The sequence below is a fragment of the Panthera pardus genome, unplaced genomic scaffold (genome assembly GCF_024362965.1).
Source record: "Panthera pardus isolate Hobbes unplaced genomic scaffold, ASM2436296v1 HiC_scaffold_294, whole genome shotgun sequence".
NCBI classification, from domain to species: Eukaryota; Metazoa; Chordata; class Mammalia; order Carnivora; family Felidae; genus Panthera; species Panthera pardus.
The window spans coordinates 1,077-287,058 of record NW_026526870.1 but is presented as its reverse complement, the minus strand read 5'-3'; the positions used below and the strand labels follow the sequence as shown (position 1 = coordinate 287,058).

At 48.6% G+C, this 285,982-nt stretch overlaps 1 protein-coding gene, 12 long non-coding RNA genes, 6 other non-coding genes and 4 pseudogenes across 19 annotated transcripts in view; 10 read left to right on the top strand and 13 right to left on the bottom strand.

Annotated features, from left to right (window-relative positions):
• LOC109259167 (neuroblastoma breakpoint family member 6-like) overlaps positions 1-19,816 on the bottom strand; it is a 31,522-nt gene extending 11,706 nt beyond the window's left edge. Inside the window, exons 1-9 of the mRNA XM_053892154.1 lie at positions 19,640-19,816; positions 12,494-12,541; positions 12,183-12,393; positions 9,825-9,921; positions 5,163-5,377; positions 4,068-4,137; positions 3,018-3,232; positions 1,981-2,032; positions 1,018-1,193 (exon numbers count right to left, since the gene is read on the bottom strand). Of these exons, the coding sequence (XP_053748129.1) occupies positions 1,018-1,193; positions 1,981-2,032; positions 3,018-3,232; positions 4,068-4,137; positions 5,163-5,377; positions 9,825-9,921; positions 12,183-12,393; positions 12,494-12,541; positions 19,640-19,816 (1,261 nt within the window). The remainder of the gene's footprint in view (positions 1-1,017; positions 1,194-1,980; positions 2,033-3,017; positions 3,233-4,067; positions 4,138-5,162; positions 5,378-9,824; positions 9,922-12,182; positions 12,394-12,493; positions 12,542-19,639) is intronic.
• A 17,866-nt stretch (positions 19,817-37,682) lies between these two features.
• LOC128774124 (U1 spliceosomal RNA) lies at positions 37,683-37,846 on the top strand. The gene has a single exon (XR_008418541.1). It is a non-coding gene; the product is annotated as a U1 spliceosomal RNA (small nuclear RNA).
• Positions 37,847-42,517: 4,671 nt separating this feature from the next.
• LOC128774113 (uncharacterized) lies at positions 42,518-45,283 on the top strand. Its single transcript, XR_008418530.1, has 3 exons — positions 42,518-43,040; positions 43,451-43,507; positions 45,061-45,283. It is a non-coding gene; the product is annotated as an uncharacterized LOC128774113 (long non-coding RNA).
• Positions 45,284-46,270: 987 nt separating this feature from the next.
• On the top strand, positions 46,271-76,624 carry LOC128774110 (neuroblastoma breakpoint family member 6-like; annotated as a pseudogene).
• LOC128774111 (uncharacterized) lies at positions 74,053-83,664 on the bottom strand. The gene is made up of 2 exons (XR_008418528.1): positions 83,426-83,664; positions 74,053-74,268 (listed from the first exon to the last, which is right to left on the bottom strand). It is a non-coding gene; the product is annotated as an uncharacterized LOC128774111 (long non-coding RNA).
• LOC128774129 (U1 spliceosomal RNA) lies at positions 83,144-83,307 on the bottom strand. The gene has a single exon (XR_008418546.1). It is a non-coding gene; the product is annotated as a U1 spliceosomal RNA (small nuclear RNA).
• Positions 83,665-90,936: 7,272 nt separating the features above from the next.
• Positions 90,937-93,705, bottom strand: LOC128774114 (uncharacterized). The gene is made up of 3 exons (XR_008418531.1): positions 93,183-93,705; positions 92,716-92,772; positions 90,937-91,162 (listed from the first exon to the last, which is right to left on the bottom strand). It is a non-coding gene; the product is annotated as an uncharacterized LOC128774114 (long non-coding RNA).
• Positions 93,706-98,376: 4,671 nt separating this feature from the next.
• On the bottom strand, positions 98,377-98,540 carry LOC128774128 (U1 spliceosomal RNA). The gene has a single exon (XR_008418545.1). It is a non-coding gene; the product is annotated as a U1 spliceosomal RNA (small nuclear RNA).
• A 3,008-nt stretch (positions 98,541-101,548) lies between these two features.
• Positions 101,549-104,331, top strand: LOC128774122 (uncharacterized). The gene is made up of 2 exons (XR_008418539.1): positions 101,549-101,806; positions 103,569-104,331. It is a non-coding gene; the product is annotated as an uncharacterized LOC128774122 (long non-coding RNA).
• A 12,571-nt stretch (positions 104,332-116,902) lies between these two features.
• LOC128774115 (neuroblastoma breakpoint family member 6-like) lies at positions 116,903-147,949 on the top strand (annotated as a pseudogene).
• On the bottom strand, positions 145,377-154,896 carry LOC128774119 (uncharacterized). The gene is made up of 2 exons (XR_008418535.1): positions 154,740-154,896; positions 145,377-145,592 (listed from the first exon to the last, which is right to left on the bottom strand). It is a non-coding gene; the product is annotated as an uncharacterized LOC128774119 (long non-coding RNA).
• On the bottom strand, positions 154,458-154,621 carry LOC128774127 (U1 spliceosomal RNA). Its single transcript, XR_008418544.1, has one exon. It is a non-coding gene; the product is annotated as a U1 spliceosomal RNA (small nuclear RNA).
• A 27-nt stretch (positions 154,897-154,923) lies between the features above and the next one.
• On the top strand, positions 154,924-158,867 carry LOC128774117 (uncharacterized). Its single transcript, XR_008418533.1, has 2 exons — positions 154,924-155,423; positions 157,250-158,867. It is a non-coding gene; the product is annotated as an uncharacterized LOC128774117 (long non-coding RNA).
• Positions 158,868-173,003: 14,136 nt separating this feature from the next.
• LOC128774116 (neuroblastoma breakpoint family member 6-like) lies at positions 173,004-203,662 on the top strand (annotated as a pseudogene).
• LOC128774120 (uncharacterized) lies at positions 201,467-211,070 on the bottom strand. The gene is made up of 2 exons (XR_008418536.1): positions 210,832-211,070; positions 201,467-201,682 (listed from the first exon to the last, which is right to left on the bottom strand). It is a non-coding gene; the product is annotated as an uncharacterized LOC128774120 (long non-coding RNA).
• Positions 203,855-207,184, bottom strand: LOC128774121 (uncharacterized). The gene is made up of 2 exons (XR_008418538.1): positions 206,839-207,184; positions 203,855-205,912 (listed from the first exon to the last, which is right to left on the bottom strand). It is a non-coding gene; the product is annotated as an uncharacterized LOC128774121 (long non-coding RNA).
• LOC128774126 (U1 spliceosomal RNA) lies at positions 210,550-210,713 on the bottom strand. The gene has a single exon (XR_008418543.1). It is a non-coding gene; the product is annotated as a U1 spliceosomal RNA (small nuclear RNA).
• A 292-nt stretch (positions 211,071-211,362) lies between the features above and the next one.
• LOC128774118 (uncharacterized) lies at positions 211,363-214,956 on the top strand. Its single transcript, XR_008418534.1, has 2 exons — positions 211,363-211,517; positions 213,339-214,956. It is a non-coding gene; the product is annotated as an uncharacterized LOC128774118 (long non-coding RNA).
• A 14,121-nt stretch (positions 214,957-229,077) lies between these two features.
• LOC128774106 (neuroblastoma breakpoint family member 6-like) lies at positions 229,078-259,739 on the top strand (annotated as a pseudogene).
• LOC128774108 (uncharacterized) lies at positions 257,544-267,152 on the bottom strand. Its single transcript, XR_008418526.1, has 2 exons — positions 266,914-267,152; positions 257,544-257,759 (listed from the first exon to the last, which is right to left on the bottom strand). It is a non-coding gene; the product is annotated as an uncharacterized LOC128774108 (long non-coding RNA).
• LOC128774109 (uncharacterized) lies at positions 259,932-263,264 on the bottom strand. The gene is made up of 2 exons (XR_008418527.1): positions 262,919-263,264; positions 259,932-261,989 (listed from the first exon to the last, which is right to left on the bottom strand). It is a non-coding gene; the product is annotated as an uncharacterized LOC128774109 (long non-coding RNA).
• LOC128774123 (U1 spliceosomal RNA) lies at positions 266,632-266,795 on the bottom strand. Its single transcript, XR_008418540.1, has one exon. It is a non-coding gene; the product is annotated as a U1 spliceosomal RNA (small nuclear RNA).
• Positions 267,153-267,505: 353 nt separating the features above from the next.
• Positions 267,506-271,041, top strand: LOC128774107 (uncharacterized). The gene is made up of 2 exons (XR_008418525.1): positions 267,506-267,597; positions 269,424-271,041. It is a non-coding gene; the product is annotated as an uncharacterized LOC128774107 (long non-coding RNA).
• Positions 271,042-285,982: the final 14,941 nt, after the last annotated feature.

The window sequence follows — 285,982 nt, the reverse complement described above, 5'->3', positions numbered from 1 at the left end:
ATCCCTGCTTGCACATTAGTAACCCAGTGTTCGGTGCCACCCGGGGACTCAGCTATGCTCAATGAGAGCACAGGTTGAGTGAGAAGGATATTTCAGGGTGCCTCGGATAGTGTGACGACTGGCTTGATTTCCTGGCCTGAGCCATTGGGAGAAATTTGCTTTCTCCAAGAGATCATCATCACAATTTCCTCTGTTTTGAGTCTGTGCAAACACTTTCAGTTCTCTTTTTCACACAGATTCTGGGGACCTGGCCTCTCTACTTTCTAAAAGGATTACTGCAGTTTTCAGCCTTTCTTGTGAGATACCTGGTTGGTGACGGCTTAGTGGAATTTATACACTGAGATGGAACAGACAGCATGCAAGTACAAACCCTGAAATTAAAATGAGTCTTTGGAGCTACACAGAAACCTTGGCGCAATTCCTGTTGATGAGGGAATGCCAACGCACAGCTCTACTCCTGGAAACACGCAAACGAGCTAACAGTAGAGGCACGTAGGGTGGGTTTTCAGACGAGGCTTAGGAAGACAAGCCAAAGCAAAGAGATAGAGAATGAGGCTAAGAACAGGAAAGCCAAGGTTACATCTTTAACCCTGGACAAGGATTCTGACTGACTGTGGCAGGCATGGATTCTTAAAGGACCTGGCTCAGAGATGAAATGGGGAGCATGAAAAGTGAGAAGAGGCATTGCATCCAAGGTCTGACAGACACCTTCTATGGTCATGTTGCTGAGGCGAGTTGTATTTGTCATGCCGCCCTTGGGTCCAATGACCTGACAGTGAAGCCCAGGGGACATGGGCATGTCCTGGGAGTAGGAAGGGAGAAGAGTTCCCTGACCCACATGATGTCTGTGCTTGAAACTCCATCCATCCTGGAGCCTGGCTCAGATCCAGATGTGTGTACAGAGCCTGCACACAGGGAGGAGCTCTCTCAGCACAGCACAGGTGTGGGGCACAAAGACCAGGAGATGTACGGGGCAGTCCAGCTGGAGCTTGATCACCCTGACAGCGGAGTACTCACTGGCCATTTCCAGAGCAGAAGAGACTTCCAGTTCCTCAGGGAAGAAGATGGCGGTGCTCCTGTAAGGCCAGTAGGAGTCAGACAGGTCAGGAAGAACCGAATATGTCCAGTAGCGTTCATCCAGAGAGTCCCACGTGATTTCCTCCTCCACCACCTCTAGCAGCTGTCTACGGAGCCTGAGGCGGGAGGAAAACTGAAGATTAACCGAAGAGGGATCTGAAACCGTATGTCCTGTCTGGCTTTGATGGAAGGCAAGAGGCATTTTCACAAAAGCAAAGAGAGTGCCTCATTAATGAGAGAAACAACTCTTCTTTTTGTGCGGGACAAAGTGTGTCTGTCACAGGGGCGGCAGACAGAAAGGACAGTAAGTGCTCTGTACACTGGCCACCTAGCAAGCTGATGAGGAAAGAGCCTGAATTAGCACCGTGCCATCCAGTCCTGACTCAAAACACACAGAGTCACAGGACAGCAGCGGCTCCCTTCCTTCCGTTCAAATGCCCTTGAGTCCTGCATGGAGTGGCCCAGTGCGTGCAGCTTCTGGGGCGGGCTACTGTCTCAGAATTCTCATGCCATGAAGGCCTGTCTCTCTCAATATCACGGCATGATGGCACATTTTCGTCTACGTACATTCTTGCTCTGAAATACGTGCCCACAGGCTAAATCGAACGGGGCAGAAAGTACATTGCCTCTCTCTCTAAAGCTGGGGAGAATGAGTGAGTGCAGGACTCCCTGTGCCTTTAGCTCACCTGGGCCAGCTGACTGTGTGTTACTCAACTTGAGTCGTAATTAAGAAATGGGAGCAATACAAGTACCACAATGAAAACAGAAACCATTGTGAAAGCGGATAATTGGCCATTGACCGAATGGATAACATGGTTCTATCCAGCACTTTCTGCCTTTCCTTGGATCTGAGGTCTGCAGACGCCACCACTGATTTCCCAGCCCCCAAGTATTCAGAATTACCTGGGGGCATCTGACTCTCGCCCTTTCAGCCCCTGGTGACCAATTTGGTTGTCTGCAAATAAATGAAGAGAAAGAGTTCCATTAGGCAGATTCCCCTCCACAAATGCTCACTCCCGTGTGCTGTGTAGCAGAGGACAGAAATAGAAGCACAGTCATAACAGGCAATTGTGAGAGAAATCATTCAGGAGGGATTCAGTAGGGCCCTGGAAAAAATCACCGGGATTGCCTTCTTGAGCCAGCAAATGTCCCTGATAAGACAGGTCATGATCACAGTATCCTAAGACACGTCGACACAACAGAAAACTTATCCCTTTTCCCAGAGATCTTGGGGAAGGACCTGGCTGCTTCCTAGAGCATTGCTGCCACATTCAGGCTTTTTCCATTTGAAACACTGCAGGCCAATGGTTTTCAGGAATCAGCCGTTGAGATTAAACTGACGACTGGAATCTACACCATCAAAGCAGAATAATCTTCAAAGCTGCAAAGCACCAGGGGCCGTTCATGGGGTCGGGAAGTTCCAGGGCCCTGCCTTGCTGCAGAGAAACATACAACGTATGATAGACTTAGTCCTGTCCTGGTTCTCAGCTGACTTGAGACAAGAAGAAAAGGAAGAGACAGACCAGGTAGAGACAGTGAACCTGGATCGTGACATTTCCTATGATATAGAAAAGGCTTCCAACAGCCTTGGGTGGCCATATATCCAGAAACATGGTTCAAGGATGGAAATCAGAGCCTGGCAAGAGAGATAAGAGATTAATCCAAAATTTGGAGGTCTGATAGCCACCTCCTGTGCCAGGGGTAGAGAGGTATAGGAGTCTGGCAGGACCAGCTTGAGAGCAGCGATGGGCGGTGGCTCAGACCTAAAAGTGCCATGGCTTAGACATGAATCGAACAAAGCTCACTGACTCATGGAATGTCTTATTTCAAACTCAATCCTAGAGCCTGGGTGGAAACTGTCTGTGAGTACATGGTCCACTTCTGCGGATTAAATCTCTTGGTCTACACAGGGTGTGTGCAACAAAGATTGTGGACACTACCTGGGGAACCGGGTGGAGTTTCATCCCCTTTGGAATGGGAGCATTCACAGGCTACATCCAGAGCAGAGCCGAATTTCTGTTCATCCGATGGGAACGTGCCATCCTTGCAAGGCTGGTAGCAGTCACGCCCTTCTCGGCCAATGGAAGGAGTCAAAACACATTCATTCAGCATGTCCTGGAGGACTTCCTTCTTTTCAGCTTCCGGAAGCTTCATGCTGTGCCAGGTGGGGCAAGAACGACACAAGAGGAAACCAGGAGGATCAGACACCATGGCTTGCTACCTAGCTGGTGTTGATGGGAGGCAAGGGAGTGGTCGCAGAAAGGAAAGGGACCATAGCCTTGAGAGAGAAAAGGTTATCCTACAAGAGGCAGAGTGTGGCCAGGAAGGGGTGGGAGAGAAGCAACAACAGATAGATCCTCAGTCCACTGGCCACATAACGAGCAATGAGGAATGAGACTCGACCATCCCAGTATGGTACAGTCACGAGACGAAGGACAAATGGGAGTCCATGCCAGGGGCAACCGCCACGTGCCTGAGTCATGTTGAATTTAACATAGACTGATCAAGCGGTTACAGTCTTGAGTCACTGTGCACTGCAGAAAATTGTGCCCTCCAGGCACTTTTCTATTAATAGTGTCACATGACACCCCAACCTTTTGGTTTTGGTTAGGTAATTCCGTGTTAATTTTGCCAGCTGTCTGTCTCTCAGTTCCTTTGCTGGTTACCTTCCTACCAGGGACCTTTGAGAACTGTGTAGAGATGCGTCTCCTCCTGGTGTTCATTTACAGGACAGAACGGGTATTTTGTGCGTACGGGGAATCCTAAGGCTGCTGAGTTCATCTGGGGCTCCCCCAGACAAGCAGCCCCGTGACAGCAGACAACCGAGGGAACAGGGCCATTTGCCGCTGAGGGAATTCAGTCACTACCATCTGCAGCTCTGCTGATCCCTGCATCTGCCACCTGGACTCTTGTGACCTCACCTACTGTTCTTTCTGAGTCCCTATCCTTTTTCACCCACACATTACCGGGTCCCCAGTATTCATTGTTACCTGGTGGTGAGGGATTCTTCTGCTTGTTCATCCTCCTCCTCCTCCTCCTCCTCCTCATCATCATCATCTTCTGCAAAGAAATTCAGAAATCTCCCATGATGTGGAGCTCCCACATCACCACTATAAACACAGGGGCTTATATGCCTTAGCAACGTAATTATCTACGCATGACTAACTCTTGTTCTGAAGCTCCAGGGCACTGCCCTGGAGAACTGTTGCGGTATGGATTTCAGATCCAGCAGGGAGTGTCTCTGATTCGGGGGCTCACCATGACTGAGACTGGGCAAAAGTTTAAACTGTCTCTTGTCCAGATCCGTGGATGCCCGTCCAGTTTCAATCTGATTTCAGCGAACAGTGTCTTGCAGGTACCACAGTCATGCAACAGGCGCAGGCCCTGTGTGCTCCCAGTGCTCACGGAGAGTCTCCTCCTTGCCCCGAGGACAGCACAATCACCCGGTCCCAAGTCCCTCCACATGTGGACTCATGGGTCCCCAAGTGGACGTCGGTGTTATGGACGGGCCGTCTGTATGAAGAGCGTTTCAGTCTAAACGACGTTCCATCTCCAAGGCCTACTACATCCAATACCTCATTCCCCTCCACAAAGTCAGGGGCTTTATTTTTCCTGAAGTGCATTCGTGAACTTTCGCATGTGATCACCACAGCTATGACAGGTTACTTGATAGACAGTTGAGGAGACAGTTATGGAGAAAGCGAAGATCACTCTCTCGCCCACAGTCAATAAAGACAGCTCCTGGGCGGGAGCCTGGAACTTCCCGCTTAGCTCAGGACTCCCTGCACTCGAACAAGCTGCCTCCTTCCTCGTCCTCCCTTCTGGGCTCTGACACTGGTGGAGGCTGCCTCCTGCCCTAAAGGCAGTTCCCTCGGGGAGGACACAGATGGGTGGAGCACCGTGACCTCCACCCTGTGCACTTCTCCTCTCCTTTCCCACCTGCTAGTCCGGGTCCTCTGGTGGCCCCATGTGTCACATGGAAACCAAGACAGCGGCTGCCAACAATGTGAGGGGAGGCGGGAGATGTCTGGGGAGCCCAGGACCTCGGAGCAGCTCAGTGCACACAGGGCCTGTGGCCGCCTTACCGGGGCTGAGCTGGCGGGCAAGGCACTCTGCCAGCCTGTGTCCCTCGGCCACTTGCTCCTGGATGCCCTGGCCTTGGGAACGCTCGGGGTCATCGTGGGTGAGGAGGTCCTTGAGGTGCTGATCGACTGGCTCAGAAACTTCTCTCCCTTCCCGTAACTTCTGCCACAACTGGGTCAGCTCTTCAGCCTGAGCTTTAATCAGGATATGATATTGCCTAAGGTGGGACATAGAGAAAATTTTAAAACACAGAGTTGAATAGATTCTCTGAGAGCTTTCACGGACGTTTCTGTGATTTTCCGCAAGGAGCCCTCAAGGCCACGTTCTGGCACGTGTGTGGGGCCCTGCCTGTGACACAGAAAGAAGAAGGTAAAACAAGGCTCCTCTGTGTCGGGGAGTCTCCTTGACCTCCTCTGCAGCTCCTTCTTCTGTAAACAAAGCCAGGTGTCTTCCTCAACACCCGTCAGAGAGATGTCCCTTCAGGCCCTCCCTGCGGCACAGCCATTTCCTGTGAACCTACACGGTGTGCATCGTGCTGTGCATGGACCCAGCGCCAGCCACAGAAATGTGGACAGGACAGCTGGTGTGGACTACACAGGTCAGGAGAGCGGCAGGGTCAAGAGGACAGCATTGTCTGAAGGAAAACATGACCGACAAGCTGTCATCCCTCAGGAGGTGACTGTGTTACAGGCAAATGAGGTGGTGATCTCACAACAGTGTGAATGTGGCCAATGCCACAAATTGTTCACTTGAATTTGGTGACTTTCAGCTCAATAAATGATATTTATTTGACACAGAGTGAATGATACATGGAAGCCAATGAAAATGAAACACGACAGGCCAAAACCTCTGGGATGCAGCAAAGGCGATCATAAGAGGGAAGCATATAGCAATCCAGGCCTTCGTAAAAGAGGAAGAAAAGTCTCAAATACACAACCTAACTTTACACCTAGAGGAGCTGGAAAAAGAACAGCAAATGAAGCCCAAAACCAGCAGAAGAAGGGAAATGATAAAGATGAGATCAGAAGTCAATGATATGGAAATAAAATAAAACGGAACACATCAATGAAACCAAGAGCTGGTTCTTTGAATGAATTAACATTATCGGTAAGTCCCTAGCCAGCTTTATCAAAAGAAAAAGGAAAGGGCCCAAATAAATAAACTCAGGAGTGAAAGTGAAGCGACCACAACCAACACTGCAGAAATACACACAAAAAAGAAGACATTATTATGAGCAATTATATGCCAACAAATGGCCCAAATCTGGAAGAAAAGGACAAATCCCTAGAAACATATAAACTCCCCAAACTGCAATAGGAAGAAATAGAAAATTTGAACAGATACATAACAAGTTGAGAAATTGAATCAGCAATAAAAAAACACCCAACAAACAAGAGTCCGGGGCCAGCTGGTTCCCCAGGGGAATTGCACCTGACATTAAAGAAGGGTCCGTACCTATTCTCCTGAAGCTGTTTGAAATAGAAATGGGGGGAAAACTTCCAAACTCATCCTACAAGGCCAGCATTAACTTGACCCCAAAACCATCCAAATCCCCACTAAAAAGGAGACTTGCAGACCAATCTCCCTGATGAACACGGATGCGAAAATTCTCCACAAGATACTAGCCACCCATACCCAACAATACATTAAAAGAATTATTCACGGGGTGCCTGGGTGGCTCAGTCGGTTGAGCGTCCAACTTCAGCTCAGGTCATGATCTCAAGGTTCGTGAGTTTGGGCCCCCATCGGGCTCTGTGCAGACAGTCCAGAGCCTGGAGCCTGCTTCGGATTCTGGGTCTCCCTCTCTCTCTGCCCCTCCCCCACCTGCGCTCTGTCTCCCTCTGCCTCTCAAACATAAAGAGAAAATTAAAACAAAAAAAAAAACAACAAAGAATTATTCACCACAATCAGGGGGGGATTTATTCCTGGGCCGCAAGGTTTGTGTTAATATCTGCGCATCAACCAACCTGATACAGCACATGAATAAAAGAATGGATAAGAACCACATGATCCTCTCAATAGATGCAGGAAAAGTTTTTGACAAAATCCAGCATCCTTTCTTGAGAAAACCCTCAAGAAAGTAGGGATAGAAGGAACATACCTCAAGATCATATATACCGATTACAAAAGACCCACAGCTAATATCACCTCAGTGGGGAAAAACTGAGGTCCCTAAGGTCAGGAACACGACAGAAGGTCCACTCTCACCGCTCTTGTTGAACATAGCGTTGGAAGTCCTAGCCTCAGCAACCAGACAGCAAAAGAAATAAAAGGCATCCAAATCAGCAAGGAACAAGTCAAACTTTCACTCTTTGTAGACAACATGATACTCCACATGGAAAACCGGAAAGACTCCCCAAAACACTGCTAGAACTGATGCATGGATTCAGCAAATTCACTGGAATATGGTCAACGTACAGAAATTGCTTGCATTTCTGTATACCGATAATGAAGCAGCAGAAAGAGAAATCAAGGAACTGATCCCATTGACTAGGGTACTGAAAACCACAAAATACATGGGAATGAACCTACCAAAGAGGTAAAAGATTTGCTGTAACTATAAAAAGCTGTAAACTGTAGAAAACTTATGAAAGAAATTGAAGACACACACACAAAAATGGAAAAACAATCCATGCTCCTGGATCTGAGGAACAAATATTGTTAAAATGTCATCACTGGGGCGCCTGGGAGGCTCAGTCGGTTAAGCATATGACTTCAGCCCAGGTCATGGTCCCGCGCGTCGTGGGTTCGAGCCCCACGTCGGGCTCTGTGCTGACCGCTCAGAGCCTGGAGCCTGCTTCAAATTCTGGATCTCTCTCTCTCTCTCTCTGTCCCTCCCCTGTTTGCACTCTGTCTCTCTGTCTCCCAAGATAAAAGAAATACTAAAAAAAAAAAAAAAAATGTTTTTAATCTGAATACTACCCAAAGCAATCTACAGAGTCAATGCAATTCCTATCAAAAGAACACCAGCATTCTTCACAGAGCTAGAACAAGTAATCCTTACATTTCTGGACTTCAAGTCATATTATAAAGCTGTAATCATCAAGACAGTATGGTATCAGCACAAATACAGACACACAGAACCAGGGGACAGAAGAGAGAACTCAGAAATGGACCTACAAATCTATGGCCAAATAAGCTTCGACAACACATGAAAGATTATTCAATGGAAAAAAGACGGTCTCTTCGGCAAATGGGGTTGGAAAAACTGGACAGAGACGTGTGGAAGAATGAACCTGGAGAACGTTCTTACACCGTACACAAAAATAAACTCAAAATGGATGAAAGACTTAAATGTAGGACAGGAAACCATCAAAATCCTGCAGGAGAAGACAGGTGGCAACCTCTTTGACCTTGGCCGCAGCAACTTCTTACTACACATGTCTCCTGAGGCAAACATGAACCACTGGGATCTCATCAAGATGAAAAGCTTCAACAAACAACAAACTCAAAGGCAATCGAAGCGATGGGAGAAAATATTTACAAACAACATATCGGATAAAGAGTCAGTATTCAATATGTATAAAACAACCTTGATCAAACTCAAAACTCAACACCCAAGAAGCAAATGATCCCGTAAAGAATTGGGCAAAAGACAGAAACAGACACTTCTCCAAAGAAGACATCCAGATGGTAACAGACACACGAAAACTTGCTCAACATCATTCATCATCAGGGAAAAGGAAAGTAAAACCACAATGAGATACCACTCCTATCTGTCAGAATGGCTAAAATGAATAACAGATGGTGAGGATGTGGAGAAAGGGGACCACTTTGGCACTTTTGCTGGTAGAAATGCAAACTGGTGCAGCCACTCTGGAAAACAGTGCGGAAGTTCCTCAAGAAATTTAGAGAAGAGCTACCCTACAATCCGGCAATGGCACTACTAGGTAGTTATCCAAAGGACTCAAAAATGCTGATTCGAAGGGGCACCTGCACCCCAATGTTATAGTACTGTTATCAACAATAGCCAAAGGATGGAAAGAGCCCAGATGTCCATCGACGGATGAATGGATTGAGAAGACATGGTACATAAATTGATACAACGGAACATTACTTGGTGATGAAAAAGAATGGATCTGCCCTTTGCAACACTGTGGATGGAACTAGAGTGTATTATGCTAAGCCGAATAAGTCAATCAGAGAAAGATAAAGATCACATGATTTCACTCATATGTGGAATTTAAGACACAAACCAGATGCACCAGGGGAAAGGAAGGAAAATTAAGATAAAAACAGAGACAGAAGCAAACCATTAGAGAGAGACATTTAAATGCAAAGAATAACCTGAGACTTGCTGGAGGGGTTTTGGGTGGGAGATGGGCTAAATGGGTGATGGGCATTAGGGGGGCAGTTTTCGGGATGAGCACCGGGTGTCATTTGTAAGAGATGATACCCTAAAATCTCCTGCGGAAACCATTTATACACTATATGCGAACTCATTTGGATTTAAATAAATTAAAAAAAAAAAAATACAAACATTGAGCGAGGCCCCGAATAATTGGAGTCCGCAATACACCAGATACTGCTGTCTTCACTGTTTGACAGATGTGTGTGTGCACCTGTGTGCCAGGCAAGTTTCTGCCCTTCTCCTGGCCCAGACCTGTCGCTGACAAGAGTCAGAGATGCCTACGGCCTCCCACCAGCCACGGAGCCCTCCTTACCTGAGCTTCTCGGTCAAGGTCTCTGCCAACTTCCCCTGCTTACGCTGCAGCGTCTCCCCCAGCACGGATTCGATGATGTCTTTCAACTCTTCACACTCTGAGAACACAGACACCGGCCTCAGTGGACAAGCTACACGTGCCGCTGTGCTCGCTGCCTCCAGGGAGGGGGGCGGGGTGTACCCCAGGACAATGTAACCCCAGCATCGGGCTCTGCGCATCTCATTCCTCAGCCCCCCAGCTACACGGTATTTGATACCTCCCTGTTTTAGAGCTGAGGGAAGAGCAGCTCCAAGGCGTGGACAGGAACTAGACAAGGTGAATGACTGGGATTTGGCAGAATCAGAATCCACATCCCCTGACACTCACCCTGATCATGGCCACTCACCTGAGCTGGCAGCCTCTTAGGTAGGACACTAAGCAGGGACATGAAGTGAGGCCCTTAGGACCACAGGACTGACTCATGGTTCCCTTGAGTTGGATAATGAGCACATGTCTCAAAGGCAAAAAGTTCACCCGTATACTCTTGTGTGCACTATAATGCGTAAAACCAGAAGGACCTGAAAGCGATACGGCCAAACACTAACAAAGCTTGTGGTATCAGAAGCAGCAGACGGGGGGGGGGGGCGCCTGAGTGGCTCAGTCTGGCGAGCTTCGCCTTGGGCTCGGGTCATGACCTCGTGGTTCGTGAGTGCAAGCCCCCGCAGCAGGCTCACTGCTCTCAGCGCAGAGCCCACTTCTCGGATCCCGTGTCCCTCTCTCACTGCCCGTCCCCTCCACTCAAAGCAGCAGGTACTATGACAGCAGCAGGATCACAGAGGAGGAATGTGAGGCACAGAAATCGGGGCAGGGCAGCATGGCGGGGAGCACAGGAAGACTGGCCCAGAGCCAGACTGTGTTCCCTCCACCCCAAGCTCCTGGGTGATGCCTTCCTTCGTCGTCTTCACAAGTGGTTTCCCGCACTTGTGTCACGGTTATCAGGAAAGATGCAAAGAAAACTTTGCTTGTCCTTACCCCAAAGCTCATCATCTCTTCACCTTGCTAAAGAGCCGCTTCCAACATTACTTTTCTCCCCATCAGTCATTTGTAATCCCACCTCTCCTTGTTTTATGGAAAACTCTTGGTAAGGAAACGGCAACAGTTCGGGCTCAGAGTCGTCAGGATTCCTTCCCATCGCCCCGCTGCACACATGCCCCTAACTCAGGATTCCTCCCGCCATGGCAGCCCCCTCTGAATGAACAGGCAGCTGGCCTCCCCATTCCAGGCTGACCGTGGGGGAGGGCCAGCTCCACACACTGGCTTGGGCGGTCACCGGGGCTGTGGTCTCCCCCGCTCACCCTCATTCTCACCGGGCCACTTGACTCCTGGCCAGGCCTGGCCCTGCTGGCCATCCTGCATCCTTGAAGGTTCCCCAGCTCAGGGAGAGACACAGGAGGGAGCACAGATTGTCTGATGGGCCTTGAAATGCCCTCTACCTCGCCACAGGGTGTCAATGGCTACCGAGGACTCAGGAAGCAGAGCCTGTGCCGACGAAGCACAGCTTCCCTCTCATCAGGGGAGTCACTGTCTGGACGGCATTCCTCATGGATACCGCAGTTTCAGGGAAAGCAGACCCATCTTCCAGCTCCTTGCAAGCTGGCCGTGTCTCCTTGTCCCCGCCCGCGCCCCGTGTGCACCATCAGCAAGTTTCCCCAGTGAAACAGCTCGCTGCTTTGCCATTGGAACCTCAGAGAAGTGGGACGTGATGGAGTTCATTAGTCCGAGACACGAAGGCCAACAGTGATGCAGGATGTGACACACACACACACACACAGGACCCTGAGAGGACCAGGCATTTCTGGGTCTGCGTCAGGAATCAATCACTAGAAAGTTAACTGTAACCCCACCCTGTACAGCACTGCAAACCAACCTGGAGAAACTGCTAGTCTCGTTTTCCCCATTCTTCCCATCCTCGGCAAAATGAGGGTAAGACACCCACTTCCACTGGGTCCTCCGGGAGCTTTAGTCTGTTAAGCTTCCAACTCTTGATTTCGGCTCAGATCATGATCTCACATTCCTGAGATCGAGCCCCACGTCAGCCTCTGTGCTGACAGCACCGAGCCTGCTTGGCATCCTCTATCTCCCTCTCTCTCTGCTCCACCCCGACTAACACTGTCTCTCTCAAAACCAACAAACATACATTAAGAAATACCCACTGCTACTTTTCCTGGATTGTGGTCACAATGGAATTGATCGTGACGATGGAAATAGAGAAGACAAAGTCCGGAGAGGGCTTTCGTTTTCTCTCCACACAAAGCCAATTCCTGTCTCCAGGAATACAGACAGTCATCACTTTGGTGACCCTGACCTTGTAGGACTTACTATATTTCTGCAGCTGGTTGGCCAGGGAGTAGGCAGTAGCTTCGGATACAAGGAATTTCTCTCTGAGGTCTCGGAAGTCCTGCTGGCTTGCTTCCAGCTTGGATTGAAGCTCCTGGTTGAGTTCCAGGAGGCTCATTTCTGTCCCTGGATCAGACACCGGGTCAAGAGGTGCTGCCATGGTGACATGTGGCAGAAGAGGTAGAGCTGGGGACTGGGGAGAAGAAACCAAACACATGACGGGTTAAAAACAAGTGAAATCAAGTAGGTTCAATCAGGACTGAGGGGCGAGGATACAGCAATTCTTTACTTACTACTGGGAACAACTTGAACAACACCCCACAGCACTGGAGAGTCAGCAGCTACAAAAAGAAGGTTCGAGATGCCAGAGTCGAGAGCCCGAGGCACTGCCTGTAGCTCAGACTCCAACCGGAATGACAGACCGAGCACCTGGCACGCCAGGTGACGGTCTGCAGTTGCAATAACAGAATTGGAACGCGGGGATGTCATGGAACCTTGGGAGCCATTGCCTTCCAGGTGCCAAGGCTACGCAGATACCCAAGGCTGCCTAGTCTCCCCTGAAGGTCACCACTGATGGGGACCACCCCTCAGCGGCCACTCTCAGTAGTTGTCTACCCTTGTGCTAATACCACAGATCCCATATCTCTCTCTGTCTGTCTCTGTTTTAAGTTTATTTATTTATTTTGAGAGAAAGCACGAGCACGTGAGCGGGATGGGGTGGAGGGAGTGGGAGAGAGAGAGAATCCCAAGCAGACTCTGTGCTATCTGCACAGTACCGTACGGGAGCCTTGATCTCATGAACCGTGAGATCATGACCTGAGCCAAAATCAAGAATCAGACACTCAACCCAATGAGCCATCCAGGTGCCACAGACCCCATCTCTTTCCAAACACATCTCAGCATCGTTCTCACTGTTCATTCTTGTGTGTGCATAAAAACATCAAGGCAGAAATAGTTTCCCAAGTTTTACTAAAGGGCTGTCATCAAGCCACCCCACTTCTCTTTAAGGTCAAACAGACCTTCAGGCTTTTCCAGTGAGTGAAACATTCCAAAGTCTTAGACTGTCATGATGTTCTTCTCTGGATCTCTCTAGTTTGTCCTCTATCCATTAAAAAGTGTAAGACAGGAGGCAGAGTATAATACTAAGTGAATAAATATTTACTTGAGAAAAATGTTTTGTCCCAACTCTCACTGTTCTTCTGGCTGTTTTCCTGTGTTATGAGGCTTTCTTATCCCCTCTTGGGGCACCATTTTGGCTTCCCATTAAACTGATGTTGGATATCCCTATATCCTCGACTCCTTCTCTACGTGTGAGTTGTTTTTTTGTTGTTTTTATAATGTCACTAAACAACCATATTTCATGCTTGTCACTTACGGATTTCATGTGTCTCTCACAAGATCTCTTTCGAACTGTCAAAATGTTAATTTATACGTATGTCCTTGAATACATGTAGTGACCACCTACTTTGGAAACATCTATAAACTTGATGCTATTTGATTACGTTCATTTGGCCTACCTTCATATTTAATAGAACGGAGGTTAACAAACCCTCTGTTTGCTCTCTATTACTTAAGAGTCTGTTTCATGGTTTGCCTCTCTCTTTACCAACCGCCCATCGTTCATCTATTGGGTTTCTTAAATTCCACAGATGAGTGAAATCATATGATACGTGTCCTTCTCTGGCTGACTGACTTCACTTAGCATAATACACTCTCGCTCCATCCACGTCATTGCTAGAACTGATACACAAATTCAGTAAAGTCCCAGGACACAAAATCAACATACAGAAATCTCTTGCGTTCCCACACATCAATAATGAAGCACCACAAAGAAAAATCGAGGAGTTGAAACCATGTACAATTGCACCTAAAACCGTAAGATACTTAGGAATGAACCCAACCAAAGACGTAAAAGATCTGCACTCTGAAAACTAGAGAACCCTTACGAAAGGCACTGAAGAGGGCAGAAAGAAATGGAAAAACTTCCCGTGCTCATGGATTAGAAGAACAGATATCGTTAAAATGTTGATACTAACAAAAGCAATCCACACACTGACTGCAATCCCTATCAAAATACCACCAACCTTTTCCACAGAGCTACAACAAGCAATCCTCAACTTTGTATGCAACCAGAAAAGACCCCAAAGAGCCAAAGGAATCTTGGATGGCCTCGAAAGCCAACCTTGTACCCCACATCAAAGCGACTGACAGTACTTTTGCTGGAATACGTCTCAGTGTTTATTGCTCTAGAGTGACTTTCCTAAGGCAGCAACATGCCATTCTAATCTTATTTGAACTTGTCATTCTCACTCTCCTGTTTTTCATGAAATTATACTTTTTAGTGTTTGTTCTGTTGAATCGCTTTGGGTTTCTCCTCAAGACATTCTTATTGTGATGTTCACGTTCAATATTTGTTACCGATTTCCTGTCATTTGTTATTCTCTTTTCGGCTCGGTCATCTCTCTCTTTTTCAATTCTAACAGTTCTTTATTGGGGTCGAATTGACCTAGAGCAAAACGCACAAACCGCAAGCACACAGCTCAATGAATTTAACGTACGTATGCATCCTGTCACCACCCAGATCGAGATATAGAACACTTTCGTCCGTGGCGCAAAGTTCTCTTCTGCTCCTTGCCGGTCAATACCCATTTCCAAACACAAACACACTCTGAATTCTCACCCTAGACGACTTTTGCTTGTTCTTACACTTCATATAACTGCAATGATGTCGTATGTTCTCCTATGTTCTGTGTTCTCTCACTCGGTGTCTGGTTTTGAGATCTCGTCCTGATTAGCTGTGTGTCAGCCATTGGTGCTGATGCTGCCGAGAAATACTCTGCTTGGGGATTATAGCACAATTTGACTATCCGTGTTCCTGCTGGACAGATCTAGTTTTGGTTATCACACACAGAGTAAGGACAAATAATCATGTCCAAACTGTGTTTGTGCAGACACCCACTGGTTCCTCCCAGGTACACATCCTAGGAATAAAATGCTTGGGGAAAGCAGAGAAACTGACACAGACTTTTGCAAAGGCTTTGTCTCCTAGATTTCCGCCCAAAGATAGGCAGTCCCAGTTTCTCTACATTCCCACATACCTGGTATTCTTGGTCCTTTTGATTTTAGCCATTCTGCTAGCTGTTAGTGCTCGGTTTAGTTTTCGAATGCTCTTGGTCATTTGGGTATCTTCTTTTATGAAGCTCCTTTTGAGATCTTTTCCTCATCAATAAGCTCGGTTCTCTGTAATTTTCTTTGTGATGTGTGTAAGTTCCTTCTGTATTTTGGATAAGGTCGTTGCCATATATGAGGTATTGCAAGGAATTATTCCTGGACTGTGGATTGTGTTTTCACTGTGTATTTTATGATGACTTTTTAAATTTTACATATTTTGAGAGGGGGAGGGGCAGACAGAGAGGGAGAGGGTGTGTCTTTTCACTTTTTAAATAGTGATTTATGATCAACGAAGGATTTAATACTTTATGAAATCCAGGTTTTTATACTTTTTTTCTAAGTTCTTTATGTTGATAGAGAAAGTGAGTAGGGGAGGGGGAGGGAGAGAGATTCCCAGGCAGGCTCCACACTGTCAGTATGGAGCCCAATGCCCCCGGGGCTCAAACCCGTGAAGTGTGAGATCATGACCTGAGCCAGAATCCAGTGCCGGACGCGGACCTGACCAAGCCATCCAGGCACCCTTCCACATACATTTTAGAATTAGTTGGTAACTTCCCCCCAAAATGCCTACTCCAATAGGAATCAGGGTAATATTGATTTGGTATTCCAACAAGATTGGATCTTCTCATCTATGAAGGTGCTGTATACACTTTTATATGTATCTAGATCTCCTTTAATTTCTGTCAGCAATAGTTGTCTGGAGTCTTCCTTATATGTGTTCTTATGCATTTAATGATTGTGTGGATGTGAATCTCTATTGTGTTTATTGAGTTTAATTTTATTTTGTTTTTAAATTTCATTTTCTAAATGCTCACGGTTGGTATGGAGAAATACACTAGATTATCACACGAATGCTACCGGGGGATACTTTGGGTACGTTAGACGGCATTTTTAAAGTGTACCATGCGGGGTATGGGTGGCCCAGTTAGTTAAGCATCTGACTCTCTGGACTTTGTCTCAGGCCATGATCTCACGGCTAGTGATTCAAGCCCACACATCGGGTGCTGTGCTGACAGTGTGGAACCTGCTTGGGATTGTCTTGCTCTCCCTCTCTCTCTCCCCCTTCCCTGCTCAATCTCAGAATAAATAAATAAACATTAAAAAAGTAAATAAGGCGTACAATTAAATGCACAGCAAAATCAAACTCCAGCTACCATCAAGACACGGCATTTCTTCCAGCTCACAACTTCCCTTGTGGCCCTTTGCAGTCCATCACTGTCTCCGCCTCAGCCCCAGGCACCCACTGACCCTACAGGTGGGTTTGCCTTTTTTAACAACTCTAGGTAGGTGGAACGCTTTGGTGCCTACATTCCTTGGTGCAGCATAAGGATTCTGAAATCCATCCATATTACTGCACGTATCGCCAGTTCGTGCTTTTTTATCGCTAAGTAGTATTCCTCCGAACGGCTACATCCTGTCGATTTATACAGTCACCTACTAGTGGCCTCTGTGTGGTCTCCAGGGTTTAGCCACTGTGAAGAAAGCGATGGGGAGTATTCATGTACAGATCGGTGTGTAAATACTTAGAAGTGAAATGGCTGTTCATGTGAGTGGTCAATGTTTAACTATGGTTCAGCCTCTCTACATGACTGGACCAGTTTTCATTCCCACAAGTGTTGGAAACTTCTAGTGACTTCACATCCTCACCACATATATTTCCGGTCTTCTTCATTTTAGCCCATGGCAATGGACGTGTAACGCTAACTCACGGTAGCATTAACTTGTGTTCCTCCTGATGACTGAGTGTGTTCTGGAAAACTGACCTCCGTGCTTTGGAGCCAAAATATACCACAAAGACAGAGTCTGAGATAAGGAGGAACACTAACAGCTTTCTTGCTTTCCCAGGCAAAAAGGACGACAGCAGGCTAAGGCCTTCAAAAACTGCCAGCTCCTGCCCCTGGAGGAAGGGGTCGGGGGTCTTATCGGGAAAATCAAGGTGTGGCCAGTAGCGACAGCAACTGTGTACATGCCGCTACCCTCCTTCCTCATGTCCTGGGGTGTACCTGCTTCCTGATACAGAAGGCTAAGAAGGGAGGAGGGGAGCTTTGCAGAAGACAAGAAAAAGGTTACTTAGTTTAAAATCGAACCTGGGGAAACATCACTGAAGCCATTTTCATTTTTCTTCAACTTTATGCCTTTAAGTGGTTTCCAGCGGAGCATCTTTTCAAGTGCTTTTTGGCCATGTGTATATCTTGTTTTGTGAGGTATTTCTTCTTCGAGACTTTTGACCAGGAGCGCCTGGGTGGCTCAGCTGGTTAAGTGTCCGACTGGTGATTTTGGTTCTGGTCATGCTCCCACAGTTCCTGAGATCGAGCCCCACTTCAGGGTTTGTGCTCACTGTGTGGAGCCTGCTTGGGATTCTGTCTCCCTCTCTCTCTGACCCTTGCCTGCTTGCTCTCTATAGCCCTCTCAGAATAGATAAAAATAAACTTAAAAGACTCTTGACCAATTCTCTTCTTGCACTGTCTTATCACACAAAATACGTGTCAGAACAGTACACTGAACACTACACAGCATTACCTTGAGAAATTAATGAACTAAACACATGGAGAGGTAAAATTTGCTGTGGATTGGAAGACCTCAATATGGTTTACATGTCAGTTCTTCCCAAATTGATCTACAGATCTGATACAAGGCCAATCAAAATTCCAGCAGACATGCTAGTAAACATTTCTAAGCTGATCCAACACTTCATATGGAAATGGAAAGGATCTTGAATTATCAAAGTGATTTTAAAAAGAAGAATGGTGGATGACTCAAGTGCCTATTCCAGAATGGCCATACGCATCTTTTACGCAATTTTGGAGTGATGTATCCTATTATTATTCAGTTGTAAGAGTTTCTGTACGTTCTCACTGAAGCTTGGAAGTTGCTCTACTCCCTTTGTACGTGAAGTACATGTCCTTGTTCTAAAATTGGGCCAATATTTATATTAGTTTTTATGTGGCGAGAGAATATGGAAGACCAGAAAGCATTTAACTTACCAGAGCGGAAGACAGATCATCACTGGTCATTATGGAGAGGATGACCCTATGAGATTTAGTGAGGTTGCCTCCGTTTCCCCAGCTGGCCAAGGCATAGTGGGTAGTAGCCGCAGATGCCAGCCGTTTCCTCTGAAGACCTTGGCAGTATTGACTGGTTGAAGCCACCATGGACCCCGCGTGTCAGTCGTGTCCTAAAAGGCTGAAATGTGGCTGAGGCTCCAGGGCTGTTGGGCCAAGGCAGGTCACCCAGCTGTTGGAAAACACACAGGCAGACCAGGACAATCACCGAGGTCATCGCCAAGTAGCTTTGGCCATTTCTTCCAAGGAACACACCAGCACTACACTTCTCATGACGTCCTGTTTCCAGACTGAGATCCCCAGGACAGTTGGGAGAATGTGTTATTCACCACTGTATTCGGGGTTCCTAGCACTGAGCCAAGCACTGAGGAGGCCCTCAGGGACTTCCTTTCACTGATCAAATACAAGTTGCTGCCAATCTCTGACCATCTCATCTCCATTCCACTCACAAATGTCTAGTCAGGGGTCCCCTGCTTTCTCCCAAGAGGTAGCAAATCCCCTCCTTCATAGAGGAACCTGCCCTACCCTCTCCATGTCCCAGGACACTGCCCTGTGGTGAGCTCTGATGAAGACGGGGATTCTCCTCGGGGATTCCTCTCAATGGCTCACTCTGTCATGGGGAAGAGATGTCCTGGGCCTGGCCCCCACACCAATCCTCTGCTCTGCCACAACACCCCAGGTTAGGAGAGCTACCACATTGTGTTTGCATCGTTCTCCCACTGCTTTGTCTTCCTCGGGAAATTGTATTGATTTCCAAGTTCTGAACACAGCCTCAGAAAATGAAGCAGTCAACCAATAGTCAAGAAAATCACTGGTCAACAGATATTATGTGTAAAGCCTTCCACATTCCTGACCAGAAATTCAGAAGAATATTATTAGTATTATGACTTCAAATGCAAGGGTCCCCTGCCCTGACCCCTCTTGGCCTTAGGGCAAAACGATTTGAGGTAAGAATGGACATCTCCAAATCTGATCCAAACACCATTGATCCCTCCAAACCCACACTTCCTTGGAGGCCATCCACTGTCAGGGCAGCTCCAATGTCGAAGCTCAGGGACTGGGGCAGAGCCTCATGGTCACACCATCCTACCCTTAGAAACGGTGCTTCCCGGCAGTGCAAACCAACCCCCGTCCGTCCTGTGGGGCTCCCTGGCCGGTGCACCGTTCACTGTGGAGTGCGTTACACCCCCAGTCCTCACTGCTCGCCTCAGGCTGCTCCTTGCAGGGTTGGATGCTACTGTACGCGTTCCTCAGTTTCTCCAGATTGTTCTGAGCTCCACTTGCCCGTATTCTCAGGTCCTTGGGCAGCCACCGTTCCACCATTACCTTGTCCTTCTCTGGGTCATTCTCATGCTCCACACCTGCTGATTTTCTGTCTTCCATCGGCTCCCTCGGTCCTCTGTTTCCAGTGTGGGCTCAGCCGGGCTCCTGCAGGAGACACACAGACAAGGGACCAAGTCAGGTCTCAGCCACAGTCCTCAGGACACGTTTAACAGGCACCTCAGTCCCTCGTGCTCTCAGAGAGACTGAGCGGCAAGGGACTTTGGAGAAGTTGAATGACAACCTTATCTTACAGACAAGGAAACTGAGGCCCAGAGAGATGAGGAGATTTTCCCAAACTCCCTCATCGCTTGATGGCAGCACACACACCAACAGGTGCCTTGGCCGCAAGCTTCCCTTGGACTCTCCTATCACACCCTCCAGGAACCCACATCTGAATTTCAGAGGACACTGATCAAACATCTGTACCCCACCCCCGCCCCCGTTAAAACAAAAATGTCACAAGGACCTTTCTTGGGACACTTCCTTGTCACACTTCTACAGCCCTGTAGTTTATACTCAGTTGATTTTCAAGCCTGGCTGGCACAATGGGCCCAAGGAACTCAACAATTAAGTAAAATTCATCACAGCAGAAATTAAAATGTATTGATGTGGTTATCTATAAGACACCGATCTCCTGGGCTGGAAAATCATCTTCCTGACAGCGGGCGCTCTGCCTGCCCTGTTCATCCCGTCTCTGCAGCGCCTCCATTAAGAGCCTGCCAGGGAAAACGTTCAGTAAATACTTGTCAAGCAGATAAATAACAGTTCTCAGGAACAACTGCCTTTACCTATCTCTAGTCCCAACCACAGTTCCAAACAAACCGTATCCAGGGTCTGTGCTGAAGCGATAAAAGCACAGCCTTAAGAAAAGCAGGCCCAGATTCCAAAACCAGCTTTACCACATGCCACATGTGCTTCAGTGGATGATTTCAGTATCTCTTGGAGCATGTTTATCGCATGTATAATAAGAGAAGAATGTATACTGTAAGGTAGAGAAATCAGCATGAACCACGAGAGTATTGGATCAGAAAATGTGAGATCATGCAGCACACAGGGGTAGCCAACCTGCAAGGAGAATGAGAGAGCAGGCATCTGAGAAATTCATCTGACAGAAGTCCTCTAGCAGCAGGAAGGCGAGGACTATCTTACCTTAAGCAATCTGAATCACGGCACCAGAAGATGTTACCAGTGGGAGATTCTGCATTGTGTGAATGGAGAGCTCAGTGCTTAGATTCCCCGTGAACGACTGACGTGAGGATCCATGCCCGAATGAACACAGTGACGGGGTACCCGGCTGGCTCAGTCGGTAAACCATGCGACTCTTGATCTCGGGGCTGGAAGCTCAAGCCCCACGTTGGCGGTGCGCCTACTTAAAATATAAAATGAAAATAAAAGCAAAAGTATGCTACCAGCCCGTGGAAGGACAGTAGGGCAGTAGATGAAGGACAGCACATTCTCAAGATGGGAATGCAGGCAGGCCCGGAGGGGCAACAGCACCAGGGTTAGGGGTGTCTTTTCTTCTTCTGTTTGCACAGGTTATGGGTCATAGCTGGTGTGGTCTCCAACTGAAGTTGTTTCCAATCATCTAAGGAGCTTGTCCTATCGGTCAGGAGGGGCAGTTTTTGGCTCTACAAGGTTGTTGCTGGAACTGTCATGGTCATCTTCCCCTCCCAGGGGATCAAAACCACAGGGTCAATATTTTATGATGAAGCCATCGGGCATTGTAGGACACAAGCTAGAAAGGAGAGCACGTGCCGTGTCCCTGCTCTTCTAGTCCCAGGAGGCGGGAAACCACAAAACCACTCTCTTACCACCACCCTTGCCTCCAGCTCCTGTCCAGCTGCCTACTCTATCAAGTTAACACTAGGAACAATTCCTTTTGACCCATTTGGAAAGGAGAAATGGAGCCACAGAACGATTCAAGAGACTTCGTCAATGTCACACTTTTGTCACCAGGGTTGCACCTACAGCTTCTGAGGCCAGAGTGCTCTCTTTTCTTGTTCTCTATGTTAGGGATTTCCAGGGAGAAAGAACAAGGCCAGCCCCCAATGCCCTGAACTCTGCACTCCCGGCTTGACTGTGTTGTTCTCATGCTGGAAAGAGAGGATCTGAGATACAGAATACCAACCTGAGATAAGACTGCTTTGAAACCTTGATAAATGAGACAAAACAAGGCTACCTCACAATATTGTTCAGGCCAGACAACAGCAAGGTCACAGTGAAATTTACAACGTCCCAAACATCTTCTTTTCATAAGGAAATGCTATCGCTTCTTTACCACAAGCATAGAATGTCCAGTGCTAATAGGCTTCAATATAGAACAAACCCTGCTTACTTCCATCAGCCCCCACCCACATCAACCAACCAAAGCCCAAATCCTATCATAGATCCTCTTAGTGAGACCTTGGGGTGTGTTCTTTCTGGCTGCAAGCAATAAAAATCCCAACCTCTTTAGTGAGAGGTGTCTTCCTGGCAATTTGGCTTAAAGGAATTAACACCGACCTTCCAGGAATGAGCAGCTGTAAACACCCAGCCTCAGGAAGAAAGGTTACATTGTCTGGGACATGCCCAGGCTCTGGGGCTCCAGACCTGATTTTTATCTTGAAAACTAAAAGAAAATAAAAGACTCTCTCTACCAAACCCCCTTGGTAACTAACATGAAACTTAGGCGCTCAGGCAGGATGTTTTTCTCCACATCTGATTTAAAATAGAGATTAAGGATAAGGTTAAGAAAGAAGCTAGTTAAGAGAGAATGTGTAGCACATGTGTAGCTTCCCAGGGCCTGGGATCACTTAAAACCCAGTATTCCTAGCTGGGCTTGAAGCTCCAAGCCTTCAGTTGCAGATGAATGAGCTCTCTCTTGACCCAACCAAAGGCAGGCGCTGATCCTCTCCCTGGCCTCTCTAGCCCCCAGTTGCCACTCTGGGCTCTTCTGCCTTGTGTAACTCCATCAGCTCAGAAGATATTGAGCCCATGAGGCTCCTGGCTGGCTCCGTTGGTAAAGCCCGTGACTCTTGATCTCAGGGTTGTAAGCTCGAGCCTGGATTGGGTGTAGAGATTACTAAAAATGAAATTCAAAACAAACAAACAAAAAGAAGACATCGGGCCCAAAAACCATGTTGCCGTATCTACAGCTATGTGACATCAGAGCATCACAAAATCTTCTGTTGGCTACAACGTTGCAGGACTCTCCCATGCCACGTTCAGGAGATGCTACATTTCTTTCAGTAATTAGTCAATATCAAGACGTCCTCACCCCATCCAACTGAAACGTATGCTGTTCGGAATGCATTTGTCCCTGTTGTGTAGCAAAAGCCGAACTCGGTTTGGCGCCTGGCGGTCTCGGTAAAGCACATGGAGGACTTGGCCGGTTCCTTCCATCTGGTCTCCTTCACATGGGTGCCTGGCCCTTCCCTTCCTTTCTCCTCCCACGACACTGTGGGGTACTGGTCTCCACTCCTTCCCCCCACCCCCGCCCCCGGCGAGTGAGAGACTCACATGACATCTCTTTTTCCCCCAGACATCCCACTCCTTGTATCTGTGCTTACCAGACACACCTTCTGGGTCTTTCTTCATTTTGTTTCCTTAAAGTTTTTGCTGACTTCTAGAATATATCCGTGGCATATATTTGGCGAATCTTTTTGTTGTTGTTCTTATTCCTTCTATTGACGTTTTCATTTTCAAGAGCTATTTTTCTACACCGGTCTCATAACCAGGGAGCATCCAAGGCCTGAGGCCTTAGAATCCACACTGGGCCTGAACCTAGAGGGTAATGACATCACTTCCTGCCTGGTAGGCCAGCAGGCCATTGGCCAGGAGGGTGGGATGGGCGGGGAGAGGTGTGGGGGAGCATCATGGGAGTGGCAGCCAAGGAACCCATGTAAAGGGGCCTGTCTCCTGTGGATGAGGCTTGACAGTGGCTGCTGTTTAGGCTTCTGTTGCTCACAGACTCTAGGACCTGATACTCTAGGACTGCTACCTGATTTGCTTGCAAGTGTGGGCAGACGGACGCGTGTGTGTGTATGTGTGCACGCGTGCACGTGTGTGTGTGTGTGTGTGTGTGCACGCGTGCGTGTGTGTGTGTGCGCACAGGGGCAGGCCTGCATCCTAGAGACCGTGAATGTACATTGTGAAGAATACAAGGTTGTGCCCAGGCGACACAGGCTGGGTTTCTATGTATGGTCCTGTAGGTATTCAAAAGTGGCCGTATGTTTTCAAGATACAATTGCTTTGTTGGACTTCTTGTCTGCTTGGTTAGTTCTACCCACGTGTCATGAAAGCCATGTTACCAACATGTTTGGCCATAAAGGCCACTGCATCGTCAGCTCACCAAGATGGTACGCTTTACGTCCTATGAAGTTTTACTCACAGTTTTGAGGATAAACTTGGGAGGCACAAGCAATGCCACAGCAAGGGTGAGGCCAGTAACACTATCTGCGAGAACCTTTTTCCCACATTAGAACGTGTTCTGGCCTGAGTCGACCACGTGTGGTGTCTGGTGTACGAGGTCGTCACTTATATAGCATGAAGCTGTTTAGGGCCATCTCCTGTGCTGATACGTACATAACTGATGTGACAGGTTGCAAGGAACGAGGCCTCACAAATCCAGAGTCTCAGTTTGATTCCCTGAAGAGTTCTCCACACACCCCATACATCCTGCTCTCAGCATGCCATAGGGAAGAACTCTCCCAATAGGAACCACCATTAGTATCTTTGTCAACAGGTTTCTCACCAGATGTTTACAAGGAAACTTGACTGGGGCATGTTTCTTTTTCCAGGCCTGCCTCACCAAAGGAGATAATAACAAGTGAAAGGAACACAGTTTCTCTTCTAGTCCCCGATTGTCTAGGTGGAGGGGCTCCTGGGTGGCTCAGCTGGTTAGGCCTCTTGCTCTTGATTTTGGCTCAGGTCATCTCATGGATCATGGGATCCAGCCCTGTGTTGGGTCCCGCCCTGACAGTGCAGAGCCTTTTTGGGATTCTCTCTCCTTCTCTCTCTGCCCCCCTCTCTCTATACCAAAATAAATAAACATTTTGTATGCCAACTGTAAATATTTATGCCTCCAATATCTAAGTGCCTAAATATACAAAGCAAAAACTAACAGAGCTAAAAGGAGTAATAAACAGTAATACGATACTAGTGGGGGATTTGAACACCCCACTCAATAAATAAACATTTTTAAGGAAGTGTCTAGGTGGGGTTTTTAGGCACAGCTTATACATCAGCAGGAATTCAAGTTTCTTTCTCTGAGCAAAGGTACAGTGATATCTCCTAGCATTGCTCATTAGTCAGTGCCAGATTTCATAGTTCAATAATATGTATATTATCCTGAGAAAGCACATGGTCCTCTGTGGAATCAACCCACTTAGGAGCATGTTTTCTTTTTACTACCCTGTCCCATTTCCTTTTATTACCTGTTGGACAAACATCCTTCCCCCAGGGACAGTGCCAGTTCAGAGGTACTGCTTAACCTAGAGGTGAGGCCAAGGAGTAGTGTGCACCCGGCTAGAATGGGGCTGCCTTCAGAGTCAGCCATAATTTAGCTACGTGTAGTAATAAACCAGCCTAAAGTACCATTATGAATAAGTACTGCCAAATTTAGTCATACGGGTTTCATATTTGTGTGCATTTGTTTTTTTCTTTTGAGAGAGAGAGAGAGAGAGAGAGAGAGAGAGAGAGAGAGCGCCTGCAGGTAGGGGAGAGGGGCAGAGGGAGAGAGAGAATCTTAAGCAGACTCCACACTCAATGTGGAGCCTGACATGGGGCTCAATCCATGACCATGGGATCATGACCTGAGCCCAAATGAAGTGTGGGACACTGAATCTACTAAGCCACCCAGGTGCCCCTGTATTTTATTTTGATATCAACCTCTTGGTGAAAATATGTTTAGACGTCGGCAAGGGACCATGGCATCACAGAAAATGACAGAAAACCTATGTGAAGTGTGAAAGATATTTATCAAAGTTAGATTGGGAGCGCCTGGGTGGCTCAGTCGGTTGAGTGGATTGGACTCTTGGTCTTGGCTCAGGTCATCATCTCATGGTTCGTGAGATCAAGCACTACATTAGGCTCTGTGCTGACAGCTCAGAGACTGCTTAGGATTCTCTCTCCCTGTCTCTCTCTCTCTCTCTCTCTCTCTCTCTGCCCTTCCCCCACTTGCTTGCTCTCATGCTCTGTCTAAATAAAGCAATAAACATTAAACAAATTATAATGAGTTGCATAATTTCATTCTCCCTTAGTGTCTCCTTTCCACCTGCAGAGCCAAGAAAACTTTTCAGCAGAGTCCTCACTTTCCAATGAATATAATCCAAGGACATAATAATTTGAACTGTTAGCCCATACCTTCAGTGTTTTCCCATAACCTGCCTTAAATACCAGGTATTTCCAATGCCCACTCCCATGTTCAGTGAGACTAGTGAGGGTGGTAAGTAATGTGGTATATCCAGGTCACATTCTGTTTCTTGGTCTACTTCTGTACTCTGCGTGTCAACTTTTGTCTGCTACTGTACCTCAGACCGCACATACAAAACACAACAAATCTTTCTGTTTTTTTAATTCTTTGGAGACAGCACAAGCAGGGGAGGGGCAAAGAGAAGGGGACAGAGGATCTGACAGGCTGACAGCAGCGAGCCTGATGTGGGGCTCCAACTCATGAACTGTGAGATCATGACCTGAGTCGAAGTCAGATGCTCAACCAACTGAGCCACCCATGTGCCCCCTCAACAAATCTTAAATGTATAGGGACTCTGCACTGATCTTGGAGAATGTCAGGCAACATTTAGGATTCTCTCAGGGTTCAGAATGGGTCTTGATCTGCAAGGCCCAAGATAATTTCCCTATCCTTTCCTTAGGGGGAGTAACAACACGTTCCTGATCTAAACACCTTATGATTTCCAAGACAACACCCACGCGCGCGCACACACACACACACACACACACACCACTATTTTCTTTTTGGCAAAAATGTTTACAAGTCTGTGAAATGCCTTTCATCTGCTCTGATCCCTCAGGCATATGTTTCCTGAGTCCCTGCTGGTCCCCCTTTATCCTTTGTGTGGAATCCTCTCCTGCTTTTGGTGTGTTTTCGTTTCTAGGGACATCTTGGAGGAGGACCGCTTGCTACCCAGTGTTGCAAGATTGAAAGTACATGGGGTGTACGGCCACCAAACCTCACTCATCTCCCCCACCCCAGGGCATTTAGCCCATCACTGACAGGTGCAGAGGTATGAAGTCTCCGTTTCCTGGCCTGGAGATGAACTCTTAAACATAACTTACCGCTAAATTCTCTTACAGCTATCAGGACAAAGCCTCCCCGTGGCACTTTACTTGAAATCACACTATCGATGCCAAATGACCAGAAAGAACTCTAATATAAGAAGAAGACAGAGTTTGACTCAAACCCGGATTAGGATAGCTGCCCGGGGAACCCCATCCTCAGGGGGAAGAAAGTGCTCCGGAGAATGAACACTTTTTACAGGGTTACCTATGCTTTACATAGAGAGCCACAAATCAAGGTCACAAGTCCATTCCTGAAAAATGCTGAGGCCACTTTCAGGCAACAGGCTTGAGCAGTGGAAACTTCATCAAGGCAGAAGGGCCCACAGTGACCACCTGGCTGAATGCAGGGACCCGCCTCAAAATATCCACAGGCCTTCACTAACCAACGGGCCACTTACAGGCAAGGTTACCAAAAGAGGGAAAATCCCACATGGGGCTGTGCCTCTTGCCCTACCCCTTCCCCCCACTGCCTCCTTGCAGACAGTCTCTGCTGTGCTGACCTGCCCTCTGTCCCCTGCAGTGTATTCAGTCAACTTCCATCCGCTTTGTCCTGCTCAGGTGAACCTTCTCACACCCGCTCTGCCCCTTCCACACAATCCTCGCCCCATTTTGGGGGCCCCCATACGATCGGGAGAGACAACACAAAAAGTTCAAAAAGATTATAGATCAACATAGACACACAGGAATCGCGAGTTTTAACATCACAGATGCAGGGAGTAAGAGCATTGATTGAAATACTAATGACAAATGCTTCTCCTCACTGTGTGCCTGGCGGGCCAAAAATCACCCTTCAGGTTGGAACAAAGTTTATCCACCATTATGCTGACTTAGAAAGAAGTCGACCATGATTTCCCTTAAATATTAGGCCTTTAGACAGATTTTCTCTCAGCAACACCGTATACAGCAGTTAATGCAAAATGGATCACAACCCTAAATAAAAGAGATAAAATAAAATTTCAAGAGGAATTTTGGAGAAAATTGTCATAAATTTGCATTAAGCAAAAAGTTCTAAGACACCACAGCAAAAGGACAGTACATAAAGGACAAAAATTAAGAAACTGAAGTTGCTTAAAATTAAGAACCCTTTTGTGGGGAGCCTGGGTGGCTCAGTCAGTTAAGTGTCTGACTGTGGCTCAGGTCATGATCTCCCAGCTGGTGGGATCGAGCCCCTCGTCCGGCTCTCCCCTCTCAGGGCACAGCCTGCTTTGGATCTTCCGTCTCCCTCTCTTTCTGCTATTCCCCCACTCTTGTGGGTGTGCTTTCTCTCCCTGTCCCAAAAGTAAATAAACATTTATTAAAAAGCAGTGTAAGGAAAAAAAAAAAAAACGCTTTTGCATCAAAAGACAACAATAAGGAAATGAAAAGACAAGCCACAGACAGGAGAAAACAGCCTCAGATTGAACTGTAGGAATGAAGGAATAGTATTCACAAGAGCCAAAGAACTCTTCCAACTCCAAAAAAAGAAACAGCAGGGTTTTTAAAGTCAGTAAAAGACATGAGAAGACATTTTGTCAAAGAAGACAAGTAAATGACTCATAAGTATATGAAAAAGTGTTCCATATCACTGAAAGAGGACCCAGTTGTAGCCTTAAATATCTCCATTTTGACTTTTATCACTTTCTGGTTAAGTTCTCCTTTCCAGCTTATCTTTTTTTTTTTTTTTTCTTTTTAAGTTTGAGTTGCTTATTTTGACAGAGAGACAGAGAGACAGAGAGCGCAAGCTGGGGAAGGGCAGGGAGAGGAAGAGAGAGAATCCCAAGCAGGCTCAGCGGCCCTTGTCAGCGTGGAGCCCGACACGGGGCTCAAACTCATGAACCATGACCTGAGCCGAAATCAAGAGTCTGACACTTAACTGACTGAGCCACCCAGGCACCCCGTCTTCTTTAGAATTTGCTTAGTAACATTTTCTTTTCTCTAGCTTGCTTCACTGGAAGTATCCAGTGTATGATACGTATAACTTGCAAAATATAGGTGGGTCGACTACGTTATCGCTAAGGCTTCCAGTAAACAGTTGGCTGTTAGTAGTTAAGTTTGGGAGGAGTCAGGAGGTATACACAGAGTTCTGACCTTGGGAGTCAGCACCCTTAACCCCGCCGGGTTCAAGGGTCGTCTTGTGTCTCTATGTGCTGATGACATGGTCCTATGTGTTGAAAACTCTCAAATAATCCACACACACAAATACCAGAGTCAATGAACTAATTCTGGAAAGCTGCAGGGTACAACATATACAAAGATCGGGTGTGCTTCTATGCACTGGCAATGAACAATCTGAAAACAAAATGGAGAAAACAATTCCAGTTACAATTGCACCCAAAACAAGAAACTATTTAGGAATACATTTATTCCAGGAGAAGCAAGACTTGTGCACTGAAAGGTATAAACCACTGTTGTAAGAAATTAAAGAAGACCTAAGGGGAAAACCCCTCCAGTATTCACGTATCATAAGACTGAATGTAGTTAATATGGCCACACTCCTCAAAGGGATCTAGAGATTCAGTTCTATCAAAATCTTTCCCTCTGCTTTTAGTTTTGTTTTTTCCTTTTCCAATTTTTATCTAAATTCTTGTAGTTAACATACAGTGCAATCTGGGTCTCAGGAGTAGAATTCAGTGATTCATCACTTACATACAACACCCAGTGCTCATGATAACAAGTGCCCTCCTTAGTACCCATCACCTGTCTAGCCCATCCCCTCCCTCCATCAAGCCTCAGTTTGTTCTCTAGCTCTAAGGGTCTCTTATGATTTGTTTCCCTCTCTCCCCCGCCCCCCAAAAAAGTTCATCTGTTTTGTTTCTTCAAGTCCACATACCGGTGAAATCCTAGGGTGTTTGTTTTGCTTTGACTGACCTCCTTCACTTAGCATAATAATACACTCTTGTTCCATCCCCAGTGTTGCAAATGACAAGAGTTCATTCTTTCTGAGGGCTGAGTAATACTTGATTGTATATATGTACCACATCTTCCTTATCCATTCATCAATCCATGGACATTTGGGCTCTCTCCATAGTTTGGCTATTGTTGATAACGCGGCTATATATAAACATCGGGGTGCATGTGCTCCTTCAAATCAGTACTTTTGTATCCTTTGGGTAAATATCCAGTAGTGCCATTGCTGGATCATCGGGTACCTCCACTGTCAACTTTCTGAGCAACTTCCATACTGTTCTCCAGACTGGCTGCACCAGTTTGCATTCCCACCAGCAGTGCCAGAGGGTTCCCCTTTCTCTGCATCCTCACCAACACCTGTTGCTTCTTGTGTTGTTAATGTTACCCATTCTGACAGATGTGTGGTGGTATCTCAGCATGGTTTTGATTTGTACTTCCCTGATGATGAGTGATGTTAAACATCTTTTCACGTGTCTGTTAGCCAGCTGGATGTCTGCTTTGGAATACTTTCTGTTCATGTCTTCTGTCCATACTTCACTGGATTTTCTGGCTTTTGGGTGTTGAGTTTGGTAAGTTCTTTACGGATTTTGGATACTAACCCTTTATCGGATTCGCCATTTTCAAACCTCTTCTTCCGTTCCGTAGGCTGCCTGTTAGTTTCATCGATCGTGTCCTTCACTGTGCAGAGGCTTTTTATCTTGACGAAGTGCCAGGAGTTCATCTTTGCTTTTGTTTGCCTTGCCTCTGGCGACGTGTCCAGGAAGAAGTTGTTCTGGCCAATGTCAAACAGGTTGTTACCTGTGTCCTCCTCTAGGGTTCTGATGGTTTCCTGTCTTACATTGAGGTCTTTCTTCCATTTGGAATTTATCTTTCTGTGTCAAGCAAGAGATTGGTCCAGCTTCGCTCTTCTGCATGTTGCTGTCCGGTTTTCCCAACACCGTTGGTTGAAGAGACTGTCTTTTTTCCATTGGATATTCATCCTGCTTTGTCGAAGAGGAGTTGACCATATCATTGTGGGTCCATTTCTGGGCTTTCTATTCTGTGCCATTGGTCTATGTGTGTGTGTTTGTGCCGCTACCACCTTGACTTGATGACCACAGCTTTGTAATAGAGCTCAGAATCTGGAATCGTGATGCCCCCAGTTTTGCTTTTCTTTTCCTGGATGGAGTTAGCTCTTCAAGCGCTTTGGCGGTTACATACACATTTTAGCATTGTTGGTTGTAGCTCTGTGACAAAGGCTGGTGGTATTTTTTTTTAAATTTATTTTCTTTAACATTTACTCATTTTGAGAGTGAGAGAGACAGAGCATGAGCGGGGGAGGGGCAGAGAGACAGGGAGACACAGAATCCGAAGCAGGCTCCAGGCTCCGAGCTGTCAGCACAGGGCCCGACGCGGGGCTCGAACTCACGGACTGCGAGATCACAACCTGAGTCGAAGTCGGATGCTCAACCGACCGAGCCACCCAGGTGCCCCATGGCTGGTGGTATTTTGATGGGGATTGCATTGAATGTGTAGATTGCTTTAGGTAGTATAGACATTCCTCTGAATTTTCTAATTGTTCCAATCCCTTACACTACATTTCCTTTCCGACATCGTAGTTTTCATGTCTCTCTCTCTGTTTTTTTAAGAGTTCCTTTTAAAAAAAATTATTTATTTTGAGAGAGAGAGAGAGAACCTGCAAGTGGGGGGGGGGGGTTGGGGAAAAATAAAGAGGGAGAGAGGGAAGTCAAAGCAGACTCAAGTTGTCAGCGCAGAGCCTGTTGTGGGGCTCAATGAAGAAACCATGAGATCATGACCTGAGCCAAATCAAGACTTGGACACTTAACCTACTGAGTCACCCAGATACCCCCATGATTTTCATCTCTTAAAGATACAGAGGGTCTTTTCTATGTTTTCCATTATCTATTTAACATTTTCAACTGATGGAATATGATCACTTAAAACACATTTTTAATGATTATTTTTGAGAGAGAGAGAGAGAGTGAGAGAGAGCGCATATGCACGCACAGGAGGGGGGCAGATAGAGAGGGAGACACAGGATCCGAAGCAGGCTCCCAGCTCTGAGCTGTCAACACAGAGCCTGTCGTCAGGCTTGAACTCACAGACCTCCAGATCATGACCTGAGTAGAAGTCAGAAGCCCAAGTGAGTGAGCTTCCCAGGCACACCTATGATTAGAATACATGTGTTCATGTCCTTCTCTGGTGGTTCTCACATCTGGGTCAGCTCTGGGCTCTGTTCAAAGGATTGATCTCTCTCCTCATGAGCAATTCTTTCCCCTTTGTGAGAACCGGGCCCTATTGCCTCTAATCTTCTCACAGGATTGCCCCCGACTTGCTGGAGTTGGCTCCCAGGGAGGCACAGAGCAGGACTGTGCTGCACCCTTTGGGCGCCCCAGCAGTTCTCCTTAGTTGGCTTTCCGCAGCTCTGTCCTCCCTTCTACACTGTCCTGTGGACTCTCAGCTCCGTGTCCTCGACCCCACGAGGTCCACTGGGCTCCTCTTCAGTCTCCTCTCCCGGTTCCTTGCTTGGAAAGTCTCTCGGGGCAGCACACTGGAGCCATGGTAGGGCTCGGCTCGCCTGTGTGTTTCCAAGTGTCCGGGATTGCAGTCCTCGAACCCTGATGCCCAGGGTCTCGGAAATCTGCATTCCCTCTCCTTGTGAGGTTTGTAGTTGCTTTCTGGTTTCGGGCAGGAGAAGAAATCCAGTTCCTGTGGGTCTGTCTTGGTGTGGCTCCTAGAGTTTAGAATCAATGTAGGAAAATGATTCTGAATACAGACTTTTACGGAATACAGAAAATAGCCACAGTCAGGGTGAAACACTGGGAGAAGGAAACCCTCAACGTTTGTACTTAAAAAGCACTGCACCAGTGCTAAGGGCATTGTTTTTTAAAGAGGAGCCTGTGGCCTTATTGGCCGATGAGGCCACTTGAGGAGGACAAAGTGGGAGGAGCAGGTGGCCTCGAGGACGCCCACACCAGGCCCACAGCGCTTCGGTGCAGGAGGGCAGAAGGCAGAGGGCCTGTCCCGTGGTTAAAGAGCACCATCAAGAGCATCATCAGAGCACCATCAGCCAGGGTGCCCTCGGCCCGGCCCTGCAGCCCAGAATAGGCACGGTTTGTACAGGGCCTTGTGACCCTGCTTCTAAACGCCACACTGGCCTGGGAACTCGCAACGGCCACTTCTCGCTTCAGTGCCCGTCCTCACGTGGTCACCCAGGGGAAACAGGACCCAGCTCCCTACGGATGGGACGCGTGGTCCCCACACGGGAGCTCCTCAGCAGTTCTAAAGCACACGAGTGACAGCGGTGCCCTGAGGGACAGTGGGGCTCAGCCGGCACTACTCCCAGATGTACGCTTGCTCGGGGCCAGCTCAGCCCGGCCAGCGTGGGCTGGGCGTCTGTCTACACTGCAGCACCCGAGTGCTTTGAATCCACGTGGCGAAAGTGGTGGCTTCCCACGTGCAATGTCCCGCTTAGCCTGGCGCCTCCTATTTCCGTTTATGGCCTCCAAAGTGTGGCGATGACCGCGGCCTAGTTACGCTTGCCCCTTTTAACTAAGTCCTGTCTGGGGACCTGGGACTCGTGGCCAGACCAAGCCCATGGAGAGTCCTCTGTAAGATAACCCAGTGATCATACTTAAGTGGCACCTGAGAGGCCCCCAGTTGTGTGAAAGCCTCGTCTGGGTCTTCGCAGTGCTTTAGAATGCGTGTCCTTCTGTATAAATGTACCATAGGTACTTCTCTATGTTGCTATATAGCGATATGTTTTGGGCAACATAACTGGTGGACAGAGTCTGTTAGAGGAAATGAAACACAGTCTTTTCGGTGGCTATGAAAGTAAAACGTGTATAAAGAAATCAAACATTTTTCTTCACCTGCTTTATTTCTGATCTGGGCACCGTCTCTAGGCTGAGTGTGTGAGAGGAGCAAAGTCACAGTCTCCACAAGAAGGTCACGGTCCAGTGTTTAAAGTCTTTGGAGTAAAGGAAAAAGTTTGGGCTTCTTTGATCATTGTGTAAGAATCCCCAATCTAAAACTAAAAGAGAGTGGTTCTTAGGTTGGGAAAGCCTTAGAGTCAGCAATGGAGGTCACAGAAGCTACCACCTGGGCTCTAACCCCAAGAGATGTAGTTGGTGTGAGGCCCCAGAATCTGCATTTCTTACATCAAACCCAGGTGATTCTGATGCAAGTGGGCTGCAGACCAATTTCAACATATTGCTCTCTAACATTGACCCAAAGGTAAGAATAAAGTTGGTTTCCTTTAAGAGAGCATCTTTAACTGCAAAGCGTAGAAGTCCTTCCACAAATGTGGCACCCAGATCCGCAACTATTCCTCGGCAAGTGTCCTTAGTCATGTCCTTCCAGGAACTAACACAAAGCTATCGCTCCACAATGATTTCCTAGAAAGAGTTCAACAACACAGCAGCAACCACAAAACCCTCAAACACCATCCTCCCCACCACCTCCAGTAACAAATAGATCCATCCAAAGACTCACACCTGAGGCAGACACGGGTCCTACTTTCATGGTAGACGGAGTGACCCCACGTGTGCTGTCACACTTGGTTGTTTGAGTCTTTCCATGAGTGCCTTTGGCTGTCAACAGAGCAACTCGCTGGCCCAATCTGCAGAACGGATGACAAGTCTGTAAACAAGTAGGACACAGAAGCCCAGAGCGAGGCTGTGCTGCCCCGTGATTATTCCAGGATCCGGACAATTCCTCCCCCATCCCTGTGCTGCCAGGCCTGATCGCAGAATCAGTACTTCATGAGAACTTGGTGCTTCCACAAAGTTCGTTTTATGTCCGTGACATTTAGGAAAGCAACAGCCTATGACACCCTATAAAGCTCAGGTCTGCTCGGGATCCAGTCACAGATCACTTTTGGGGGAGAGCCGTAAACGCCACGCTTGCATGTTCGCTCTCTGTGACATGCTGAAAAGTAGCTCTGTGCCTTAAGAGAACTCGCGCAACAGAAACGCAGCTGTGAGAGGAGGGGCTTCTCCCGTATTTTTCCTTTTGTAAGTTATGTCCTTGCCCTCCTTGGAAAGGAGCACAGCCCAGTCTTGAAAAGTGAACAACCAATCTGTGTGACCACCAGTGGCTTCCACTTTGCATAAGAACGTGCTGAGCCTGTGTGCAGGGAACAGACTTTGAATGTTACAGAAAAGAAGGGAAAGAAAAAGGATGGCGGGTGATGAGGTGAAGAAAGGCAAAAGAAATGTAGATGCAATTCAATTTCCTTACACCTTGCAGCCCACTGGTCAATAGCTGACACAGGACCGCCTCAAGGAACTCACAACTGCCTTAATGTTAACGCTCTGCTGGACGCAAAAACCAACCTCAGCTTGAGGCTAACCAGACCTCCAGGGTCCTGTAAGCCTTCAGGAACATATGGAACTCCTGACGGAAACTTCATTTGGCTCTATGCCCCCATCCTCCCCCACCCCCAAATTAAAACTTTATAACCAGTCACACCTCACAATCCCAGTGCAGCTCTTCCTGTCCCCCTGTCCTGTCCTCATGCTTTTTATAAACACCTTTTTGCACCGAGAACGTCTCACGAAGTCTTTGTTTTTTGGTTTTTTGTTTTTTTTTTTTTTTAGTTTATTTATTTTGAGAGAAATACAGGGAGAGAGAGAGAGAAAATCCCCAACAGTCTCCCTGCTGTCAGCACAAAGCCTGACTCTGAGCTCAATCTCACAAACCTGTGAGATCAGGACCTGAGCCAAGAGCAAGAGTCAGATGCTGAAGCCACAGAGCCACCCAGGTGCCCCGAGAATTCTTTGTGAACCTTTCACTCCTGGCGCACCTCACATCGGCAGGTACCTAACCTAACACTTCACGGTGGAAAAGTAGCACTTGGCCTCACCACCTAAGACTCACGACCTGCAGCAGTTATACAGAATTGATTCCATCCCGCAGATCTAACTACCGCTGACGTGATGAGCCAGACACCTGACATGGGTTGTCTGTCGCCGGGGTACCGGGGGTACCGACTCACCGCGAACTTAGAGGCTTAAAAGGACACACGTTTGTTACCTGACAGTTCTGTGGGTGAAAAGTCCCAAAAAGGATCTCACCAGACTCAGATGGAGATGTCAACAGGGCCACCGCCCCTTCTGGAGGCTCAGGGAGACTGAGCAATTTAATCCAGGGAAACCTCACTACAGTGCAGTCGGGAGGTTTTGGCAAGGGAGCGCCTGTGTCCTACCCGCCCTGGTTTCCTCTGTCTCCATGTTCCGCACCACCAGCTACAGCAGGGAGACATCTCCTCCTCTGCCTCCTCCAGGTTGAAGGCACCCCTGTAATTCCAGGGGGCCGCCCGGATATTCCAGGACGATCTCCCCATCTCAGGGTCCTTGACCTAAGCACCTTCGCAGAGGCCCCTTTGCTGTGTGATGGATCATTTTCACAGGATCCGGGATGAGGCTGGGGACCTCCCAGGCAGGGGGCATCATTCCGCGGACCACCACACTATTGACTCAGGTGACAACTAATGTCGGACGCCCGCCCCCACCCCCAAGTCTCTTCTAATTTCAGCAGTCTAGTAAAAGTCAAGCACACGTCAAGGCCCAAGGGAGACAAAGGCAAATCAGAAACCAGAACGCGAGGGACAGGACCAGGAAATTGCCCCAGGACTACTAGTCTCTTCCGAGTAGGTGCTGCTTGGTTTTCCAGACCTGGCTTTTCCCCACGGAAGGGGGACTTTGCTGGCGGAAATCTCCTCCAAGGGGAAGCGCGCAGGGGGGGAGGAAGGGACGGCAGAGGCAGAGTGGGGCGCCCGGGCCCCCACTAACCCCTGCTGTGACCTCTGGCAGTGGGGGGAGGGTCTAAGTGAGCTCAAGGCAGGTTTCCGTGGACCCGCCCCCGCCTCAACCCCGGGATCCTGGTGCGCCCCCCCCGGGCGTCCACCAGGGGGCGCCGCGGCCCCGCCCCGCCCCGCCCCGCCCCGCGAACGCACCTGTAAAGCAGCAGGCACGAGGCAGTTCTCAAACGACAGGTGTGGGTTCGCGCGCCCCAAGCTGCCAGACGTTCGGTAGCCCCGCGCTGGTGTCCAGCCCTGGTGCGGGGGGACTGGCTTGGCGGCTGAGCCCCTCAGGTGGAGCCATCGCACTGTGTCTCCTTCAAACCGGGCTCTGTGCAGAGAGAGAGAAAGAGAGAGACAGCGAGCGAGAGAGGTGTGTGGGCGCTTCTCCGGCTGGGGGACGTCCTCCCTCGTGTTCCTCTCAGGCGGGCGCAGTCGGCCGGGTGCTGACCGCCGCGTGGGCGCCACGACGGGCGCAGGGGGCGATGCGGGAGCTGCATGGAGAGGGAAGACGAACGGGAAGCAAATCAGTGTGGAGGGGAGAAGACGGAGGAGACCCGCAAGGAGAGGAAGGAGGCGGGGGGCGGGAGGAAGAGGAGAAGCCTCAGCGCTGAGATCCCGGCGGGAGGGGAACTGGGGGCAGGGAGACCGCGTGCGCGTGGAGCCCGGTGGCGCGGGGAGGGGCGGAGAGTGAGGCGGGGCCGTTGCGTGCTGACCGGGGCGTGGCCTTATGTAAATGAGGCCGCGGTGGGCGCGGTAGGATTCCAGCGGGCGGTAGAATTCCCCCGGCTGTGGAAGCGCCCGAGCTGTGGCTCGGCTTGTCTGAGGACGACGTGTGTGGGGTGAGGATGGTTGAGACGGGAGTGGGTGCGGAGGGTTTTGGGGTGCGGGGAGGCCAGTGACCGTGTGTGTACAGTGTGGTGCGTGTGAGGCTGGGTTGGGGCGGAGGGGGAGGAAGTCATACTTACCTGGCAGGGGAGACACCATGATCAGGAAGGTGGTTTTCCCAGGGCGAGGCTTGCCCATTGCACTGCGGGCGTGCTGACCCCTGCGATTTCCCCAAATGTGGGAAACTCGACTGCATAATTTGTGGTAGTGGGGGACTGCGTTCGCGCTCTCCCCTGGTCAGCGGTCTTTCAAAGACAGATGTGTCTGAGTGCTTCGTTGCCTTGTTCTCTTTTCTTTTCTTACCTTAGAGTGTGTTTTGCACAGCGGAGTAGAGTAAATTGCTGCTCTTTTCGGCCATTCTTTGCTTGTGCTAGCTTTCGTATTCGTCTCGTGTGTGGTTGGTTGTCCCTCAGGTTTGGCGGTGGGAGCAATGTCCCTTGGGGAGTTCGAACTGTTCCCAAGTAATTCTCATTCCTGTCCCCCTGATCCTGATACAAAGGCTTTTGAGGGTTTTGCTTTTTAAAAAACGGCGGGGGGGCTCTGAGCTCTCGCCACACCTGAGGCACCAGGACTGGAAGTGGGAGCTCAGGACCTGACCTGAGCTGGGTTATGAGCTTGAGCCCAAGTCAGATGCTTCACCGACGGAGCCTCCTAGGCGCCCCACGGGTTCGCATTTCTTAGTGATGGCCTCAGTGCTTTCTCTGCAGGAGGGGAGGGAAGTGGGGCTGCAGTGGTCAACCATTGCCTGACCTCCCCATTTCCTGCCAGCAAGTACAAGGGAGCTCACAGGGGCCTAAGGCCAGTGCTACTCAGAGGTGTCTTTGGGGAAAAAAAAGAAAAAAGAAAATCACTCCAGGGCTGCCTGGGTAGCTGAGTGGTTGAGCGTCCAACTTTGGCCCAGGTCATGATCTCAGGGTTCCTGAGTTTAAGACCCACCTCCTGCTCTGGGCTGACAGCTCTGAGCCTGGAGCCTGCTTTGCATCATGTGTCTCCCTCTCTGCACTGCGCACACTCTCTCTTTCAAAAAATAAACAAGAACCATTAAAAAAAAAAAAGAAAAAGAAAAAGAAAAACACTCTGAAAGGAGGGGATTATATGGAAAAGACAAAAAGAATCACAGGGGGATTTGGTTGGGTTCCCACAGCGTCCCCGTGGGTTGGGGGAAAGGGGACTCTCACACAACAGGAACTCAGGAAACATGCACACAGGGATTGGAGCATATGGAAGGCATTTCACACATCTGTAAACATTTTGCCTAACGTGGAAATCGTGGTATGTGCTTGGCCGTCATAAGGTGCCTGAATCAGGAAATCTGGAGGTACTCTCCCTGAGGAAAGGATGGGGCAACTACCTTTGTTCTTGCAGAGCCATTCTGAGCCCTGAGAGAATCTTACATGTTGACTGACATTCCTCAAGATCAACGCAGAGACCCTACACTTTTAAGTTGGTTGGGTTTCCCGTGTGTGGCCAGAGGTCCCCTGGCGGACAACAGTTGACACGCGGAGTACAGAAGTAGGCCAAGAAACAGAATATTCCCTGGATATACCACATTACTTACCGCCCTCACTAGTCTCACTGAACATGGGAGTGGGCATTTGAATACCTGGTATTCAACAAGGTTTATGGGAAAAAAAAAATGGACAGTTTGGGTTAATAGTTTAAATTGTTGTGTCCACACTGAATTCCATGGGCAGTGAAGAAAGTTTTCTAGGTTCTGAGTGTGGAAATGAGGGGCTAAAGGATAAAAACCAATTCTACAACTCAATGTTACTTTGGTAACTTAGTATCTTTCACACTTGACACAGTTTTCTTTCATTTTGTCTGACGCCCTGCTCCCGTGAGTAAGTCTAAATGTATTTGTACAAGAAAGTTGCTATCAATACAAAATATAAAATCCATACCATTGCGTTTGGCCCTGCTTATTCCTAACGGTATTTTAGGCTGGTTTCTAATTGCTTGTAGTCACGTTATGGCTCCCTCTGAAGGCAGCCCATTCTAGCCACAGGCACACTTCTCCTTGGCCCCACCTCTAGTCTAGGTTAAGCAGACCCTCTGAGCTGGCTCCCTCACTGGGGGAAGGATGTAGGTTAAGCAGGTAATAAAGGGAAATGGAGAGAGGATGCTTAAACCAGGCATTGTCATGAGTGGGATGGACAATGTGGGAGGACCATGGCATTGCTAAAGTAACATGCCTGGCGATATCTCTCTCGCTCTCGCTCTCGCTCTCTCTCTCTGTCTCTCTGCAGACTTGCACTGCCCAATGAGCAATGCTGGGAGAAACCATTGTATCTCTTCTCAGAGGAAGAAAATTGGATTCCTGCTGATTTATAAGCTCAGCCTAAAAACTCCACCCAGACAATTTGGACAGAAGAACAGGAACTGGGTTCCTTGCAGTTGCTCAGTTCCTTCAGTGACGCTGGCCTGGAGAGAAAGAAAGGTACCCCCAGTCAACTTTCCGCATAAACATCGACTGAGGAACCTCTTGCAAACACACTGTAGGGAGAGTCCTTACCTACGACATGCCTGTAAGTGGCAGGGATCTCGTGTGAGCAGAACCCTGTAGGGACTCAAACATATGCCCGTGGATTTATGTAGCTTAGTTTCCTGGAAACTGTCGCATCAGTTATGTGAGTATCAGCCTAGCAGATGACTTCTACCAGGTTCATCGACTTCAACCAGATTCATTGGGTACAAGTGACGACTTCACACAGCACTGAGAGAGCACGTATGTTAACTCGGGGCCAGAACACGTCCTAAGGTGGGAAGAAGTTTCTTGCAGTTAGTGTTGGTTGTCCGAGATTTCTTGTTGCTTTGCTTGTGCCTCACACAGTTAATTTTATCCTCGAAAATGTACATCAAACTTGATACCAGAGAAGATTTGTGGGTTTGGTGGGTCTGATTTGGCAATGCAGTATTTTATGTGTGTCCTTTTCAGATGGATGTGCTCTGATGCAATTCTCTGACTGTTCTTAAAACACTCATCATGGCCAAGATAAACAGGGATACTCTGTGAGCAAAGCGACTGGTGGATCATGGATTAAATACGTAGTGGCCTTTATGGCCACATTTCTTGCTGACACGTCTTCCAAAATCACGTATTGTTCTTTTTGCGCGTGCCCATTTGTGACTCCCAAAGCCCAGAGCCACCTTTCCCTGCTACCTTGTGGTCCTTGTCCTCAGTTCCCTACAAGTTCAGGATGATGACAGCTCTCATTAAATCCCACACAGGAGAAAGCCCATATATCGTAACTCTCTATCCCTTAGTAAATGTTAATTTCCCATATTAGGAAAGGAGCAGAGATAAGAGAATATCAAGTACAGTGAGCACTCTTACCTTGAGGAGGTACATCGACCTTGGGGAAATCTGCCACACCACGACTGAAAAATTGTTCCCTGTCTCCCCTGGCATAATCTTAGGAGAAATGTAACCTTAGGAGAAATTTCGGATTTCTCTTCAGCCAAATCAGCAGAAACGTACATCCCATGAAACAGGTGGGGGTTTATACTCATTGCAGCCAGAGAGATCACACCCCACGGTCTCAGTAAGAGAGTGGTAGAAAGAACCACACATGACAGGATTAGGGCTGTGGTTGGTTGATGGCGGGGAGGCTGGAAGGAAGCAGGGTCTGCTCTACCTCGAACACTGGTAGTGTGCACTGGCCCTTCTTGACTGCAGTGAGAGTCAGCAGTCATTTCCTTACGAAAAGAGGAGGGTGTTTGGGGCGTTGTAGTTTGCACGGTGACCTGGTGTTTGTGGGGCCTGCTTGGAATAATCAGCTAGTCTTGTAGTGTCTCATTGTCTCAGGGTTCAGAGTCTCTTTGAGGTTGAGATCCTGTATCTGAGACTGTTTATTCCCAGCATGAGAACAAAACAGCCAGGCCGGGATGTCAGCAGGGCCATTCAGGGCATCAGAGGCTGGCCTTGTTCTTTCTCCCTGGAAATCCCTAACCTAGAGGTCAAGAAAGAGAGCACTCTGGGCTCACAAGCTGTAGGAGCGAGCCTGGCTGAGTTACAGTGTGACTTTGCCTGAGTGTCTTGAATTTTCTTTTCTGTGGCTCAGTGTCTCATTTCAAAATGGGGCCAATGGGAGTTTCTCCTACATGAGTCATCCCCGGTGTTACAGGAGAGGTGCAGGTGAAGCACTGAGCCCAGTGCCTGGCAGGGAGTAAATACTCAGCACGTATTAGCTCTGCTCGGTCCTCTGCTGTCAGCAGTTTTATCATCTGCCTCGTTCTTTTGGACAAGTGCAGACCATTTCAGGTTCAGATACAGCATCATAAATAACTGTTCTGCAGTTGATGGAGATGTAGGTGGTTCCCGTGATTGCTCTTACAAACAATGCTGTGGAGGACATCTCTATCTCTATATCTCAGTCCTTACCTCTATCATCTTCATGCTCCCTTGTATATTTTTCCAGTATATATTTCTGTGAATGGAATTGCTCAGTTTAGAAATACATTTACAGGGGCACCTGGGTGGCTCAGTCGTTTTAGCTATGACATCAGTCCAGGTGATGATCCTGTGCTTCCTGGTTTCGAGCCCCGCATTTGGGTCTGTGCTGACAGCTTGGAGCCTGGAACCTGCTTCCGGTTCTGTTTCTCCCTCTGTCTCTGCCCCTCCCCTGCTTACACTCTGTCTCTCTGTCTCTCAAAAATAAATAAACATTAAAAAAAATTTAGAAATATATTTGTACATACCTAATTTTCTAATTCCTGCCCTAGTGCCTTGCACAGAAAATTTATGAATTCATATTCTCTATAATTTCAAGTATTTTTTGTTCCTCTCTCTTGCTGATACTGGATAGCATTTGTACCTACCATTTATTTTGCCAACAATTAACCCCTATTCAGAGATTTCCTCAAATGAGTTCACAGTCACTGGCCTCACTTACCTGACATCCCAGAAAAGCAGAAATCAACATGATTTTCTCTTTGCTCTCCTTCAAAGAGCAAAGAGAATGATTTTCTTTTTGCTCTTCTTCAAAGAGCAAAGAGAATAAAAAATTTCCTGTTTTATGACTGCTCTTTTTTCTCAGATAATCTGAGCCAAGACTAGTGCACATATATCACTCTTACTTCATGAGAGCTCCTGTCTTTTGGGTTCACAAATTCTTCTGGGTTTTGAGGGTGAGAGGCTGGTTCACCAAAGAGGTGTGAGATTGCGATTCCCTGACTTCTGTTGACAGAGGGCCCAGGTTGGAGCCAAGTGTGAACTCAACCTGAGTAATTAGGCCTCCATGATTGAGCTTGAGCAAAAGACAAATTGGAAAACAGAGACATTTAAGTTTGCATTTTCATTAAAATAGGACTTTACAAAATAGATCTTTTCTTTCTTTCTAGTCAAAAGGAGAGGTTGCATTGAAAAGACTTTGGGAGAACATAATACAGTGGCTGTTACATTGCTCTCCTTGAATTGATTTGCCTGTGCGGGTAAGTGGTTCTTGCTATAAAACCTTGTCTGGTAGCTCAAGAGAACAAGAAGCTAGAAAAAAACTCTTCCATAGAAGATGGAGAAATTTGATAGATTTACAAATAATTATGTAGAATTAAGGGTTCTACCATGTTTCTTTGGCAACATTAAAGAGACATTTCTCCAGCACTTGAAATGCCCTTCACAGTGTCCCTGATGTTACAAGGGCTTGGGAGCAGTCATGTGAAAGTGAGGAACAGATTGCTACTGTGTTTTTTTCATACTTTTTTCTTTATAGAGATTAGCACACAAGTTTCAAAACATTACAAGGTTCAGCGGATTAGAAATAAGCATCCGAACTTCCCCATTGCTGCATATTAACAAATGACAAAACAGTAGTTTCTGACAACAAACATTTGTTATCTCCCAGTCCTGCAGATCAGAAGTCTGGCAGATGAGGCTGCTTCTCTGCTTGAAGAATTGATGAGTATGTTGCCCCCACCTGAACAGGTCTGACAGTGACCTTGTTGTGGTTGTCTCTCCCATGAGGAGCCACCCTCACCATCTCCCTCCTCTGGGGTCCTCTTCCCTGATCTGATTTCCATCTGTCATGATTGTTTCCACATACCCAGATGGCTTAGGAGGAGCCTAGATCTTTGGAGTCCCAGAACTGATCTCTGCCATCTCCTACTCCAGGAAGAGAATAAAAGGACAGAGGTCTTCATGAAGAAATGACCTCCATGAGGGATGACATCCCCCAGTGAATGGAACAGAGGAAGAAACTATAGGGCAGTGGAGGTGCTAAAAGCCCAGATCACGGAAGCAGGACCCACTTCCCAGAAATGTCCCCATTTCCCATTGAAAGCCATCTTGAACGAGGGACTTGATCTCAAAGCTGAATCAGTCTGGTGAGCACTGGGGCTTTCAGAGTCTGCATCCTATGCTCATTGTTTACTAATGGGCTTCTTCCTTACCTGGGAATCTCCTTGGAATTTTTGTCTGAGATGCAGCTTCTTATCCCCATGGGATTTGAACAGGCACCACAGTGACTCTGATGTAGGTGACCTTCAGCCCCAAAGCTGGTGCCCAGGGACTGGAGCTCTGTCTGCTGCACGATGTCACATTTCACATCCAACACCCCAATGGTTCATGCTGCCTTCTATTTACAGTATATGTTCTCTATTTTACATGAGGAAAAGGTGCTCTAAAAGATAATAAAATCATCCACCAAAGTGTATGTGACATGTGGTAAAGCTGGTTTTAGAATCCTGGAATGTTTTTTTAATGCTGTGCTTTTATTGCTTTGTCACAGATCTGGGATAGGGTTTGTTTGGAAACGTGGTTGGGACTAGAGATCGGTAAAAGGCAGTTGTTCCTGATAACTGTTATTTATCTGCTTGACAAGTATTTACTGAACGTTTTCCCTGGCAGGCTCTTAATGGAGGCGCTGCGGAGACGGGATGAACAGGGCAGGCAGAGCGCCCGCTGTCAGGAAGATGATTTTCCAGCCCAGGAGATCGGTGTCTTATAGATAACCACATCAATACATTTTAATTTCTGCTGTGATGAATTTTACCAAATTGTTGAGTACCTTGGGCCCATTGTGTGAGGCAGGCTTGAAAATCAAATGAATATAAACAATAGGACTGTAGAAGTATGACAAGGAAGTGTCCCAGGAAAGTTCCTTGCAACATTTTTGTTTTAACGGGGGCAGGGTGGGTACTGATGTTTGATCAGTGTCCTCTGAAATTCAGATGTGGGTTCCTGGAGGGTGTGATAGGAGAGTCCAAGGGAAGCTTGCGACCAAGACACCTGTTGGTGTGTGTGCTGCCATCAAGCGATGAGGGAGTTTGGGAAAATCTCCTCATCTCTCTGGGCCTCAGTTTCCTTGTCTGTAAGATAAGGTTGTCATTCAACTTCTCCAAAGTCCCTTGCCGCTCAGTCTCTCTGAGAGCACGAGGGACTGAGGTGCCTGTTAAACGTGTCCTGAGGACTGTGGCTGAGACCTGACTTGGTCCCTTGTCTGTGTGTCTCCTGCAGGAGCCCGGCTGAGCCCACACTGGAAACAGAGGACCGAGGGAGCCGATGGAAGACAGAAAATCAGCAGGTGTGGAGCATGAGAATGACCCAGAGAAGGACAAGGTAATGGTGGAACGGTGGCTGCCCAAGGACCTGAGAATACGGGCAAGTGGAGCTCAGAACAATCTGGAGAAACTGAGGAACGCGTACAGTAGCATCCAACCCTGCAAGGAGCAGCCTGAGGCGAGCAGTGAGGACTGGGGGTGTAACGCACTCCACAATGAATGGTGCACCTGCCAGGGAGCCCCACAGGAAGGACGGGGGTTGGTTTGCACTGCCGGGAAGCACCGTTTCTAAGGGTAGGATGGTGTGACCATGAGGCTCTGCCCTAGTCCCCGAGCTTTGACGTTGGAGCTGCCCTGACAGTGGATGGCCTCCAAGGAAGTGTGGGTTTGGAGGGATCAATGCGTTTGGATCACATTTGGAGATGTTCACTCTTACCACAAATCGTTTTGCCCTAAGGCGAGGAGGGGCCAGGGCAGGGGACCCTTGCATCTGAAGTCGTAATACTAATAATATTCTTCTGAATTTCTGGTCAGGAATGTGGAAGGCTTTACACATAATATCTGTTGACCAGTGATTTTCTTGACTATTGGTTGACTGCTTCATTTTCTGAGGCTGTGTTCAGAACTTGGAAATCAATACAATTTCCCGAGGAAGACAAAGCAGTGGGAGAACGATGCAAACACAATGTGGTAGCTCTCCTAACCTGGGGTGTTGTGACAGAGCAGAGGATTGGAGTGGGGGCCAGGCCCAGGACATCTCTTCCCCATGACAGAGTGAGCCATTGAGAGGAATCCCCGAGGAGAATCCCCGTCTTCATCAGAGCTCACCACAGGGCAGTGTCCTGGGACATGGAGAGGGTAGGGCAGGTTCCTCTATGAAGGAGGGGATTTGCTACCTCTTGGGAGAAAGCAGGGGACTCCTGACTAGACATTTGTGAGTGGAATGGAGATGAGATGGTCAGAGATTGGCAGCAACTTGTATTTGATCAGTGAAAGGAAGTCCCTGAGGGCCTCCTCAGTGCTTGGCTCAGTGCTAGGAACCCCGAATACAGTGGTGAATAACACATTCTCCCAACTGTCCTGGGGATCTCAGTCTGGAAACAGGACGTCATGAGAAGTGTAGTGCTGGTGGGTTCCTTGGAAGAAATGGCCAAAGCTACTTGGCGATGACCTCGGTGATTGTCCTGGTCTGCCTGTGTGTTTTCCAACAGCTGGGTGACCTGCCTTGGCCCAACAGCCCTGGAGCCTCAGCCACATTTCAGCCTTTTAGGACACGACTGACACCCGGGGTCCATGGTGGCTTCAACCAGTCAATACTGCCAAGGTCTTCAGAGGAAACGGCTGGCATCTGCGGCTACTACCCACTATGCCTTGGCCAGCTGGGGAAACGGAGGCAACCTCACTAAATCTCATAGGGTCATCCTCTCCATAATGACCAGTGATGATCTGTCTTCTGCTCTGGTAAGTTAAATGCTTTCTGGTCTTCCATATTCTCTCGCCACATAAAAACTAATATAAATATTGGCCCAATTTTAGAACAAGGACATGTACTTCACGTACAAAGGGAGTAGAGCAACTTCCAAGCTTCAGTGAGAACGTACAGAAACTCTTACAACTGAATAATAATAGGATACATCACTCCAAAATTGCGTAAAAGATGCGTATGGCCATTCTGGAATAGGCACTTGAGTCATCCACCATTCTTCTTTTTAAAATCACTTTGATAATTCAAGATCCTTTCCATTTCCATATGAAGTGTTGGATCAGCTTAGAAATGTTTACTAGCATGTCTGCTGGAATTTTGATTGGCCTTGTATCAGATCTGTAGATCAATTTGGGAAGAACTGACATGTAAACCATATTGAGGTCTTCCAATCCACAGCAAATTTTACCTCTCCATGTGTTTAGTTCATTAATTTCTCAAGGTAATGCTGTGTAGTGTTCAGTGTACTGTTCTGACACGTATTTTGTGTGATAAGACAGTGCAAGAAGAGAATTGGTCAAGAGTCTTTTAAGTTTATTTTTATCTATTCTGAGAGGGCTATAGAGAGCAAGCAGGCAAGGGTCAGAGAGAGAGGGAGACAGAATCCCAAGCAGGCTCCACACAGTGAGCACAAACCCTGAAGTGGGGCTCGATCTCAGGAACTGTGGGAGCATGACCAGAACCAAAATCACCAGTCGGACACTTAACCAGCTGAGCCACCCAGGCGCTCCTGGTCAAAAGTCTCGAAGAAGAAATACCTCACAAAACAAGATATACACATGGCCAAAAAGCACTTGAAAAGATGCTCCGCTGGAAACCACTTAAAGGCATAAAGTTGAAGAAAAATGAAAATGGCTTCAGTGATGTTTCCCCAGGTTCGATTTTAAACTAAGTAACCTTTTTCTTGTCTTCTGCAAAGCTCCCCTCCTCCCTTCTTAGCCTTCTGTATCAGGAAGCAGGTACACCCCAGGACATGAGGAAGGAGGGTAGCGGCATGTACACAGTTGCTGTCGCTACTGGCCACACCTTGATTTTCCCGATAAGACCCCCGACCCCTTCCTCCAGGGGCAGGAGCTGGCAGTTTTTGAAGGCCTTAGCCTGCTGTCGTCCTTTTTGCCTGGGAAAGCAAGAAAGCTGTTAGTGTTCCTCCTTATCTCAGACTCTGTCTTTGTGGTATATTTTGGCTCCAAAGCACGGAGGTCAGTTTTCCAGAACACACTCAGTCATCAGGAGGAACACAAGTTAATGCTACCGTGAGTTAGCGTTACACGTCCATTGCCATGGGCTAAAATGAAGAAGACCGGAAATATATGTGGTGAGGATGTGAAGTCACTAGAAGTTTCCAACACTTGTGGGAATGAAAACTGGTCCAGTCATGTAGAGAGGCTGAACCATAGTTAAACATTGACCACTCACATGAACAGCCATTTCACTTCTAAGTATTTACACACCGATCTGTACATGAATACTCCCCATCGCTTTCTTCACAGTGGCTAAACCCTGGAGACCACACAGAGGCCACTAGTAGGTGACTGTATAAATCGACAGGATGTAGCCGTTCGGAGGAATACTACTTAGCGATAAAAAAGCACGAACTGGCGATACGTGCAGTAATATGGATGGATTTCAGAATCCTTATGCTGCACCAAGGAATGTAGGCACCAAAGCGTTCCACCTACCTAGAGTTGTTAAAAAAGGCAAACCCACCTGTAGGGTCAGTGGGTGCCTGGGGCTGAGGCGGAGACAGTGATGGACTGCAAAGGGCCACAAGGGAAGTTGTGAGCTGGAAGAAATGCCGTGTCTTGATGGTAGCTGGAGTTTGATTTTGCTGTGCATTTAATTGTACGCCTTATTTACTTTTTTAATGCTTATTTATTTATTCTGAGATTGAGCAGGGAAGGGGGAGAGAGAGAGGGAGAGCAAGACAATCCCAAGCAGGTTCCACACTGTCAGCACAGCACCCGATGTGTGGGCTTGAATCACTAGCCGTGAGATCATGGCCTGAGACAAAGTCCAGAGAGTCAGATGCTTAACTAACTGGGCCACCCATACCCCGCATGGTACACTTTAAAAATGCCGTCTAACGTACCCAAAGTATCCCCCGGTAGCATTCGTGTGATAATCTAGTGTATTTCTCCATACCAACCGTGAGCATTTAGAAAATGAAATTTAAAAACAAAATAAAATTAAACTCAATAAACACAATAGAGATTCACATCCACACAATCATTAAATGCATAAGAACACATATAAGGAAGACTCCAGACAACTATTGCTGACAGAAATTAAAGGAGATCTAGATACATATAAAAGTGTATACAGCACCTTCATAGATGAGAAGATCCAATCTTGTTGGAATACCAAATCAATATTACCCTGATTCCTATTGGAGTAGGCATTTTGGGGGGAAGTTACCAACTAATTCTAAAATGTATGTGGAAGGGTGCCTGGATGGCTTGGTCAGGTCCGCGTCCGGCACTGGATTCTGGCTCAGGTCATGATCTCACACTTCACGGGTTTGAGCCCCGGGGGCATTGGGCTCCATACTGACAGTGTGGAGCCTGCCTGGGAATCTCTCTCCCTCCCCCTCCCCTACTCACTTTCTCTATCAACATAAAGAACTTAGAAAAAAAGTATAAAAACCTGGATTTCATAAAGTATTAAATCCTTCGTTGATCATAAATCACTATTTAAAAAGTGAAAAGACACACCCTCTCCCTCTCTGTCTGCCCCTCCCCCTCTCAAAATATGTAAAATTTAAAAAGTCATCATAAAATACACAGTGAAAACACAATCCACAGTCCAGGAATAATTCCTTGCAATACCTCATATATGGCAACGACCTTATCCAAAATACAGAAGGAACTTACACACATCACAAAGAAAATTACAGAGAACCGAGCTTATTGATGAGGAAAAGATCTCAAAAGGAGCTTCATAAAAGAAGATACCCAAATGACCAAGAGCATTCGAAAACTAAACCGAGCACTAACAGCTAGCAGAATGGCTAAAATCAAAAGGACCAAGAATACCAGGTATGTGGGAATGTAGAGAAACTGGGACTGCCTATCTTTGGGCGGAAATCTAGGAGACAAAGCCTTTGCAAAAGTCTGTGTCAGTTTCTCTGCTTTCCCCAAGCATTTTATTCCTAGGATGTGTACCTGGGAGGAACCAGTGGGTGTCTGCACAAACACAGTTTGGACATGATTATTTGTCCTTACTCTGTGTGTGATAACCAAAACTAGATCTGTCCAGCAGGAACACGGATAGTCAAATTGTGCTATAATCCCCAAGCAGAGTATTTCTCGGCAGCATCAGCACCAATGGCTGACACACAGCTAATCAGGACGAGATCTCAAAACCAGACACCGAGTGAGAGAACACAGAACATAGGAGAACATACGACATCATTGCAGTTATATGAAGTGTAAGAACAAGCAAAAGTCGTCTAGGGTGAGAATTCAGAGTGTGTTTGTGTTTGGAAATGGGTATTGACCGGCAAGGAGCAGAAGAGAACTTTGCGCCACGGACGAAAGTGTTCTATATCTCGATCTGGGTGGTGACAGGATGCATACGTACGTTAAATTCATTGAGCTGTGTGCTTGCGGTTTGTGCGTTTTGCTCTAGGTCAATTCGACCCCAATAAAGAACTGTTAGAATTGAAAAAGAGAGAGATGACCGAGCCGAAAAGAGAATAACAAATGACAGGAAATCGGTAACAAATATTGAACGTGAACATCACAATAAGAATGTCTTGAGGAGAAACCCAAAGCGATTCAACAGAACAAACACTAAAAAGTATAATTTCATGAAAAACAGGAGAGTGAGAATGACAAGTTCAAATAAGATTAGAATGGCATGTTGCTGCCTTAGGAAAGTCACTCTAGAGCAATAAACACTGAGACGTATTCCAGCAAAAGTACTGTCAGTCGCTTTGATGTGGGGTACAAGGTTGGCTTTCGAGGCCATCCAAGATTCCTTTGGCTCTTTGGGGTCTTTTCTGGTTGCATACAAAGTTGAGGATTGCTTGTTGTAGCTCTGTGGAAAAGGTTGGTGGTATTTTGATAGGGATTGCAGTCAGTGTGTGGATTGCTTTTGTTAGTATCAACATTTTAACGATATCTGTTCTTCTAATCCATGAGCACGGGAAGTTTTTCCATTTCTTTCTGCCCTCTTCAGTGCCTTTCGTAAGGGTTCTCTAGTTTTCAGAGTGCAGATCTTTTACGTCTTTGGTTGGGTTCATTCCTAAGTATCTTACGGTTTTAGGTGCAATTGTACATGGTTTCAACTCCTCGATTTTTCTTTGTGGTGCTTCATTATTGATGTGTGGGAACGCAAGAGATTTCTGTATGTTGATTTTGTGTCCTGGGACTTTACTGAATTTGTGTATCAGTTCTAGCAATGACGTGGATGGAGCGAGAGTGTATTATGCTAAGTGAAGTCAGTCAGCCAGAGAAGGACACGTATCATATGATTTCACTCATCTGTGGAATTTAAGAAACCCAATAGATGAACGATGGGCGGTTGGTAAAGAGAGAGGCAAACCATGAAACAGACTCTTAAGTAATAGAGAGCAAACAGAGGGTTTGTTAACCTCCGTTCTATTAAATATGAAGGTAGGCCAAATGAACGTAATCAAATAGCATCAAGTTTATAGATGTTTCCAAAGTAGGTGGTCACTACATGTATTCAAGGACATACGTATAAATTAACATTTTGACAGTTCGAAAGAGATCTTGTGAGAGACACATGAAATCCGTAAGTGACAAGCATGAAATATGGTTGTTTAGTGACATTATAAAAACAACAAAAAAACAACTCACACGTAGAGAAGGAGTCGAGGATATAGGGATATCCAACATCAGTTTAATGGGAAGCCAAAATGGTGCCCCAAGAGGGGATAAGAAAGCCTCATAACACAGGAAAACAGCCAGAAGAACAGTGAGAGTTGGGACAAAACATTTTTCTCAAGTAAATATTTATTCACTTAGTATTATACTCTGCCTCCTGTCTTACACTTTTTAATGGATAGAGGACAAACTAGAGAGATCCAGAGAAGAACATCATGACAGTCTAAGACTTTGGAATGTTTCACTCACTGGAAAAGCCTGAAGGTCTGTTTGACCTTAAAGAGAAGTGGGGTGGCTTGATGACAGCCCTTTAGTAAAACTTGGGAAACTATTTCTGCCTTGATGTTTTTATGCACACACAAGAATGAACAGTGAGAACGATGCTGAGATGTGTTTGGAAAGAGATGGGGTCTGTGGCACCTGGATGGCTCATTGGGTTGAGTGTCTGATTCTTGATTTTGGCTCAGGTCATGATCTCACGGTTCATGAGATCAAGGCTCCCGTACGGTACTGTGCAGATAGCACAGAGTCTGCTTGGGATTCTCTCTCTCTCCCACTCCCTCCACCCCATCCCGCTCACGTGCTCGTGCTTTCTCTCAAAATAAATAAATAAACTTAAAACAGAGACAGACAGAGAGAGATATGGGATCTGTGGTATTAGCACAAGGGTAGACAACTACTGAGAGTGGCCGCTGAGGGGTGGTCCCCATCAGTGGTGACCTTCAGGGGAGACTAGGCAGCCTTGGGTATCTGCGTAGCCTTGGCACCTGGAAGGCAATGGCTCCCAAGGTTCCATGACATCCCCGCGTTCCAATTCTGTTATTGCAACTGCAGACCATCACCTGGCGTGCCAGGTGCTCGGTCTGTCATTCCGGTTGGAGTCTGAGCTACAGGCAGTGCCTCGGGCTCTCGACTCTGGCATCTCGAACCTTCTTTTTGTAGCTGCTGACTCTCCAGTGCTGTGGGGTGTTGTTCAAGTTGTTCCCAGTAGTAAGTAAAGAATTGCTGTATCCTCGCCCCTCAGTCCTGATTGAACCTACTTGATTTCACTTGTTTTTAACCCGTCATGTGTTTGGTTTCTTCTCCCCAGTCCCCAGCTCTACCTCTTCTGCCACATGTCACCATGGCAGCACCTCTTGACCCGGTGTCTGATCCAGGGACAGAAATGAGCCTCCTGGAACTCAACCAGGAGCTTCAATCCAAGCTGGAAGCAAGCCAGCAGGACTTCCGAGACCTCAGAGAGAAATTCCTTGTATCCGAAGCTACTGCCTACTCCCTGGCCAACCAGCTGCAGAAATATAGTAAGTCCTACAAGGTCAGGGTCACCAAAGTGATGACTGTCTGTATTCCTGGAGACAGGAATTGGCTTTGTGTGGAGAGAAAACGAAAGCCCTCTCCGGACTTTGTCTTCTCTATTTCCATCGTCACGATCAATTCCATTGTGACCACAATCCAGGAAAAGTAGCAGTGGGTATTTCTTAATGTATGTTTGTTGGTTTTGAGAGAGACAGTGTTAGTCGGGGTGGAGCAGAGAGAGAGGGAGATAGAGGATGCCAAGCAGGCTCGGTGCTGTCAGCACAGAGGCTGACGTGGGGCTCGATCTCAGGAATGTGAGATCATGATCTGAGCCGAAATCAAGAGTTGGAAGCTTAACAGACTAAAGCTCCCGGAGGACCCAGTGGAAGTGGGTGTCTTACCCTCATTTTGCCGAGGATGGGAAGAATGGGGAAAACGAGACTAGCAGTTTCTCCAGGTTGGTTTGCAGTGCTGTACAGGGTGGGGTTACAGTTAACTTTCTAGTGATTGATTCCTGACGCAGACCCAGAAATGCCTGGTCCTCTCAGGGTCCTGTGTGTGTGTGTGTGTGTCACATCCTGCATCACTGTTGGCCTTCGTGTCTCGGACTAATGAACTCCATCACGTCCCACTTCTCTGAGGTTCCAATGGCAAAGCAGCGAGCTGTTTCACTGGGGAAACTTGCTGATGGTGCACACGGGGCGCGGGCGGGGACAAGGAGACACGGCCAGCTTGCAAGGAGCTGGAAGATGGGTCTGCTTTCCCTGAAACTGCGGTATCCATGAGGAATGCCGTCCAGACAGTGACTCCCCTGATGAGAGGGAAGCTGTGCTTCGTGGGCACAGGCTCTGCTTCCTGAGTCCTCGGTAGCCATTGACACCCTGTGGCGAGGTAGAGGGCATTTCAAGGCCCATCAGACAATCTGTGCTCCCTCCTGTGTCTCTCCCTGAGCTGGGGAACCTTCAAGGATGCAGGACGGCCAGCAGGGCCAGGCCTGGCCAGGAGTCAAGTGGCCCGGTGAGAATGAGGGTGAGCGGGGGAGACCACAGCCCCGGTGACCGCCCAAGCCAGTGTGTGGAGCTGGCCCTCCCCCACGGTCAGCCTGGAATGGGGAGGCCAGCTGCCTGTTCATTCAGAGGGGGCTGCCATGGCGGGAGGAATCCTGAGTTAGGGGCATGTGTGCAGCGGGGCGATGGGAAGGAATCCTGACGACTCTGAGCCCGAACTGTTGCCGTTTCCTTACCAAGAGTTTTCCATAAAACAAGGAGAGGTGGGATTACAAATGACTGATGGGGAGAAAAGTAATGTTGGAAGCGGCTCTTTAGCAAGGTGAAGAGATGATGAGCTTTGGGGTAAGGACAAGCAAAGTTTTCTTTGCATCTTTCCTGATAACCGTGACACAAGTGCGGGAAACCACTTGTGAAGACGACGAAGGAAGGCATCACCCAGGAGCTTGGGGTGGAGGGAACACAGTCTGGCTCTGGGCCAGTCTTCCTGTGCTCCCCGCCATGCTGCCCTGCCCCGATTTCTGTGCCTCACATTCCTCCTCTGTGATCCTGCTGCTGTCATAGTACCTGCTGCTTTGAGTGGAGGGGACGGGCAGTGAGAGAGGGACACGGGATCCGAGAAGTGGGCTCTGCACTGAGAGCAGTGAGCCTGCTGCGGGGGCTTGCACTCACGAACCACGAGGTCATGACCCGAGCCCAAGGCGAAGCTCGCCAGACTGAGCCACTCAGGTGCCCCCCCCCCGTCTGCTGCTTCTGATACCACAAGTTTTGTTAGTGTTTGGCCGTATCGCTTTCAGGTCCTTCTGGTTTTACGCATTATAGTGCACACAAGAGTATACGGGTGAACTTTTTGCCTTTGAGATATGTGCTCATTATCCAACTCAAGGGAACCATGAGTCAGTCCTGTGGTCCTAAGGGCCTCACTTCATGTCCCTGCTTAGTGTCCTACCTAAGAGGCTGCCAGCTCAGGTGAGTGGCCATGATCAGGGTGAGTGTCAGGGGATGTGGATTCTGATTCTGCCAAATCCCAGTCATTCACCTTGTCTAGTTCCTGTCCACGCCTTGGAGCTGCTCTTCCCTCAGCTCTAAAACAGGGAGGTATCAAATACCGTGTAGCTGGGGGGCTGAGGAATGAGGTGCGCAGAGCCCGATGCTGGGGTTACATTGTCCTGGGGTACACCCCGCCCCCCTCCCTGGAGGCAGCGAGCACAGCGGCACGTGTAGCTTGTCCACTGAGGCCGGTGTCTGTGTTCTCAGAGTGTGAAGAGTTGAAAGACATCATCGAATCCGTGCTGGGGGAGACGCTGCAGCGTAAGCAGGGGAAGTTGGCAGAGACCTTGACCGAGAAGCTCAGGTAAGGAGGGCTCCGTGGCTGGTGGGAGGCCGTAGGCATCTCTGACTCTTGTCAGCGACAGGTCTGGGCCAGGAGAAGGGCAGAAACTTGCCTGGCACACAGGTGCACACACACATCTGTCAAACAGTGAAGACAGCAGTATCTGGTGTATTGCGGACTCCAATTATTCGGGGCCTCGCTCAATGTTTGTATTTTTTTTTTTTAATTTATTTAAATCCAAATGAGTTCGCATATAGTGTATAAATGGTTTCCGCAGGAGATTTTAGGGTATCATCTCTTACAAATGACACCCGGTGCTCATCCCGAAAACTGCCCCCCTAATGCCCATCACCCATTTAGCCCATCTCCCACCCAAAACCCCTCCAGCAAGTCTCAGGTTATTCTTTGCATTTAAATGTCTCTCTCTAATGGTTTGCTTCTGTCTCTGTTTTTATCTTAATTTTCCTTCCTTTCCCCTGGTGCATCTGGTTTGTGTCTTAAATTCCACATATGAGTGAAATCATGTGATCTTTATCTTTCTCTGATTGACTTATTCGGCTTAGCATAATACACTCTAGTTCCATCCACAGTGTTGCAAAGGGCAGATCCATTCTTTTTCATCACCAAGTAATGTTCCGTTGTATCAATTTATGTACCATGTCTTCTCAATCCATTCATCCGTCGATGGACATCTGGGCTCTTTCCATCCTTTGGCTATTGTTGATAACAGTACTATAACATTGGGGTGCAGGTGCCCCTTCGAATCAGCATTTTTGAGTCCTTTGGATAACTACCTAGTAGTGCCATTGCCGGATTGTAGGGTAGCTCTTCTCTAAATTTCTTGAGGAACTTCCGCACTGTTTTCCAGAGTGGCTGCACCAGTTTGCATTTCTACCAGCAAAAGTGCCAAAGTGGTCCCCTTTCTCCACATCCTCACCATCTGTTATTCATTTTAGCCATTCTGACAGATAGGAGTGGTATCTCATTGTGGTTTTTCCTTTTCCCTGATGATGAATGATGTTGAGCAAGTTTTCGTGTGTCTGTTACCATCTGGATGTCTTCTTTGGAGAAGTGTCTGTTTCTGTCTTTTGCCCAATTCTTTACGGGATCATTTGCTTCTTGGGTGTTGAGTTTTGAGTTTGATCAAGGTTGTTTTATACATATTGAATACTGACTCTTTATCCGATATGTTGTTTGTAAATATTTTCTCCCATCGCTTCGATTGCCTTTGAGTTTGTTGTTTGTTGAAGCTTTTCATCTTGATGAGATCCCAGTGGTTCATGTTTGCCTCAGGAGACATGTGTAGTAAGAAGTTGCTGCGGCCAAGGTCAAAGAGGTTGCCACCTGTCTTCTCCTGCAGGATTTTGATGGTTTCCTGTCCTACATTTAAGTCTTTCATCCATTTTGAGTTTATTTTTGTGTACGGTGTAAGAACGTTCTCCAGGTTCATTCTTCCACACGTCTCTGTCCAGTTTTTCCAACCCCATTTGCCGAAGAGACCGTCTTTTTTCCATTGAATAATCTTTCATGTGTTGTCGAAGCTTATTTGGCCATAGATTTGTGGGTCCATTTCTGAGTTCTCTCTTCTGTCCCCTGGTTCTGTGTGTCTGTATTTGTGCTGATACCATACTGTCTTGATGATTACAGCTTTATAATATGACTTGAAGTCCAGAAATGTAAGGATTACTTGTTCTAGCTCTGTGAAGAATGCTGGTGTTCTTTTGATAGGAATTGCATTGACTCTGTAGATTGCTTTGGGTAGTATTCAGATTAAAAACATTTTTTTTTTTTTTTTTAGTATTTCTTTTATCTTGGGAGACAGAGAGACAGAGTGCAAACAGGGGAGGGACAGAGAGAGAGAGAGAGAGATCCAGAATTTGAAGCAGGCTCCAGGCTCTGAGCGGTCAGCACAGAGCCCGACGTGGGGCTCGAACCCACGACGCGCGGGACCATGACCTGGGCTGAAGTCATATGCTTAACCGACTGAGCCTCCCAGGCGCCCCAGTGATGACATTTTAACAATATTTGTTCCTCAGATCCAGGAGCATGGATTGTTTTTCCATTTTTGTGTGTGTGTCTTCAATTTCTTTCATAAGTTTTCTACAGTTTACAGCTTTTTATAGTTACAGCAAATCTTTTACCTCTTTGGTAGGTTCATTCCCATGTATTTTGTGGTTTTCAGTACCCTAGTCAATGGGATCAGTTCCTTGATTTCTCTTTCTGCTGCTTCATTATCGGTATACAGAAATGCAAGCAATTTCTGTACGTTGACCATATTCCAGTGAATTTGCTGAATCCATGCATCAGTTCTAGCAGTGTTTTGGGGAGTCTTTCCGGTTTTCCATGTGGAGTATCATGTTGTCTACAAAGAGTGAAAGTTTGACTTGTTCCTTGCTGATTTGGATGCCTTTTATTTCTTTTGCTGTCTGGTTGCTGAGGCTAGGACTTCCAACGCTATGTTCAACAAGAGCGGTGAGAGTGGACCTTCTGTCGTGTTCCTGACCTTAGGGACCTCAGTTTTTCCCCACTGAGGTGATGTTAGCTGTGGGTCTTTTGTAATCGGTATATATGATCTTGAGGTATGTTCCTTCTATCCCTACTTTCTTGAGGGTTTTCTCAAGAAAGGATGCTGGATTTTGTCAAAAACTTTTCCTGCATCTATTGAGAGGATCATGTGGTTCTTATCCATTCTTTTATTCATGTGCTGTATCAGGTTGGTTGATGCGCAGATATTAACACAAACCTTGCGGCCCAGGAATAAATCCCCCCCTGATTGTGGTGAATAATTCTTTGTTGTTTTTTTGTGTTTTAATTTTCTCTTTATGTTTGAGAGGCAGAGGGAGACAGAGCGCAGGTGGGGGAGGGGCAGAGAGAGAGGGAGACCCAGAATCCGAAGCAGGCTCCAGGCTCTGGACTGTCTGCACAGAGCCCGATGGGGGCCCAAACTCACGAACCTTGAGATCATGACCTGAGCTGAAGTTGGACGCTCAACCGACTGAGCCACCCAGGCACCCCGTGAATAATTCTTTTAATGTATTGTTGGGTATGGGTGGCTAGTATCTTGTGGAGAATTTTCGCATCCGTGTTCATCAGGGAGATTGGTCTGCAAGTCTCCTTTTTAGTGGGGATTTGGATGGTTTTGGGGTCAAGTTAATGCTGGCCTTGTAGGATGAGTTTGGAAGTTTTCCCCCCATTTCTATTTCAAACAGCTTCAGGAGAATAGGTACGGACCCTTCTTTAATGTCAGGTGCAATTCCCCTGGGGAACCATCTGGCCCTGGACTCTTGTTTGTTGGGTGTTTTTTTATTGCTGATTCAATTTCTCAACTTGTTATGTATCTGTTCAAATTTTCTATTTCTTCCTATTGCAGTTTGGGGAGTTTATATGTTTCTAGGGATTTGTCCTTTTCTTCCAGATTTGGGCCATTTGTTGGCATATAATTGCTCATAATAATGTCTTCTTTTTTGTGTGTATTTCTGCAGTGTTGGTTGTGGTCGCTTCACTTTCACTCCTGAGTTTATTTATTTGGGCCCTTTCCTTTTTCTTTTGATAAAGCTGGCTAGGGACTTACCGATAATGTTAATTCATTCAAAGAACCAGCTCTTGGTTTCATTGATGTGTTCCGTTTTATTTTATTTCCATATCATTGACTTCTGATCTCATCTTTATCATTTCCCTTCTTCTGCTGGTTTTGGGCTTCATTTGCTGTTCTTTTTCCAGCTCCTCTAGGTGTAAAGTTAGGTTGTGTATTTGAGACTTTTCTTCCTCTTTTACGAAGGCCTGGATTGCTATATGCTTCCCTCTTATGATCGCCTTTGCTGCATCCCAGAGGTTTTGGCCTGTCGTGTTTCATTTTCATTGGCTTCCATGTATCATTCACTCTGTGTCAAATAAATATCATTTATTGAGCCGAAAGTCACCAAATTCAAGTGAACAATTTGTGGCATTGGCCACATTCACACTGTTGTGAGATCACCACCTCATTTGCCTGTAACACAGTCACCTCCTGAGGGATGACAGCTTGTCGGTCATGTTTTCCTTCAGACAATGCTGTCCTCTTGACCCTGCCGCTCTCCTGACCTGTGTAGTCCACACCAGCTGTCCTGTCCACATTTCTGTGGCTGGCGCTGGGTCCATGCACAGCACGATGCACACCGTGTAGGTTCACAGGAAATGGCTGTGCCGCAGGGAGGGCCTGAAGGGACATCTCTCTGACGGGTGTTGAGGAAGACACCTGGCTTTGTTTACAGAAGAAGGAGCTGCAGAGGAGGTCAAGGAGACTCCCCGACACAGAGGAGCCTTGTTTTACCTTCTTCTTTCTGTGTCACAGGCAGGGCCCCACACACGTGCCAGAACGTGGCCTTGAGGGCTCCTTGCGGAAAATCACAGAAACGTCCGTGAAAGCTCTCAGAGAATCTATTCAACTCTGTGTTTTAAAATTTTCTCTATGTCCCACCTTAGGCAATATCATATCCTGATTAAAGCTCAGGCTGAAGAGCTGACCCAGTTGTGGCAGAAGTTACAGGAAGGGAGAGAAGTTTCTGAGCCAGTCGATCAGCACCTCAAGGACCTCCTCACCCACGATGACCCCGAGCGTTCCCAAGGCCAGGGCATCCAGGAGCAAGTGGCCGAGGGACACAGGCTGGCAGAGTGCCTTGCCCGCCAGCTCAGCCCCGGTAAGGCGGCCACAGGCCCTGTGTGCACTGAGCTGCTCCGAGGTCCTGGGCTCCCCAGACATCTCCCGCCTCCCCTCACATTGTTGGCAGCCGCTGTCTTGGTTTCCATGTGACACATGGGGCCACCAGAGGACCCGGACTAGCAGGTGGGAAAGGAGAGGAGAAGTGCACAGGGTGGAGGTCACGGTGCTCCACCCATCTGTGTCCTCCCCGAGGGAACTGCCTTTAGGGCAGGAGGCAGCCTCCACCAGTGTCAGAGCCCAGAAGGGAGGACGAGGAAGGAGGCAGCTTGTTCGAGTGCAGGGAGTCCTGAGCTAAGCGGGAAGTTCCAGGCTCCCGCCCAGGAGCTGTCTTTATTGACTGTGGGCGAGAGAGTGATCTTCGCTTTCTCCATAACTGTCTCCTCAACTGTCTATCAAGTAACCTGTCATAGCTGTGGTGATCACATGCGGAAAGTTCACGAATGCACTTCAGGAAAAATAAAGCCCCTGACTTTGTGGAGGGGAATGAGGTATTGGATGTAGTAGGCCTTGGAGATGGAACGTCGTTTAGACTGAAACACTCTTCATACAGACGGCCCGTCCATAACACCGACATCCACTTGGGGACCCATGAGTCCACATGTGGAGGGACTTGGGACCGGGTGATTGTGCTGTCCTCGGGGCAAGGAGGAGACTCTACGTGAGCACTGGGAGCACACAGGGCCTGCGCCTGTTGCATGACTGTGGTACCTGCAAGACACTGTTCGCTGAAATCAGATTGAAACTGGACAGGCATCCACGGATCTGGACAAGAGACAGTTTAAACTTTTGCCCAGTCTCAGTCATGGTGAGCCCCCGAATCAGAGACACTCCCTGCTGGATCTGAAATCCATACCGCAACAGTTCTCCAGGGCAGTGCCCTGGAGCTTCAGAACAAGAGTTAGTCATGCGTAGATAATTACGTTGCTAAGGCATATAAGCCCCTGTGTTTATAGTGGTGATGTGGGAGCTCCACATCATGGGAGATTTCTGAATTTCTTTGCAGAAGATGATGATGATGAGGAGGAGGAGGAGGAGGAGGAGGAGGAGGATGAACAAGCAGAAGAATCCCTCACCACCAGGTAACAATGAATACTGGGGACCCGGTAATGTGTGGGTGAAAAAGGATAGGGACTCAGAAAGAACAGTAGGTGAGGTCACAAGAGTCCAGGTGGCAGATGCAGGGATCAGCAGAGCTGCAGATGGTAGTGACTGAATTCCCTCAGCGGCAAATGGCCCTGTTCCCTCGGTTGTCTGCTGTCACGGGGCTGCTTGTCTGGGGGAGCCCCAGATGAACTCAGCAGCCTTAGGATTCCCCGTACGCACAAAATACCCGTTCTGTCCTGTAAATGAACACCAGGAGGAGACGCATCTCTACACAGTTCTCAAAGGTCCCTGGTAGGAAGGTAACCAGCAGAGGAACTGAGAGACAGACAGCTGGCAAAATTAACACGGAATTACCTAACCAAAACCAAAAGGTTGGGGTGTCATGTGACACTATTAATAGAAAAGTGCCTGGAGGGCACAATTTTCTGCAGTGCACAGTGACTCAAGACTGTAACCGCTTGATCAGTCTATGTTAAATTCAACATGACTCAGGCACGTGGCGGTTGCCCCTGGCATGGACTCCCATTTGTCCTTCGTCTCGTGACTGTACCATACTGGGATGGTCGAGTCTCATTCCTCATTGCTCGTTATGTGGCCAGTGGACTGAGGATCTATCTGTTGTTGCTTCTCTCCCACCCCTTCCTGGCCACACTCTGCCTCTTGTAGGATAACCTTTTCTCTCTCAAGGCTATGGTCCCTTTCCTTTCTGCGACCACTCCCTTGCCTCCCATCAACACCAGCTAGGTAGCAAGCCATGGTGTCTGATCCTCCTGGTTTCCTCTTGTGTCGTTCTTGCCCCACCTGGCACAGCATGAAGCTTCCGGAAGCTGAAAAGAAGGAAGTCCTCCAGGACATGCTGAATGAATGTGTTTTGACTCCTTCCATTGGCCGAGAAGGGCGTGACTGCTACCAGCCTTGCAAGGATGGCACGTTCCCATCGGATGAACAGAAATTCGGCTCTGCTCTGGATGTAGCCTGTGAATGCTCCCATTCCAAAGGGGATGAAACTCCACCCGGTTCCCCAGGTAGTGTCCACAATCTTTGTTGCACACACCCTGTGTAGACCAAGAGATTTAATCCGCAGAAGTGGACCATGTACTCACAGACAGTTTCCACCCAGGCTCTAGGATTGAGTTTGAAATAAGACATTCCATGAGTCAGTGAGCTTTGTTCGATTCATGTCTAAGCCATGGCACTTTTATGTCTGAGCCACCGCCCATCGCTGCTCTCAAGCTGGTCCTGCCAGACTCCTATACCTCTCTACCCCTGGCACAGGAGGTGGCTATCAGACCTCCAAATTTTGGATTAATCTCTTATCTCTCTTGCCAGGCTCTGATTTCCATCCTTGAACCATGTTTCTGGATATATGGCCACCCAAGGCTGTTGGAAGCCTTTTCTATATCATAGGAAATGTCACGATCCAGGTTCACTGTCTCTACCTGGTCTGTCTCTTCCTTTTCTTCTTGTCTCAAGTCAGCTGAGAACCAGGACAGGACTAAGTCTATCATACGTTGTATGTTTCTCTGCAGCAAGGCAGGGCCCTGGAACTTCCCGACCCCATGAACGGCCCCTGGTGCTTTGCAGCTTTGAAGATTATTCTGCTTTGATGGTGTAGATTCCAGTCGTCAGTTTAATCTCAACGGCTGATTCCTGAAAACCATTGGCCTGCAGTGTTTCAAATGGAAAAAGCCTGAATGTGGCAGCAATGCTCTAGGAAGCAGCCAGGTCCTTCCCCAAGATCTCTGGGAAAAGGGATAAGTTTTCTGTTGTGTCGACGTGTCTTAGGATACTGTGATCATGACCTGTCTTATCAGGGACATTTGCTGGCTCAAGAAGGCAATCCCGGTGATTTTTTCCAGGGCCCTACTGAATCCCTCCTGAATGATTTCTCTCACAATTGCCTGTTATGACTGTGCTTCTATTTCTGTCCTCTGCTACACAGCACACGGGAGTGAGCATTTGTGGAGGGGAATCTGCCTAATGGAACTCTTTCTCTTCATTTATTTGCAGACAACCAAATTGGTCACCAGGGGCTGAAAGGGCGAGAGTCAGATGCCCCCAGGTAATTCTGAATACTTGGGGGCTGGGAAATCAGTGGTGGCGTCTGCAGACCTCAGATCCAAGGAAAGGCAGAAAGTGCTGGATAGAACCATGTTATCCATTCGGTCAATGGCCAATTATCCGCTTTCACAATGGTTTCTGTTTTCATTGTGGTACTTGTATTGCTCCCATTTCTTAATTACGACTCAAGTTGAGTAACACACAGTCAGCTGGCCCAGGTGAGCTAAAGGCACAGGGAGTCCTGCACTCACTCATTCTCCCCAGCTTTAGAGAGAGAGGCAATGTACTTTCTGCCCCGTTCGATTTAGCCTGTGGGCACGTATTTCAGAGCAAGAATGTACGTAGACGAAAATGTGCCATCATGCCGTGATATTGAGAGAGACAGGCCTTCATGGCATGAGAATTCTGAGACAGTAGCCCGCCCCAGAAGCTGCACGCACTGGGCCACTCCATGCAGGACTCAAGGGCATTTGAACGGAAGGAAGGGAGCCACTGCTGTCCTGTGACTCTGTGTGTTTTGAGTCAGGACTGGATGGCACGGTGCTAATTCAGGCTCTTTCCTCATCAGCTTGCTAGGTGGCCAGTGTACAGAGCACTTACTGTCCTTTCTGTCTGCCGCCCCTGTGACAGACACACTTTGTCCCGCACAAAAAGAAGAGTTGTTTCTCTCATTAATGAGGCACTCTCTTTGCTTTTGTGAAAATGCCTCTTGCCTTCCATCAAAGCCAGACAGGACATACGGTTTCAGATCCCTCTTCGGTTAATCTTCAGTTTTCCTCCCGCCTCAGGCTCCGTAGACAGCTGCTAGAGGTGGTGGAGGAGGAAATCACGTGGGACTCTCTGGATGAACGCTACTGGACATATTCGGTTCTTCCTGACCTGTCTGACTCCTACTGGCCTTACAGGAGCACCGCCATCTTCTTCCCTGAGGAACTGGAAGTCTCTTCTGCTCTGGAAATGGCCAGTGAGTACTCCGCTGTCAGGGTGATCAAGCTCCAGCTGGACTGCCCCGTACATCTCCTGGTCTTTGTGCCCCACACCTGTGCTGTGCTGAGAGAGCTCCTCCCTGTGTGCAGGCTCTGTACACACATCTGGATCTGAGCCAGGCTCCAGGATGGATGGAGTTTCAAGCACAGACATCATGTGGGTCAGGGAACTCTTCTCCCTTCCTACTCCCAGGACATGCCCATGTCCCCTGGGCTTCACTGTCAGGTCATTGGACCCAAGGGCGGCATGACAAATACAACTCGCCTCAGCAACACGACCATAGAAGGTGTCTGTCAGACCTTGGATGCAATGCCTCTTCTCACCTTTCATGCTCCCCATTTCATCTCTGAGCCAGGTCCTTTAAGAATCCATGCCTGCCACAGTCAGTCAGAATCCTTGTCCAGGGTTAAAGATGTAACCTTGGCTTTCCTGTTCTTAGCCTCGTTCTCTATCTCTTTGCTTTGGCTTGTCTTCCTAAGCCTCGTCTGAAAACCCACCCTACGTGCCTCTACTGTTAGCTCGTTTGCGTGTTTCCAGGAGTAGAGCTGTGCGTTGGCATTCCCTCATCAACAGGAATTGCGCCAAGGTTTCTGTGTAGCTCCAAAGACTCATTTTAATTTCAGGGTTTGTACTTGCATGCTGTCTGTTCCATCTCAGTGTATAAATTCCACTAAGCCGTCACCAACCAGGTATCTCACAAGAAAGGCTGAAAACTGCAGTAATCCTTTTAGAAAGTAGAGAGGCCAGGTCCCCAGAATCTGTGTGAAAAAGAGAACTGAAAGTGTTTGCACAGACTCAAAACAGAGGAAATTGTGATGATGATCTCTTGGAGAAAGCAAATTTCTCCCAATGGCTCAGGCCAGGAAATCAAGCCAGTCGTCACACTATCCGAGGCACCCTGAAATATCCTTCTCACTCAACCTGTGCTCTCATTGAGCATAGCTGAGTCCCCGGGTGGCACCGAACACTGGGTTACTAATGTGCAAGCAGGGATCTGTTTAATGTGACTGGCCCCGTCTGTATTTATTTGCAGAAAATCAGACCCATCAAGAGGAGGAACCAGACCAAGACCTGACATGCGCCAGGTAAGTCTGAAGAATCATGGGTTGTTATTTCAGTGGTTCAACTCTACATTTCAAAGGAAAAACAGAAACCGCCAAATTTACCTATTTCATCCATTCTCCAGTCTCAGAATGTCTTTTTTGGCCATGACGTGTGTCTTCATGTATTATGTGGATAAGTTCCTTTAATGATCCCTCAATTTCGATAACCGGCAGTCAGTTGAAGTAGGTGAATTGTCACTCCCTGAGGTGCTCTGTATTGCCCTGATCTCTCCTTTGGGAAATACCAGAGTGACAGACGTGTCTACTTCTGTCTCTCTGGTGTTACCTCTTTGAGGATCTGCTGTAGCAAATGGATAACTGCAAAAAAATCAAAAAACCTCACATGATGTCACGATAGTAAGAGAAAGAGTCCTTGAAGACACAAACCTCTCCGTGTGGATGATGCCTTTTAACATGTGTTCACTTAGCCACTGAATGTATATCAACAAAATTGATGCAAAAGGGTTGAACTCATGTTTAGGATTCTCCATGTGTGCTGTGAGTCATGACATCCATTCCACAGTAGTTCAGTTTGGTGCACAGAAGTTGGTTCTGTGGCCAGTGCCCTGAACACCTCTGTTCTGTGTGTGTGTGTGTCTCCCTGTCTCTCCCTCTCTGCCTCTCCTGCCCCCATAGCATCCACACTGTGCCCCTGAAACAGGAGGATAGTTTTCCCTGTCAATAATGGGGTTGCCCCTACGTTATGACTACACTTCTCGGCTTCCCGTGAAAACCAGTAAGATGCTGTGGTGTCTACTTTTCCTGTTTTAATCTTCAGATCTCCCCTCCCCACCAGGCTCGGCAGGGAGCTGCCGGAGAGTGCAGAGCAGGATGTCCAACAGGACTCACTGGATGAATGCTATTTGACTTACTCAGCTCTTCCTGACCCATCTGATTCCCCCTGGACACACAGGAGGGCCAACATCAACTCATATGAGGATCTGGATGTCTGTCCTGCTCTGGAAGTAGCTAGTGAGTCCTCCACTGCGAAGGTGATAAAGCTCCAACTGGACTCCCAGGTCGACCCCATAGTTTGGTATCCCTACTCTGCTTGTGTTGGAATTTGTTATCCAGGTGTTTCAGCCCCGTAGACCTATGGATCTGAGTCAGGCTCTAGGATAGACTTCTAAGCGCAGACATCAGATGCATCAGGGCCCTGCCCTGTGTTCCTCATCTCAGGCCATGCCTGTGGCCCCTGACACAAGTCAGGACATTGGGGTCAGCGCGGGTGTGACAAACTCACACTCATCTGTGAGGCACACGCAGAGGAGTCTGTCTTGTTCCTGATTTCCACACGATGTCTCTCCTCAACTGCCATCCTCTCACTTTCATCCCAAACAATGTTCCTTGAAGTTTTGTGCCTGTCAAGACGATGTCAGCCTTACCCATGTCTTTGGGTTTGTTGTTTCCCTGGTTTCACTGCTCTGGTCCCCAGTGTCCGTGTCCTCTGTGTTGGTTGTCTTCCCTAAGTCGTCGTCTGAGTGTCAGGACATAACCACCTCTACCGTCAGCTTGCTTGTACGTTTCCCTGAAGCATAGCTGAGCCCCGGCATGGGCCCACCCCGTGCATGGCCCCACCCCGTTTGTGGCCCATGTGCCTGTGTAGCAAAAGGGATCACGGACAAAAGATTTCCTTTGATTTGAGGGTCTGCAGATTCCGTGCATCAGTCTGGCCTCTGTAGAAATTCCCTAAAACCCTGCCACCTAGAGTATGTCATGAGGGAAGCTAGTGAGAGAAGGTTGCAGTAAGTTTTGAGAATGCAGGTAAGCCGTTCACCAGAATCTGTGGTAAAACAGAGGTTGACCTCTGCAGACAGACTGTTGAGATGGGGCTCTACCAGATCAGGGAAATCCTGCCCGATGCTTTGGGAAAGCTAGCCAAGGCACATTCCCAAGACACTTCGTGAGGCCTCCTGGATTATTTCCCTCAATGCCCTGCTGCCCAACTAAGGACATTAGTGCCCGTGTGCTAGTTGCATGGGACACTTAATTTTCATGTCCAAGTGCTGCTCTGTTTATGTGACTGGCCGGTCTGTATTTACTTGCAGACAATCATAATGATCTTTGCGATGAAGAAGACCAGGACCCGACATGCCCCAGGTAACTCTGAAGAATCATGGGCTTTAATTCAGTGGTGACATCTGGGAATCTCAGATCTAGGCCAATCTAGAAAGTGCTAAATGCACCTATTTCATCCCTTCCAACACCCACAAGGTGGTCCTTCAGCAAGGTCCTCTGTGTCATGTGGTACTTGCATAGGCCCCGTTATTAATCCCTCTCAAATGGAGTATCTGCAGTCCACTGACGCAGGTGGACTAAGCAGTCCCAGGATGCCTTGCACTCTCCCGGTCTCTCCTCGTATTAGGTCCTGCGTAAGATGCACAGCTCTCTCTGCCGGTTGCCTTTACTACATTGGCGGGCATTCACAGCAAGGATGGTTTTAGGAAAGCAGTTTTCACGTCTCAGTATTTAGACACGTCAGCCTTGGGCCCACGAGATATCCAGGAGTCTACAATGCTGCCTTAGCCTGGGGTTCTCTTGGTGCTTTGTGTAAATCTCCACACAGTGTATGGCAAAGTGTTGATGCTGCTTTATCGTCTTCTGGTGTGCTGTGGGTCATGACTGTTGTGCCCTGGGGTGGTTCCGACTCCTGCCCCATAAGCTGGCGCTCTGGCCATGCCCTGAGCACCTGCCCGTCCCCGCCCCCCCCCCCCCCCGCCCGCACCTATCCTGCGTGCACCCACACTGTGGCCTCAGCTGCAGGCAGACTGCTTCATTTCCCTTTGTGGGGATCCCGCTTGTGTTCTGTGACCACTCCCTCCGCCGTGCCCTCAAAACAAGCTGGCACTGCATGTTGACTAAACCTTCTTTCTGCATGTCTCGTCCTCCCAGCAACACCAGGCTCTGCAGGGAGCTGCCAGTGGCCCCAGAGGATGAAGTCCCACAGGACTCAGTGGGGGAATGTCATTTGACTCCTTGCATTGGCCATGACCTGTCAGACACCTATAGGCCTTATAGGAGTGCCTCATTCACCTTTGATAAAGAGGAAGTCTTCTTGGGCGTGGATGTAGATGGTGAGTCCTGTTCTTGTGGGGGGCACGAAGTTCCTGCTGGGGCCCCAGGAAGCCTGTCCTCTGTGTCTTCAACAACCTGAATCGGCTGAGAGTTGCATCCCTGCCAACAGGCCCTGTAGGCTCGTACCAGTTTGAACTCTGCTCTCGGATTCACTCTTTAAAAGGCATCCTGTGGCTCAGAGCCCTTTCCTTCCTTCTGTCCCAGGCTGCCCTCAGTTCCCCGGCTCCGTCCGACATGGAGGCTGTTGGTACCAAGTGAGGCTCGAGAGGAGAAATGGAGAAAATGGAAAAAAGGGTTCAGAATCTCAGCCACCGCTGTCTTACCCGGAGACAGCTGGGTGACAGTCCTCCTTTGTTTTTTCCTGATTTTGTTTTGTTCCAAAAGGAGACCTCTGCTACTTGTGCAATTCTGCTTCCAATTGTATTTCTTGTGTGGCTTCCTACAAACTCCCTGGCTTTCCACCCAGGTTTGTGGTCAGCTCCACATTGGCTGCATCTGTTAAATCGTTGCTGAGCTGCTAGTTGTTTCTCCTGGGGCGCCCGCCTCCCTGTGTACCAGAGCACCCAGTTCTACCCAAATGATCTGAAACAGTCGTAAATGCAAAGAGAACAGTTGCTCCACGCCCCAACGACCCCTTTGACCCTGCAGGAGTGCCAGCTCCTACCCTGTCAGTGCACTTTGTGGTGTGAGCAGAGCCAGGGCTCATCCAGCCCCTCCAGGAGCTCAAGGTCTCCAGGAGACGCTCCATGAAAACAATCAGAGCTGAGAGGTCCCAGACGATTTGTGTTCTCACTAGGGGTCCCATGGTGGCTCTTCACTTGGCTGCCTGGCACGCCGGTAACCCTGCAGAGCTCTGTGTCAGAGACACTGACAGCCAGGTCTGGGTTTCCATGGGGGCAGGGATGGGACAGATTAAGACGCGTCTCAGGAGGGTGATGTGTGTGACATGGCCTTGCATTAAGCCTGGGTCATGAGAGGCTATGAGGATGGGCGGAGATGAATGAAGGCCGCCTCTCCATTATGCACAGCCCGTCCCCGGTGCAGGTTCTGGTGGGAACGTGGGAACAGTGTGTGTGGCCTGTGATTGCCGCAGGGTCGCCCCAGGAGGGCTGCCCTGCCCCAGCCTCCCTGCACTGGGACCAGCCAGGGAGAAACAGGCATCTGAAGCCTTGAGGCCAAATTCTCCCCCTCTTCTTTTTTCTTTTGGGGCACATATCAGCAATTCTTTCTCGTTCTGCCCTGAGGCCTCTCTAGAACCTTCTCTCTAGGCTGTAGGACGAAGGGTACTACTGCAGAATAATAGGCATGAGCTCGCCTCCCATGCAAAGCCGTCTGGACTCCAGGGGGTGACCTTCCCTTCAGGGACTTTGCATCCTGGATACTTGCCATCTCAGCATGCCCAGGCATAGACACAACGGTGACATCGCCTTCGTCTCCATGATGTCTGCCTTTGTACCTGCTCACTGGCTGGTCTCACAGACAGTGGGGGACGGGGCGGGAGGACATCACAAATGGAAGTTCTGGCAGTGCTAAGAAAACTGGGGTTTGTCCATTGAAGTGTCTTCTTGCTTCAGCCCCGATGCAGGTGCCCGGTCCCCAAGGGCCATCAAGTGGAAACTTGACTTTCCCAAGGCCGGAGGTGCAAGCTTCACAAGCACCGCCACAGTCCAATACCCAGGTGGCCAATTCTGTGCCAGGGCAGCCGGACCAGCAGTTGGCTTGTGGTGACCGCAGAGCCAGGCTCCGCCCCTCCCCCGCCATCAGGAGACTGGCAGCCACGATGGTTTCTGGGAGCCAACGGCCGCTCTTCCAAGGTGAGAGGTGCGGGGGGAGTAGGAAGCTCTAGTCACAGGGTTGTGGGCGGGGGCAGCAATGGGGCCTCTTGCAGGCATGCTTTGCCCAGCTCCAAACTCACAACGCTCCAGCTCCAAAGAGCTTGGGGCTGAGGGTCAGCTCTGTCTGCCCAGGTGCCGGGGTTGCAGCCTCCTGGCTGTTTACTGACCAAGTTATTCATCATCTCATGTATGTCCCCCTCGGACCCTTCATCTGAAACCATTGAAAATGGGATCTCCATCCCATCAATGCTGGGAGCATGAAGCTACATAATTTCCAGGGGCCCGAGTGAGCAAAATGGCTTGAGAACATCGGTGAATCTGTAATGCGTAATTCTTGTGTCTTTGTGGTGTCTGAACACTTGGAAAATGGTTCCGTGGCATTGTTTCACGTGTGCTAGAGCTGTTCTTAACTGGCTCCGCTTTCGCTGGACCCCATCTTCCCGGACTCTCTCAGCAAGGCTTGTGGGCCAGTGTTTTCTCTCCTTCAACATCCATCAGGCAGCCAATATTCCCTGTTAGGCGCTCACAGTAACAGTGGAAATACTGGCCCCACGACAGTTTCCCATGCATTTGCCTGGTTTCCCTTCCCTGCAACTATGAGGGGCCATTTTCCTAAAGTGCACACTCCGTTCTCCAACACTTCATCTAGTTCCTCTTGTCCCCCCTCATCTCCACGAGCACGTCCCCAGCTTCTTTGTCATCAGGATCCGCGTCAGCTCAGATTTCATGAAGACCGAGCGTTTCAGCATTCCCCTGGGTTGTGTCGTCTTTACCGTCCCACCCTTGGTGTCCCCTCCTGGAGCCTGGGTCTCCTCCTTCAGGCGCCGACTTCATCTGTGAAAAGAGGAGACACAGGTCCCAAGTGAGGTGACGAGGGCACAGCCCTGTCGCCCCGTGGAGATGCTCCAGAGGACGCCTCAGTGGGAGTTCAGGGAAGCACAGCCCTGACAGGTGGCTTAGGACGGGAGGTTCTTACTGTCTTCTCCCTCTTGCCTCTCTGCCACTTCTCCCTGACTCCCGTGGTCCCGGCCCAGACTCTCCTGCTGGCTCAGTCCCTCTCTGTGGCTCACCTTCCACACAGGCCTCAGCAGGAAACATGGCTCCATGCCAGACTTTTGTCCAAGGAGGGTTTCTTAGTCCATTCAGGCTGTGATAACAAAACTGCCATAGACCAGGTGACTTAGAGCAGAGATTTGTGTCTCCCGTTCTGGAGGCTGAGTAGAACCAAAATCAAACAGTGGCACATTGGGCACCTGGTGGTACCTCCTTCCTGGTGATGTGTGGCCGCCTTCTTGCTCTGTCCTCACAGGGTGGAGGGGTGAGGGAGCTCTGTGGGGTCACTTTCATAGGGCACAGATCCCTTTCTTGGGGGGATCTGCCTCCCATAGGCCCACCCCACCCAGCATCACATTGCGAATTGGGTTTCCACAGATGAATTTGGGGGAAGACAAACTATCACTCTGGGGCAGGTGGTTTTACTCTGTTTGATTCTCAGCCTGATCTGCCCTGTAATTCTTCCCTGGTGCTTAAAAGGTCACCTGTTTCTTGCCACAACTCTTCTCATCCTTCTCAAATTTGTCTATATTTTCCACTTGCAACTGACCGAAGAGTGTTTAGAACTTTATGCTCGATGTCCCCCAACCCTTAACTGCCCATTTACTCAATTAGATAAGAATGTGCTTATAGACACACATATTTATGTCTTATGTCACACACATTACATATATTCGGTGTGTATGCTCTGCATAGTGTACATATATGAAATATATCAAATATTGGGGTGTGTTCTGTAAATTCTCCAGCTTTGGTTTCCTGGTGACTCTCAAAAGGCTTGCCTTCAACTTTGACTCCTCCCTTGAATAGGACAGTCTCTTTTGAGCACCATCTCCTGGCCTTTGTCTGTTCTTTGTCAGAACTGTGTGTTTTGACCAATTCTACTTTTCTCAATTTCACTTTTGGCGCTGGGGGCATGTTGCCCTCCTCGTGCTCTTATCCTTACAGGGTAGCGTGAGAGAGGTCAACAACAGAGGCTGTGATCAAAGCGTGTCCCTCGGCGCCCCTCACACGTGAACTTCCCGATGGCCTTTCTCGTCCTGCCCACCGTCCTTATTCGATGTCAGCGTAGGTAGAGGATTTGGTCACAGGAAGATCATGACTAACAGTGTATCCTGTTGATGTGCTTTTATTTTCAGAGCAGGGTTTGGAAGCTTCCATGGGTGTGAAGAACCCTCCCAAGCTGGAGGGTGACGCTGCTGAGGGCTCGGTGGCCAACCAGTGTGCAGGTCAAGTCTTTGGCCACCTTAATGCCCTGGTGGTGATGAAACAGAAGATGATCAAGAGAAAAGTGCAGTTCGGCGAGGGCAGACTCGCGTGCAGATTCCGTGGCCTTCAAGCTTAGGGCACAGAGGTAATGGCGTCCGTGGCTCTTGGGGTATGGATTCCTGTTGCTCTGTTAGATTATAGCTCCGCCCACACCCCAAACTGTTTTTCTCTTCCTCCTTTGGTCCCTCCCCCAGCTGCCGCTGCCTCTGCCTGGTCCTGCCTCTGTCTGGTCCTGCCTCTGTTTGCCACAGGGGACTGCCACCTTGGGGGCCCTCCCATCTCCATCAGCTGTGCCATGTGAGCTGTGCTGTGTCCCCACGGGGGCTGTCCTGGGATTCCCTCTCCCATGCCCTCACGGCCGCGGAGAATTAGGCCCCATGGCCCCCCTCAGCAGACCAGCATCATTTACACGTGTCACGAAACACATGGCACTTTGGCACAAGGCACCCACTTTCGTGACTTCTTTGACTTCCTTCCTTGCTTCCCCAGCTCCATGACCTCTTTCTCCCAGAGCATTGTCTTTTTTTTTTTTTTCTTAATTTTTGTTTTAAAGTTATTTATTTTGAGAGAGACAGGGACAGCACGAGTCGGGGAGGGGCAATGAGAGTGGGAGGGAATCCCAAGCAGGCTCCAGGCTCTGAACTGACAGCACAGAGCCAGATGCAGGGCTTGAACCCTCAAACTGTGGGCTCGTGGCCTGAGCCAAAACCAAGAGTCAGATGCTTAACCGACTGAACCACCTAGATGCCCCATCAAGAACATCGTCTTAATGTCTCTTGCACATGGCTTCTCCTCTGGGGTGTTTCCGGGAACACGACCTAGGACGACACTTACCCCTCAGCTTCTCCATGTGAATAAGAAGTGTTAAAACTGAGGAGAAAGAGCACCCCGACAAAAACTACACGACCACATGGGTCACCTCTGGGACTGCCACACGGCCTGCCTGGGGTCAGGTTTGTCCTCAGCCCCAGGTGAGCAGGCCTGTGATAATGTGTTTTGGGGTTTCCAGGACTCAGTGTCCATACCTTGGGACCTCAAGAGAGCTGGCATCAGGTGGACACAGACATGGCACTCTACAGGGACACTGGCCAAACACAGATGCAGAGGCCAGGTTTCCAACCTGCACAGACATGAGATGTTCAGGCATCCACCTGTCTTCCCTTTTCACTGCCGTTACCGTGTTTACATGCTCAGCTGGTTCATAAAAGGATCCACCGAAAGGAACTGAGTTGAGTCTCCGGCCAGAGCACATTCGCGAGCATTGACTGAATTAACTTTGGGCAGCTGTGTGAAGTCCCCGCGAGATCCAGGGGAACACGAGACAATCTGTGCCTCATACAAGTCCAGCTGAGAACGGGGATTCATGGGAGGGTGTCCGAAGGAAGACCAAAATCTTGAGGGCCGGTATCGTCATGGTGGCAGAGATGAGGACAAGAACACCCACCGTGGTCTGAAACAGAGTAGCTTAGCTAATAGTTCTAAATCACGCTGTCGTGAAAGAAACACTGACTGAGCTTTGAACTCACGTGAATGCCGCCACCCAATACCTTGAGATTTTGATTTCAACATTCTGGGCTGGGGTGTGGGTAACGGGAGATGTTTTAAAGCTCTGCTGGTATGCACCTAGGAATCAGAAGGACTGTGGATCTATAGGATGTTCATAAGCCATATAGAAGGATCCCGTGTGTGTGTCACTCATTTTGTGGACAAGCTGAGTATCAGCCCCTGATGGAGTTGACATTCCTCCCTCAATAGAGCCCAGAGAAAGAAGAGGACAAAGACACATGAATGAATTCGATGAATACTCCCTCTTCTGGATCCAAGTGTCTCACAATTTTTATACTATAGGATGCAGTAAGAAAGAAATGTTGCCTAGAAACCCAGTGTAAGAACAACACTCCCTTCCCTGATTACCAGTAATGGAATTCAGGGCTCTTTTTCCTCCTCGTGCAATGAAAATCACGGTTGACTCTTCACTAAATGCGTTTCCCAGCCTCCTGACAGGTGCACTGCAGATGGAAAGGAAATGTTTTAATCAAATTTTCTCCTCATATAAAACCTCAGTAAAGAAGCTTAGGTCTGCCTCTGCCCTTTGCAGGCCCTCGTTTACATAAGTGTCAACACCGAGAGACTCTCTCCTCAGGGACAGTTTGGGAAACGTGCGAGGAGAACCTAGACGACTAAAAGGAAGGCTCTTCCGTTTTCTCTGCGGAGTTCCGAGTGTCTCCACTGAGAATATTCCTAGACGTTCCCTCAGGTGTATCCTGGCGTGAGGTGCCCTGCAGGGGCTGTTGGGGTCCCTGAGCAAAAAGGGGTGAGGCCCTGGGTACACTCCCCGCTCTTTTCGTCATTCCCCTTGGAGTTTCTCCCTTTGGGGTTCTTTTCAGCCCCTTTGGGGCAGGATTTCTGTGCAAAGCCTTAATTCCGTCCAGCCAAGCGGCCAACAGCGTCTACTGCCTACCCGCACCCCCGTATCGGAGGCTTTCGTCCCCCGACCCCCACATGGATGGGAAGGGCCCGAAGCCTGGGTTTCAGTTCCAGGGTGTCAGGCACAGGTCACACGGCTACAGGTGGTCCTTATCAGCCCCTTGGCCCACGGTTCCTCATCTGCACACGGCAGGACTGAACTGGGACATAGTCTGAGGCCCCTGTTGCATCTCACATCCTGGGGCTCGTTCCATAGCCTGGCCTCCCCCTTCAGAAGACCAGGGCAGGGTGAGAAGGGGTGTGTTTGTCTGTAGAGGGCCCCCTCCTTCCTTCAGCAGTCTGTTTCTGAACGTGTGTGTCGGGGGCTAAGCACATCCCTCCGTGGGAGACATGAGAAAGCCATCACTTTGCTTCTGATGAAGGGGGTTCCAGGGTGAGGTGGCTGCTGAGGGAGGGATGGTCGGGACCTGGCAACAGCTCAGGGCAGCCTTGAGCTGGGATGCCACCAGGTGCCTGCTGCGGGGAGCACAGGGGTCCCTGCATCCTACAGTGTAGGCTGGATGCAATTGAGGGGGCTATTGCTTCAGACTTGTGGCTCTCACTCTCCCCCTCAGCCTGCCTGCAGACCCCCCTTCAGCTCCTTCTCTGCACGGGGGCTCAGCTCGCCCCTGGCCTCTGTCACCACGGAGCCATCCCTCCAGGCTCAGCCGTCAGCAGGACCTGAACAAAACTCACATTTGATTCCTCTCTCTCTCTCACTCTCTGTCTCAGATACCAAGGACTCCAGGAACTAAGAAAAGATACTCCTCATTGAAACGAAACCCCATCATAAAACCCCATCATTCTCCACTTGCTGAAAAGAACTCTAAAGCAGCAAATCAAGCTAAAGCCCAAACAGAACATGCGAGGGATCCTTTGCTGAGAATCGACATCTCGATCACAAGCCACTCTCTGGGATTTTTACTCCAAAAGTCTGGTTTGATGAGAGGAACTCTCGCTCTTCTGACTCCAGTCGTGATAAGTCGCCGAGGCAACCAATGCCCAGACCACACGCCCTTGTGAGACACCTTCGGTCTGGCTCCTCTCCATTCCATCCTGCGGATAAGCGGAGGCTGGAGCAACGTGGCAATAGACCCCATGTCAAACTGGACATTCTGGGCCACCGGCTGGGCTGTGCCAGGAGCAGACAGCATTAACTACGCAGCGTTCTTGCTGAAGAGGCTTAGCCTGAATCTGAGCACGAGGTAGGGATCAGACAACTGCAGAATTTCGACCATCCAACAAGACATCGGGCCTGTCTTTCTTCAAACAGCCAGTGTCCACAGCACAAATAAGACGACAAAAAGGAGAAGAGATATCTTGGGTTCCAAAGGACTCAGAAGATTGTGCTATCGTAATTGTGTAGTCCTTTCGAACCCCAAACATCTCCTCACCTTTCTGTGGCTGTCTCTGGTGGTGGTGACGCTTCCTTGTCTGTAGGGGACAGGCCAGATGTCTGGCTTGATGGTCTACATCCTGAAGGTGTCTGATCACTTCCTCCTGATTAAATTCAGGCTAACCCTTTTCCCCGGGCGTTCCCTAGTTAATGCTGTGTGTGTCCCAGCTCCGCCCACCCAGAGACCCAGAGCGTCCAGTCTGCCATCACCATCATTGTGAGAGCAGCAGTGGTTGCCTTCTATGGGGGGCCTATCAGATCGTTCATGGTCTTCTGTTTGGGTGTGACATCTGAGAATGTGCGAAGATGCTCTCTGTAAAGTCTGTCTCTACAATGTTACCATCTTTTAGTGATCCCTGCAGTGTGTCACAACCGTATCTGTTTGTATGTTGGAAAAACTCTAGTTGTATCATCCTTGTGTATGTGTATTTGCTGGCATTGTGCTGTGGAAAAGAACACTCCCTCCCCGTTCTATATCATTAAAGTGTTTATTTTGACAATCACTGGGGACTGGTGAATTATGTTTCCTTCAGGGCTCCAATCCATCACCATCATGATGTAAATGTTCTTGGTTCTCTTCTGGTATTTACTGCTGAGTCTCTGTATCTTTTAGGCTATATTTCCCCTACGGGCAAGAGTACATATGTGTGTCTGAATGTGCACCTGTTGTTTAGAAAGGTTGTATATGTAGGGCTGAACACTGCATCACAAGTGCGGGACATGTTTGGTTCTGTATTAACTTGTGAACCTTGTCACATCGCCATTCTAAGATTTAAACGATCTCAGGGTGACTGGGTGGCTCAGCAGGTTGAGGGTCCAACTTTGGCTCAGGTCATGGCCTAGCGGTTCATGAGTTTGAGCCCCGCATCGAGCTCTCTGCTGTCAGCACAGAACCACCTTCAGACTCTCCGTCCTCCCCTCTGTCTGCCCTTCTCCCGCTTGCATGCTCTCTCTCTTAAAAATAAATAACCACAGGGTCACCTGGGTGGCTCAACTGGTTGAGCGTCCGACTTCAGCTCAAGTCATGATCTCACGGTTCGTGAATTCGAGCCCCGCATCGGCCTCTGTGCTGACAGCTCAGAGCCTGGAGCCCGCTTCAGATTCTGTCTCCCTCTCTCTCTCTCTCTGCCTTGCCCCCACACTCACACTGTCTCTCTCTCTCTGTCTCTCTCTCTCGCTCAAAAATAAATGAAAACAACACTTAAGTTTTAACTGATCTCCCAACCTCAGACTTCTGACATTATTCCATTTTCTCTTCTGTCTCCACCTGCCACTTCTTATAGGATTGTTTCCGCCCGGTGAAACGGATGCCATTTACATCCTATTTCTCCCACTGGTTCCACTCCCAGACTTTTGTCTCAGATCTACAATGAAGTGTATTCAGTGACGATCAGTTGTACAAAAGTCAAAACTTCCCCAGTCATCTCTTATTGGGCAGAGTTCGTCTTTAAATGACTCCTAGTGACGGAATCAGGACTCCCTGAGTGTTGCATATTTAGTACTCTTTTTCTACTGCCTTTGTACATGGACATCTTAGGTGAATAGAAAGTGCTTGTACAATGAGTTTTTGCTGCGGTTTTAAAATATATGGCCTTGCTTTGTAGGTTTGGTGGGCATGTAGACGATAGACTGATTTTTCTCTCCCTGGGATATAAATTGGCTTCTTTTGGTGGTGGGGAAGGTGTATGCAGCATCAGAGGTTTTCTCCTTTTTATGGAAAATCTATTAGTTCTAGGGGTGCCTGGGTGGCTCAGTCCAGTTAAGCGTCCACCTTCAGCTCAGGTCATGATCTCACGGTTCGTGAGTTCAAACCTCAAGGTGGGGTATCTACTGCCAGCACAGGGCCCACTTAGCACAGAGAGCCCACTTCATATCCTGTGTCCCCCTCTCTCTTCTTACTCGACACATCTCCAAAGGCAAGGGAAATACAGGCAGAAATGAACTACTGGGACCTCATCAAGATGAAACGCTTCTGCACTGCAAAGGAAACAATCATCAAAACTGAAAGGCTACCGATGAAGTGGGAGAAGATATTTGCAAATGATAGATCGGATAACGGGGCTGGTATCCAAAATCTATAAAGAACTTACCAAACGCAACACCCCAAAAAACAAAAAATCCAGTGAGGAAATGGGCAGAAGACACGAATAGACACTTTTCCAAAGAAGACATCCAGGTGGCTAACAGACACATGAAAAGATGCTCCACATTGCTCATCATCAGGGAAATACAAATCAAAACCACACTGAGATACCACCTCACGCCAGTCAGAGTGGCTAAAATGAACAACTCAGTAAACAACAGATGCTGGCGAGGATGTGGAGAATCGGGACCCCCTCTTGCAGTGTTGGTAGGAATGCAAACCGGTGCAGCCGTTCTGGCAAACAGTGTGGAGGTTCCTCAAAAAGATAAAAATAGAACTACCCTATGACCCAGCAAGAGCACTACTAGGCATTTATCCAAAGGATACAGGAGTGCTGATGCAGAGGGCCACGTATACCCCAATGTTTACAGCAGTGCTTTCAATAATAGCCAACTTATGGAAAGAGCCTAAATCCGTCCATCCACTGACGAACGGATAGAGAAGATGTGGGTTATGTATACAATGGAACACTACTTGACAATGAGAAAGAACGAAATCCTGCCATTTGCAACAATGTGGACGTTAAGTGAAATAAGTGTCACAGAAAGACAGATACCGTATGTTTTCACTCACATGTGGAACTGAAGAAACTTAACAGAAGACCATGGGGGAAGGGAAGGGGAAAACATAGTTTCAAACAGTCAGGGAGGCAAACCAGAAGAGACTCTTAAATACAGAGAACAACTGAGGGTTGATGGTGGGAGTCAGGGAGAGGGGAAATTTCGTGATGAGCACTGAGGAGGGCACTTGTTGGGTTGAGCACTGGTGTTGTATGTTAAGCGATGAATCATGGGAATCCAGTCCCGAAGCCCAGAGCACACTGTTTACACTGTATGTTAGCTAACTTGACAATAAAGTATATTTGGAAAACAAAACAAAACAAAGAATGAGGCAGATGGTAAAAATGCTGACAGCAGAGGACCGAGCAGAGCTAATACGTGCTGAGTATTTACTCCCTGCCAGGCACTGGGCTCAGTGCTTCACCGGCACCTCTGCTGTAACACCGGGGACGACTCGTGTAGGAGAAACTCCCATTGGCCCCATTTTGAAATGAGACACTGAGCCACAGAAAAGAAAATTCAAGACACTCAGGCAAAGTCACACTGTAACTCAGCCAGGCTCGCTCCTACAGCTTGTGAGCCCAGAGTGCTCTCTTTCTTGACCTCTAGGTTAGGGATTTCCAGGGAGAAAGAACAAGGCCAGCCTCTGATGCCCTGAATGGCCCTGCTGACATCCCGGCCTGGCTGTTTTGTTCTCATGCTGGGAATAAACAGTCTCAGATACAGGATCTCAACCTCAAAGAGACTCTGAACCCTGAGACAATGGGACACAACAAGACTACCTGATTATTCCAAGCAGGCCCCACAAACACCAGGTCACCGTGCAAACTACAACACCCCAAACACCCTCCTCTTTTTGTAAGGAAATGACTGCTGACTCTCACCGCAGTCAAGAAGGGCCAGTGCAGACTACCAGTGTTCGAGGTAGAGCAGACCCTGCTTCCTTCCAGCCTCCCCGCCATCAACCAACCACAGCCCGAATCCTGTCATGGTGGTTCTTTCTACCACTCTCTTACTGAGACCGTGGGGTGTGATCTTTCGGGCTGCAATGATTATATAAACCCCCACCTGTTTCATGGGATGTACGTTTCTGCTGATTTGGCTGAAGAGAAATCCGAAATTTCTCCTAAGGTTACGTTTCTCCTAAGATTATGCCAGGGGAGACAGGGAACAATTTTTCAATCGTGGTGTGGCAGATTTCCCCAAGGTCGATGTACCTCCTCAAGGTAAGAGTGCTCACTGTACTTGATATTCTCTTATCTCTGCTCCTTTCCTAATATGGGAAATTAACATTTACTAAGGGATAGAGAGTTACGATATATGGGCTTTCTCCTGTGTGGGATTTAATGAGAGCTGTCATCATCCTGAACTTGTAGGGAACTGAGGACAAGGACCACAAGGTAGCAGGGAAAGGTGGCTCTGGGCTTTGGGAGTCACAAATGGGCACGCGCAAAAAGAACAATACGTGATTTTGGAAGACGTGTCAGCAAGAAATGTGGCCATAAAGGCCACTACGTATTTAATCCATGATCCACCAGTCGCTTTGCTCACAGAGTATCCCTGTTTATCTTGGCCATGATGAGTGTTTTAAGAACAGTCAGAGAATTGCATCAGAGCACATCCATCTGAAAAGGACACACATAAAATACTGCATTGCCAAATCAGACCCACCAAACCACAAATCTTCTCTGGTATCAAGTTTGATGTACATTTTCGAGGATAAAATTAACTGTGTGAGGCACAAGCAAAGCAACAAGAAATCTCGGACAACCAACACTAACTGCAAGAAACTTCTTCCCACCTTAGGACGTGTTCTGGCCCCGAGTTAACATACGTGCTCTCTCAGTGCTGTGTGAAGTCGTCACTTGTACCCAATGAATCTGGTTGAAGTCGATGAACCTGGTAGAAGTCATCTGCTAGGCTGATACTCACATAACTGATGCGACAGTTTCCAGGAAACTAAGCTACATAAATCCACGGGCATATGTTTGAGTCCCTACAGGGTTCTGCTCACACGAGATCCCTGCCACTTACAGGCATGTGGTAGGTAAGGACTCTCCCTACAGTGTGTTTGCAAGAGGTTCCTCAGTCGATGTTTATGCGGAAAGTTGACTGGGGGTACCTTTCTTTCTCTCCAGGCCAGCGTCACTGAAGGAACTGAGCAACTGCAAGGAACCCAGTTCCTGTTCTTCTGTCCAAATTGTCTGGGTGGAGTTTTTAGGCTGAGCTTATAAATCAGCAGGAATCCAATTTTCTTCCTCCGAGAAGAGATACAATGGTTTCTCCCAGCATTGCTCATTGGGCAGTGCAAGTCTGCAGAGAGAGAGAGAGAGAGAGAGAGAGAGAGAGCGAGAGATATCGCCAGGCATGTTACTTTAGCAATGCCATGGTCCTCCCACATTGTCCATCCCACTCATGACAATGCCTGGTTTAAGCATCCTCTGTCCATTTCCCTTTATTACCTGCTTAACCTACATCCTTCCCCCAGTGAGGGAGCCAGCTCAGAGGGTCTGCTTAACCTAGACTAGAGGTGGGGCCGAGGAGAAGTGTGCCTGTGGCTAGAATGGGCTGCCTTCAGAGGGAGCCATAACATGGCTACAAGCAGTTAGAAACCAGCCTAAAATACCGTTAGGAATAAGCAGGGCCAAACGCAATGGTATGGATTTTATATTTTGTATTGATAGCAACTTTCTTGTACAAATACATTTAGACTTACTCACGGGAGCAGGGCGTCAGACAAAATGAAAGAAAACTGTGTCAAGTGTGAAAGATACTAAGTTACCAAAGTAACATTGAGTCGTAGAATTGGTTTTTATCCTTTAGCCCCTCATTTCCACACTCAGAACCTAGAAAACTTTCTTCACTGCCCATGGAATTCAGTGTGGACACAACAATTTAAACTATTAACCCAAACTGTCCATTTTTTTTTTTCCATAAACCTTGTTGAATACCAGGTATTCAAATGCCCACTCCCATGTTCAGTGAGACTAGTGAGGGCGGTAAGTAATGTGGTATATCCAGGTAATATTCTGTTTCTTGGCCTACTTCTGTACTCCGCGTGTCAACTGTTGTCCGCCAGGGGACCTCTGGCCACACACGGGAAACCCAACCAACTTAAAAGTGTAGGGTCTCTGCGTTAATCTTGAGGAATGTCAGTCAACATGTAAGATTCTCTCAGGGCTCAGAATGGCTCTGCAAGAACAAAGGTAGTTGCCCCATCCTTTCCTCAGGGAGAGTACCTCCAGATTTCCTGATTCAGGCACCTTATGACGGCCAAGCACATACCACGATTTCCACGTTAGGCAAAATGTTTACAGATGTGTGAAATGCCTTCCATATGCTCCAATCCCTGTGTGCATGTTTCCTGAGTTCCTGTTGTGTGAGAGTCCCCTTTCCCCCAACCCACGGGGACGCTGTGGGAACCCAACCAAATCCCCCTGTGATTCTTTTTGTCTTTTCCATATAATCCCCTCCTTTCAGAGTGTTTTTCTTTTTCTTTTCTTTTTTTTTTTAATGGTTCTTATTTATTTTTTGAAAGAGAGAGTGTGCGCAGTGCAGAGAGGGAGACACATGATGCAAAGCAGGCTCCAGGCTCAGAGCTGTCAGCCCAGAGCAGGAGGTGGGTCTTAAACTCAGGAACCCTGAGATCATGACCTGGGCCAAAGTTGGACGCTCAACCACTCAGCTACCCAGGCAGCCCTGGAGTGATTTTCTTTTTTCTTTTTTTTCCCCAAAGACACCTCTGAGTAGCACTGGCCTTAGGCCCCTGTGAGCTCCCTTGTACTTGCTGGCAGGAAATGGGGAGGTCAGGCAATGGTTGACCACTGCAGCCCCACTTCCCTCCCCTCCTGCAGAGAAAGCACTGAGGCCATCACTAAGAAATGCGAACCCGTGGGGCGCCTAGGAGGCTCCGTCGGTGAAGCATCTGACTTGGGCTCAAGCTCATAACCCAGCTCAGGTCAGGTCCTGAGCTCCCACTTCCAGTCCTGGTGCCTCAGGTGTGGCGAGAGCTCAGAGCCCCCCCGCCGTTTTTTAAAAAGCAAAACCCTCAAAAGCCTTTGTATCAGGATCAGGGGGACAGGAATGAGAATTACTTGGGAACAGTTCGAACTCCCCAAGGGACATTGCTCCCACCGCCAAACCTGAGGGACAACCAACCACACACGAGACGAATACGAAAGCTAGCACAAGCAAAGAATGGCCGAAAAGAGCAGCAATTTACTCTACTCCGCTGTGCAAAACACACTCTAAGGTAAGAAAAGAAAAGAGAACAAGGCAACGAAGCACTCAGACACATCTGTCTTTGAAAGACCGCTGACCAGGGGAGAGCGCGAACGCAGTCCCCCACTACCACAAATTATGCAGTCGAGTTTCCCACATTTGGGGAAATCGCAGGGGTCAGCACGCCCGCAGTGCAATGGGCAAGCCTCGCCCTGGGAAAACCACCTTCCTGATCATGGTGTCTCCCCTGCCAGGTAAGTATGACTTCCTCCCCCTCCGCCCCAACCCAGCCTCACACGCACCACACTGTACACACACGGTCACTGGCCTCCCCGCACCCCAAAACCCTCCGCACCCACTCCCGTCTCAACCATCCTCACCCCACACACGTCGTCCTCAGACAAGCCGAGCCACAGCTCGGGCGCTTCCACAGCCGGGGGAATTCTACCGCCCGCTGGAATCCTACCGCGCCCACCGCGGCCTCATTTACATAAGGCCACGCCCCGGTCAGCACGCAACGGCCCCGCCTCACTCTCCGCCCCTCCCCGCGCCACCGGGCTCCACGCGCACGCGGTCTCCCTGCCCCCAGTTCCCCTCCCGCCGGGATCTCAGCGCTGAGGCTTCTCCTCTTCCTCCCGCCCCCCGCCTCCTTCCTCTCCTTGCGGGTCTCCTCCGTCTTCTCCCCTCCACACTGATTTGCTTCCCGTTCGTCTTCCCTCTCCATGCAGCTCCCGCATCGCCCCCTGCGCCCGTCGTGGCGCCCACGCGGCGGTCAGCACCCGGCCGACTGCGCCCGCCTGAGAGGAACACGAGGGAGGACGTCCCCCAGCCGGAGAAGCGCCCACACACCTCTCTCGCTCGCTGTCTCTCTCTTTCTCTCTCTCTGCACAGAGCCCGGTTTGAAGGAGACACAGTGCGATGGCTCCACCTGAGGGGCTCAGCCGCCAAGCCAGTCCCCCCGCACCAGGGCTGGACACCGGCGCGGGGCTACCGAACGTCTGGCAGCTTGGGGCGCGCGAACCCACACCTGATGGGGACCACCCCTCAGCGGCCACTCTCAGTAGTTGTCTACCCTTGTGCTAATACCACAGATCCCATATCTCTCTCTGTCTGTCTCTGTTTTAAGTTTATTTATTTATTTTGAGAGAAAGCACGAGCACGTGAGCGGGATGGGGTGGAGGGAGTGGGAGAGAGAGAGAATCCCAAGCAGACTCTGTGCTATCTGCACAGTACCGTACGGGAGCCTTGATCTCATGAACCGTGAGATCATGACCTGAGCCAAAATCAAGAATCAGACACTCAACCCAATGAGCCATCCAGGTGCCACAGACCCCATCTCTTTCCAAACACATCTCAGCATCGTTCTCACTGTTCATTCTTGTGTGTGCATAAAAACATCAAGGCAGAAATAGTTTCCCAAGTTTTACTAAAGGGCTGTCATCAAGCCACCCCACTTCTCTTTAAGGTCAAACAGACCTTCAGGCTTTTCCAGTGAGTGAAACATTCCAAAGTCTTAGACTGTCATGATGTTCTTCTCTGGATCTCTCTAGTTTGTCCTCTATCCATTAAAAAGTGTAAGACAGGAGGCAGAGTATAATACTAAGTGAATAAATATTTACTTGAGAAAAATGTTTTGTCCCAACTCTCACTGTTCTTCTGGCTGTTTTCCTGTGTTATGAGGCTTTCTTATCCCCTCTTGGGGCACCATTTTGGCTTCCCATTAAACTGATGTTGGATATCCCTATATCCTCGACTCCTTCTCTACGTGTGAGTTGTTTTTTTGTTGTTTTTATAATGTCACTAAACAACCATATTTCATGCTTGTCACTTACGGATTTCATGTGTCTCTCACAAGATCTCTTTCGAACTGTCAAAATGTTAATTTATACGTATGTCCTTGAATACATGTAGTGACCACCTACTTTGGAAACATCTATAAACTTGATGCTATTTGATTACGTTCATTTGGCCTACCTTCATATTTAATAGAACGGAGGTTAACAAACCCTCTGTTTGCTCTCTATTACTTAAGAGTCTGTTTCATGGTTTGCCTCTCTCTTTACCAACCGCCCATCGTTCATCTATTGGGTTTCTTAAATTCCACAGATGAGTGAAATCATATGATACGTGTCCTTCTCTGGCTGACTGACTTCACTTAGCATAATACACTCTCGCTCCATCCACGTCATTGCTAGAACTGATACACAAATTCAGTAAAGTCCCAGGACACAAAATCAACATACAGAAATCTCTTGCGTTCCCACACATCAATAATGAAGCACCACAAAGAAAAATCGAGGAGTTGAAACCATGTACAATTGCACCTAAAACCGTAAGATACTTAGGAATGAACCCAACCAAAGACGTAAAAGATCTGCACTCTGAAAACTAGAGAACCCTTACGAAAGGCACTGAAGAGGGCAGAAAGAAATGGAAAAACTTCCCGTGCTCATGGATTAGAAGAACAGATATCGTTAAAATGTTGATACTAACAAAAGCAATCCACACACTGACTGCAATCCCTATCAAAATACCACCAACCTTTTCCACAGAGCTACAACAAGCAATCCTCAACTTTGTATGCAACCAGAAAAGACCCCAAAGAGCCAAAGGAATCTTGGATGGCCTCGAAAGCCAACCTTGTACCCCACATCAAAGCGACTGACAGTACTTTTGCTGGAATACGTCTCAGTGTTTATTGCTCTAGAGTGACTTTCCTAAGGCAGCAACATGCCATTCTAATCTTATTTGAACTTGTCATTCTCACTCTCCTGTTTTTCATGAAATTATACTTTTTAGTGTTTGTTCTGTTGAATTGCTTTGGGTTTCTCCTCAAGACATTCTTATTGTGATGTTCACGTTCAATATTTGTTACCGATTTCCTGTCATTTGTTATTCTCTTTTCGGCTCGGTCATCTCTCTCTTTTTCAATTCTAACAGTTCTTTATTGGGGTCGAATTGACCTAGAGCAAAACGCACAAACCGCAAGCACACAGCTCAATGAATTTAACGTACGTATGCATCCTGTCACCACCCAGATCGAGATATAGAACACTTTCGTCCGTGGCGCAAAGTTCTCTTCTGCTCCTTGCCGGTCAATACCCATTTCCAAACACAAACACACTCTGAATTCTCACCCTAGACGACTTTTGCTTGTTCTTACACTTCATATAACTGCAATGATGTCGTATGTTCTCCTATGTTCTGTGTTCTCTCACTCGGTGTCTGGTTTTGAGATCTCGTCCTGATTAGCTGTGTGTCAGCCATTGGTGCTGATGCTGCCGAGAAATACTCTGCTTGGGGATTATAGCACAATTTGACTATCCGTGTTCCTGCTGGACAGATCTAGTTTTGGTTATCACACACAGAGTAAGGACAAATAATCATGTCCAAACTGTGTTTGTGCAGACACCCACTGGTTCCTCCCAGGTACACATCCTAGGAATAAAATGCTTGGGGAAAGCAGAGAAACTGACACAGACTTTTGCAAAGGCTTTGTCTCCTAGATTTCCGCCCAAAGATAGGCAGTCCCAGTTTCTCTACATTCCCACATACCTGGTATTCTTGGTCCTTTTGATTTTAGCCATTCTGCTAGCTGTTAGTGCTCGGTTTAGTTTTCGAATGCTCTTGGTCATTTGGGTATCTTCTTTTATGAAGCTCCTTTTGAGATCTTTTCCTCATCAATAAGCTCGGTTCTCTGTAATTTTCTTTGTGATGTGTGTAAGTTCCTTCTGTATTTTGGATAAGGTCGTTGCCATATATGAGGTATTGCAAGGAATTATTCCTGGACTGTGGATTGTGTTTTCACTGTGTATTTTATGATGACTTTTTAAATTTTACATATTTTGAGAGGGGGAGGGGCAGACAGAGAGGGAGAGGGTGTGTCTTTTCACTTTTTAAATAGTGATTTATGATCAACGAAGGATTTAATACTTTATGAAATCCAGGTTTTTATACTTTTTTTCTAAGTTCTTTATGTTGATAGAGAAAGTGAGTAGGGGAGGGGGAGGGAGAGAGATTCCCAGGCAGGCTCCACACTGTCAGTATGGAGCCCAATGCCCCCGGGGCTCAAACCCGTGAAGTGTGAGATCATGACCTGAGCCAGAATCCAGTGCCGGACGCGGACCTGACCAAGCCATCCAGGCACCCTTCCACATACATTTTAGAATTAGTTGGTAACTTCCCCCCAAAATGCCTACTCCAATAGGAATCAGGGTAATATTGATTTGGTATTCCAACAAGATTGGATCTTCTCATCTATGAAGGTGCTGTATACACTTTTATATGTATCTAGATCTCCTTTAATTTCTGTCAGCAATAGTTGTCTGGAGTCTTCCTTATATGTGTTCTTATGCATTTAATGATTGTGTGGATGTGAATCTCTATTGTGTTTATTGAGTTTAATTTTATTTTGTTTTTAAATTTCATTTTCTAAATGCTCACGGTTGGTATGGAGAAATACACTAGATTATCACACGAATGCTACCGGGGGATACTTTGGGTACGTTAGACGGCATTTTTAAAGTGTACCATGCGGGGTATGGGTGGCCCAGTTAGTTAAGCATCTGACTCTCTGGACTTTGTCTCAGGCCATGATCTCACGGCTAGTGATTCAAGCCCACACATCGGGTGCTGTGCTGACAGTGTGGAACCTGCTTGGGATTGTCTTGCTCTCCCTCTCTCTCTCCCCCTTCCCTGCTCAATCTCAGAATAAATAAATAAGCATTAAAAAAGTAAATAAGGCGTACAATTAAATGCACAGCAAAATCAAACTCCAGCTACCATCAAGACACGGCATTTCTTCCAGCTCACAACTTCCCTTGTGGCCCTTTGCAGTCCATCACTGTCTCCGCCTCAGCCCCAGGCACCCACTGACCCTACAGGTGGGTTTGCCTTTTTTAACAACTCTAGGTAGGTGGAACGCTTTGGTGCCTACATTCCTTGGTGCAGCATAAGGATTCTGAAATCCATCCATATTACTGCACGTATCGCCAGTTCGTGCTTTTTTATCGCTAAGTAGTATTCCTCCGAACGGCTACATCCTGTCGATTTATACAGTCACCTACTAGTGGCCTCTGTGTGGTCTCCAGGGTTTAGCCACTGTGAAGAAAGCGATGGGGAGTATTCATGTACAGATCGGTGTGTAAATACTTAGAAGTGAAATGGCTGTTCATGTGAGTGGTCAATGTTTAACTATGGTTCAGCCTCTCTACATGACTGGACCAGTTTTCATTCCCACAAGTGTTGGAAACTTCTAGTGACTTCACATCCTCACCACATATATTTCCGGTCTTCTTCATTTTAGCCCATGGCAATGGACGTGTAACGCTAACTCACGGTAGCATTAACTTGTGTTCCTCCTGATGACTGAGTGTGTTCTGGAAAACTGACCTCCGTGCTTTGGAGCCAAAATATACCACAAAGACAGAGTCTGAGATAAGGAGGAACACTAACAGCTTTCTTGCTTTCCCAGGCAAAAAGGACGACAGCAGGCTAAGGCCTTCAAAAACTGCCAGCTCCTGCCCCTGGAGGAAGGGGTCGGGGGTCTTATCGGGAAAATCAAGGTGTGGCCAGTAGCGACAGCAACTGTGTACATGCCGCTACCCTCCTTCCTCATGTCCTGGGGTGTACCTGCTTCCTGATACAGAAGGCTAAGAAGGGAGGAGGGGAGCTTTGCAGAAGACAAGAAAAAGGTTACTTAGTTTAAAATCGAACCTGGGGAAACATCACTGAAGCCATTTTCATTTTTCTTCAACTTTATGCCTTTAAGTGGTTTCCAGCGGAGCATCTTTTCAAGTGCTTTTTGGCCATGTGTATATCTTGTTTTGTGAGGTATTTCTTCTTCGAGACTTTTGACCAGGAGCGCCTGGGTGGCTCAGCTGGTTAAGTGTCCGACTGGTGATTTTGGTTCTGGTCATGCTCCCACAGTTCCTGAGATCGAGCCCCACTTCAGGGTTTGTGCTCACTGTGTGGAGCCTGCTTGGGATTCTGTCTCCCTCTCTCTCTGACCCTTGCCTGCTTGCTCTCTATAGCCCTCTCAGAATAGATAAAAATAAACTTAAAAGACTCTTGACCAATTCTCTTCTTGCACTGTCTTATCACACAAAATACGTGTCAGAACAGTACACTGAACACTACACAGCATTACCTTGAGAAATTAATGAACTAAACACATGGAGAGGTAAAATTTGCTGTGGATTGGAAGACCTCAATATGGTTTACATGTCAGTTCTTCCCAAATTGATCTACAGATCTGATACAAGGCCAATCAAAATTCCAGCAGACATGCTAGTAAACATTTCTAAGCTGATCCAACACTTCATATGGAAATGGAAAGGATCTTGAATTATCAAAGTGATTTTAAAAAGAAGAATGGTGGATGACTCAAGTGCCTATTCCAGAATGGCCATACGCATCTTTTACGCAATTTTGGAGTGATGTATCCTATTATTATTCAGTTGTAAGAGTTTCTGTACGTTCTCACTGAAGCTTGGAAGTTGCTCTACTCCCTTTGTACGTGAAGTACATGTCCTTGTTCTAAAATTGGGCCAATATTTATATTAGTTTTTATGTGGCGAGAGAATATGGAAGACCAGAAAGCATTTAACTTACCAGAGCAGAAGACAGATCATCACTGGTCATTATGGAGAGGATGACCCTATGAGATTTAGTGAGGTTGCCTCCGTTTCCCCAGCTGGCCAAGGCATAGTGGGTAGTAGCCGCAGATGCCAGCCGTTTCCTCTGAAGACCTTGGCAGTATTGACTGGTTGAAGCCACCATGGACCCCGGGTGTCAGTCGTGTCCTAAAAGGCTGAAATGTGGCTGAGGCTCCAGGGCTGTTGGGCCAAGGCAGGTCACCCAGCTGTTGGAAAACACACAGGCAGACCAGGACAATCACCGAGGTCATCGCCAAGTAGCTTTGGCCATTTCTTCCAAGGAACCCACCAGCACTACACTTCTCATGACGTCCTGTTTCCAGACTGAGATCCCCAGGACAGTTGGGAGAATGTGTTATTCACCACTGTATTCGGGGTTCCTAGCACTGAGCCAAGCACTGAGGAGGCCCTCAGGGACTTCCTTTCACTGATCAAATACAAGTTGCTGCCAATCTCTGACCATCTCATCTCCATTCCACTCACAAATGTCTAGTCAGGAGTCCCCTGCTTTCTCCCAAGAGGTAGCAAATCCCCTCCTTCATAGAGGAACCTGCCCTACCCTCTCCATGTCCCAGGACACTGCCCTGTGGTGAGCTCTGATGAAGACGGGGATTCTCCTCGGGGATTCCTCTCAATGGCTCACTCTGTCATGGGGAAGAGATGTCCTGGGCCTGGCCCCCACTCCAATCCTCTGCTCTGTCACAACACCCCAGGTTAGGAGAGCTACCACATTGTGTTTGCATCGTTCTCCCACTGCTTTGTCTTCCTCGGGAAATTGTATTGATTTCCAAGTTCTGAACACAGCCTCAGAAAATGAAGCAGTCAACCAATAGTCAAGAAAATCACTGGTCAACAGATATTATGTGTAAAGCCTTCCACATTCCTGACCAGAAATTCAGAAGAATATTATTAGTATTACGACTTCAGATGCAAGGGTCCCCTGCCCTGGCCCCTCCTCGCCTTAGGGCAAAACGATTTGTGGTAAGAGTGAACATCTCCAAATGTGATCCAAACGCATTGATCCCTCCAAACCCACACTTCCTTGGAGGCCATCCACTGTCAGGGCAGCTCCAACGTCAAAGCTCGGGGACTAGGGCAGAGCCTCATGGTCACACCATCCTACCCTTAGAAACGGTGCTTCCCGGCAGTGCAAACCAACCCCCGTCCTTCCTGTGGGGCTCCCTGGCAGGTGCACCATTCATTGTGGAGTGCGTTACACCCCCAGTCCTCACTGCTCGCCTCAGGCTGCTCCTTGCAGGGTTGGATGCTACTGTACGCGTTCCTCAGTTTCTCCAGATTGTTCTGAGCTCCACTTGCCCGTATTCTCAGGTCCTTGGGCAGCCACCGTTCCACCATTACCTTGTCCTTCTCTGGGTCATTCTCATGCTCCACACCTGCTGATTTTCTGTCTTCCATCGGCTCCCTCGGTCCTCTGTTTCCAGTGTGGGCTCAGCCGGGCTCCTGCAGGAGACACACAGACAAGGGACCAAGTCAGGTCTCAGCCACAGTCCTCAGGACACGTTTAACAGGCACCTCAGTCCCTCGTGCTCTCAGAGAGACTGAGCGGCAAGGGACTTTGGAGAAGTTGAATGACAACCTTATCTTACAGACAAGGAAACTGAGGCCCAGAGAGATGAGGAGATTTTCCCAAACTCCCTCATCGCTTGATGGCAGCACACACACCAACAGGTGTCTTGGTCGCAAGCTTCCCTTGGACTCTCCTATCACACCCTCCAGGAACCCACATCTGAATTTCAGAGGACACTGATCAAACATCAGTACCCACCCTGCCCCCGTTAAAACAAAAATGTTGCAAGGAACTTTCCTGGGACACTTCCTTGTCATACTTCTACAGTCCTATTGTTTATATTCATTTGATTTTCAAGCCTGCCTCACACAATGGGCCCAAGGTACTCAACAATTTGGTAAAATTCATCACAGCAGAAATTAAAATGTATTGATGTGGTTATCTATAAGACACCGATCTCCTGGGCTGGAAAATCATCTTCCTGACAGCGGGCGCTCTGCCTGCCCTGTTCATCCCGTCTCCGCAGCGCCTCCATTAAGAGCCTGCCAGGGAAAACGTTCAGTAAATACTTGTCAAGCAGATAAATAACAGTTATCAGGAACAACTGCCTTTTACCGATCTCTAGTCCCAACCACGTTTCCAAACAAACCCTATCCCAGATCTGTGACAAAGCAATAAAAGCACAGCATTAAAAAAACATTCCAGGATTCTAAAACCAGCTTTACCACATGTCACATACACTTTGGTGGATGATTTTATTATCTTTTAGAGCACCTTTTCCTCATGTAAAATAGAGAACATATACTGTAAATAGAAGGCAGCATGAACCATTGGGGTGTTGGATGTGAAATGTGACATCGTGCAGCAGACAGAGCTCCAGTCCCTGGGCACCAGCTTTGGGGCTGAAGGTCACCTACATCAGAGTCACTGTGGTGCCTGTTCAAATCCCATGGGGATAAGAAGCTGCATCTCAGACAAAAATTCCAAGGAGATTCCCAGGTAAGGAAGAAGCCCATTAGTAAACAATGAGCATAGGATGCAGACTCTGAAAGCCCCAGTGCTCACCAGACTGATTCAGCTTTGAGATCAAGTCCCTCGTTCAAGATGGCTTTCAATGGGAAATGGGGACATTTCTGGGAAGTGGGTCCTGCTTCCGTGATCTGGGCTTTTAGCACCTCCACTGCCCTATAGTTTCTTCCTCTGTTCCATTCACTGGGGGATGTCATCCCTCATGGAGGTCATTTCTTCATGAAGACCTCTGTCCTTTTATTCTCTTCCTGGAGTAGGAGATGGCAGAGATCAGTTCTGGGACTCCAAAGATCTAGGCTCCTCCTAAGCCATCTGGGTATGTGGAAACAATCATGACAGATGGAAATCAGATCAGGGAAGAGGACCCCAGAGGAGGGAGATGGTGAGGGTGGCTCCTCATGGGAGAGACAACCACAACAAGGTCACTGTCAGACCTGTTCAGGTGGGGGCAACATACTCATCAATTCTTCAAGCAGAGAAGCAGCCTCATCTGCCAGACTTCTGATCTGCAGGACTGGGAGATAACAAATGTTTGTTGTCAGAAACTACTGTTTTGTCATTTGTTAATATGCAGCAATGGGGAAGTTCGGATGCTTATTTCTAATCCGCTGAACCTTGTAATGTTTTGAAACTTGTGTGCTAATCTCTATAAAGAAAAAAGTATGAAAAAAACACAGTAGCAATCTGTTCCTCACTTTCACATGACTGCTCCCAAGCCCTTGTAACATCAGGGACACTGTGAAGGGCATTTCAAGTGCTGGAGAAATGTCTCTTTAATGTTGCCAAAGAAACATGGTAGAACCCTTAATTCTACATAATTATTTGTAAATCTATCAAATTTCTCCATCTTCTATGGAAGAGTTTTTTTCTAGCTTCTTGTTCTCTTGAGCTACCAGACAAGGTTTTATAGCAAGAACCACTTACCCGCACAGGCAAATCAATTCAAGGAGAGCAATGTAACAGCCACTGTATTATGTTCTCCCAAAGTCTTTTCAATGCAACCTCTCCTTTTGACTAGAAAGAAAGAAAAGATCTATTTTGTAAAGTCCTATTTTAATGAAAATGCAAACTTAAATGTCTCTGTTTTCCAATTTGTCTTTTGCTCAAGCTCAATCATGGAGGCCTAATTACTCAGGTTGAGTTCACACTTGGCTCCAACCTGGGCCCTCTGTCAACAGAAGTCAGGGAATCGCAATCTCACACCTCTTTGGTGAACCAGCCTCTCACCCTCAAAACCCAGAAGAATTTGTGAACCCAAAAGACAGGAGCTCTCATGAAGTAAGAGTGATATATGTGCACTAGTCTTGGCTCAGATTATCTGAGAAAAAAGAGCAGTCATAAAACAGGAAATTTTTTATTCTCTTTGCTCTTTGAAGAAGAGCAAAAAGAAAATCATTCTCTTTGCTCTTTGAAGGAGAGCAAAGAGAAAATCATGTTGATTTCTGCTTTTCTGGGATGTCAGGTAAGTGAGGCCAGTGACTGTGAACTCATTTGAGGAAATCTCTGAATAGGGGTTAATTGTTGGCAAAATAAATGGTAGGTACAAATGCTATCCAGTATCAGCAAGAGAGAGGAACAAAAAATACTTGAAATTATAGAGAATATGAATTCATAAATTTTCTGTGCAAGGCACTAGGGCAGGAATTAGAAAATTAGGTATGTACAAATATATTTCTAAATTTTTTTTAATGTTTATTTATTTTTGAGAGACAGAGAGACAGAGTGTAAGCAGGGGAGGGGCAGAGACAGAGGGAGAAACAGAACCGGAAGCAGGTTCCAGGCTCCAAGCTGTCAGCACAGACCCAAATGCGGGGCTCGAAACCAGGAAGCACAGGATCATCACCTGGACTGATGTCATAGCTAAAACGACTGAGCCACCCAGGTGCCCCTGTAAATGTATTTCTAAACTGAGCAATTCCATTCACAGAAATATATACTGGAAAAATATACAAGGGAGCATGAAGATGATAGAGGTAAGGACTGAGATATAGAGATAGAGATGTCCTCCACAGCATTGTTTGTAAGAGCAATCACGGGAACCACCTACATCTCCATCAACTGCAGAACAGTTATTTATGATGCTGTATCTGAACCTGAAATGGTCTGCACTTGTCCAAAAGAACGAGGCAGATGATAAAACTGCTGACAGCAGAGGACCGAGCAGAGCTAATACGTGCTGAGTATTTACTCCCTGCCAGGCACTGGGCTCAGTGCTTCACCTGCACCTCTCCTGTAACACCGGGGATGACTCATGTAGGAGAAACTCCCATTGGCCCCATTTTGAAATGAGACACTGAGCCACAGAAAAGAAAATTCAAGACACTCAGGCAAAGTCACACTGTAACTCAGCCAGGCTCGCTCCTACAGCTTGTGAGCCCAGAGTGCTCTCTTTCTTGACCTCTAGGTTAGGGATTTCCAGGGAGAAAGAACAAGGCCAGCCTCTGATGCCCTGAATGGCCCTGCTGACATCCCGGCCTGGCTGTTTTGTTCTCATGCTGGGAATAAACAGTCTCAGATACAGGATCTCAACCTCAAAGAGACTCTGAACCCTGAGACAATGAGACACTACAAGACTAGCTGATTATTCCAAGCAGGCCCCACAAACACCAGGTCACCGTGCAAACTACAACGCCCCAAACACCCTCCTCTTTTCGTAAGGAAATGACTGCTGACTCTCACTGCAGTCAAGAAGGGCCAGTGCACACTACCAGTGTTCGAGGTAGAGCAGACCCTGCTTCCTTCCAGCCTCCCCGCCATCAACCAACCACAGCCCTAATCCTGTCATGTGTGGTTCTTTCTACCACTCTCTTACTGAGACCGTGGGGTGTGATCTCTCTGGCTGCAATGAGTATAAACCCCCACCTGTTTCATGGGATGTACGTTTCTGCTGATTTGGCTGAAGAGAAATCCGAAATTTCTCCTAAGGTTACATTTCTCCTAAGATTATGCCAGGGGAGACAGGGAACAATTTTTCAGTCGTGGTGTGGCAGATTTCCCCAAGGTCGATGTACCTCCTCAAGGTAAGAGTGCTCACTGTACTTGATATTCTCTTATCTCTGCTCCTTTCCTAATATGGGAAATTAACATTTACTAAGGGATAGAGAGTTACGATATATGGGCTTTCTCCTGTGTGGGATTTAATGAGAGCTGTCATCATCCTGAACTTGTAGGGAACTGAGGACAAGGACCACAAGGTAGCAGGGAAAGGTGGCTCTGGGCTTTGGGAGTCACAAATGGGCACGCGCAAAAAGAACAATACGTGATTTTGGAAGACGTGTCAGCAAGAAATGTGGCCATAAAGGCCACTACGTATTTAATCCATGATCCACCAGTCGCTTTGCTCACAGAGTATCCCTGTTTATCTTGGCCATGATGAGTGTTTTAAGAACAGTCAGAGAATTGCATCAGAGCACATCCATCTGAAAAGGACACACATAAAATACTGCATTGCCAAATCAGACCCACCAAACCCACAAATCTTCTCTGGTATCAAGTTTGATGTACATTTTCGAGGATAAAATTAACTGTGTGAGGCACAAGCAAAGCAACAAGAAATCTCGGACAACCAACACTAACTGCAAGAAACTTCTTCCCACCTTAGGACGTGTTCTGGCCCCGAGTTAACATACGTGCTCTCTCAGTGCTGTGTGAAGTCGTCACTTGTACCCAATGAATCTGGTTGAAGTCGATGAACCTGGTAGAAGTCATCTGCTAGGCTGATACTCACATAACTGATGCGACAGTTTCCAGGAAACTAAGCTACATAAATCCACGGGCATATGTTTGAGTCCCTACAGGGTTCTGCTCACACGAGATCCCTGCCACTTACAGGCATGTCGTAGGTAAGGACTCTCCCTACAGTGTGTTTGCAAGAGGTTCCTCAGTCGATGTTTATGCGGAAAGTTGACTGGGGGTACCTTTCTTTCTCTCCAGGCCAGCGTCACTGAAGGAACTGAGCAACTGCAAGGAACCCAGTTCCTGTTCTTCTGTCCAAATTGTCTGGGTGGAGTTTTTAGGCTGAGCTTATAAATCAGCAGGAATCCAATTTTCTTCCTCTGAGAAGAGATACAATGGTTTCTCCCAGCATTGCTCATTGGGCAGTGCAAGTCTGCAGAGAGACAGAGAGAGAGAGCGAGAGCGAGAGCGAGAGAGATATCGCCAGGCATGTTACTTTAGCAATGCCATGGTCCTCCCACATTGTCCATCCCACTCATGACAATGCCTGGTTTAAGCATCCTCTCTCCATTTCCCTTTATTACCTGCTTAACCTACATCCTTCCCCCAGTGAGGGAGCCAGCTCAGAGGGTCTGCTTAACCTAGACTAGAGGTGGGGCCAAGGAGAAGTGTGCCTGTGGCTAGAATGGGCTGCCTTCAGAGGGAGCCATAACGTGACTACAAGCAATTAGAAACCAGCCTAAAATACCGTTAGGAATAAGCAGGGCCAAACGCAATGGTATGGATTTTATATTTTGTATTGATAGCAACTTTCTTGTACAAATACATTTAGACTTACTCACGGGAGCAGGGCGTCAGACAAAATGAAAGAAAACTGTGTCAAGTGTGAAAGATACTAAGTTACCAAAGTAACATTGAGTTGTAGAATTGGTTTTTATCCTTTAGCCCCTCATTTCCACACTCAGAACCTAGAAAACTTTCTTCACTGCCCATGGAATTCAGTGTGGACACAACAATTTAAACTATTAACCCAAACTGTCCATTTTTTTTTTCCCATAAACCTTGTTGAATACCAGGTATTCAAATGCCCACTCCCATGTTCAGTGAGACTAGTGAGGGCGGTAAGTAATGTGGTATATCCAGGGAATATTCTGTTTCTTGGCCTACTTCTGTACTCCGCGTGTCAACTGTTGTCCGCCAGGGGACCTCTGGCCACACACGGGAAACCCAACCAACTTAAAAGTGTAGGGTCTCTGCGTTGATCTTGAGGAATGTCAGTCAACATGTAAGATTCTCTCAGGGCTCAGAATGGCTCTGCAAGAACAAAGGTAGTTGCCCCATCCTTTCCTCAGGGAGAGTACCTCCAGATTTCCTGATTCAGGCACCTTATGACGGCCAAGCACATACCACGATTTCCACGTTAGGCAAAATGTTTACAGATGTGTGAAATGCCTTCCATATGCTCCAATCCCTGTGTGCATGTTTCCTGAGTTCCTGTTGTGTGAGAGTCCCCTTTCCCCCAACCCACGGGGACGCTGTGGGAACCCAACCAAATCCCCCTGTGATTCTTTTTGTCTTTTCCATATAATCCCCTCCTTTCAGAGTGTTTTTCTTTTTCTTTTTCTTTTTTTTTTTTAATGGTTCTTGTTTATTTTTTGAAAGAGAGAGTGTGCGCAGTGCAGAGAGGGAGACACATGATGCAAAGCAGGCTCCAGGCTCAGAGCTGTCAGCCCAGAGCAGGAGGTGGGTCTTAAACTCAGGAACCCTGAGATCATGACCTGGGCCAAAGTTGGACGCTCAACCACTCAGCTACCCAGGCAGCCCTGGAGTGATTTTCTTTTTTCTTTTTTTTCCCCAAAGACACCTCTGAGTAGCACTGGCCTTAGGCCCCTGTGAGCTCCCTTGTACTTGCTGGCAGGAAATGGGGAGGTCAGGCAATGGTTGACCACTGCAGCCCCACTTCCCTCCCCTCCTGCAGAGAAAGCACTGAGGCCATCACTAAGAAATGCGAACCCGTGGGGCGCCTAGGAGGCTCCGTCGGTGAAGCATCTGACTTGGGCTCAAGCTCATAACCCAGCTCAGGTCAGGTCCTGAGCTCCCACTTCCAGTCCTGGTGCCTCAGGTGTGGCGAGAGCTCAGAGCCCCCCCGCCGTTTTTTAAAAAGCAAAACCCTCAAAAGCCTTTGTATCAGGATCAGGGGGACAGGAATGAGAATTACTTGGGAACAGTTCGAACTCCCCAAGGGACATTGCTCCCACCGCCAAACCTGAGGGACAACCAACCACACACGAGACGAATACGAAAGCTAGCACAAGCAAAGAATGGCCGAAAAGAGCAGCAATTTACTCTACTCCGCTGTGCAAAACACACTCTAAGGTAAGAAAAGAAAAGAGAACAAGGCAACGAAGCACTCAGACACATCTGTCTTTGAAAGACCGCTGACCAGGGGAGAGCGCGAACGCAGTCCCCCACTACCACAAATTATGCAGTCGAGTTTCCCACATTTGGGGAAATCGCAGGGGTCAGCACGCCCGCAGTGCAATGGGCAAGCCTCGCCCTGGGAAAACCACCTTCCTGATCATGGTGTCTCCCCTGCCAGGTAAGTATGACTTCCTCCCCCTCCGCCCCAACCCAGCCTCACACGCACCACACTGTACACACACGGTCACTGGCCTCCCCGCACCCCAAAACCCTCCGCACCCACTCCCGTCTCAACCATCCTCACCCCACACACGTCGTCCTCAGACAAGCCGAGCCACAGCTCGGGCGCTTCCACAGCCGGGGGAATTCTACCGCCCGCTGGAATCCTACCGCGCCCACCGCGGCCTCATTTACATAAGGCCACGCCCCGGTCAGCACGCAACGGCCCCGCCTCACTCTCCGCCCCTCCCCGCGCCACCGGGCTCCACGCGCACGCGGTCTCCCTGCCCCCAGTTCCCCTCCCGCCGGGATCTCAGCGCTGAGGCTTCTCCTCTTCCTCCCGCCCCCCGCCTCCTTCCTCTCCTTGCGGGTCTCCTCCGTCTTCTCCCCTCCACACTGATTTGCTTCCCGTTCGTCTTCCCTCTCCATGCAGCTCCCGCATCGCCCCCTGCGCCCGTCGTGGCGCCCACGCGGCGGTCAGCACCCGGCCGACTGCGCCCGCCTGAGAGGAACACGAGGGAGGACGTCCCCCAGCCGGAGAAGCGCCCACACACCTCTCTCGCTCGCTGTCTCTCTCTTTCTCTCTCTCTGCACAGAGCCCGGTTTGAAGGAGACACAGTGCGATGGCTCCACCTGAGGGGCTCAGCCGCCAAGCCAGTCCCCCCGCACCAGGGCTGGACACCAGCGCGGGGCTACCGAACGTCTGGCAGCTTGGGGCGCGCGAACCCACACCTGTCGTTTGAGAACTGCCTCGTGCCTGCTGCTTTACAGGTGCGTTCGCGGGGCGGGGCGGGGCGGGGCGGGGCCGCGGCGCCCCCTGGTGGACGCCCGGGGGGGGCGCACCAGGATCCCGGGGTTGAGGCGGGGGCGGGTCCACGGAAACCTGCCTTGAGCTCACTTAGACCCTCCCCCCACTGCCAGAGGTCACAGCAGGGGTTAGTGGGGGCCCGGGCGCCCCACTCTGCCTCTGCCGTCCCTTCCTCCCCCCCTGCGCGCTTCCCCTTGGAGGAGATTTCCGCCAGCAAAGTCCCCCTTCCGTGGGGAAAAGCCAGGTCTGGAAAACCAAGCAGCACCTACTCGGAAGAGACTAGTAGTCCTGGGGCAATTTCCTGGTCCTGTCCCTCGCGTTCTGGTTTCTGATTTGCCTTTGTCTCCCTTGGGCCTTGACGTGTGCTTGACTTTTACTAGACTGCTGAAATTAGAAGAGACTTGGGGGTGGGGGCGGGCGTCCGACATTAGTTGTCACCTGAGTCAATAGTGTGGTGGTCCGCGGAATGATGCCCCCTGCCTGGGAGGTCCCCAGCCTCATCCCGGATCCTGTGAAAATGATCCATCACACAGCAAAGGGGCCTCTGCGAAGGTGCTTAGGTCAAGGACCCTGAGATGGGGAGATCGTCCTGGAATATCCGGGCGGCCCCCTGGAATTACAGGGGTGCCTTCAACCTGGAGGAGGCAGAGGAGGAGATGTCTCCCTGCTGTAGCTGGTGGTGCGGAACATGGAGACAGAGGAAACCAGGGCGGGTAGGACACAGGCGCTCCCTTGCCAAAACCTCCCGACTGCACTGTAGTGAGGTTTCCCTGGATTAAATTGCTCAGTCTCCCTGAGCCTCCAGAAGGGGCGGTGGCCCTGTTGACATCTCCATCTGAGTCTGGTGAGATCCTTTTTGGGACTTTTCACCCACAGAACTGTCAGGTAACAAACGTGTGTCCTTTTAAGCCTCTAAGTTCGCGGTGAGTCGGTACCCCCGGTACCCCGGCGACAGACAACCCATGTCAGGTGTCTGGCTCATCACGTCAGCGGTAGTTAGATCTGCGGGATGGAATCAATTCTGTATAACTGCTGCAGGTCGTGAGTCTTAGGTGGTGAGGCCAAGTGCTACTTTTCCACCGTGAAGTGTTAGGTTAGGTACCTGCCGATGTGAGGTGCGCCAGGAGTGAAAGGTTCACAAAGAATTCTCGGGGCACCTGGGTGGCTCTGTGGCTTCAGCATCTGACTCTTGCTCTTGGCTCAGGTCCTGATCTCACAGGTTTGTGAGATTGAGCTCAGAGTCAGGCTTTGTGCTGACAGCAGGGAGACTGTTGGGGATTTTCTCTCTCTCTCTCCCTGTATTTCTCTCAAAATAAATAAACTAAAAAAAAAAAAAAACAAAAAACCAAAAAACAAAGACTTCGTGAGACGTTCTCGGTGCAAAAAGGTGTTTATAAAAAGCATGAGGACAGGACAGGGGGACAGGAAGAGCTGCACTGGGATTGTGAGGTGTGACTGGTTATAAAGTTTTAATTTGGGGGTGGGGGAGGATGGGGGCATAGAGCCAAATGAAGTTTCCGTCAGGAGTTCCATATGTTCCTGAAGGCTTACAGGACCCTGGAGGTCTGGTTAGCCTCAAGCTGAGGTTGGTTTTTGCGTCCAGCAGAGCGTTAACATTAAGGCAGTTGTGAGTTCCTTGAGGCGGTCCTGTGTCAGCTATTGACCAGTGGGCTGCAAGGTGTAAGGAAATTGAATTGCATCTACATTTCTTTTGCCTTTCTTCACCTCATCACCCGCCATCCTTTTTCTTTCCCTTCTTTTCTGTAACATTCAAAGTCTGTTCCCTGCACACAGGCTCAGCACGTTCTTATGCAAAGTGGAAGCCACTGGTGGTCACACAGATTGGTTGTTCACTTTTCAAGACTGGGCTGTGCTCCTTTCCAAGGAGGGCAAGGACATAACTTACAAAAGGAAAAATACGGGAGAAGCCCCTCCTCTCACAGCTGCGTTTCTGTTGCGCGAGTTCTCTTAAGGCACAGAGCTACTTTTCAGCATGTCACAGAGAGCGAACATGCAAGCGTGGCGTTTACGGCTCTCCCCCAAAAGTGATCTGTGACTGGATCCCGAGCAGACCTGAGCTTTATAGGGTGTCATAGGCTGTTGCTTTCCTAAATGTCACGGACATAAAACGAACTTTGTGGAAGCACCAAGTTCTCATGAAGTACTGATTCTGCGATCAGGCCTGGCAGCACAGGGATGGGGGAGGAATTGTCCGGATCCTGGAATAATCACGGGGCAGCACAGCCTCGCTCTGGGCTTCTGTGTCCTACTTGTTTACAGACTTGTCATCCGTTCTGCAGATTGGGCCAGCGAGTTGCTCTGTTGACAGCCAAAGGCACTCATGGAAAGACTCAAACAACCAAGTGTGACAGCACACGTGGGGTCACTCCGTCTACCATGAAAGTAGGACCCGTGTCTGCCTCAGGTGTGAGTCTTTGGATGGATCTATTTGTTACTGGAGGTGGTGGGGAGGATGGTGTTTGAGGGTTTTGTGGTTGCTGCTGTGTTGTTGAACTCTTTCTAGGAAATCATTGTGGAGCGATAGCTTTGTGTTAGTTCCTGGAAGGACATGACTAAGGACACTTGCCGAGGAATAGTTGCGGATCTGGGTGCCACATTTGTGGAAGGACTTCTACGCTTTGCAGTTAAAGATGCTCTCTTAAAGGAAACCAACTTTATTCTTACCTTTGGGTCAATGTTAGAGAGCAATATGTTGAAATTGGTCTGCAGCCCACTTGCATCAGAATCACCTGGGTTTGATGTAAGAAATGCAGATTCTGGGGCCTCACACCAACTACATCTCTTGGGGTTAGAGCCCAGGTGGTAGCTTCTGTGACCTCCATTGCTGACTCTAAGGCTTTCCCAACCTAAGAACCACTCTCTTTTAGTTTTAGATTGGGGATTCTTACACAATGATCAAAGAAGCCCAAACTTTTTCCTTTACTCCAAAGACTTTAAACACTGGACCGTGACCTTCTTGTGGAGACTGTGACTTTGCTCCTCTCACACACTCAGCCTAGAGACGGTGCCCAGATCAGAAATAAAGCAGGTGAAGAAAAATGTTTGATTTCTTTATACACGTTTTACTTTCATAGCCACCGAAAAGACTGTGTTTCATTTCCTCTAACAGACTCTGTCCACCAGTTATGTTGCCCAAAACATATCGCTATATAGCAACATAGAGAAGTACCTATGGTACATTTATACAGAAGGACACGCATTCTAAAGCACTGCGAAGACCCAGACGAGGCTTTCACACAACTGGGGGCCTCTCAGGTGCCACTTAAGTATGATCACTGGGTTATCTTACAGAGGACTCTCCATGGGCTTGGTCTGGCCACGAGTCCCAGGTCCCCAGACAGGACTTAGTTAAAAGGGGCAAGCGTAACTAGGCCGCGGTCATCGCCACACTTTGGAGGCCATAAACGGAAATAGGAGGCGCCAGGCTAAGCGGGACATTGCACGTGGGAAGCCACCACTTTCGCCACGTGGATTCAAAGCACTCGGGTGCTGCAGTGTAGACAGACGCCCAGCCCACGCTGGCCGGGCTGAGCTGGCCCCGAGCAAGCGTACATCTGGGAGTAGTGCCGGCTGAGCCCCACTGTCCCTCAGGGCACCGCTGTCACTCGTGTGCTTTAGAACTGCTGAGGAGCTCCCGTGTGGGGACCACGCGTCCCATCCGTAGGGAGCTGGGTCCTGTTTCCCCTGGGTGACCACGTGAGGACGGGCACTGAAGCGAGAAGTGGCCGTTGCGAGTTCCCAGGCCAGTGTGGCGTTTAGAAGCAGGGTCACAAGGCCCTGTACAAACCGTGCCTATTCTGGGCTGCAGGGCCGGGCCGAGGGCACCCTGGCTGATGGTGCTCTGATGATGCTCTTGATGGTGCTCTTTAACCACGGGACAGGCCCTCTGCCTTCTGCCCTCCTGCACCGAAGCGCTGTGGGCCTGGTGTGGGCGTCCTCGAGGCCACCTGCTCCTCCCACTTTGTCCTCCTCAAGTGGCCTCATCGGCCAATAAGGCCACAGGCTCCTCTTTAAAAAACAATGCCCTTAGCACTGGTGCAGTGCTTTTTAAGTACAAACGTTGAGGGTTTCCTTCTCCCAGTGTTTCACCCTGACTGTGGCTATTTTCTGTATTCCGTAAAAGTCTGTATTCAGAATCATTTTCCTACATTGATTCTAAACTCTAGGAGCCACACCAAGACAGACCCACAGGAACTGGATTTCTTCTCCTGCCCGAAACCAGAAAGCAACTACAAACCTCACAAGGAGAGGGAATGCAGATTTCCGAGACCCTGGGCATCAGGGTTCGAGGACTGCAATCCCGGACACTTGGAAACACACAGGCGAGCCGAGCCCTACCATGGCTCCAGTGTGCTGCCCCGAGAGACTTTCCAAGCAAGGAACCGGGAGAGGAGACTGAAGAGGAGCCCAGTGGACCTCGTGGGGTCGAGGACACGGAGCTGAGAGTCCACAGGACAGTGTAGAAGGGAGGACAGAGCTGCGGAAAGCCAACTAAGGAGAACTGCTGGGGCGCCCAAAGGGTGCAGCACAGTCCTGCTCTGTGCCTCCCTGGGAGCCAACTCCAGCAAGTCAGGGGCAATCCTGTGAGAAGATTAGAGGCAATAGGGCCCGGTTCTCACAAAGGGGAAAGAATTGCTCATGAGGAGAGAGATCAATCCTTTGAACAGAGCCCAGAGCTGACCCAGATGTGAGAACCACCAGAGAAGGACATGAACACATGTATTCTAATCATAGGTGTGCCTGGGAAGCTCACTCAGTTGGGCTTCTGACTTCTACTCAGGTCATGATCTGGAGGTCTGTGAGTTCAAGCCTGACGACAGGCTCTGTGTTGACAGCTCAGAGCTGGGAGCCTGCTTCGGATCCTGTGTCTCCCTCTCTATCTGCCCCCCTCCTGTGCGTGCATATGCGCTCTCTCTCACTCTCTCTCTCTCTCTCAAAAATAATCATTAAAAATGTGTTTTAAGTGATCATATTCCATCAGTTGAAAATGTTAAATAGATAATGGAAAACATAGAAAAGACCCTCTGTATCTTTAAGAGATGAAAATCATGGGGGTATCTGGGTGACTCAGTAGGTTAAGTGTCCAAGTCTTGATTTGGCTCAGGTCATGATCTCATGGTTTCTTCATTGAGCCCCACAACAGGCTCTGCGCTGACAACTTGAGTCTGCTTTGACTTCCCTCTCTCCCTCTTTATTTTTCCCCAACCCCCCCCCCCCCCACTTGCAGGTTCTCTCTCTCTCTCTAAAAATAAATAATTTTTTTTAAAAGGAACTCTTAAAAAAACAGAGAGAGACATGAAAACTACGATGTCGGAAAGGAAATGTAGTGTAAGGGATTGGAACAATTAGAAAATTCAGAGGAATGTCTATACTACCTAAAGCAATCTACACATTCAATGCAATCCCCATCAAAATACCACCAGCCATGGGGCACCTGGGTGGCTCGGTCGGTTGAGCATCCGACTTCGACTCAGGTTGTGATCTCGCAGTCCGTGAGTTCGAGCCCCGCGTCGGGCCCTGTGCTGACAGCTCGGAGCCTGGAGCCTGCTTCGGATTCTGTGTCTCCCTGTCTCTCTGCCCCTCCCCCGCTCATGCTCTGTCTCTCTCACTCTCAAAATGAGTAAATGTTAAAGAAAATAAATTTAAAAAAAAATACCACCAGCCTTTGTCACAGAGCTACAACCAACAATGCTAAAATGTGTATGTAACCGCCAAAGCGCTTGAAGAGCTAACTCCATCCAGGAAAAGAAAAGCAAAACTGGGGGCATCACGATTCCAGATTCTGAGCTCTATTACAAAGCTGTGGTCATCAAGTCAAGGTGGTAGCGGCACAAACACACACACATAGACCAATGGCACAGAATAGAAAGCCCAGAAATGGACCCACAATGATATGGTCAACTCCTCTTCGACAAAGCAGGATGAATATCCAATGGAAAAAAGACAGTCTCTTCAACCAACGGTGTTGGGAAAACCGGACAGCAACATGCAGAAGAGCGAAGCTGGACCAATCTCTTGCTTGACACAGAAAGATAAATTCCAAATGGAAGAAAGACCTCAATGTAAGACAGGAAACCATCAGAACCCTAGAGGAGGACACAGGTAACAACCTGTTTGACATTGGCCAGAACAACTTCTTCCTGGACACGTCGCCAGAGGCAAGGCAAACAAAAGCAAAGATGAACTCCTGGCACTTCGTCAAGATAAAAAGCCTCTGCACAGTGAAGGACACGATCGATGAAACTAACAGGCAGCCTACGGAACGGAAGAAGAGGTTTGAAAATGGCGAATCCGATAAAGGGTTAGTATCCAAAATCCGTAAAGAACTTACCAAACTCAACACCCAAAAGCCAGAAAATCCAGTGAAGTATGGACAGAAGACATGAACAGAAAGTATTCCAAAGCAGACATCCAGCTGGCTAACAGACACGTGAAAAGATGTTTAACATCACTCATCATCAGGGAAGTACAAATCAAAACCATGCTGAGATACCACCACACATCTGTCAGAATGGGTAACATTAACAACACAAGAAGCAACAGGTGTTGGTGAGGATGCAGAGAAAGGGGAACCCTCTGGCACTGCTGGTGGGAATGCAAACTGGTGCAGCCAGTCTGGAGAACAGTATGGAAGTTGCTCAGAAAGTTGACAGTGGAGGTACCCGATGATCCAGCAATGGCACTACTGGATATTTACCCAAAGGATACAAAAGTAGTGATTTGAAGGAGCACATGCACCCCGATGTTTATATATAGCCGCGTTATCAACAATAGCCAAACTATGGAGAGAGCCCAAATGTCCATGGATTGATGAATGGATAAGGAAGATGTGGTACATATATACAATCAAGTATTACTCAGCCCTCAGAAAGAATGAACTCTTGTCATTTGCAACACTGGGGATGGAACAAGAGTGTATTATTATGCTAAGTGAAGGAGGTCAGTCAAAGCAAAACAAACACCCTAGGATTTCACCGGTATGTGGACTTGAAGAAACAAAACAGATGAACTTTTTTGGGGGGCGGGGGAGAGAGGGAAACAAATCATAAGAGACCCTTAGAGCTAGAGAACAAACTGAGGCTTGATGGAGGGAGGGGATGGGCTAGACAGGTGATGGGTACTAAGGAGGGCACTTGTTATCATGAGCACTGGGTGTTGTATGTAAGTGATGAATCACTGAATTCTACTCCTGAGACCCAGATTGCACTGTATGTTAACTACAAGAATTTAGATAAAAATTGGAAAAGGAAAAAACAAAACTAAAAGCAGAGGGAAAGATTTTGATAGAACTGAATCTCTAGATCCCTTTGAGGAGTGTGGCCATATTAACTACATTCAGTCTTATGATACGTGAATACTGGAGGGGTTTTCCCCTTAGGTCTTCTTTAATTTCTTACAACAGTGGTTTATACCTTTCAGTGCACAAGTCTTGCTTCTCCTGGAATAAATGTATTCCTAAATAGTTTCTTGTTTTGGGTGCAATTGTTTTCTCCATTTTGTTTTCAGATTGTTCATTGCCAGTGCATAGAAGCACACCCGATCTTTGTATATGTTGTACCCTGCAGCTTTCCAGAATTAGTTCATTGACTCTGGTATTTGTGTGTGTGGATTATTTGAGAGTTTTCAACACATAGGACCATGTCATCAGCACATAGAGACACAAGACGACCCTTGAACCCGGCGGGGTTAAGGGTGCTGACTCCCAAGGTCAGAACTCTGTGTATACCTCCTGACTCCTCCCAAACTTAACTACTAACAGCCAACTGTTTACTGGAAGCCTTAGCGATAACGTAGTCGACCCACCTATATTTTGCAAGTTATACGTATCATACACTGGATACTTCCAGTGAAGCAAGCTAGAGAAAAGAAAATGTTACTAAGCAAATTCTAAAGAAGACGGGGTGCCTGGGTGGCTCAGTCAGTTAAGTGTCAGACTCTTGATTTCGGCTCAGGTCATGGTTCATGAGTTTGAGCCCCGTGTCGGGCTCCACGCTGACAAGGGCCGCTGAGCCTGCTTGGGATTCTCTCTCTTCCTCTCCCTGCCCTTCCCCAGCTTGCGCTCTCTGTCTCTCTGTCTCTCTGTCAAAATAAGCAACTCAAACTTAAAAAGAAAAAAAAAAAAAAAGATAAGCTGGAAAGGAGAACTTAACCAGAAAGTGATAAAAGTCAAAATGGAGATATTTAAGGCTACAACTGGGTCCTCTTTCAGTGATATGGAACACTTTTTCATATACTTATGAGTCATTTACTTGTCTTCTTTGACAAAACGTCTTCTCATGTCTTTTACTGACTTTAAAAACCCTGCTGTTTCTTTTTTTGGAGTTGGAAGAGTTCTTTGGCTCTTGTGAATACTATTCCTTCATTCCTACAGTTCAATCGGAGGCTGTTTTCTCCTGTCTGTGGCTTGTCTTTTCATTTCCTTATTGTTGTCTTTTGATGCAAAAGCGTTTTTTTTTTTTTTTCCTTACACTGCTTTTTAATAAATGTTTATTTACTTTTGGGACAGGGAGAGAAAGCACACCCACAAGAGTGGGGGAATAGCAGAAAGAGAGGGAGACGGAAGATCCAAAGCAGGCTGTGCCCTGAGAGGGGAGAGCCGGACGAGGGGCTCGATCCCACCAGCTGGGAGATCATGACCTGAGCCACAGTCAGACACTTAACTGACTGAGCCACCCAGGCTCCCCACAAAAGGGTTCTTAATTTTAAGCAACTTCAGTTTCTTAATTTTTGTCCTTTATGTACTGTCCTTTTGCTGTGGTGTCTTAGAACTTTTTGCTTAATGCAAATTTATGACAATTTTCTCCAAAATTCCTCTTGAAATTTTATTTTATCTCTTTTATTTAGGGTTGTGATCCATTTTGCATTAACTGCTGTATACGGTGTTGCTGAGAGAAAATCTGTCTAAAGGCCTAATATTTAAGGGAAATCATGGTCGACTTCTTTCTAAGTCAGCATAATGGTGGATAAACTTTGTTCCAACCTGAAGGGTGATTTTTGGCCCGCCAGGCACACAGTGAGGAGAAGCATTTGTCATTAGTATTTCAATCAATGCTCTTACTCCCTGCATCTGTGATGTTAAAACTCGCGATTCCTGTGTGTCTATGTTGATCTATAATCTTTTTGAACTTTTTGTGTTGTCTCTCCCGATCGTATGGGGGCCCCCAAAATGGGGCGAGGATTGTGTGGAAGGGGCAGAGCGGGTGTGAGAAGGTTCACCTGAGCAGGACAAAGCGGATGGAAGTTGACTGAATACACTGCAGGGGACAGAGGGCAGGTCAGCACAGCAGAGACTGTCTGCAAGGAGGCAGTGGGGGGAAGGGGTAGGGCAAGAGGCACAGCCCCATGTGGGATTTTCCCTCTTTTGGTAACCTTGCCTGTAAGTGGCCCGTTGGTTAGTGAAGGCCTGTGGATATTTTGAGGCGGGTCCCTGCATTCAGCCAGGTGGTCACTGTGGGCCCTTCTGCCTTGATGAAGTTTCCACTGCTCAAGCCTGTTGCCTGAAAGTGGCCTCAGCATTTTTCAGGAATGGACTTGTGACCTTGATTTGTGGCTCTCTATGTAAAGCATAGGTAACCCTGTAAAAAGTGTTCATTCTCCGGAGCACTTTCTTCCCCCTGAGGATGGGGTTCCCCGGGCAGCTATCCTAATCCGGGTTTGAGTCAAACTCTGTCTTCTTCTTATATTAGAGTTCTTTCTGGTCATTTGGCATCGATAGTGTGATTTCAAGTAAAGTGCCACGGGGAGGCTTTGTCCTAATAGCTGTAAGAGAATTTAGCGGTAAGTTATGTTTAAGAGTTCATCTCCAGGCCAGGAAACGGAGACTTCATACCTCTGCACCTGTCAGTGATGGGCTAAATGCCCTGGGGTGGGGGAGATGAGTGAGGTTTGGTGGCCGTACACCCCATGTACTTTCAATCTTGCAACACTGGGTAGCAAGCGGTCCTCCTCCAAGATGTCCCTAGAAACGAAAACACACCAAAAGCAGGAGAGGATTCCACACAAAGGATAAAGGGGGACCAGCAGGGACTCAGGAAACATATGCCTGAGGGATCAGAGCAGATGAAAGGCATTTCACAGACTTGTAAACATTTTTGCCAAAAAGAAAATAGTGGTGTGTGTGTGTGTGTGTGTGTGTGTGTGCGCGCGCGTACGTGTTGTCTTGGAAATCATAAGGTGTTTAGATCAGGAACGTGTTGTTACTCCCCCTAAGGAAAGGATAGGGAAATTATCTTGGGCCTTGCAGATCAAGACCCATTCTGAACCCTGAGAGAATCCTAAATGTTGCCTGACATTCTCCAAGATCAGTGCAGAGTCCCTATACATTTAAGATTTGTTGAGGGGGCACATGGGTGGCTCAGTTGGTTGAGCATCTGACTTCGACTCAGGTCATGATCTCACAGTTCATGAGTTGGAGCCCCACATCAGGCTCGCTGCTGTCAGCCTGTCAGATCCTCTGTCCCCTTCTCTTTGCCCCTCCCCTGCTTGTGCTGTCTCCAAAGAATTAAAAAAACAGAAAGATTTGTTGTGTTTTGTATGTGCGGTCCGAGGTACAGTAGCAGACAAAAGTTGACACGCAGAGTACAGAAGTAGACCAAGAAACAGAATGTGACCTGGATATACCACATTACTTACCACCCTCACTAGTCTCACTGAACATGGGAGTGGGCATTGGAAATACCTGGTATTTAAGGCAGGTTATGGGAAAACACTGAAGGTATGGGCTAACAGTTCAAATTATTATGTCCTTGGATTATATTCATTGGAAAGTGAGGACTCTGCTGAAAAGTTTTCTTGGCTCTGCAGGTGGAAAGGAGACACTAAGGGAGAATGAAATTATGCAACTCATTATAATTTGTTTAATGTTTATTGCTTTATTTAGAGAGAGCATGAGAGCAAGCAAGTGGGGGAAGGGCAGAGAGAGAGAGAGAGAGAGAGAGAGAGAGACAGGGAGAGAGAATCCTAAGCAGTCTCTGAGCTGTCAGCACAGAGCCTAATGTAGTGCTTGATCTCACGAACCATGAGATGATGACCTGAGCCAAGACCAAGAGTCCAATCCACTCAACCGACTGAGCCACCCAGGCGCTCCCAATCTAACTTTGATAAATATCTTTCACACTTCACATAGGTTTTCTGTCATTTTCTGTGATGCCATGGTCCCTTGCCGACGTCTAAACATATTTTCACCAAGAGGTTGATATCAAAATAAAATACAGGGGCACCTGGGTGGCTTAGTAGATTCAGTGTCCCACACTTCATTTGGGCTCAGGTCATGATCCCATGGTCATGGATTGAGCCCCATGTCAGGCTCCACATTGAGTGTGGAGTCTGCTTAAGATTCTCTCTCTCCCTCTGCCCCTCTCCCCTACCTGCAGGCGCTCTCTCTCTCTCTCTCTCTCTCTCTCAAAAGAAAAAAACAAATGCACACAAATATGAAACCCGTATGACTAAATTTGGCAGTACTTATTCATAATGGTACTTTAGGCTGGTTTATTACTACACGTAGCTAAATTATGGCTGACTCTGAAGGCAGCCCCATTCTAGCCGGGTGCACACTACTCCTTGGCCTCACCTCTAGGTTAAGCAGTACCTCTGAACTGGCACTGTCCCTGGGGGAAGGATGTTTGTCCAACAGGTAATAAAAGGAAAATGGGACAGGGTAGTAAAAAGAAAACATGCTCCTAAGTGGGTTGATTCCACAGAGGACCATGTGCTTTCTCAGGATAATATACATATTATTGAACTATGAAATCTGGCACTGACTAATGAGCAATGCTAGGAGATATCACTGTACCTTTGCTCAGAGAAAGAAACTTGAATTCCTGCTGATGTATAAGCTGTGCCTAAAAACCCCACCTAGACACTTCCTTAAAAATGTTTATTTATTGAGTGGGGTGTTCAAATCCCCCACTAGTATCGTATTACTGTTTATTACTCCTTTTAGCTCTGTTAGTTTTTGCTTTGTATATTTAGGCACTTAGATATTGGAGGCATAAATATTTACAGTTGGCATACAAAATGTTTATTTATTTTGGTATAGAGAGAGGGGGGCAGAGAGAGAAGGAGAGAGAATCCCAAAAAGGCTCTGCACTGTCAGGGCGGGACCCAACACAGGGCTGGATCCCATGATCCATGAGATGACCTGAGCCAAAATCAAGAGCAAGAGGCCTAACCAGCTGAGCCACCCAGGAGCCCCTCCACCTAGACAATCGGGGACTAGAAGAGAAACTGTGTTCCTTTCACTTGTTATTATCTCCTTTGGTGAGGCAGGCCTGGAAAAAGAAACATGCCCCAGTCAAGTTTCCTTGTAAACATCTGGTGAGAAACCTGTTGACAAAGATACTAATGGTGGTTCCTATTGGGAGAGTTCTTCCCTATGGCATGCTGAGAGCAGGATGTATGGGGTGTGTGGAGAACTCTTCAGGGAATCAAACTGAGACTCTGGATTTGTGAGGCCTCGTTCCTTGCAACCTGTCACATCAGTTATGTACGTATCAGCACAGGAGATGGCCCTAAACAGCTTCATGCTATATAAGTGACGACCTCGTACACCAGACACCACACGTGGTCGACTCAGGCCAGAACACGTTCTAATGTGGGAAAAAGGTTCTCGCAGATAGTGTTACTGGCCTCACCCTTGCTGTGGCATTGCTTGTGCCTCCCAAGTTTATCCTCAAAACTGTGAGTAAAACTTCATAGGACGTAAAGCGTACCATCTTGGTGAGCTGACGATGCAGTGGCCTTTATGGCCAAACATGTTGGTAACATGGCTTTCATGACACGTGGGTAGAACTAACCAAGCAGACAAGAAGTCCAACAAAGCAATTGTATCTTGAAAACATACGGCCACTTTTGAATACCTACAGGACCATACATAGAAACCCAGCCTGTGTCGCCTGGGCACAACCTTGTATTCTTCACAATGTACATTCACGGTCTCTAGGATGCAGGCCTGCCCCTGTGCGCACACACACACACGCACGCGTGCACACACACACACACACACACACACACGTGCACGCGTGCACACATACACACACACGCGTCCGTCTGCCCACACTTGCAAGCAAATCAGGTAGCAGTCCTAGAGTATCAGGTCCTAGAGTCTGTGAGCAACAGAAGCCTAAACAGCAGCCACTGTCAAGCCTCATCCACAGGAGACAGGCCCCTTTACATGGGTTCCTTGGCTGCCACTCCCATGATGCTCCCCCACACCTCTCCCCGCCCATCCCACCCTCCTGGCCAATGGCCTGCTGGCCTACCAGGCAGGAAGTGATGTCATTACCCTCTAGGTTCAGGCCCAGTGTGGATTCTAAGGCCTCAGGCCTTGGATGCTCCCTGGTTATGAGACCGGTGTAGAAAAATAGCTCTTGAAAATGAAAACGTCAATAGAAGGAATAAGAACAACAACAAAAAGATTCGCCAAATATATGCCACGGATATATTCTAGAAGTCAGCAAAAACTTTAAGGAAACAAAATGAAGAAAGACCCAGAAGGTGTGTCTGGTAAGCACAGATACAAGGAGTGGGATGTCTGGGGGAAAAAGAGATGTCATGTGAGTCTCTCACTCGCCGGGGGCGGGGGTGGGGGGAAGGAGTGGAGACCAGTACCCCACAGTGTCGTGGGAGGAGAAAGGAAGGGAAGGGCCAGGCACCCATGTGAAGGAGACCAGATGGAAGGAACCGGCCAAGTCCTCCATGTGCTTTACCGAGACCGCCAGGCGCCAAACCGAGTTCGGCTTTTGCTACACAACAGGGACAAATGCATTCCGAACAGCATACGTTTCAGTTGGATGGGGTGAGGACGTCTTGATATTGACTAATTACTGAAAGAAATGTAGCATCTCCTGAACGTGGCATGGGAGAGTCCTGCAACGTTGTAGCCAACAGAAGATTTTGTGATGCTCTGATGTCACATAGCTGTAGATACGGCAACATGGTTTTTGGGCTCGATGTCTTCTTTTTGTTTGTTTGTTTTGAATTTCATTTTTAGTAATCTCTACACCCAATCCAGGCTCGAGCTTACAACCCTGAGATCAAGAGTCACGGGCTTTACCAACGGAGCCAGCCAGGAGCCTCATGGGCTCAATATCTTCTGAGCTGATGGAGTTACACAAGGCAGAAGAGCCCAGAGTGGCAACTGGGGGCTAGAGAGGCCAGGGAGAGGATCAGCGCCTGCCTTTGGTTGGGTCAAGAGAGAGCTCATTCATCTGCAACTGAAGGCTTGGAGCTTCAAGCCCAGCTAGGAATACTGGGTTTTAAGTGATCCCAGGCCCTGGGAAGCTACACATGTGCTACACATTCTCTCTTAACTAGCTTCTTTCTTAACCTTATCCTTAATCTCTATTTTAAATCAGATGTGGAGAAAAACATCCTGCCTGAGCGCCTAAGTTTCATGTTAGTTACCAAGGGGGTTTGGTAGAGAGAGTCTTTTATTTTCTTTTAGTTTTCAAGATAAAAATCAGGTCTGGAGCCCCAGAGCCTGGGCATGTCCCAGACAATGTAACCTTTCTTCCTGAGGCTGGGTGTTTACAGCTGCTCATTCCTGGAAGGTCGGTGTTAATTCCTTTAAGCCAAATTGCCAGGAAGACACCTCTCACTAAAGAGGTTGGGATTTTTATTGCTTGCAGCCAGAAAGAACACACCCCAAGGTCTCACTAAGAGGATCTATGATAGGATTTGGGCTTTGGTTGGTTGATGTGGGTGGGGGCTGATGGAAGTAAGCAGGGTTTGTTCTATATTGAAGCCTATTAGCACTGGACATTCTATGCTTGTGGTAAAGAAGCGATAGCATTTCCTTATGAAAAGAAGATGTTTGGGACGTTGTAAATTTCACTGTGACCTTGCTGTTGTCTGGCCTGAACAATATTGTGAGGTAGCCTTGTTTTGTCTCATTTATCAAGGTTTCAAAGCAGTCTTATCTCAGGTTGGTATTCTGTATCTCAGATCCTCTCTTTCCAGCATGAGAACAACACAGTCAAGCCGGGAGTGCAGAGTTCAGGGCATTGGGGGCTGGCCTTGTTCTTTCTCCCTGGAAATCCCTAACATAGAGAACAAGAAAAGAGAGCACTCTGGCCTCAGAAGCTGTAGGTGCAACCCTGGTGACAAAAGTGTGACATTGACGAAGTCTCTTGAATCATTCTGTGGCTCCATTTCTCATTTCCCAATGGGTCAAAAGGAATTGTTCCTACGTGGGTTGTCCCAGGTGTTAACTTGATAGAGTAGGCAGCTGGACAGGAGCTGGAGGCAAGGGTGGTGGTAGAGAGTGGTTTTGTGGTTTCCCGCCTCCTGGGACTAGAAGAGCAGGGACACGGCACGTGCTCTCCTTTCTAGCTTGTGTCCTACAATGCCCGATGGCTTCATCATAAAATATTGACCCTGTGGTTTTGATCCCCTGGGAGGGGAAGATGACCATGACAGTTCCAGCAACAACCTTGTAGAGCCAAAAACTGCCCCTCCTGACCGATAGGACAAGCTCCTTAGATGATTGGAAACAACTTCAGTTGGAGACCACACCAGCTATGACCCATAACCTGTGCAAACAGAAGAAGAAAAGACACCCCTAACCCTGGTGCTGTTGCCCCTCCGGGCCTGCCTGCATTCCCATCTTGAGAATGTGCTGTCCTTCATCTACTGCCCTACTGTCCTTCCACGGGCTGGTAGCATACTTTTGCTTTTATTTTCATTTTATATTTTAAGTAGGCGCACCGCCAACGTGGGGCTTGAGCTTCCAGCCCCGAGATCAAGAGTCGCATGGTTTACCGACTGAGCCAGCCGGGTACCCCGTCACTGTGTTCATTCGGGCATGGATCCTCACGTCAGTCGTTCACGGGGAATCTAAGCACTGAGCTCTCCATTCACACAATGCAGAATCTCCCACTGGTAACATCTTCTGGTGCCGTGATTCAGATTGCTTAAGGTAAGATAGTCCTCGCCTTCCTGCTGCTAGAGGACTTCTGTCAGATGAATTTCTCAGATGCCTGCTCTCTCATTCTCCTTGCAGGTTGGCTACCCCTGTGTGCTGCATGATCTCACATTTTCTGATCCAATACTCTCGTGGTTCATGCTGATTTCTCTACCTTACAGTATACATTCTTCTCTTATTATACATGCGATAAACATGCTCCAAGAGATACTGAAATCATCCACTGAAGCACATGTGGCATGTGGTAAAGCTGGTTTTGGAATCTGGGCCTGCTTTTCTTAAGGCTGTGCTTTTATCGCTTCAGCACAGACCCTGGATACGGTTTGTTTGGAACTGTGGTTGGGACTAGAGATAGGTAAAGGCAGTTGTTCCTGAGAACTGTTATTTATCTGCTTGACAAGTATTTACTGAACGTTTTCCCTGGCAGGCTCTTAATGGAGGCGCTGCAGAGACGGGATGAACAGGGCAGGCAGAGCGCCCGCTGTCAGGAAGATGATTTTCCAGCCCAGGAGATCGGTGTCTTATAGATAACCACATCAATACATTTTAATTTCTGCTGTGATGAATTTTACTTAATTGTTGAGTTCCTTGGGCCCATTGTGCCAGCCAGGCTTGAAAATCAACTGAGTATAAACTACAGGGCTGTAGAAGTGTGACAAGGAAGTGTCCCAAGAAAGGTCCTTGTGACATTTTTGTTTTAACGGGGGCGGGGGTGGGGTACAGATGTTTGATCAGTGTCCTCTGAAATTCAGATGTGGGTTCCTGGAGGGTGTGATAGGAGAGTCCAAGGGAAGCTTGCGGCCAAGGCACCTGTTGGTGTGTGTGCTGCCATCAAGCGATGAGGGAGTTTGGGAAAATCTCCTCATCTCTCTGGGCCTCAGTTTCCTTGTCTGTAAGATAAGGTTGTCATTCAACTTCTCCAAAGTCCCTTGCCGCTCAGTCTCTCTGAGAGCACGAGGGACTGAGGTGCCTGTTAAACGTGTCCTGAGGACTGTGGCTGAGACCTGACTTGGTCCCTTGTCTGTGTGTCTCCTGCAGGAGCCCGGCTGAGCCCACACTGGAAACAGAGGACCGAGGGAGCCGATGGAAGACAGAAAATCAGCAGGTGTGGAGCATGAGAATGACCCAGAGAAGGACAAGGTAATGGTGGAACGGTGGCTGCCCAAGGACCTGAGAATACGGGCAAGTGGAGCTCAGAACAATCTGGAGAAACTGAGGAACGCGTACAGTAGCATCCAACCCTGCAAGGAGCAGCCTGAGGCGAGCAGTGAGGACTGGGGGTGTAACGCACTCCACAGTGAACGGTGCACCGGCCAGGGAGCCCCACAGGACGGACGGGGGTTGGTTTGCACTGCCGGGAAGCACCGTTTCTAAGGGTAGGATGGTGTGACCATGAGGCTCTGCCCCAGTCCCTGAGCTTCGACATTGGAGCTGCCCTGACAGTGGATGGCCTCCAAGGAAGTGTGGGTTTGGAGGGATCAATGGTGTTTGGATCAGATTTGGAGATGTCCATTCTTACCTCAAATCGTTTTGCCCTAAGGCCAAGAGGGGCCAGGGCAGGGGACCCTTGCATTTGAAGTCATAATACTAATAATATTCTTCTGAATTTCTGGTCAGGAATGTGGAAGGCTTTACACATAATATCTGTTGACCAGTGATTTTCTTGACTATTGGTTGAGTGCTTCATTTTCCTGAGGCTGTGTTCAGAACTTGGAAATCAATACGATTTCCCGAGGAGGACAAAGCAGTGGGAGAACGATGCAAACACAATGTGGTAGCTCTCCTACACTGGGGTGTTGTGTTGTGACAGAGCAGAGGATTGGTGTGGGGGCCAGGCCCAGGACATCTCTTCCCCATGACAGAGTGAGCCATTGAGAGGAATCCCCGAGGAGAACCCCGTCTTCATCAGAGCTCACCACAGGGCAGTGTCCTGGGACATGGAGAGGGTAGGGCAGCTTCCTCTCTGAGGGAGGGGATTTGCTACCTCTTGGGAGAAAGCAGGGGGCCCCTGACTGGACATTTGTGACTGGAATGGAGTTGAGATGGTCAGAGATTGGCAGCAACTTGTATTTGATCAGTGAAAGGAAGTCCCTGAGGGCCTCCTCAGTGCTTGGCTCAGTGCTAGGAACCCCGAATACAGTGGTGAATAACACATTCTCCCAACTGTCCTGGGGATCTCAGTGTGGTAAACAGGAAGTCATGAGAAGTGTAGTGCTGGTGGGTTCCTTGGAGGAAATGACCAAAGCTGCCTGGCTATGACCTCGGTGATTGTCCTGGTCTGCCTGTGTGTTTTCCAACAGCTGGGTGACCTGCCTTGGCCCAACAGCCCTGGAGCCTCAGCCAGATTTCAGCCTTTTAGGACACAACTGACACCCGGGATCCATGGTGGCTCCAACCAGTCAATACTGCCAAGGTCTTCAGAGGAAACGGCTGGCATCTGTGGCTACTACCCACTATGTCTTGGCCAGCTGGGGAAACGGAGGCAACCTCACTAAATCTCATAGGGTCATCCTCTCCATAATGACCAGTGATGATCTGTCTTCCTCTCTGGTAAGTTAAATGCTTTCTGGTCTTCCATATTCTCTCGCCACATAAAAACTAATATAAATATTGGCCCAATTTTAGAACAAGGACATGTACTTCACGTACAAAGGGAGTAGAGCAACTTCCAAGCTTCAGTGAGAACGTACAGAAACTCTTACAACTGAATAATAATAGGATACATCACTCCAAAATTGCGTAAAAGATGCGTATGGCCATTCTGGAATAGGCACTTGAGTCATCCACCATTCTTCTTTTTAAAATCACTTTGATAATTCAAGATCCTTTCCATTTCCATATGAAGTGTTGGATCAGCTTAGAAATGTTTACTAGCATGTCTGCTGGAATTTTGATTGGCCTTGTATCAGATCTGTAGATCAATTTGGGAAGAACTGACATGTAAACCATATTGAGGTCTTCCAATCCACAGCAAATTTTACCTCTCCATGTGTTTAGTTCATTAATTTCTCAAGGTAATGCTGTGTAGTGTTCAGTGTACTGTTCTGACACGTATTTTGTGTGATAAGACAGTGCAAGAAGAGAATTGGTCAAGAGTCTTTTAAGTTTATTTTTATCTATTCTGAGAGGGCTATAGAGAGCAAGCAGGCAAGGGTCAGAGAGAGAGGGAGACAGAATCCCAAGCAGGCTCCACACAGTGAGCACAAACCCTGAAGTGGGGCTCGATCTCAGGAACTGTGGGAGCATGACCAGAACCAAAATCACCAGTCGGACACTTAACCAGCTGAGCCACCCAGGCGCTCCTGGTCAAAAGTCTCGAAGAAGAAATACCTCACAAAACAAGATATACACATGGCCAAAAAGCACTTGAAAAGATGCTCCGCTGGAAACCACTTAAAGGCATAAAGTTGAAGAAAAATGAAAATGGCTTCAGTGATGTTTCCCCAGGTTCGATTTTAAACTAAGTAACCTTTTTCTTGTCTTCTGCAAAGCTCCCCTCCTCCCTTCTTAGCCTTCTGTATCAGGAAGCAGGTACACCCCAGGACATGAGGAAGGAGGGTAGCGGCATGTACACAGTTGCTGTCGCTACTGGCCACACCTTGATTTTCCCGATAAGACCCCCAACCCCTTCCTCCAGGGGCAGGAGCTGGCAGTTTTTGAAGGCCTTAGCCTGCTGTCATCCTTTTTGCCTGGGAAAGCAAGAAAGCTGTTAGTGTTCCTCCTTATCTCAGACTCTGTCTTTGTGGTATATTTTGGCTCCAAAGCACGGAGGTCAGTTTTCCAGAACACACTCAGTCATCAGGAGGAACACAAGTTAATGCTACCGTGAGTTAGCGTTACACGTCCATTGCCATGGGCTAAAATGAAGAAGACCGGAAATATATGTGGTGAGGATGTGAAGTCACTAGAAGTTTCCAACACTTGTGGGAATGAAAACTGGTCCAGTCATGTAGAGAGGCTGAACCATAGTTAAACATTGACCACTCACATGAACAGCCATTTCACTTCTAAGTATTTACACACCGATCTGTACATGAATACTCCCCATCGCTTTCTTCACAGTGGCTAAACCCTGGAGACCACACAGAGGCCACTAGTAGGTGACTGTATAAATCGACAGGATGTAGCCGTTCGGAGGAATACTACTTAGCGATAAAAAAGCACAAACTGGCGATACGTGCAGTAATATGGATGGATTTCAGAATCCTTATGCTGCACCAAGGAATGTAGGCACCAAAGCGTTCCACCTACCTAGAGTTGTTAAAAAAGGCAAACCCACCTGTAGGGTCAGTGGGTGCCTGGGGCTGAGGCGGAGACAGTGATGGACTGCAAAGGGCCACAAGGGAAGTTGTGAGCTGGAAGAAATGCCGTGTCTTGATGGTAGCTGGAGTTTGATTTTGCTGTGCATTTAATTGTACGCCTTATTTACTTTTTTAATGTTTATTTATTTATTCTGAGATTGAGCAGGGAAGGGGGAGAGAGAGAGGGAGAGCAAGACAATCCCAAGCAGGTTCCACACTGTCAGCACAGCACCCGATGTGTGGGCTTGAATCACTAGCCGTGAGATCATGGCCTGAGACAAAGTCCAGAGAGTCAGATGCTTAACTAACTGGGCCACCCATACCCCGCATGGTACACTTTAAAAATGCCATCTAACGTACCCAAAGTATCCCCCGGTAGCATTCGTGTGATAATCTAGTGTATTTCTCCATACCAACCGTGAGCATTTAGAAAATGAAATTTAAAAACAAAATAAAATTAAACTCAATAAACACAATAGAGATTCACATCCACACAATCATTAAATGCATAAGAACACATATAAGGAAGACTCCAGACAACTATTGCTGACAGAAATTAAAGGAGATCTAGATACATATAAAAGTGTATACAGCACCTTCATAGATGAGAAGATCCAATCTTGTTGGAATACCAAATCAATATTACCCTGATTCCTATTGGAGTAGGCATTTTGGGGGGAAGTTACCAACTAATTCTAAAATGTATGTGGAAGGGTGCCTGGATGGCTTGGTCAGGTCCGCGTCCGGCACTGGATTCTGGCTCAGGTCATGATCTCACACTTCACGGGTTTGAGCCCCGGGGGCATTGGGCTCCATACTGACAGTGTGGAGCCTGCCTGGGAATCTCTCTCCCTCCCCCTCCCCTACTCACTTTCTCTATCAACATAAAGAACTTAGAAAAAAAGTATAAAAACCTGGATTTCATAAAGTATTAAATCCTTCGTTGATCATAAATCACTATTTAAAAAGTGAAAAGACACACCCTCTCCCTCTCTGTCTGCCCCTCCCCCTCTCAAAATATGTAAAATTTAAAAAGTCATCATAAAATACACAGTGAAAACACAATCCACAGTCCAGGAATAATTCCTTGCAATACCTCATATATGGCAACGACCTTATCCAAAATACAGAAGGAACTTACACACATCACAAAGAAAATTACAGAGAACCGAGCTTATTGATGAGGAAAAGATCTCAAAAGGAGCTTCATAAAAGAAGATACCCAAATGACCAAGAGCATTCGAAAACTAAACCGAGCACTAACAGCTAGCAGAATGGCTAAAATCAAAAGGACCAAGAATACCAGGTATGTGGGAATGTAGAGAAACTGGGACTGCCTATCTTTGGGCGGAAATCTAGGAGACAAAGCCTTTGCAAAAGTCTGTGTCAGTTTCTCTGCTTTCCCCAAGCATTTTATTCCTAGGATGTGTACCTGGGAGGAACCAGTGGGTGTCTGCACAAACACAGTTTGGACATGATTATTTGTCCTTACTCTGTGTGTGATAACCAAAACTAGATCTGTCCAGCAGGAACACGGATAGTCAAATTGTGCTATAATCCCCAAGCAGAGTATTTCTCGGCAGCATCAGCACCAATGGCTGACACACAGCTAATCAGGACGAGATCTCAAAACCAGACACCGAGTGAGAGAACACAGAACATAGGAGAACATACGACATCATTGCAGTTATATGAAGTGTAAGAACAAGCAAAAGTCGTCTAGGGTGAGAATTCAGAGTGTGTTTGTGTTTGGAAATGGGTATTGACCGGCAAGGAGCAGAAGAGAACTTTGCGCCACGGACGAAAGTGTTCTATATCTCGATCTGGGTGGTGACAGGATGCATACGTACGTTAAATTCATTGAGCTGTGTGCTTGCGGTTTGTGCGTTTTGCTCTAGGTCAATTCGACCCCAATAAAGAACTGTTAGAATTGAAAAAGAGAGAGATGACCGAGCCGAAAAGAGAATAACAAATGACAGGAAATCGGTAACAAATATTGAACGTGAACATCACAATAAGAATGTCTTGAGGAGAAACCCAAAGCGATTCAACAGAACAAACACTAAAAAGTATAATTTCATGAAAAACAGGAGAGTGAGAATGACAAGTTCAAATAAGATTAGAATGGCATGTTGCTGCCTTAGGAAAGTCACTCTAGAGCAATAAACACTGAGACGTATTCCAGCAAAAGTACTGTCAGTCGCTTTGATGTGGGGTACAAGGTTGGCTTTCGAGGCCATCCAAGATTCCTTTGGCTCTTTGGGGTCTTTTCTGGTTGCATACAAAGTTGAGGATTGCTTGTTGTAGCTCTGTGGAAAAGGTTGGTGGTATTTTGATAGGGATTGCAGTCAGTGTGTGGATTGCTTTTGTTAGTATCAACATTTTAACGATATCTGTTCTTCTAATCCATGAGCGCGGGAAGTTTTTCCATTTCTTTCTGCCCTCTTCAGTGCCTTTCGTAAGGGTTCTCTAGTTTTCAGAGTGCAGATCTTTTACGTCTTTGGTTGGGTTCATTCCTAAGTATCTTACGGTTTTAGGTGCAATTGTACATGGTTCCAACTCCTCGATTTTTCTTTGTGGTGCTTCATTATTGATGTGTGGGAACGCAAGAGATTTCTGTATGTTGATTTTGTGTCCTGGGACTTTACTGAATTTGTGTATCAGTTCTAGCAATGACGTGGATGGAGCGAGAGTGTATTATGCTAAGTGAAGTCAGTCAGCCAGAGAAGGACACGTATCATATGATTTCACTCATCTGTGGAATTTAAGAAACCCAATAGATGAACGATGGGCGGTTGGTAAAGAGAGAGGCAAACCATGAAACAGACTCTTAAGTAATAGAGAGCAAACAGAGGGTTTGTTAACCTCCGTTCTATTAAATATGAAGGTAGGCCAAATGAACGTAATCAAATAGCATCAAGTTTATAGATGTTTCCAAAGTAGGTGGTCACTACATGTATTCAAGGACATACGTATAAATTAACATTTTGACAGTTCGAAAGAGATCTTGTGAGAGACACATGAAATCCGTAAGTGACAAGCATGAAATATGGTTGTTTAGTGACATTATAAAAACAACAAAAAAACAACTCACACGTAGAGAAGGAGTCGAGGATATAGGGATATCCAACATCAGTTTAATGGGAAGCCAAAATGGTGCCCCAAGAGGGGATAAGAAAGCCTCATAACACAGGAAAACAGCCAGAAGAACAGTGAGAGTTGGGACAAAACATTTTTCTCAAGTAAATATTTATTCACTTAGTATTATACTCTGCCTCCTGTCTTACACTTTTTAATGGATAGAGGACAAACTAGAGAGATCCAGAGAAGAACATCATGACAGTCTAAGACTTTGGAATGTTTCACTCACTGGAAAAGCCTGAAGGTCTGTTTGACCTTAAAGAGAAGTGGGGTGGCTTGATGACAGCCCTTTAGTAAAACTTGGGAAACTATTTCTGCCTTGATGTTTTTATGCACACACAAGAATGAACAGTGAGAACGATGCTGAGATGTGTTTGGAAAGAGATGGGGTCTGTGGCACCTGGATGGCTCATTGGGTTGAGTGTCTGATTCTTGATTTTGGCTCAGGTCATGATCTCACGGTTCATGAGATCAAGGCTCCCGTACGGTACTGTGCAGATAGCACAGAGTCTGCTTGGGATTCTCTCTCTCTCCCACTCCCTCCACCCCATCCCGCTCACGTGCTCGTGCTTTCTCTCAAAATAAATAAATAAACTTAAAACAGAGACAGACAGAGAGAGATATGGGATCTGTGGTATTAGCACAAGGGTAGACAACTACTGAGAGTGGCCGCTGAGGGGTGGTCCCCATCAGTGGTGACCTTCAGGGGAGACTAGGCAGCCTTGGGTATCTGCGTAGCCTTGGCACCTGGAAGGCAATGGCTCCCAAGGTTCCATGACATCCCCGCGTTCCAATTCTGTTATTGCAACTGCAGACCGTCACCTGGCGTGCCAGGTGCTCGGTCTGTCATTCCGGTTGGAGTCTGAGCTACAGGCAGTGCCTCGGGCTCTCGACTCTGGCATCTCGAACCTTCTTTTTGTAGCTGCTGACTCTCCAGTGCTGTGGGGTGTTGTTCAAGTTGTTCCCAGTAGTAAGTAAAGAATTGCTGTATCCTCGCCCCTCAGTCCTGATTGAACCTACTTGATTTCACTTGTTTTTAACCCGTCATGTGTTTGGTTTCTTCTCCCCAGTCCCCAGCTCTACCTCTTCTGCCACATGTCACCATGGCAGCACCTCTTGACCCGGTGTCTGATCCAGGGACAGAAATGAGCCTCCTGGAACTCAACCAGGAGCTTCAATCCAAGCTGGAAGCAAGCCAGCAGGACTTCCGAGACCTCAGAGAGAAATTCCTTGTATCCGAAGCTACTGCCTACTCCCTGGCCAACCAGCTGCAGAAATATAGTAAGTCCTACAAGGTCAGGGTCACCAAAGTGATGACTGTCTGTATTCCTGGAGACAGGAATTGGCTTTGTGTGGAGAGAAAACGAAAGCCCTCTCCGGACTTTGTCTTCTCTATTTCCATCGTCACGATCAATTCCATTGTGACCACAATCCAGGAAAAGTAGCAGTGGGTATTTCTTAATGTATGTTTGTTGGTTTTGAGAGAGACAGTGTTAGTCGGGGTGGAGCAGAGAGAGAGGGAGATAGAGGATGCCAAGCAGGCTCGGTGCTGTCAGCACAGAGGCTGACGTGGGGCTCGATCTCAGGAATGTGAGATCATGATCTGAGCCGAAATCAAGAGTTGGAAGCTTAACAGACTAAAGCTCCCGGAGGACCCAGTGGAAGTGGGTGTCTTACCCTCATTTTGCCGAGGATGGGAAGAATGGGGAAAACGAGACTAGCAGTTTCTCCAGGTTGGTTTGCAGTGCTGTACAGGGTGGGGTTACAGTTAACTTTCTAGTGATTGATTCCTGACGCAGACCCAGAAATGCCTGGTCCTCTCAGGGTCCTGTGTGTGTGTGTGTGTGTCACATCCTGCATCACTGTTGGCCTTCGTGTCTCGGACTAATGAACTCCATCACGTCCCACTTCTCTGAGGTTCCAATGGCAAAGCAGCGAGCTGTTTCACTGGGGAAACTTGCTGATGGTGCACACGGGGCGCGGGCGGGGACAAGGAGACACGGCCAGCTTGCAAGGAGCTGGAAGATGGGTCTGCTTTCCCTGAAACTGCGGTATCCATGAGGAATGCCGTCCAGACAGTGACTCCCCTGATGAGAGGGAAGCTGTGCTTCGTGGGCACAGGCTCTGCTTCCTGAGTCCTCGGTAGCCATTGACACCCTGTGGCGAGGTAGAGGGCATTTCAAGGCCCATCAGACAATCTGTGCTCCCTCCTGTGTCTCTCCCTGAGCTGGGGAACCTTCAAGGATGCAGGACGGCCAGCAGGGCCAGGCCTGGCCAGGAGTCAAGTGGCCCGGTGAGAATGAGGGTGAGCGGGGGAGACCACAGCCCCGGTGACCGCCCAAGCCAGTGTGTGGAGCTGGCCCTCCCCCACGGTCAGCCTGGAATGGGGAGGCCAGCTGCCTGTTCATTCAGAGGGGGCTGCCATGGCGGGAGGAATCCTGAGTTAGGGGCATGTGTGCAGCGGGGCGATGGGAAGGAATCCTGACGACTCTGAGCCCGAACTGTTGCCGTTTCCTTACCAAGAGTTTTCCATAAAACAAGGAGAGGTGGGATTACAAATGACTGATGGGGAGAAAAGTAATGTTGGAAGCGGCTCTTTAGCAAGGTGAAGAGATGATGAGCTTTGGGGTAAGGACAAGCAAAGTTTTCTTTGCATCTTTCCTGATAACCGTGACACAAGTGCGGGAAACCACTTGTGAAGACGACGAAGGAAGGCATCACCCAGGAGCTTGGGGTGGAGGGAACACAGTCTGGCTCTGGGCCAGTCTTCCTGTGCTCCCCGCCATGCTGCCCTGCCCCGATTTCTGTGCCTCACATTCCTCCTCTGTGATCCTGCTGCTGTCATAGTACCTGCTGCTTTGAGTGGAGGGGACGGGCAGTGAGAGAGGGACACGGGATCCGAGAAGTGGGCTCTGCGCTGAGAGCAGTGAGCCTGCTGCGGGGGCTTGCACTCACGAACCACGAGGTCATGACCCGAGCCCAAGGCGAAGCTCGCCAGACTGAGCCACTCAGGTGCCCCCCCCCCCCCCCCCCCCCCCCGTCTGCTGCTTCTGATACCACAAGCTTTGTTAGTGTTTGGCCGTATCGCTTTCAGGTCCTTCTGGTTTTACGCATTATAGTGCACACAAGAGTATACGGGTGAACTTTTTGCCTTTGAGATATGTGCTCATTATCCAACTCAAGGGAACCATGAGTCAGTCCTGTGGTCCTAAGGGCCTCACTTCATGTCCCTGCTTAGTGTCCTACCTAAGAGGCTGCCAGCTCAGGTGAGTGGCCATGATCAGGGTGAGTGTCAGGGGATGTGGATTCTGATTCTGCCAAATCCCAGTCATTCACCTTGTCTAGTTCCTGTCCACGCCTTGGAGCTGCTCTTCCCTCAGCTCTAAAACAGGGAGGTATCAAATACCGTGTAGCTGGGGGGCTGAGGAATGAGATGCGCAGAGCCCGATGCTGGGGTTACATTGTCCTGGGGTACACCCCGCCCCCCTCCCTGGAGGCAGCGAGCACAGCGGCACGTGTAGCTTGTCCACTGAGGCCGGTGTCTGTGTTCTCAGAGTGTGAAGAGTTGAAAGACATCATCGAATCCGTGCTGGGGGAGACGCTGCAGCGTAAGCAGGGGAAGTTGGCAGAGACCTTGACCGAGAAGCTCAGGTAAGGAGGGCTCCGTGGCTGGTGGGAGGCCGTAGGCATCTCTGACTCTTGTCAGCGACAGGTCTGGGCCAGGAGAAGGGCAGAAACTTGCCTGGCACACAGGTGCACACACACATCTGTCAAACAGTGAAGACAGCAGTATCTGGTGTATTGCGGACTCCAATTATTCGGGGCCTCGCTCAATGTTTGTATTTTTTTTTTTTAATTTATTTAAATCCAAATGAGTTCGCATATAGTGTATAAATGGTTTCCGCAGGAGATTTTAGGGTATCATCTCTTACAAATGACACCCGGTGCTCATCCCGAAAACTGCCCCCCTAATGCCCATCACCCATTTAGCCCATCTCCCACCCAAAACCCCTCCAGCAAGTCTCAGGTTATTCTTTGCATTTAAATGTCTCTCTCTAATGGTTTGCTTCTGTCTCTGTTTTTATCTTAATTTTCCTTCCTTTCCCCTGGTGCATCTGGTTTGTGTCTTAAATTCCACATATGAGTGAAATCATGTGATCTTTATCTTTCTCTGATTGACTTATTCGGCTTAGCATAATACACTCTAGTTCCATCCACAGTGTTGCAAAGGGCAGATCCATTCTTTTTCATCACCAAGTAATGTTCCGTTGTATCAATTTATGTACCATGTCTTCTCAATCCATTCATCCGTCGATGGACATCTGGGCTCTTTCCATCCTTTGGCTATTGTTGATAACAGTACTATAACATTGGGGTGCAGGTGCCCCTTCGAATCAGCATTTTTGAGTCCTTTGGATAACTACCTAGTAGTGCCATTGCCGGATTGTAGGGTAGCTCTTCTCTAAATTTCTTGAGGAACTTCCGCACTGTTTTCCAGAGTGGCTGCACCAGTTTGCATTTCTACCAGCAAAAGTGCCAAAGTGGTCCCCTTTCTCCACATCCTCACCATCTGTTATTCATTTTAGCCATTCTGACAGATAGGAGTGGTATCTCATTGTGGTTTTACTTTCCTTTTCCCTGATGATGAATGATGTTGAGCAAGTTTTCGTGTGTCTGTTACCATCTGGATGTCTTCTTTGGAGAAGTGTCTGTTTCTGTCTTTTGCCCAATTCTTTACGGGATCATTTGCTTCTTGGGTGTTGAGTTTTGAGTTTGATCAAGGTTGTTTTATACATATTGAATACTGACTCTTTATCCGATATGTTGTTTGTAAATATTTTCTCCCATCGCTTCGATTGCCTTTGAGTTTGTTGTTTGTTGAAGCTTTTCATCTTGATGAGATCCCAGTGGTTCATGTTTGCCTCAGGAGACATGTGTAGTAAGAAGTTGCTGCGGCCAAGGTCAAAGAGGTTGCCACCTGTCTTCTCCTGCAGGATTTTGATGGTTTCCTGTCCTACATTTAAGTCTTTCATCCATTTTGAGTTTATTTTTGTGTACGGTGTAAGAACGTTCTCCAGGTTCATTCTTCCACACGTCTCTGTCCAGTTTTTCCAACCCCATTTGCCGAAGAGACCGTCTTTTTTCCATTGAATAATCTTTCATGTGTTGTCGAAGCTTATTTGGCCATAGATTTGTGGGTCCATTTCTGAGTTCTCTCTTCTGTCCCCTGGTTCTGTGTGTCTGTATTTGTGCTGATACCATACTGTCTTGATGATTACAGCTTTATAATATGACTTGAAGTCCAGAAATGTAAGGATTACTTGTTCTAGCTCTGTGAAGAATGCTGGTGTTCTTTTGATAGGAATTGCATTGACTCTGTAGATTGCTTTGGGTAGTATTCAGATTAAAAACATTTTTTTTTTTTTTTTTAGTATTTCTTTTATCTTGGGAGACAGAGAGACAGAGTGCAAACAGGGGAGGGACAGAGAGAGAGAGAGAGAGATCCAGAATTTGAAGCAGGCTCCAGGCTCTGAGCGGTCAGCACAGAGCCCGACGTGGGGCTCGAACCCACGACGCGCGGGACCATGACCTGGGCTGAAGTCATATGCTTAACCGACTGAGCCTCCCAGGCGCCCCAGTGATGACATTTTAACAATATTTGTTCCTCAGATCCAGGAGCATGGATTGTTTTTCCATTTTTGTGTGTGTGTCTTCAATTTCTTTCATAAGTTTTCTACAGTTTACAGCTTTTTATAGTTACAGCAAATCTTTTACCTCTTTGGTAGGTTCATTCCCATGTATTTTGTGGTTTTCAGTACCCTAGTCAATGGGATCAGTTCCTTGATTTCTCTTTCTGCTGCTTCATTATCGGTATACAGAAATGCAAGCAATTTCTGTACGTTGACCATATTCCAGTGAATTTGCTGAATCCATGCATCAGTTCTAGCAGTGTTTTGGGGAGTCTTTCCGGTTTTCCATGTGGAGTATCATGTTGTCTACAAAGAGTGAAAGTTTGACTTGTTCCTTGCTGATTTGGATGCCTTTTATTTCTTTTGCTGTCTGGTTGCTGAGGCTAGGACTTCCAACGCTATGTTCAACAAGAGCGGTGAGAGTGGACCTTCTGTCGTGTTCCTGACCTTAGGGACCTCAGTTTTTCCCCACTGAGGTGATGTTAGCTGTGGGTCTTTTGTAATCGGTATATATGATCTTGAGGTATGTTCCTTCTATCCCTACTTTCTTGAGGGTTTTCTCAAGAAAGGATGCTGGATTTTGTCAAAAACTTTTCCTGCATCTATTGAGAGGATCATGTGGTTCTTATCCATTCTTTTATTCATGTGCTGTATCAGGTTGGTTGATGCGCAGATATTAACACAAACCTTGCGGCCCAGGAATAAATCCCCCCCTGATTGTGGTGAATAATTCTTTGTTGTTTTTTTGTGTTTTAATTTTCTCTTTATGTTTGAGAGGCAGAGGGAGACAGAGCGCAGGTGGGGGAGGGGCAGAGAGAGAGGGAGACCCAGAATCCGAAGCAGGCTCCAGGCTCTGGACTGTCTGCACAGAGCCCGATGGGGGCCCAAACTCACGAACCTTGAGATCATGACCTGAGCTGAAGTTGGACGCTCAACCGACTGAGCCACCCAGGCACCCCGTGAATAATTCTTTTAATGTATTGTTGGGTATGGGTGGCTAGTATCTTGTGGAGAATTTTCGCATCCGTGTTCATCAGGGAGATTGGTCTGCAAGTCTCCTTTTTAGTGGGGATTTGGATGGTTTTGGGGTCAAGTTAATGCTGGCCTTGTAGGATGAGTTTGGAAGTTTTCCCCCCATTTCTATTTCAAACAGCTTCAGGAGAATAGGTACGGACCCTTCTTTAATGTCAGGTGCAATTCCCCTGGGGAACCATCTGGCCCTGGACTCTTGTTTGTTGGGTGTTTTTTTATTGCTGATTCAATTTCTCAACTTGTTATGTATCTGTTCAAATTTTCTATTTCTTCCTATTGCAGTTTGGGGAGTTTATATGTTTCTAGGGATTTGTCCTTTTCTTCCAGATTTGGGCCATTTGTTGGCATATAATTGCTCATAATAATGTCTTCTTTTTTGTGTGTATTTCTGCAGTGTTGGTTGTGGTCGCTTCACTTTCACTCCTGAGTTTATTTATTTGGGCCCTTTCCTTTTTCTTTTGATAAAGCTGGCTAGGGACTTACCGATAATGTTAATTCATTCAAAGAACCAGCTCTTGGTTTCATTGATGTGTTCCGTTTTATTTTATTTCCATATCATTGACTTCTGATCTCATCTTTATCATTTCCCTTCTTCTGCTGGTTTTGGGCTTCATTTGCTGTTCTTTTTCCAGCTCCTCTAGGTGTAAAGTTAGGTTGTGTATTTGAGACTTTTCTTCCTCTTTTACGAAGGCCTGGATTGCTATATGCTTCCCTCTTATGATCGCCTTTGCTGCATCCCAGAGGTTTTGGCCTGTCGTGTTTCATTTTCATTGGCTTCCATGTATCATTCACTCTGTGTCAAATAAATATCATTTATTGAGCCGAAAGTCACCAAATTCAAGTGAACAATTTGTGGCATTGGCCACATTCACACTGTTGTGAGATCACCACCTCATTTGCCTGTAACACAGTCACCTCCTGAGGGATGACAGCTTGTCGGTCATGTTTTCCTTCAGACAATGCTGTCCTCTTGACCCTGCCGCTCTCCTGACCTGTGTAGTCCACACCAGCTGTCCTGTCCACATTTCTGTGGCTGGCGCTGGGTCCATGCACAGCACGATGCACACCGTGTAGGTTCACAGGAAATGGCTGTGCCGCAGGGAGGGCCTGAAGGGACATCTCTCTGACGGGTGTTGAGGAAGACACCTGGCTTTGTTTACAGAAGAAGGAGCTGCAGAGGAGGTCAAGGAGACTCCCCGACACAGAGGAGCCTTGTTTTACCTTCTTCTTTCTGTGTCACAGGCAGGGCCCCACACACGTGCCAGAACGTGGCCTTGAGGGCTCCTTGCGGAAAATCACAGAAACGTCCGTGAAAGCTCTCAGAGAATCTATTCAACTCTGTGTTTTAAAATTTTCTCTATGTCCCACCTTAGGCAATATCATATCCTGATTAAAGCTCAGGCTGAAGAGCTGACCCAGTTGTGGCAGAAGTTACAGGAAGGGAGAGAAGTTTCTGAGCCAGTCGATCAGCACCTCAAGGACCTCCTCACCCACGATGACCCCGAGCGTTCCCAAGGCCAGGGCATCCAGGAGCAAGTGGCCGAGGGACACAGGCTGGCAGAGTGCCTTGCCCGCCAGCTCAGCCCCGGTAAGGCGGCCACAGGCCCTGTGTGCACTGAGCTGCTCCGAGGTCCTGGGCTCCCCAGACATCTCCCGCCTCCCCTCACATTGTTGGCAGCCGCTGTCTTGGTTTCCATGTGACACATGGGGCCACCAGAGGACCCGGACTAGCAGGTGGGAAAGGAGAGGAGAAGTGCACAGGGTGGAGGTCACGGTGCTCCACCCATCTGTGTCCTCCCCGAGGGAACTGCCTTTAGGGCAGGAGGCAGCCTCCACCAGTGTCAGAGCCCAGAAGGGAGGACGAGGAAGGAGGCAGCTTGTTCGAGTGCAGGGAGTCCTGAGCTAAGCGGGAAGTTCCAGGCTCCCGCCCAGGAGCTGTCTTTATTGACTGTGGGCGAGAGAGTGATCTTCGCTTTCTCCATAACTGTCTCCTCAACTGTCTATCAAGTAACCTGTCATAGCTGTGGTGATCACATGCGGAAAGTTCACGAATGCACTTCAGGAAAAATAAAGCCCCTGACTTTGTGGAGGGGAATGAGGTATTGGATGTAGTAGGCCTTGGAGATGGAACGTCGTTTAGACTGAAACACTCTTCATACAGACGGCCCGTCCATAACACCGACATCCACTTGGGGACCCATGAGTCCACATGTGGAGGGACTTGGGACCGGGTGATTGTGCTGTCCTCGGGGCAAGGAGGAGACTCTACGTGAGCACTGGGAGCACACAGGGCCTGCGCCTGTTGCATGACTGTGGTACCTGCAAGACACTGTTCGCTGAAATCAGATTGAAACTGGACAGGCATCCACGGATCTGGACAAGAGACAGTTTAAACTTTTGCCCAGTCTCAGTCATGGTGAGCCCCCGAATCAGAGACACTCCCTGCTGGATCTGAAATCCATACCGCAACAGTTCTCCAGGGCAGTGCCCTGGAGCTTCAGAACAAGAGTTAGTCATGCGTAGATAATTACGTTGCTAAGGCATATAAGCCCCTGTGTTTATAGTGGTGATGTGGGAGCTCCACATCATGGGAGATTTCTGAATTTCTTTGCAGAAGATGATGATGATGATGAGGAGGAGGAGGAGGAGGAGGAGGAGGATGAACAAGCAGAAGAATCCCTCACCACCAGGTAACAATGAATACTGGGGACCCGGTAATGTGTGGGTGAAAAAGGATAGGGACTCAGAAAGAACAGTAGGTGAGGTCACAAGAGTCCAGGTGGCAGATGCAGGGATCAGCAGAGCTGCAGATGGTAGTGACTGAATTCCCTCAGCGGCAAATGGCCCTGTTCCCTCGGTTGTCTGCTGTCACGGGGCTGCTTGTCTGGGGGAGCCCCAGATGAACTCAGCAGCCTTAGGATTCCCCGTACGCACAAAATACCCGTTCTGTCCTGTAAATGAACACCAGGAGGAGACGCATCTCTACACAGTTCTCAAAGGTCCCTGGTAGGAAGGTAACCAGCAGAGGAACTGAGAGACAGACAGCTGGCAAAATTAACACGGAATTACCTAACCAAAACCAAAAGGTTGGGGTGTCATGTGACACTATTAATAGAAAAGTGCCTGGAGGGCACAATTTTCTGCAGTGCACAGTGACTCAAGACTGTAACCGCTTGATCAGTCTATGTTAAATTCAACATGACTCAGGCACGTGGCGGTTGCCCCTGGCATGGACTCCCATTTGTCCTTCGTCTCGTGACTGTACCATACTGGGATGGTCGAGTCTCATTCCTCATTGCTCGTTATGTGGCCAGTGGACTGAGGATCTATCTGTTGTTGCTTCTCTCCCACCCCTTCCTGGCCACACTCTGCCTCTTGTAGGATAACCTTTTCTCTCTCAAGGCTATGGTCCCTTTCCTTTCTGCGACCACTCCCTTGCCTCCCATCAACACCAGCTAGGTAGCAAGCCATGGTGTCTGATCCTCCTGGTTTCCTCTTGTGTCGTTCTTGCCCCACCTGGCACAGCATGAAGCTTCCGGAAGCTGAAAAGAAGGAAGTCCTCCAGGACATGCTGAATGAATGTGTTTTGACTCCTTCCATTGGCCGAGAAGGGCGTGACTGCTACCAGCCTTGCAAGGATGGCACGTTCCCATCGGATGAACAGAAATTCGGCTCTGCTCTGGATGTAGCCTGTGAATGCTCCCATTCCAAAGGGGATGAAACTCCACCCGGTTCCCCAGGTAGTGTCCACAATCTTTGTTGCACACACCCTGTGTAGACCAAGAGATTTAATCCGCAGAAGTGGACCATGTACTCACAGACAGTTTCCACCCAGGCTCTAGGATTGAGTTTGAAATAAGACATTCCATGAGTCAGTGAGCTTTGTTCGATTCATGTCTAAGCCATGGCACTTTTATGTCTGAGCCACCGCCCATCGCTGCTCTCAAGCTGGTCCTGCCAGACTCCTATACCTCTCTACCCCTGGCACAGGAGGTGGCTATCAGACCTCCAAATTTTGGATTAATCTCTTATCTCTCTTGCCAGGCTCTGATTTCCATCCTTGAACCATGTTTCTGGATATATGGCCACCCAAGGCTGTTGGAAGCCTTTTCTATATCATAGGAAATGTCACGATCCAGGTTCACTGTCTCTACCTGGTCTGTCTCTTCCTTTTCTTCTTGTCTCAAGTCAGCTGAGAACCAGGACAGGACTAAGTCTATCATACGTTGTATGTTTCTCTGCAGCAAGGCAGGGCCCTGGAACTTCCCGACCCCATGAACGGCCCCTGGTGCTTTGCAGCTTTGAAGATTATTCTGCTTTGATGGTGTAGATTCCAGTCGTCAGTTTAATCTCAACGGCTGATTCCTGAAAACCATTGGCCTGCAGTGTTTCAAATGGAAAAGGCCTGAATGTGGCAGCAATGCTCTAGGAAGCAGCCAGGTCCTTCCCCAAGATCTCTGGGAAAAGGGATAAGTTTTCTGTTGTGTCGACGTGTCTTAGGATACTGTGATCATGACCTGTCTTATCAGGGACATTTGCTGGCTCAAGAAGGCAATCCCGGTGATTTTTTCCAGGGCCCTACTGAATCCCTCCTGAATGATTTCTCTCACAATTGCCTGTTATGACTGTGCTTCTATTTCTGTCCTCTGCTACACAGCACACGGGAGTGAGCATTTGTGGAGGGGAATCTGCCTAATGGAACTCTTTCTCTTCATTTATTTGCAGACAACCAAATTGGTCACCAGGGGCTGAAAGGGCGAGAGTCAGATGCCCCCAGGTAATTCTGAATACTTGGGGGCTGGGAAATCAGTGGTGGCGTCTGCAGACCTCAGATCCAAGGAAAGGCAGAAAGTGCTGGATAGAACCATGTTATCCATTCGGTCAATGGCCAATTATCCGCTTTCACAATGGTTTCTGTTTTCATTGTGGTACTTGTATTGCTCCCATTTCTTAATTACGACTCAAGTTGAGTAACACACAGTCAGCTGGCCCAGGTGAGCTAAAGGCACAGGGAGTCCTGCACTCACTCATTCTCCCCAGCTTTAGAGAGAGAGGCAATGTACTTTCTGCCCCGTTCGATTTAGCCTGTGGGCACGTATTTCAGAGCAAGAATGTACGTAGACGAAAATGTGCCATCATGCCGTGATATTGAGAGAGACAGGCCTTCATGGCATGAGAATTCTGAGACAGTAGCCCGCCCCAGAAGCTGCACGCACTGGGCCACTCCATGCAGGACTCAAGGGCATTTGAACGGAAGGAAGGGAGCCACTGCTGTCCTGTGACTCTGTGTGTTTTGAGTCAGGACTGGATGGCACGGTGCTAATTCAGGCTCTTTCCTCATCAGCTTGCTAGGTGGCCAGTGTACAGAGCACTTACTGTCCTTTCTGTCTGCCGCCCCTGTGACAGACACACTTTGTCCCGCACAAAAAGAAGAGTTGTTTCTCTCATTAATGAGGCACTCTCTTTGCTTTTGTGAAAATGCCTCTTGCCTTCCATCAAAGCCAGACAGGACATACGGTTTCAGATCCCTCTTCGGTTAATCTTCAGTTTTCCTCCCGCCTCAGGCTCCGTAGACAGCTGCTAGAGGTGGTGGAGGAGGAAATCACGTGGGACTCTCTGGATGAACGCTACTGGACATATTCGGTTCTTCCTGACCTGTCTGACTCCTACTGGCCTTACAGGAGCACCGCCATCTTCTTCCCTGAGGAACTGGAAGTCTCTTCTGCTCTGGAAATGGCCAGTGAGTACTCCGCTGTCAGGGTGATCAAGCTCCAGCTGGACTGCCCCGTACATCTCCTGGTCTTTGTGCCCCACACCTGTGCTGTGCTGAGAGAGCTCCTCCCTGTGTGCAGGCTCTGTACACACATCTGGATCTGAGCCAGGCTCCAGGATGGATGGAGTTTCAAGCACAGACATCATGTGGGTCAGGGAACTCTTCTCCCTTCCTACTCCCAGGACATGCCCATGTCCCCTGGGCTTCACTGTCAGGTCATTGGACCCAAGGGCGGCATGACAAATACAACTCGCCTCAGCAACACGACCATAGAAGGTGTCTGTCAGACCTTGGATGCAATGCCTCTTCTCACCTTTCATGCTCCCCATTTCATCTCTGAGCCAGGTCCTTTAAGAATCCATGCCTGCCACAGTCAGTCAGAATCCTTGTCCAGGGTTAAAGATGTAACCTTGGCTTTCCTGTTCTTAGCCTCGTTCTCTGTCTCTTTGCTTTGGCTTGTCTTCCTAAGCCTCGTCTGAAAACCCACCCTACGTGCCTCTACTGTTAGCTCGTTTGCGTGTTTCCAGGAGTAGAGCTGTGCGTTGGCATTCCCTCATCAACAGGAATTGCGCCAAGGTTTCTGTGTAGCTCCAAAGACTCATTTTAATTTCAGGGTTTGTACTTGCATGCTGTCTGTTCCATCTCAGTGTATAAATTCCACTAAGCCGTCACCAACCAGGTATCTCACAAGAAAGGCTGAAAACTGCAGTAATCCTTTTAGAAAGTAGAGAGGCCAGGTCCCCAGAATCTGTGTGAAAAAGAGAACTGAAAGTGTTTGCACAGACTCAAAACAGAGGAAATTGTGATGATGATCTCTTGGAGAAAGCAAATTTCTCCCAATGGCTCAGGCCAGGAAATCAAGCCAGTCGTCACACTATCCGAGGCACCCTGAAATATCCTTCTCACTCAACCTGTGCTCTCATTGAGCATAGCTGAGTCCCCGGGTGGCACCGAACACTGGGTTACTAATGTGCAAGCAGGGATCTGTTTAATGTGACTGGCCCCGTCTGTATTTATTTGCAGAAAATCAGACCCATCAAGAGGAGGAACCAGACCAAGACCTGACATGCGCCAGGTAAGTCTGAAGAATCATGGGTTGTTATTTCAGTGGTTCAACTCTACATTTCAAAGGAAAAACAGAAACCGCCAAATTTACCTATTTCATCCATTCTCCAGTCTCAGAATGTCTTTTTTGGCCATGACGTGTGTCTTCATGTATTATGTGGATAAGTTCCTTTAATGATCCCTCAATTTCGATAACCGGCAGTCAGTTGAAGTAGGTGAATTGTCACTCCCTGAGGTGCTCTGTATTGCCCTGATCTCTCCTTTGGGAAATACCAGAGTGACAGACGTGTCTACTTCTGTCTCTCTGGTGTTACCTCTTTGAGGATCTGCTGTAGCAAATGGATAACTGCAAAAAAATCAAAAAACCTCACATGATGTCACGATAGTAAGAGAAAGAGTCCTTGAAGACACAAACCTCTCCGTGTGGATGATGCCTTTTAACATGTGTTCACTTAGCCACTGAATGTATATCAACAAAATTGATGCAAAAGGGTTGAACTCATGTTTAGGATTCTCCATGTGTGCTGTGAGTCATGACATCCATTCCACAGTAGTTCAGTTTGGTGCACAGAAGTTGGTTCTGTGGCCAGTGCCCTGAACACCTCTGTTCTGTGTGTGTGTGTGTCTCCCTGTCTCTCCCTCTCTGCCTCTCCTGCCCCCATAGCATCCACACTGTGCCCCTGAAACAGGAGGATAGTTTTCCCTGTCAATAATGGGGTTGCCCCTACGTTATGACTACACTTCTCGGCTTCCCGTGAAAACCAGTAAGATGCTGTGGTGTCTACTTTTCCTGTTTTAATCTTCAGATCTCCCCTCCCCACCAGGCTCGGCAGGGAGCTGCCGGAGAGTGCAGAGCAGGATGTCCAACAGGACTCACTGGATGAATGCTATTTGACTTACTCAGCTCTTCCTGACCCATCTGATTCCCCCTGGACACACAGGAGGGCCAACATCAACTCATATGAGGATCTGGATGTCTGTCCTGCTCTGGAAGTAGCTAGTGAGTCCTCCACTGCGAAGGTGATAAAGCTCCAACTGGACTCCCAGGTCGACCCCATAGTTTGGTATCCCTACTCTGCTTGTGTTGGAATTTGTTATCCAGGTGTTTCAGCCCCGTAGACCTATGGATCTGAGTCAGGCTCTAGGATAGACTTCTAAGCGCAGACATCAGATGCATCAGGGCCCTGCCCTGTGTTCCTCATCTCAGGCCATGCCTGTGGCCCCTGACACAAGTCAGGACATTGGGGTCAGCGCGGGTGTGACAAACTCACACTCATCTGTGAGGCACACGCAGAGGAGTCTGTCTTGTTCCTGATTTCCACACGATGTCTCTCCTCAACTGCCATCCTCTCACTTTCATCCCAAACAATGTTCCTTGAAGTTTTGTGCCTGTCAAGACGATGTCAGCCTTACCCATGTCTTTGGGTTTGTTGTTTCCCTGGTTTCACTGCTCTGGTCCCCAGTGTCCGTGTCCTCTGTGTTGGTTGTCTTCCCTAAGTCGTCGTCTGAGTGTCAGGACATAACCACCTCTACCGTCAGCTTGCTTGTACGTTTCCCTGAAGCATAGCTGAGCCCCGGCATGGGCCCACCCCGTGCATGGCCCCACCCCGTTTGTGGCCCATGTGCCTGTGTAGCAAAAGGGATCACGGACAAAAGATTTCCTTTGATTTGAGGGTCTGCAGATTCCGTGCATCAGTCTGGCCTCTGTAGAAATTCCCTAAAACCCTGCCACCTAGAGTATGTCATGAGGGAAGCTAGTGAGAGAAGGTTGCAGTAAGTTTTGAGAATGCAGGTAAGCCGTTCACCAGAATCTGTGGTAAAACAGAGGTTGACCTCTGCAGACAGACTGTTGAGATGGGGCTCTACCAGGTCAGGGAAATCCTGCCCGATGCTTTGGGAAAGCTAGCCAAGGCACATTCCCAAGACACTTCGTGAGGCCTCCTGGATTATTTCCCTCAATGCCCTGCTGCCCAACTAAGGACATTAGTGCCCGTGTGCTAGTTGCATGGGACACTTAATTTTCATGTCCAAGTGCTGCTCTGTTTATGTGACTGGCCGGTCTGTATTTACTTGCAGACAATCATAATGATCTTTGCGATGAAGAAGACCAGGACCCGACATGCCCCAGGTAACTCTGAAGAATCATGGGCTTTAATTCAGTGGTGACATCTGGGAATCTCAGATCTAGGCCAATCTAGAAAGTGCTAAATGCACCTATTTCATCCCTTCCAACACCCACAAGGTGGTCCTTCAGCAAGGTCCTCTGTGTCATGTGGTACTTGCATAGGCCCCGTTATTAATCCCTCTCAAATGGAGTATCTGCAGTCCACTGACGCAGGTGGACTAAGCAGTCCCAGGATGCCTTGCACTCTCCCGGTCTCTCCTCGTATTAGGTCCTGCGTAAGATGCACAGCTCTCTCTGCCGGTTGCCTTTACTACATTGGCGGGCATTCACAGCAAGGATGGTTTTAGGAAAGCAGTTTTCACGTCTCAGTATTTAGACACGTCAGCCTTGGGCCCACGAGATATCCAGGAGTCTACAATGCTGCCTTAGCCTGGGGTTCTCTTGGTGCTTTGTGTAAATCTCCACACAGTGTATGGCAAAGTGTTGATGCTGCTTTATCGTCTTCTGGTGTGCTGTGGGTCATGACTGTTGTGCCCTGGGGTGGTTCCGACTCCTGCCCCATAAGCTGGCGCTCTGGCCATGCCCTGAGCACCTGCCCGTCCCCGCCCCCCCCCCCGCCCCCCCCGCACCTATCCTGCGTGCACCCACACTGTGGCCTCAGCTGCAGGCAGACTGCTTCATTTCCCTTTGTGGGGATCCCGCTTGTGTTCTGTGACCACTCCCTCCGCCGTGCCCTCAAAACAAGCTGGCACTGCATGTTGACTAAACCTTCTTTCTGCATGTCTCGTCCTCCCAGCAACACCAGGCTCTGCAGGGAGCTGCCAGTGGCCCCAGAGGATGAAGTCCCACAGGACTCAGTGGGGGAATGTCATTTGACTCCTTGCATTGGCCATGACCTGTCAGACACCTATAGGCCTTATAGGAGTGCCTCATTCACCTTTGATAAAGAGGAAGTCTTCTTGGGCGTGGATGTAGATGGTGAGTCCTGTTCTTGTGGGGGGCACGAAGTTCCTGCTGGGGCCCCAGGAAGCCTGTCCTCTGTGTCTTCAACAACCTGAATCGGCTGAGAGTTGCATCCCTGCCAACAGGCCCTGTAGGCTCGTACCAGTTTGAACTCTGCTCTCGGATTCACTCTTTAAAAGGCATCCTGTGGCTCAGAGCCCTTTCCTTCCTTCTGTCCCAGGCTGCCCTCAGTTCCCCGGCTCCGTCCGACATGCAGGCTGTTGGTACCAAGTGAGGCTCGAGAGGAGAAATGGAGAAAATGGAAAAAAGGGTTCAGAATCTCAGCCACCGCTGTCTTACCCGGAGACAGCTGGGTGACAGTCCTCCTTTGTTTTTTCCTGATTTTGTTTTGTTCCAAAAGGAGACCTCTGCTACTTGTGCAATTCTGCTTCCAATTGTATTTCTTGTGTGGCTTCCTACAAACTCCCTGGCTTTCCACCCAGGTTTGTGGTCAGCTCCACATTGGCTGCATCTGTTAAATCGTTGCTGAGCTGCTAGTTGTTTCTCCTGGGGCGCCCGCCTCCCTGTGTACCAGAGCACCCAGTTCTACCCAAATGATCTGAAACAGTCGTAAATGCAAAGAGAACAGTTGCTCCACGCCCCAACGACCCCTTTGACCCTGCAGGAGTGCCAGCTCCTACCCTGTCAGTGCACTTTGTGGTGTGAGCAGAGCCAGGGCTCATCCAGCCCCTCCAGGAGCTCAAGGTCTCCAGGAGACGCTCCATGAAAACAATCAGAGCTGAGAGGTCCCAGACGATTTGTGTTCTCACTAGGGGTCCCATGGTGGCTCTTCACTTGGCTGCCTGGCACGCCGGTAACCCTGCAGAGCTCTGTGTCAGAGACACTGACAGCCAGGTCTGGGTTTCCATGGGGGCAGGGATGGGACAGATTAAGACGCGTCTCAGGAGGGTGATGTGTGTGACATGGCCTTGCATTAAGCCTGGGTCATGAGAGGCTATGAGGATGGGCGGAGATGAATGAAGGCCGCCTCTCCATTATGCACAGCCCGTCCCCGGTGCAGGTTCTGGTGGGAACGTGGGAACAGTGTGTGTGGCCTGTGATTGCCGCAGGGTCGCCCCAGGAGGGCTGCCCTGCCCCAGCCTCCCTGCACTGGGACCAGCCAGGGAGAAACAGGCATCTGAAGCCTTGAGGCCAAATTCTCCCCCTCTTCTTTTTTCTTTTGGGGCACATATCAGCAATTCTTTCTCGTTCTGCCCTGAGGCCTCTCTAGAACCTTCTCCCTAGGCTGTAGGACGAAGGGTACTACTGCAGAATAATAGGCATGAGCTCGCCTCCCATGCAAAGCCGTCTGGACTCCAGGGGGTGACCTTCCCTTCAGGGACTTTGCATCCTGGATACTTGCCATCTCAGCATGCCCAGGCATAGACACAACGGTGACATCGCCTTCGTCTCCATGATGTCTGCCTTTGTACCTGCTCACTGGCTGGTCTCACAGACAGTGGGGGACGGGGCGGGAGGACATCACAAATGGAAGTTCTGGCAGTGCTAAGAAAACTGGGGTTTGTCCATTGAAGTGTCTTCTTGCTTCAGCCCCGATGCAGGTGCCCGGTCCCCAAGGGCCATCAAGTGGAAACTTGACTTTCCCAAGGCCGGAGGTGCAAGCTTCACAAGCACCGCCACAGTCCAATACCCAGGTGGCCAATTCTGTGCCAGGGCAGCCGGACCAGCAGTTGGCTTGTGGTGACCGCAGAGCCAGGCTCCGCCCCTCCCCCGCCATCAGGAGACTGGCAGCCACGATGGTTTCTGGGAGCCAACGGCCGCTCTTCCAAGGTGAGAGGTGCGGGGGGAGTAGGAAGCTCTAGTCACAGGGTTGTGGGCGGGGGCAGCAATGGGGCCTCTTGCAGGCATGCTTTGCCCAGCTCCAAACTCACAACGCTCCAGCTCCAAAGAGCTTGGGGCTGAGGGTCAGCTCTGTCTGCCCAGGTGCCGGGGTTGCAGCCTCCTGGCTGTTTACTGACCAAGTTATTCATCATCTCATGTATGTCCCCCTCGGACCCTTCATCTGAAACCATTGAAAATGGGATCTCCATCCCATCAATGCTGGGAGCATGAAGCTACATAATTTCCAGGGGCCCGAGTGAGCAAAATGGCTTGAGAACATCGGTGAATCTGTAATGCGTAATTCTTGTGTCTTTGTGGTGTCTGAACACTTGGAAAATGGTTCCGTGGCATTGTTTCACGTGTGCTAGAGCTGTTCTTAACTGGCTCCGCTTTCGCTGGACCCCATCTTCCCGGACTCTCTCAGCAAGGCTTGTGGGCCAGTGTTTTCTCTCCTTCAACATCCATCAGGCAGCCAATATTCCCTGTTAGGCGCTCACAGTAACAGTGGAAATACTGGCCCCACGACAGTTTCCCATGCATTTGCCTGGTTTCCCTTCCCTGCAACTATGAGGGGCCATTTTCCTAAAGTGCACACTCCGTTCTCCAACACTTCATCTAGTTCCTCTTGTCCCCCCTCATCTCCACGAGCACGTCCCCAGCTTCTTTGTCATCAGGATCCGCGTCAGCTCAGATTTCATGAAGACCGAGCGTTTCAGCATTCCCCTGGGTTGTGTCGTCTTTACCGTCCCACCCTTGGTGTCCCCTCCTGGAGCCTGGGTCTCCTCCTTCAGGCGCCGACTTCATCTGTGAAAAGAGGAGACACAGGTCCCAAGTGAGGTGACGAGGGCGCAGCCCTGTCGCCCCGTGGAGATGCTCCAGAGGACGCCTCAGTGGGAGTTCAGGGAAGCACAGCCCTGACAGTTGGCTGAGGACGGGAGGTTCTTACTGTCTTCTCCCTCTTGCCTCTCTGCCACTTCTCCCTGACTCCCGTGGTCCCGGCCCAGACTCTCCTGCTGGCTCAGTCCCTCTCTGTGGCTCACCTTCCACACAGGCCTCAGCAGGAAACATGGCTCCATGCCAGACTTTTGTCCAAGGAGGGTTTCTTAGTCCATTCAGGCTGTGATAACAAAACTGCCATAGACCAGGTGACTTAGAGCAGAGATTTGTGTCTCCCGTTCTGGAGGCTGAGTAGAACCAAAATCAAACAGTGGCACATTGGGCACCTGGTGGTACCTCCTTCCTGGTGATGTGTGGCCGCCTTCTTGCTCTGTCCTCACAGGGTGGAGGGGTGAGGGAGCTCTGTGGGGTCACTTTCATAGGGCACAGATCCCTTTCTTGGGGGGATCTGCCTCCCATAGGCCCACCCCACCCAGCATCACATTGCGAATTGGGTTTCCACAGATGAATTTGGGGGAAGACAAACTATCACTCTGGGGCAGGTGGTTTTACTCTGTTTGATTCTCAGCCTGATCTGCCCTGTAATTCTTCCCTGGTGCTTAAAAGGTCACCTGTTTCTTGCCACAACTCTTCTCATCCTTCTCAAATTTGTCTATATTTTCCACTTGCAACTGACCGAAGAGTGTTTAGAACTTTATGCTCGATGTCCCCCAACCCTTAACTGCCCATTTACTCAATTAGATAAGAATGTGCTTATAGACACACATATTTATGTCTTATGTCACACACATTACATATATTCGGTGTGTATGCTCTGCATAGTGTACATATATGAAATATATCAAATATTGGGGTGTGTTCTGTAAATTCCCCAGCTTTGGTTTCCTGGTGACTCTCAAAAGGCTTGCCTTCAACTTTGACTCCTCCCTTGAATAGGACAGTCTCTTTTGAGCACCATCTCCTGGCCTTTGTCTGTTCTTTGTCAGAACTGTGTGTTTTGACCAATTCTACTTTTCTCAATTTCACTTTTGGCGCTGGGGGCATGTTGCCCTCCTCGTGCTCTTATCCTTACAGGGTAGCGTGAGAGAGGTCAACAACAGAGGCTGTGATCAAAGCGTGTCCCTCGGCGCCCCTCACACGTGAACTTCCCGATGGCCTTTCTCGTCCTGCCCACCGTCCTTATTCGATGTCAGCGTAGGTAGAGGATTTGGTCACAGGAAGATCATGACTAACAGTGTATCCTGTTGATGTGCTTTTATTTTCAGAGCAGGGTTTGGAAGCTTCCATGGGTGTGAAGAACCCTCCCAAGCTGGAGGGTGACGCTGCTGAGGGCTCGGTGGCCAACCAGTGTGCAGGTCAAGTCTTTGGCCACGTTAATGCCCTGGTGGTGATGAAACAGAAGATGATCAAGAGAAAAGTGCAGTTCGGCGAGGGCAGACTTGCGTGCAGATTCCGTGGCCTTCAAGCTTAGGGCACAGAGGTAATGGCGTCCGTGGCTCTTGGGGTATGGATTCCTGTTGCTCTGTTAGATTATAGCTCCGCCCACACCCCAAACTGTTTTTCTCTTCCTCCTTTGGTCCCTCCCCCAGCTGCCGCTGCCTCTGCCTGGTCCTGCCTCTGTCTGGTCCTGCCTCTGTTTGCCACAGGGGACTGCCACCTTGGGGGCCCTCCCATCTCCATCAGCTGTGCCATGTGAGCTGTGCTGTGTCCCCACGGGGGCTGTCCTGGGATTCCCTCTCCCATGCCCTCACGGCCGCGGAGAATTAGGCCCCATGGCCCCCCTCAGCAGACCAGCATCATTTACACGTGTCACGAAACACATGGCACTTTGGCACAAGGCACCCACTTTCGTGACTTCTTTGACTTCCTTCCTTGCTTCCCCAGCTCCATGACCTCTTTCTCCCAGAGCATTGTCTTTTTTTTTTTTTTCTTAATTTTTGTTTTAAAGTTGTTTATTTTGAGAGAGACAGGGACAGCACGAGTCGGGGAGGGGCAATGAGAGTGGGAGGGAATCCCAAGCAGGCTCCAGGCTCTGAACTGACAGCACAGAGCCAGATGCAGGGCTTGAACCCTCAAACTGTGGGCTCGTGGCCTGAGCCAAAACCAAGAGTCAGATGCTTAACCGACTGAACCACCTAGATGCCCCATCAAGAACATCGTCTTAATGTCTCTTGCACATGGCTTCTCCTCTGGGGTGTTTCCGGGAACACGACCTAGGACGACACTTACCCCTCAGCTTCTCCATGTGAATAAGAAGTGTTAAAACTGAGGAGAAAGAGCACCCCGACAAAAACTACACGACCACATGGGTCACCTCTGGGACTGCCACACGGCCTGCCTGGGGTCAGGTTTGTCCTCAGCCCCAGGTGAGCAGGCCTGTGATAATGTGTTTTGGGGTTTCCAGGACTCAGTGTCCATACCTTGGGACCTCAAGAGAGCTGGCATCAGGTGGACACAGACATGGCACTCTACAGGGACACTGGCCAAACACAGATGCAGAGGCCAGGTTTCCCACCTGCACAGACATGAGATGTTCAGGCATCCACCTGTCTTCCCTTTTCACTGCCGTTACCGTGTTTACATGCTCAGCTGGTTCATAAAAGGATCCACCGAAAGGAACTGAGTTGAGTCTCCGGCCAGAGCACATTCGCGAGCATTGACTGAATTAACTTTGGGCAGCTGTGTGAAGTCCCCGCGAGATCCAGGGGAACACGAGACAATCTGTGCCTCATACAAGTCCAGCTGAGAACGGGGATTCATGGGAGGGTGTCCGAAGGAAGACCAAAATCTTGAGGGCCGGTATCGTCATGGTGGCAGAGATGAGGACAAGAACACCGTGGTCTGAAACAGAGTAGCTTAGCTAATAGTTCTAAATCACGCTGTCGTGAAAGAAACACTGACTGAGCTTTGAACTCACGTGAATGCCGCCACCCAATACCTTGAGATTTTGATTTCAACATTCTGGGCTGGGGTGTGGGTAACGGGAGATGTTTTAAAGCTCTGCTGGTATGCACCTAGGAATCAGAAGGACTGTGGATCTATAGGATGTTCATAAGCCATATAGAAGGATCCCGTGTGTGTGTCACTCATTTTGTGGACAAGCTGAGTATCAGCCCCTGATGGAGTTGACATTCCTCCCTCAATAGAGCCCAGAGAAAGAAGAGGACAAAGACACATGAATGAATTCGATGAATACTCCCTCTTCTGGATCCAAGTGTCTCACAATTTTTATACTATAGGATGCAGTAAGAAAGAAATGTTGCCTAGAAACCCAGTGTAAGAACAACACTCCCTTCCCTGATTACCAGTAATGGAATTCAGGGCTCTTTTTCCTCCTCGTGCAATGAAAATCACGGTTGACTCTTCACTAAATGCGTTTCCCAGCCTCCTGACAGGTGCACTGCAGATGGAAAGGAAATGTTTTAATCAAATTTTCTCCTCATATAAAACCTCAGTAAAGAAGCTTAGGTCTGCCTCTGCCCTTTGCAGGCCCTCGTTTACATAAGTGTCAACACCGAGAGACTCTCTCCTCAGGGACAGTTTGGGAAACGTGCGAGGAGAACCTAGACGACTAAAAGGAAGGCTCTTCCGTTTTCTCTGCGGAGTTCCGAGTGTCTCCACTGAGAATATTCCTAGACGTTCCCTCAGGTGTATCCTGGCGTGAGGTGCCCTGCAGGGGCTGTTGGGGTCCCTGAGCAAAAAGGGGTGAGGCCCTGGGTACACTCCCCGCTCTTTTCGTCATTCCCCTTGGAGTTTCTCCCTTTGGGGTTCTTTTCAGCCCCTTTGGGGCAGGATTTCTGTGCAAAGCCTTAATTCCGTCCAGCCAAGCGGCCAACAGCGTCTACTGCCTACCCGCACCCCCGTATCGGAGGCTTTCGTCCCCCGACCCCCACATGGATGGGAAGGGCCCGAAGCCTGGGTTTCAGTTCCAGGGTGTCAGGCACAGGTCACACGGCTACAGGTGGTCCTTATCAGCCCCTTGGCCCACGGTTCCTCATCTGCACACGGCAGGACTGAACTGGGACATAGTCTGAGGCCCCTGTTGCATCTCACATCCTGGGGCTCGTTCCATAGCCTGGCCTCCCCCTTCAGAAGACCAGGGCAGGGTGAGAAGGGGTGTGTTTGTCTGTAGAGGGCCCCCTCCTTCCTTCAGCAGTCTGTTTCTGAACGTGTGTGTCGGGGGCTAAGCACATCCCTCCGTGGGAGACGTGAGAAAGCCATCACTTTGCTTCTGATGAAGGGGGTTCCAGGGTGAGGTGGCTGCTGAGGGAGGGATGGTCGGGACCTGGCAACAGCTCAGGGCAGCCTTGAGCTGGGATGCCACCAGGTGCCTGCTGCGGGGAGCACAGGGGTCCCTGCATCCTACAGTGTAGGCTGGATGCAATTGAGGGGGCTATTGCTTCAGACTTGTGGCTCTCACTCTCCCCCTCAGCCTGCCTGCAGACCCCCCTTCAGCTCCTTCTCTGCACGGGGGCTCAGCTCGCCCCTGGCCTCTGTCACCACGGAGCCATCCCTCCAGGCTCAGCCGTCAGCAGGACCTGAACAAAACTCACATTTGATTCCTCTCTCTCTCTCACTCTCTGTCTCAGATACCAAGGACTCCAGGAACTAAGAAAAGATACTCCTCATTGAAACGAAACCCCATCATAAAACCCCATCATTCTCCACTTGCTGAAAAGAACTCTAAAGCAGCAAATCAAGCTAAAGCCCAAACAGAACATGCGAGGGATCCTTTGCTGAGAATCGACATCTCGATCACAAGCCACTCTCTGGGATTTTTACTCCAAAAGTCTGGTTTGATGAGAGGAACTCTCGCTCTTCTGACTCCAGTCGTGATAAGTCGCCGAGGCAACCAATGCCCAGACCACACGCCCTTGTGAGACACCTTCGGTCTGGCTCCTCTCCATTCCATCCTGCGGATAAGCGGAGGCTGGAGCAACGTGGCAATAGACCCCATGTCAAACTGGACATTCTGGGCCACCGGCTGGGCTGTGCCAGGAGCAGACAGCATTAACTACGCAGCGTTCTTGCTGAAGAGGCTTAGCCTGAATCTGAGCACGAGGTAGGGATCAGACAACTGCAGAATTTCGACCATCCAACAAGACATCGGGCCTGTCTTTCTTCAAACAGCCAGTGTCCACAGCACAAATAAGACGACAAAAAGGAGAAGAGATATCTTGGGTTCCAAAGGACTCAGAAGATTGTGCTATCGTAATTGTGTAGTCCTTTCGAACCCCAAACATCTCCTCACCTTTCTGTGGCTGTCTCTGGTGGTGGTGACGCTTCCTTGTCTGTAGGGGACAGGCCAGATGTCTGGCTTGATGGTCTACATCCTGAAGGTGTCTGATCACTTCCTCCTGATTAAATTCAGGCTAACCCTTTTCCCCCGGGCGTTCCCTAGTTAATGCTGTGTGTGTCCCAGCTCCGCCCACCCAGAGACCCAGAGCGTCCAGTCTGCCATCACCATCATTGTGAGAGCAGCAGTGGTTGCCTTCTATGGGGGGCCTATCAGATCGTTCATGGTCTTCTGTTTGGGTGTGACATCTGAGAATGTGCGAAGATGCTCTCTGTAAAGTCTGTCTCTACAATGTTACCATCTTTTAGTGATCCCTGCAGTGTGTCACAACCGTATCTGTTTGTATGTTGGAAAAACTCTAGTTGTATCATCCTTGTGTATGTGTATTTGCTGGCATTGTGCTGTGGAAAAGAACACTCCCTCCCCGTTCTATATCATTAAAGTGTTTATTTTGACAATCACTGGGGACTGGTGAATTATGTTTCCTTCAGGGCTCCAATCCATCACCATCATGATGTAAATGTTCTTGGTTCTCTTCTGGTATTTACTGCTGAGTCTCTGTATCTTTTAGGCTATATTTCCCCTACGGGCAAGAGTACATATGTGTGTCTGAATGTGCACCTGTTGTTTAGAAAGGTTGTATATGTAGGGCTGAACACTGCATCACAAGTGCGGGACATGTTTGGTTCTGTATTAACTTGTGAACCTTGTCACATCGCCATTCTAAGATTTAAACGATCTCAGGGTGACTGGGTGGCTCAGCAGGTTGAGGGTCCAACTTTGGCTCAGGTCATGGCCTAGCGGTTCATGAGTTTGAGCCCCGCATCGAGCTCTCTGCTGTCAGCACAGAACCACCTTCAGACTCTCCGTCCTCCCCTCTGTCTGCCCTTCTCCCGCTTGCATGCTCTCTCTCTTAAAAATAAATAACCACAGGGTCACCTGGGTGGCTCAACTGGTTGAGCGTCCGACTTCAGCTCAAGTCATGATCTCACGGTTCGTGAATTCGAGCCCCGCATCGGCCTCTGTGCTGACAGCTCAGAGCCTGGAGCCCGCTTCAGATTCTGTCTCCCTCTCTCTCTCTCTCTGCCTTGCCCCCACACTCACACTGTCTCTCTCTCTCTGTCTCTCTCTCTCGCTCAAAAATAAATGAAAACAACACTTAAGTTTTAACTGATCTCCCAACCTCAGACTTCTGACATTATTCCATTTTCTCTTCTGTCTCCACCTGCCACTTCTTATAGGATTGTTTCCGCCCGGTGAAACGGATGCCATTTACATCCTATTTCTCCCACTGGTTCCACTCCCAGACTTTTGTCTCAGATCTACAATGAAGTGTATTCAGTGACGATCAGTTGTACAAAAGTCAAAACTTCCCCAGTCATCTCTTATTGGGCAGAGTTCGTCTTTAAATGACTCCTAGTGACGGAATCAGGACTCCCTGAGTGTTGCATATTTAGTACTCTTTTTCTACTGCCTTTGTACATGGACATCTTAGGTGAATAGAAAGTGCTTGTACAATGAGTTTTTGCTGCGGTTTTAAAATATATGGCCTTGCTTTGTAGGTTTGGTGGGCATGTAGACGATAGACTGATTTTTCTCTCCCTGGGATATAAATTGGCTTCTTTTGGTGGTGGGGAAGGTGTATGCAGCATCAGAGGTTTTCTCCTTTTTATGGAAAATCTATTAGTTCTAGGGGTGCCTGGGTGGCTCAGTCCAGTTAAGCGTCCACCTTCAGCTCAGGTCATGATCTCACGGTTCGTGAGTTCAAACCTCAAGGTGGGGTATCTACTGCCAGCACAGGGCCCACTTAGCACAGAGAGCCCACTTCATATCCTGTGTCCCCCTCTCTCTTCTTACTCGACACATCTCCAAAGGCAAGGGAAATACAGGCAGAAATGAACTACTGGGACCTCATCAAGATGAAACGCTTCTGCACTGCAAAGGAAACAATCATCAAAACTGAAAGGCTACCGATGAAGTGGGAGAAGATATTTGCAAATGATAGATCGGATAACGGGGCTGGTATCCAAAATCTATAAAGAACTTACCAAACGCAACACCCCAAAAAACAAAAAATCCAGTGAGGAAATGGGCAGAAGACACGAATAGACACTTTTCCAAAGAAGACATCCAGGTGGCTAACAGACACATGAAAAGATGCTCCACATTGCTCATCATCAGGGAAATACAAATCAAAACCACACTGAGATACCACCTCACGCCAGTCAGAGTGGCTAAAATGAACAACTCAGTAAACAACAGATGCTGGCGAGGATGTGGAGAATCGGGACCCCTCTTGCAGTGTTGGTAGGAATGCAAACCGGTGCAGCCGTTCTGGCAAACAGTGTGGAGGTTCCTCAAAAAGTTAAAAATAGAACTACCCTATGACCCAGCAAGAGCACTACTAGGCATTTATCCAAAGGATACAGGAGTGCTGATGCAGAGGGCCACGTATACCCCAATGTTTACAGCAGTGCTTTCAATAATAGCCAACTTATGGAAAGAGCCTAAATCCGTCCATCCACTGACGAACGGATAGAGAAGATGTGGGTTATGTATACAATGGAACACTACTTGACAATGAGAAAGAACGAAATCCTGCCATTTGCAACAATGTGGACGTTAAGTGAAATAAGTGTCACAGAAAGACAGATACCGTATGTTTTCACTCACATGTGGAACTGAAGAAACTTAACAGAAGACCATGGGGGAAGGGAAGGGGAAAACATAGTTTCAAACAGTCAGGGAGGCAAACCAGAAGAGACTCTTAAATACAGAGAACAACTGAGGGTTGATGGTGGGAGTCAGGGAGAGGGGAAATTTCGTGATGAGCACTGAGGAGGGCACTTGGGTTGAGCACTGGTGTTGTATGTTAAGCGATGAATCATGGGAATCCAGTCCCGAAGCCCAGAGCACACTGTTTACACTGTATGTTAGCTAACTTGACAATAAAGTATATTTGGAAAACAAAACAAAACAAAGAATGAGGCAGATGGTAAAAATGCTGACAGCAGAGGACCGAGCAGAGCTAATACGTGCTGAGTATTTACTCCCTGCCAGGCACTGGGCTCAGTGCTTCACCTGCACCTCTGCTGTAACACCGGGGACGACTCGTGTAGGAGAAACTCCCATTGGCCCCATTTTGAAATGAGACACTGAGCCACAGAAAAGAAAATTCAAGACACTCAGGCAAAGTCACACTAACTCAGCCAGGCTCGCTCCTACAGCTTGTGAGCCCAGAGTGCTCTCTTTCTTGACCTCTAGGTTAGGGATTTCCAGGGAGAAAGAACAAGGCCAGCCTCTGATGCCCTGAATGGCCCTGCTGACATCCCGGCCTGGCTGTTTTGTTCTCATGCTGGGAATAAACAGTCTCAGATACAGGATCTCAACCTCAAAGAGACTCTGAACCCTGAGACAATGGGACACAACAAGACTACCTGATTATTCCAAGCAGGCCCCACAAACACCAGGTCACCGTGCAAACTACAACGCCCCAAACACCCTCCTCTTTTCGTAAGGAAATGACTGCTGACTCTCACCGCAGTCAAGAAGGGCCAGTGCAGACTACCAGTGTTCGAGGTAGAGCAGACCCTGCTTCCTTCCAGCCTCCCCGCCATCAACCAACCACAGCCCGAATCCTGTCATGGTGGTTCTTTCTACCACTCTCTTACTGAGACCGTGGGGTGTGATCTTTCTGGCTGCAATGATTATATAAACCCCCACCTGTTTCATGGGATGTACGTTTCTGCTGATTTGGCTGAAGAGAAATCCGAAATTTCTCCTAAGGTTACGTTTCTCCTAAGATTATGCCAGGGGAGACAGGGAACAATTTTTCAATCGTGGTGTGGCAGATTTCCCCAAGGTCGATGTACCTCCTCAAGGTAAGAGTGCTCACTGTACTTGATATTCTCTTATCTCTGCTCCTTTCCTAATATGGGAAATTAACATTTACTAAGGGATAGAGAGTTACGATATATGGGCTTTCTCCTGTGTGGGATTTAATGAGAGCTGTCATCATCCTGAACTCGTAGGGAACTGAGGACAAGGACCACAAGGTAGCAGGGAAAGGTGGCTCTGGGCTTTGGGAGTCACAAATGGGCACGCGCAAAAAGAACAATACGTGATTTTGGAAGACGTGTCAGCAAGAAATGTGGCCATAAAGGCCACTACGTATTTAATCCATGATCCACCAGTCGCTTTGCTCACAGAGTATCCCTGTTTATCTTGGCCACGATGAGTGTTTTAAGAACAGTCAGAGAATTGCATCAGAGCACATCCATCTGAAAAGGACACACATAAAATACTGCATTGCCAAATCAGACCCACCAAACCCACAAATCTTCTCTGGTATCAAGTTTGATGTACATTTTCGAGGATAAAATTAACTGTGTGAGGCACAAGCAAAGCAACAAGAAATCTGGGACAACCAACACTAACTGCAAGAAACTTCTTCCCACCTTAGGACGTGTTCTGGCCCCGAGTTAACATACGTGCTCTCTCAGTGCTGTGTGAAGTCGTCACTTGTACCCAATGAATCTGGTTGAAGTCGATGAACCTGGTAGAAGTCATCTGCTAGGCTGATACTCACATAACTGATGCGACAGTTTCCAGGAAACTAAGCTACATAAATCCACGGGCATATGTTTGAGTCCCTACAGGGTTCTGCTCACACGAGATCCCTGCCACTTACAGGCATGTCGTAGGTAAGGACTCTCCCTACAGTGTGTTTGCAAGAGGTTCCTCAGTCGATGTTTATGCGGAAAGTTGACTGGGGGTACCTTTCTTTCTCTCCAGGCCAGCGTCACTGAAGGAACTGAGCAACTGCAAGGAACCCAGTTCCTGTTCTTCTGTCCAAATTGGGTGGAGTTTTTAGGCTGAGCTTATAAATCAGCAGGAATCCAATTTTCTTCCTCCGAGAAGAGATACAATGGTTTCTCCCAGCATTGCTCATTGGGCAGTGCAAGTCTGCAGAGAGAGAGAGAGAGAGAGAGAGAGCGAGCGAGATATCGCCAGGCATGTTACTTTAGCAATGCCATGGTCCTCCCACATTGTCCATCCCACTCATGACAATGCCTGGTTTAAGCATCCTCTGTCCATTTCCCTTTATTACCTGCTTAACCTACATCCTTCCCCCAGTGAGGGAGCCAGCTCAGAGGGTCTGCTTAACCTAGACTAGAGGTGGGGCCGAGGAGAAGTGTGCCTGTGGCTAGAATGGGCTGCCTTCAGAGGGAGCCATAACATGGCTACAAGCAGTTAGAAACCAGCCTAAAATACCGTTAGGAATAAGCAGGGCCAAACGCAATGGTATGGATTTTATATTTTGTATTGATAGCAACTTTCTTGTACAAATACATTTAGACTTACTCACGGGAGCAGGGCGTCAGACAAAATGAAAGAAAACTGTGTCAAGTGTGAAAGATACTAAGTTACCAAAGTAACATTGAGTCGTAGAATTGGTTTTTATCCTTTAGCCCCTCATTTCCACACTCAGAACCTAGAAAACTTTCTTCACTGCCCATGGAATTCAGTGTGGACACAACAATTTAAACTATTAACCCAAACTGTCCATTTTTTTTTTTCCATAAACCTTGTTGAATACCAGGTATTCAAATGCCCACTCCCATGTTCAGTGAGACTAGTGAGGGCGGTAAGTAATGTGGTATATCCAGGTAATATTCTGTTTCTTGGCCTACTTCTGTACTCCGCGTGTCAACTGTTGTCCGCCAGGGGACCTCTGGCCACACACGGGAAACCCAACCAACTTAAAAGTGTAGGGTCTCTGCGTTGATCTTGAGGAATGTCAGTCAACATGTAAGATTCTCTCAGGGCTCAGAATGGCTCTGCAAGAACAAAGGTAGTTGCCCCATCCTTTCCTCAGGGAGAGTACCTCCAGATTTCCTGATTCAGGCACCTTATGACGGCCAAGCACATACCACGATTTCCACGTTAGGCAAAATGTTTACAGATGTGTGAAATGCCTTCCATATGCTCCAATCCCTGTGTGCATGTTTCCTGAGTTCCTGTTGTGTGAGAGTCCCCTTTCCCCCAACCCACGGGGACGCTGTGGGAACCCAACCAAATCCCCCTGTGATTCTTTTTGTCTTTTCCATATAATCCCCTCCTTTCAGAGTGTTTTTCTTTTTCTTTTTTTTTTTTTTTTTTAATGGTTCTTGTTTATTTTTTGAAAGAGAGAGTGTGCGCAGTGCAGAGAGGGAGACACATGATGCAAAGCAGGCTCCAGGCTCAGAGCTGTCAGCCCAGAGCAGGAGGTGGGTCTTAAACTCAGGAACCCTGAGATCATGACCTGGGCCAAAGTTGGACGCTCAACCACTCAGCTACCCAGGCAGCCCTGGAGTGATTTTCTTTTTTCTTTTTTTTCCCCAAAGACACCTCTGAGTAGCACTGGCCTTAGGCCCCTGTGAGCTCCCTTGTACTTGCTGGCAGGAAATGGGGAGGTCAGGCAATGGTTGACCACTGCAGCCCCACTTCCCTCCCCTCCTGCAGAGAAAGCACTGAGGCCATCACTAAGAAATGCGAACCCGTGGGGCGCCTAGGAGGCTCCGTCGGTGAAGCATCTGACTTGGGCTCAAGCTCATAACCCAGCTCAGGTCAGGTCCTGAGCTCCCACTTCCAGTCCTGGTGCCTCAGGTGTGGCGAGAGCTCAGAGCCCCCCCGCCATTTTTTAAAAAGCAAAACCCTCAAAAGCCTTTGTATCAGGATCAGGGGGACAGGAATGAGAATTACTTGGGAACAGTTCGAACTCCCCAAGGGACATTGCTCCCACCGCCAAACCTGAGGGACAACCAACCACACACGAGACGAATACGAAAGCTAGCACAAGCAAAGAACGGCCGAAAAGAGCAGCAATTTACTCTACTCCGCTGTGCAAAACACACTCTAAGGTAAGAAAAGAAAAGAGAACAAGGCAACGAAGCACTCAGACACATCTGTCTTTGAAAGACCGCTGACCAGGGGAGAGCGCGAACGCAGTCCCCCACTACCACAAATTATGCAGTCGAGTTTCCCACATTTGGGGAAATCGCAGGGGTCAGCACGCCCGCAGTGCAATGGGCAAGCCTCGCCCTGGGAAAACCACCTTCCTGATCATGGTGTCTCCCCTGCCAGGTAAGTATGACTTCCTCCCCCTCCGCCCCAACCCAGCCTCACACGCACCACACTGTACACACACGGTCACTGGCCTCCCCGCACCCCAAAACCCTCCGCACCCACTCCCGTCTCAACCATCCTCACCCCACACACGTCGTCCTCAGACAAGCCGAGCCACAGCTCGGGCGCTTCCACAGCCGGGGGAATTCTACCGCCCGCTGGAATCCTACCGCGCCCACCGCGGCCTCATTTACATAAGGCCACGCCCCGGTCAGCACGCAACGGCCCCGCCTCACTCTCCGCCCCTCCCCGCGCCACCGGGCTCCACGCGCACGCGGTCTCCCTGCCCCCAGTTCCCCTCCCGCCGGGATCTCAGCGCTGAGGCTTCTCCTCTTCCTCCCGCCCCCCGCCTCCTTCCTCTCCTTGCGGGTCTCCTCCGTCTTCTCCCCTCCACACTGATTTGCTTCCCGTTCGTCTTCCCTCTCCATGCAGCTCCCGCATCGCCCCCTGCGCCCGTCGTGGCGCCCACGCGGCGGTCAGCACCCGGCCGACTGCGCCCGCCTGAGAGGAACACGAGGGAGGACGTCCCCCAGCCGGAGAAGCGCCCACACACCTCTCTCGCTCGCTGTCTCTCTCTCTCTCTCTCTGCACAGAGCCCGGTTTGAAGGAGACACAGTGCGATGGCTCCACCTGAGGGGCTCAGCCGCCAAGCCAGTCCCCCCGCACCAGGGCTGGACACCAGCGCGGGGCTACCGAACGTCTGGCAGCTTGGGGCGCGCGAACCCACACCTGTCGTTTGAGAACTGCCTCGTGCCTGCTGCTTTACAGGTGCGTTCGCGGGGCGGGGCGGGGCGGGGCGGGGCCGCGGCGCCCCCTGGTGGACGCCCGGGGGGGCGCACCAGGATCCCGGGGTTGAGGCGGGGGCGGGTCCACGGAAACCTGCCTTGAGCTCACTTAGACCCTCCCCCCACTGCCAGAGGTCACAGCAGGGGTTAGTGGGGGCCCGGGCGCCCCACGCTGCCTCTGCCGTCCCTTCCTCCCCCCCTGCGCGCTTCCCCTTGGAGGAGATTTCCGCCAGCAAAGTCCCCCTTCCGTGGGGAAAAGCCAGGTCTGGAAAACCAAGCAGCACCTACTCGGAAGAGACTAGTCCTGGGGCAATTTCCTGGTCCTGTCCCTCGCGTTCTGGTTTCTGATTTGCCTTTGTCTCCCTTGGGCCTTGACGTGTGCTTGACTTTTACTAGACTGCTGAAATTAGAAGAGACTTGGGGGTGGGGGCGGGCGTCCGACATTAGTTGTCACCTGAGTCAATAGTGTGGTGGTCCGCGGAATGATGCCCCCTGCCTGGGAGGTCCCCAGCCTCATCCCGGATCCTGTGAAAATGATCCATCACACAGCAAAGGGGCCTCTGCGAAGGTGCTTAGGTCAAGGACCCTGAGATGGGGAGATCGTCCTGGAATATCCGGGCGGCCCCCTGGAATTACAGGGGTGCCTTCAACCTGGAGGAGGCAGAGGAGGAGATGTCTCCCTGCTGTAGCTGGTGGTGCGGAACATGGAGACAGAGGAAACCAGGGCGGGTAGGACACAGGCGCTCCCTTGCCAAAACCTCCCGACTGCACTGTAGTGAGGTTTCCCTGGATTAAATTGCTCAGTCTCCCTGAGCCTCCAGAAGGGGCGGTGGCCCTGTTGACATCTCCATCTGAGTCTGGTGAGATCCTTTTTGGGACTTTTCACCCACAGAACTGTCAGGTAACAAACGTGTGTCCTTTTAAGCCTCTAAGTTCGCGGTGAGTCGGTACCCCGGTACCCCGGCGACAGACAACCCATGTCAGGTGTCTGGCTCATCACGTCAGCGGTAGTTAGATCTGCGGGATGGAATCAATTCTGTATAACTGCTGCAGGTCGTGAGTCTTAGGTGGTGAGGCCAAGTGCTACTTTTCCACCGTGAAGTGTTAGGTTAGGTACCTGCCGATATGAGGTGCGCCGGGAGTGAAAGGCTCGGAAAGAATTCTCGGGGCACCTGGGTGGCTCTGTGGCTTCAGCATCTGACTCTTGCTCTTGGCTCAGGTCCTGATCTCACAGGTTTGTGAGACTGAGCTCAGAGTCAGGCTTTGTGCTGACAGCAGGGAGACTGTTGGGGATTTTCTCTCTCTCTCTCCCTGTATTTCTCTCAAAATAAATAAACTAAAAAAAAAAAAAAAAAAAAAACCAAAAAACAAAGACTTCGTGAGACGTTCTCGGTGCAAAAAGGTGTTTATAAAAAGCATGAGGACAGGACAGGGGGACAGGAAGAGCTGCACTGGGATTGTGAGGTGTGACTGGTTATAAAGTTTTAATTTGGGGGTGGGGGAGGATGGGGGCATAGAGCCAAATGAAGTTTCCGTCAGGAGTTCCATATGTTCCTGAAGGCTTACAGGACCCTGGAGGTCTGGTTAGCCTCAAGCTGAGGTTGGTTTTTGCGTCCAGCAGAGCGTTAACATTAAGGCAGTTGTGAGTTCCTTGAGGCGGTCCTGTGTCAGCTATTGACCAGTGGGCTGCAAGGTGTAAGGAAATTGAATTGCATCTACATTTCTTTTGCCTTTCTTCACCTCATCACCCGCCATCCTTTTTCTTTCCCTTCTTTTCTGTAACATTCAAAGTCTGTTCCCTGCACACAGGCTCAGCACGTTCTTATGCAAAGTGGAAGCCACTGGTGGTCACACAGATTGGTTGTTCACTTTTCAAGAGTGGGCTGTGCTCCTTTCCCAAGGAGGGCAAGGACATAACTTACAAAAGGAAAAATACGGGAGAAGCCCCTCCTCTCACAGCTGCGTTTCTGTTGCGCGAGTTCTCTTAAGGCACAGAGCTACTTTTCAGCATGTCACAGAGAGCGAACATGCAAGCGTGGCGTTTACGGCTCTCCCCCAAAAGTGATCTGTGACTGGATCCCGAGCAGACCTGAGCTTTATAGGGTGTCATAGGCTGTTGCTTTCCTAAATGTCACGGACATAAAACGAACTTTGTGGAAGCCCCGAGTTCTCATGAGTACTGATTCTGCGACCAGGCCCGGCAGCACAGGGACGGGGGAGGAATTGTCCGGATCCTGGAATAATCACGGGGCAGCACAGCCTCGCTCTGGGCTTCTGTGTCCTACTTGTTTACAGACTTGTCATCCGTTCTGCAGATTGGGCCAGCGAGTTGCTCTGTTGACAGCCAAAGGCACTCATGGAAAGACTTAAACAACCAAGTGTGACAGCACACGTGGGGTCACTCCGTCTACCATGAAAGTAGGACCCGTGTCTGCCTCAGGTGTGAGTCTTTGGATGGATCTATTTGTTACTGGAGGTGGTGGGGAGGATGGTGTTTGAGGGTTTTGTGGTTGCTGCTGTCTGTGTTGTTGAACTCTTTCTAGGAAATCATTGTGGAGCGATAGCTTTGTGTTAGTTCCTGGAAGGACATGACTAAGGACACTTGCCGAGGAATAGTTGCGGATCTGGGTGCCACATTGGTGGAAGGACTTCTACTCTTTGCAGTTAAAAAGATGCTCCCTTAAAGGAAACCAACTTTATTCATACCTTTGGGTCACTGTTAGAGAGCAATATGTTGAAATTGGTCTGCAGCCCACTTGCATCAGAATCACCTGGGTTTGATGTAAGAAATGCAGATTCTGGGGCCTCACACCAACTACATCTCTTGGGGTTAGAGCCCAGGTGGTAGCTTCTGTGACCTCCATTGTTGACTCTAAGGCTTTCCCAACCTAAGAAACACTCTCTTTTAGTTTTAGATTGGGGATTCTTACACAATGATCAAAGAAGCCCAAACTTTTTCCTTTACTCTGAAGACTTCAAACACTAGACTGTGACCTTCTTAGGGAGAGTGTGACTTTGCTCCTCTCACACACTCAGCCTAGAGACGGTGCCCAGATCAGAAATAAAGCAGGTGAAGAAAAATGTTTGATTTCTTTATACACGTTTTACTTTCATAGCCACCGAAAAGACTGTGTTTCATTTCCTCTAACAGACTCTGTCCACCAGTTATGTTGCCCAAAACATATCGCTATATAGCAACATAGAGAAGTACCTATGGTACATTTATACAGAAGGACACGCATTCTAAAGCACTGCGAAGACACAGACGAGGCTTTCACACAACTGGGGGCCTCTCAGGTGCCACTTAAGTATGATCACTGGGTTATCTTACAGAGGACTCTCCATGGGCTTGGTCTGGCCACGAGTCCCAGGTCCCCAGACAGGACTTAGTTAAAAGGGGCAAGCGTAACTAGGCCGCGGTCATCGCCACACTTTGGAGGCCATAAACGGAAATAGGAGGCGCCAGGCTAAGCGGGACATTGCACGTGGGAAGCCACCACTTTCGCCACGTGGATTCAAAGCACTCGGGTGCTGCAGTGTAGACAGACGCCCAGCCCACGCTGGCCGGGCTGAGCTGGCCCCGAGCAAGCGTACATCTGGGAGTAGTGCCGGCTGAGCCCCACTGTCCCTCAGGGCACCGCTGTCACTCGTGTGCTTTAGAACTGCTGAGGAGCTCCCGTGTGGGGACCACGCGTCCCATCCGTAGGGAGCTGGGTCCTGTTTCCCCTGGGTGACCACGTGAGGACGGGCACTGAAGCGAGAAGTGGCCGTTGCGAGTTCCCAGGCCAGTGTGGCGTTTAGAAGCAGGGTCACAAGGCCCTGTACAAACCGTGCCTATTCTGGGCTGCAGGGCCGGGCCGAGGGCACCCTGGCTGATGGTGCTCTGATGATGCTCTTGATGGTGCTCTTTAACCACGGGACAGGCCCTCTGCCTTCTGCCCTCCTGCACCGAAGCGCTGTGGGCCTGGTGTGGGCGTCCTCGAGGCCACCTGCTCCTCCCACTTTGTCCTCCTCAAGTGGCCTCATCGGCCAATAAGGCCACAGGCTCCTCTTTAAAAAACAATGCCCTTAGCACTGGTGCAGTGCTTTTTAAGTACAAACGTTGAGGGTTTCCTTCTCCCAGTGTTTCACCCTGACTGTGGCTATTTTCTGTATTCCGTAAAAGTCTGTATTCAGAATCATTTTCCTACATTGATTCTAAACTCTAGGAGCCACACCAAGACAGACCCACAGGAACTGGATTTCTTCTCCTGCCCGAAACCAGAAAGCAACTACAAACCTCACAAGGAGAGGGAATGCAGATTTCCGAGACCCTGGGCATCAGGGTTCGAGGACTGCAATCCCGGACACTTGGAAACACACAGGCGAGCCGAGCCCTACCATGGCTCCAGTGTGCTGCCCCGAGAGACTTTCCAAGCAAGGAACCGGGAGAGGAGACTGAAGAGGAGCCCAGTGGACCTCGTGGGGTCGAGGACACGGAGCTGAGAGTCCACAGTACAGTGTAGAAGGGAGGACAGAGCTGCGGAAAGCCAACTAAGGAGAACTGCTGGGGCGCCCAAAGGGTGCAGCACAGTCCTGCTCTGTGCCTCCCTGGGAGCCAACTCCAGCAAGTCGGGGGCAATCCTGTGAGAAGATTAGAGGCAATAGGGCCCGGTTCTCACAAAGGGGAAAGAATTGCTCATGAGGAGAGAGATCAATCCTTTGAACAGAGCCCAGAGCTGACCCAGATGTGAGAACCACCAGAGAAGGACATGAACACATGTATTCTAATCATAGGTGTGCCTGGGAAGCTCACTCACTTGGGCTTCTGACTTCTACTCAGGTCATGATCTGGAGGTCTGTGAGTTCAAGCCTGACGACAGGCTCTGTGTTGACAGCTCAGAGCTGGGAGCCTGCTTCGGATCCTGTGTCTCCCTCTCTATCTGCCCCCCTCCTGTGCGTGCATATGCGCTCTCTCTCACTCTCTCTCTCTCTCTCAAAAATAATCATTAAAAATGTGTTTTAAGTGATCATATTCCATCAGTTGAAAATGTTAAATAGATAATGGAAAACATAGAAAAGACCCTCTGTATCTTTAAGAGATGAAAATCATGGGGGTATCTGGGTGACTCAGTAGGTTAAGTGTCCAAGTCTTGATTTGGCTCAGGTCATGATCTCATGGTTTCTTCATTGAGCCCCACAACAGGCTCTGCGCTGACAACTTGAGTCTGCTTTGACTTCCCTCTCTCCCTCTTTATTTTTCCCCAACCCCCCCCCCACTTGCAGGTTCTCTCTCTCTCTCTCAAAATAAATAATTTTTTTTAAAAGGAACTCTTAAAAAAACAGAGAGAGAGACATGAAAACTACGATGTCGGAAAGGAAATGTAGTGTAAGGGATTGGAACAATTAGAAAATTCAGAGGAATGTCTATACTACCTAAAGCAATCTACACATTCAATGCAATCCCCATCAAAATACCACCAGCCATGGGGCACCTGGGTGGCTCGGTCGGTTGAGCATCCGACTTCGACTCAGGTTGTGATCTCGCAGTCCGTGAGTTCGAGCCCCGCGTCGGGCCCTGTGCTGACAGCTCGGAGCCTGGAGCCTGCTTCGGATTCTGTGTCTCCCTGTCTCTCTGCCCCTCCCCCGCTCATGCTCTGTCTCTCTCACTCTCAAAATGAGTAAATGTTAAAGAAAATAAATTTAAAAAAAAATACCACCAGCCTTTGTCACAGAGCTACAACCAACAATGCTAAAATGTGTATGTAACCGCCAAAGCGCTTGAAGAGCTAACTCCATCCAGGAAAAGAAAAGCAAAACTGGGGGCATCACGATTCCAGATTCTGAGCTCTATTACAAAGCTGTGGTCATCAAGTCAAGGTGGTAGCGGCACAAACACACACACATAGACCAATGGCACAGAATAGAAAGCCCAGAAATGGACCCACAATGATATGGTCAACTCCTCTTCGACAAAGCAGGATGAATATCCAATGGAAAAAAGACAGTCTCTTCAACCAACGGTGTTGGGAAAACCGGACAGCAACATGCAGAAGAGCGAAGCTGGACCAATCTCTTGCTTGACACAGAAAGATAAATTCCAAATGGAAGAAAGACCTCAATGTAAGACAGGAAACCATCAGAACCCTAGAGGAGGACACGGGTAACAACCTGTTTGACATTGGCCAGAACAACTTCTTCCTGGACACGTCGCCAGAGGCAAGGCAAACAAAAGCAAAGATGAACTCCTGGCACTTCGTCAAGATAAAAAGCCTCTGCACAGTGAAGGACACGATCGATGAAACTAACAGGCAGCCTACAGAACGGAAGAAGAGGTTTGAAAATGGCGAATCCGATAAAGGGTTAGTATCCAAAATCCGTAAAGAACTTACCAAACTCAACACCCAAAAGCCAGAAAGTCCAGTGAAGTATGGACAGAAGACATGAACAGAAAGTATTCCAAAGCAGACATCCAGCTGGCTAACAGACACGTGAAAAGATGTTTAACATCACTCATCATCAGGGAAGTACAAATCAAAACCATGCTGAGATACCACCACACATCTGTCAGAATGGGTAACATTAACAACACAAGAAGCAACAGGTGTTGGTGAGGATGCAGAGAAAGGGGAACCCTCTGGCACTGCTGGTGGGAATGCAAACTGGTGCAGCCAGTCTGGAGAACAGTATGGAAGTTGCTCAGAAAGTTGACAGTGGAGGTACCCGATGATCCAGCAATGGCACTACTGGATATTTACCCAAAGGATACAAAAGTAGTGATTTGAAGGAGCACATGCACCCCGATGTTTATATATAGCCGCGTTATCAACAATAGCCAAACTATGGAGAGAGCCCAAATGTCCATGGATTGATGAATGGATAAGGAAGATGTGGTACATATATACAATCAAGTATTACTCAGCCCTCAGAAAGAATGAACTCTTGTCATTTGCAACACTGGGGATGGAACAAGAGTGTATTATTATGCTAAGTGAAGGAGGTCAGTCAAAGCAAAACAAACACCCTAGGATTTCACCGGTATGTGGACTTGAAGAAACAAAACAGATGAACTTTTTTGGGGGCGGGGGAGAGAGGGAAACAAATCATAAGAGACCCTTAGAGCTAGAGAACAAACTGAGGCTTGATGGAGGGAGGGGATGGGCTAGACAGGTGATGGGTACTAAGGAGGGCACTTGTTATCATGAGCACTGGGTGTTGTATGTAAGTGATGAATCACTGAATTCTACTCCTGAGACCCAGATTGCACTGTATGTTAACTACAAGAATTTAGATAAAAATTGGAAAAGGAAAAAACAAAACTAAAAGCAGAGGGAAAGATTTTGATAGAACTGAATCTCTAGATCCCTTTGAGGAGTGTGGCCATATTAACTACATTCAGTCTTATGATACGTGAATACTGGAGGGGTTTTCCCCTTAGGTCTTCTTTAATTTCTTACAACAATGGTTTATACCTTTCAGTGCACAAGTCTTGCTTCTCCTGGAATAAATGTATTCCTAAATAGTTTCTTGTTTTGGGTGCAATTGTAACTGGAATTGTTTTCTCCATTTTGTTTTCAGATTGTTCATTGCCAGTGCATAGAAGCACACCCGATCTTTGTATATGTTGTACCCTGCAGCTTTCCAGAATTAGTTCATTGACTCTGGTATTTGTGTGTGTGGATTATTTGAGAGTTTTCAACACATAGGACCATGTCATCAGCACATAGAGACACAAGACGACCCTTGAACCCGGCGGGGTTAAGGGTGCTGACTCCCAAGGTCAGAACTCTGTGTATACCTCCTGACTCCTCCCAAACTTAACTACTAACAGCCAACTGTTTACTGGAAGCCTTAGCGATAACGTAGTCGACCCACCTATATTTTGCAAGTTATACGTATCATACACTGGATACTTCCAGTGAAGCAAGCTAGAGAAAAGAAAATGTTACTAAGCAAATTCTAAAGAAGACGGGGTGCCTGGGTGGCTCAGTCAGTTAAGTGTCAGACTCTTGATTTCGGCTCAGGTCATGGTTCATGAGTTTGAGCCCCGTGTCGGGCTCCACGCTGACAAGGGCCGCTGAGCCTGCTTGGGATTCTCTCTCTTCCTCTCCCTGCCCTTCCCCAGCTTGCGCTCTCTGTCTCTCTGTCTCTCTGTCAAAATAAGCAACTCAAACTTAAAAAGAAAAAAAAAAAAAAAGATAAGCTGGAAAGGAGAACTTAACCAGAAAGTGATAAAAGTCAAAATGGAGATATTTAAGGCTACAACTGGGTCCTCTTTCAGTGATATGGAACACTTTTTCATATACTTATGAGTCATTTACTTGTCTTCTTTGACAAAATGTCTTCTCATGTCTTTTACTGACTTTAAAAACCCTGCTGTTTCTTTTTTTGGAGTTGGAAGAGTTCTTTGGCTCTTGTGAATACTATTCCTTCATTCCTACAGTTCAATCTGAGGCTGTTTTCTCCTGTCTGTGGCTTGTCTTTTCATTTCCTTATTGTTGTCTTTTGATGCAAAAGCGTTTTTTTTTTTTTTCCTTACACTGCTTTTTAATAAATGTTTATTTACTTTTGGGACAGGGAGAGAAAGCACACCCACAAGAGTGGGGGAATAGCAGAAAGAGAGGGAGACGGAAGATCCAAAGCAGGCTGTGCCCTGAGAGGGGAGAGCCGGACGAGGGGCTCGATCCCACCAGCTGGGAGATCATGACCTGAGCCACAGTCAGACACTTAACTGACTGAGCCACCCAGGCTCCCCACAAAAGGGTTCTTAATTTTAAGCAACTTCAGTTTCTTAATTTTTGTCCTTTATGTACTGTCCTTTTGCTGTGGTGTCTTAGAACTTTTTGCTTAATGCAAATTTATGACAATTTTCTCCAAAATTCCTCTTGAAATTTTATTTTATCTCTTTTATTTAGGGTTGTGATCCATTTTGCATTAACTGCTGTATACGGTGTTGCTGAGAGAAAATCTGTCTAAAGGCCTAATATTTAAGGGAAATCATGGTCGACTTCTTTCTAAGTCAGCATAATGGTGGATAAACTTTGTTCCAACCTGAAGGGTGATTTTTGGCCCGCCAGGCACACAGTGAGGAGAAGCATTTGTCATTAGTATTTCAATCAATGCTCTTACTCCCTGCATCTGTGATGTTAAAACTCGCGATTCCTGTGTGTCTATGTTGATCTATAATCTTTTTGAACTTTTTGTGTTGTCTCTCCCGATCGTATGGGGGCCCCCAAAATGGGGCGAGGATTGTGTGGAAGGGGCAGAGCGGGTGTGAGAAGGTTCACCTGAGCAGGACAAAGCGGATGGAAGTTGACTGAATACACTGCAGGGGACAGAGGGCAGGTCAGCACAGCAGAGACTGTCTGCAAGGAGGCAGTGGGGGGAAGGGGTAGGGCAAGAGGCACAGCCCCATGTGGGATTTTCCCTCTTTTGGTAACCTAGCCTGTAAGTGGCCCGTTGGTTAGTGAAGGCCTGTGGATATTTTGAGGCAGGTCCCTGCATTCAGCCAGGTGGTCACTGTGGGCCCTTCTGCCTTGATGAAGTTTCCACTGCTCAAGCCTGTTGCCTGAAAGTGGCCTCAGCATTTTTCAGGAATGGACTTGTGACCTTGATTTGTGGCTCTCTATGTAAAGCATAGGTAACCCTGTAAAAAGTGTTCATTCTCCGGAGCACTTTCTTCCCCCTGAGGATGGGGTTCCCCGGGCAGCTATCCTAATCCGGGTTTGAGTCAAACTCTGTCTTCTTCTTATATTAGAGTTCTTTCTGGTCATTTGGCATCGATAGTGTGATTTCAAGTAAAGTGCCACGGGGAGGCTTTGTCCTGATAGCTGTAAGAGAATTTAGCGGTAAGTTATGTTTAAGAGTTCATCTCCAGGCCAGGAAACGGAGACTTCATACCTCTGCATCTGTCAGTGATGGGCTAAATGCCCTGGGGTGGGGGAGATGAGTGAGGTTTGGTGGCCGTACACCCCATGTACTTTCAATCTTGCAACACTGGGTAGCAAGCGGTCCTCCTCCAAGATGTCCCTAGAAACGAAAACACACCAAAAGCAGGAGAGGATTCCACACAAAGGATAAAGGGGGACCAGCAGGGACTCAGGAAACATATGCCTGAGGGATCAGAGCAGATGAAAGGCATTTCACAGACTTGTAAACATTTTTGCCAAAAAGAAAATAGTGGTGTGTGTGTGTGTGTGTGTGTGTGTGCGCGCGCGCGTACGTGTTGTCTTGGAAATCATAAGGTGTTTAGATCAGGAACGTGTTGTTACTCCCCCTAAGGAAAGGATAGGGAAATTATCTTGGGCCTTGCAGATCAAGACCCATTCTGAACCCTGAGAGAATCCTAAATGTTGCCTGACATTCTCCAAGATCAGTGCAGAGTCCCTATACATTTAAGATTTGTTGAGGGGGCACATGGGTGGCTCAGTTGGTTGAGCATCTGACTTCGACTCAGGTCATGATCTCACAGTTCATGAGTTGGAGCCCCACATCAGGCTCGCTGCTGTCAGCCTGTCAGATCCTCTGTCCCCTTCTCTTTGCCCCTCCCCTGCTTGTGCTGTCTCCAAAGAATTAAAAAAACAGAAAGATTTGTTGTGTTTTGTATGTGCGGTCCGAGGTACAGTAGCAGACAAAAGTTGACACGCAGAGTACAGAAGTAGACCAAGAAACAGAATGTGACCTGGATATACCACATTACTTACCACCCTCACTAGTCTCACTGAACATGGGAGTGGGCATTGGAAATACCTGGTATTTAAGGCAGGTTATGGGAAAACACTGAAGGTATGGGCTAACAGTTCAAATTATTATGTCCTTGGATTATATTCATTGGAAAGTGAGGACTCTGCTGAAAAGTTTTCTTGGCTCTGCAGGTGGAAAGGAGACACTAAGGGAGAATGAAATTATGCAACTCATTATAATTTGTTTAATGTTTATTGCTTTATTTAGACAGAGCATGAGAGCAAGCAAGTGGGGGAAGGGCAGAGAGAGAGAGAGAGAGAGAGAGAGAGAGAGAGAGACAGGGAGAGAGAATCCTAAGCAGTCTCTGAGCTGTCAGCACAGAGCCTAATGTAGTGCTTGATCTCACGAACCATGAGATGATGACCTGAGCCAAGACCAAGAGTCCAATCCACTCAACCGACTGAGCCACCCAGGCGCTCCCAATCTAACTTTGATAAATATCTTTCACACTTCACATAGGTTTTCTGTCATTTTCTGTGATGCCATGGTCCCTTGCCGACGTCTAAACATATTTTCACCAAGAGGTTGATATCAAAATAAAATACAGGGGCACCTGGGTGGCTTAGTAGATTCAGTGTCCCACACTTCATTTGGGCTCAGGTCATGATCCCATGGTCATGGATTGAGCCCCATGTCAGGCTCCACATTGAGTGTGGAGTCTGCTTAAGATTCTCTCTCTCCCTCTGCCCCTCTCCCCTACCTGCAGGCGCGCTCTCTCTCTCTCTCTCTCTCTCTCTCTCTCAAAAGAAAAAAACAAATGCACACAAATATGAAACCCGTATGACTAAATTTGGCAGTACTTATTCATAATGGTACTTTAGGCTGGTTTATTACTACACGTAGCTAAATTATGGCTGACTCTGAAGGCAGCCCCATTCTAGCCGGGTGCACACTACTCCTTGGCCTCACCTCTAGGTTAAGCAGTACCTCTGAACTGGCACTGTCCCTGGGGGAAGGATGTTTGTCCAACAGGTAATAAAAGGAAATGGGACAGGGTAGTAAAAAGAAAACATGCTCCTAAGTGGGTTGATTCCACAGAGGACCATGTGCTTTCTCAGGATAATATACATATTATTGAACTATGAAATCTGGCACTGACTAATGAGCAATGCTAGGAGATATCACTGTACCTTTGCTCAGAGAAAGAAACTTGAATTCCTGCTGATGTATAAGCTGTGCCTAAAAACCCCACCTAGACACTTTCTTAAAAATGTTTATTTATTGAGTGGGGTGTTCAAATCCCCCACTAGTATCGTATTACTGTTTATTACTCCTTTTAGCTCTGTTAGTTTTTGCTTTGTATATTTAGGCACTTAGATATTGGAGGCATAAATATTTACAGTTGGCATACAAAATGTTTATTTATTTTGGTATAGAGAGAGGGGGGCAGAGAGAGAAGGAGAGAGAATCCCAAAAAGGCTCTGCACTGTCAGGGCGGGACCCAACACAGGGCTGGATCCCATGATCCATGAGATGACCTGAGCCAAAATCAAGAGCAAGAGGCCTAACCAGCTGAGCCACCCAGGAGCCCCTCCACCTAGACAATCGGGGACTAGAAGAGAAACTGTGTTCCTTTCACTTGTTATTATCTCCTTTGGTGAGGCAGGCCTGGAAAAAGAAACATGCCCCAGTCAAGTTTCCTTGTAAACATCTGGTGAGAAACCTGTTGACAAAGATACTAATGGTGGTTCCTATTGGGAGAGTTCTTCCCTATGGCATGCTGAGAGCAGGATGTATGGGGTGTGTGGAGAACTCTTCAGGGAATCAAACTGAGACTCTGGATTTGTGAGGCCTCGTTCCTTGCAACCTGTCACATCAGTTATGTACGTATCAGCACAGGAGATGGCCCTAAACAGCTTCATGCTATATAAGTGACGACCTCGTACACCAGACACCACACGTGGTCGACTCAGGCCAGAACACGTTCTAATGTGGGAAAAAGGTTCTCGCAGATAGTGTTACTGGCCTCACCCTTGCTGTGGCATTGCTTGTGCCTCCCAAGTTTATCCTCAAAACTGTGAGTAAAACTTCATAGGACGTAAAGCGTACCATCTTGGTGAGCTGACGATGCAGTGGCCTTTATGGCCAAACATGTTGGTAACATGGCTTTCATGACACGTGGGTAGAACTAACCAAGCAGACAAGAAGTCCAACAAAGCAATTGTATCTTGAAAACATACGGCCACTTTTGAATACCTACAGGACCATACATAGAAACCCAGCCTGTGTCGCCTGGGCACAACCTTGTATTCTTCACAATGTACATTCACGGTCTCTAGGATGCAGGCCTGCCCCTGTGCGCACACACACACACGCACGCGTGCACACACACACACACACACACACACACGTGCACGCGTGCACACATACACACACACGCGTCCGTCTGCCCACACTTGCAAGCAAATCAGGTAGCAGTCCTAGAGTATCAGGTCCTAGAGTCTGTGAGCAACAGAAGCCTAAACAGCAGCCACTGTCAAGCCTCATCCACAGGAGACAGGCCCCTTTACATGGGTTCCTTGGCTGCCACTCCCATGATGCTCCCCCACACCTCTCCCCGCCCATCCCACCCTCCTGGCCAATGGCCTGCTGGCCTACCAGGCAGGAAGTGATGTCATTACCCTCTAGGTTCAGGCCCAGTGTGGATTCTAAGGCCTCAGGCCTTGGATGCTCCCTGGTTATGAGACCGGTGTAGAAAAATAGCTCTTGAAAATGAAAACGTCAATAGAAGGAATAAGAACAACAACAAAAAGATTCGCCAAATATATGCCACGGATATATTCTAGAAGTCAGCAAAAACTTTAAGGAAACAAAATGAAGAAAGACCCAGAAGGTGTGTCTGGTAAGCACAGATACAAGGAGTGGGATGTCTGGGGGAAAAAGAGATGTCATGTGAGTCTCTCACTCGCCGGGGGCGGGGGTGGGGGGAAGGAGTGGAGACCAGTACCCCACAGTGTCGTGGGAGGAGAAAGGAAGGGAAGGGCCAGGCACCCATGTGAAGGAGACCAGATGGAAGGAACCGGCCAAGTCCTCCATGTGCTTTACCGAGACCGCCAGGCGCCAAACCGAGTTCGGCTTTTGCTACACAACAGGGACAAATGCATTCCGAACAGCATACGTTTCAGTTGGATGGGGTGAGGACGTCTTGATATTGACTAATTACTGAAAGAAATGTAGCATCTCCTGAACGTGGCATGGGAGAGTCCTGCAACGTTGTAGCCAACAGAAGATTTTGTGATGCTCTGATGTCACATAGCTGTAGATACGGCAACATGGTTTTTGGGCCCGATGTCTTCTTTTTGTTTGTTTGTTTTGAATTTCATTTTTAGTAATCTCTACACCCAATCCAGGCTCGAGCTTACAACCCTGAGATCAAGAGTCACGGGCTTTACCAACGGAGCCAGCCAGGAGCCTCATGGGCTCAATATCTTCTGAGCTGATGGAGTTACACAAGGCAGAAGAGCCCAGAGTGGCAACTGGGGGCTAGAGAGGCCAGGGAGAGGATCAGCGCCTGCCTTTGGTTGGGTCAAGAGAGAGCTCATTCATCTGCAACTGAAGGCTTGGAGCTTCAAGCCCAGCTAGGAATACTGGGTTTTAAGTGATCCCAGGCCCTGGGAAGCTACACATGTGCTACACATTCTCTCTTAACTAGCTTCTTTCTTAACCTTATCCTTAATCTCTATTTTAAATCAGATGTGGAGAAAAACATCCTGCCTGAGCGCCTAAGTTTCATGTTAGTTACCAAGGGGGTTTGGTAGAGAGAGTCTTTTATTTTCTTTTAGTTTTCAAGATAAAAATCAGGTCTGGAGCCCCAGAGCCTGGGCATGTCCCAGACAATGTAACCTTTCTTCCTGAGGCTGGGTGTTTACAGCTGCTCATTCCTGGAAGGTCGGTGTTAATTCCTTTAAGCCAAATTGCCAGGAAGACACCTCTCACTAAAGAGGTTGGGATTTTTATTGCTTGCAGCCAGAAAGAACACACCCCAAGGTCTCACTAAGAGGATCTATGATAGGATTTGGGCTTTGGTTGGTTGATGTGGGTGGGGGCTGATGGAAGTAAGCAGGGTTTGTTCTATATTGAAGCCTATTAGCACTGGACATTCTATGCTTGTGGTAAAGAAGCGATAGCATTTCCTTATGAAAAGAAGATGTTTGGGACGTTGTAAATTTCACTGTGACCTTGCTGTTGTCTGGCCTGAACAATATTGTGAGGTAGCCTTGTTTTGTCTCATTTATCAAGGTTTCAAAGCAGTCTTATCTCAGGTTGGTATTCTGTATCTCAGATCCTCTCTTTCCAGCATGAGAACAACACAGTCAAGCCGGGAGTGCAGAGTTCAGGGCATTGGGGGCTGGCCTTGTTCTTTCTCCCTGGAAATCCCTAACATAGAGAACAAGAAAAGAGAGCACTCTGGCCTCAGAAGCTGTAGGTGCAACCCTGGTGACAAAAGTGTGACATTGACGAAGTCTCTTGAATCATTCTGTGGCTCCATTTCTCATTTCCCAATGGGTCAAAAGGAATTGTTCCTACGTGGGTTGTCCCAGGTGTTAACTTGATAGAGTAGGCAGCTGGACAGGAGCTGGAGGCAAGGGTGGTGGTAGAGAGTGGTTTTGTGGTTTCCCGCCTCCTGGGACTAGAAGAGCAGGGACACGGCACGTGCTCTCCTTTCTAGCTTGTGTCCTACAATGCCCGATGGCTTCATCATAAAATATTGACCCTGTGGTTTTGATCCCCTGGGAGGGGAAGATGACCATGACAGTTCCAGCAACAACCTTGTAGAGCCAAAAACTGCCCCTCCTGACCGATAGGACAAGCTCCTTAGATGATTGGAAACAACTTCAGTTGGAGACCACACCAGCTATGACCCATAACCTGTGCAAACAGAAGAAGAAAAGACACCCCTAACCCTGGTGCTGTTGCCCCTCCGGGCCTGCCTGCATTCCCATCTTGAGAATGTGCTGTCCTTCATCTACTGCCCTACTGTCCTTCCACGGGCTGGTAGCATACTTTTGCTTTTATTTTCATTTTATATTTTAAGTAGGCGCACCGCCAACGTGGGGCTTGAGCTTCCAGCCCCGAGATCAAGAGTCGCATGGTTTACCGACTGAGCCAGCCGGGTACCCCGTCACTGTGTTCATTCGGGCATGGATCCTCACGTCAGTCGTTCACGGGGAATCTAAGCACTGAGCTCTCCATTCACACAATGCAGAATCTCCCACTGGTAACATCTTCTGGTGCCGTGATTCAGATTGCTTAAGGTAAGATAGTCCTCGCCTTCCTGCTGCTAGAGGACTTCTGTCAGATGAATTTCTCAGATGCCTGCTCTCTCATTCTCCTTGCAGGTTGGCTACCCCTGTGTGCTGCATGATCTCACATTTTCTGATCCAATACTCTCGTGGTTCATGCTGATTTCTCTACCTTACAGTATACATTCTTCTCTTATTATACATGCGATAAACATGCTCCAAGAGATACTGAAATCATCCACTGAAGCACATGTGGCATGTGGTAAAGCTGGTTTTGGAATCTGGGCCTGCTTTTCTTAAGGCTGTGCTTTTATCGCTTCAGCACAGACCCTGGATACGGTTTGTTTGGAACTGTGGTTGGGACTAGAGATAGGTAAAGGCAGTTGTTCCTGAGAACTGTTATTTATCTGCTTGACAAGTATTTACTGAACGTTTTCCCTGGCAGGCTCTTAATGGAGGCGCTGCAGAGACGGGATGAACAGGGCAGGCAGAGCGCCCGCTGTCAGGAAGATGATTTTCCAGCCCAGGAGATCGGTGTCTTATAGATAACCACATCAATACATTTTAATTTCTGCTGTGATGAATTTTACTTAATTGTTGAGTTCCTTGGGCCCATTGTGCCAGCCAGGCTTGAAAATCAACTGAGTATAAACTACAGGGCTGTAGAAGTGTGACAAGGAAGTGTCCCAAGAAAGGTCCTTGTGACATTTTTGTTTTAACGGGGGCGGGGGTGGGGTACAGATGTTTGATCAGTGTCCTCTGAAATTCAGATGTGGGTTCCTGGAGGGTGTGATAGGAGAGTCCAAGGGAAGCTTGCGGCCAAGGCACCTGTTGGTGTGTGTGCTGCCATCAAGCGATGAGGGAGTTTGGGAAAATCTCCTCATCTCTCTGGGCCTCAGTTTCCTTGTCTGTAAGATAAGGTTGTCATTCAACTTCTCCAAAGTCCCTTGCCGCTCAGTCTCTCTGAGAGCACGAGGGACTGAGGTGCCTGTTAAACGTGTCCTGAGGACTGTGGCTGAGACCTGACTTGGTCCCTTGTCTGTGTGTCTCCTGCAGGAGCCCGGCTGAGCCCACACTGGAAACAGAGGACCGAGGGAGCCGATGGAAGACAGAAAATCAGCAGGTGTGGAGCATGAGAATGACCCAGAGAAGGACAAGGTAATGGTGGAACGGTGGCTGCCCAAGGACCTGAGAATACGGGCAAGTGGAGCTCAGAACAATCTGGAGAAACTGAGGAACGCGTACAGTAGCATCCAACCCTGCAAGGAGCAGCCTGAGGCGAGCAGTGAGGACTGGGGGTGTAACGCACTCCACAGTGAACGGTGCACCGGCCAGGGAGCCCCACAGGACGGACGGGGGTTGGTTTGCACTGCCGGGAAGCACCGTTTCTAAGGGTAGGATGGTGTGACCATGAGGCTCTGCCCCAGTCCCTGAGCTTCGACATTGGAGCTGCCCTGACAGTGGATGGCCTCCAAGGAAGTGTGGGTTTGGAGGGATCAATGGTGTTTGGATCAGATTTGGAGATGTCCATTCTTACCTCAAATCGTTTTGCCCTAAGGCCAAGAGGGGCCAGGGCAGGGGACCCTTGCATTTGAAGTCATAATACTAATAATATTCTTCTGAATTTCTGGTCAGGAATGTGGAAGGCTTTACACATAATATCTGTTGACCAGTGATTTTCTTGACTATTGGTTGAGTGCTTCATTTTCCTGAGGCTGTGTTCAGAACTTGGAAATCAATACGATTTCCCGAGGAGGACAAAGCAGTGGGAGAACGATGCAAACACAATGTGGTAGCTCTCCTACACTGGGGTGTTGTGTTGTGACAGAGCAGAGGATTGGTGTGGGGGCCAGGCCCAGGACATCTCTTCCCCATGACAGAGTGAGCCATTGAGAGGAATCCCCGAGGAGAACCCCGTCTTCATCAGAGCTCACCACAGGGCAGTGTCCTGGGACATGGAGAGGGTAGGGCAGCTTCCTCTCTGAGGGAGGGGATTTGCTACCTCTTGGGAGAAAGCAGGGGACCCCTGACTGGACATTTGTGACTGGAATGGAGTTGAGATGGTCAGAGATTGGCAGCAACTTGTATTTGATCAGTGAAAGGAAGTCCCTGAGGGCCTCCTCAGTGCTTGGCTCAGTGCTAGGAACCCCGAATACAGTGGTGAATAACACATTCTCCCAACTGTCCTGGGGATCTCAGTGTGGTAAACAGGAAGTCATGAGAAGTGTAGTGCTGGTGGGTTCCTTGGAGGAAATGACCAAAGCTGCCTGGCTATGACCTCGGTGATTGTCCTGGTCTGCCTGTGTGTTTTCCAACAGCTGGGTGACCTGCCTTGGCCCAACAGCCCTGGAGCCTCAGCCAGATTTCAGCCTTTTAGGACACAACTGACACCCGGGATCCATGGTGGCTCCAACCAGTCAATACTGCCAAGGTCTTCAGAGGAAACGGCTGGCATCTGTGGCTACTACCCACTATGTCTTGGCCAGCTGGGGAAACGGAGGCAACTTCACTAAATCTCATAGGGTCATCCTCTCCATAATGACCAGTGATGATCTGTCTTCCTCTCTGGTAAGTTAAATGCTTTCTGGTCTTCCATATTCTCTCGCCACATAAAAACTAATATAAATATTGGCCCAATTTTAGAACAAGGACATGTACTTCACGTACAAAGGGAGTAGAGCAACTTCCAAGCTTCAGTGAGAACGTACAGAAACTCTTACAACTGAATAATAATAGGATACATCACTCCAAAATTGCGTAAAAGATGCGTATGGCCATTCTGGAATAGGCACTTGAGTCATCCACCATTCTTCTTTTTAAAATCACTTTGATAATTCAAGATCCTTTCCATTTCCATATGAAGTGTTGGATCAGCTTAGAAATGTTTACTAGCATGTCTGCTGGAATTTTGATTGGCCTTGTATCAGATCTGTAGATCAATTTGGGAAGAACTGACATGTAAACCATATTGAGGTCTTCCAATCCACAGCAAATTTTACCTCTCCATGTGTTTAGTTCATTAATTTCTCAAGGTAATGCTGTGTAGTGTTCAGTGTACTGTTCTGACACGTATTTTGTGTGATAAGACAGTGCAAGAAGAGAATTGGTCAAGAGTCTTTTAAGTTTATTTTTATCTATTCTGAGAGGGCTATAGAGAGCAAGCAGGCAAGGGTCAGAGAGAGAGGGAGACAGAATCCCAAGCAGGCTCCACACAGTGAGCACAAACCCTGAAGTGGGGCTCGATCTCAGGAACTGTGGGAGCATGACCAGAACCAAAATCACCAGTCGGACACTTAACCAGCTGAGCCACCCAGGCGCTCCTGGTCAAAAGTCTCGAAGAAGAAATACCTCACAAAACAAGATATACACATGGCCAAAAAGCACTTGAAAAGATGCTCCGCTGGAAACCACTTAAAGGCATAAAGTTGAAGAAAAATGAAAATGGCTTCACTGATGTTTCCCCAGGTTCGATTTTAAACTAAGTAACCTTTTTCTTGTCTTCTGCAAAGCTCCCCTCCTCCCTTCTTAGCCTTCTGTATCAGGAAGCAGGTACACCCCAGGACATGAGGAAGGAGGGTAGCGGCATGTACACAGTTGCTGTCGCTACTGGCCACACCTTGATTTTCCCGATAAGACCCCCAACCCCTTCCTCCAGGGGCAGGAGCTGGCAGTTTTTGAAGGCCTTAGCCTGCTGTCATCCTTTTTGCCTGGGAAAGCAAGAAAGCTGTTAGTGTTCCTCCTTATCTCAGACTCTGTCTTTGTGGTATATTTTGGCTCCAAAGCACGGAGGTCAGTTTTCCAGAACACACTCAGTCATCAGGAGGAACACAAGTTAATGCTACCGTGAGTTAGCGTTACACGTCCATTGCCATGGGCTAAAATGAAGAAGACCGGAAATATATGTGGTGAGGATGTGAAGTCACTAGAAGTTTCCAACACTTGTGGGAATGAAAACTGGTCCAGTCATGTAGAGAGGCTGAACCATAGTTAAACATTGACCACTCACATGAACAGCCATTTCACTTCTAAGTATTTACACACCGATCTGTACATGAATACTCCCCATCGCTTTCTTCACAGTGGCTAAACCCTGGAGACCACACAGAGGCCACTAGTAGGTGACTGTATAAATCGACAGGATGTAGCCGTTCGGAGGAATACTACTTAGCGATAAAAAAGCACAAACTGGCGATACGTGCAGTAATATGGATGGATTTCAGAATCCTTATGCTGCACCAAGGAATGTAGGCACCAAAGCGTTCCACCTACCTAGAGTTGTTAAAAAAGGCAAACCCACCTGTAGGGTCAGTGGGTGCCTGGGGCTGAGGCGGAGACAGTGATGGACTGCAAAGGGCCACAAGGGAAGTTGTGAGCTGGAAGAAATGCCGTGTCTTGATGGTAGCTGGAGTTTGATTTTGCTGTGCATTTAATTGTACGCCTTATTTACTTTTTTAATGTTTATTTATTTATTCTGAGATTGAGCAGGGAAGGGGGAGAGAGAGAGGGAGAGCAAGACAATCCCAAGCAGGTTCCACACTGTCAGCACAGCACCCGATGTGTGGGCTTGAATCACTAGCCGTGAGATCATGGCCTGAGACAAAGTCCAGAGAGTCAGATGCTTAACTAACTGGGCCACCCATACCCCGCATGGTACACTTTAAAAATGCCGTCTAACGTACCCAAAGTATCCCCCGGTAGCATTCGTGTGATAATCTAGTGTATTTCTCCATACCAACCGTGAGCATTTAGAAAATGAAATTTAAAAACAAAATAAAATTAAACTCAATAAACACAATAGAGATTCACATCCACACAATCATTAAATGCATAAGAACACATATAAGGAAGACTCCAGACAACTATTGCTGACAGAAATTAAAGGAGATCTAGATACATATAAAAGTGTATACAGCACCTTCATAGATGAGAAGATCCAATCTTGTTGGAATACCAAATCAATATTACCCTGATTCCTATTGGAGTAGGCATTTTGGGGGGAAGTTACCAACTAATTCTAAAATGTATGTGGAAGGGTGCCTGGATGGCTTGGTCAGGTCCGCGTCCGGCACTGGATTCTGGCTCAGGTCATGATCTCACACTTCACGGGTTTGAGCCCCGGGGGCATTGGGCTCCATACTGACAGTGTGGAGCCTGCCTGGGAATCTCTCTCCCTCCCCCTCCCCTACTCACTTTCTCTATCAACATAAAGAACTTAGAAAAAAAGTATAAAAACCTGGATTTCATAAAGTATTAAATCCTTCGTTGATCATAAATCACTATTTAAAAAGTGAAAAGACACACCCTCTCCCTCTCTGTCTGCCCCTCCCCCTCTCAAAATATGTAAAATTTAAAAAGTCATCATAAAATACACAGTGAAAACACAATCCACAGTCCAGGAATAATTCCTTGCAATACCTCATATATGGCAACGACCTTATCCAAAATACAGAAGGAACTTACACACATCACAAAGAAAATTACAGAGAACCGAGCTTATTGATGAGGAAAAGATCTCAAAAGGAGCTTCATAAAAGAAGATACCCAAATGACCAAGAGCATTCGAAAACTAAACCGAGCACTAACAGCTAGCAGAATGGCTAAAATCAAAAGGACCAAGAATACCAGGTATGTGGGAATGTAGAGAAACTGGGACTGCCTATCTTTGGGCGGAAATCTAGGAGACAAAGCCTTTGCAAAAGTCTGTGTCAGTTTCTCTGCTTTCCCCAAGCATTTTATTCCTAGGATGTGTACCTGGGAGGAACCAGTGGGTGTCTGCACAAACACAGTTTGTACATGATTATTTGTCCTTACTCTGTGTGTGATAACCAAAACTAGATCTGTCCAGCAGGAACACGGATAGTCAAATTGTGCTATAATCCCCAAGCAGAGTATTTCTCGGCAGCATCAGCACCAATGGCTGACACACAGCTAATCAGGACGAGATCTCAAAACCAGACACCGAGTGAGAGAACACAGAACATAGGAGAACATACGACATCATTGCAGTTATATGAAGTGTAAGAACAAGCAAAAGTCGTCTAGGGTGAGAATTCAGAGTGTGTTTGTGTTTGGAAATGGGTATTGACCGGCAAGGAGCAGAAGAGAACTTTGCGCCACGGACGAAAGTGTTCTATATCTCGATCTGGGTGGTGACAGGATGCATACGTACGTTAAATTCATTGAGCTGTGTGCTTGCGGTTTGTGCGTTTTGCTCTAGGTCAATTCGACCCCAATAAAGAACTGTTAGAATTGAAAAAGAGAGAGATGACCGAGCCGAAAAGAGAATAACAAATGACAGGAAATCGGTAACAAATATTGAACGTGAACATCACAATAAGAATGTCTTGAGGAGAAACCCAAAGCGATTCAACAGAACAAACACTAAAAAGTATAATTTCATGAAAAACAGGAGAGTGAGAATGACAAGTTCAAATAAGATTAGAATGGCATGTTGCTGCCTTAGGAAAGTCACTCTAGAGCAATAAACACTGAGACGTATTCCAGCAAAAGTACTGTCAGTCGCTTTGATGTGGGGTACAAGGTTGGCTTTCGAGGCCATCCAAGATTCCTTTGGCTCTTTGGGGTCTTTTCTGGTTGCATACAAAGTTGAGGATTGCTTGTTGTAGCTCTGTGGAAAAGGTTGGTGGTATTTTGATAGGGATTGCAGTCAGTGTGTGGATTGCTTTTGTTAGTATCAACATTTTAACGATATCTGTTCTTCTAATCCATGAGCACGGGAAGTTTTTCCATTTCTTTCTGCCCTCTTCAGTGCCTTTCGTAAGGGTTCTCTAGTTTTCAGAGTGCAGATCTTTTACGTCTTTGGTTGGGTTCATTCCTAAGTATCTTACGGTTTTAGGTGCAATTGTACATGGTTTCAACTCCTCGATTTTTCTTTGTGGTGCTTCATTATTGATGTGTGGGAACGCAAGAGATTTCTGTATGTTGATTTTGTGTCCTGGGACTTTACTGAATTTGTGTATCAGTTCTAGCAATGACGTGGATGGAGCGAGAGTGTATTATGCTAAGTGAAGTCAGTCAGCCAGAGAAGGACACGTATCATATGATTTCACTCATCTGTGGAATTTAAGAAACCCAATAGATGAACGATGGGCGGTTGGTAAAGAGAGAGGCAAACCATGAAACAGACTCTTAAGTAATAGAGAGCAAACAGAGGGTTTGTTAACCTCCGTTCTATTAAATATGAAGGTAGGCCAAATGAACGTAATCAAATAGCATCAAGTTTATAGATGTTTCCAAAGTAGGTGGTCACTACATGTATTCAAGGACATACGTATAAATTAACATTTTGACAGTTCGAAAGAGATCTTGTGAGAGACACATGAAATCCGTAAGTGACAAGCATGAAATATGGTTGTTTAGTGACATTATAAAAACAACAAAAAAACAACTCACACGTAGAGAAGGAGTCGAGGATATAGGGATATCCAACATCAGTTTAATGGGAAGCCAAAATGGTGCCCCAAGAGGGGATAAGAAAGCCTCATAACACAGGAAAACAGCCAGAAGAACAGTGAGAGTTGGGACAAAACATTTTTCTCAAGTAAATATTTATTCACTTAGTATTATACTCTGCCTCCTGTCTTACACTTTTTAATGGATAGAGGACAAACTAGAGAGATCCAGAGAAGAACATCATGACAGTCTAAGACTTTGGAATGTTTCACTCACTGGAAAAGCCTGAAGGTCTGTTTGACCTTAAAGAGAAGTGGGGTGGCTTGATGACAGCCCTTTAGTAAAACTTGGGAAACTATTTCTGCCTTGATGTTTTTATGCACACACAAGAATGAACAGTGAGAACGATGCTGAGATGTGTTTGGAAAGAGATGGGGTCTGTGGCACCTGGATGGCTCATTGGGTTGAGTGTCTGATTCTTGATTTTGGCTCAGGTCATGATCTCACGGTTCATGAGATCAAGGCTCCCGTACGGTACTGTGCAGATAGCACAGAGTCTGCTTGGGATTCTCTCTCTCTCCCACTCCCTCCACCCCATCCCGCTCACGTGCTCGTGCTTTCTCTCAAAATAAATAAATAAACTTAAAACAGAGACAGACAGAGAGAGATATGGGATCTGTGGTATTAGCACAAGGGTAGACAACTACTGAGAGTGGCCGCTGAGGGGTGGTCCCCATCAGTGGTGACCTTCAGGGGAGACTAGGCAGCCTTGGGTATCTGCGTAGCCTTGGCACCTGGAAGGCAATGGCTCCCAAGGTTCCATGACATCCCCGCGTTCCAATTCTGTTATTGCAACTGCAGACCGTCACCTGGCGTGCCAGGTGCTCGGTCTGTCATTCCGGTTGGAGTCTGAGCTACAGGCAGTGCCTCGGGCTCTCGACTCTGGCATCTCGAACCTTCTTTTTGTAGCTGCTGACTCTCCAGTGCTGTGGGGTGTTGTTCAAGTTGTTCCCAGTAGTAAGTAAAGAATTGCTGTATCCTCGCCCCTCAGTCCTGATTGAACCTACTTGATTTCACTTGTTTTTAACCCGTCATGTGTTTGGTTTCTTCTCCCCAGTCCCCAGCTCTACCTCTTCTGCCACATGTCACCATGGCAGCACCTCTTGACCCGGTGTCTGATCCAGGGACAGAAATGAGCCTCCTGGAACTCAACCAGGAGCTTCAATCCAAGCTGGAAGCAAGCCAGCAGGACTTCCGAGACCTCAGAGAGAAATTCCTTGTATCCGAAGCTACTGCCTACTCCCTGGCCAACCAGCTGCAGAAATATAGTAAGTCCTACAAGGTCAGGGTCACCAAAGTGATGACTGTCTGTATTCCTGGAGACAGGAATTGGCTTTGTGTGGAGAGAAAACGAAAGCCCTCTCCGGACTTTGTCTTCTCTATTTCCATCGTCACGATCAATTCCATTGTGACCACAATCCAGGAAAAGTAGCAGTGGGTATTTCTTAATGTATGTTTGTTGGTTTTGAGAGAGACAGTGTTAGTCGGGGTGGAGCAGAGAGAGAGGGAGATAGAGGATGCCAAGCAGGCTCGGTGCTGTCAGCACAGAGGCTGACGTGGGGCTCGATCTCAGGAATGTGAGATCATGATCTGAGCCGAAATCAAGAGTTGGAAGCTTAACAGACTAAAGCTCCCGGAGGACCCAGTGGAAGTGGGTGTCTTACCCTCATTTTGCCGAGGATGGGAAGAATGGGGAAAACGAGACTAGCAGTTTCTCCAGGTTGGTTTGCAGTGCTGTACAGGGTGGGGTTACAGTTAACTTTCTAGTGATTGATTCCTGACGCAGACCCAGAAATGCCTGGTCCTCTCAGGGTCCTGTGTGTGTGTGTGTGTGTCACATCCTGCATCACTGTTGGCCTTCGTGTCTCGGACTAATGAACTCCATCACGTCCCACTTCTCTGAGGTTCCAATGGCAAAGCAGCGAGCTGTTTCACTGGGGAAACTTGCTGATGGTGCACACGGGGCGCGGGCGGGGACAAGGAGACACGGCCAGCTTGCAAGGAGCTGGAAGATGGGTCTGCTTTCCCTGAAACTGCGGTATCCATGAGGAATGCCGTCCAGACAGTGACTCCCCTGATGAGAGGGAAGCTGTGCTTCGTGGGCACAGGCTCTGCTTCCTGAGTCCTCGGTAGCCATTGACACCCTGTGGCGAGGTAGAGGGCATTTCAAGGCCCATCAGACAATCTGTGCTCCCTCCTGTGTCTCTCCCTGAGCTGGGGAACCTTCAAGGATGCAGGACGGCCAGCAGGGCCAGGCCTGGCCAGGAGTCAAGTGGCCCGGTGAGAATGAGGGTGAGCGGGGGAGACCACAGCCCCGGTGACCGCCCAAGCCAGTGTGTGGAGCTGGCCCTCCCCCACGGTCAGCCTGGAATGGGGAGGCCAGCTGCCTGTTCATTCAGAGGGGGCTGCCATGGCGGGAGGAATCCTGAGTTAGGGGCATGTGTGCAGCGGGGCGATGGGAAGGAATCCTGACGACTCTGAGCCCGAACTGTTGCCGTTTCCTTACCAAGAGTTTTCCATAAAACAAGGAGAGGTGGGATTACAAATGACTGATGGGGAGAAAAGTAATGTTGGAAGCGGCTCTTTAGCAAGGTGAAGAGATGATGAGCTTTGGGGTAAGGACAAGCAAAGTTTTCTTTGCATCTTTCCTGATAACCGTGACACAAGTGCGGGAAACCACTTGTGAAGACGACGAAGGAAGGCATCACCCAGGAGCTTGGGGTGGAGGGAACACAGTCTGGCTCTGGGCCAGTCTTCCTGTGCTCCCCGCCATGCTGCCCTGCCCCGATTTCTGTGCCTCACATTCCTCCTCTGTGATCCTGCTGCTGTCATAGTACCTGCTGCTTTGAGTGGAGGGGACGGGCAGTGAGAGAGGGACACGGGATCCGAGAAGTGGGCTCTGCGCTGAGAGCAGTGAGCCTGCTGCGGGGGCTTGCACTCACGAACCACGAGGTCATGACCCGAGCCCAAGGCGAAGCTCGCCAGACTGAGCCACTCAGGCGCCCCCCGCCCCCGTCTGCTGCTTCTGATACCACAAGCTTTGTTAGTGTTTGGCCGTATCGCTTTCAGGTCCTTCTGGTTTTACGCATTATAGTGCACACAAGAGTATACGGGTGAACTTTTTGCCTTTGAGACATGTGCTCATTATCCAACTCAAGGGAACCATGAGTCAGTCCTGTGGTCCTAAGGGCCTCACTTCATGTCCCTGCTTAGTGTCCTACCTAAGAGGCTGCCAGCTCAGGTGAGTGGCCATGATCAGGGTGAGTGTCAGGGGATGTGGATTCTGATTCTGCCAAATCCCAGTCATTCACCTTGTCTAGTTCCTGTCCACGCCTTGGAGCTGCTCTTCCCTCAGCTCTAAAACAGGGAGGTATCAAATACCGTGTAGCTGGGGGGCTGAGGAATGAGATGCGCAGAGCCCGATGCTGGGGTTACATTGTCCTGGGGTACACCCCGCCCCCCTCCCTGGAGGCAGCGAGCACAGCGGCACGTGTAGCTTGTCCACTGAGGCCGGTGTCTGTGTTCTCAGAGTGTGAAGAGTTGAAAGACATCATCGAATCCGTGCTGGGGGAGACGCTGCAGCGTAAGCAGGGGAAGTTGGCAGAGACCTTGACCGAGAAGCTCAGGTAAGGAGGGCTCCGTGGCTGGTGGGAGGCCGTAGGCATCTCTGACTCTTGTCAGCGACAGGTCTGGGCCAGGAGAAGGGCAGAAACTTGCCTGGCACACAGGTGCACACACACATCTGTCAAACAGTGAAGACAGCAGTATCTGGTGTATTGCGGACTCCAATTATTCGGGGCCTCGCTCAATTTTTGTATTTTTTTTTTTTTAATTTATTTAAATCCAAATGAGTTCGCATATAGTGTATAAATGGTTTCCGCAGGAGATTTTAGGGTATCATCTCTTACAAATGACACCCGGTGCTCATCCCGAAAACTGCCCCCCTAATGCCCATCACCCATTTAGCCCATCTCCCACCCAAAACCCCTCCAGCAAGTCTCAGGTTATTCTTTGCATTTAAATGTCTCTCTCTAATGGTTTGCTTCTGTCTCTGTTTTTATCTTAATTTTCCTTCCTTTCCCCTGGTGCATCTGGTTTGTGTCTTAAATTCCACATATGAGTGAAATCATGTGATCTTTATCTTTCTCTGATTGACTTATTCGGCTTAGCATAATACACTCTAGTTCCATCCACAGTGTTGCAAAGGGCAGATCCATTCTTTTTCATCACCAAGTAATGTTCCGTTGTATCAATTTATGTACCATGTCTTCTCAATCCATTCATCCGTCGATGGACATCTGGGCTCTTTCCATCCTTTGGCTATTGTTGATAACAGTACTATAACATTGGGGTGCAGGTGCCCCTTCGAATCAGCATTTTTGAGTCCTTTGGATAACTACCTAGTAGTGCCATTGCCGGATTGTAGGGTAGCTCTTCTCTAAATTTCTTGAGGAACTTCCGCACTGTTTTCCAGAGTGGCTGCACCAGTTTGCATTTCTACCAGCAAAAGTGCCAAAGTGGTCCCCTTTCTCCACATCCTCACCATCTGTTATTCATTTTAGCCATTCTGACAGATAGGAGTGGTATCTCATTGTGGTTTTACTTTCCTTTTCCCTGATGATGAATGATGTTGAGCAAGTTTTCGTGTGTCTGTTACCATCTGGATGTCTTCTTTGGAGAAGTGTCTGTTTCTGTCTTTTGCCCAATTCTTTACGGGATCATTTGCTTCTTGGGTGTTGAGTTTTGAGTTTGATCAAGGTTGTTTTATACATATTGAATACTGACTCTTTATCCGATATGTTGTTTGTAAATATTTTCTCCCATCGCTTCGATTGCCTTTGAGTTTGTTGTTTGTTGAAGCTTTTCATCTTGATGAGATCCCAGTGGTTCATGTTTGCCTCAGGAGACATGTGTAGTAAGAAGTTGCTGCGGCCAAGGTCAAAGAGGTTGCCACCTGTCTTCTCCTGCAGGATTTTGATGGTTTCCTGTCCTACATTTAAGTCTTTCATCCATTTTGAGTTTATTTTTGTGTACGGTGTAAGAACGTTCTCCAGGTTCATTCTTCCACACGTCTCTGTCCAGTTTTTCCAACCCCATTTGCCGAAGAGACCGTCTTTTTTCCATTGAATAATCTTTCATGTGTTGTCGAAGCTTATTTGGCCATAGATTTGTGGGTCCATTTCTGAGTTCTCTCTTCTGTCCCCTGGTTCTGTGTGTCTGTATTTGTGCTGATACCATACTGTCTTGATGATTACAGCTTTATAATATGACTTGAAGTCCAGAAATGTAAGGATTACTTGTTCTAGCTCTGTGAAGAATGCTGGTGTTCTTTTGATAGGAATTGCATTGACTCTGTAGATTGCTTTGGGTAGTATTCAGATTAAAAACATTTTTTTTTTTTTTTTTAGTATTTCTTTTATCTTGGGAGACAGAGAGACAGAGTGCAAACAGGGGAGGGACAGAGAGAGAGAGAGAGAGATCCAGAATTTGAAGCAGGCTCCAGGCTCTGAGCGGTCAGCACAGAGCCCGACGTGGGGCTCGAACCCACGACGCGCGGGACCATGACCTGGGCTGAAGTCATATGCTTAACCGACTGAGCCTCCCAGGCGCCCCAGTGATGACATTTTAACAATATTTGTTCCTCAGATCCAGGAGCATGGATTGTTTTTCCATTTTTGTGTGTGTGTCTTCAATTTCTTTCATAAGTTTTCTACAGTTTACAGGTTTTTATAGTTACAGCAAATCTTTTACCTCTTTGGTAGGTTCATTCCCATGTATTTTGTGGTTTTCAGTACCCTAGTCAATGGGATCAGTTCCTTGATTTCTCTTTCTGCTGCTTCATTATCGGTATACAGAAATGCAAGCAATTTCTGTACGTTGACCATATTCCAGTGAATTTGCTGAATCCATGCATCAGTTCTAGCAGTGTTTTGGGGAGTCTTTCCGGTTTTCCATGTGGAGTATCATGTTGTCTACAAAGAGTGAAAGTTTGACTTGTTCCTTGCTGATTTGGATGCCTTTTATTTCTTTTGCTGTCTGGTTGCTGAGGCTAGGACTTCCAACGCTATGTTCAACAAGAGCGGTGAGAGTGGACCTTCTGTCGTGTTCCTGACCTTAGGGACCTCAGTTTTTCCCCACTGAGGTGATATTAGCTGTGGGTCTTTTGTAATCGGTATATATGATCTTGAGGTATGTTCCTTCTATCCCTACTTTCTTGAGGGTTTTCTCAAGAAAGGATGCTGGATTTTGTCAAAAACTTTTCCTGCATCTATTGAGAGGATCATGTGGTTCTTATCCATTCTTTTATTCATGTGCTGTATCAGGTTGGTTGATGCGCAGATATTAACACAAACCTTGCGGCCCAGGAATAAATCCCCCCCTGATTGTGGTGAATAATTCTTTGTTGTTTTTTTTTTTGTTTTAATTTTCTCTTTATGTTTGAGAGGCAGAGGGAGACAGAGCGCAGGTGGGGGAGGGGCAGAGAGAGAGGGAGACCCAGAATCCGAAGCAGGCTCCAGGCTCTGGACTGTCTGCACAGAGCCCGATGGGGGCCCAAACTCACGAACCTTGAGATCATGACCTGAGCTGAAGTTGGACGCTCAACCGACTGAGCCACCCAGGCACCCCGTGAATAATTCTTTTAATGTATTGTTGGGTATGGGTGGCTAGTATCTTGTGGAGAATTTTCGCATCCGTGTTCATCAGGGAGATTGGTCTGCAAGTCTCCTTTTTAGTGGGGATTTGGATGGTTTTGGGGTCAAGTTAATGCTGGCCTTGTAGGATGAGTTTGGAAGTTTTCCCCCCATTTCTATTTCAAACAGCTTCAGGAGAATAGGTACGGACCCTTCTTTAATGTCAGGTGCAATTCCCCTGGGGAACCAGCTGGCCCCGGACTCTTGTTTGTTGGGTGTTTTTTTATTGCTGATTCAATTTCTCAACTTGTTATGTATCTGTTCAAATTTTCTATTTCTTCCTATTGCAGTTTGGGGAGTTTATATGTTTCTAGGGATTTGTCCTTTTCTTCCAGATTTGGGCCATTTGTTGGCATATAATTGCTCATAATAATGTCTTCTTTTTTGTGTGTATTTCTGCAGTGTTGGTTGTGGTCGCTTCACTTTCACTCCTGAGTTTATTTATTTGGGCCCTTTCCTTTTTCTTTTGATAAAGCTGGCTAGGGACTTACCGATAATGTTAATTCATTCAAAGAACCAGCTCTTGGTTTCATTGATGTGTTCCGTTTTATTTTATTTCCATATCATTGACTTCTGATCTCATCTTTATCATTTCCCTTCTTCTGCTGGTTTTGGGCTTCATTTGCTGTTCTTTTTCCAGCTCCTCTAGGTGTAAAGTTAGGTTGTGTATTTGAGACTTTTCTTCCTCTTTTACGAAGGCCTGGATTGCTATATGCTTCCCTCTTATGATCGCCTTTGCTGCATCCCAGAGGTTTTGGCCTGTCGTGTTTCATTTTCATTGGCTTCCATGTATCATTCACTCTGTGTCAAATAAATATCATTTATTGAGCTGAAAGTCACCAAATTCAAGTGAACAATTTGTGGCATTGGCCACATTCACACTGTTGTGAGATCACCACCTCATTTGCCTGTAACACAGTCACCTCCTGAGGGATGACAGCTTGTCGGTCATGTTTTCCTTCAGACAATGCTGTCCTCTTGACCCTGCCGCTCTCCTGACCTGTGTAGTCCACACCAGCTGTCCTGTCCACATTTCTGTGGCTGGCGCTGGGTCCATGCACAGCACGATGCACACCGTGTAGGTTCACAGGAAATGGCTGTGCCGCAGGGAGGGCCTGAAGGGACATCTCTCTGACGGGTGTTGAGGAAGACACCTGGCTTTGTTTACAGAAGAAGGAGCTGCAGAGGAGGTCAAGGAGACTCCCCGACACAGAGGAGCCTTGTTTTACCTTCTTCTTTCTGTGTCACAGGCAGGGCCCCACACACGTGCCAGAACGTGGCCTTGAGGGCTCCTTGCGGAAAATCACAGAAACGTCCGTGAAAGCTCTCAGAGAATCTATTCAACTCTGTGTTTTAAAATTTTCTCTATGTCCCACCTTAGGCAATATCATATCCTGATTAAAGCTCAGGCTGAAGAGCTGACCCAGTTGTGGCAGAAGTTACGGGAAGGGAGAGAAGTTTCTGAGCCAGTCGATCAGCACCTCAAGGACCTCCTCACCCACGATGACCCCGAGCGTTCCCAAGGCCAGGGCATCCAGGAGCAAGTGGCCGAGGGACACAGGCTGGCAGAGTGCCTTGCCCGCCAGCTCAGCCCCGGTAAGGCGGCCACAGGCCCTGTGTGCACTGAGCTGCTCCGAGGTCCTGGGCTCCCCAGACATCTCCCGCCTCCCCTCACATTGTTGGCAGCCGCTGTCTTGGTTTCCATGTGACACATGGGGCCACCAGAGGACCCGGACTAGCAGGTGGGAAAGGAGAGGAGAAGTGCACAGGGTGGAGGTCACGGTGCTCCACCCATCTGTGTCCTCCCCGAGGGAACTGCCTTTAGGGCAGGAGGCAGCCTCCACCAGTGTCAGAGCCCAGAAGGGAGGACGAGGAAGGAGGCAGCTTGTTCGAGTGCAGGGAGTCCTGAGCTAAGCGGGAAGTTCCAGGCTCCCGCCCAGGAGCTGTCTTTATTGACTGTGGGCGAGAGAGTGATCTTCGCTTTCTCCATAACTGTCTCCTCAACTGTCTATCAAGTAACCTGTCATAGCTGTGGTGATCACATGCGAAAGTTCACGAATGCACTTCAGGAAAAATAAAGCCCCTGACTTTGTGGAGGGGAATGAGGTATTGGATGTAGTAGGCCTTGGAGATGGAACGTCGTTTAGACTGAAACGCTCTTCATACAGACGGCCCGTCCATAACACCGACGTCCACTTGGGGACCCATGAGTCCACATGTGGAGGGACTTGGGACCGGGTGATTGTGCTGTCCTCGGGGCAAGGAGGAGACTCTCCGTGAGCACTGGGAGCACACAGGGCCTGCGCCTGTTGCATGACTGTGGTACCTGCAAGACACTGTTCGCTGAAATCAGATTGAAACTGGACAGGCATCCACGGATCTGGACAAGAGACAGTTTAAACTTTTGCCCAGTCTCAGTCATGGTGAGCCCCCGAATCAGAGACACTCCCTGCTGGATCTGAAATCCATACCGCAACAGTTCTCCAGGGCAGTGCCCTGGAGCTTCAGAACAAGAGTTAGTCATGCGTAGATAATTACGTTGCTAAGGCATATAAGCCCCTGTGTTTATAGTGGTGATGTGGGAGCTCCACATCATGGGAGATTTCTGAATTTCTTTGCAGAAGATGATGATGATGAGGAGGAGGAGGAGGAGGAGGAGGATGAACAAGCAGAAGTATCCCTCACCACCAGGTAACAATGAATACTGGGGACCCGGTAATGTGTGGGTGAAAAAGGATAGGGACTCAGAAAGAACAGTAGGTGAGGTCACAAGAGTCCAGGTGGCAGATGCAGGGATCAGCAGAGCTGCAGATGGTAGTGACTGAATTCCCTCAGCGGCAAATGGCCCTGTTCCCTCGGTTGTCTGCTGTCACGGGGCTGCTTGTCTGGGGGAGCCCCAGATGAACTCAGCAGCCTTAGGATTCCCCGTACGCACAAAATACCCGTTCTGTCCTGTAAATGAACACCAGGAGGAGACGCATCTCTACACAGTTCTCAAAGGTCCCTGGTAGGAAGGTAACCAGCAAAGGAACTGAGAGACAGACAGCTGGCAAAATTAACACGGAATTACCTAACCAAAACCAAAAGGTTGGGGTGTCATGTGACACTATTAATAGAAAAGTGCCTGGAGGGCACAATTTTCTGCAGTGCACAGTGACTCAAGACTGTAACCGCTTGATCAGTCTATGTTAAATTCAACATGACTCAGGCACGTGGCGGTTGCCCCTGGCATGGACTCCCATTTGTCCTTCGTCTCGTGACTGTACCATACTGGGATGGTCGAGTCTCATTCCTCATTGCTCGTTATGTGGCCAGTGGACTGAGGATCTATCTGTTGTTGCTTCTCTCCCACCCCTTCCTGGCCACACTCTGCCTCTTGTAGGATAACCTTTTCTCTCTCAAGGCTATGGTCCCTTTCCTTTCTGCGACCACTCCCTTGCCTCCCATCAACACCAGCTAGGTAGCAAGCCATGGTGTCTGATCCTCCTGGTTTCCTCTTGTGTCGTTCTTGCCCCACCTGGCACAGCATGAAGCTTCCGGAAGCTGAAAAGAAGGAAGTCCTCCAGGACATGCTGAATGAATGTGTTTTGACTCCTTCCATTGGCCGAGAAGGGCGTGACTGCTACCAGCCTTGCAAGGATGGCACGTTCCCATCGGATGAACAGAAATTCGGCTCTGCTCTGGATGTAGCCTGTGAATGCTCCCATTCCAAAGGGGATGAAACTCCACCCGGTTCCCCAGGTAGTGTCCACAATCTTTGTTGCACACACCCTGTGTAGACCAAGAGATTTAATCCGCAGAAGTGGACCATGTACTCACAGACAGTTTCCACCCAGGCTCTAGGATTGAGTTTGAAATAAGACATTCCATGAGTCAGTGAGCTTTGTTCGATTCATGTCTAAGCCATGGCACTTTTAGGTCTGAGCCACCGCCCATCGCTGCTCTCAAGCTGGTCCTGCCAGACTCCTATACCTCTCTACCCCTGGCACAGGAGGTGGCTATCAGACCTCCAAATTTTGGATTAATCTCTTATCTCTCTTGCCAGGCTCTGATTTCCATCCTTGAACCATGTTTCTGGATATATGGCCACCCAAGGCTGTTGGAAGCCTTTTCTATATCATAGGAAATGTCACGATCCAGGTTCACTGTCTCTACCTGGTCTGTCTCTTCCTTTTCTTCTTGTCTCAAGTCAGCTGAGAACCAGGACAGGACTAAGTCTATCATACGTTGTATGTTTCTCTGCAGCAAGGCAGGGCCCTGGAACTTCCCGACCCCATGAACGGCCCCTGGTGCTTTGCAGCTTTGAAGATTATTCTGCTTTGATGGTGTAGATTCCAGTCGTCAGTTTAATCTCAACGGCTGATTCCTGAAAACCATTGGCCTGCAGTGTTTCAAATGGAAAAGGCCTGAATGTGGCAGCAATGCTCTAGGAAGCAGCCAGGTCCTTCCCCAAGATCTCTGGGAAAAGGGATAAGTTTTCTGTTGTGTCGACGTGTCTTAGGATACTGTGATCATGACCTGTCTTATCAGGGACATTTGCTGGCTCAAGAAGGCAATCCCGGTGATTTTTTCCAGGGCCCTACTGAATCCCTCCTGAATGATTTCTCTCACAATTGCCTGTTATGACTGTGCTTCTATTTCTGTCCTCTGCTACACAGCACACGGGAGTGAGCATTTGTGGAGGGGAATCTGCCTAATGGAACTCTTTCTCTTCATTTATTTGCAGACAACCAAATTGGTCACCAGGGGCTGAAAGGGCGAGAGTCAGATGCCCCCAGGTAATTCTGAATACTTGGGGGCTGGGAAATCAGTGGTGGCGTCTGCAGACCTCAGATCCAAGGAAAGGCAGAAAGTGCTGGATAGAACCATGTTATCCATTCGGTCAATGGCCAATTATCCGCTTTCACAATGGTTTCTGTTTTCATTGTGGTACTTGTATTGCTCCCATTTCTTAATTACGACTCAAGTTGAGTAACACACAGTCAGCTGGCCCAGGTGAGCTAAAGGCACAGGGAGTCCTGCACTCACTCATTCTCCCCAGCTTTAGAGAGAGAGGCAATGTACTTTCTGCCCCGTTCGATTTAGCCTGTGGGCACGTATTTCAGAGCAAGAATGTACGTAGACGAAAATGTGCCATCATGCCGTGATATTGAGAGAGACAGGCCTTCATGGCATGAGAATTCTGAGACAGTAGCCCGCCCCAGAAGCTGCACGCACTGGGCCACTCCATGCAGGACTCAAGGGCATTTGAACGGAAGGAAGGGAGCCACTGCTGTCCTGTGACTCTGTGTGTTTTGAGTCAGGACTGGATGGCACGGTGCTAATTCAGGCTCTTTCCTCATCAGCTTGCTAGGTGGCCAGTGTACAGAGCACTTACTGTCCTTTCTGTCTGCCGCCCCTGTGACAGACACACTTTGTCCCGCACAAAAAGAAGAGTTGTTTCTCTCATTAATGAGGCACTCTCTTTGCTTTTGTGAAAATGCCTCTTGCCTTCCATCAAAGCCAGACAGGACATACGGTTTCAGATCCCTCTTCGGTTAATCTTCAGTTTTCCTCCCGCCTCAGGCTCCGTAGACAGCTGCTAGAGGTGGTGGAGGAGGAAATCACGTGGGACTCTCTGGATGAACGCTACTGGACATATTCGGTTCTTCCTGACCTGTCTGACTCCTACTGGCCTTACAGGAGCACCGCCATCTTCTTCCCTGAGGAACTGGAAGTCTCTTCTGCTCTGGAAATGGCCAGTGAGTACTCCGCTGTCAGGGTGATCAAGCTCCAGCTGGACTGCCCCGTACATCTCCTGGTCTTTGTGCCCCACACCTGTGCTGTGCTGAGAGAGCTCCTCCCTGTGTGCAGGCTCTGTACACACATCTGGATCTGAGCCAGGCTCCAGGATGGATGGAGTTTCAAGCACAGACATCATGTGGGTCAGGGAACTCTTCTCCCTTCCTACTCCCAGGACATGCCCATGTCCCCTGGGCTTCACTGTCAGGTCATTGGACCCAAGGGCGGCATGACAAATACAACTCGCCTCAGCAACACGACCATAGAAGGTGTCTGTCAGACCTTGGATGCAATGCCTCTTCTCACCTTTCATGCTCCCCATTTCATCTCTGAGCCAGGTCCTTTAAGAATCCATGCCTGCCACAGTCAGTCAGAATCCTTGTCCAGGGTTAAAGATGTAACCTTGGCTTTCCTGTTCTTAGCCTCGTTCTCTATCTCTTTGCTTTGGCTTGTCTTCCTAAGCCTCGTCTGAAAACCCACCCTACGTGCCTCTACTGTTAGCTCGTTTGCGTGTTTCCAGGAGTAGAGCTGTGCGTTGGCATTCCCTCATCAACAGGAATTGCGCCAAGGTTTCTGTGTAGCTCCAAAGACTCATTTTAATTTCAGGGTTTGTACTTGCATGCTGTCTGTTCCATCTCAGTGTATAAATTCCACTAAGCCGTCACCAACCAGGTATCTCACAAGAAAGGCTGAAAACTGCAGTAATCCTTTTAGAAAGTAGAGAGGCCAGGTCCCCAGAATCTGTGTGAAAAAGAGAACTGAAAGTGTTTGCACAGACTCAAAACAGAGGAAATTGTGATGATGATCTCTTGGAGAAAGCAAATTTCTCCCAATGGCTCAGGCCAGGAAATCAAGCCAGTCGTCACACTATCCGAGGCACCCTGAAATATCCTTCTCACTCAACCTGTGCTCTCATTGAGCATAGCTGAGTCCCCGGGTGGCACCGAACACTGGGTTACTAATGTGCAAGCAGGGATCTGTTTAATGTGACTGGCCCCGTCTGTATTTATTTGCAGAAAATCAGACCCATCAAGAGGAGGAACCAGACCAAGACCTGACATGCGCCAGGTAAGTCTGAAGAATCATGGGTTGTTATTTCAGTGGTTCAACTCTACATTTCAAAGGAAAAACAGAAACCGCCAAATTTACCTATTTCATCCATTCTCCAGTCTCAGAATGTCTTTTTTGGCCATGACGTGTGTCTTCATGTATTATGTGGATAAGTTCCTTTAATGATCCCTCAATTTCGATAACCGGCAGTCAGTTGAAGTAGGTGAATTGTCACTCCCTGAGGTGCTCTGTATTGCCCTGATCTCTCCTTTGGGAAATACCAGAGTGACAGACGTGTCTACTTCTGTCTCTCTGGTGTTACCTCTTTGAGGATCTGCTGTAGCAAATGGATAACTGCAAAAAAATCAAAAAACCTCACATGATGTCACGATAGTAAGAGAAAGAGTCCTTGAAGACACAAACCTCTCCATGTGGATGATGCCTTTTAACATGTGTTCACTTAGCCACTGAATGTATATCAACAAAATTGATGCAAAAGGGTTGAACTCATGTTTAGGATTCTCCATGTGTGCTGTGAGTCATGACATCCATTCCACAGTAGTTCAGTTTGGTGCACAGAAGTTGGTTCTGTGGCCAGTGCCCTGAACACCTCTGTTCTGTGTGTGTGTGTGTGTCTCCCTGTCTCTCCCTCTCTGCCTCTCCTGCCCCCATAGCATCCACACTGTGCCCCTGAAACAGGAGGATAGTTTTCCCTGTCAATAATGGGGTTGCCCCTACGTTATGACTACACTTCTCGGCTTCCCGTGAAAACCAGTAAGATGCTGTGGTGTCTACTTTTCCTGTTTTAATCTTCAGATCTCCCCTCCCCACCAGGCTCGGCAGGGAGCTGCCGGAGAGTGCAGAGCAGGATGTCCAACAGGACTCACTGGATGAATGCTATTTGACTTACTCAGCTCTTCCTGACCCATCTGATTCCCCCTGGACACACAGGAGGGCCAACATCAACTCATATGAGGATCTGGATGTCTGTCCTGCTCTGGAAGTAGCTAGTGAGTCCTCCACTGCGAAGGTGATAAAGCTCCAACTGGACTCCCAGGTCGACCCCATAGTTTGGTATCCCTACTCTGCTTGTGTTGGAATTTGTTATCCAGGTGTTTCAGCCCCGTAGACCTATGGATCTGAGTCAGGCTCTAGGATAGACTTCTAAGCGCAGACATCAGATGCATCAGGGCCCTGCCCTGTGTTCCTCATCTCAGGCCATGCCTGTGGCCCCTGACACAAGTCAGGACATTGGGGTCAGCGCGGGTGTGACAAACTCACACTCATCTGTGAGGCACACGCAGAGGAGTCTGTCTTGTTCCTGATTTCCACACGATGTCTCTCCTCAACTGCCATCCTCTCACTTTCATCCCAAACAATGTTCCTTGAAGTTTTGTGCCTGTCAAGACGATGTCAGCCTTACCCATGTCTTTGGGTTTGTTGTTTCCCTGGTTTCACTGCTCTGGTCCCCAGTGTCCGTGTCCTCTGTGTTGGTTGTCTTCCCTAAGTCGTCGTCTGAGTGTCAGGACATAACCACCTCTACCGTCAGCTTGCTTGTACGTTTCCCTGAAGCATAGCTGAGCCCCGGCATGGGCCCACCCCGTGCATGGCCCCACCCCGTTTGTGGCCCATGTGCCTGTGTAGCAAAAGGGATCACGGACAAAAGATTTCCTTTGATTTGAGGGTCTGCAGATTCCGTGCATCAGTCTGGCCTCTGTAGAAATTCCCTAAAACCCTGCCACCTAGAGTATGTCATGAGGGAAGCTAGTGAGAGAAGGTTGCAGTAAGTTTTGAGAATGCAGGTAAGCCGTTCACCAGAATCTGTGGTAAAACAGAGGTTGACCTCTGCAGACAGACTGTTGAGATGGGGCTCTACCAGGTCAGGGAAATCCTGCCCGATGCTTTAGGAAAGCTAGCCAAGGCACATTCCCAAGACACTTCGTGAGGCCTCCTGGATTATTTCCCTCAATGCCCTGCTGCCCAACTAAGGACATTAGTGCCCGTGTGCTAGTTGCATGGGACACTTAATTTTCATGTCCAAGTGCTGCTCTGTTTATGTGACTGGCCGGTCTGTATTTACTTGCAGACAATCATAATGATCTTTGCGATGAAGAAGACCAGGACCCGACATGCCCCAGGTAACTCTGAAGAATCATGGGCTTTAATTCAGTGGTGACATCTGGGAATCTCAGATCTAGGCCAATCTAGAAAGTGCTAAATGCACCTATTTCATCCCTTCCAACACCCACAAGGTGGTCCTTCAGCAAGGTCCTCTGTGTCATGTGGTACTTGCATAGGCCCCGTTATTAATCCCTCTCAAATGGAGTATCTGCAGTCCACTGACGCAGGTGGACTAAGCAGTCCCAGGATGCCTTGCACTCTCCCGGTCTCTCCTCGTATTAGGTCCTGCGTAAGATGCACAGCTCTCTCTGCCGGTTGCCTTTACTACATTGGCGGGCATTCACAGCAAGGATGGTTTTAGGAAAGCAGTTTTCACGTCTCAGTATTTAGACACGTCAGCCTTGGGCCCACGAGATATCCAGGAGTCTACAATGCTGCCTTAGCCTGGGGTTCTCTTGGTGCTTTGTGTAAATCTCCACACAGTGTATGGCAAAGTGTTGATGCTGCTTTATCGTCTTCTGGTGTGCTGTGGGTCATGACTGTTGTGCCCTGGGGTGGTTCCGACTCCTGCCCCATAAGCTGGCGCTCTGGCCATGCCCTGAGCACCTGCCCGTCCCCGCCCCCCCCCCCGCCCCCCCCGCACCTATCCTGCGTGCACCCACACTGTGGCCTCAGCTGCAGGCAGACTGCTTCATTTCCCTTTGTGGGGATCCCGCTTGTGTTCTGTGACCACTCCCTCCGCCGTGCCCTCAAAACAAGCTGGCACTGCATGTTGACTAAACCTTCTTTCTGCATGTCTCGTCCTCCCAGCAACACCAGGCTCTGCAGGGAGCTGCCAGTGGCCCCAGAGGATGAAGTCCCACAGGACTCAGTGGGGGAATGTCATTTGACTCCTTGCATTGGCCATGACCTGTCAGACACCTATAGGCCTTATAGGAGTGCCTCATTCACCTTTGATAAAGAGGAAGTCTTCTTGGGCGTGGATGTAGATGGTGAGTCCTGTTCTTGTGGGGGGCACGAAGTTCCTGCTGGGGCCCCAGGAAGCCTGTCCTCTGTGTCTTCAACAACCTGAATCGGCTGAGAGTTGCATCCCTGCCAACAGGCCCTGTAGGCTCGTACCAGTTTGAACTCTGCTCTCGGATTCACTCTTTAAAAGGCATCCTGTGGCTCAGAGCCCTTTCCTTCCTTCTGTCCCAGGCTGCCCTCAGTTCCCCGGCTCCGTCCGACATGCAGGCTATTGGTACCAAGTGAGGCTCGAGAGGAGAAATGGAGAAAATGGAAAAAAGGGTTCAGAATCTCAGCCACCGCTGTCTTACCCGGAGACAGCTGGGTGACAGTCCTCCTTTGTTTTTTCCTGATTTTGTTTTGTTCCAAAAGGAGACCTCTGCTACTTGTGCAATTCTGCTTCCAATTGTATTTCTTGTGTGGCTTCCTACAAACTCCCTGGCTTTCCACCCAGGTTTGTGGTCAGCTCCACATTGGCTGCATCTGTTAAATCGTTGCTGAGCTGCTAGTTGTTTCTCCTGGGGCGCCCGCCTCCCTGTGTACCAGAGCACCCAGTTCTACCCAAATGATCTGAAACAGTCGTAAATGCAAAGAGAACAGTTGCTCCACGCCCCAACGACCCCTTTGACCCTGCAGGAGTGCCAGCTCCTACCCTGTCAGTGCACTTTGTGGTGTGAGCAGAGCCAGGGCTCATCCAGCCCCTCCAGGAGCTCAAGGTCTCCAGGAGACGCTCCATGAAAACAATCAGAGCTGAGAGGTCCCAGACGATTTGTGTTCTCACTAGGGGTCCCATGGTGGCTCTTCACTTGGCTGCCTGGCACGCCGGTAACCCTGCAGAGCTCTGTGTCAGAGACACTGACAGCCAGGTCTGGGTTTCCATGGGGGCAGGGATGGGACAGGTTAAGACGCGTCTCAGGAGGGTGATGTGTGTGACATGGCCTTGCATTAAGCCTGGGTCATGAGAGGCTATGAGGATGGGCGGAGATGAATGAAGGCCGCCTCTCCATTATGCACAGCCCGTCCCCGGTGCAGGTTCTGGTGGGAACGTGGGAACAGTGTGTGTGGGCTGTGATTGCCGCAGGGTCGCCCCAGGAGGGCTGCCCTGCCCCAGCCTCCCTGCACTGGGACCAGCCAGGGAGAAACAGGCATCTGAAGCCTTGAGGCCAAATTCTCCCCCTCTTCTTTTTTCTTTTGGGGCACATATCAGCAATTCTTTCTCGTTCTGCCCTGAGGCCTCTCTAGAACCTTCTCCCTAGGCTGTAGGACGAAGGGTACTACTGCAGAATAATAGGCATGAGCTCGCCTCCCATGCAAAGCCGTCTGGACTCCAGGGGGTGACCTTCCCTTCAGGGACTTTGCATCCTGGATACTTGCCATCTCAGCATGCCCAGGCATAGACACAACGGTGACATCGCCTTCGTCTCCATGATGTCTGCCTTTGTACCTGCTCACTGGCTGGTCTCACAGACAGTGGGGGACGGGGCGGGAGGACATCACAAATGGAAGTTCTGGCAGTGCTAAGAAAACTGGGGTTTGTCCATTGAAGTGTCTTCTTGCTTCAGCCCCGATGCAGGTGCCCGGTCCCCAAGGGCCATCAAGTGGAAACTTGACTTTCCCAAGGCCGGAGGTGCAAGCTTCACAAGCACCGCCACAGTCCAATACCCAGGTGGCCAATTCTGTGCCAGGGCAGCCGGACCAGCAGTTGGCTTGTGGTGACCGCAGAGCCAGGCTCCGCCCCTCCCCCGCCATCAGGAGACTGGCAGCCACGATGGTTTCTGGGAGCCAACGGCCGCTCTTCCAAGGTGAGAGGTGCGGGGGGAGTAGGAAGCTCTAGTCACAGGGTTGTGGGCGGGGGCAGCAATGGGGCCTCTTGCAGGCATGCTTTGCCCAGCTCCAAACTCACAACGCTCCAGCTCCAAAGAGCTTGGGGCTGAGGGTCAGCTCTGTCTGCCCAGGTGCCGGGGTTGCAGCCTCCTGGCTGTTTACTGACCAAGTTATTCATCATCTCATGTATGTCCCCCTCGGACCCTTCATCTGAAACCATTGAAAATGGGATCTCCATCCCATCAATGCTGGGAGCATGAAGCTACATAATTTCCAGGGGCCCGAGTGAGCAAAATGGCTTGAGAACATCGGTGAATCTGTAATGCGTAATTCTTGTGTCTTTGTGGTGTCTGAACACTTGGAAAATGGTTCCGTGGCATTGTTTCACGTGTGCTAGAGCTGTTCTTAACTGGCTCCGCTTTCGCTGGACCCCATCTTCCCGGACTCTCTCAGCAAGGCTTGTGGGCCAGTGTTTTCTCTCCTTCAACATCCATCAGGCAGCCAATATTCCCTGTTAGGCGCTCACAGTAACAGTGGAAATACTGGCCCCACGACAGTTTCCCATGCATTTGCCTGGTTTCCCTTCCCTGCAACTATGAGGGGCCATTTTCCTAAAGTGCACACTCCGTTCTCCAACACTTCATCTAGTTCCTCTTGTCCCCCCTCATCTCCACGAGCACGTCCCCAGCTTCTTTGTCATCAGGATCCGCGTCAGCTCAGATTTCATGAAGACCGAGCGTTTCAGCATTCCCCTGGGTTGTGTCGTCTTTACCGTCCCACCCTTGGTGTCCCCTCCTGGAGCCTGGGTCTCCTCCTTCAGGCGCCGACTTCATCTGTGAAAAGAGGAGACACAGGTCCCAAGTGAGGTGACGAGGGCGCAGCCCTGTCGCCCCGTGGAGATGCTCCAGAGGACGCCTCAGTGGGAGTTCAGGGAAGCACAGCCCTGACAGTTGGCTGAGGACAGTTGGTTCTTACTGTCTTCTCCCTCTTGCCTCTCTGCCACTTCTCCCTGACTCCCGTGGTCCCGGCCCAGACTCTCCTGCTGGCTCAGTCCCTCTCTGTGGCTCACCTTCCACACAGGCCTCAGCAGGAAACATGGCTCCATGCCAGACTTTTGTCCAAGGAGGGTTTCTTAGTCCATTCAGGCTGTGATAACAAAACTGCCATAGACCAGGTGACTTAGAGCAGAGATTTGTGTCTCCCGTTCTGGAGGCTGAGTAGAACCAAAATCAAACAGTGGCACATTGGGCACCTGGTGGTACCTCCTTCCTGGTGATGTGTGGCCGCCTTCTTGCTCTGTCCTCACAGGGTGGAGGGGTGAGGGAGCTCTGTGGGGTCACTTTCATAGGGCACAGATCCCTTTCTTGGGGGGATCTGCCTCCCATAGGCCCACCCCACCCAGCATCACATTGCGAATTGGGTTTCCACAGATGAATTTGGGGGAAGACAAACTATCACTCTGGGGCAGGTGGTTTTACTCTGTTTGATTCTCAGCCTGATCTGCCCTGTAATTCTTCCCTGGTGCTTAAAAGGTCACCTGTTTCTTGCCACAACTCTTCTCATCCTTCTCAAATTTGTCTATATTTTCCACTTGCAACTGACCGAAGAGTGTTTAGAACTTTATGCTCGATGTCCCCCAACCCTTAACTGCCCATTTACTCAATTAGATAAGAATGTGCTTATAGACACACATATTTATGTCTTATGTCACACACATTACATATATTCGGTGTGTATGCTCTGCATAGTGTACATATATGAAATATATCAAATATTGGGGTGTGTTCTGTAAATTCCCCAGCTTTGGTTTCCTGGTGACTCTCAAAAGGCTTGCCTTCAACTTTGACTCCTCCCTTGAATAGGACAGTCTCTTTTGAGCACCATCTCCTGGCCTTTGTCTGTTCTTTGTCAGAACTGTGTGTTTTGACCAATTCTACTTTTCTCAATTTCACTTTTGGCGCTGGGGGCATGTTGCCCTCCTCGTGCTCTTATCCTTACAGGGTAGCGTGAGAGAGGTCAACAACAGAGGCTGTGATCAAAGCGTGTCCCTCGGCGCCCCTCACACGTGAACTTCCCGATGGCCTTTCTCGTCCTGCCCACCGTCCTTATTCGATGTCAGCGTAGGTAGAGGATTTGGTCACAGGAAGATCATGACTAACAGTGTATCCTGTTGATGTGCTTTTATTTTCAGAGCAGGGTTTGGAAGCTTCCATGGGTGTGAAGAACCCTCCCAAGCTGGAGGGTGACGCTGCTGAGGGCTCGGTGGCCAACCAGTGTGCAGGTCAAGTCTTTGGCCACGTTAATGCCCTGGTGGTGATGAAACAGAAGATGATCAAGAGAAAAGTGCAGTTCGGCGAGGGCAGACTTGCGTGCAGATTCCGTGGCCTTCAAGCTTAGGGCACAGAGGTAATGGCGTCCGTGGCTCTTGGGGTATGGATTCCTGTTGCTCTGTTAGATTATAGCTCCGCCCACACCCCAAACTGTTTTTCTCTTCCTCCTTTGGTCCCTCCCCCAGCTGCCGCTGCCTCTGCCTGGTCCTGCCTCTGTCTGGTCCTGCCTCTGTTTGCCACAGGGGACTGCCACCTTGGGGGCCCTCCCATCTCCATCAGCTGTGCCATGTGAGCTGTGCTGTGTCCCCACGGGGGCTGTCCTGGGATTCCCTCTCCCATGCCCTCACGGCCGCGGAGAATTAGGCCCCATGGCCCCCCTCAGCAGACCAGCATCATTTACACGTGTCACGAAACACATGGCACTTTGGCACAAGGCACCCACTTTCGTGACTTCTTTGACTTCCTTCCTTGCTTCCCCAGCTCCATGACCTCTTTCTCCCAGAGCATTGTCTTTTTTTTTTTTTTTCTTAATTTTTGTTTTAAAGTTATTTATTTTGAGAGAGACAGGGACAGCACGAGTCGGGGAGGGGCAATGAGAGTGGGAGGGAATCCCAAGCAGGCTCCAGGCTCTGAACTGACAGCACAGAGCCAGATGCAGGGCTTGAACCCTCAAACTGTGGGCTCGTGGCCTGAGCCAAAACCAAGAGTCAGATGCTTAACCGACTGAACCACCTAGATGCCCCATCAAGAACATCGTCTTAATGTCTCTTGCACATGGCTTCTCCTCTGGGGTGTTTCCGGGAACACGACCTAGGACGACACTTACCCCTCAGCTTCTCCATGTGAATAAGAAGTGTTAAAACTGAGGAGAAAGAGCACCCCGACAAAAACCACACGACCACATGGGTCACCTCTGGGACTGCCACACGGCCTGCCTGGGGTCAGGTTTGTCCTCAGCCCCAGGTGAGCAGGCCTGTGATAATGTGTTTTGGGGTTTCCAGGACTCAGTGTCCATACCTTGGGACCTCAAGAGAGCTGGCATCAGGTGGACACAGACATGGCACTCTACAGGGACACTGGCCAAACACAGATGCAGAGGCCAGGTTTCCAACCTGCACAGACATGAGATGTTCAGGCATCCACCTGTCTTCCCTTTTCACTGCCGTTACCGTGTTTACATGCTCAGCTGGTTCATAAAAGGATCCACCGAAAGGAACTGAGTTGAGTCTCCGGCCAGAGCACATTCGCGAGCATTGACTGAATTAACTTTGGGCAGCTGTGTGAAGTCCCCGCGAGATCCAGGGGAACACGAGACAATCTGTGCCTCATACAAGTCCAGCTGAGAACGGGGATTCATGGGAGGGTGTCCGAAGGAAGACCAAAATCTTGAGGGCCGGTATCGTCATGGTGGCAGAGATGAGGACAAGAACACCCACCGTGGTCTGAAACAGAGTAGCTTAGCTAATAGTTCTAAATCACGCTGTCGTGAAAGAAACACTGACTGAGCTTTGAACTCACGTGAATGCCGCCACCCAATACCTTGAGATTTTGATTTCAACATTCTGGGCTGGGGTGTGGGTAACGGGAGATGTTTTAAAGCTCTGCTGGTATGCACCTAGGAATCAGAAGGACTGTGGATCTATAGGATGTTCATAAGCCATATAGAAGGATCCCGTGTGTGTGTCACTCATTTTGTGGACAAGCTGAGTATCAGCCCCTGATGGAGTTGACATTCCTCCCTCAATAGAGCCCAGAGAAAGAAGAGGACAAAGACACATGAATGAATTCGATGAATACTCCCTCTTCTGGATCCAAGTGTCTCACAATTTTTATACTATAGGATGCAGTAAGAAAGAAATGTTGCCTAGAAACCCAGTGTAAGAACAACACTCCCTTCCCTGATTACCAGTAATGGAATTCAGGGCTCTTTTTCCTCCTCGTGCAATGAAAATCACGGTTGACTCTTCACTAAATGCGTTTCCCAGCCTCCTGACAGGTGCACTGCAGATGGAAAGGAAATGTTTTAATCAAATTTTCTCCTCATATAAAACCTCAGTAAAGAAGCTTAGGTCTGCCTCTGCCCTTTGCAGGCCCTCGTTTACATAAGTGTCAACACCGAGAGACTCTCTCCTCAGGGACAGTTTGGGAAACGTGCGAGGAGAACCTAGACGACTAAAAGGAAGGCTCTTCCGTTTTCTCTGCGGAGTTCCGAGTGTCTCCACTGAGAATATTCCTAGACGTTCCCTCAGGTGTATCCTGGCGTGAGGTGCCCTGCAGGGGCTGTTGGGGTCCCTGAGCAAAAAGGGGTGAGGCCCTGGGTACACTCCCCGCTCTTTTCGTCATTCCCCTTGGAGTTTCTCCCTTTGGGGTTCTTTTCAGCCCCTTTGGGGCAGGATTTCTGTGCAAAGCCTTAATTCCGTCCAGCCAAGCGGCCAACAGCGTCTACTGCCTACCCGCACCCCCGTATCGGAGGCTTTCGTCTCCCGACCCCCACATGGATGGGAAGGGCCCGAAGCCTGGGTTTCAGTTCCAGGGTGTCAGGCACAGGTCACACGGCTACAGGTGGTCCTTATCAGCCCCTTGGCCCACGGTTCCTCATCTGCACACGGCAGGACTGAACTGGGACATAGTCTGAGGCCCCTGTTGCATCTCACATCCTGGGGCTCGTTCCATAGCCTGGCCTCCCCCTTCAGAAGACCAGGGCAGGGTGAGAAGGGGTGTGTTTGTCTGTAGAGGGCCCCCTCCTTCCTTCAGCAGTCTGTTTCTGAACGTGTGTGTCGGGGGCTAAGCACATCCCTCCGTGGGAGACATGAGAAAGCCATCACTTTGCTTCTGATGAAGGGGGTTCCAGGGTGAGGTGGCTGCTGAGGGAGGGATGGTCGGGACCTGGCAACAGCTCAGGGCAGCCTTGAGCTGGGATGCCACCAGGTGCCTGCTGCGGGGAGCACAGGGGTCCCTGCATCCTACAGTGTAGGCTGGATGCAATTGAGGGGGCTATTGCTTCAGACTTGTGGCTCTCACTCTCCCCCTCAGCCTGCCTGCAGACCCCCCTTCAGCTCCTTCTCTGCACGGGGGCTCAGCTCGCCCCTGGCCTCTGTCACCACGGAGCCATCCCTCCAGGCTCAGCCGTCAGCAGGACCTGAACAAAACTCACATTTGATTCCTCTCTCTCTCTCACTCTCTGTCTCAGATACCAAGGACTCCAGGAACTAAGAAAAGATACTCCTCATTGAAACGAAACCCCATCATAAAACCCCATCATTCTCCACTTGCTGAAAAGAACTCTAAAGCAGCAAATCAAGCTAAAGCCCAAACAGAACATGCGAGGGATCCTTTGCTGAGAATCGACATCTCGATCACAAGCCACTCTCTGGGATTTTTACTCCAAAAGTCTGGTTTGATGAGAGGAACTCTCGCTCTTCTGACTCCAGTCGTGATAAGTCGCCGAGGCAACCAATGCCCAGACCACACGCCCTTGTGAGACACCTTCGGTCTGGCTCCTCTCCATTCCATCCTGCGGATAAGCGGAGGCTGGAGCAACGTGGCAATAGACCCCATGTCAAACTGGACATTCTGGGCCACCGGCTGGGCTGTGCCAGGAGCAGACAGCATTAACTACGCAGCGTTCTTGCTGAAGAGGCTTAGCCTGAATCTGAGCACGAGGTAGGGATCAGACAACTGCAGAATTTCGACCATCCAACAAGACATCGGGCCTGTCTTTCTTCAAACAGCCAGTGTCCACAGCACAAATAAGACGACAAAAAGGAGAAGAGATATCTTGGGTTCCAAAGGACTCAGAAGATTGTGCTATCGTAATTGTGTAGTCCTTTCGAACCCCAAACATCTCCTCACCTTTCTGTGGCTGTCTCTGGTGGTGGTGACGCTTCCTTGTCTGTAGGGGACAGGCCAGATGTCTGGCTTGATGGTCTACATCCTGAAGGTGTCTGATCACTTCCTCCTGATTAAATTCAGGCTAACCCTTTTCCCCCGGGCGTTCCCTAGTTAATGCTGTGTGTGTCCCAGCTCCGCCCACCCAGAGACCCAGAGCGTCCAGTCTGCCATCACCATCATTGTGAGAGCAGCAGTGGTTGCCTTCTATGGGGGGCCTATCAGATCGTTCATGGTCTTCTGTTTGGGTGTGACATCTGAGAATGTGCGAAGATGCTCTCTGTAAAGTCTGTCTCTACAATGTTACCATCTTTTAGTGATCCCTGCAGTGTGTCACAACCGTATCTGTTTGTATGTTGGAAAAACTCTAGTTGTATCATCCTTGTGTATGTGTATTTGCTGGCATTGTGCTGTGGAAAAGAACACTCCCTCCCCGTTCTATATCATTAAAGTGTTTATTTTGACAATCACTGGGGACTGGTGAATTATGTTTCCTTCAGGGCTCCAATCCATCACCATCATGATGTAAATGTTCTTGGTTCTCTTCTGGTATTTACTGCTGAGTCTCTGTATCTTTTAGGCTATATTTCCCCTACGGGCAAGAGTACATATGTGTGTCTGAATGTGCACCTGTTGTTTAGAAAGGTTGTATATGTAGGGCTGAACACTGCATCACAAGTGCGGGACATGTTTGGTTCTGTATTAACTTGTGAACCTTGTCACATCGCCATTCTAAGATTTAAACGATCTCAGGGTGACTGGGTGGCTCAGCAGGTTGAGGGTCCAACTTTGGCTCAGGTCATGGCCTAGCGGTTCATGAGTTTGAGCCCCGCATCGAGCTCTCTGCTGTCAGCACAGAACCACCTTCAGACTCTCCGTCCTCCCCTCTGTCTGCCCTTCTCCCGCTTGCATGCTCTCTCTCTTAAAAATAAATAACCACAGGGTCACCTGGGTGGCTCAACTGGTTGAGCGTCCGACTTCAGCTCAAGTCATGATCTCACGGTTCGTGAATTCGAGCCCCGCATCGGCCTCTGTGCTGACAGCTCAGAGCCTGGAGCCCGCTTCAGATTCTGTCTCCCTCTCTCTCTCTCTCTGCCTTGCCCCCACACTCACACTGTCTCTCTCTCTCTGTCTCTCTCTCTCTCTCAAAAATAAATGAAAACAACACTTAAGTTTTAACTGATCTCCCAACCTCAGACTTCTGACATTATTCCATTTTCTCTTCTGTCTCCACCTGCCACTTCTTATAGGATTGTTTCCGCCCGGTGAAACGGATGCCATTTACATCCTATTTCTCCCACTGGTTCCACTCCCAGACTTTTGTCTCAGATCTACAATGAAGTGTATTCAGTGACGATCAGTTGTACAAAAGTCAAAACTTCCCCAGTCATCTCTTATTGGGCAGAGTTCGTCTTTAAATGACTCCTAGTGACGGAATCAGGACTCCCTGAGTGTTGCATATTTAGTACTCTTTTTCTACTGCCTTTGTACATGGACATCTTAGGTGAATAGAAAGTGCTTGTACAATGAGTTTTTGCTGCGGTTTTAAAATATATGGCCTTGCTTTGTAGGTTTGGTGGGCATGTAGACGATAGACTGATTTTTCTCTCCCTGGGATATAAATTGGCTTCTTTTGGTGGTGGGGAAGGTGTATGCAGCATCAGAGGTTTTCTCCTTTTTATGGAAAATCTATTAGTTCTAGGGGTGCCTGGGTGGCTCAGTCCAGTTAAGCGTCCACCTTCAGCTCAGGTCATGATCTCACGGTTCGTGAGTTCAAACCTCAAGGTGGGGTATCTACTGCCAGCACAGGGCCCACTTAGCACAGAGAGCCCACTTCATATCCTGTGTCCCCCTCTCTCTTCTTACTCGACACATCTCCAAAGGCAAGGGAAATACAGGCAGAAATGAACTATTGGGACCTCATCAAGATGAAACGCTTCTGCACTGCAAAGGAAACAATCATCAAAACTGAAAGGCTACCGATGAAGTGGGAGAAGATATTTGCAAATGATAGATCGGATAACGGGGCTGGTATCCAAAATCTATAAAGAACTTACCAAACGCAACACCCCAAAAAACAAAAAATCCAGTGAGGAAATGGGCAGAAGACACGAATAGACACTTTTCCAAAGAAGACATCCAGGTGGCTAACAGACACATGAAAAGATGCTCCACATTGCTCATCATCAGGGAAATACAAATCAAAACCACACTGAGATACCACCTCACGCCAGTCAGAGTGGCTAAAATGAACAACTCAGTAAACAACAGATGCTGGCGAGGATGTGGAGAATCGGGACCCCTCTTGCAGTGTTGGTAGGAATGCAAACCGGTGCAGCCGTTCTGGCAAACAGTGTGGAGGTTCCTCAAAAAGATAAAAATAGAACTACCCTATGACCCAGCAAGAGCACTACTAGGCATTTATCCAAAGGATACAGGAGTGCTGATGCAGAGGGCCACGTATACCCCAATGTTTACAGCAGTGCTTTCAATAATAGCCAACTTATGGAAAGAGCCTAAATCCGTCCATCCACTGACGAACGGATAGAGAAGATGTGGGTTATGTATACAATGGAACACTACTTGACAATGAGAAAGAACGAAATCCTGCCATTTGCAACAATGTGGACGTTAAGTGAAATAAGTGTCACAGAAAGACAGATACCGTATGTTTTCACTCACATGTGGAACTGAAGAAACTTAACAGAAGACCATGGGGGAAGGGAAGGGGAAAACATAGTTTCAAACAGTCAGGGAGGCAAACCAGAAGAGACTCTTAAATACAGAGAACAACTGAGGGTTGATGGTGGGAGTCAGGGAGAGGGGAAATTTCATGATGAGCACTGAGGAGGGCACTTGGGTTGAGCACTGGTGTTGTATGTTAAGCGATGAATCATGGGAATCCAGTCCCGAAGCCCAGAGCACACTGTTTACACTGTATGTTAGCTAACTTGACAATAAAGTATATTTGGAAAACAAAACAAAAAAAAGAATGAGGCAGATGGTAAAAATGCTGACAGCAGAGGACCGAGCAGAGCTAATACGTGCTGAGTATTTACTCCCTGCCAGGCACTGGGCTCAGTGCTTCACCTGCACCTCTGCTGTAACACCGGGGACGACTCGTGTAGGAGAAACTCCCATTGGCCCCATTTTGAAATGAGACACTGAGCCACAGAAAAGAAAATTCAAGACACTCAGGCAAAGTCACACTGTAACTCAGCCAGGCTCGCTCCTACAGCTTGTGAGCCCAGAGTGCTCTCTTTCTTGACCTCTAGGTTAGGGATTTCCAGGGAGAAAGAACAAGGCCAGCCTCTGATGCCCTGAATGGCCCTGCTGACATCCCGGCCTGGCTGTTTTGTTCTCATGCTGGGAATAAACAGTCTCAGATACAGGATCTCAACCTCAAAGAGACTCTGAACCCTGAGACAATGGGACACAACAAGACTACCTGATTATTCCAAGCAGGCCCCACAAACACCAGGTCACCGTGCAAACTACAACGCCCCAAACACCCTCCTCTTTTCGTAAGGAAATGACTGCTGACTCTCACCGCAGTCAAGAAGGGCCAGTGCAGACTACCAGTGTTCGAGGTAGAGCAGACCCTGCTTCCTTCCAGCCTCCCCGCCATCAACCAACCACAGCCCGAATCCTGTCATGGTGGTTCTTTCTACCACTCTCTTACTGAGACTGTGGGGTGTGATCTTTCTGGCTGCAATGATTATATAAACCCCCACCTGTTTCATGGGATGTACGTTTCTGCTGATTTGGCTGAAGAGAAATCCGAAATTTCTCCTAAGGTTACGTTTCTCCTAAGATTATGCCAGGGGAGACAGGGAACAATTTTTCAGTCGTGGTGTGGCAGATTTCCCCAAGGTCGATGTACCTCCTCAAGGTAAGAGTGCTCACTGTACTTGATATTCTCTTATCTCTGCTCCTTTCCTAATATGGGAAATTAACATTTACTAAGGGATAGAGAGTTACGATATATGGGCTTTCTCCTGTGTGGGATTTAATGAGAGCTGTCATCATCCTGAACTCGTAGGGAACTGAGGACAAGGACCACAAGGTAGCAGGGAAAGGTGGCTCTGGGCTTTGGGAGTCACAAATGGGCACGCGCAAAAAGAACAATACGTGATTTTGGAAGACGTGTCAGCAAGAAATGTGGCCATAAAGGCCACTACGTATTTAATCCATGATCCACCAGTCGCTTTGCTCACAGAGTATCCCTGTTTATCTTGGCCACGATGAGTGTTTTAAGAACAGTCAGAGAATTGCATCAGAGCACATCCATCTGAAAAGGACACACATAAAATACTGCATTGCCAAATCAGACCCACCAAACCCACAAATCTTCTCTGGTATCAAGTTTGATGTACATTTTCGAGGATAAAATTAACTGTGTGAGGCACAAGCAAAGCAACAAGAAATCTGGGACAACCAACACTAACTGCAAGAAACTTCTTCCCACCTTAGGACGTGTTCTGGCCCCGAGTTAACATACGTGCTCTCTCAGTGCTGTGTGAAGTCGTCACTTGTACCCAATGAATCTGGTTGAAGTCGATGAACCTGGTAGAAGTCATCTGCTAGGCTGATACTCACATAACTGATGCGACAGTTTCCAGGAAACTAAGCTACATAAATCCACGGGCATATGTTTGAGTCCCTACAGGGTTCTGCTCACACGAGATCCCTGCCACTTACAGGCATGTGGTAGGTAAGGACTCTCCCTACAGTGTGTTTGCAAGAGGTTCCTCAGTCGATGTTTATGCGGAAAGTTGACTGGGGGTACCTTTCTTTCTCTCCAGGCCAGCGTCACTGAAGGAACTGAGCAACTGCAAGGAACCCAGTTCCTGTTCTTCTGTCCAAATTGGGTGGAGTTTTTAGGCTGAGCTTATAAATCAGCAGGAATCCAATTTTCTTCCTCCGAGAAGAGATACAATGGTTTCTCCCAGCATTGCTCATTGGGCAGTGCAAGTCTGCAGAGAGAGAGAGAGAGAGAGAGAGAGCGAGCGAGATATCGCCAGGCATGTTACTTTAGCAATGCCATGGTCCTCCCACATTGTCCATCCCACTCATGACAATGCCTGGTTTAAGCATCCTCTGTCCATTTCCCTTTATTACCTGCTTAACCTACATCCTTCCCCCAGTGAGGGAGCCAGCTCAGAGGGTCTGCTTAACCTAGACTAGAGGTGGGGCCAAGGAGAAGTGTGCCTGTGGCTAGAATGGGCTGCCTTCAGAGGGAGCCATAACATGGCTACAAGCAGTTAGAAACCAGCCTAAAATACCGTTAGGAATAAGCAGGGCCAAACGCAATGGTATGGATTTTATATTTTGTATTGATAGCAACTTTCTTGTACAAATACATTTAGACTTACTCACGGGAGCAGGGCGTCAGACAAAATGAAAGAAAACTGTGTCAAGTGTGAAAGATACTAAGTTACCAAAGTAACATTGAGTCGTAGAATTGGTTTTTATCCTTTAGCCCCTCATTTCCACACTCAGAACCTAGAAAACTTTCTTCACTGCCCATGGAATTCAGTGTGGACACAACAATTTAAACTATTAACCCAAACTGTCCATTTTTTTTTTTCCATAAACCTTGTTGAATACCAGGTATTCAAATGCCCACTCCCATGTTCAGTGAGACTAGTGAGGGCGGTAAGTAATGTGGTATATCCAGGTAATATTCTGTTTCTTGGCCTACTTCTGTACTCCGCGTGTCAACTGTTGTCCGCCAGGGGACCTCTGGCCACACACGGGAAACCCAACCAACTTAAAAGTGTAGGGTCTCTGCGTTGATCTTGAGGAATGTCAGTCAACATGTAAGATTCTCTCAGGGCTCAGAATGGCTCTGCAAGAACAAAGGTAGTTGCCCCATCCTTTCCTCAGGGAGAGTACCTCCAGATTTCCTGATTCAGGCACCTTATGACGGCCAAGCACATACCACGATTTCCACGTTAGGCAAAATGTTTACAGATGTGTGAAATGCCTTCCATATGCTCCAATCCCTGTGTGCATGTTTCCTGAGTTCCTGTTGTGTGAGAGTCCCCTTTCCCCCAACCCACGGGGACGCTGTGGGAACCCAACCAAATCCCCCTGTGATTCTTTTTGTCTTTTCCATATAATCCCCTCCTTTCAGAGTGTTTTTCTTTTTCTTTTTTTTTTTTTTTTTTAATGGTTCTTGTTTATTTTTTGAAAGAGAGAGTGTGCGCAGTGCAGAGAGGGAGACACATGATGCAAAGCAGGCTCCAGGCTCAGAGCTGTCAGCCCAGAGCAGGAGGTGGGTCTTAAACTCAGGAACCCTGAGATCATGACCTGGGCCAAAGTTGGACGCTCAACCACTCAGCTACCCAGGCAGCCCTGGAGTGATTTTCTTTTTTCTTTTTTTTCCCCAAAGACACCTCTGAGTAGCACTGGCCTTAGGCCCCTGTGAGCTCCCTTGTACTTGCTGGCAGGAAATGGGGAGGTCAGGCAATGGTTGACCACTGCAGCCCCACTTCCCTCCCCTCCTGCAGAGAAAGCACTGAGGCCATCACTAAGAAATGCGAACCCGTGGGGCGCCTAGGAGGCTCCGTCGGTGAAGCATCTGACTTGGGCTCAAGCTCATAACCCAGCTCAGGTCAGGTCCTGAGCTCCCACTTCCAGTCCTGGTGCCTCAGGTGTGGCGAGAGCTCAGAGCCCCCCCGCCGTTTTTTAAAAAGCAAAACCCTCAAAAGCCTTTGTATCAGGATCAGGGGGACAGGAATGAGAATTACTTGGGAACAGTTCGAACTCCCCAAGGGACATTGCTCCCACCGCCAAACCTGAGGGACAACCAACCACACACGAGACGAATACGAAAGCTAGCACAAGCAAAGAATGGCCGAAAAGAGCAGCAATTTACTCTACTCCGCTGTGCAAAACACACTCTAAGGTAAGAAAAGAAAAGAGAACAAGGCAACGAAGCACTCAGACACATCTGTCTTTGAAAGACCGCTGACCAGGGGAGAGCGCGAACGCAGTCCCCCACTACCACAAATTATGCAGTCGAGTTTCCCACATTTGGGGAAATCGCAGGGGTCAGCACGCCCGCAGTGCAATGGGCAAGCCTCGCCCTGGGAAAACCACCTTCCTGATCATGGTGTCTCCCCTGCCAGGTAAGTATGACTTCCTCCCCCTCCGCCCCAACCCAGCCTCACACGCACCACACTGTACACACACGGTCACTGGCCTCCCCGCACCCCAAAACCCTCCGCACCCACTCCCGTCTCAACCATCCTCACCCCACACACGTCGTCCTCAGACAAGCCGAGCCACAGCTCGGGCGCTTCCACAGCCGGGGGAATTCTACCGCCCGCTGGAATCCTACCGCGCCCACCGCGGCCTCATTTACATAAGGCCACGCCCCGGTCAGCACGCAACGGCCCCGCCTCACTCTCCGCCCCTCCCCGCGCCACCGGGCTCCACGCGCACGCGGTCTCCCTGCCCCCAGTTCCCCTCCCGCCGGGATCTCAGCGCTGAGGCTTCTCCTCTTCCTCCCGCCCCCCGCCTCCTTCCTCTCCTTGCGGGTCTCCTCCGTCTTCTCCCCTCCACACTGATTTGCTTCCCGTTCGTCTTCCCTCTCCATGCAGCTCCCGCATCGCCCCCTGCGCCCGTCGTGGCGCCCACGCGGCGGTCAGCACCCGGCCGACTGCGCCCGCCTGAGAGGAACACGAGGGAGGACGTCCCCCAGCCGGAGAAGCGCCCACACACCTCTCTCGCTCGCTGTCTCTCTCTTTCTCTCTCTCTGCACAGAGCCCGGTTTGAAGGAGACACAGTGCGATGGCTCCACCTGAGGGGCTCAGCCGCCAAGCCAGTCCCCCCGCACCAGGGCTGGACACCGGCGCGGGGCTACCGAACGTCTGGCAGCTTGGGGCGCGCGAACCCACACCTGTCGTTTGAGAACTGCCTCGTGCCTGCTGCTTTACAGGTGCGTTCGCGGGGCGGGGCGGGGCGGGGCCGCGGCGCCCCCTGGTGGACGCCCGGGGGGGCGCACCAGGATCCCGGGGTTGAGGCGGGGGCGGGTCCACGGAAACCTGCCTTGAGCTCACTTAGACCCTCCCCCCACTGCCAGAGGTCACAGCAGGGGTTAGTGGGGGCCCGGGCGCCCCACGCTGCCTCTGCCGTCCCTTCCTCCCCCCCTGCGCGCTTCCCCTTGGAGGAGATTTCCGCCAGCAAAGTCCCCCTTCCGTGGGGAAAAGCCAGGTCTGGAAAACCAAGCAGCACCTACTCGGAAGAGACTAGTCCTGGGGCAATTTCCTGGTCCTGTCCCTCGCGTTCTGGTTTCTGATTTGCCTTTGTCTCCCTTGGGCCTTGACGTGTGCTTGACTTTTACTAGACTGCTGAAATTAGAAGAGACTTGGGGGTGGGGGCGGGCGTCCGACATTAGTTGTCACCTGAGTCAATAGTGTGGTGGTCCGCGGAATGATGCCCCCTGCCTGGGAGGTCCCCAGCCTCATCCCGGATCCTGTGAAAATGATCCATCACACAGCAAAGGGGCCTCTGCGAAGGTGCTTAGGTCAAGGACCCTGAGATGGGGAGATCGTCCTGGAATATCCGGGCGGCCCCCTGGAATTACAGGGGTGCCTTCAACCTGGAGGAGGCAGAGGAGGAGATGTCTCCCTGCTGTAGCTGGTGGTGCGGAACATGGAGACAGAGGAAACCAGGGCGGGTAGGACACAGGCGCTCCCTTGCCAAAACCTCCCGACTGCACTGTAGTGAGGTTTCCCTGGATTAAATTGCTCAGTCTCCCTGAGCCTCCAGAAGGGGCGGTGGCCCTGTTGACATCTCCATCTGAGTCTGGTGAGATCCTTTTTGGGACTTTTCACCCACAGAACTGTCAGGTAACAAACGTGTGTCCTTTTAAGCCTCTAAGTTCGCGGTGAGTCGGTACCCCGGTACCCCGGCGACAGACAACCCATGTCAGGTGTCTGGCTCATCACGTCAGCGGTAGTTAGATCTGCGGGATGGAATCAATTCTGTATAACTGCTGCAGGTCGTGAGTCTTAGGTGGTGAGGCCAAGTGCTACTTTTCCACCGTGAAGTGTTAGGTTAGGTACCTGCCGATATGAGGTGCGCCGGGAGTGAAAGGCTCGGAAAGAATTCTCGGGGCACCTGGGTGGCTCTGTGGCTTCAGCATCTGACTCTTGCTCTTGGCTCAGGTCCTGATCTCACAGGTTTGTGAGACTGAGCTCAGAGTCAGGCTTTGTGCTGACAGCAGGGAGACTGTTGGGGATTTTCTCTCTCTCTCTCCCTGTATTTCTCTCAAAATAAATAAACTAAAAAAAAAAAAAAAAAAAAAACCAAAAAACAAAGACTTCGTGAGACGTTCTCGGTGCAAAAAGGTGTTTATAAAAAGCATGAGGACAGGACAGGGGGACAGGAAGAGCTGCACTGGGATTGTGAGGTGTGACTGGTTATAAAGTTTTAATTTGGGGGTGGGGGAGGATGGGGGCATAGAGCCAAATGAAGTTTCCGTCAGGAGTTCCATATGTTCCTGAAGGCTTACAGGACCCTGGAGGTCTGGTTAGCCTCAAGCTGAGGTTGGTTTTTGCGTCCAGCAGAGCGTTAACATTAAGGCAGTTGTGAGTTCCTTGAGGCGGTCCTGTGTCAGCTATTGACCAGTGGGCTGCAAGGTGTAAGGAAATTGAATTGCATCTACATTTCTTTTGCCTTTCTTCACCTCATCACCCGCCATCCTTTTTCTTTCCCTTCTTTTCTGTAACATTCAAAGTCTGTTCCCTGCACACAGGCTCAGCACGTTCTTATGCAAAGTGGAAGCCACTGGTGGTCACACAGATTGGTTGTTCACTTTTCAAGAGTGGGCTGTGCTCCTTTCCCAAGGAGGGCAAGGACATAACTTACAAAAGGAAAAATACGGGAGAAGCCCCTCCTCTCACAGCTGCGTTTCTGTTGCGCGAGTTCTCTTAAGGCACAGAGCTACTTTTCAGCATGTCACAGAGAGCGAACATGCAAGCGTGGCGTTTACGGCTCTCCCCCAAAAGTGATCTGTGACTGGATCCCGAGCAGACCTGAGCTTTATAGGGTGTCATAGGCTGTTGCTTTCCTAAATGTCACGGACATAAAACGAACTTTGTGGAAGCCCCGAGTTCTCATGAGTACTGATTCTGCGACCAGGCCCGGCAGCACAGGGACGGGGGAGGAATTGTCCGGATCCTGGAATAATCACGGGGCAGCACAGCCTCGCTCTGGGCTTCTGTGTCCTACTTGTTTACAGACTTGTCATCCGTTCTGCAGATTGGGCCAGCGAGTTGCTCTGTTGACAGCCAAAGGCACTCATGGAAAGACTTAAACAACCAAGTGTGACAGCACACGTGGGGTCACTCCGTCTACCATGAAAGTAGGACCCGTGTCTGCCTCAGGTGTGAGTCTTTGGATGGATCTATTTGTTACTGGAGGTGGTGGGGAGGATGGTGTTTGAGGGTTTTGTGGTTGCTGCTGTCTGTGTTGTTGAACTCTTTCTAGGAAATCATTGTGGAGCGATAGCTTTGTGTTAGTTCCTGGAAGGACATGACTAAGGACACTTGCCGAGGAATAGTTGCGGATCTGGGTGCCACATTGGTGGAAGGACTTCTACTCTTTGCAGTTAAAAAGATGCTCCCTTAAAGGAAACCAACTTTATTCATACCTTTGGGTCACTGTTAGAGAGCAATATGTTGAAATTGGTCTGCAGCCCACTTGCATCAGAATCACCTGGGTTTGATGTAAGAAATGCAGATTCTGGGGCCTCACACCAACTACATCTCTTGGGGTTAGAGCCCAGGTGGTAGCTTCTGTGACCTCCATTGTTGACTCTAAGGCTTTCCCAACCTAAGAAACACTCTCTTTTAGTTTTAGATTGGGGATTCTTACACAATGATCAAAGAAGCCCAAACTTTTTCCTTTACTCTGAAGACTTCAAACACTAGACTGTGACCTTCTTAGGGAGAGTGTGACTTTGCTCCTCTCACACACTCAGCCTAGAGACGGTGCCCAGATCAGAAATAAAGCAGGTGAAGAAAAATGTTTGATTTCTTTATACACGTTTTACTTTCATAGCCACCGAAAAGACTGTGTTTCATTTCCTCTAACAGACTCTGTCCACCAGTTATGTTGCCCAAAACATATCGCTATATAGCAACATAGAGAAGTACCTATGGTACATTTATACAGAAGGACACGCATTCTAAAGCACTGCGAAGACCCAGACGAGGCTTTCACACAACTGGGGGCCTCTCAGGTGCCACTTAAGTATGATCACTGGGTTATCTTACAGAGGACTCTCCATGGGCTTGGTCTGGCCACGAGTCCCAGGTCCCCAGACAGGACTTAGTTAAAAGGGGCAAGCGTAACTAGGCCGCGGTCATCGCCACACTTTGGAGGCCATAAACGGAAATAGGAGGCGCCAGGCTAAGCGGGACATTGCACGTGGGAAGCCACCACTTTCGCCACGTGGATTCAAAGCACTCGGGTGCTGCAGTGTAGACAGACGCCCAGCCCACGCTGGCCGGGCTGAGCTGGCCCCGAGCAAGCGTACATCTGGGAGTAGTGCCGGCTGAGCCCCACTGTCCCTCAGGGCACCGCTGTCACTCGTGTGCTTTAGAACTGCTGAGGAGCTCCCGTGTGGGGACCACGCGTCCCATCCGTAGGGAGCTGGGTCCTGTTTCCCCTGGGTGACCACGTGAGGACGGGCACTGAAGCGAGAAGTGGCCGTTGCGAGTTCCCAGGCCAGTGTGGCGTTTAGAAGCAGGGTCACAAGGCCCTGTACAAACCGTGCCTATTCTGGGCTGCAGGGCCGGGCCGAGGGCACCCTGGCTGATGGTGCTCTGATGATGCTCTTGATGGTGCTCTTTAACCACGGGACAGGCCCTCTGCCTTCTGCCCTCCTGCACCGAAGCGCTGTGGGCCTGGTGTGGGCGTCCTCGAGGCCACCTGCTCCTCCCACTTTGTCCTCCTCAAGTGGCCTCATCGGCCAATAAGGCCACAGGCTCCTCTTTAAAAAACAATGCCCTTAGCACTGGTGCAGTGCTTTTTAAGTACAAACGTTGAGGGTTTCCTTCTCCCAGTGTTTCACCCTGACTGTGGCTATTTTCTGTATTCCGTAAAAGTCTGTATTCAGAATCATTTTCCTACATTGATTCTAAACTCTAGGAGCCACACCAAGACAGACCCACAGGAACTGGATTTCTTCTCCTGCCCGAAACCAGAAAGCAACTACAAACCTCACAAGGAGAGGGAATGCAGATTTCCGAGACCCTGGGCATCAGGGTTCGAGGACTGCAATCCCGGACACTTGGAAACACACAGGCGAGCCGAGCCCTACCATGGCTCCAGTGTGCTGCCCCGAGAGACTTTCCAAGCAAGGAACCGGGAGAGGAGACTGAAGAGGAGCCCAGTGGACCTCGTGGGGTCGAGGACACGGAGCTGAGAGTCCACAGGACAGTGTAGAAGGGAGGACAGAGCTGCGGAAAGCCAACTAAGGAGAACTGCTGGGGCGCCCAAAGGGTGCAGCACAGTCCTGCTCTGTGCCTCCCTGGGAGCCAACTCCAGCAAGTCGGGGGCAATCCTGTGAGAAGATTAGAGGCAATAGGGCCCGGTTCTCACAAAGGGGAAAGAATTGCTCATGAGGAGAGAGATCAATCCTTTGAACAGAGCCCAGAGCTGACCCAGATGTGAGAACCACCAGAGAAGGACATGAACACATGTATTCTAATCATAGGTGTGCCTGGGAAGCTCACTCACTTGGGCTTCTGACTTCTACTCAGGTCATGATCTGGAGGTCTGTGAGTTCAAGCCTGACGACAGGCTCTGTGTTGACAGCTCAGAGCTGGGAGCCTGCTTCGGATCCTGTGTCTCCCTCTCTATCTGCCCCCCTCCTGTGCGTGCATATGCGCTCTCTCTCACTCTCTCTCTCTCTCTCAAAAATAATCATTAAAAATGTGTTTTAAGTGATCATATTCCATCAGTTGAAAATGTTAAATAGATAATGGAAAACATAGAAAAGACCCTCTGTATCTTTAAGAGATGAAAATCATGGGGGTATCTGGGTGACTCAGTAGGTTAAGTGTCCAAGTCTTGATTTGGCTCAGGTCATGATCTCATGGTTTCTTCATTGAGCCCCACAACAGGCTCTGCGCTGACAACTTGAGTCTGCTTTGACTTCCCTCTCTCCCTCTTTATTTTTCCCCAACCCCCCCCCCCCACTTGCAGGTTCTCTCTCTCTCTCTCAAAATAAATAATTTTTTTTAAAAGGAACTCTTAAAAAAACAGAGAGAGAGACATGAAAACTACGATGTCGGAAAGGAAATGTAGTGTAAGGGATTGGAACAATTAGAAAATTCAGAGGAATGTCTATACTACCTAAAGCAATCTACACATTCAATGCAATCCCCATCAAAATACCACCAGCCATGGGGCACCTGGGTGGCTCGGTCGGTTGAGCATCCGACTTCGACTCAGGTTGTGATCTCGCAGTCCGTGAGTTCGAGCCCCGCGTCGGGCCCTGTGCTGACAGCTCGGAGCCTGGAGCCTGCTTCGGATTCTGTGTCTCCCTGTCTCTCTGCCCCTCCCCCGCTCATGCTCTGTCTCTCTCACTCTCAAAATGAGTAAATGTTAAAGAAAATAAATTTAAAAAAAAATACCACCAGCCTTTGTCACAGAGCTACAACCAACAATGCTAAAATGTGTATGTAACCGCCAAAGCGCTTGAAGAGCTAACTCCATCCAGGAAAAGAAAAGCAAAACTGGGGGCATCACGATTCCAGATTCTGAGCTCTATTACAAAGCTGTGGTCATCAAGTCAAGGTGGTAGCGGCACAAACACACACACATAGACCAATGGCACAGAATAGAAAGCCCAGAAATGGACCCACAATGATATGGTCAACTCCTCTTCGACAAAGCAGGATGAATATCCAATGGAAAAAAGACAGTCTCTTCAACCAACGGTGTTGGGAAAACCGGACAGCAACATGCAGAAGAGCGAAGCTGGACCAATCTCTTGCTTGACACAGAAAGATAAATTCCAAATGGAAGAAAGACCTCAATGTAAGACAGGAAACCATCAGAACCCTAGAGGAGGACACGGGTAACAACCTGTTTGACATTGGCCAGAACAACTTCTTCCTGGACACGTCGCCAGAGGCAAGGCAAACAAAAGCAAAGATGAACTCCTGGCACTTCGTCAAGATAAAAAGCCTCTGCACAGTGAAGGACACGATCGATGAAACTAACAGGCAGCCTACAGAACGGAAGAAGAGGTTTGAAAATGGCGAATCCGATAAAGGGTTAGTATCCAAAATCCGTAAAGAACTTACCAAACTCAACACCCAAAAGCCAGAAAGTCCAGTGAAGTATGGACAGAAGACATGAACAGAAAGTATTCCAAAGCAGACATCCAGCTGGCTAACAGACACGTGAAAAGATGTTTAACATCACTCATCATCAGGGAAGTACAAATCAAAACCATGCTGAGATACCACCACACATCTGTCAGAATGGGTAACATTAACAACACAAGAAGCAACAGGTGTTGGTGAGGATGCAGAGAAAGGGGAACCCTCTGGCACTGCTGGTGGGAATGCAAACTGGTGCAGCCAGTCTGGAGAACAGTATGGAAGTTGCTCAGAAAGTTGACAGTGGAGGTACCCGATGATCCAGCAATGGCACTACTGGATATTTACCCAAAGGATACAAAAGTAGTGATTTGAAGGAGCACATGCACCCCGATGTTTATATATAGCCGCGTTATCAACAATAGCCAAACTATGGAGAGAGCCCAAATGTCCATGGATTGATGAATGGATAAGGAAGATGTGGTACATATATACAATCAAGTATTACTCAGCCCTCAGAAAGAATGAACTCTTGTCATTTGCAACACTGGGGATGGAACAAGAGTGTATTATTATGCTAAGTGAAGGAGGTCAGTCAAAGCAAAACAAACACCCTAGGATTTCACCGGTATGTGGACTTGAAGAAACAAAACAGATGAACTTTTTTGGGGGGCGGGGGAGAGAGGGAAACAAATCATAAGAGACCCTTAGAGCTAGAGAACAAACTGAGGCTTGATGGAGGGAGGGGATGGGCTAGACAGGTGATGGGTACTAAGGAGGGCACTTGTTATCATGAGCACTGGGTGTTGTATGTAAGTGATGAATCACTGAATTCTACTCCTGAGACCCAGATTGCACTGTATGTTAACTACAAGAATTTAGATAAAAATTGGAAAAGGAAAAAACAAAACTAAAAGCAGAGGGAAAGATTTTGATAGAACTGAATCTCTAGATCCCTTTGAGGAGTGTGGCCATATTAACTACATTCAGTCTTATGATACGTGAATACTGGAGGGGTTTTCCCCTTAGGTCTTCTTTAATTTCTTACAACAGTGGTTTATACCTTTCAGTGCACAAGTCTTGCTTCTCCTGGAATAAATGTATTCCTAAATAGTTTCTTGTTTTGGGTGCAATTGTTTTCTCCATTTTGTTTTCAGATTGTTCATTGCCAGTGCATAGAAGCACACCCGATCTTTGTATATGTTGTACCCTGCAGCTTTCCAGAATTAGTTCATTGACTCTGGTATTTGTGTGTGTGGATTATTTGAGAGTTTTCAACACATAGGACCATGTCATCAGCACATAGAGACACAAGACGACCCTTGAACCCGGCGGGGTTAAGGGTGCTGACTCCCAAGGTCAGAACTCTGTGTATACCTCCTGACTCCTCCCAAACTTAACTACTAACAGCCAACTGTTTACTGGAAGCCTTAGCGATAACGTAGTCGACCCACCTATATTTTGCAAGTTATACGTATCATACACTGGATACTTCCAGTGAAGCAAGCTAGAGAAAAGAAAATGTTACTAAGCAAATTCTAAAGAAGACGGGGTGCCTGGGTGGCTCAGTCAGTTAAGTGTCAGACTCTTGATTTCGGCTCAGGTCATGGTTCATGAGTTTGAGCCCCGTGTCGGGCTCCACGCTGACAAGGGCCGCTGAGCCTGCTTGGGATTCTCTCTCTTCCTCTCCCTGCCCTTCCCCAGCTTGCGCTCTCTGTCTCTCTGTCTCTCTGTCAAAATAAGCAACTCAAACTTAAAAAGAAAAAAAAAAAAAAAAGATAAGCTGGAAAGGAGAACTTAACCAGAAAGTGATAAAAGTCAAAATGGAGATATTTAAGGCTACAACTGGGTCCTCTTTCAGTGATATGGAACACTTTTTCATATACTTATGAGTCATTTACTTGTCTTCTTTGACAAAATGTCTTCTCATGTCTTTTACTGACTTTAAAAACCCTGCTGTTTCTTTTTTTGGAGTTGGAAGAGTTCTTTGGCTCTTGTGAATACTATTCCTTCATTCCTACAGTTCAATCTGAGGCTGTTTTCTCCTGTCTGTGGCTTGTCTTTTCATTTCCTTATTGTTGTCTTTTGATGCAAAAGCGTTTTTTTTTTTTTTCCTTACACTGCTTTTTAATAAATGTTTATTTACTTTTGGGACAGGGAGAGAAAGCACACCCACAAGAGTGGGGGAATAGCAGAAAGAGAGGGAGACGGAAGATCCAAAGCAGGCTGTGCCCTGAGAGGGGAGAGCCGGACGAGGGGCTCGATCCCACCAGCTGGGAGATCATGACCTGAGCCACAGTCAGACACTTAACTGACTGAGCCACCCAGGCTCCCCACAAAAGGGTTCTTAATTTTAAGCAACTTCAGTTTCTTAATTTTTGTCCTTTATGTACTGTCCTTTTGCTGTGGTGTCTTAGAACTTTTTGCTTAATGCAAATTTATGACAATTTTCTCCAAAATTCCTCTTGAAATTTTATTTTATCTCTTTTATTTAGGGTTGTGATCCATTTTGCATTAACTGCTGTATACGGTGTTGCTGAGAGAAAATCTGTCTAAAGGCCTAATATTTAAGGGAAATCATGGTCGACTTCTTTCTAAGTCAGCATAATGGTGGATAAACTTTGTTCCAACCTGAAGGGTGATTTTTGGCCCGCCAGGCACACAGTGAGGAGAAGCATTTGTCATTAGTATTTCAATCAATGCTCTTACTCCCTGCATCTGTGATGTTAAAACTCGTGATTCCTGTGTGTCTATGTTGATCTATAATCTTTTTGAACTTTTTGTGTTGTCTCTCCCGATCGTATGGGGGCCCCCAAAATGGGGCGAGGATTGTGTGGAAGGGGCAGAGCGGGTGTGAGAAGGTTCACCTGAGCAGGACAAAGCGGATGGAAGTTGACTGAATACACTGCAGGGGACAGAGGGCAGGTCAGCACAGCAGAGACTGTCTGCAAGGAGGCAGTGGGGGGAAGGGGTAGGGCAAGAGGCACAGCCCCATGTGGGATTTTCCCTCTTTTGGTAACCTTGCCTGTAAGTGGCCCGTTGGTTAGTGAAGGCCTGTGGATATTTTGAGGCGGGTCCCTGCATTCAGCCAGGTGGTCACTGTGGGCCCTTCTGCCTTGATGAAGTTTCCACTGCTCAAGCCTGTTGCCTGAAAGTGGCCTCAGCATTTTTCAGGAATGGACTTGTGACCTTGATTTGTGGCTCTCTATGTAAAGCATAGGTAACCCTGTAAAAAGTGTTCATTCTCCGGAGCACTTTCTTCCCCCTGAGGATGGGGTTCCCCGGGCAGCTATCCTAATCCGGGTTTGAGTCAAACTCTGTCTTCTTCTTATATTAGAGTTCTTTCTGGTCATTTGGCATCGATAGTGTGATTTCAAGTAAAGTGCCACGGGGAGGCTTTGTCCTGATAGCTGTAAGAGAATTTAGCGGTAAGTTATGTTTAAGAGTTCATCTCCAGGCCAGGAAACGGAGACTTCATACCTCTGCACCTGTCAGTGATGGGCTAAATGCCCTGGGGTGGGGGAGATGAGTGAGGTTTGGTGGCCGTACACCCCATGTACTTTCAATCTTGCAACACTGGGTAGCAAGCGGTCCTCCTCCAAGATGTCCCTAGAAACGAAAACACACCAAAAGCAGGAGAGGATTCCACACAAAGGATAAAGGGGGACCAGCAGGGACTCAGGAAACATATGCCTGAGGGATCAGAGCAGATGAAAGGCATTTCACAGACTTGTAAACATTTTTGCCAAAAAGAAAATAGTGGTGTGTGTGTGTGTGTGTGTGTGTGTGTGCGCGCGCGTACGTGTTGTCTTGGAAATCATAAGGTGTTTAGATCAGGAACGTGTTGTTACTCCCCCTAAGGAAAGGATAGGGAAATTATCTTGGGCCTTGCAGATCAAGACCCATTCTGAACCCTGAGAGAATCCTAAATGTTGCCTGACATTCTCCAAGATCAGTGCAGAGTCCCTATACATTTAAGATTTGTTGAGGGGGCACATGGGTGGCTCAGTTGGTTGAGCATCTGACTTCGACTCAGGTCATGATCTCACAGTTCATGAGTTGGAGCCCCACATCAGGCTCGCTGCTGTCAGCCTGTCAGATCCTCTGTCCCCTTCTCTTTGCCCCTCCCCTGCTTGTGCTGTCTCCAAAGAATTAAAAAAACAGAAAGATTTGTTGTGTTTTGTATGTGCGGTCCGAGGTACAGTAGCAGACAAAAGTTGACACGCAGAGTACAGAAGTAGACCAAGAAACAGAATGTGACCTGGATATACCACATTACTTACCACCCTCACTAGTCTCACTGAACATGGGAGTGGGCATTGGAAATACCTGGTATTTAAGGCAGGTTATGGGAAAACACTGAAGGTATGGGCTAACAGTTCAAATTATTATGTCCTTGGATTATATTCATTGGAAAGTGAGGACTCTGCTGAAAAGTTTTCTTGGCTCTGCAGGTGGAAAGGAGACACTAAGGGAGAATGAAATTATGCAACTCATTATAATTTGTTTAATGTTTATTGCTTTATTTAGACAGAGCATGAGAGCAAGCAAGTGGGGGAAGGGCAGAGAGAGAGAGAGAGAGAGAGAGAGAGACAGGGAGAGAGAATCCTAAGCAGTCTCTGAGCTGTCAGCACAGAGCCTAATGTAGTGCTTGATCTCACGAACCATGAGATGATGACCTGAGCCAAGACCAAGAGTCCAATCCACTCAACCGACTGAGCCACCCAGGCGCTCCCAATCTAACTTTGATAAATATCTTTCACACTTCACATAGGTTTTCTGTCATTTTCTGTGATGCCATGGTCCCTTGCCGACGTCTAAACATATTTTCACCAAGAGGTTGATATCAAAATAAAATACAGGGGCACCTGGGTGGCTTAGTAGATTCAGTGTCCCACACTTCATTTGGGCTCAGGTCATGATCCCATGGTCATGGATTGAGCCCCATGTCAGGCTCCACATTGAGTGTGGAGTCTGCTTAAGATTCTCTCTCTCCCTCTGCCCCTCTCCCCTACCTGCAGGCGCTCTCTCTCTCTCTCTCTCTCTCTCTCTCTCTCTCTCAAAAGAAAAAAACAAATGCACACAAATATGAAACCCGTATGACTAAATTTGGCAGTACTTATTCATAATGGTACTTTAGGCTGGTTTATTACTACACGTAGCTAAATTATGGCTGACTCTGAAGGCAGCCCCATTCTAGCCGGGTGCACACTACTCCTTGGCCTCACCTCTAGGTTAAGCAGTACCTCTGAACTGGCACTGTCCCTGGGGGAAGGATGTTTGTCCAACAGGTAATAAAAGGAAATGGGACAGGGTAGTAAAAAGAAAACATGCTCCTAAGTGGGTTGATTCCACAGAGGACCATGTGCTTTCTCAGGATAATATACATATTATTGAACTATGAAATCTGGCACTGACTAATGAGCAATGCTAGGAGATATCACTGTACCTTTGCTCAGAGAAAGAAACTTGAATTCCTGCTGATGTATAAGCTGTGCCTAAAAACCCCACCTAGACACTTCCTTAAAAATGTTTATTTATTGAGTGGGGTGTTCAAATCCCCCACTAGTATCGTATTACTGTTTATTACTCCTTTTAGCTCTGTTAGTTTTTGCTTTGTATATTTAGGCACTTAGATATTGGAGGCATAAATATTTACAGTTGGCATACAAAATGTTTATTTATTTTGGTATAGAGAGAGGGGGGCAGAGAGAGAAGGAGAGAGAATCCCAAAAAGGCTCTGCACTGTCAGGGCGGGACCCAACACAGGGCTGGATCCCATGATCCATGAGATGACCTGAGCCAAAATCAAGAGCAAGAGGCCTAACCAGCTGAGCCACCCAGGAGCCCCTCCACCTAGACAATCGGGGACTAGAAGAGAAACTGTGTTCCTTTCACTTGTTATTATCTCCTTTGGTGAGGCAGGCCTGGAAAAAGAAACATGCCCCAGTCAAGTTTCCTTGTAAACATCTGGTGAGAAACCTGTTGACAAAGATACTAATGGTGGTTCCTATTGGGAGAGTTCTTCCCTATGGCATGCTGAGAGCAGGATGTATGGGGTGTGTGGAGAACTCTTCAGGGAATCAAACTGAGACTCTGGATTTGTGAGGCCTCGTTCCTTGCAACCTGTCACATCAGTTATGTACGTATCAGCACAGGAGATGGCCCTAAACAGCTTCATGCTATATAAGTGACGACCTCGTACACCAGACACCACACGTGGTCGACTCAGGCCAGAACACGTTCTAATGTGGGAAAAAGGTTCTCGCAGATAGTGTTACTGGCCTCACCCTTGCTGTGGCATTGCTTGTGCCTCCCAAGTTTATCCTCAAAACTGTGAGTAAAACTTCATAGGACGTAAAGCGTACCATCTTGGTGAGCTGACGATGCAGTGGCCTTTATGGCCAAACATGTTGGTAACATGGCTTTCATGACACGTGGGTAGAACTAACCAAGCAGACAAGAAGTCCAACAAAGCAATTGTATCTTGAAAACATACGGCCACTTTTGAATACCTACAGGACCATACATAGAAACCCAGCCTGTGTCGCCTGGGCACAACCTTGTATTCTTCACAATGTACATTCACGGTCTCTAGGATGCAGGCCTGCCCCTGTGCGCACACACACACACGCACGCGTGCACACACACACACACACACACACACACGTGCACGCGTGCACACATACACACACACGCGTCCGTCTGCCCACACTTGCAAGCAAATCAGGTAGCAGTCCTAGAGTATCAGGTCCTAGAGTCTGTGAGCAACAGAAGCCTAAACAGCAGCCACTGTCAAGCCTCATCCACAGGAGACAGGCCCCTTTACATGGGTTCCTTGGCTGCCACTCCCATGATGCTCCCCCACACCTCTCCCCGCCCATCCCACCCTCCTGGCCAATGGCCTGCTGGCCTACCAGGCAGGAAGTGATGTCATTACCCTCTAGGTTCAGGCCCAGTGTGGATTCTAAGGCCTCAGGCCTTGGATGCTCCCTGGTTATGAGACCGGTGTAGAAAAATAGCTCTTGAAAATGAAAACGTCAATAGAAGGAATAAGAACAACAACAAAAAGATTCGCCAAATATATGCCACGGATATATTCTAGAAGTCAGCAAAAACTTTAAGGAAACAAAATGAAGAAAGACCCAGAAGGTGTGTCTGGTAAGCACAGATACAAGGAGTGGGATGTCTGGGGGAAAAAGAGATGTCATGTGAGTCTCTCACTCGCCGGGGGCGGGGGTGGGGGGAAGGAGTGGAGACCAGTACCCCACAGTGTCGTGGGAGGAGAAAGGAAGGGAAGGGCCAGGCACCCATGTGAAGGAGACCAGATGGAAGGAACCGGCCAAGTCCTCCATGTGCTTTACCGAGACCGCCAGGCGCCAAACCGAGTTCGGCTTTTGCTACACAACAGGGACAAATGCATTCCGAACAGCATACGTTTCAGTTGGATGGGGTGAGGACGTCTTGATATTGACTAATTACTGAAAGAAATGTAGCATCTCCTGAACGTGGCATGGGAGAGTCCTGCAACGTTGTAGCCAACAGAAGATTTTGTGATGCTCTGATGTCACATAGCTGTAGATACGGCAACATGGTTTTTGGGCCCGATGTCTTCTTTTTGTTTGTTTGTTTTGAATTTCATTTTTAGTAATCTCTACACCCAATCCAGGCTCGAGCTTACAACCCTGAGATCAAGAGTCACGGGCTTTACCAACGGAGCCAGCCAGGAGCCTCATGGGCTCAATATCTTCTGAGCTGATGGAGTTACACAAGGCAGAAGAGCCCAGAGTGGCAACTGGGGGCTAGAGAGGCCAGGGAGAGGATCAGCGCCTGCCTTTGGTTGGGTCAAGAGAGAGCTCATTCATCTGCAACTGAAGGCTTGGAGCTTCAAGCCCAGCTAGGAATACTGGGTTTTAAGTGATCCCAGGCCCTGGGAAGCTACACATGTGCTACACATTCTCTCTTAACTAGCTTCTTTCTTAACCTTATCCTTAATCTCTATTTTAAATCAGATGTGGAGAAAAACATCCTGCCTGAGCGCCTAAGTTTCATGTTAGTTACCAAGGGGGTTTGGTAGAGAGAGTCTTTTATTTTCTTTTAGTTTTCAAGATAAAAATCAGGTCTGGAGCCCCAGAGCCTGGGCATGTCCCAGACAATGTAACCTTTCTTCCTGAGGCTGGGTGTTTACAGCTGCTCATTCCTGGAAGGTCGGTGTTAATTCCTTTAAGCCAAATTGCCAGGAAGACACCTCTCACTAAAGAGGTTGGGATTTTTATTGCTTGCAGCCAGAAAGAACACACCCCAAGGTCTCACTAAGAGGATCTATGATAGGATTTGGGCTTTGGTTGGTTGATGTGGGTGGGGGCTGATGGAAGTAAGCAGGGTTTGTTCTATATTGAAGCCTATTAGCACTGGACATTCTATGCTTGTGGTAAAGAAGCGATAGCATTTCCTTATGAAAAGAAGATGTTTGGGACGTTGTAAATTTCACTGTGACCTTGCTGTTGTCTGGCCTGAACAATATTGTGAGGTAGCCTTGTTTTGTCTCATTTATCAAGGTTTCAAAGCAGTCTTATCTCAGGTTGGTATTCTGTATCTCAGATCCTCTCTTTCCAGCATGAGAACAACACAGTCAAGCCGGGAGTGCAGAGTTCAGGGCATTGGGGGCTGGCCTTGTTCTTTCTCCCTGGAAATCCCTAACATAGAGAACAAGAAAAGAGAGCACTCTGGCCTCAGAAGCTGTAGGTGCAACCCTGGTGACAAAAGTGTGACATTGACGAAGTCTCTTGAATCGTTCTGTGGCTCCATTTCTCATTTCCCAATGGGTCAAAAGGAATTGTTCCTACGTGGGTTGTCCCAGGTGTTAACTTGATAGAGTAGGCAGCTGGACAGGAGCTGGAGGCAAGGGTGGTGGTAGAGAGTGGTTTTGTGGTTTCCCGCCTCCTGGGACTAGAAGAGCAGGGACACGGCACGTGCTCTCCTTTCTAGCTTGTGTCCTACAATGCCCGATGGCTTCATCATAAAATATTGACCCTGTGGTTTTGATCCCCTGGGAGGGGAAGATGACCATGACAGTTCCAGCAACAACCTTGTAGAGCCAAAAACTGCCCCTCCTGACCGATAGGACAAGCTCCTTAGATGATTGGAAACAACTTCAGTTGGAGACCACACCAGCTATGACCCATAACCTGTGCAAACAGAAGAAGAAAAGACACCCCTAACCCTGGTGCTGTTGCCCCTCCGGGCCTGCCTGCATTCCCATCTTGAGAATGTGCTGTCCTTCATCTACTGCCCTACTGTCCTTCCACGGGCTGGTAGCATACTTTTGCTTTTATTTTCATTTTATATTTTAAGTAGGCGCACCGCCAACGTGGGGCTTGAGCTTCCAGCCCCGAGATCAAGAGTCGCATGGTTTACCGACTGAGCCAGCCGGGTACCCCGTCACTGTGTTCATTCGGGCATGGATCCTCACGTCAGTCGTTCACGGGGAATCTAAGCACTGAGCTCTCCATTCACACAATGCAGAATCTCCCACTGGTAACATCTTCTGGTGCCGTGATTCAGATTGCTTAAGGTAAGATAGTCCTCGCCTTCCTGCTGCTAGAGGACTTCTGTCAGATGAATTTCTCAGATGCCTGCTCTCTCATTCTCCTTGCAGGTTGGCTACCCCTGTGTGCTGCATGATCTCACATTTTCTGATCCAATACTCTCGTGGTTCATGCTGATTTCTCTACCTTACAGTATACATTCTTCTCTTATTATACATGCGATAAACATGCTCCAAGAGATACTGAAATCATCCACTGAAGCACATGTGGCATGTGGTAAAGCTGGTTTTGGAATCTGGGCCTGCTTTTCTTAAGGCTGTGCTTTTATCGCTTCAGCACAGACCCTGGATACGGTTTGTTTGGAACTGTGGTTGGGACTAGAGATAGGTAAAGGCAGTTGTTCCTGAGAACTGTTATTTATCTGCTTGACAAGTATTTACTGAACGTTTTCCCTGGCAGGCTCTTAATGGAGGCGCTGCAGAGACGGGATGAACAGGGCAGGCAGAGCGCCCGCTGTCAGGAAGATGATTTTCCAGCCCAGGAGATCGGTGTCTTATAGATAACCACATCAATACATTTTAATTTCTGCTGTGATGAATTTTACTTAATTGTTGAGTTCCTTGGGCCCATTGTGCCAGCCAGGCTTGAAAATCAACTGAGTATAAACTACAGGGCTGTAGAAGTGTGACAAGGAAGTGTCCCAAGAAAGGTCCTTGTGACATTTTTGTTTTAACGGGGGCGGGGGTGGGGTACAGATGTTTGATCAGTGTCCTCTGAAATTCAGATGTGGGTTCCTGGAGGGTGTGATAGGAGAGTCCAAGGGAAGCTTGCGGCCAAGGCACCTGTTGGTGTGTGTGCTGCCATCAAGCGATGAGGGAGTTTGGGAAAATCTCCTCATCTCTCTGGGCCTCAGTTTCCTTGTCTGTAAGATAAGGTTGTCATTCAACTTCTCCAAAGTCCCTTGCCGCTCAGTCTCTCTGAGAGCACGAGGGACTGAGGTGCCTGTTAAACGTGTCCTGAGGACTGTGGCTGAGACCTGACTTGGTCCCTTGTCTGTGTGTCTCCTGCAGGAGCCCGGCTGAGCCCACACTGGAAACAGAGGACCGAGGGAGCCGATGGAAGACAGAAAATCAGCAGGTGTGGAGCATGAGAATGACCCAGAGAAGGACAAGGTAATGGTGGAACGGTGGCTGCCCAAGGACCTGAGAATACGGGCAAGTGGAGCTCAGAACAATCTGGAGAAACTGAGGAACGCGTACAGTAGCATCCAACCCTGCAAGGAGCAGCCTGAGGCGAGCAGTGAGGACTGGGGGTGTAACGCACTCCACAGTGAACGGTGCACCGGCCAGGGAGCCCCACAGGACGGACGGGGGTTGGTTTGCACTGCCGGGAAGCACCGTTTCTAAGGGTAGGATGGTGTGACCATGAGGCTCTGCCCCAGTCCCTGAGCTTCGACATTGGAGCTGCCCTGACAGTGGATGGCCTCCAAGGAAGTGTGGGTTTGGAGGGATCAATGGTGTTTGGATCAGATTTGGAGATGTCCATTCTTACCTCAAATCGTTTTGCCCTAAGGCCAAGAGGGGCCAGGGCAGGGGACCCTTGCATTTGAAGTCATAATACTAATAATATTCTTCTGAATTTCTGGTCAGGAATGTGGAAGGCTTTACACATAATATCTGTTGACCAGTGATTTTCTTGACTATTGGTTGAGTGCTTCATTTTCCTGAGGCTGTGTTCAGAACTTGGAAATCAATACGATTTCCCGAGGAGGACAAAGCAGTGGGAGAACGATGCAAACACAATGTGGTAGCTCTCCTACACTGGGGTGTTGTGTTGTGACAGAGCAGAGGATTGGTGTGGGGGCCAGGCCCAGGACATCTCTTCCCCATGACAGAGTGAGCCATTGAGAGGAATCCCCGAGGAGAACCCCGTCTTCATCAGAGCTCACCACAGGGCAGTGTCCTGGGACATGGAGAGGGTAGGGCAGCTTCCTCTCTGAGGGAGGGGATTTGCTACCTCTTGGGAGAAAGCAGGGGGCCCCTGACTGGACATTTGTGACTGGAATGGAGTTGAGATGGTCAGAGATTGGCAGCAACTTGTATTTGATCAGTGAAAGGAAGTCCCTGAGGGCCTCCTCAGTGCTTGGCTCAGTGCTAGGAACCCCGAATACAGTGGTGAATAACACATTCTCCCAACTGTCCTGGGGATCTCAGTGTGGTAAACAGGAAGTCATGAGAAGTGTAGTGCTGGTGGGTTCCTTGGAGGAAATGACCAAAGCTGCCTGGCTATGACCTCGGTGATTGTCCTGGTCTGCCTGTGTGTTTTCCAACAGCTGGGTGACCTGCCTTGGCCCAACAGCCCTGGAGCCTCAGCCAGATTTCAGCCTTTTAGGACACAACTGACACCCGGGATCCATGGTGGCTCCAACCAGTCAATACTGCCAAGGTCTTCAGAGGAAACGGCTGGCATCTGTGGCTACTACCCACTATGTCTTGGCCAGCTGGGGAAACGGAGGCAACTTCACTAAATCTCATAGGGTCATCCTCTCCATAATGACCAGTGATGATCTGTCTTCCTCTCTGGTAAGTTAAATGCTTTCTGGTCTTCCATATTCTCTCGCCACATAAAAACTAATATAAATATTGGCCCAATTTTAGAACAAGGACATGTACTTCACGTACAAAGGGAGTAGAGCAACTTCCAAGCTTCAGTGAGAACGTACAGAAACTCTTACAACTGAATAATAATAGGATACATCACTCCAAAATTGCGTAAAAGATGCGTATGGCCATTCTGGAATAGGCACTTGAGTCATCCACCATTCTTCTTTTTAAAATCACTTTGATAATTCAAGATCCTTTCCATTTCCATATGAAGTGTTGGATCAGCTTAGAAATGTTTACTAGCATGTCTGCTGGAATTTTGATTGGCCTTGTATCAGATCTGTAGATCAATTTGGGAAGAACTGACATGTAAACCATATTGAGGTCTTCCAATCCACAGCAAATTTTACCTCTCCATGTGTTTAGTTCATTAATTTCTCAAGGTAATGCTGTGTAGTGTTCAGTGTACTGTTCTGACACGTATTTTGTGTGATAAGACAGTGCAAGAAGAGAATTGGTCAAGAGTCTTTTAAGTTTATTTTTATCTATTCTGAGAGGGCTATAGAGAGCAAGCAGGCAAGGGTCAGAGAGAGAGGGAGACAGAATCCCAAGCAGGCTCCACACAGTGAGCACAAACCCTGAAGTGGGGCTCGATCTCAGGAACTGTGGGAGCATGACCAGAACCAAAATCACCAGTCGGACACTTAACCAGCTGAGCCACCCAGGCGCTCCTGGTCAAAAGTCTCGAAGAAGAAATACCTCACAAAACAAGATATACACATGGCCAAAAAGCACTTGAAAAGATGCTCCGCTGGAAACCACTTAAAGGCATAAAGTTGAAGAAAAATGAAAATGGCTTCACTGATGTTTCCCCAGGTTCGATTTTAAACTAAGTAACCTTTTTCTTGTCTTCTGCAAAGCTCCCCTCCTCCCTTCTTAGCCTTCTGTATCAGGAAGCAGGTACACCCCAGGACATGAGGAAGGAGGGTAGCGGCATGTACACAGTTGCTGTCGCTACTGGCCACACCTTGATTTTCCCGATAAGACCCCCAACCCCTTCCTCCAGGGGCAGGAGCTGGCAGTTTTTGAAGGCCTTAGCCTGCTGTCATCCTTTTTGCCTGGGAAAGCAAGAAAGCTGTTAGTGTTCCTCCTTATCTCAGACTCTGTCTTTGTGGTATATTTTGGCTCCAAAGCACGGAGGTCAGTTTTCCAGAACACACTCAGTCATCAGGAGGAACACAAGTTAATGCTACCGTGAGTTAGCGTTACACGTCCATTGCCATGGGCTAAAATGAAGAAGACCGGAAATATATGTGGTGAGGATGTGAAGTCACTAGAAGTTTCCAACACTTGTGGGAATGAAAACTGGTCCAGTCATGTAGAGAGGCTGAACCATAGTTAAACATTGACCACTCACATGAACAGCCATTTCACTTCTAAGTATTTACACACCGATCTGTACATGAATACTCCCCATCGCTTTCTTCACAGTGGCTAAACCCTGGAGACCACACAGAGGCCACTAGTAGGTGACTGTATAAATCGACAGGATGTAGCCGTTCGGAGGAATACTACTTAGCGATAAAAAAGCACAAACTGGCGATACGTGCAGTAATATGGATGGATTTCAGAATCCTTATGCTGCACCAAGGAATGTAGGCACCAAAGCGTTCCACCTACCTAGAGTTGTTAAAAAAGGCAAACCCACCTGTAGGGTCAGTGGGTGCCTGGGGCTGAGGCGGAGACAGTGATGGACTGCAAAGGGCCACAAGGGAAGTTGTGAGCTGGAAGAAATGCCGTGTCTTGATGGTAGCTGGAGTTTGATTTTGCTGTGCATTTAATTGTACGCCTTATTTACTTTTTTAATGTTTATTTATTTATTCTGAGATTGAGCAGGGAAGGGGGAGAGAGAGAGGGAGAGCAAGACAATCCCAAGCAGGTTCCACACTGTCAGCACAGCACCCGATGTGTGGGCTTGAATCACTAGCCGTGAGATCATGGCCTGAGACAAAGTCCAGAGAGTCAGATGCTTAACTAACTGGGCCACCCATACCCCGCATGGTACACTTTAAAAATGCCGTCTAACGTACCCAAAGTATCCCCCGGTAGCATTCGTGTGATAATCTAGTGTATTTCTCCATACCAACCGTGAGCATTTAGAAAATGAAATTTAAAAACAAAATAAAATTAAACTCAATAAACACAATAGAGATTCACATCCACACAATCATTAAATGCATAAGAACACATATAAGGAAGACTCCAGACAACTATTGCTGACAGAAATTAAAGGAGATCTAGATACATATAAAAGTGTATACAGCACCTTCATAGATGAGAAGATCCAATCTTGTTGGAATACCAAATCAATATTACCCTGATTCCTATTGGAGTAGGCATTTTGGGGGGAAGTTACCAACTAATTCTAAAATGTATGTGGAAGGGTGCCTGGATGGCTTGGTCAGGTCCGCGTCCGGCACTGGATTCTGGCTCAGGTCATGATCTCACACTTCACGGTTTGAGCCCCGGGGGCATTGGGCTCCATACTGACAGTGTGGAGCCTGCCTGGGAATCTCTCTCCCTCCCCCTCCCCTACTCACTTTCTCTATCAACATAAAGAACTTAGAAAAAAAGTATAAAAACCTGGATTTCATAAAGTATTAAATCCTTCGTTGATCATAAATCACTATTTAAAAAGTGAAAAGACACACCCTCTCCCTCTCTGTCTGCCCCTCCCCCTCTCAAAATATGTAAAATTTAAAAAGTCATCATAAAATACACAGTGAAAACACAATCCACAGTCCAGGAATAATTCCTTGCAATACCTCATATATGGCAACGACCTTATCCAAAATACAGAAGGAACTTACACACATCACAAAGAAAATTACAGAGAACCGAGCTTATTGATGAGGAAAAGATCTCAAAAGGAGCTTCATAAAAGAAGATACCCAAATGACCAAGAGCATTCGAAAACTAAACCGAGCACTAACAGCTAGCAGAATGGCTAAAATCAAAAGGACCAAGAATACCAGGTATGTGGGAATGTAGAGAAACTGGGACTGCCTATCTTTGGGCGGAAATCTAGGAGACAAAGCCTTTGCAAAAGTCTGTGTCAGTTTCTCTGCTTTCCCCAAGCATTTTATTCCTAGGATGTGTACCTGGGAGGAACCAGTGGGTGTCTGCACAAACACAGTTTGGACATGATTATTTGTCCTTACTCTGTGTGTGATAACCAAAACTAGATCTGTCCAGCAGGAACACGGATAGTCAAATTGTGCTATAATCCCCAAGCAGAGTATTTCTCGGCAGCATCAGCACCAATGGCTGACACACAGCTAATCAGGACGAGATCTCAAAACCAGACACCGAGTGAGAGAACACAGAACATAGGAGAACATACGACATCATTGCAGTTATATGAAGTGTAAGAACAAGCAAAAGTCGTCTAGGGTGAGAATTCAGAGTGTGTTTGTGTTTGGAAATGGGTATTGACCGGCAAGGAGCAGAAGAGAACTTTGCGCCACGGACGAAAGTGTTCTATATCTCGATCTGGGTGGTGACAGGATGCATACGTACGTTAAATTCATTGAGCTGTGTGCTTGCGGTTTGTGCGTTTTGCTCTAGGTCAATTCGACCCCAATAAAGAACTGTTAGAATTGAAAAAGAGAGAGATGACCGAGCCGAAAAGAGAATAACAAATGACAGGAAATCGGTAACAAATATTGAACGTGAACATCACAATAAGAATGTCTTGAGGAGAAACCCAAAGCGATTCAACAGAACAAACACTAAAAAGTATAATTTCATGAAAAACAGGAGAGTGAGAATGACAAGTTCAAATAAGATTAGAATGGCATGTTGCTGCCTTAGGAAAGTCACTCTAGAGCAATAAACACTGAGACGTATTCCAGCAAAAGTACTGTCAGTCGCTTTGATGTGGGGTACAAGGTTGGCTTTCGAGGCCATCCAAGATTCCTTTGGCTCTTTGGGGTCTTTTCTGGTTGCATACAAAGTTGAGGATTGCTTGTTGTAGCTCTGTGGAAAAGGTTGGTGGTATTTTGATAGGGATTGCAGTCAGTGTGTGGATTGCTTTTGTTAGTATCAACATTTTAACGATATCTGTTCTTCTAATCCATGAGCACGGGAAGTTTTTCCATTTCTTTCTGCCCTCTTCAGTGCCTTTCGTAAGGGTTCTCTAGTTTTCAGAGTGCAGATCTTTTACGTCTTTGGTTGGGTTCATTCCTAAGTATCTTACGGTTTTAGGTGCAATTGTACATGGTTTCAACTCCTCGATTTTTCTTTGTGGTGCTTCATTATTGATGTGTGGGAACGCAAGAGATTTCTGTATGTTGATTTTGTGTCCTGGGACTTTACTGAATTTGTGTATCAGTTCTAGCAATGACGTGGATGGAGCGAGAGTGTATTATGCTAAGTGAAGTCAGTCAGCCAGAGAAGGACACGTATCATATGATTTCACTCATCTGTGGAATTTAAGAAACCCAATAGATGAACGATGGGCGGTTGGTAAAGAGAGAGGCAAACCATGAAACAGACTCTTAAGTAATAGAGAGCAAACAGAGGGTTTGTTAACCTCCGTTCTATTAAATATGAAGGTAGGCCAAATGAACGTAATCAAATAGCATCAAGTTTATAGATGTTTCCAAAGTAGGTGGTCACTACATGTATTCAAGGACATACGTATAAATTAACATTTTGACAGTTCGAAAGAGATCTTGTGAGAGACACATGAAATCCGTAAGTGACAAGCATGAAATATGGTTGTTTAGTGACATTATAAAAACAACAAAAAAACAACTCACACGTAGAGAAGGAGTCGAGGATATAGGGATATCCAACATCAGTTTAATGGGAAGCCAAAATGGTGCCCCAAGAGGGGATAAGAAAGCCTCATAACACAGGAAAACAGCCAGAAGAACAGTGAGAGTTGGGACAAAACATTTTTCTCAAGTAAATATTTATTCACTTAGTATTATACTCTGCCTCCTGTCTTACACTTTTTAATGGATAGAGGACAAACTAGAGAGATCCAGAGAAGAACATCATGACAGTCTAAGACTTTGGAATGTTTCACTCACTGGAAAAGCCTGAAGGTCTGTTTGACCTTAAAGAGAAGTGGGGTGGCTTGATGACAGCCCTTTAGTAAAACTTGGGAAACTATTTCTGCCTTGATGTTTTTATGCACACACAAGAATGAACAGTGAGAACGATGCTGAGATGTGTTTGGAAAGAGATGGGGTCTGTGGCACCTGGATGGCTCATTGGGTTGAGTGTCTGATTCTTGATTTTGGCTCAGGTCATGATCTCACGGTTCATGAGATCAAGGCTCCCGTACGGTACTGTGCAGATAGCACAGAGTCTGCTTGGGATTCTCTCTCTCTCCCACTCCCTCCACCCCATCCCGCTCACGTGCTCGTGCTTTCTCTCAAAATAAATAAATAAACTTAAAACAGAGACAGACAGAGAGAGATATGGGATCTGTGGTATTAGCACAAGGGTAGACAACTACTGAGAGTGGCCGCTGAGGGGTGGTCCCCATCAGTGGTGACCTTCAGGGGAGACTAGGCAGCCTTGGGTATCTGCGTAGCCTTGGCACCTGGAAGGCAATGGCTCCCAAGGTTCCATGACATCCCCGCGTTCCAATTCTGTTATTGCAACTGCAGACCGTCACCTGGCGTGCCAGGTGCTCGGTCTGTCATTCCGGTTGGAGTCTGAGCTACAGGCAGTGCCTCGGGCTCTCGACTCTGGCATCTCGAACCTTCTTTTTGTAGCTGCTGACTCTCCAGTGCTGTGGGGTGTTGTTCAAGTTGTTCCCAGTAGTAAGTAAAGAATTGCTGTATCCTCGCCCCTCAGTCCTGATTGAACCTACTTGATTTCACTTGTTTTTAACCCGTCATGTGTTTGGTTTCTTCTCCCCAGTCCCCAGCTCTACCTCTTCTGCCACATGTCACCATGGCAGCACCTCTTGACCCGGTGTCTGATCCAGGGACAGAAATGAGCCTCCTGGAACTCAACCAGGAGCTTCAATCCAAGCTGGAAGCAAGCCAGCAGGACTTCCGAGACCTCAGAGAGAAATTCCTTGTATCCGAAGCTACTGCCTACTCCCTGGCCAACCAGCTGCAGAAATATAGTAAGTCCTACAAGGTCAGGGTCACCAAAGTGATGACTGTCTGTATTCCTGGAGACAGGAATTGGCTTTGTGTGGAGAGAAAACGAAAGCCCTCTCCGGACTTTGTCTTCTCTATTTCCATCGTCACGATCAATTCCATTGTGACCACAATCCAGGAAAAGTAGCAGTGGGTATTTCTTAATGTATGTTTGTTGGTTTTGAGAGAGACAGTGTTAGTCGGGGTGGAGCAGAGAGAGAGGGAGATAGAGGATGCCAAGCAGGCTCGGTGCTGTCAGCACAGAGGCTGACGTGGGGCTCGATCTCAGGAATGTGAGATCATGATCTGAGCCGAAATCAAGAGTTGGAAGCTTAACAGACTAAAGCTCCCGGAGGACCCAGTGGAAGTGGGTGTCTTACCCTCATTTTGCCGAGGATGGGAAGAATGGGGAAAACGAGACTAGCAGTTTCTCCAGGTTGGTTTGCAGTGCTGTACAGGGTGGGGTTACAGTTAACTTTCTAGTGATTGATTCCTGACGCAGACCCAGAAATGCCTGGTCCTCTCAGGGTCCTGTGTGTGTGTGTGTGTGTCACATCCTGCATCACTGTTGGCCTTCGTGTCTCGGACTAATGAACTCCATCACGTCCCACTTCTCTGAGGTTCCAATGGCAAAGCAGCGAGCTGTTTCACTGGGGAAACTTGCTGATGGTGCACACGGGGCGCGGGCGGGGACAAGGAGACACGGCCAGCTTGCAAGGAGCTGGAAGATGGGTCTGCTTTCCCTGAAACTGCGGTATCCATGAGGAATGCCGTCCAGACAGTGACTCCCCTGATGAGAGGGAAGCTGTGCTTCGTGGGCACAGGCTCTGCTTCCTGAGTCCTCGGTAGCCATTGACACCCTGTGGCGAGGTAGAGGGCATTTCAAGGCCCATCAGACAATCTGTGCTCCCTCCTGTGTCTCTCCCTGAGCTGGGGAACCTTCAAGGATGCAGGACGGCCAGCAGGGCCAGGCCTGGCCAGGAGTCAAGTGGCCTGGTGAGAATGAGGGTGAGCGGGGGAGACCACAGCCCCGGTGACCGCCCAAGCCAGTGTGTGGAGCTGGCCCTCCCCCACGGTCAGCCTGGAATGGGGAGGCCAGCTGCCTGTTCATTCAGAGGGGGCTGCCATGGCGGGAGGAATCCTGAGTTAGGGGCATGTGTGCAGCGGGGCGATGGGAAGGAATCCTGACGACTCTGAGCCCGAACTGTTGCCGTTTCCTTACCAAGAGTTTTCCATAAAACAAGGAGAGGTGGGATTACAAATGACTGATGGGGAGAAAAGTAATGTTGGAAGCGGCTCTTTAGCAAGGTGAAGAGATGATGAGCTTTGGGGTAAGGACAAGCAAAGTTTTCTTTGCATCTTTCCTGATAACCGTGACACAAGTGCGGGAAACCACTTGTGAAGACGACGAAGGAAGGCATCACCCAGGAGCTTGGGGTGGAGGGAACACAGTCTGGCTCTGGGCCAGTCTTCCTGTGCTCCCCGCCATGCTGCCCTGCCCCGATTTCTGTGCCTCACATTCCTCCTCTGTGATCCTGCTGCTGTCATAGTACCTGCTGCTTTGAGTGGAGGGGACGGGCAGTGAGAGAGGGACACGGGATCCGAGAAGTGGGCTCTGCGCTGAGAGCAGTGAGCCTGCTGCGGGGGCTTGCACTCACGAACCACGAGGTCATGACCCGAGCCCAAGGCGAAGCTCGCCAGACTGAGCCACTCAGGCGCCCCCCCCCCCCCGTCTGCTGCTTCTGATACCACAAGCTTTGTTAGTGTTTGGCCGTATCGCTTTCAGGTCCTTCTGGTTTTACGCATTATAGTGCACACAAGAGTATACGGGTGAACTTTTTGCCTTTGAGACATGTGCTCATTATCCAACTCAAGGGAACCATGAGTCAGTCCTGTGGTCCTAAGGGCCTCACTTCATGTCCCTGCTTAGTGTCCTACCTAAGAGGCTGCCAGCTCAGGTGAGTGGCCATGATCAGGGTGAGTGTCAGGGGATGTGGATTCTGATTCTGCCAAATCCCAGTCATTCACCTTGTCTAGTTCCTGTCCACGCCTTGGAGCTGCTCTTCCCTCAGCTCTAAAACAGGGAGGTATCAAATACCGTGTAGCTGGGGGGCTGAGGAATGAGATGCGCAGAGCCCGATGCTGGGGTTACATTGTCCTGGGGTACACCCCGCCCCCCTCCCTGGAGGCAGCGAGCACAGCGGCACGTGTAGCTTGTCCACTGAGGCCGGTGTCTGTGTTCTCAGAGTGTGAAGAGTTGAAAGACATCATCGAATCCGTGCTGGGGGAGACGCTGCAGCGTAAGCAGGGGAAGTTGGCAGAGACCTTGACCGAGAAGCTCAGGTAAGGAGGGCTCCGTGGCTGGTGGGAGGCCGTAGGCATCTCTGACTCTTGTCAGCGACAGGTCTGGGCCAGGAGAAGGGCAGAAACTTGCCTGGCACACAGGTGCACACACACATCTGTCAAACAGTGAAGACAGCAGTATCTGGTGTATTGCGGACTCCAATTATTCGGGGCCTCGCTCAATGTTTGTATTTTTTTTTTTTTAATTTATTTAAATCCAAATGAGTTCGCATATAGTGTATAAATGGTTTCCGCAGGAGATTTTAGGGTATCATCTCTTACAAATGACACCCGGTGCTCATCCCGAAAACTGCCCCCCTAATGCCCATCACCCATTTAGCCCATCTCCCACCCAAAACCCCTCCAGCAAGTCTCAGGTTATTCTTTGCATTTAAATGTCTCTCTCTAATGGTTTGCTTCTGTCTCTGTTTTTATCTTAATTTTCCTTCCTTTCCCCTGGTGCATCTGGTTTGTGTCTTAAATTCCACATATGAGTGAAATCATGTGATCTTTATCTTTCTCTGATTGACTTATTCGGCTTAGCATAATACACTCTAGTTCCATCCACAGTGTTGCAAAGGGCAGATCCATTCTTTTTCATCACCAAGTAATGTTCCGTTGTATCAATTTATGTACCATGTCTTCTCAATCCATTCATCCGTCGATGGACATCTGGGCTCTTTCCATCCTTTGGCTATTGTTGATAACAGTACTATAACATTGGGGTGCAGGTGCCCCTTCGAATCAGCATTTTTGAGTCCTTTGGATAACTACCTAGTAGTGCCATTGCCGGATTGTAGGGTAGCTCTTCTCTAAATTTCTTGAGGAACTTCCGCACTGTTTTCCAGAGTGGCTGCACCAGTTTGCATTTCTACCAGCAAAAGTGCCAAAGTGGTCCCCTTTCTCCACATCCTCACCATCTGTTATTCATTTTAGCCATTCTGACAGATAGGAGTGGTATCTCATTGTGGTTTTACTTTCCTTTTCCCTGATGATGAATGATGTTGAGCAAGTTTTCGTGTGTCTGTTACCATCTGGATGTCTTCTTTGGAGAAGTGTCTGTTTCTGTCTTTTGCCCAATTCTTTACGGGATCATTTGCTTCTTGGGTGTTGAGTTTTGAGTTTGATCAAGGTTGTTTTATACATATTGAATACTGACTCTTTATCCGATATGTTGTTTGTAAATATTTTCTCCCATCGCTTCGATTGCCTTTGAGTTTGTTGTTTGTTGAAGCTTTTCATCTTGATGAGATCCCAGTGGTTCATGTTTGCCTCAGGAGACATGTGTAGTAAGAAGTTGCTGCGGCCAAGGTCAAAGAGGTTGCCACCTGTCTTCTCCTGCAGGATTTTGATGGTTTCCTGTCCTACATTTAAGTCTTTCATCCATTTTGAGTTTATTTTTGTGTACGGTGTAAGAACGTTCTCCAGGTTCATTCTTCCACACGTCTCTGTCCAGTTTTTCCAACCCCATTTGCCGAAGAGACCGTCTTTTTTCCATTGAATAATCTTTCATGTGTTGTCGAAGCTTATTTGGCCATAGATTTGTGGGTCCATTTCTGAGTTCTCTCTTCTGTCCCCTGGTTCTGTGTGTCTGTATTTGTGCTGATACCATACTGTCTTGATGATTACAGCTTTATAATATGACTTGAAGTCCAGAAATGTAAGGATTACTTGTTCTAGCTCTGTGAAGAATGCTGGTGTTCTTTTGATAGGAATTGCATTGACTCTGTAGATTGCTTTGGGTAGTATTCAGATTAAAAACATTTTTTTTTTTTTTTTTAGTATTTCTTTTATCTTGGGAGACAGAGAGACAGAGTGCAAACAGGGGAGGGACAGAGAGAGAGAGAGAGAGATCCAGAATTTGAAGCAGGCTCCAGGCTCTGAGCGGTCAGCACAGAGCCCGACGTGGGGCTCGAACCCACGACGCGCGGGACCATGACCTGGGCTGAAGTCATATGCTTAACCGACTGAGCCTCCCAGGCGCCCCAGTGATGACATTTTAACAATATTTGTTCCTCAGATCCAGGAGCATGGATTGTTTTTCCATTTTTGTGTGTGTGTCTTCAATTTCTTTCATAAGTTTTCTACAGTTTACAGCTTTTTATAGTTACAGCAAATCTTTTACCTCTTTGGTAGGTTCATTCCCATGTATTTTGTGGTTTTCAGTACCCTAGTCAATGGGATCAGTTCCTTGATTTCTCTTTCTGCTGCTTCATTATCGGTATACAGAAATGCAAGCAATTTCTGTACGTTGACCATATTCCAGTGAATTTGCTGAATCCATGCATCAGTTCTAGCAGTGTTTTGGGGAGTCTTTCCGGTTTTCCATGTGGAGTATCATGTTGTCTACAAAGAGTGAAAGTTTGACTTGTTCCTTGCTGATTTGGATGCCTTTTATTTCTTTTGCTGTCTGGTTGCTGAGGCTAGGACTTCCAACGCTATGTTCAACAAGAGCGGTGAGAGTGGACCTTCTGTCGTGTTCCTGACCTTAGGGACCTCAGTTTTTCCCCACTGAGGTGATATTAGCTGTGGGTCTTTTGTAATCGGTATATATGATCTTGAGGTATGTTCCTTCTATCCCTACTTTCTTGAGGGTTTTCTCAAGAAAGGATGCTGGATTTTGTCAAAAACTTTTCCTGCATCTATTGAGAGGATCATGTGGTTCTTATCCATTCTTTTATTCACGTGCTGTATCAGGTTGGTTGATGCGCAGATATTAACACAAACCTTGCGGCCCAGGAATAAATCCCCCCCTGATTGTGGTGAATAATTCTTTGTTGTTTTTTTTTTTGTTTTAATTTTCTCTTTATGTTTGAGAGGCAGAGGGAGACAGAGCGCAGGTGGGGGAGGGGCAGAGAGAGAGGGAGACCCAGAATCCGAAGCAGGCTCCAGGCTCTGGACTGTCTGCACAGAGCCCGATGGGGGCCCAAACTCACGAACCTTGAGATCATGACCTGAGCTGAAGTTGGACGCTCAACCGACTGAGCCACCCAGGCACCCCGTGAATAATTCTTTTAATGTATTGTTGGGTATGGGTGGCTAGTATCTTGTGGAGAATTTTCGCATCCGTGTTCATCAGGGAGATTGGTCTGCAAGTCTCCTTTTTAGTGGGGATTTGGATGGTTTTGGGGTCAAGTTAATGCTGGCCTTGTAGGATGAGTTTGGAAGTTTTCCCCCCATTTCTATTTCAAACAGCTTCAGGAGAATAGGTACGGACCCTTCTTTAATGTCAGGTGCAATTCCCCTGGGGAACCAGCTGGCCCCGGACTCTTGTTTGTTGGGTGTTTTTTTATTGCTGATTCAATTTCTCAACTTGTTATGTATCTGTTCAAATTTTCTATTTCTTCCTATTGCAGTTTGGGGAGTTTATATGTTTCTAGGGATTTGTCCTTTTCTTCCAGATTTGGGCCATTTGTTGGCATATAATTGCTCATAATAATGTCTTCTTTTTTGTGTGTATTTCTGCAGTGTTGGTTGTGGTCGCTTCACTTTCACTCCTGAGTTTATTTATTTGGGCCCTTTCCTTTTTCTTTTGATAAAGCTGGCTAGGGACTTACCGATAATGTTAATTCATTCAAAGAACCAGCTCTTGGTTTCATTGATGTGTTCCGTTTTATTTTATTTCCATATCATTGACTTCTGATCTCATCTTTATCATTTCCCTTCTTCTGCTGGTTTTGGGCTTCATTTGCTGTTCTTTTTCCAGCTCCTCTAGGTGTAAAGTTAGGTTGTGTATTTGAGACTTTTCTTCCTCTTTTACGAAGGCCTGGATTGCTATATGCTTCCCTCTTATGATCGCCTTTGCTGCATCCCAGAGGTTTTGGCCTGTCGTGTTTCATTTTCATTGGCTTCCATGTATCATTCACTCTGTGTCAAATAAATATCATTTATTGAGCCGAAAGTCACCAAATTCAAGTGAACAATTTGTGGCACTGGCCACATTCACACTGTTGTGAGATCACCACCTCATTTGCCTGTAACACAGTCACCTCCTGAGGGATGACAGCTTGTCGGTCATGTTTTCCTTCAGACAATGCTGTCCTCTTGACCCTGCCGCTCTCCTGACCTGTGTAGTCCACACCAGCTGTCCTGTCCACATTTCTGTGGCTGGCGCTGGGTCCATGCACAGCACGATGCACACCGTGTAGGTTCACAGGAAATGGCTGTGCCGCAGGGAGGGCCTGAAGGGACATCTCTCTGACGGGTGTTGAGGAAGACACCTGGCTTTGTTTACAGAAGAAGGAGCTGCAGAGGAGGTCAAGGAGACTCCCCGACACAGAGGAGCCTTGTTTTACCTTCTTCTTTCTGTGTCACAGGCAGGGCCCCACACACGTGCCAGAACGTGGCCTTGAGGGCTCCTTGCGGAAAATCACAGAAACGTCCGTGAAAGCTCTCAGAGAATCTATTCAACTCTGTGTTTTAAAATTTTCTCTATGTCCCACCTTAGGCAATATCATATCCTGATTAAAGCTCAGGCTGAAGAGCTGACCCAGTTGTGGCAGAAGTTACGGGAAGGGAGAGAAGTTTCTGAGCCAGTCGATCAGCACCTCAAGGACCTCCTCACCCACGATGACCCCGAGCGTTCCCAAGGCCAGGGCATCCAGGAGCAAGTGGCCGAGGGACACAGGCTGGCAGAGTGCCTTGCCCGCCAGCTCAGCCCCGGTAAGGCGGCCACAGGCCCTGTGTGCACTGAGCTGCTCCGAGGTCCTGGGCTCCCCAGACATCTCCCGCCTCCCCTCACATTGTTGGCAGCCGCTGTCTTGGTTTCCATGTGACACATGGGGCCACCAGAGGACCCGGACTAGCAGGTGGGAAAGGAGAGGAGAAGTGCACAGGGTGGAGGTCACGGTGCTCCACCCATCTGTGTCCTCCCCGAGGGAACTGCCTTTAGGGCAGGAGGCAGCCTCCACCAGTGTCAGAGCCCAGAAGGGAGGACGAGGAAGGAGGCAGCTTGTTCGAGTGCAGGGAGTCCTGAGCTAAGCGGGAAGTTCCAGGCTCCCGCCCAGGAGCTGTCTTTATTGACTGTGGGCGAGAGAGTGATCTTCGCTTTCTCCATAACTGTCTCCTCAACTGTCTATCAAGTAACCTGTCATAGCTGTGGTGATCACATGCGAAAGTTCACGAATGCACTTCAGGAAAAATAAAGCCCCTGACTTTGTGGAGGGGAATGAGGTATTGGATGTAGTAGGCCTTGGAGATGGAACGTCGTTTAGACTGAAACGCTCTTCATACAGACGGCCCGTCCATAACACCGACGTCCACTTGGGGACCCATGAGTCCACATGTGGAGGGACTTGGGACCGGGTGATTGTGCTGTCCTCGGGGCAAGGAGGAGACTCTCCGTGAGCACTGGGAGCACACAGGGCCTGCGCCTGTTGCATGACTGTGGTACCTGCAAGACACTGTTCGCTGAAATCAGATTGAAACTGGACAGGCATCCACGGATCTGGACAAGAGACAGTTTAAACTTTTGCCCAGTCTCAGTCATGGTGAGCCCCCGAATCAGAGACACTCCCTGCTGGATCTGAAATCCATACCGCAACAGTTCTCCAGGGCAGTGCCCTGGAGCTTCAGAACAAGAGTTAGTCATGCGTAGATAATTACGTTGCTAAGGCATATAAGCCCCTGTGTTTATAGTGGTGATGTGGGAGCTCCACATCATGGGAGATTTCTGAATTTCTTTGCAGAAGATGATGATGATGATGAGGAGGAGGAGGAGGAGGAGGATGAACAAGCAGAAGTATCCCTCACCACCAGGTAACAATGAATACTGGGGACCCGGTAATGTGTGGGTGAAAAAGGATAGGGACTCAGAAAGAACAGTAGGTGAGGTCACAAGAGTCCAGGTGGCAGATGCAGGGATCAGCAGAGCTGCAGATGGTAGTGACTGAATTCCCTCAGCGGCAAATGGCCCTGTTCCCTCGGTTGTCTGCTGTCACGGGGCTGCTTGTCTGGGGGAGCCCCAGATGAACTCAGCAGCCTTAGGATTCCCCGTACGCACAAAATACCCGTTCTGTCCTGTAAATGAACACCAGGAGGAGACGCATCTCTACACAGTTCTCAAAGGTCCCTGGTAGGAAGGTAACCAGCAAAGGAACTGAGAGACAGACAGCTGGCAAAATTAACACGGAATTACCTAACCAAAACCAAAAGGTTGGGGTGTCATGTGACACTATTAATAGAAAAGTGCCTGGAGGGCACAATTTTCTGCAGTGCACAGTGACTCAAGACTGTAACCGCTTGATCAGTCTATGTTAAATTCAACATGACTCAGGCACGTGGCGGTTGCCCCTGGCATGGACTCCCATTTGTCCTTCGTCTCGTGACTGTACCATACTGGGATGGTCGAGTCTCATTCCTCATTGCTCGTTATGTGGCCAGTGGACTGAGGATCTATCTGTTGTTGCTTCTCTCCCACCCCTTCCTGGCCACACTCTGCCTCTTGTAGGATAACCTTTTCTCTCTCAAGGCTATGGTCCCTTTCCTTTCTGCGACCACTCCCTTGCCTCCCATCAACACCAGCTAGGTAGCAAGCCATGGTGTCTGATCCTCCTGGTTTCCTCTTGTGTCGTTCTTGCCCCACCTGGCACAGCATGAAGCTTCCGGAAGCTGAAAAGAAGGAAGTCCTCCAGGACATGCTGAATGAATGTGTTTTGACTCCTTCCATTGGCCGAGAAGGGCGTGACTGCTACCAGCCTTGCAAGGATGGCACGTTCCCATCGGATGAACAGAAATTCGGCTCTGCTCTGGATGTAGCCTGTGAATGCTCCCATTCCAAAGGGGATGAAACTCCACCCGGTTCCCCAGGTAGTGTCCACAATCTTTGTTGCACACACCCTGTGTAGACCAAGAGATTTAATCCGCAGAAGTGGACCATGTACTCACAGACAGTTTCCACCCAGGCTCTAGGATTGAGTTTGAAATAAGACATTCCATGAGTCAGTGAGCTTTGTTCGATTCATGTCTAAGCCATGGCACTTTTAGGTCTGAGCCACCGCCCATCGCTGCTCTCAAGCTGGTCCTGCCAGACTCCTATACCTCTCTACCCCTGGCACAGGAGGTGGCTATCAGACCTCCAAATTTTGGATTAATCTCTTATCTCTCTTGCCAGGCTCTGATTTCCATCCTTGAACCATGTTTCTGGATATATGGCCACCCAAGGCTGTTGGAAGCCTTTTCTATATCATAGGAAATGTCACGATCCAGGTTCACTGTCTCTACCTGGTCTGTCTCTTCCTTTTCTTCTTGTCTCAAGTCAGCTGAGAACCAGGACAGGACTAAGTCTATCATACGTTGTATGTTTCTCTGCAGCAAGGCAGGGCCCTGGAACTTCCCGACCCCATGAACGGCCCCTGGTGCTTTGCAGCTTTGAAGATTATTCTGCTTTGATGGTGTAGATTCCAGTCGTCAGTTTAATCTCAACGGCTGATTCCTGAAAACCATTGGCCTGCAGTGTTTCAAATGGAAAAGGCCTGAATGTGGCAGCAATGCTCTAGGAAGCAGCCAGGTCCTTCCCCAAGATCTCTGGGAAAAGGGATAAGTTTTCTGTTGTGTCGACGTGTCTTAGGATACTGTGATCATGACCTGTCTTATCAGGGACATTTGCTGGCTCAAGAAGGCAATCCCGGTGATTTTTTCCAGGGCCCTACTGAATCCCTCCTGAATGATTTCTCTCACAATTGCCTGTTATGACTGTGCTTCTATTTCTGTCCTCTGCTACACAGCACACGGGAGTGAGCATTTGTGGAGGGGAATCTGCCTAATGGAACTCTTTCTCTTCATTTATTTGCAGACAACCAAATTGGTCACCAGGGGCTGAAAGGGCGAGAGTCAGATGCCCCCAGGTAATTCTGAATACTTGGGGGCTGGGAAATCAGTGGTGGCGTCTGCAGACCTCAGATCCAAGGAAAGGCAGAAAGTGCTGGATAGAACCATGTTATCCATTCGGTCAATGGCCAATTATCCGCTTTCACAATGGTTTCTGTTTTCATTGTGGTACTTGTATTGCTCCCATTTCTTAATTACGACTCAAGTTGAGTAACACACAGTCAGCTGGCCCAGGTGAGCTAAAGGCACAGGGAGTCCTGCACTCACTCATTCTCCCCAGCTTTAGAGAGAGAGGCAATGTACTTTCTGCCCCGTTCGATTTAGCCTGTGGGCACGTATTTCAGAGCAAGAATGTACGTAGACGAAAATGTGCCATCATGCCGTGATATTGAGAGAGACAGGCCTTCATGGCATGAGAATTCTGAGACAGTAGCCCGCCCCAGAAGCTGCACGCACTGGGCCACTCCATGCAGGACTCAAGGGCATTTGAACGGAAGGAAGGGAGCCACTGCTGTCCTGTGACTCTGTGTGTTTTGAGTCAGGACTGGATGGCACGGTGCTAATTCAGGCTCTTTCCTCATCAGCTTGCTAGGTGGCCAGTGTACAGAGCACTTACTGTCCTTTCTGTCTGCCGCCCCTGTGACAGACACACTTTGTCCCGCACAAAAAGAAGAGTTGTTTCTCTCATTAATGAGGCACTCTCTTTGCTTTTGTGAAAATGCCTCTTGCCTTCCATCAAAGCCAGACAGGACATACGGTTTCAGATCCCTCTTCGGTTAATCTTCAGTTTTCCTCCCGCCTCAGGCTCCGTAGACAGCTGCTAGAGGTGGTGGAGGAGGAAATCACGTGGGACTCTCTGGATGAACGCTACTGGACATATTCGGTTCTTCCTGACCTGTCTGACTCCTACTGGCCTTACAGGAGCACCGCCATCTTCTTCCCTGAGGAACTGGAAGTCTCTTCTGCTCTGGAAATGGCCAGTGAGTACTCCGCTGTCAGGGTGATCAAGCTCCAGCTGGACTGCCCCGTACATCTCCTGGTCTTTGTGCCCCACACCTGTGCTGTGCTGAGAGAGCTCCTCCCTGTGTGCAGGCTCTGTACACACATCTGGATCTGAGCCAGGCTCCAGGATGGATGGAGTTTCAAGCACAGACATCATGTGGGTCAGGGAACTCTTCTCCCTTCCTACTCCCAGGACATGCCCATGTCCCCTGGGCTTCACTGTCAGGTCATTGGACCCAAGGGCGGCATGACAAATACAACTCGCCTCAGCAACACGACCATAGAAGGTGTCTGTCAGACCTTGGATGCAATGCCTCTTCTCACCTTTCATGCTCCCCATTTCATCTCTGAGCCAGGTCCTTTAAGAATCCATGCCTGCCACAGTCAGTCAGAATCCTTGTCCAGGGTTAAAGATGTAACCTTGGCTTTCCTGTTCTTAGCCTCGTTCTCTGTCTCTTTGCTTTGGCTTGTCTTCCTAAGCCTCGTCTGAAAACCCACCCTACGTGCCTCTACTGTTAGCTCGTTTGCGTGTTTCCAGGAGTAGAGCTGTGCGTTGGCATTCCCTCATCAACAGGAATTGCGCCAAGGTTTCTGTGTAGCTCCAAAGACTCATTTTAATTTCAGGGTTTGTACTTGCATGCTGTCTGTTCCATCTCAGTGTATAAATTCCACTAAGCCGTCACCAACCAGGTATCTCACAAGAAAGGCTGAAAACTGCAGTAATCCTTTTAGAAAGTAGAGAGGCCAGGTCCCCAGAATCTGTGTGAAAAAGAGAACTGAAAGTGTTTGCACAGACTCAAAACAGAGGAAATTGTGATGATGATCTCTTGGAGAAAGCAAATTTCTCCCAATGGCTCAGGCCAGGAAATCAAGCCAGTCGTCACACTATCCGAGGCACCCTGAAATATCCTTCTCACTCAACCTGTGCTCTCATTGAGCATAGCTGAGTCCCCGGGTGGCACCGAACACTGGGTTACTAATGTGCAAGCAGGGATCTGTTTAATGTGACTGGCCCCGTCTGTATTTATTTGCAGAAAATCAGACCCATCAAGAGGAGGAACCAGACCAAGACCTGACATGCGCCAGGTAAGTCTGAAGAATCATGGGTTGTTATTTCAGTGGTTCAACTCTACATTTCAAAGGAAAAACAGAAACCGCCAAATTTACCTATTTCATCCATTCTCCAGTCTCAGAATGTCTTTTTTGGCCATGACGTGTGTCTTCATGTATTATGTGGATAAGTTCCTTTAATGATCCCTCAATTTCGATAACCGGCAGTCAGTTGAAGTAGGTGAATTGTCACTCCCTGAGGTGCTCTGTATTGCCCTGATCTCTCCTTTGGGAAATACCAGAGTGACAGACGTGTCTACTTCTGTCTCTCTGGTGTTACCTCTTTGAGGATCTGCTGTAGCAAATGGATAACTGCAAAAAAATCAAAAAACCTCACATGATGTCACGATAGTAAGAGAAAGAGTCCTTGAAGACACAAACCTCTCCGTGTGGATGATGCCTTTTAACATGTGTTCACTTAGCCACTGAATGTATATCAACAAAATTGATGCAAAAGGGTTGAACTCATGTTTAGGATTCTCCATGTGTGCTGTGAGTCATGACATCCATTCCACAGTAGTTCAGTTTGGTGCACAGAAGTTGGTTCTGTGGCCAGTGCCCTGAACACCTCTGTTCTGTGTGTGTGTGTGTGTCTCCCTGTCTCTCCCTCTCTGCCTCTCCTGCCCCCATAGCATCCACACTGTGCCCCTGAAACAGGAGGATAGTTTTCCCTGTCAATAATGGGGTTGCCCCTACGTTATGACTACACTTCTCGGCTTCCCGTGAAAACCAGTAAGATGCTGTGGTGTCTACTTTTCCTGTTTTAATCTTCAGATCTCCCCTCCCCACCAGGCTCGGCAGGGAGCTGCCGGAGAGTGCAGAGCAGGATGTCCAACAGGACTCACTGGATGAATGCTATTTGACTTACTCAGCTCTTCCTGACCCATCTGATTCCCCCTGGACACACAGGAGGGCCAACATCAACTCATATGAGGATTTGGATGTCTGTCCTGCTCTGGAAGTAGCTAGTGAGTCCTCCACTGCGAAGGTGATAAAGCTCCAACTGGACTCCCAGGTCGACCCCATAGTTTGGTATCCCTACTCTGCTTGTGTTGGAATTTGTTATCCAGGTGTTTCAGCCCCGTAGACCTATGGATCTGAGTCAGGCTCTAGGATAGACTTCTAAGCGCAGACATCAGATGCATCAGGGCCCTGCCCTGTGTTCCTCATCTCAGGCCATGCCTGTGGCCCCTGACACAAGTCAGGACATTGGGGTCAGCGCGGGTGTGACAAACTCACACTCATCTGTGAGGCACACGCAGAGGAGTCTGTCTTGTTCCTGATTTCCACACGATGTCTCTCCTCAACTGCCATCCTCTCACTTTCATCCCAAACAATGTTCCTTGAAGTTTTGTGCCTGTCAAGACGATGTCAGCCTTACCCATGTCTTTGGGTTTGTTGTTTCCCTGGTTTCACTGCTCTGGTCCCCAGTGTCCGTGTCCTCTGTGTTGGTTGTCTTCCCTAAGTCGTCGTCTGAGTGTCAGGACATAACCACCTCTACCGTCAGCTTGCTTGTACGTTTCCCTGAAGCATAGCTGAGCCCCGGCATGGGCCCACCCCGTGCATGGCCCCACCCCGTTTGTGGCCCATGTGCCTGTGTAGCAAAAGGGATCACGGACAAAAGATTTCCTTTGATTTGAGGGTCTGCAGATTCCGTGCATCAGTCTGGCCTCTGTAGAAATTCCCTAAAACCCTGCCACCTAGAGTATGTCATGAGGGAAGCTAGTGAGAGAAGGTTGCAGTAAGTTTTGAGAATGCAGGTAAGCCGTTCACCAGAATCTGTGGTAAAACAGAGGTTGACCTCTGCAGACAGACTGTTGAGATGGGGCTCTACCAGGTCAGGGAAATCCTGCCCGATGCTTTAGGAAAGCTAGCCAAGGCACATTCCCAAGACACTTCGTGAGGCCTCCTGGATTATTTCCCTCAATGCCCTGCTGCCCAACTAAGGACATTAGTGCCCGTGTGCTAGTTGCATGGGACACTTAATTTTCATGTCCAAGTGCTGCTCTGTTTATGTGACTGGCCGGTCTGTATTTACTTGCAGACAATCATAATGATCTTTGCGATGAAGAAGACCAGGACCCGACATGCCCCAGGTAACTCTGAAGAATCATGGGCTTTAATTCAGTGGTGACATCTGGGAATCTCAGATCTAGGCCAATCTAGAAAGTGCTAAATGCACCTATTTCATCCCTTCCAACACCCACAAGGTGGTCCTTCAGCAAGGTCCTCTGTGTCATGTGGTACTTGCATAGGCCCCGTTATTAATCCCTCTCAAATGGAGTATCTGCAGTCCACTGACGCAGGTGGACTAAGCAGTCCCAGGATGCCTTGCACTCTCCCGGTCTCTCCTCGTATTAGGTCCTGCGTAAGATGCACAGCTCTCTCTGCCGGTTGCCTTTACTACATTGGCGGGCATTCACAGCAAGGATGGTTTTAGGAAAGCAGTTTTCACGTCTCAGTATTTAGACACGTCAGCCTTGGGCCCACGAGATATCCAGGAGTCTACAATGCTGCCTTAGCCTGGGGTTCTCTTGGTGCTTTGTGTAAATCTCCACACAGTGTATGGCAAAGTGTTGATGCTGCTTTATCGTCTTCTGGTGTGCTGTGGGTCATGACTGTTGTGCCCTGGGGTGGTTCCGACTCCTGCCCCATAAGCTGGCGCTCTGGCCATGCCCTGAGCACCTGCCCGTCCCCGCCCCCCCCCCCGCCCCCCCCGCACCTATCCTGCGTGCACCCACACTGTGGCCTCAGCTGCAGGCAGACTGCTTCATTTCCCTTTGTGGGGATCCCGCTTGTGTTCTGTGACCACTCCCTCCGCCGTGCCCTCAAAACAAGCTGGCACTGCATGTTGACTAAACCTTCTTTCTGCATGTCTCGTCCTCCCAGCAACACCAGGCTCTGCAGGGAGCTGCCAGTGGCCCCAGAGGATGAAGTCCCACAGGACTCAGTGGGGGAATGTCATTTGACTCCTTGCATTGGCCATGACCTGTCAGACACCTATAGGCCTTATAGGAGTGCCTCATTCACCTTTGATAAAGAGGAAGTCTTCTTGGGCGTGGATGTAGATGGTGAGTCCTGTTCTTGTGGGGGGCACGAAGTTCCTGCTGGGGCCCCAGGAAGCCTGTCCTCTGTGTCTTCAACAACCTGAATCGGCTGAGAGTTGCATCCCTGCCAACAGGCCCTGTAGGCTCGTACCAGTTTGAACTCTGCTCTCGGATTCACTCTTTAAAAGGCATCCTGTGGCTCAGAGCCCTTTCCTTCCTTCTGTCCCAGGCTGCCCTCAGTTCCCCGGCTCCGTCCGACATGCAGGCTATTGGTACCAAGTGAGGCTCGAGAGGAGAAATGGAGAAAATGGAAAAAAGGGTTCAGAATCTCAGCCACCGCTGTCTTACCCGGAGACAGCTGGGTGACAGTCCTCCTTTGTTTTTTCCTGATTTTGTTTTGTTCCAAAAGGAGACCTCTGCTACTTGTGCAATTCTGCTTCCAATTGTATTTCTTGTGTGGCTTCCTACAAACTCCCTGGCTTTCCACCCAGGTTTGTGGTCAGCTCCACATTGGCTGCATCTGTTAAATCGTTGCTGAGCTGCTAGTTGTTTCTCCTGGGGCGCCCGCCTCCCTGTGTACCAGAGCACCCAGTTCTACCCAAATGATCTGAAACAGTCGTAAATGCAAAGAGAACAGTTGCTCCACGCCCCAACGACCCCTTTGACCCTGCAGGAGTGCCAGCTCCTACCCTGTCAGTGCACTTTGTGGTGTGAGCAGAGCCAGGGCTCATCCAGCCCCTCCAGGAGCTCAAGGTCTCCAGGAGACGCTCCATGAAAACAATCAGAGCTGAGAGGTCCCAGACGATTTGTGTTCTCACTAGGGGTCCCATGGTGGCTCTTCACTTGGCTGCCTGGCACGCCGGTAACCCTGCAGAGCTCTGTGTCAGAGACACTGACAGCCAGGTCTGGGTTTCCATGGGGGCAGGGATGGGACAGGTTAAGACGCGTCTCAGGAGGGTGATGTGTGTGACATGGCCTTGCATTAAGCCTGGGTCATGAGAGGCTATGAGGATGGGCGGAGATGAATGAAGGCCGCCTCTCCATTATGCACAGCCCGTCCCCGGTGCAGGTTCTGGTGGGAACGTGGGAACAGTGTGTGTGGGCTGTGATTGCCGCAGGGTCGCCCCAGGAGGGCTGCCCTGCCCCAGCCTCCCTGCACTGGGACCAGCCAGGGAGAAACAGGCATCTGAAGCCTTGAGGCCAAATTCTCCCCCTCTTCTTTTTTCTTTTGGGGCACATATCAGCAATTCTTTCTCGTTCTGCCCTGAGGCCTCTCTAGAACCTTCTCCCTAGGCTGTAGGACGAAGGGTACTACTGCAGAATAATAGGCATGAGCTCGCCTCCCATGCAAAGCCGTCTGGACTCCAGGGGGTGACCTTCCCTTCAGGGACTTTGCATCCTGGATACTTGCCATCTCAGCATGCCCAGGCATAGACACAACGGTGACATCGCCTTCGTCTCCATGATGTCTGCCTTTGTACCTGCTCACTGGCTGGTCTCACAGACAGTGGGGGACGGGGCGGGAGGACATCACAAATGGAAGTTCTGGCAGTGCTAAGAAAACTGGGGTTTGTCCATTGAAGTGTCTTCTTGCTTCAGCCCCGATGCAGGTGCCCGGTCCCCAAGGGCCATCAAGTGGAAACTTGACTTTCCCAAGGCCGGAGGTGCAAGCTTCACAAGCACCGCCACAGTCCAATACCCAGGTGGCCAATTCTGTGCCAGGGCAGCCGGACCAGCAGTTGGCTTGTGGTGACCGCAGAGCCAGGCTCCGCCCCTCCCCCGCCATCAGGAGACTGGCAGCCACGATGGTTTCTGGGAGCCAACGGCCGCTCTTCCAAGGTGAGAGGTGCGGGGGGAGTAGGAAGCTCTAGTCACAGGGTTGTGGGCGGGGGCAGCAATGGGGCCTCTTGCAGGCATGCTTTGCCCAGCTCCAAACTCACAACGCTCCAGCTCCAAAGAGCTTGGGGCTGAGGGTCAGCTCTGTCTGCCCAGGTGCCGGGGTTGCAGCCTCCTGGCTGTTTACTGACCAAGTTATTCATCATCTCATGTATGTCCCCCTCGGACCCTTCATCTGAAACCATTGAAAATGGGATCTCCATCCCATCAATGCTGGGAGCATGAAGCTACATAATTTCCAGGGGCCCGAGTGAGCAAAATGGCTTGAGAACATCGGTGAATCTGTAATGCGTAATTCTTGTGTCTTTGTGGTGTCTGAACACTTGGAAAATGGTTCCGTGGCATTGTTTCACGTGTGCTAGAGCTGTTCTTAACTGGCTCCGCTTTCGCTGGACCCCATCTTCCCGGACTCTCTCAGCAAGGCTTGTGGGCCAGTGTTTTCTCTCCTTCAACATCCATCAGGCAGCCAATATTCCCTGTTAGGCGCTCACAGTAACAGTGGAAATACTGGCCCCACGACAGTTTCCCATGCATTTGCCTGGTTTCCCTTCCCTGCAACTATGAGGGGCCATTTTCCTAAAGTGCACACTCCGTTCTCCAACACTTCATCTAGTTCCTCTTGTCCCCCCTCATCTCCACGAGCACGTCCCCAGCTTCTTTGTCATCAGGATCCGCGTCAGCTCAGATTTCATGAAGACCGAGCGTTTCAGCATTCCCCTGGGTTGTGTCGTCTTTACCGTCCCACCCTTGGTGTCCCCTCCTGGAGCCTGGGTCTCCTCCTTCAGGCGCCGACTTCATCTGTGAAAAGAGGAGACACAGGTCCCAAGTGAGGTGACGAGGGCGCAGCCCTGTCGCCCCGTGGAGATGCTCCAGAGGACGCCTCAGTGGGAGTTCAGGGAAGCACAGCCCTGACAGTTGGCTGAGGACAGTTGGTTCTTACTGTCTTCTCCCTCTTGCCTCTCTGCCACTTCTCCCTGACTCCCGTGGTCCCGGCCCAGACTCTCCTGCTGGCTCAGTCCCTCTCTGTGGCTCACCTTCCACACAGGCCTCAGCAGGAAACATGGCTCCATGCCAGACTTTTGTCCAAGGAGGGTTTCTTAGTCCATTCAGGCTGTGATAACAAAACTGCCATAGACCAGGTGACTTAGAGCAGAGATTTGTGTCTCCCGTTCTGGAGGCTGAGTAGAACCAAAATCAAACAGTGGCACATTGGGCACCTGGTGGTACCTCCTTCCTGGTGATGTGTGGCCGCCTTCTTGCTCTGTCCTCACAGGGTGGAGGGGTGAGGGAGCTCTGTGGGGTCACTTTCATAGGGCACAGATCCCTTTCTTGGGGGGATCTGCCTCCCATAGGCCCACCCCACCCAGCATCACATTGCGAATTGGGTTTCCACAGATGAATTTGGGGGAAGACAAACTATCACTCTGGGGCAGGTGGTTTTACTCTGTTTGATTCTCAGCCTGATCTGCCCTGTAATTCTTCCCTGGTGCTTAAAAGGTCACCTGTTTCTTGCCACAACTCTTCTCATCCTTCTCAAATTTGTCTATATTTTCCACTTGCAACTGACCGAAGAGTGTTTAGAACTTTATGCTCGATGTCCCCCAACCCTTAACTGCCCATTTACTCAATTAGATAAGAATGTGCTTATAGACACACATATTTATGTCTTATGTCACACACATTACATATATTCGGTGTGTATGCTCTGCATAGTGTACATATATGAAATATATCAAATATTGGGGTGTGTTCTGTAAATTCCCCAGCTTTGGTTTCCTGGTGACTCTCAAAAGGCTTGCCTTCAACTTTGACTCCTCCCTTGAATAGGACAGTCTCTTTTGAGCACCATCTCCTGGCCTTTGTCTGTTCTTTGTCAGAACTGTGTGTTTTGACCAATTCTACTTTTCTCAATTTCACTTTTGGCGCTGGGGGCATGTTGCCCTCCTCGTGCTCTTATCCTTACAGGGTAGCGTGAGAGAGGTCAACAACAGAGGCTGTGATCAAAGCGTGTCCCTCGGCGCCCCTCACACGTGAACTTCCCGATGGCCTTTCTCGTCCTGCCCACCGTCCTTATTCGATGTCAGCGTAGGTAGAGGATTTGGTCACAGGAAGATCATGACTAACAGTGTATCCTGTTGATGTGCTTTTATTTTCAGAGCAGGGTTTGGAAGCTTCCATGGGTGTGAAGAACCCTCCCAAGCTGGAGGGTGACGCTGCTGAGGGCTCGGTGGCCAACCAGTGTGCAGGTCAAGTCTTTGGCCACGTTAATGCCCTGGTGGTGATGAAACAGAAGATGATCAAGAGAAAAGTGCAGTTCGGCGAGGGCAGACTTGCGTGCAGATTCCGTGGCCTTCAAGCTTAGGGCACAGAGGTAATGGCGTCCGTGGCTCTTGGGGTATGGATTCCTGTTGCTCTGTTAGATTATAGCTCCGCCCACACCCCAAACTGTTTTTCTCTTCCTCCTTTGGTCCCTCCCCCAGCTGCCGCTGCCTCTGCCTGGTCCTGCCTCTGTCTGGTCCTGCCTCTGTTTGCCACAGGGGACTGCCACCTTGGGGGCCCTCCCATCTCCATCAGCTGTGCCATGTGAGCTGTGCTGTGTCCCCACGGGGGCTGTCCTGGGATTCCCTCTCCCATGCCCTCACGGCCGCGGAGAATTAGGCCCCATGGCCCCCCTCAGCAGACCAGCATCATTTACACGTGTCACGAAACACATGGCACTTTGGCACAAGGCACCCACTTTCGTGACTTCTTTGACTTCCTTCCTTGCTTCCCCAGCTCCATGACCTCTTTCTCCCAGAGCATTGTCTTTTTTTTTTTTTTTCTTAATTTTTGTTTTAAAGTTATTTATTTTGAGAGAGACAGGGACAGCACGAGTCGGGGAGGGGCAATGAGAGTGGGAGGGAATCCCAAGCAGGCTCCAGGCTCTGAACTGACAGCACAGAGCCAGATGCAGGGCTTGAACCCTCAAACTGTGGGCTCGTGGCCTGAGCCAAAACCAAGAGTCAGATGCTTAACCGACTGAACCACCTAGATGCCCCATCAAGAACATCGTCTTAATGTCTCTTGCACATGGCTTCTCCTCTGGGGTGTTTCCGGGAACACGACCTAGGACGACACTTACCCCTCAGCTTCTCCATGTGAATAAGAAGTGTTAAAACTGAGGAGAAAGAGCACCCCGACAAAAACTACACGACCACATGGGTCACCTCTGGGACTGCCACACGGCCTGCCTGGGGTCAGGTTTGTCCTCAGCCCCAGGTGAGCAGGCCTGTGATAATGTGTTTTGGGGTTTCCAGGACTCAGTGTCCATACCTTGGGACCTCAAGAGAGCTGGCATCAGGTGGACACAGACATGGCACTCTACAGGGACACTGGCCAAACACAGATGCAGAGGCCAGGTTTCCAACCTGCACAGACATGAGATGTTCAGGCATCCACCTGTCTTCCCTTTTCACTGCCGTTACCGTGTTTACATGCTCAGCTGGTTCATAAAAGGATCCACCGAAAGGAACTGAGTTGAGTCTCCGGCCAGAGCACATTCGCGAGCATTGACTGAATTAACTTTGGGCAGCTGTGTGAAGTCCCCGCGAGATCCAGGGGAACACGAGACAATCTGTGCCTCATACAAGTCCAGCTGAGAACGGGGATTCATGGGAGGGTGTCCGAAGGAAGACCAAAATCTTGAGGGCCGGTATCGTCATGGTGGCAGAGATGAGGACAAGAACACCCACCGTGGTCTGAAACAGAGTAGCTTAGCTAATAGTTCTAAATCACGCTGTCGTGAAAGAAACACTGACTGAGCTTTGAACTCACGTGAATGCCGCCACCCAATACCTTGAGATTTTGATTTCAACATTCTGGGCTGGGGTGTGGGTAACGGGAGATGTTTTAAAGCTCTGCTGGTATGCACCTAGGAATCAGAAGGACTGTGGATCTATAGGATGTTCATAAGCCATATAGAAGGATCCCGTGTGTGTGTCACTCATTTTGTGGACAAGCTGAGTATCAGCCCCTGATGGAGTTGACATTCCTCCCTCAATAGAGCCCAGAGAAAGAAGAGGACAAAGACACATGAATGAATTCGATGAATACTCCCTCTTCTGGATCCAAGTGTCTCACAATTTTTATACTATAGGATGCAGTAAGAAAGAAATGTTGCCTAGAAACCCAGTGTAAGAACAACACTCCCTTCCCTGATTACCAGTAATGGAATTCAGGGCTCTTTTTCCTCCTCGTGCAATGAAAATCACGGTTGACTCTTCACTAAATGCGTTTCCCAGCCTCCTGACAGGTGCACTGCAGATGGAAAGGAAATGTTTTAATCAAATTTTCTCCTCATATAAAACCTCAGTAAAGAAGCTTAGGTCTGCCTCTGCCCTTTGCAGGCCCTCGTTTACATAAGTGTCAACACCGAGAGACTCTCTCCTCAGGGACAGTTTGGGAAACGTGCGAGGAGAACCTAGACGACTAAAAGGAAGGCTCTTCCGTTTTCTCTGCGGAGTTCCGAGTGTCTCCACTGAGAATATTCCTAGACGTTCCCTCAGGTGTATCCTGGCGTGAGGTGCCCTGCAGGGGCTGTTGGGGTCCCTGAGCAAAAAGGGGTGAGGCCCTGGGTACACTCCCCGCTCTTTTCGTCATTCCCCTTGGAGTTTCTCCCTTTGGGGTTCTTTTCAGCCCCTTTGGGGCAGGATTTCTGTGCAAAGCCTTAATTCCGTCCAGCCAAGCGGCCAACAGCGTCTACTGCCTACCCGCACCCCCGTATCGGAGGCTTTCGTCTCCCGACCCCCACATGGATGGGAAGGGCCCGAAGCCTGGGTTTCAGTTCCAGGGTGTCAGGCACAGGTCACACGGCTACAGGTGGTCCTTATCAGCCCCTTGGCCCACGGTTCCTCATCTGCACACGGCAGGACTGAACTGGGACATAGTCTGAGGCCCCTGTTGCATCTCACATCCTGGGGCTCGTTCCATAGCCTGGCCTCCCCCTTCAGAAGACCAGGGCAGGGTGAGAAGGGGTGTGTTTGTCTGTAGAGGGCCCCCTCCTTCCTTCAGCAGTCTGTTTCTGAACGTGTGTGTCGGGGGCTAAGCACATCCCTCCGTGGGAGACATGAGAAAGCCATCACTTTGCTTCTGATGAAGGGGGTTCCAGGGTGAGGTGGCTGCTGAGGGAGGGATGGTCGGGACCTGGCAACAGCTCAGGGCAGCCTTGAGCTGGGATGCCACCAGGTGCCTGCTGCGGGGAGCACAGGGGTCCCTGCATCCTACAGTGTAGGCTGGATGCAATTGAGGGGGCTATTGCTTCAGACTTGTGGCTCTCACTCTCCCCCTCAGCCTGCCTGCAGACCCCCCTTCAGCTCCTTCTCTGCACGGGGGCTCAGCTCGCCCCTGGCCTCTGTCACCACGGAGCCATCCCTCCAGGCTCAGCCGTCAGCAGGACCTGAACAAAACTCACATTTGATTCCTCTCTCTCTCTCACTCTCTGTCTCAGATACCAAGGACTCCAGGAACTAAGAAAAGATACTCCTCATTGAAACGAAACCCCATCATAAAACCCCATCATTCTCCACTTGCTGAAAAGAACTCTAAAGCAGCAAATCAAGCTAAAGCCCAAACAGAACATGCGAGGGATCCTTTGCTGAGAATCGACATCTCGATCACAAGCCACTCTCTGGGATTTTTACTCCAAAAGTCTGGTTTGATGAGAGGAACTCTCGCTCTTCTGACTCCAGTCGTGATAAGTCGCCGAGGCAACCAATGCCCAGACCACACGCCCTTGTGAGACACCTTCGGTCTGGCTCCTCTCCATTCCATCCTGCGGATAAGCGGAGGCTGGAGCAACGTGGCAATAGACCCCATGTCAAACTGGACATTCTGGGCCACCGGCTGGGCTGTGCCAGGAGCAGACAGCATTAACTACGCAGCGTTCTTGCTGAAGAGGCTTAGCCTGAATCTGAGCACGAGGTAGGGATCAGACAACTGCAGAATTTCGACCATCCAACAAGACATCGGGCCTGTCTTTCTTCAAACAGCCAGTGTCCACAGCACAAATAAGACGACAAAAAGGAGAAGAGATATCTTGGGTTCCAAAGGACTCAGAAGATTGTGCTATCGTAATTGTGTAGTCCTTTCGAACCCCAAACATCTCCTCACCTTTCTGTGGCTGTCTCTGGTGGTGGTGACGCTTCCTTGTCTGTAGGGGACAGGCCAGATGTCTGGCTTGATGGTCTACATCCTGAAGGTGTCTGATCACTTCCTCCTGATTAAATTCAGGCTAACCCTTTTCCCCCGGGCGTTCCCTAGTTAATGCTGTGTGTGTCCCAGCTCCGCCCACCCAGAGACCCAGAGCGTCCAGTCTGCCATCACCATCATTGTGAGAGCAGCAGTGGTTGCCTTCTATGGGGGGCCTATCAGATCGTTCATGGTCTTCTGTTTGGGTGTGACATCTGAGAATGTGCGAAGATGCTCTCTGTAAAGTCTGTCTCTACAATGTTACCATCTTTTAGTGATCCCTGCAGTGTGTCACAACCGTATCTGTTTGTATGTTGGAAAAACTCTAGTTGTATCATCCTTGTGTATGTGTATTTGCTGGCATTGTGCTGTGGAAAAGAACACTCCCTCCCCGTTCTATATCATTAAAGTGTTTATTTTGACAATCACTGGGGACTGGTGAATTATGTTTCCTTCAGGGCTCCAATCCATCACCATCATGATGTAAATGTTCTTGGTTCTCTTCTGGTATTTACTGCTGAGTCTCTGTATCTTTTAGGCTATATTTCCCCTACGGGCAAGAGTACATATGTGTGTCTGAATGTGCACCTGTTGTTTAGAAAGGTTGTATATGTAGGGCTGAACACTGCATCACAAGTGCGGGACATGTTTGGTTCTGTATTAACTTGTGAACCTTGTCACATCGCCATTCTAAGATTTAAACGATCTCAGGGTGACTGGGTGGCTCAGCAGGTTGAGGGTCCAACTTTGGCTCAGGTCATGGCCTAGCGGTTCATGAGTTTGAGCCCCGCATCGAGCTCTCTGCTGTCAGCACAGAACCACCTTCAGACTCTCCGTCCTCCCCTCTGTCTGCCCTTCTCCCGCTTGCATGCTCTCTCTCTTAAAAATAAATAACCACAGGGTCACCTGGGTGGCTCAACTGGTTGAGCGTCCGACTTCAGCTCAAGTCATGATCTCACGGTTCGTGAATTCGAGCCCCGCATCGGCCTCTGTGCTGACAGCTCAGAGCCTGGAGCCCGCTTCAGATTCTGTCTCCCTCTCTCTCTCTCTCTGCCTTGCCCCCACACTCACACTGTCTCTCTCTCTCTGTCTCTCTCTCTCTCTCAAAAATAAATGAAAACAACACTTAAGTTTTAACTGATCTCCCAACCTCAGACTTCTGACATTATTCCATTTTCTCTTCTGTCTCCACCTGCCACTTCTTATAGGATTGTTTCCGCCCGGTGAAACGGATGCCATTTACATCCTATTTCTCCCACTGGTTCCACTCCCAGACTTTTGTCTCAGATCTACAATGAAGTGTATTCAGTGACGATCAGTTGTACAAAAGTCAAAACTTCCCCAGTCATCTCTTATTGGGCAGAGTTCGTCTTTAAATGACTCCTAGTGACGGAATCAGGACTCCCTGAGTGTTGCATATTTAGTACTCTTTTTCTACTGCCTTTGTACATGGACATCTTAGGTGAATAGAAAGTGCTTGTACAATGAGTTTTTGCTGCGGTTTTAAAATATATGGCCTTGCTTTGTAGGTTTGGTGGGCATGTAGACGATAGACTGATTTTTCTCTCCCTGGGATATAAATTGGCTTCTTTTGGTGGTGGGGAAGGTGTATGCAGCATCAGAGGTTTTCTCCTTTTTATGGAAAATCTATTAGTTCTAGGGGTGCCTGGGTGGCTCAGTCCAGTTAAGCGTCCACCTTCAGCTCAGGTCATGATCTCACGGTTCGTGAGTTCAAACCTCAAGGTGGGGTATCTACTGCCAGCACAGGGCCCACTTAGCACAGAGAGCCCACTTCATATCCTGTGTCCCCCTCTCTCTTCTTACTCGACACATCTCCAAAGGCAAGGGAAATACAGGCAGAAATGAACTATTGGGACCTCATCAAGATGAAACGCTTCTGCACTGCAAAGGAAACAATCATCAAAACTGAAAGGCTACCGATGAAGTGGGAGAAGATATTTGCAAATGATAGATCGGATAACGGGGCTGGTATCCAAAATCTATAAAGAACTTACCAAACGCAACACCCCAAAAAACAAAAAATCCAGTGAGGAAATGGGCAGAAGACACGAATAGACACTTTTCCAAAGAAGACATCCAGGTGGCTAACAGACACATGAAAAGATGCTCCACATTGCTCATCATCAGGGAAATACAAATCAAAACCACACTGAGATACCACCTCACGCCAGTCAGAGTGGCTAAAATGAACAACTCAGTAAACAACAGATGCTGGCGAGGATGTGGAGAATCGGGACCCCTCTTGCAGTGTTGGTAGGAATGCAAACCGGTGCAGCCGTTCTGGCAAACAGTGTGGAGGTTCCTCAAAAAGATAAAAATAGAACTACCCTATGACCCAGCAAGAGCACTACTAGGCATTTATCCAAAGGATACAGGAGTGCTGATGCAGAGGGCCACGTATACCCCAATGTTTACAGCAGTGCTTTCAATAATAGCCAACTTATGGAAAGAGCCTAAATCCGTCCATCCACTGACGAACGGATAGAGAAGATGTGGGTTATGTATACAATGGAACACTACTTGACAATGAGAAAGAACGAAATCCTGCCATTTGCAACAATGTGGACGTTAAGTGAAATAAGTGTCACAGAAAGACAGATACCGTATGTTTTCACTCACATGTGGAACTGAAGAAACTTAACAGAAGACCATGGGGGAAGGGAAGGGGAAAACATAGTTTCAAACAGTCAGGGAGGCAAACCATAAGAGACTCTTAAATACAGAGAACAACTGAGGGTTGATGGTGGGAGTCAGGGAGAGGGGAAATTTCGTGATGAGCACTGAGGAGGGCACTTGTTGGGTTGAGCACTGGTGTTGTATGTTAAGCGATGAATCATGGGAATCCAGTCCCGAAGCCCAGAGCACACTGTTTACACTGTATGTTAGCTAACTTGACAATAAAGTATATTTGGAAAACAAAACAAAAAAAAGAATGAGGCAGATGGTAAAAATGCTGACAGCAGAGGACCGAGCAGAGCTAATACGTGCTGAGTATTTACTCCCTGCCAGGCACTGGGCTCAGTGCTTCACCTGCACCTCTGCTGTAACACCGGGGACGACTCGTGTAGGAGAAACTCCCATTGGCCCCATTTTGAAATGAGACACTGAGCCACAGAAAAGAAAATTCAAGACACTCAGGCAAAGTCACACTGTAACTCAGCCAGGCTCGCTCCTACAGCTTGTGAGCCCAGAGTGCTCTCTTTCTTGACCTCTAGGTTAGGGATTTCCAGGGAGAAAGAACAAGGCCAGCCTCTGATGCCCTGAATGGCCCTGCTGACATCCCGGCCTGGCTGTTTTGTTCTCATGCTGGGAATAAACAGTCTCAGATACAGGATCTCAACCTCAAAGAGACTCTGAACCCTGAGACAATGGGACACAACAAGACTACCTGATTATTCCAAGCAGGCCCCACAAACACCAGGTCACCGTGCAAACTACAACGCCCCAAACACCCTCCTCTTTTCGTAAGGAAATGACTGCTGACTCTCACCGCAGTCAAGAAGGGCCAGTGCAGACTACCAGTGTTCGAGGTAGAGCAGACCCTGCTTCCTTCCAGCCTCCCCGCCATCAACCAACCACAGCCCGAATCCTGTCATGGTGGTTCTTTCTACCACTCTCTTACTGAGACCGTGGGGTGTGATCTTTCTGGCTGCAATGATTATATAAACCCCCACCTGTTTCATGGGATGTACGTTTCTGCTGATTTGGCTGAAGAGAAATCCGAAATTTCTCCTAAGGTTACGTTTCTCCTAAGATTATGCCAGGGGAGACAGGGAACAATTTTTCAATCGTGGTGTGGCAGATTTCCCCAAGGTCGATGTACCTCCTCAAGGTAAGAGTGCTCACTGTACTTGATATTCTCTTATCTCTGCTCCTTTCCTAATATGGGAAATTAACATTTACTAAGGGATAGAGAGTTACGATATATGGGCTTTCTCCTGTGTGGGATTTAATGAGAGCTGTCATCATCCTGAACTCGTAGGGAACTGAGGACAAGGACCACAAGGTAGCAGGGAAAGGTGGCTCTGGGCTTTGGGAGTCACAAATGGGCACGCGCAAAAAGAACAATACGTGATTTTGGAAGACGTGTCAGCAAGAAATGTGGCCATAAAGGCCACTACGTATTTAATCCATGATCCACCAGTCGCTTTGCTCACAGAGTATCCCTGTTTATCTTGGCCACGATGAGTGTTTTAAGAACAGTCAGAGAATTGCATCAGAGCACATCCATCTGAAAAGGACACACATAAAATACTGCATTGCCAAATCAGACCCACCAAACCCACAAATCTTCTCTGGTATCAAGTTTGATGTACATTTTCGAGGATAAAATTAACTGTGTGAGGCACAAGCAAAGCAACAAGAAATCTGGGACAACCAACACTAACTGCAAGAAACTTCTTCCCACCTTAGGACGTGTTCTGGCCCCGAGTTAACATACGTGCTCTCTCAGTGCTGTGTGAAGTCGTCACTTGTACCCAATGAATCTGGTTGAAGTCGATGAACCTGGTAGAAGTCATCTGCTAGGCTGATACTCACATAACTGATGCGACAGTTTCCAGGAAACTAAGCTACATAAATCCACGGGCATATGTTTGAGTCCCTACAGGGTTCTGCTCACACGAGATCCCTGCCACTTACAGGCATGTCGTAGGTAAGGACTCTCCCTACAGTGTGTTTGCAAGAGGTTCCTCAGTCGATGTTTATGCGGAAAGTTGACTGGGGGTACCTTTCTTTCTCTCCAGGCCAGCGTCACTGAAGGAACTGAGCAACTGCAAGGAACCCAGTTCCTGTTCTTCTGTCCAAATTGGGTGGAGTTTTTAGGCTGAGCTTATAAATCAGCAGGAATCCAATTTTCTTCCTCCGAGAAGAGATACAATGGTTTCTCCCAGCATTGCTCATTGGGCAGTGCAAGTCTGCAGAGAGAGAGAGAGAGAGAGAGAGAGAGCGAGCGAGATATCGCCAGGCATGTTACTTTAGCAATGCCATGGTCCTCCCACATTGTCCATCCCACTCATGACAATGCCTGGTTTAAGCATCCTCTGTCCATTTCCCTTTATTACCTGCTTAACCTACATCCTTCCCCCAGTGAGGGAGCCAGCTCAGAGGGTCTGCTTAACCTAGACTAGAGGTGGGGCCAAGGAGAAGTGTGCCTGTGGCTAGAATGGGCTGCCTTCAGAGGGAGCCATAACATGGCTACAAGCAGTTAGAAACCAGCCTAAAATACCGTTAGGAATAAGCAGGGCCAAACGCAATGGTATGGATTTTATATTTTGTATTGATAGCAACTTTCTTGTACAAATACATTTAGACTTACTCACGGGAGCAGGGCGTCAGACAAAATGAAAGAAAACTGTGTCAAGTGTGAAAGATACTAAGTTACCAAAGTAACATTGAGTCGTAGAATTGGTTTTTATCCTTTAGCCCCTCATTTCCACACTCAGAACCTAGAAAACTTTCTTCACTGCCCATGGAATTCAGTGTGGACACAACAATTTAAACTATTAACCCAAACTGTCCATTTTTTTTTTTCCATAAACCTTGTTGAATACCAGGTATTCAAATGCCCACTCCCATGTTCAGTGAGACTAGTGAGGGCGGTAAGTAATGTGGTATATCCAGGTAATATTCTGTTTCTTGGCCTACTTCTGTACTCCGCGTGTCAACTGTTGTCCGCCAGGGGACCTCTGGCCACACACGGGAAACCCAACCAACTTAAAAGTGTAGGGTCTCTGCGTTGATCTTGAGGAATGTCAGTCAACATGTAAGATTCTCTCAGGGCTCAGAATGGCTCTGCAAGAACAAAGGTAGTTGCCCCATCCTTTCCTCAGGGAGAGTACCTCCAGATTTCCTGATTCAGGCACCTTATGACGGCCAAGCACATACCACGATTTCCACGTTAGGCAAAATGTTTACAGATGTGTGAAATGCCTTCCATATGCTCCAATCCCTGTGTGCATGTTTCCTGAGTTCCTGTTGTGTGAGAGTCCCCTTTCCCCCAACCCACGGGGACGCTGTGGGAACCCAACCAAATCCCCCTGTGATTCTTTTTGTCTTTTCCATATAATCCCCTCCTTTCAGAGTGTTTTTCTTTTTCTTTTTTTTTTTTTTTTTTAATGGTTCTTGTTTATTTTTTGAAAGAGAGAGTGTGCGCAGTGCAGAGAGGGAGACACATGATGCAAAGCAGGCTCCAGGCTCAGAGCTGTCAGCCCAGAGCAGGAGGTGGGTCTTAAACTCAGGAACCCTGAGATCATGACCTGGGCCAAAGTTGGACGCTCAACCACTCAGCTACCCAGGCAGCCCTGGAGTGATTTTCTTTTTTCTTTTTTTTCCCCAAAGACACCTCTGAGTAGCACTGGCCTTAGGCCCCTGTGAGCTCCCTTGTACTTGCTGGCAGGAAATGGGGAGGTCAGGCAATGGTTGACCACTGCAGCCCCACTTCCCTCCCCTCCTGCAGAGAAAGCACTGAGGCCATCACTAAGAAATGCGAACCCGTGGGGCGCCTAGGAGGCTCCGTCGGTGAAGCATCTGACTTGGGCTCAAGCTCATAACCCAGCTCAGGTCAGGTCCTGAGCTCCCACTTCCAGTCCTGGTGCCTCAGGTGTGGCGAGAGCTCAGAGCCCCCCCGCCGTTTTTTAAAAAGCAAAACCCTCAAAAGCCTTTGTATCAGGATCAGGGGGACAGGAATGAGAATTACTTGGGAACAGTTCGAACTCCCCAAGGGACATTGCTCCCACCGCCAAACCTGAGGGACAACCAACCACACACGAGACGAATACGAAAGCTAGCACAAGCAAAGAATGGCCGAAAAGAGCAGCAATTTACTCTACTCCGTTGTGCAAAACACACTCTAAGGTAAGAAAAGAAAAGAGAACAAGGCAACGAAGCACTCAGACACATCTGTCTTTGAAAGACCGCTGACCAGGGGAGAGCGCGAACGCAGTCCCCCACTACCACAAATTATGCAGTCGAGTTTCCCACATTTGGGGAAATCGCAGGGGTCAGCACGCCCGCAGTGCAATGGGCAAGCCTCGCCCTGGGAAAACCACCTTCCTGATCATGGTGTCTCCCCTGCCAGGTAAGTATGACTTCCTCCCCCTCCGCCCCAACCCAGCCTCACACGCACCACACTGTACACACACGGTCACTGGCCTCCCCGCACCCCAAAACCCTCCGCACCCACTCCCGTCTCAACCATCCTCACCCCACACACGTCGTCCTCAGACAAGCCGAGCCACAGCTCGGGCGCTTCCACAGCCGGGGGAATTCTACCGCCCGCTGGAATCCTACCGCGCCCACCGCGGCCTCATTTACATAAGGCCACGCCCCGGTCAGCACGCAACGGCCCCGCCTCACTCTCCGCCCCTCCCCGCGCCACCGGGCTCCACGCGCACGCGGTCTCCCTGCCCCCAGTTCCCCTCCCGCCGGGATCTCAGCGCTGAGGCTTCTCCTCTTCCTCCCGCCCCCCGCCTCCTTCCTCTCCTTGCGGGTCTCCTCCGTCTTCTCCCCTCCACACTGATTTGCTTCCCGTTCGTCTTCCCTCTCCATGCAGCTCCCGCATCGCCCCCTGCGCCCGTCGTGGCGCCCACGCGGCGGTCAGCACCCGGCCGACTGCGCCCGCCTGAGAGGAACACGAGGGAGGACGTCCCCCAGCCGGAGAAGCGCCCACACACCTCTCTCGCTCGCTGTCTCTCTCTCTCTCTCTCTGCACAGAGCCCGGTTTGAAGGAGACACAGTGCGATGGCTCCACCTGAGGGGCTCAGCCGCCAAGCCAGTCCCCCCGCACCAGGGCTGGACACCGGCGCGGGGCTACCGAACGTCTGGCAGCTTGGGGCGCGCGAACCCACACCTGTCGTTTGAGAACTGCCTCGTGCCTGCTGCTTTACAGGTGCGTTCGCGGGGCGGGGCGGGGCGGGGCGGGGCCGCGGCGCCCCCTGGTGGACGCCCGGGGGGGCGCACCAGGATCCCGGGGTTGAGGCGGGGGCGGGTCCACGGAAACCTGCCTTGAGCTCACTTAGACCCTCCCCCCACTGCCAGAGGTCACAGCAGGGGTTAGTGGGGGCCCGGGCGCCCCACGCTGCCTCTGCCGTCCCTTCCTCCCCCCCTGCGCGCTTCCCCTTGGAGGAGATTTCCGCCAGCAAAGTCCCCCTTCCGTGGGGAAAAGCCAGGTCTGGAAAACCAAGCAGCACCTACTCGGAAGAGACTAGTCCTGGGGCAATTTCCTGGTCCTGTCCCTCGCGTTCTGGTTTCTGATTTGCCTTTGTCTCCCTTGGGCCTTGACGTGTGCTTGACTTTTACTAGACTGCTGAAATTAGAAGAGACTTGGGGGTGGGGGCGGGCGTCCGACATTAGTTGTCACCTGAGTCAATAGTGTGGTGGTCCGCGGAATGATGCCCCCTGCCTGGGAGGTCCCCAGCCTCATCCCGGATCCTGTGAAAATGATCCATCACACAGCAAAGGGGCCTCTGCGAAGGTGCTTAGGTCAAGGACCCTGAGATGGGGAGATCGTCCTGGAATATCCGGGCGGCCCCCTGGAATTACAGGGGTGCCTTCAACCTGGAGGAGGCAGAGGAGGAGATGTCTCCCTGCTGTAGCTGGTGGTGCGGAACATGGAGACAGAGGAAACCAGGGCGGGTAGGACACAGGCGCTCCCTTGCCAAAACCTCCCGACTGCACTGTAGTGAGGTTTCCCTGGATTAAATTGCTCAGTCTCCCTGAGCCTCCAGAAGGGGCGGTGGCCCTGTTGACATCTCCATCTGAGTCTGGTGAGATCCTTTTTGGGACTTTTCACCCACAGAACTGTCAGGTAACAAACGTGTGTCCTTTTAAGCCTCTAAGTTCGCGGTGAGTCGGTACCCCGGTACCCCGGCGACAGACAACCCATGTCAGGTGTCTGGCTCATCACGTCAGCGGTAGTTAGATCTGCGGGATGGAATCAATTCTGTATAACTGCTGCAGGTCGTGAGTCTTAGGTGGTGAGGCCAAGTGCTACTTTTCCACCGTGAAGTGTTAGGTTAGGTACCTGCCGATATGAGGTGCGCCGGGAGTGAAAGGCTCGGAAAGAATTCTCGGGGCACCTGGGTGGCTCTGTGGCTTCAGCATCTGACTCTTGCTCTTGGCTCAGGTCCTGATCTCACAGGTTTGTGAGACTGAGCTCAGAGTCAGGCTTTGTGCTGACAGCAGGGAGACTGTTGGGGATTTTCTCTCTCTCTCTCCCTGTATTTCTCTCAAAATAAATAAACTAAAAAAAAAAAAAAAAAAAAAACCAAAAAACAAAGACTTCGTGAGACGTTCTCGGTGCAAAAAGGTGTTTATAAAAAGCATGAGGACAGGACAGGGGGACAGGAAGAGCTGCACTGGGATTGTGAGGTGTGACTGGTTATAAAGTTTTAATTTGGGGGTGGGGGAGGATGGGGGCATAGAGCCAAATGAAGTTTCCGTCAGGAGTTCCATATGTTCCTGAAGGCTTACAGGACCCTGGAGGTCTGGTTAGCCTCAAGCTGAGGTTGGTTTTTGCGTCCAGCAGAGCGTTAACATTAAGGCAGTTGTGAGTTCCTTGAGGCGGTCCTGTGTCAGCTATTGACCAGTGGGCTGCAAGGTGTAAGGAAATTGAATTGCATCTACATTTCTTTTGCCTTTCTTCACCTCATCACCCGCCATCCTTTTTCTTTCCCTTCTTTTCTGTAACATTCAAAGTCTGTTCCCTGCACACAGGCTCAGCACGTTCTTATGCAAAGTGGAAGCCACTGGTGGTCACACAGATTGGTTGTTCACTTTTCAAGAGTGGGCTGTGCTCCTTTCCCAAGGAGGGCAAGGACATAACTTACAAAAGGAAAAATACGGGAGAAGCCCCTCCTCTCACAGCTGCGTTTCTGTTGCGCGAGTTCTCTTAAGGCACAGAGCTACTTTTCAGCATGTCACAGAGAGCGAACATGCAAGCGTGGCGTTTACGGCTCTCCCCCAAAAGTGATCTGTGACTGGATCCCGAGCAGACCTGAGCTTTATAGGGTGTCATAGGCTGTTGCTTTCCTAAATGTCACGGACATAAAACGAACTTTGTGGAAGCCCCGAGTTCTCATGAGTACTGATTCTGCGACCAGGCCCGGCAGCACAGGGACGGGGGAGGAATTGTCCGGATCCTGGAATAATCACGGGGCAGCACAGCCTCGCTCTGGGCTTCTGTGTCCTACTTGTTTACAGACTTGTCATCCGTTCTGCAGATTGGGCCAGCGAGTTGCTCTGTTGACAGCCAAAGGCACTCATGGAAAGACTTAAACAACCAAGTGTGACAGCACACGTGGGGTCACTCCGTCTACCATGAAAGTAGGACCCGTGTCTGCCTCAGGTGTGAGTCTTTGGATGGATCTATTTGTTACTGGAGGTGGTGGGGAGGATGGTGTTTGAGGGTTTTGTGGTTGCTGCTGTCTGTGTTGTTGAACTCTTTCTAGGAAATCATTGTGGAGCGATAGCTTTGTGTTAGTTCCTGGAAGGACATGACTAAGGACACTTGCCGAGGAATAGTTGCGGATCTGGGTGCCACATTGGTGGAAGGACTTCTACTCTTTGCAGTTAAAAAGATGCTCCCTTAAAGGAAACCAACTTTATTCATACCTTTGGGTCACTGTTAGAGAGCAATATGTTGAAATTGGTCTGCAGCCCACTTGCATCAGAATCACCTGGGTTTGATGTAAGAAATGCAGATTCTGGGGCCTCACACCAACTACATCTCTTGGGGTTAGAGCCCAGGTGGTAGCTTCTGTGACCTCCATTGTTGACTCTAAGGCTTTCCCAACCTAAGAAACACTCTCTTTTAGTTTTAGATTGGGGATTCTTACACAATGATCAAAGAAGCCCAAACTTTTTCCTTTACTCTGAAGACTTCAAACACTAGACTGTGACCTTCTTAGGGAGAGTGTGACTTTGCTCCTCTCACACACTCAGCCTAGAGACGGTGCCCAGATCAGAAATAAAGCAGGTGAAGAAAAATGTTTGATTTCTTTATACACGTTTTACTTTCATAGCCACCGAAAAGACTGTGTTTCATTTCCTCTAACAGACTCTGTCCACCAGTTATGTTGCCCAAAACATATCGCTATATAGCAACATAGAGAAGTACCTATGGTACATTTATACAGAAGGACACGCATTCTAAAGCACTGCGAAGACCCAGACGAGGCTTTCACACAACTGGGGGCCTCTCAGGTGCCACTTAAGTATGATCACTGGGTTATCTTACAGAGGACTCTCCATGGGCTTGGTCTGGCCACGAGTCCCAGGTCCCCAGACAGGACTTAGTTAAAAGGGGCAAGCGTAACTAGGCCGCGGTCATCGCCACACTTTGGAGGCCATAAACGGAAATAGGAGGCGCCAGGCTAAGCGGGACATTGCACGTGGGAAGCCACCACTTTCGCCACGTGGATTCAAAGCACTCGGGTGCTGCAGTGTAGACAGACGCCCAGCCCACGCTGGCCGGGCTGAGCTGGCCCCGAGCAAGCGTACATCTGGGAGTAGTGCCGGCTGAGCCCCACTGTCCCTCAGGGCACCGCTGTCACTCGTGTGCTTTAGAACTGCTGAGGAGCTCCCGTGTGGGGACCACGCGTCCCATCCGTAGGGAGCTGGGTCCTGTTTCCCCTGGGTGACCACGTGAGGACGGGCACTGAAGCGAGAAGTGGCCGTTGCGAGTTCCCAGGCCAGTGTGGCGTTTAGAAGCAGGGTCACAAGGCCCTGTACAAACCGTGCCTATTCTGGGCTGCAGGGCCGGGCCGAGGGCACCCTGGCTGATGGTGCTCTGATGATGCTCTTGATGGTGCTCTTTAACCACGGGACAGGCCCTCTGCCTTCTGCCCTCCTGCACCGAAGCGCTGTGGGCCTGGTGTGGGCGTCCTCGAGGCCACCTGCTCCTCCCACTTTGTCCTCCTCAAGTGGCCTCATCGGCCAATAAGGCCACAGGCTCCTCTTTAAAAAACAATGCCCTTAGCACTGGTGCAGTGCTTTTTAAGTACAAACGTTGAGGGTTTCCTTCTCCCAGTGTTTCACCCTGACTGTGGCTATTTTCTGTATTCCGTAAAAGTCTGTATTCAGAATCATTTTCCTACATTGATTCTAAACTCTAGGAGCCACACCAAGACAGACCCACAGGAACTGGATTTCTTCTCCTGCCCGAAACCAGAAAGCAACTACAAACCTCACAAGGAGAGGGAATGCAGATTTCCGAGACCCTGGGCATCAGGGTTCGAGGACTGCAATCCCGGACACTTGGAAACACACAGGCGAGCCGAGCCCTACCATGGCTCCAGTGTGCTGCCCCGAGAGACTTTCCAAGCAAGGAACCGGGAGAGGAGACTGAAGAGGAGCCCAGTGGACCTCGTGGGGTCGAGGACACGGAGCTGAGAGTCCACAGGACAGTGTAGAAGGGAGGACAGAGCTGCGGAAAGCCAACTAAGGAGAACTGCTGGGGCGCCCAAAGGGTGCAGCACAGTCCTGCTCTGTGCCTCCCTGGGAGCCAACTCCAGCAAGTCGGGGGCAATCCTGTGAGAAGATTAGAGGCAATAGGGCCCGGTTCTCACAAAGGGGAAAGAATTGCTCATGAGGAGAGAGATCAATCCTTTGAACAGAGCCCAGAGCTGACCCAGATGTGAGAACCACCAGAGAAGGACATGAACACATGTATTCTAATCATAGGTGTGCCTGGGAAGCTCACTCACTTGGGCTTCTGACTTCTACTCAGGTCATGATCTGGAGGTCTGTGAGTTCAAGCCTGACGACAGGCTCTGTGTTGACAGCTCAGAGCTGGGAGCCTGCTTCGGATCCTGTGTCTCCCTCTCTATCTGCCCCCCTCCTGTGCGTGCATATGCGCTCTCTCTCACTCTCTCTCTCTCTCTCAAAAATAATCATTAAAAATGTGTTTTAAGTGATCATATTCCATCAGTTGAAAATGTTAAATAGATAATGGAAAACATAGAAAAGACCCTCTGTATCTTTAAGAGATGAAAATCATGGGGGTATCTGGGTGACTCAGTAGGTTAAGTGTCCAAGTCTTGATTTGGCTCAGGTCATGATCTCATGGTTTCTTCATTGAGCCCCACAACAGGCTCTGCGCTGACAACTTGAGTCTGCTTTGACTTCCCTCTCTCCCTCTTTATTTTTCCCCAACCCCCCCCCCCCACTTGCAGGTTCTCTCTCTCTCTCTCAAAATAAATAATTTTTTTTAAAAGGAACTCTTAAAAAAACAGAGAGAGAGACATGAAAACTACGATGTCGGAAAGGAAATGTAGTGTAAGGGATTGGAACAATTAGAAAATTCAGAGGAATGTCTATACTACCTAAAGCAATCTACACATTCAATGCAATCCCCATCAAAATACCACCAGCCATGGGGCACCTGGGTGGCTCGGTCGGTTGAGCATCCGACTTCGACTCAGGTTGTGATCTCGCAGTCCGTGAGTTCGAGCCCCGCGTCGGGCCCTGTGCTGACAGCTCGGAGCCTGGAGCCTGCTTCGGATTCTGTGTCTCCCTGTCTCTCTGCCCCTCCCCCGCTCATGCTCTGTCTCTCTCACTCTCAAAATGAGTAAATGTTAAAGAAAATAAATTTAAAAAAAAATACCACCAGCCTTTGTCACAGAGCTACAACCAACAATGCTAAAATGTGTATGTAACCGCCAAAGCGCTTGAAGAGCTAACTCCATCCAGGAAAAGAAAAGCAAAACTGGGGGCATCACGATTCCAGATTCTGAGCTCTATTACAAAGCTGTGGTCATCAAGTCAAGGTGGTAGCGGCACAAACACACACACATAGACCAATGGCACAGAATAGAAAGCCCAGAAATGGACCCACAATGATATGGTCAACTCCTCTTCGACAAAGCAGGATGAATATCCAATGGAAAAAAGACAGTCTCTTCAACCAACGGTGTTGGGAAAACCGGACAGCAACATGCAGAAGAGCGAAGCTGGACCAATCTCTTGCTTGACACAGAAAGATAAATTCCAAATGGAAGAAAGACCTCAATGTAAGACAGGAAACCATCAGAACCCTAGAGGAGGACACGGGTAACAACCTGTTTGACATTGGCCAGAACAACTTCTTCCTGGACACGTCGCCAGAGGCAAGGCAAACAAAAGCAAAGATGAACTCCTGGCACTTCGTCAAGATAAAAAGCCTCTGCACAGTGAAGGACACGATCGATGAAACTAACAGGCAGCCTACAGAACGGAAGAAGAGGTTTGAAAATGGCGAATCCGATAAAGGGTTAGTATCCAAAATCCGTAAAGAACTTACCAAACTCAACACCCAAAAGCCAGAAAGTCCAGTGAAGTATGGACAGAAGACATGAACAGAAAGTATTCCAAAGCAGACATCCAGCTGGCTAACAGACACGTGAAAAGATGTTTAACATCACTCATCATCAGGGAAGTACAAATCAAAACCATGCTGAGATACCACCACACATCTGTCAGAATGGGTAACATTAACAACACAAGAAGCAACAGGTGTTGGTGAGGATGCAGAGAAAGGGGAACCCTCTGGCACTGCTGGTGGGAATGCAAACTGGTGCAGCCAGTCTGGAGAACAGTATGGAAGTTGCTCAGAAAGTTGACAGTGGAGGTACCCGATGATCCAGCAATGGCACTACTGGATATTTACCCAAAGGATACAAAAGTAGTGATTTGAAGGAGCACATGCACCCCGATGTTTATATATAGCCGCGTTATCAACAATAGCCAAACTATGGAGAGAGCCCAAATGTCCATGGATTGATGAATGGATAAGGAAGATGTGGTACATATATACAATCAAGTATTACTCAGCCCTCAGAAAGAATGAACTCTTGTCATTTGCAACACTGGGGATGGAACAAGAGTGTATTATTATGCTAAGTGAAGGAGGTCAGTCAAAGCAAAACAAACACCCTAGGATTTCACCGGTATGTGGACTTGAAGAAACAAAACAGATGAACTTTTTTGGGGGGCGGGGGAGAGAGGGAAACAAATCATAAGAGACCCTTAGAGCTAGAGAACAAACTGAGGCTTGATGGAGGGAGGGGATGGGCTAGACAGGTGATGGGTACTAAGGAGGGCACTTGTTATCATGAGCACTGGGTGTTGTATGTAAGTGATGAATCACTGAATTCTACTCCTGAGACCCAGATTGCACTGTATGTTAACTACAAGAATTTAGATAAAAATTGGAAAAGGAAAAAACAAAACTAAAAGCAGAGGGAAAGATTTTGATAGAACTGAATCTCTAGATCCCTTTGAGGAGTGTGGCCATATTAACTACATTCAGTCTTATGATACGTGAATACTGGAGGGGTTTTCCCCTTAGGTCTTCTTTAATTTCTTACAACAGTGGTTTATACCTTTCAGTGCACAAGTCTTGCTTCTCCTGGAATAAATGTATTCCTAAATAGTTTCTTGTTTTGGGTGCAATTGTTTTCTCCATTTTGTTTTCAGATTGTTCATTGCCAGTGCATAGAAGCACACCCGATCTTTGTATATGTTGTACCCTGCAGCTTTCCAGAATTAGTTCATTGACTCTGGTATTTGTGTGTGTGGATTATTTGAGAGTTTTCAACACATAGGACCATGTCATCAGCACATAGAGACACAAGACGACCCTTGAACCCGGCGGGGTTAAGGGTGCTGACTCCCAAGGTCAGAACTCTGTGTATACCTCCTGACTCCTCCCAAACTTAACTACTAACAGCCAACTGTTTACTGGAAGCCTTAGCGATAACGTAGTCGACCCACCTATATTTTGCAAGTTATACGTATCATACACTGGATACTTCCAGTGAAGCAAGCTAGAGAAAAGAAAATGTTACTAAGCAAATTCTAAAGAAGACGGGGTGCCTGGGTGGCTCAGTCAGTTAAGTGTCAGACTCTTGATTTCGGCTCAGGTCATGGTTCATGAGTTTGAGCCCCGTGTCGGGCTCCACGCTGACAAGGGCCGCTGAGCCTGCTTGGGATTCTCTCTCTTCCTCTCCCTGCCCTTCCCCAGCTTGCGCTCTCTGTCTCTCTGTCTCTCTGTCAAAATAAGCAACTCAAACTTAAAAAGAAAAAAAAAAAAAAAAGATAAGCTGGAAAGGAGAACTTAACCAGAAAGTGATAAAAGTCAAAATGGAGATATTTAAGGCTACAACTGGGTCCTCTTTCAGTGATATGGAACACTTTTTCATATACTTATGAGTCATTTACTTGTCTTCTTTGACAAAATGTCTTCTCATGTCTTTTACTGACTTTAAAAACCCTGCTGTTTCTTTTTTTGGAGTTGGAAGAGTTCTTTGGCTCTTGTGAATACTATTCCTTCATTCCTACAGTTCAATCTGAGGCTGTTTTCTCCTGTCTGTGGCTTGTCTTTTCATTTCCTTATTGTTGTCTTTTGATGCAAAAGCGTTTTTTTTTTTTTTCCTTACACTGCTTTTTAATAAATGTTTATTTACTTTTGGGACAGGGAGAGAAAGCACACCCACAAGAGTGGGGGAATAGCAGAAAGAGAGGGAGACGGAAGATCCAAAGCAGGCTGTGCCCTGAGAGGGGAGAGCCGGACGAGGGGCTCGATCCCACCAGCTGGGAGATCATGACCTGAGCCACAGTCAGACACTTAACTGACTGAGCCACCCAGGCTCCCCACAAAAGGGTTCTTAATTTTAAGCAACTTCAGTTTCTTAATTTTTGTCCTTTATGTACTGTCCTTTTGCTGTGGTGTCTTAGAACTTTTTGCTTAATGCAAATTTATGACAATTTTCTCCAAAATTCCTCTTGAAATTTTATTTTATCTCTTTTATTTAGGGTTGTGATCCATTTTGCATTAACTGCTGTATACGGTGTTGCTGAGAGAAAATCTGTCTAAAGGCCTAATATTTAAGGGAAATCATGGTCGACTTCTTTCTAAGTCAGCATAATGGTGGATAAACTTTGTTCCAACCTGAAGGGTGATTTTTGGCCCGCCAGGCACACAGTGAGGAGAAGCATTTGTCATTAGTATTTCAATCAATGCTCTTACTCCCTGCATCTGTGATGTTAAAACTCGTGATTCCTGTGTGTCTATGTTGATCTATAATCTTTTTGAACTTTTTGTGTTGTCTCTCCCGATCGTATGGGGGCCCCCAAAATGGGGCGAGGATTGTGTGGAAGGGGCAGAGCGGGTGTGAGAAGGTTCACCTGAGCAGGACAAAGCGGATGGAAGTTGACTGAATACACTGCAGGGGACAGAGGGCAGGTCAGCACAGCAGAGACTGTCTGCAAGGAGGCAGTGGGGGGAAGGGGTAGGGCAAGAGGCACAGCCCCATGTGGGATTTTCCCTCTTTTGGTAACCTTGCCTGTAAGTGGCCCGTTGGTTAGTGAAGGCCTGTGGATATTTTGAGGCGGGTCCCTGCATTCAGCCAGGTGGTCACTGTGGGCCCTTCTGCCTTGATGAAGTTTCCACTGCTCAAGCCTGTTGCCTGAAAGTGGCCTCAGCATTTTTCAGGAATGGACTTGTGACCTTGATTTGTGGCTCTCTATGTAAAGCATAGGTAACCCTGTAAAAAGTGTTCATTCTCCGGAGCACTTTCTTCCCCCTGAGGATGGGGTTCCCCGGGCAGCTATCCTAATCCGGGTTTGAGTCAAACTCTGTCTTCTTCTTATATTAGAGTTCTTTCTGGTCATTTGGCATCGATAGTGTGATTTCAAGTAAAGTGCCACGGGGAGGCTTTGTCCTGATAGCTGTAAGAGAATTTAGCGGTAAGTTATGTTTAAGAGTTCATCTCCAGGCCAGGAAACGGAGACTTCATACCTCTGCACCTGTCAGTGATGGGCTAAATGCCCTGGGGTGGGGGAGATGAGTGAGGTTTGGTGGCCGTACACCCCATGTACTTTCAATCTTGCAACACTGGGTAGCAAGCGGTCCTCCTCCAAGATGTCCCTAGAAACGAAAACACACCAAAAGCAGGAGAGGATTCCACACAAAGGATAAAGGGGGACCAGCAGGGACTCAGGAAACATATGCCTGAGGGATCAGAGCAGATGAAAGGCATTTCACAGACTTGTAAACATTTTTGCCAAAAAGAAAATAGTGGTGTGTGTGTGTGTGTGTGTGTGTGTGTGCGCGCGCGTACGTGTTGTCTTGGAAATCATAAGGTGTTTAGATCAGGAACGTGTTGTTACTCCCCCTAAGGAAAGGATAGGGAAATTATCTTGGGCCTTGCAGATCAAGACCCATTCTGAACCCTGAGAGAATCCTAAATGTTGCCTGACATTCTCCAAGATCAGTGCAGAGTCCCTATACATTTAAGATTTGTTGAGGGGGCACATGGGTGGCTCAGTTGGTTGAGCATCTGACTTCGACTCAGGTCATGATCTCACAGTTCATGAGTTGGAGCCCCACATCAGGCTCGCTGCTGTCAGCCTGTCAGATCCTCTGTCCCCTTCTCTTTGCCCCTCCCCTGCTTGTGCTGTCTCCAAAGAATTAAAAAAACAGAAAGATTTGTTGTGTTTTGTATGTGCGGTCCGAGGTACAGTAGCAGACAAAAGTTGACACGCAGAGTACAGAAGTAGACCAAGAAACAGAATGTGACCTGGATATACCACATTACTTACCACCCTCACTAGTCTCACTGAACATGGGAGTGGGCATTGGAAATACCTGGTATTTAAGGCAGGTTATGGGAAAACACTGAAGGTATGGGCTAACAGTTCAAATTATTATGTCCTTGGATTATATTCATTGGAAAGTGAGGACTCTGCTGAAAAGTTTTCTTGGCTCTGCAGGTGGAAAGGAGACACTAAGGGAGAATGAAATTATGCAACTCATTATAATTTGTTTAATGTTTATTGCTTTATTTAGACAGAGCATGAGAGCAAGCAAGTGGGGGAAGGGCAGAGAGAGAGAGAGAGAGAGAGAGAGAGACAGGGAGAGAGAATCCTAAGCAGTCTCTGAGCTGTCAGCACAGAGCCTAATGTAGTGCTTGATCTCACGAACCATGAGATGATGACCTGAGCCAAGACCAAGAGTCCAATCCACTCAACCGACTGAGCCACCCAGGCGCTCCCAATCTAACTTTGATAAATATCTTTCACACTTCACATAGGTTTTCTGTCATTTTCTGTGATGCCATGGTCCCTTGCCGACGTCTAAACATATTTTCACCAAGAGGTTGATATCAAAATAAAATACAGGGGCACCTGGGTGGCTTAGTAGATTCAGTGTCCCACACTTCATTTGGGCTCAGGTCATGATCCCATGGTCATGGATTGAGCCCCATGTCAGGCTCCACATTGAGTGTGGAGTCTGCTTAAGATTCTCTCTCTCCCTCTGCCCCTCTCCCCTACCTGCAGGCGCTCTCTCTCTCTCTCTCTCTCTCTCTCTCTCTCTCTCAAAAGAAAAAAACAAATGCACACAAATATGAAACCCGTATGACTAAATTTGGCAGTACTTATTCATAATGGTACTTTAGGCTGGTTTATTACTACACGTAGCTAAATTATGGCTGACTCTGAAGGCAGCCCCATTCTAGCCGGGTGCACACTACTCCTTGGCCTCACCTCTAGGTTAAGCAGTACCTCTGAACTGGCACTGTCCCTGGGGGAAGGATGTTTGTCCAACAGGTAATAAAAGGAAATGGGACAGGGTAGTAAAAAGAAAACATGCTCCTAAGTGGGTTGATTCCACAGAGGACCATGTGCTTTCTCAGGATAATATACATATTATTGAACTATGAAATCTGGCACTGACTAATGAGCAATGCTAGGAGATATCACTGTACCTTTGCTCAGAGAAAGAAACTTGAATTCCTGCTGATGTATAAGCTGTGCCTAAAAACCCCACCTAGACACTTCCTTAAAAATGTTTATTTATTGAGTGGGGTGTTCAAATCCCCCACTAGTATCGTATTACTGTTTATTACTCCTTTTAGCTCTGTTAGTTTTTGCTTTGTATATTTAGGCACTTAGATATTGGAGGCATAAATATTTACAGTTGGCATACAAAATGTTTATTTATTTTGGTATAGAGAGAGGGGGGCAGAGAGAGAAGGAGAGAGAATCCCAAAAAGGCTCTGCACTGTCAGGGCGGGACCCAACACAGGGCTGGATCCCATGATCCATGAGATGACCTGAGCCAAAATCAAGAGCAAGAGGCCTAACCAGCTGAGCCACCCAGGAGCCCCTCCACCTAGACAATCGGGGACTAGAAGAGAAACTGTGTTCCTTTCACTTGTTATTATCTCCTTTGGTGAGGCAGGCCTGGAAAAAGAAACATGCCCCAGTCAAGTTTCCTTGTAAACATCTGGTGAGAAACCTGTTGACAAAGATACTAATGGTGGTTCCTATTGGGAGAGTTCTTCCCTATGGCATGCTGAGAGCAGGATGTATGGGGTGTGTGGAGAACTCTTCAGGGAATCAAACTGAGACTCTGGATTTGTGAGGCCTCGTTCCTTGCAACCTGTCACATCAGTTATGTACGTATCAGCACAGGAGATGGCCCTAAACAGCTTCATGCTATATAAGTGACGACCTCGTACACCAGACACCACACGTGGTCGACTCAGGCCAGAACACGTTCTAATGTGGGAAAAAGGTTCTCGCAGATAGTGTTACTGGCCTCACCCTTGCTGTGGCATTGCTTGTGCCTCCCAAGTTTATCCTCAAAACTGTGAGTAAAACTTCATAGGACGTAAAGCGTACCATCTTGGTGAGCTGACGATGCAGTGGCCTTTATGGCCAAACATGTTGGTAACATGGCTTTCATGACACGTGGGTAGAACTAACCAAGCAGACAAGAAGTCCAACAAAGCAATTGTATCTTGAAAACATACGGCCACTTTTGAATACCTACAGGACCATACATAGAAACCCAGCCTGTGTCGCCTGGGCACAACCTTGTATTCTTCACAATGTACATTCACGGTCTCTAGGATGCAGGCCTGCCCCTGTGCGCACACACACACACGCACGCGTGCACACACACACACACACACACACACACGTGCACGCGTGCACACATACACACACACGCGTCCGTCTGCCCACACTTGCAAGCAAATCAGGTAGCAGTCCTAGAGTATCAGGTCCTAGAGTCTGTGAGCAACAGAAGCCTAAACAGCAGCCACTGTCAAGCCTCATCCACAGGAGACAGGCCCCTTTACATGGGTTCCTTGGCTGCCACTCCCATGATGCTCCCCCACACCTCTCCCCGCCCATCCCACCCTCCTGGCCAATGGCCTGCTGGCCTACCAGGCAGGAAGTGATGTCATTACCCTCTAGGTTCAGGCCCAGTGTGGATTCTAAGGCCTCAGGCCTTGGATGCTCCCTGGTTATGAGACCGGTGTAGAAAAATAGCTCTTGAAAATGAAAACGTCAATAGAAGGAATAAGAACAACAACAAAAAGATTCGCCAAATATATGCCACGGATATATTCTAGAAGTCAGCAAAAACTTTAAGGAAACAAAATGAAGAAAGACCCAGAAGGTGTGTCTGGTAAGCACAGATACAAGGAGTGGGATGTCTGGGGGAAAAAGAGATGTCATGTGAGTCTCTCACTCGCCGGGGGCGGGGGTGGGGGGAAGGAGTGGAGACCAGTACCCCACAGTGTCGTGGGAGGAGAAAGGAAGGGAAGGGCCAGGCACCCATGTGAAGGAGACCAGATGGAAGGAACCGGCCAAGTCCTCCATGTGCTTTACCGAGACCGCCAGGCGCCAAACCGAGTTCGGCTTTTGCTACACAACAGGGACAAATGCATTCCGAACAGCATACGTTTCAGTTGGATGGGGTGAGGACGTCTTGATATTGACTAATTACTGAAAGAAATGTAGCATCTCCTGAACGTGGCATGGGAGAGTCCTGCAACGTTGTAGCCAACAGAAGATTTTGTGATGCTCTGATGTCACATAGCTGTAGATACGGCAACATGGTTTTTGGGCCCGATGTCTTCTTTTTGTTTGTTTGTTTTGAATTTCATTTTTAGTAATCTCTACACCCAATCCAGGCTCGAGCTTACAACCCTGAGATCAAGAGTCACGGGCTTTACCAACGGAGCCAGCCAGGAGCCTCATGGGCTCAATATCTTCTGAGCTGATGGAGTTACACAAGGCAGAAGAGCCCAGAGTGGCAACTGGGGGCTAGAGAGGCCAGGGAGAGGATCAGCGCCTGCCTTTGGTTGGGTCAAGAGAGAGCTCATTCATCTGCAACTGAAGGCTTGGAGCTTCAAGCCCAGCTAGGAATACTGGGTTTTAAGTGATCCCAGGCCCTGGGAAGCTACACATGTGCTACACATTCTCTCTTAACTAGCTTCTTTCTTAACCTTATCCTTAATCTCTATTTTAAATCAGATGTGGAGAAAAACATCCTGCCTGAGCGCCTAAGTTTCATGTTAGTTACCAAGGGGGTTTGGTAGAGAGAGTCTTTTATTTTCTTTTAGTTTTCAAGATAAAAATCAGGTCTGGAGCCCCAGAGCCTGGGCATGTCCCAGACAATGTAACCTTTCTTCCTGAGGCTGGGTGTTTACAGCTGCTCATTCCTGGAAGGTCGGTGTTAATTCCTTTAAGCCAAATTGCCAGGAAGACACCTCTCACTAAAGAGGTTGGGATTTTTATTGCTTGCAGCCAGAAAGAACACACCCCAAGGTCTCACTAAGAGGATCTATGATAGGATTTGGGCTTTGGTTGGTTGATGTGGGTGGGGGCTGATGGAAGTAAGCAGGGTTTGTTCTATATTGAAGCCTATTAGCACTGGACATTCTATGCTTGTGGTAAAGAAGCGATAGCATTTCCTTATGAAAAGAAGATGTTTGGGACGTTGTAAATTTCACTGTGACCTTGCTGTTGTCTGGCCTGAACAATATTGTGAGGTAGCCTTGTTTTGTCTCATTTATCAAGGTTTCAAAGCAGTCTTATCTCAGGTTGGTATTCTGTATCTCAGATCCTCTCTTTCCAGCATGAGAACAACACAGTCAAGCCGGGAGTGCAGAGTTCAGGGCATTGGGGGCTGGCCTTGTTCTTTCTCCCTGGAAATCCCTAACATAGAGAACAAGAAAAGAGAGCACTCTGGCCTCAGAAGCTGTAGGTGCAACCCTGGTGACAAAAGTGTGACATTGACGAAGTCTCTTGAATCGTTCTGTGGCTCCATTTCTCATTTCCCAATGGGTCAAAAGGAATTGTTCCTACGTGGGTTGTCCCAGGTGTTAACTTGATAGAGTAGGCAGCTGGACAGGAGCTGGAGGCAAGGGTGGTGGTAGAGAGTGGTTTTGTGGTTTCCCGCCTCCTGGGACTAGAAGAGCAGGGACACGGCACGTGCTCTCCTTTCTAGCTTGTGTCCTACAATGCCCGATGGCTTCATCATAAAATATTGACCCTGTGGTTTTGATCCCCTGGGAGGGGAAGATGACCATGACAGTTCCAGCAACAACCTTGTAGAGCCAAAAACTGCCCCTCCTGACCGATAGGACAAGCTCCTTAGATGATTGGAAACAACTTCAGTTGGAGACCACACCAGCTATGACCCATAACCTGTGCAAACAGAAGAAGAAAAGACACCCCTAACCCTGGTGCTGTTGCCCCTCCGGGCCTGCCTGCATTCCCATCTTGAGAATGTGCTGTCCTTCATCTACTGCCCTACTGTCCTTCCACGGGCTGGTAGCATACTTTTGCTTTTATTTTCATTTTATATTTTAAGTAGGCGCACCGCCAACGTGGGGCTTGAGCTTCCAGCCCCGAGATCAAGAGTCGCATGGTTTACCGACTGAGCCAGCCGGGTACCCCGTCACTGTGTTCATTCGGGCATGGATCCTCACGTCAGTCGTTCACGGGGAATCTAAGCACTGAGCTCTCCATTCACACAATGCAGAATCTCCCACTGGTAACATCTTCTGGTGCCGTGATTCAGATTGCTTAAGGTAAGATAGTCCTCGCCTTCCTGCTGCTAGAGGACTTCTGTCAGATGAATTTCTCAGATGCCTGCTCTCTCATTCTCCTTGCAGGTTGGCTACCCCTGTGTGCTGCATGATCTCACATTTTCTGATCCAATACTCTCGTGGTTCATGCTGATTTCTCTACCTTACAGTATACATTCTTCTCTTATTATACATGCGATAAACATGCTCCAAGAGATACTGAAATCATCCACTGAAGCACATGTGGCATGTGGTAAAGCTGGTTTTGGAATCTGGGCCTGCTTTTCTTAAGGCTGTGCTTTTATCGCTTCAGCACAGACCCTGGATACGGTTTGTTTGGAACTGTGGTTGGGACTAGAGATAGGTAAAGGCAGTTGTTCCTGAGAACTGTTATTTATCTGCTTGACAAGTATTTACTGAACGTTTTCCCTGGCAGGCTCTTAATGGAGGCGCTGCAGAGACGGGATGAACAGGGCAGGCAGAGCGCCCGCTGTCAGGAAGATGATTTTCCAGCCCAGGAGATCGGTGTCTTATAGATAACCACATCAATACATTTTAATTTCTGCTGTGATGAATTTTACTTAATTGTTGAGTTCCTTGGGCCCATTGTGCCAGCCAGGCTTGAAAATCAACTGAGTATAAACTACAGGGCTGTAGAAGTGTGACAAGGAAGTGTCCCAAGAAAGGTCCTTGTGACATTTTTGTTTTAACGGGGGCGGGGGTGGGGTACAGATGTTTGATCAGTGTCCTCTGAAATTCAGATGTGGGTTCCTGGAGGGTGTGATAGGAGAGTCCAAGGGAAGCTTGCGGCCAAGGCACCTGTTGGTGTGTGTGCTGCCATCAAGCGATGAGGGAGTTTGGGAAAATCTCCTCATCTCTCTGGGCCTCAGTTTCCTTGTCTGTAAGATAAGGTTGTCATTCAACTTCTCCAAAGTCCCTTGCCGCTCAGTCTCTCTGAGAGCACGAGGGACTGAGGTGCCTGTTAAACGTGTCCTGAGGACTGTGGCTGAGACCTGACTTGGTCCCTTGTCTGTGTGTCTCCTGCAGGAGCCCGGCTGAGCCCACACTGGAAACAGAGGACCGAGGGAGCCGATGGAAGACAGAAAATCAGCAGGTGTGGAGCATGAGAATGACCCAGAGAAGGACAAGGTAATGGTGGAACGGTGGCTGCCCAAGGACCTGAGAATACGGGCAAGTGGAGCTCAGAACAATCTGGAGAAACTGAGGAACGCGTACAGTAGCATCCAACCCTGCAAGGAGCAGCCTGAGGCGAGCAGTGAGGACTGGGGGTGTAACGCACTCCACAGTGAACGGTGCACCGGCCAGGGAGCCCCACAGGACGGACGGGGGTTGGTTTGCACTGCCGGGAAGCACCGTTTCTAAGGGTAGGATGGTGTGACCATGAGGCTCTGCCCCAGTCCCTGAGCTTCGACATTGGAGCTGCCCTGACAGTGGATGGCCTCCAAGGAAGTGTGGGTTTGGAGGGATCAATGGTGTTTGGATCAGATTTGGAGATGTCCATTCTTACCTCAAATCGTTTTGCCCTAAGGCCAAGAGGGGCCAGGGCAGGGGACCCTTGCATTTGAAGTCATAATACTAATAATATTCTTCTGAATTTCTGGTCAGGAATGTGGAAGGCTTTACACATAATATCTGTTGACCAGTGATTTTCTTGACTATTGGTTGAGTGCTTCATTTTCCTGAGGCTGTGTTCAGAACTTGGAAATCAATACGATTTCCCGAGGAGGACAAAGCAGTGGGAGAACGATGCAAACACAATGTGGTAGCTCTCCTACACTGGGGTGTTGTGTTGTGACAGAGCAGAGGATTGGTGTGGGGGCCAGGCCCAGGACATCTCTTCCCCATGACAGAGTGAGCCATTGAGAGGAATCCCCGAGGAGAACCCCGTCTTCATCAGAGCTCACCACAGGGCAGTGTCCTGGGACATGGAGAGGGTAGGGCAGCTTCCTCTCTGAGGGAGGGGATTTGCTACCTCTTGGGAGAAAGCAGGGGGCCCCTGACTGGACATTTGTGACTGGAATGGAGTTGAGATGGTCAGAGATTGGCAGCAACTTGTATTTGATCAGTGAAAGGAAGTCCCTGAGGGCCTCCTCAGTGCTTGGCTCAGTGCTAGGAACCCCGAATACAGTGGTGAATAACACATTCTCCCAACTGTCCTGGGGATCTCAGTGTGGTAAACAGGAAGTCATGAGAAGTGTAGTGCTGGTGGGTTCCTTGGAGGAAATGACCAAAGCTGCCTGGCTATGACCTCGGTGATTGTCCTGGTCTGCCTGTGTGTTTTCCAACAGCTGGGTGACCTGCCTTGGCCCAACAGCCCTGGAGCCTCAGCCAGATTTCAGCCTTTTAGGACACAACTGACACCCGGGATCCATGGTGGCTCCAACC